The following is a 286,992-nucleotide window of genomic DNA, read 5'->3' as shown; positions in this document are numbered from 1 at the left end:
CCATTTGAAATTGGACAGACTTGCAGCCGGCGTTGTCAATTTCTTCTGTGTTCTGTGACAACACAGCTAATCTCTTTACGACCTCTATTCATGTGGCCTGCGGTCGCGAGTGATGAAGATTCCCGGATAAAAGCGAAGCCGCCAATTGGCCAAACGAGCAAACTTGTTTATTAACTCATCAGCTGGAAATATCTAAATAATCACCGGGTGGTGAGACTCCTGTGAATCAACTTAAAAACTTGGCTGCAATCAAGGCACCTACTTGTTAATTGCTGAATAATGGTCACTTCAAGTTTCCTTTCTTTAGTTGCTACGGAACCATGAAATAATCAACTTCTCAAAGCGTATCCGAGAAATTAAACTGTCCTCCGATAAGATCTACAAGAGTTGTTCTTTGTTTCAGATTTAATAAATGATATGTGTAAGTTCTAACGTAACGCATATTTCGTCTTTCATCGTTTAGAAAAAAAAAACATAACAGACGAACAATACTAGCAAGGTGCAAGGAACAAAAGCTGAATATCTTAATGGCCCTTGATAGCGAGAATGTCACTACGCTTTCTTTGAAATTAAAATTTAGCGATGCAGTAATAAAATTGTATTTTATGACGGTGTCTTCAGTAACGACAAAACTTGCCAGGCTTTTCACTGTTTTTTGTTCAATTTAATTGCAGAAATTAAGATAAACTGGCGTGCGACAAAAACAGCTTTCTTAATTTAGTGCTTTATTGTTTTCCTAAACTTGGAAATGCTAAAGCAATATTTAGATAAGAATTGACAGAAGGAGAGATGGATAATGTTATTATGTAAATCTTCAGTGAATATCTGAGAAACACGGCTAAACCTCAAAACACAGAAAATGACACCATGCTCATTAAATATTTACAGCTGAATACATCACGGGCAGATCGCAAAATGAAATATTAGGGAAAGTATGAAGGGCAAACGTTCCCTGCAAATGTTAGTCAAAAGTTTCTCATCAGTTTAATTTTGTACTGGACCAATAGACCCACGTGGAGTATTATAAAGGTGCAACACAGCGGTAAATAAAACTGTTGACATTTCGCTGGATTTTTAATACTAGACTTCATTTGTGTCGTGGCTTGAAATACAGTATGCAGCTTTGTAGTAGATAGCCGATATTGCGATGTTGTAGCATACTTGTGTTTATCTTAATTCTAATAAGCAAACACTTGATGACTGACAGCTCTGCTCTCTGTAGCCTCTTGTTTTCTAACGCACGCCATGAAAGAACTAATAATGCAAACAACACAATTCAAATTAAACAAATTCGCTTGCTATTTAATTCCTTTGTTTTGTTCCATAAAAAATTCACGGTTAGATTGAGGGTTTTAAATTGTTTGTATTTTTATATCATATTCTTATTTAGTACAAGTACACGCGGGAAAGAGATAGTATTTTTAATCGTTTGTGGTATTTCAATATGTTTTAGTACTTGGTGGCAGTCTTCGGGAAAAATATCGGCTTAGATTTGAAATTATAGAAAACACTTCTCGTTTTTATAAGAAAGCTCTTGCAGCATCACTTATACAGACAGTGACAGAATGGATCAAACTAAAATCGTTTCCCTAGTAAGTTTGGTTGCGTAGCAAACAAAACGTTTTCAAAATAATGCGACGTCGACGTGGCCGGCAGAAGAAACATGTTCATGGAGTCTACATTTCGGTGATATTCAATAAAATATATCAAAGTGAGGATTCGAGCTTTATTATTACACAAATACAGCAAACACGGATTATCAATAAAATTCTGCTGATGCTAGTTTATAATTTCAAATAAATCAGTATAAATAGGCAACTTTAATTTGTCCTTCGATATGCGATAAACTTTAAACGGCATATTCAGTTTAACATGTGTGTACAGTCCTGCCATAGAATTAGATAATCCTTGACTTGGTTTGACTTAGCAGTGAACTGTCGGGGAAATTCGTGCCAAGTCGCAGCTGTTTTTGATGGATAATAAGACATTTTGCCTACTGAGGAAATATTAATTTAACCTCAAATCATGTCAAATTTAGCGACAGTACAACGCAATGGTCACATTTAAATAAAGTTTGCAAGCTTTCTACTGGTTGATTATATTTCTATTTATTTACTGGAAATGGCGTTACACAGCTAGACGCTTATTCTTTATGCATGCACAAAAAGATGTTTATTTTCCCTATAGGGTGAAAACCGTAGATTTAGCTTGTTATAGGTCTATGAAATTGAAAATTAAAGAGAACCATTGGCAGGGAAAAGTGTCATACTCAAGAAGTCAAGTTATGCCACAACTGAAATTTTAGTGAAAACTGAGTCAGGATACTCAGAGTGTAGAAAAACCCGAGTTGCATGTGATACGTCAGTAATTCGATTATCATTGAGCGTGAAACTGAGAACTATCAAAGTGGAATTCGGATTATGCAAAAATGATGGCATTGTATTGTATAGTCTCGTTATCTGACAGCGAAAATGCAACTTCTACCTGTTTTCAGTACAAACGGGTTTTTTGTTTCCTGTTTTTGTTGGTTAAAACCGAGCTTTCCCTTACAACACGTAACCAGTGAAGTCATCAGCCCTGAGTCACAATATATACTGAGGTCGTCACTTTTAATTTAGAAGAGTATTAAAACCGACCCAGCATAGTCTTGTTAGATCTCACAAGTAAACGAAGACCTATGTTTATTTCCTTTATAGAGATAACGATTAGAATTCAATGCACTTTCGCAGTAAAACCTACTGATCTTTGACTGTCCCCTGATCCGAAAAGCTGAGTTTTAAATTATTTTTAGTGCTGTTTTTAAGAAGGGCTCAAGGCGGCAAGCTTTCCTGCGTCCCAGTTTTGTTTAGTCGTAGTTAAGTCGTATTATGAGTCGTACTTTATTTCTTGCGACATCATAACCTCAGTTAAGCTACTGAGAAGAGGAGAAGTGATTCGACTGCACTTAGTAGAATCGTTCGTCTTCCGTCCATTATTATTGACTTTAATTTTATTCCTCTTGGATTATCAAATTATAGCAGGTGTAATCAAATGACGTCATGGTTAGCGCAAACAGCCTAAAGTCTTATTTTAAAGGGTGCGTGATGAATACTAAAAACATAACTTAACGACCTTCTGTTTTACGCCAAATAGCCTCGACCAAAATAAGACGTACGTCTTCTGTCATTTTGGCAATTCCTCTTTTTTCTTCATTTTGTTGACGTTTGCAGCGATTCGATGTGCTTTCGTATACCTAGATTAAACTTTATTCTCCCTTTCTTAAATAAAATATAAAAATAACCCCAACCCATCGCGCAAATTTATTTATGAATTAAAGGGTTCACTCAGTTTTTAATTCGGAAGTCTGGCACCATCGTTTCACAACAATACCACTGGGTTCTAGATGTTGCGATTTGTGGCTGCCTTCTTGGGCACCTTGTGGAGTAACAACAAGGAAGAAATCACAGGTCCTTATTTGACACAGCTTATAACCCGCGATGAAACTTCAACAAGGTTGAGAATAGAACATCCTCTTTCTTGTCAGAAACACGATACGGTTGTGTTGTGCTCTTTACTCCAGTAGTATCACCCTCTAGTGTAGCAGTTGATGTTGTTGTGGGGGCTAGGGGCACTGTTCCTGTTGTTTGTTCTACAGTAAACACCCGCGTGTAAGAACCTACAATTTTCTAAGTTTGGCAAAATAGGTTCTTGTATTTGGGGGTAGTTATTGGTAATTTAGGCTAAGTAGGTTCTTAATAAGGTTCTTAATTTCTAAGGAAGAGCCATAGTTTTTGATTGTACGAGAAGAAAAAAAAATGGGTTTGGTCCTTTATTATGCAGCATTTATTCATAACTGTATTGCTTCAAGCCTCATGCAAGGTCCAAAGAAGACAATTACAGTCTATGTGAATCTGTCTTTTCTTTATTTGTAAATACAGTTTGGGATGTTCTGTTAAAAATGTTCATAAAAATTTTCTATAACCCACATATAAGAACCTGCTGAAATTTGCTTGGCTAAACAGGTTCTTATATTTTGGGGTATTAAAATGGCAAATTTCTGCCAGCAGGTTCTTAAACCACTAGGTTCTTACACGCAGGTGTTTACTGTATTGTTCTCTTGAAGGGTAGCGAGCCATTCATGTAAGACCTTGCAAGTACTGCTACCCAACCCTCTACTCATAATCACATTCCTTCAGGCCACTTTAAAACTGAAGCCATTTATTCGTCTTTATATTATTTTTATAATTAGATTTTTTCTTACAAACATTACATTTCTATATACAATTTTTACAATATTTGATGGGTCCGAAATAGCAGTTATTTTATTACAATCTACTTTTTACATATTGTAACGGCGAACGAGAAACATATAAATTAATCAACTATTCTTACTCTACATATTATAATGCTAGAATAGCATAGAATCTTTTGAAAAGATCGATGCTTAGTTTTACAAACCCTTTCTCTCGACAATACAAAGCTCAGCTAAATACCCCCTCAGAAAAGTTACACTAAGCCTATCAAAACTCTAACAACCTAACTTGAAAATAGAAAAACTGGACAGAAAAATTAGAAGATGATGAAAATATCTTCGAACAGTTCATTGGTAAACTTAACTAAACGTTAACGAAGAACTTTAATTTTTGGCAATGCCGCACTGCTCGAAGTTCAAAACTAAGAAACAATAAAAGCAAAGCAGCTGAACTTTATGTAATAAATGAACTTCTCAAAGTTCAAGAGAACAAAACCACCAAAGTTTTATAATAGGTAACGTGGTTACCATAGCAGCTACACCGTTCACACCAAATTAAAAAATACTTAGCTAGACCAGGTTTAAGAAAGCACAAATCCGCATTCACTTTTATTTGAGACCCGCAAACTGCAAACTACAAAACCATAAATAGGGACAGGGTCAGGGGGCCGTCTTAAAACTTAAGTTTGAATGCAAGAATTGGCCTAACTAAACATGTTTTGTAGTTGGTGTAAACAGGGTTGATCGACAAACATAGAGAGCCAAACTGAGACTCGTGGACTACACAGATACATTCGGCAAGGTTTCAGTTTATTGGCTTAGCGTTCCTACCTATCCCTAGACAGTAACTCATGATGAAAAGCAAGATTACAGTTTTTTACTCGTTTCATATAAAAAATTTACTTTCAAAATAGGAACGGATAGATCATTTGAAAATGGCCTTTTGGTCTCACTGTTCAGAGTTATTTGTAATCTATAAACCTGCAGTTACCTATCTATTATTATCATATTACAAGTCTTCATTTCTTTCTTAAAATTCTCCGACCGTACCTGTATTAAATTTACAAATATGTTTTTTTTTTCAATTGCATTCTTACAATATATTAAACTAGGTCTAGCCTGCAACTGAAGATAATGCTAGGGAATCGCTTCAAGTACAAAAGAAGTTTTTCATGAGATTCCCACGTGAACCTTCCGGTTATGTTCCACGGAGTTTAACCGGTTTTGCGATAAATAAGCGTACAATAAAGATGCGCCAATGTTGCCTAGAAAAGGAACTACAAATAAGCGAAAGAGATGCGTATCTTATTTTATTTTTATTAGAAATACTTATTACTATTTTTAATTCCATTTCGTCAGAGGAAGTCCAGTTTGGGTCGATACTGAAGGGTTAAAATTGTATTTCCCTGAGGAGAGAAAATAACAGTTAGACTGATATGCGACAACTGATAATGCTTGTGTAATGAAACTGACACAGCGGAAGATCGGTGAAATGCTATTTAAAAACAGTGAAAACTAAGAAACAGAAAAAGACCGACAAAAAGTTGTCGGCATCACATTTCAGGAATGATCACTTGGAAACTAGGGAAGTTTTCAGTCACAAACAACTGCGGTATTCGGGTTTCATATAAACATGATAAAGCGACTCAATTATTTTCTACTTATACTAGTTCCCATTGTTTTTATAATGTATTTTAATTATTGTCATGTGCTTTTTACATGAGCCTCTGGCTCGGATAGAGAGGGCAATCTTATCCCGCGCCATGACTTTTATAAATTGATTGACTGATTAATTGATTGATTGATTATTGATTGATTCTTGACTTGTCAGTGCCACCGCCAATTCCCATTCCCATTAGTGATGACATTTCAGTCCCTACACTCTGTGAAATATTTGCGTTAACTCAGGAAAAATATCTCAATATGTTTCCACTTCAATCGACGTCTTAATCTTTTCGCTCTTCTTTCCTTTTTCCCCCAATCAAGATCTAAAAGAATCGAGCCAAAACATTTCATACTGATGACGCGACATCTTTACGATCCAGGTAATCAATGCCTCTGATTGGTTGTTGCTTAAAGTTTCCGGCGGAAGAATCGCAACCAATCACAGACACTACACCGATATCTGTACAGCCATGTTATGTTATCATTCGATGTTCACACCATACCCGCCCGCGTTTTTCGCTTTCTCCCAACTACCGAGAGCCTGGAACAGGCTATGTTCGCACCGTCTCTCAGGTACGGAGGTAGAATTAAACATGAATGGCAAGAGAGACGCGTGCTTACTCAGTCTATGCCAAACATGATTCTGCACACGGATTTCATTCTAAGGTCTGAGATGTTTGTACAGCCAAAACACAGAAAAAATATCGTTCTTCATTAACCCACCTTGACCCTCCATCTTGTCATGAACACGAATTCCAGTGTATGATCTTTACCCATGATTTCTCCGTTACACATCACTTCAACCTGTGCAAGAAGTTTGTTAATGGTCAGCATGATCAGCATAACAAGTCAATAAAAATATTTTACCTCAAAAACTCGGTATTGACGTGAATTTCTGGGAGAAAATAAAATTTTAAATAACGGGTTCTGCTCAATTGTGATGAGCGAAAGGAAGCTTTGTCCTCTGTGCTTAATTCGCTGATTGGTCAATAAGAGACTTAAAAGTGTGGTCGCCTTTGCACGTTAAAAATGAACCATTTTCAATTGCGTAGGAAACTATCGACATCTCATTTGCCAAGTAATGATAGTAGTTAGCTCTGTGCAACGATGCGCAATTCTATTTAAATTTGTTTTAACTGAGTGAAGTTTTTCGTAAACTTAAAAACAAAAAGGAAGTTCAGTGATTCGTGTTTTGTACCTGATCAACAGCGGACAGATTGAGCTTGAGTTTGAGATATTTCTTGATGTGACCGATTGTGGTTCGGGAGGAACATCTGATGTACTTTCTGACCAGTTCCCACATGGAACCATTCAAGTTTGACTCTTTTCTTGAGCTGTATAGAAAAGAAAAAGAATCAGCGAGCTAAAACAATACCACACGGAAAGCAACGGACCAATAGGGTTGAGGCTGGTCGCTCTGAAACCAACCACGCTGTGTTGATTGACATCCAATTTCTCCTTCCAAGATTAAGACAGTTTCAAAGAGACATGTGACGAGAATAACTGCAATCATCAACCTATTGTTTTTATGCATTATTAAACTCTCAGAACTAACATTTAATCAGTTAGGAAAAGCAATGCTTCGAGCATGGGACGAGACGGGTTAAAGATCGCAAAAGTAATGGCAGGCAATGAAGACCGTTGTAATTCTTTAGATTTGATTAGATTCTTGTTCATAGCAAGTTGCTCCAACAAATCAAGAGGACCCAGGAGAATTGTAAGTGAGTACCCCGCCCCTGAGAATTTCTGAGCACGCGTTTTACTGCAAGGAAGTTGCTAAACGACATGACGTCATCTTGACGTAACAACTTTCATAGTGATCGCGCTGTTCTTTGGTTGGAGAATAAAAATCGAAACTTCTAGAGCGCTTTTCTAAAATGTGTCTTGTCAGGTCCTACTTCTTCATTAGCACATCACAATTCTGAGACCTGTAAGAATATTAAACACACGTGGCATGTTTGTACAGCAGGGCAGCTGGTGTTTGTCGGTCTTATTTGTGTACAAACTAAGATTCGGGAAACAAATATTGTACTTTTGCACCTTTCGGACAGTTTTTCTGCTTCAGCGTTTTCAGCACGAGACCCAGTTTTCGTTTCGCTGTAATCTGGTTCTTCATTTATACAATTTCTGTAAACGAGAAACATTCGGAGGAATAAGTGACGGAGAATGGTCGTCTAGGACTATTATAATAGTAAAAGGGGGACTGATAAAGTAAAGCAACGAAATAAGGTAAGAAAAAAATGCAAGAGAAATAAAGAAGAAAATGTTTCAGTTTATGTGTCTTAAAGGCTAAATAAGAATCAAGCTGGGAAGAAAAACTTACAATAAAATCCTGAGTTCTCGAACCTTCAGGGAAAACGAAAATTGCTTCGAGAATTCGGAAGTTTCGAGAAACCGAAGGTTTGATAAATCGGGATTCTACATAAAAGAATGGACGAATACCAATAGCGAGAGGGAGGAGGGAGGGGGGGAGTGGGGGAGGGGGGAGGAGGGGAGGGGGGGAGTGGGGGGGAGGGGGGAGGGAGGGGAGGGGGGGGAGTGGGGGAGGGGGAGGAGGGAGGAAGGGAGTGGGGGAGGGGGAGGAGGGAGAGAAGTGAGAGATGAAAGGGAGGGAACAAGTAAGTGAAAGTAAAATAATAGCATAGCAAACCTGAGATATTGCAGACAGACACCGATCTGCGGATCGTCTCGATGAAAGTTGTGTGTACTATCCGAGTCATCTGAGTGATCTGCCTTGCGTGACAAGCTTCTGTGTTTCTTTTGAGGAGGTTCATCTAATTCTAGAGTTCAAAAGATGATTTTGTTACAAAGGAATGCGGAAGTTTTTTTATGCTATGTCATAAAGACTCCTTCTAGTCTCGTTCGTGGCTGTTATTTGAGTTGTCACCGAGGGCATGTGTTAAGAAGTTGCATCGTACCTTTGTGCTTGTTTTTGTGACACGTTATGTCCCTTTTCCCCGATCGAACAGCTTTGCTGAACTCCTCCTGACATATTCTTTCTCCTGTTTTAAAAATAACCAAATTTAAAACGATGTCAAATAGCACGTTCTAGTCGTTGTGGGCTTTTCTGCTTTTCAACGCGGTCATATTAATGTTCGCACGGAGGTAGTACGAAATGTTGCACAAAAATAGATTCCTTTCACAAAGGAGAGGGATTTCAACAAAAATGCCGTCGAGATTTCACGCGAGAACACTAGCACTCTATTTGTTCAACTAGCTTGCATAGAAGGTACAAAGGTAACAAGGTGCGCGCGTGAGAGAAACGCACGCGAGGAAAATATTCTCCTCGCGCGTATTTCTTCCTTGCGTTGTCTTTAAAACAAGCTCACGTCCAACCAACAGAGTTTTAATGTAAGTACAGAAGTCAAAACTTTATTTCCAAGGAGCGTATGTGCCGTTAGCATTGCAAACATGAAGGAATGGAGTGAGTTGTTGTCTAGTTTTAGCTTGCTTCAAAGAAAAGCGTTTCCGTTCACCGCGAAAAGATAGTGTTTCCTACGACGTATGTGTTATGGCGGCCGCGTCGGAAAGATAAAAGACTCGAAATGACCATGAACCCGGCCATGTATGTTACTGATAAAGTATTCCAAGCTTTAAAAGTAAAAGTGAATCAATTCTTCTGGGATAAAGCGAAGGATAAGGTTACACGACCATACGTTCCGGACCGCTTAACCAGATAGAAAAGACTGGGCACAAGGAAGTAACGACAACTGTCTGCGTTAATCCGTGATTAAGTGTTGCTGTTGTGTTTATGCCAAAAAAGATGATGCATCACGGATTTACGCACATTCCGTAATTACGCAGATTACTTATATCAGCGGGTTATGTCGGGGAGGTGTGAATTTATTGGTGAATTTGAAATGCCTTTCATGCCTTATTCTTTGTCAGCTGGCCTGCGCTTCCTCAATACTTGCCATATTTTCATTCGGCCTGCTTTTCTTGTTTGATGTTGAAGGAATGAGGATGTTGTAAAGCAACTTGTCAAGCCAGATAAACATGTTTTCATAAGTGCAAGCGGAAACTTCGTAGCGCGCACCAATTTTCTCTATCGCCTGTTTCGCTTCTCAGATATACTTAAAGAGCATAAGAAAGGACTAGAACAACATAGATCACAATCTAACTTCCTTTTAGTTTTGATATTGATAGAGGCCCAAGGCCAGTTTGCCGTCGAGATCAATCCAAAATTCAGAAGGAACGTGATAATTGCTACGTAGTTTGTATTCCACACGCACAGGACGTGATAAAATGAACTTGCGGTTAGAGACTCGCGCCAACATGCACTATTCGTAACGGCTTCCTTCCTTCCCTAACCATAAAACGCTTTTGGCGGGAATTGGATATCAAACCTACTAACTATGGTCAAACCGACTGCAAATGGTTTTGTTGGATTAAAATTTTACCGCTTAGATTTTCGGTTCTTGTTAAAATTCTTCAAATAGCTAAGAAAGTTTTACGCGAAAGATGCAAAAGATAATTGTTTATGCGAAGGTCACTTAGTATTCTCTTCAAGCAGATTTTTTTTCTATAGACAATTGTTACATAGGGATGAAGGGGGGGGGGGGGGGGAGGCAACAAACAGCAAACAAAAAACAAACAAATTAGTCGTTTACAATATTTTATTGTTGAGTTATGATGCTATCGTCAAGAACGACAATATGAACACTATAAACAAAAGAGTTGGAAACACTGAAGAAGCTGAACTGAGTATAACACGTAACACTTTTATGATTCAATATTGTTTTGTACACATTTAAACACAAATTGAGTCCCGATATATTTACATAGCATAGCATTTCTCGGCGAAGCGTTATTTGAAACACTTTACAATATTTGTTATGTACAAAAAACTTAACAATGATCAATTCTTCGTTAGATAACTTTTATCATCAACGCTTAGTTCTCGTATAAGAGGTTCGCTAATCTTTCAACATTCGTCTCACACGGGTGGCTTTGCAGAATGCGGATTATCTTGTCATCATTGTCACATAACTCTCTGAGAGTTTTAAATAAATTGTCAAATTGTTCTCTGCTGATAGAACTTTGTTGTGAGTTGCTATCTACTTGGTCTCTTGACGGTCCTTGGCCTTGAAAATTGCGATACGGGGCTGGCGCTGGTTCGTAGTACTGAACATATGTGGACTGTCCCGCGGGATATGCTCTGGACTGTCCCGCGGGGTATGCCATAGTCGTTGGTGGCGCGTAAGGTACTTGCGGAGCATACGGGGAGGGCCACGGTGCTTGCAGCGGTGGAAAGTGGCTCATGTCGGGAGGGTACATGGGAGGAGCCTCCTGATATTGCATGTTTCTAGGCGCGTAGTCAGGAACCACTGGATGATGATAGTCCGCATAAACATTGCCAGCGTAAAATCCCCGCTGGTAGTGTAAGCGTTCACCGCGGCTGGAAACGTGCGTGAGGTCATACTCTCCAGCACCGGGGGGTACTTGGCTCCCACGAGCTAGAACATCATCGGGTCGTGTACGACGAATTGTATTCTGAAAAGGAGGTTGGAAAGGAGACACCCTTGGATCTCCTACAACAGTGTTTCTCGTGTGTTCTTCGGTAGCTGAAGTCACGGTCGATTGACTTGTAGCACAAGAGGAAGTCGTAACAATCGGGTCCGCCGTACTGTTTGTAGGACGCTCTGGGAGCTCGGGAGAGCTTCTCGCCGAAGCAGCTTTCTCCTGTTGCCGTTGTGTGTCTCTTTCTGGATGGTAATATTTACACCGGTTACCAAAGGTACAGTTCTTCAGGTAGGGGCATATTTTGGGGTGTGTTGCGGAGCCCTTTCGGAGAAAGTCGTCTAAGGAGGGGCCGCGTCTTCCCAGAGGATCATCTGGCGGCATAAAACGGTCTCCTACGAAAGTGTACATTAGTGTCCGCTGCTCGATTGTCTCTTTCCATTTAGGATTTTCTTTGAGTAAATCTCGGAAATTGTCATTGGACACAATTATGCCACCATTTTGATCCGCTAACTCGACCGTGTACTTGTCATCATAACACACAATACGGCGGTTGCCATTCCATCGCGATGGAGTGAATTTCAAAATATTTTGCCTGGCCAGTTCGTCTAGTACTTCCTGGTCTATTATCGGGCTATCTTGACGAAACTCTTCCATTCTCCATTTGGGCACAAAAACAGTAATGTCATTATGTCCTCTCTGCTTGAAGTGCTCCACGCAAAGTTTTATTCCGCGACATGAAAATACTCGCTGGTTTCCGTGATCCATAGCCACGTTGCTACCGTCGATCACGATCGGCCTGAGATTATCTGACTGCGGGATTGGTTGTATAAAGTCTCGATGGACGAAATAATCTGGCCTTCGATTTGGGATGGCGGGAGCACCTCTCGCGACATAATTTCGACGCATTTCTGTCGGTTGCAAAGGTGGCGCGGAACAACTTCCTCGAATAACAGGAAGACCATTCGTATCGTCTGACGCCACAGTGCCGAGCTGTAGCGCCGAGGCGGAATTTTTCAGTTTGACGAGTTTGTCTACAAGCTGATTAAAGTCGATTTCTGTTCCAAATGTTTTTATGACTGCGTCGATTTCTTTGTCCGTATAATTAAGCTTACGCGCGAATTCCCTCATGGCAAGCGGAATATCTGTTGTGTCGACCGTCGCACGTTCTGGCGGAATGTTTTCAGAGTCTTGTTCAACAATATCTTTTGTCGAGGTCATATCGATTTCCTCCTGTTCCTTGAAAGCAGCAATGCGTTGCTCAATTTCTGAGACCGCTAAGACAGTTTGAACGGTATCATAACTTTGTACGTAAACTGTAGAGCCACTAAACGATAGTACAGCTCCGGAGAGTCTTTCCACTTCCATACCTTCATTCCCGCTTTTTAGCTTCTCACACAGGCGGGGCGGTAGTTCTAAAGAGTGCTTCGGTTCATCGCTACACAGAGACTTAATGTAATTCTGTGCTTGCTTTTGACACTCTTCATCTGCTCCTTGTAGGCAAATCCACTGTTGTCGACTCGTTGGATCGTTTTGTTTGATTGTAACATCGACGCTGAAAAGCGAGCGTATTCTTTGAACCTTCTCTTTCAAAAACGAGATTTTATCCTGTGCTATGACAAATTCTGTATGCTGGTGCTTTTCCATTGCAGATCTCGATTGTTGAACGAATCTTTCGCGATCTACTCTGTGAATGCAAACCGGTTGAATGTCCTGCTTTAATAAAATCGAAGGTAATAATGGGGAAAACAAGGAAGTTTTTGCGATATTTATAGTCCGCCAATCAGAGCGCAGCATCGCAAGAGGGGTTTCCCCGAAACAAAATCCTTAAGACTTCCGCTCTTCGAAGCTGTTTATTGACTTCAGCAAGTTCAGTCTTGCCAATAATATATGCAAATCAAAATTCTCTGTAAATTTTTAACAGATATTTCAGCTGGAAGTAAAAGCGAAGCTTTTGCTATGCGATCGTTTGAGTTAAATAAAACCTGAAGCGTTACTGCGGCTTTTTATTTTGAATAAATTTAAATTTCGTTTTGCGATTCCTCGAAAAAATCACATCGGCTGCGATCACGTTCTTGGAATCAAAAAAGCGGGAATTTCAACAAGGATTCAAAAGCTGCTGAATGGATTTTCCACGAAATCGTTTTGGAAAGTGAAGGGGACACTTTCCTTCTAAGCCAAGTCACCAACAAACATAGAATAACAGGAGTGGGGTGACAATGACTTGGCAAAAATGTCACGCAATCCTCGAATGACAGCGGAATACTACTGGTTTGGCCATTGAACCGTTGAAAATTAAGGCGATATGGACAAAGGGAAGTTGTTTCTATTTTTAAAGTAATCAATATCAGCATAAGAATATAAGCAGGACAATGTTTTGAGTTTTGAATTCAGTCAGCGCTGAAAGGGAAACCGAAAGTAAACACTTCCTTTGTGGGTTGCTAGGGGACCGGAAGACCAGAGAACGCCTACGAAACCAACAGCGTTTGTCAAAGTTATCGAACGTTTGATCGAAAACGCGAAAAGGCTCAAAACGTGTGAATTTACTGGAATCAAAAGGAACACGAGCAGAAAGTATAAAAGGTTTCGAGACGACAAATAGTTTAGGCATTATGCAACGGTGTCTAAACTACCCGAACGGAAAATTATTAGAAACATTATAATAGGAACAGGAATAATTGGACGAAAACAAAAGTGCTTTATTGATAAAATTTTAAAACGTCGTGCAAAGAGAGTGTGTTTTTAATAAACATATGTAAAGTGAATCACACATGTGAACTGCAAGTGAGAAAGACACTAGCAGTAGCAAAGCTAGAAAAACAGAAGGAAAGTAAAATATAAAAACAAAAAAAAAAAGAATGCTCACTTTCTTGTAGTCCGGGCACCAACTTAAATATAATATCTTCCAACATTTGGTCTGACCTGGATGAAGAAAAAATTAGCAAAAGGATGTTGGATTTCTATAAGTATAAAAAATAAGCAAGACTTAAACATAGGCAGCTGCTGCAAATATTGCACAAAAAAGTTAGGAAGTTCGGACATGGCGAGACTTAGTGACCCCTGACACGACATTTCCGTACAGATGTATTTTCAGGTGACGATTTAATTGATGGAAGGTGCATTTTAATTTTTATTTAACTGATGGTTGAAGTGCCAAAAGGTATCTATCAAGACGTTTTGTTATATATGAGCAAACCCGAAAAAAACGTAAACAGTTTTACTAAAGTTATTACAAAACTCTTCGTGATTGACTCGCTTTTCTTTACGCTGCTAAATTTCTAAATATCCTACTACTAAAAAAGACTCAGTTATTTAGTCTCAGCGGAATCTTCTTCCTGTTTTTGTGGCACACCTCAGAATTTTTTATGAATGTGAATTCACTTGAAAAACGTTTGCAAAACAGACAAACGAAGCGAAATCGGACGTCGAAAACCACGTGAAATTTCCCCATGTTTACGTCTCAAGAGTTTTATATGTCCCAGGATAACCTTGGTGTTAAACGGACATCCTTTACACAGACAAGAATAAAAGGAGGAATAAAAACAACGTAGAACTACTGCCACAAATGATCCGCTCTAGTTATTACACGGAAATGATTTTTTGCACAAAGAGGTTAAACGCTTCCGTGAACATTTCACATGCTATTTTTGTCAAATAAGACGTCCAGTTATTTTTAAAGTATTCTAAAGAAACGATGTAGAAAAATAAGTTGTCAAAGTTAAGCGGATTTTTTGGGCATGATGTAGCGGAGTAAAGCATCGATGTTTTATGTTCTGTTAGATTTTGGGGCCTTCGGTTGTATTCTCCATTTATTAAATAGATCTAAAGAGATTACTGCGGTATGCTGCAATTTTTTTTTTCGCCCCAAATTCCAAAACCATTCCTTTTGAGTTTTCAGTTATCTGCTGGACTTGATTCCCTCAGTAAAAGAACTCCTTGCTGAACCAGAACTTATCATACTGAGAAAGGCCAAAAAAGTAAAATAACACTGCCACGCGTCGTTTAAGGAGGAAACTAATTTCTCTTTTCCTCTCTTTTGGGTCATTAATACTTTGGTGGGGTGAGTAAAAAAAATATTTACAAATTGATGTATGGATTATAATGAGCACCTGATGATCACGCCCTATCTCTGGTACATAGTCAGTCGTTGTTTTATTTAACGCCCAATTTTGGCTCTATTTAACTTTCGAGTCTATAAATGAAATTCTAAGGTGTGACCATTCAGATGAAAGCTATATTATGATAGTATTATCTATCCGTGTTGGTCGCTTTGCACGTTTGCCAAAGAGGACATTTTGGACATTTTGCCCAGTTTATTTTGGCACATTATAGAAGGAAAAGGTTCTGAAGGGATTAGTACGCAGGTCACTATTTTTGGCAAACCTCGTCTAGTTTTTCTCATAACAATCTTTATGATCGTGTCGTGTCAGCCATTATCAGCTCCGCTAGCTTAAATTAGGTTTGCTTCAGTTTTCCTTTTAAATTCAATTGCGAGATCGACAAAAAAACAGGTCCAAACGAGTCGACAAGAGATGTCGCTGACAGCTATTAATAGTTAAATCCGGCAGGAGATGTAAGCATGAAATTATTTTGTTCAACCGGGCAGAATTTTAGGTGGGGACTGACTGAGTTACGTCACGGAATAACGTAAAGCATGAATTGTTTAAATTCGTTATCTAATTTTATCCATCGTTATTCCCTTTTGGTTTGTTTTTATCTTCTACTTGCTATTTTCTACCAGCTTAAATTATTATATTTTAAGTTTTCTTTCAATTTTAAAGTTATGTTTGTGTAACGCAAAAGGGTGTCATACATACACCTATAAATTGCAATAACGTTGTCATAGAAAAAAGTAAAAAAGAAAAAAGGTAAATAGGAATTAATTAGCTTAGTTTCATAACTGGTAGCATTTACAGAAATTTCACGAGTTTTATCTGCACTTTTTAAGTCCACATTTTTATGCTGTAACAAGATTAATTGATTTATTCGTATTTTGAAGCATTTTGAGGCCATTTGTACAAATAAATTTCATGCATGCGCTTAATTAATTCCTATTTGACTTTTTCCTTTTTACTTTTTTCTATGACAACCTTATTGCAATTAGGTGTATATCGAGCTTCAGAGACACGCACATAAATTTGCCGCTTCACACATGTTCCGCCTACCTTAACATCTCAAATGGGTTTGTTTCATGGATGACTGTGGAGCATTTTGGGCAAATGTTCTCTTCATTGTCTTGTAGATTCTGCACAATGCAACTTCTGCAGACTGATATAACAGAAAAAAAAATTAATGAGCTACCATCATGGCTGGGTGAAATTCTTCCCACAATAAAATCTTCAACACTATAAGTTAACAATCCCGCCAAACCTGCGTTCAAAATTTCGACTTATTAAATGTTTTCCTGCCAATAACAACATGCCCTGGTCTCAGAGTTTTTATTTCTTCTTTCTTCTCATTGAAGCTAAAAAACCGCCGCAGCAAGTACGAATCCAGAAAAGACAAAACCTGTTTTCTCGCTCGTCACATCGCCACTCGTTGTCGCTTGGTCAGGGAGGTTTTCTTTCTTCTTCCTTTTACTAATCGTAAAATCCGCGGCGGTCGAAATCCGCGGTTGTTTTCGCCACTTCGCGGCTCGACTTAGATTGAGAAATATAAAAAGAGAAAACCTCTGGAACCAGGGTACGTTGTCATCGCTTCGCAGCTCAAATTTGATCGAGAAAAGAGAACAAAGTAAACCTCAGGGAGCAGAGTAATTGCGCCATTGTGCAAGTGTCCTCTGGCCGTTCTCAAAACATAAAGTGGTCGTTGAATTTATTTTTTTCATCTCGTTCATGCAGCAACGCATGAAACTTTACAATAGTGTTCAAACTGTCTTTTGAGCCAGAATTGCAGAGCTTCCAACAACAACAACCAGATAAAAAAAACTTCTATATTTTTATATTTTTCTAACTCAGATCGCGCGCTTCGTGGCTGTACGTGTGGCACACGCGCATACAAACTTATTCTGATCCTCGACACAAATTTGTGAATGTGGCTTAGAAATCATTCCACTTCTCCTAACATACAGAATACATTCGTCATTTACCTCATTTGCAATAGTTCTCCAGAAATAAACGCACTATTTTCCGCGTACTAAAAGTTATTCTACACGAAACGGGGACATTAAATGCCAGTTTATGTTCCAGTTAGAAACTTACAGCGAAAGCTGGAGAGAAGCCGACAGAAGTCTGAATGGAGTTAAAAATAACAACTGCAGCTGTCAGTTGAGAAGTGAGATCTTTAATTTCAAATTTTGGTTAACCTGTTACAAATGATAAGACGAGAAAAAGCCCGGCGAAATTTTTTAAGGCCCAAAAGACTCGGCCGACGTGGGAACAGAGAATTGAGTTGCCCAATTCAGACCCTCCTACTACAAGCTTCAAGAATCGGCTTCCATACGGGCACGACTACTACAGTTCATGAAGGATTGAGTGCCACAACGTTTCGCTTCTTCAGCATCGGATCATTTTACCGGAGAATCGTTACGCCTTAGTTACGCCCCTTGTGAAAAAATACTGAGCGAGATAAGATCTTGGTTTTAGGCCATCGTACTGTCAGCCGAGTAAAAAACATCTCGAATAAATAAAAAAAAGATATTTAGAAACTTTTATCATTGAAAGCAAACATTTATTACATATGCTAATAACTTTCGATAGTCTTTTAAAAACGGAACACTCCTTATCTATCATTATTTTGTTTTATCAATGGTTTCTTGGAAAAAAACTGGTCCAAAACCACACCGCTCGTTGAAATTCTTCGAAACCCATTGAAGATTAACCCATTAAAGGGAAATTGCGGTTAATTCCTGGTAAACGATTCGCCCATTATTAAACCTGCGTTCAGCGAAACTGTGATGATACCTGGCGGGAAAACCCCCCAGGAAATGAACAAAGCTGGAAACTAGCTGAGTTCGCAACTTCTAGGCAAAAGGAAATAAATATTGAAATTCGCGGAAATGAAAACACGGAAGGAATTGCCGTGCAGTACACAAAAAGCTCAATTTTGCCTTCACTACACAGTCAAACACACATCACAGCTATTAGGCATGGGCGCGTTGGTCAGCCAAGCCCAAGATAGGAAGGAATTACCGTGTATAACACAAAAGCTTATTTTAAGCATTGCTGTAGTGCCTCTGGTACTGACGTAGAAAGTCTACGGCGAATTTAGCGTTTTAATTATGCCTAAGAATGTAATATCCTATTTCCTGGTTTTATTTTGCGTTGTTATCTTGGCGAATTTGTGTGTAGTTTCTAGAAGTAAGGCTACGCCAAAAATGCCTGCAGTTCCTTGAATTCCATTTAAAATTTACGAGGAATTTACTCTTAATTTCCTAGTAATTTAAGTGTCACACCCAGGTGGTCACACCCATTTAGTCCAGACTTTTATAGCCGACGGGGAAAAGTCCCTTGAAAATGAATTAGAAACTGACTGAGTGATAATATGCAACTGATCACAAAATAAATTTACATTTTCGCGGAAAAGGACAGCGAAACCAGTATCAATTACGGACGTTTTTAAAATATTTTACAGGGAAATAAACTACTAGATGGTTCAAAGAAAAAAGGGAAAATATATTTTTTTACGGATTTCAAAAGAGTTTCGATTTCTTTAGCCGGGTAAACAGAATTTGAAAACTCCACATTGACAGTTACAAATTGGGCGTTTTGGGATCTCGTTTTAGCCGGGGTTTAAATACCTTTACACTCTTTTTTTTTTAAAAACAATACGTTCAGATTTCCGATTAAAATGAAAATGCCAATGAAACAGATGATGTTGTGTGTTAGCCGTACTGTATGTTCGTATTTTCTATTGACTGTATCCAGAAGCGATGTCATTCTTCGCTGAACCAATAATTTATTTCCAAAACAATAGTTCCTACGTAATCTGTTAGACTGAGCTAGAAGGCTTTGACTTTGATGAAATTGAAAGGTGTATATTTATTTTAGAAAACCCCAGAGAGATATATTTCTAATGAAGGTCGGACTTTTCTAGATTCCCGATCAAAAACCACGTAACCAGTTGTATTAAAAACACACGTTTCAGCTTTGTTTAGCATTTCCGAGTTTGTTTTCTAAAACAAAGGACACCGACCGCTTTCTATAATAAACTATTGTATTATTCGATCAAAACGGACGACAATAGGCTATTTATCTTCACAATCAACTTGTCAAACACAGAAAAGCAATTAAAATGGTATTCATTCTTTTCACAAGGTCTGTTAATGACGAGTTAATGATATTTCATTGAAAAAAGTACGGAAACGCGTGTTGCGAAGCTGCATTCGTACAACATGCCATATATCTCATCAAATAAATCTCAAATATTGATTTCCATAGCGTGCTGTGCTAAAATGTCGGTCTTTGTTTAATTTTGCAGGTTTTTATAGAATTACAGGCACCGCGCCACGTCTTGAACGATTTATGTTGCAATCCGTTGGTTCAGCGTAAAAATTAGATCTTTTTATGTGCGCCATAAAACATATTTTAAGTGTTTATAGCTTTCGCGTTTTAACCGTTTGACGTATTTCATTAACAGAGGTTTAACACCAGTGTTATAATCTGATAAAAGGATTTCAAGCCTTGTTTTTGAAGAGATTAACAGAATGGAGCACCGGTCTGACCTGCCTCCCCCGTAGCGAAATTCAACAATTCAGCAAGAGAAACGAATTTACAAAGTTGTTGTCCTGTTTGGTCTAGATTTGAACAAAAGTTTCCTTCGTCGAACGGCATCTCGCGCCCGTGAGGTAACCCACCAAAGTTTAGGCCAAAATTGACACCAGATTAAAAAGTGAACATAAAAGGTTAAATTTTTGACATACAATCGAGGAATTCAAGTCTTAAAGATTAACCAAAGACCACTTAAAAACTGAAGGATTTGAACAACGGGACGATATATCAGTCGAAAGACCCCTTAAATCGTGCCCTCGCCTAATCGGGCTCTTGAAAATGTTCCAGCTTTGAGAACAATTTGGCACGTAAAATTGCTTTTCCAAACTGTGTCAATTTTATACAACAGCAAGCTAATGCTAGCTTTAATCTAGTGAATACACGATGTTTACTTTAATGATAAAGTTATCGCGCATTGTTATCGTATTGTTCAGCTTTGAAAGATGACGTTTCTTGTTATGACTTGCTGAACGCCCTTCACCGTGGAATCGAAATTGCGCTCTCGTTGATAACTAAACATCACTCCGCGAGTTTTTAATGGCGTACGACAAGAGCGAAAATTTAAGCAGTGTTTGAAATCGCGGCCAATCTCGCTCTACGCAAAAACAAGGTTTTCATAACCTGGAAAGCTAAGATTATTAGCACAAACAAATACAAAACCGCAGGGGTGCCATTAATATTGTACAACTTTGTCCCAGCGGGGATTCTTCCCGTTTCAAATAGCGACGAAAATTAATATCACCGCGAGTTTTAACCGCAAATAAACCTCAAAACCTCGGGGTATTCTGCGGAAAGAATGGCCGAAGAAAAGACATTTTTAGGGGAATTTTGTCAAGATAATCTCCGACTTACTTAGTATGCAAAACGAAGCTTCATATATAAAGTAAATGCTCTTAGTTGAAAGTAATTAAATTTAATCATACTCCGTGAAGTGCGAAAGAAATCACTTGGAACCCGACGCAAGCAGACTATTTTATGAATATATCGAGCTGGCCGATAATTGGTCATTGTGGAAGACCAATTTCTCAATCTTTGGCTTGAAAACTCTTTCATAATGAAGATAGCGCGAGAAGAATGGAACACAAAAGCCACTTCACATTGTCTGCGCGCGTGCCACGCAGAATGACAGCCTTCGAGCGTGTTATTTATATGCGTCTAAATGCTTGGCGTCACTGAGTTAAACTAATAACAAAATAAATAGCGTTTGACGAGCGTGCATAATAAATGAACATCTGGCCGGCCTTGGGGCATAACAGCAGAAGAGAATGGCGAACTCGGACCGTTCCTAGAGCTCTAATTCCACGATCTTTCAACGCCCTGGGCCGCGCATTGACAGATCATGTCGACATGTAAGGATTTTAAAAAGGCAGTCACATACATCCCCGCTACTGTTTCTACCTACATGTGTGTAAACACTCCGCAATGGTTGTTGGCTTGATCAAATATCCCTTGCATAGTTCACACGTTATGAACGGGTTCAACTCATCCAGCTTTATCCTCTGTTCCTTGTTTGACTAGAAAGACACACAACTTGTTAAGCGGTAGACTCATTCCAGATAGATGAAGCTAGTTTAGTATTCAGTCCCGCTACCATTCTCAATCACTTTCACTGATTGATCAGAAAGTGTTAAAACCTCTTCTCGTCAACACCAATATGATCTTTGAACACGAAATGTACCGCCAGAGATTCAAATAAAAACCTCACGCCCGTTATTTCACCTGAATTTGTGTCAATAGTGGAGCTACCATTTAAGCGGTCTTTACAAATGGCTAATGAGTATTTTAAATGGCCTTTCCTTTCATATGTTACTATACTTATATTAAAGAGCATAATGACAATGAGAAGCGAGTATCTCTTGCGTTTGAATCTGCACAGCTCGCCCCGTCAATTGACATCACGTTATCTGTTCATAGGCTTAATAATGAGGATTTCTCCTTTCCGTAGACCTCTCAACTCAACAGAGATTGAACAGAACACTTGATGTGAATTGCCTTGGGACTAACTGGATTCGCCTTACTAGTTTGTTCAAATTGATTGGCGAGATTCATAAGGCTATCCCTGATCTATAAAGTTTGCGAGCAAATTGTAAGGATTCAACGCATGACTAAACAAAAAAATCCGCCGCCGCCAACTGACCGGCGGCAGCAGGATGCGGAACAATCAGCCGTCTAAATCGGAAAGGGCTAAATTGGCCTGTTTTCGCACGTTTATAGACTCAGCTTCACGGCAAATAAACCTCCGTTAAATGTTCTTCATGCAAGGATCTTTGTTTTGGAAGAAATCACGGCCGGTTTCAGGGAATACTTACCCGAAGAATTGCCATTTCAGAACGTTGAAGCTGAGGCCCACCACGATGTACAGATATTGACAAACCTTTTATCGCGCTCTGTGGATTGCGGTTTCCTTTGTTAGGAAATCCCGGATGAGAAGTCGAGTGTTTATTCGCTTAAATGTGTTTCCTTCGCCAGGTAGGAAGCTCCTCATTAACGTAAATCGCCTCCGGTGAATTATCTTTACAAAGCCAGCCTTTCAAATATCATTCTTTCTTAACACCGATCCACGGTTCGCGTGCTGAGAGCATCGAAGATCTGACCACCCGGTAGCGAAGCATGTTGCAAAATTAACATATACCCTGGCTTTGATTTGTCTCATTTTATAAAAGCAAAAATGGCACAAGTATTTTCTGTCAAATATTGTGACATATGGTGTTTTCACAGAGCGGTTATCTTCCCTTATCTAAACATTCCCAATTTCTTACGCGTGAACTTGTAGATTAAGCGCCAGGATATCAACTAAAATAAACTGCCAAAATGCAACAGTGTATATTCAAAATATTTATTCTTTCAGACAAATTGCGTTGGTATTTTTGTCGGATTTCGGATCAGTAGCTGTCATTTGTTATCTTGAAATAATGGTTGAAACATATCACCACTTAAAAATACTGTAGAATAAGTACTGAAGTACATGAATAAAATATTCTTTAACCCCGTGAAGCTGCACTCTTAACGAACGAAACCTTGACAGTCTAATTTTGTCTAGCCTCAAGAAATGCCAGAGTTTTAGCATTTATCGCAAGACAAAACCCAGTTTAAAAAAACTTGTTAGCAAGATAGTCACAAGACAGGCAGATCCGAACAGAAATCAGGGAGTTGTTAAATTCGAGTTACATCGTCTGGGAGTTTAGTCTTTGATGTCATAGTTAGTAGCGGTCTTGTTCCAATTGGAGGCTTCATTAAGCATTAGCTTCGATTACAGAGTTAAAAAAAAAACGCTTTAACTAATCTCAATGTGATAGCACATGGGAAATTATTTCTTATGGCGCAAAGGTTTTCAGTGGCTATGCGTTTGCTGCTTTTGTTTCAGTAACTCTGTATGTAGCAGTTGTAATTCAAACACTCGACAATGAAACAACAGCGGCTCAACGGCTTGCCTTTGTTATGGAAAATATTTTCAAAGAAAAGAAACCACGAGTGAAATATGGCATAAGAGCTGTATATAACATTTGCGTATCTTTTGATCGGTCACCATGGAGAAAATAAATCTTCGAGGTGAGAATGCGTTTAGACTTATTCAGTGAACTAGGAGCCAGCATCTATTACTTTAACTTAAAAGTAAATTGTTTTTGTTATTTTTAATTTTCGCAACCATTTGAGCGAATTTTTGTGGTCGATTAGTTAAGATAAGACTAAAGTTCTTGTGGCCGGTGATAAATTATAAATGAAACGACCGCAATTTAGAAAAGTGGGCCCTAAGGGAAAATGTCGAATGTGGCTCAGTTTAAGTTCTCTCTTTAGGCCTGTTACTGAGCGAGGAAAGTTGTTTGTATTCGGCGTGAAAGCGTGCAAACAGTCTATCTTTTCGTTTAATCAGCTGCACCCTATTACTCAGGGAAACATTTCTAGTTTCTCATAACAGATACAACTTGTCATCTCTGGTCTGTGAACGACAAATACCTGTGACAGGTGTTGTCAGATAAAAAGAAAGATTGATTTATGTCCTTAACGCAAAATGATATTTGTGATCTGTGATTATCATTTTATTACACGGGCCAGTTACAAACCCCTGAACTACATAATCTCAGTTCAGAACATGTTTTTTTAGGTCACCTTAATCACAACTTATTCAAGACGGTTTTATTTCTCTCTCTAGGCCATAAATCATAAAGCCTGCGTGCGATGTCCTCGTAAAGTTGCGCCTACCAATTTCAGGGGACTTCAACCATTTTCTTCCGGTTTTCTGTCGCTCACGTCTAGAGGCAAACAAACCAAAGGCAACCACAGCAAACCGTTTTTTCTCAATGCGGCTCGCACAGGACACTACCCGAGACATAAACCGTCGCAAGTTTTGCAGCCAGCTTTCATTTCATTTCAAAGTCGCGATCTTCTTTTTTACAGAGCTCCCCATCTTAATTTCTCTCCGAAACCGAGTCAACCGACTGCTGAAGTGTGTGTAGCAGACATGTAACTTTATATATTTTTGCATAAGCCACAGACTGAAGAAAACTGTCATGCGATATAGTTCGATCAGTGATGGATTAGTCGCTGAAATTTCGTGCCATTTACTTACGCCGTATAAATCAGTAAAATGAAACTAAAACCTCCAGTGTGCTTAGCAGAGCTCCATCCCGTGACTAAATTGAAAAGGTGCGTGTCAAGTCTGGGTATCTATAAAACAAACAAACAATCTAAAAAAAAACGATCTTTTATCTGATGTATAGGCACCGTCTAATGAGTTCTTGCATCTCCAAATTGTTCATCTTAGTGAATATAAAATACTGTCCACATCTTGAGATTACTACGTTAAAACTAAAATCTTATTTTACGTTGGTTTGTCTCAACTAGGCACTACCAAGGAACCATCTTAACTAACTTTTTAGCTTCGTACGGAGCACCTCACTTTTTGTCACCTTTTGTTTGTTTGTCTAGATTTTCATTTCGTCACTTTAGGCGTATGACTCACGACTTATTTTCTGCGGCCAAAATTTTAAAGTTGTTATATTGCCATTCTTGTCTTAAAGAGAAAATGCTAAAAACGACTATCCTACTGGAAGGCAGTTGTAAAGAAGTACTCTGGCTGTTGTTGAGTTGGAGGAAACAAATTGAACGAGAATCCAGGCACAGGCATGCAAAAATTAAAGTGGTAATGAAAATATTTCACATCTGTTCCCTAATTGGCCCATTGTTTTCAAATAAACAAAATTTTAAAACATTATTCTAAAAATGCAAGCCTTATCAATATTGGCCTTTTAGCTAGGATCAACAACTCCCGCTAAAAAAAATTAAGACAGTGCCTCGAGGTCACAGTGTTTCCGGTCTATACTGATTAACCAAATGATGAGCTAATTTCACTGCCTGTTGCAAAGACCTCTTTGATTCGACCGCGACCCACACAGAGAAGCAGTATGTCACAAAACGGACGGTTATATTGGTCAGCAAATATTTAAGGGACTGTACGGCTGAGTTAAGTTTACTTTAATAAGTTTTGACAAATACCAGCTTTAAACAGCTATGGACAAAAATATAACTTTATTTCAACCAAATGGGTCTCCTGGGCGTTATAATTTAAAGTTACAAACAAACGAGATTCACTTTGAAAACTGTTCAGCCAAAAAAATTTTTAAAGAAAAAAAAACATTTCGCAATCCGTTTCAATCCTAGTCACTTTTGGCCATCCGTACCTTCTTTTGTATTTGCGGTGTTATTAAAATGTCCCTTCATTGGTTTTAGCGGTTTCTTTTTATATTTTACCGAATTTGGCCATTTCAAATGCCTAAATTTGACTTAAATCCATGCCACAGTTTCTTTAAGCCCTGTACAACAGCAAAAAGAGTGTTGGTGTTCACGTGGATCGCAAGGTTGGAAAACATAACTTTTACTGAAGCCGTCACTAATCAGAATATAAAAAGAAAAAATCTCTGAAATACTTATCACTGTTATCAAAGGTCATCATCGCAAATAGCCTGCCGTGGGACTCTGGCATAAGCTTCGTCTCACATCTTTGTCATCTTTGACAAATTTGGCCAGCTAGTGAAATGATTCAAACAAAACAATGAAGAGATCGAATAGCGCAAAAACAAATTCTTGCCCTTGAGAAATTATTTCGGTGCCTGAGAGAGCAATAAGAAAACTAATTGCAATGTTTCTCTTATGTTAAGATCAAGACAGATTAGCAGCCATAATGCAATATTCTAATCTCTTGAGTTTTAATAAGTCAAGACTACGACAATTCACTGAAAGAGGTCACGCATCTTTTGATAAAACTGGCTGGACTTGCGTGCGATAACAATTCAAGCTAATTTATGACATTATAAGAAACTCCACCTCAAACACGCCAAAGTAAATCAGCTAAGTATGCTTTATTTATTCCGTTTCTTGGCTGATTCAAAAAGCAAATACTTTTTCAACTGTGTTTGCCGAAGTCTAAACAAACACAATACGAAAAGTGACAAGTGTATTTTTCAACTGCGTGGGTTTTCGGCGTCTCGAAGCCCACGCATAATTTTGATGCGTCGGTCGGCCCACTGGACCGAGTAATTAAACACCAACAGATTTCGCATATGAAGGACAACTGTCTTTCATGTTAATTCATGGATTATCGAAGACGTCAAATGCACCAGACTTTTTGTCTAGTTCGACACGTGGAACATTCACATAAGAAAGCCCTGCAATGTGTGTAATAAGTTGCCAATGTACATAGTATAGAGGCCGTAGACACAAGGTCAACATTGGCAAAAATTCCGCTTCAATTCTGTTATTAGGTGTGTTTAAAAGACGCAGAATGTCAAAGGCGATTGGAACTCAAAGTGCTCATTTGGGAACCCTGTTTAAAGGGGAGAGGGTAGATATGAGGTAAAAAGGCTTCTGGTGTCTGTTCGAGAAGTCATCATATGCTTGCACGGCTCTTGCACTGAGCGCATTTTAAAAATTAGCTTCGCCAAGAATGAGAATGAGAAATGAATGAATGAAATGAATGAGAATGATTTATCGGCAAACCGAAAAAGTGACGAAAAAGTCGGTGCTGTATGGCTTTGAACTTGATACCGATTAAAATCAGCCGCTAATTCTGGCTATTGGGTGGGAGATGTCCTTCTGAAGTTTTAATGTTGGCACCAGTAGCTAGAACAAGCTTGAAGTTCAGATCTCGGTTTATACGCCATGCCAGAATACCAACAGGTACACTGAGAGAGTTTCAGTTGTAATTAGGCTGTCACTAGTCATCGTTTGTGAAAGTAAATGAAGAAGCGTTCTCAAGTTTATTTACTTTCACTTTATCCAAGTTGCCATTTCACTTTACATTTATCCACATTTAGTCATCATTTCGCTGTTCTCTTTTATACGTGTGTAGGTCGATCAAAACGCAACTGATTTGTACTGTTTAGAAGTCAGTTCTACATGTATATTTGCAACCCAGTTACAAAGAGATCTCTTTATGGTCAAATATAACAAGCACCTGCTTAATTTTGTCTAGTGACCTGTTTTGTCGTAGGTAGCCTTCTCGTTTGGGGGCTTAGCTGAAAACACGATCTTGTCTGATCCACTATAGAAAGCCTGCATACTCATGCGACTTAGGGCTAAATCTATTTGTTTAGAACTCATTAAAGGAAATTATAGATCAACCACATGTGGTGATGAAATTAAGATCTGAAAACAGTGACTTAAACACTGATAGAGGACCGCGACTGGTATAAAACTGTATCCATAAAATTCTAATTTTAGGTGAACGCTTTTGTGATTTCCGCTTCTAGACCATTGTTATTTTTACTTAATATTTGAAACAATATCACATTGTCACGCTTGCAAATAAGACAGACAGATCCTTATTATGCAATGCAAGAAAGAAGGGAAATTTGAAAATAGTACAGTTTAGTTGAAGCTTTTCAAAACTATAAAATAAAATTCTACATTTTCATAAGGCCACGTCTACTGACCTAGAAATCTGTTTTAAGTTTCTTTTAGATATGATTAAATTTATATCGTCATTTGTCACTCTTTTCAATGTCATATTTGGCAATGCTATCTAGTATCTAAACGACGGGCAATATATAACTTGCGTCCATCTTGTTAGTATTAGTAGAGTATTTGTGGCACTGTACAATCGATTGTCCTGGATAAGGAAAAAAACTTCCAGTGGATCAAATTAATAGAATGCCAAGTCATAATGCACATGTAGTGATCCGTGTTTAAAAGTTCTTGAAAATCGTTTTTAGTACTGATTTTGTGGTTACTGCATTCATAAGTGACCATTAGTACCCACATTTCATGTCAACTTGAAGGGAAAAGTGCACTTGAATTTGAAAAGTAGCAACATACATGCTAACATACTGTCACTAATCTCTCACGAATTTAATTGATGCATCGGAGCCAACTTGTAAATATAATTCTCTTACAGATGTTAATAACCTGCCGACTGTCAAACAGTTCTGAGAAGATGGCGTTATGTTTACTAAAGTATATTAGTTTCGACAGTTCGATGTAAAAACGCTTCGCAACATTACACACTTCTTCGTTATTGAGTGAAGGGCTTAGGATAACTGAATCACTCGAAAAAACGGAAACGCGTTAGTTTTAAAGTGTTTCAATCTCTCTACAACTTTTTTATAATTGCTCTTCAAAAGGTCAGCTGGTAACATAGGAAGAAAAAGTTCTGGTCTAAATCTCAAGATCCAAAATTGGGGTTGCTATTTTAAGGTATAAAGTATTTAAATATAGCAAGAAATAGACACATTTGCAGGGTACTTGTTGACCGGAAGATATTTAATTCTGCCCCCTTCATTCATTTTGCATTCCACAGTCGCCGAAGATAAGATCACGACCAGCCTACATCGTTCAGAATAGACAAACAGATTCGTTCGGCCTTACCTTACGATTCAGAGCTTAAGTATTTGCTCTAAGTAATCCACAAAGCTTTTCATTCCGTGCTTGTATGTTTGGACTCGAGAGATTAACTTAGTTTGCCGAGCAGTTTCTTGTTAAGCGGCAGTTTACACATGCATTTTGTTCTGTCGTGTTACGATCCTTTCAACCTCTGTGATATTTGATGCATGCCATTTGTGGTTTATTTTGACAGGCCATCTATCCTCTATTTCCGGTACCTAGGAACATTCTCTTGTACTTCATAAAAAACACTCTATCCAAATGGCATCTCAACGAGAAACGTGGTAAATAGACCTATTCACAAACGTCTTTTTAAACGTTCAACCACCGGTAGAAACGCTATTCACAATCGGCAGTACTAAAGATATTATCATTGTTTGTCTTCTATTGAAAACTGGTTCATTATTGAGAGGCCTTGGATTCTTGCCTTACAGATAAGAGACCACAAGCCTCTCTCAGCTTCCTTCGTTCTCTTTACACAAGAAACGAAAGCTGATTCCGACAGGAAGAGTCAAGGAAATTACCGATCGTGTCAATTTGCGCGGCTGTCTTGTCCTTCCGCGCTCAAATGAAATGAACGTGGTAAAAGTCGCTTTTCGCTTCAAGTGATCAACGTGAAGAGAAGGTCCCTTGAGACTAGCCTGCTCTCTTTGTTCGGGAATATTGTTGATGATCGGATAATTTTTATGTTGACCGCCCACCGCTCACAACAAATCTGCCCTGAGGCTCTTTGCTCTGTTTGTACGTGTGGTCTGATTGATCCAGGCGAAACTCTTGTGTCGAAAGCAACGCACGTTCGTCGACTCTCTGGCCTTTGTTTGGAGGCTCAGCCGAAGAGGTTTTGAAGAATCTTGACTGAAGTCGAAGTGTTGACAGAAATTCGCCACATCACTCTTCATTATCACTATTATCTCGCCGAAATTGAGCATAGAGCGTACGAGCTGCTGGGCATCGTACGTGGTTTCGCATAACCGGCCGAGTCGTTACCACTACGGGATTTACGAAGCCCAAGGTGTACCACATCTAGTACCGATTATGTACCAAACAGTGAAGCTAAGAGAACTTAATCCTTTCATAACTTGCGGCATATGCAGTGGGTATCTAATCGACGCTACAACCATCACGGAGTGTCTTCACACGTGTAAGTATATTACTTTCCAAGTTTGTTATTTTCCTATTCATTCCCCGAGGTCAAATAGAACTCTGCCTCTTGGGTTTTTTGTTTATTCCATCTTAAACTGTTTTAACTTCAATTGGACACCAAGATTTTTTGAGAATCAAGGTGGATATACCTTGAGGTTGAAGTAGATTGGTCGTGAAGCGTGGCAAAGCTTGTAAACTCATGTTTAGCGTTTAAATGCTTTTGATCTCTACACAAAAGCCTTTGAAGTTAATATGTCCACCTTTAAATTTACACAGAATAAGTTCGCTTCGCGACTGACCGGCGAAATGGTAGCTGCTCTATACGACAGCGATCCAACAGAGACAAGCTCGCTTATCACAGTCTCTCATTTCTCAACGGCTGCGTCGGAAAATTTATACAGGGACTATTATTTCACTTTTCATCGTTTGCACAGTGAATTTGGCATTTCTCTTATTTAATTTACTGTATTATCGTGGCGGCGTTTGTAAACCTTCTTGCTCGTGCCAACAATTTCTCACGTCCTTGACTGGCTAGCATCCAGCGGTACCGAATCGACTGTACCCGTGCCTGATTCAACGCACGACGGCGTTTATGACTGTCTAAAATCTTCCTGCTCAAATGACGTGAATTGTGCGCCAGCCGGTATGTTGGCTTCGGAACAGATGCTTGGAGGCATTCAATTTGTGTGTTTGGGGGGGCAAGTGATATAAATTTAAAGCCTCGTTCATATCATTTTAATGCCAAGGATATGTCGCCCAGCGAGGCGTTGGCAAGGCTATAAGATGCCGTCTTCAGAATTTAATCAATTGCAAGTCATGCTATACAGTAGACCTTCCGTGAAGGTACAATAGCTGTCTAAAAGCTTCATCTTGTATGCTCAGGATGCGGTAAGATAAACAACAGCTCTTTATTTAAATCGTGTTTACAGCGACCACTTTGACGAGGGACTTTTAAAGATGTGCCCTTGGAACGACACAGAGTAGCTTATATGTCTTTACCGCAAATGACCGATATTAGTTTTAAGTCCATCTGTAGCATCGTGTAGTTGTTTGTGTTTTGGCGATGTCGTGTTTATTGTCTTATGTTTTGCTTTCGTTAACAGTTTGTAGAAGCTGCATCGTGAAGCATTTACAAGAAGACAACTTTTGCCCAACGTGCAAAATTGTAATCCATCATAGTTACCCTATGAACTACATCAGGTAAGGGGGATAATGGCTTGAGAAAAAGATTGTAAAAAATAAAACTCTTATCGTGATTCTACAGATGTGGTGTAATGAATCCATTAAAAATAACATGCAACATTCGGTGGAAACAAAAAATATAACTTGCTTGAGATCATCTGGTTTCACTCGCGCTGTGGAAACGAGATGATCTTTTCTCCGTACATCCGTCATAATTTCCCGAAAACTGATCAATTCGGGTTGATGGGTCGTACATATAAAACCTCGATCAAGACTATTTCTTAGTCAATTAAATTTCGTGATCTAGGCGTTTTTCTATTCGATAATTGCAAATGAATTTTAAAGTAATTTGGTATGGAAATTGACTCTGATGGCCTTAATGAAATTGGCATCTTGCGCCAAGTTTACTCCATTATGGCTCGTCACAGATATTTTCAGCTTTGTGTTTGGTCGATCACGTTTCCAACTTTTATTAGATTATTTCTTAACCCCCCTGCACATCAGTATTATGTGTTTAGAAAAATACTTTGCAACCATTATACATTGAGTGTCACGCTTGAGTTGGCCACTCTGCGTCCACTGATAAAGAGTCAGTTTAAATTTGCTCAAGTTTACTCATATGACAAATTGAACATCTTGTTGCCTGCTTGAATTCGGATGTTTTGCATTTCAGAGTAGAATCTTTTATTTGTCTATGTCGTTAATTTCGTATATCTTATTAAATCGGCTTGAACACGCCGCGGACAAAACAAATTGTGGTGCTGAAATATATTAGCCTTAACTTTTCTATTTACCATGAAATTTATAGTTATCTCTTGAATGTTCTAGCTCGTATTTAGTCATATTGAAGCCAACAGAAAATAGTAGTATGAAATATTAAAAGCTTTCTCACAAACAAAAGAGCATATAAATTGAATTTTTAATTTGTGAATTGCTAAAGTAACTGGGTTGCAATATTCTCAGTTAATGAGAATTTTGTGTTTTCTACATGTCAGGTTCTTGTAAGAGCTCTGTCTTTCATTTTGCTGCCGTTAGCTAAAAAATTACTTGATATTTTCTTACAGCCCTGATCGCACTATGCAGGAAATTGTGTACAAGCTTGTGCCCGACCTTCAAGAGAGTAAGTGTTTATATACGCTGTTCTGACGGCATATTTGTGTAGTTGATGACAGAGTAGAGAGAAAATGCACGGATAAAATTGAAAACACTCCTAAGGCAAAACAGGCTACAGGTTTCAGATTCTTGAAAAGTCTGAAATCGGGTTCACATGCATTAAAGACACCCTACTGCCAAAGATGTTTGATATTGCACATGTACAGAAAAGGGAGCTTCTTGAAACATCTCAAAGGAAATGGAGATTAATGGTAGTTCCGTTGATAGCAAATATCTTTTAGTTTTCTATCATCATATTTGCTGAACTTCAAATAAACCTACTTTAACTAGAAATTAGAAACACTTGAACACTTCGATCTAAATGGAGATGATTTGTTTTCGACTAACTCCATGCTCTACGACACATAATTCGGAGGCATTTCACAGCAATTACAGCAAGCTACAGCACGAAACTCTATTCTAGCAATGTTTTCGTAACCGTACTCCCAAACAACTTGGGCCCAATTTTATCCAAATTCCCTGAATTGGTTTACACCATAAGAGAAAACGCCAGCTTTAAGTGATTTGTAAAACTCAAGTATCTTCAGTTCTAGAATTTACTTTCTATGTGAAAGGTAAATATTTAGATTTATTGCCCGGGGCAAAAGCCCTTATCAAACTGCTGCCTATTATAGATGAAAGATTATTTCGGGCTGACAATAATTGTATAGGACAAGTACGTCAAAATTTCTCAAAGAATGCCTGTTCCTGCGTCGCTTAAAAACAAGTAACCACAACATCAAAGTATGATTGATGACCAAACTTAAATTGTTTTCAAAAAAGCAATAAAGCCTTTTCATGTGTTTGTGGTTTTCGGCTCTTTACTAGGGGGTTTTCCGTTTTTCCAGACGTTCCATAATTTCATTTACACGTGTACTTGAAGTGATGATGTGATAATTCTGATGCAAAACAGTCCTTCAACGAATTTGTATAATTACGTAATTTCCAAATCTAAACTAACTTGGTTGCATTTAACACTCTTTACCCAGCTAGGTGTGAAAATTTTACGTCTGAATTCATGGATCGCTCGGTATGGAACTTGTTCCTAGCGAGTGATTAACTAGAATTTGTTTTAGGGATAATCCTTGCGATTTAGATTTTAATCTACGGATACTTAAGTTACCATAACAACAACAAAATGCACGTTCAAATTTCCCTTCAAAAATAGAATAATGACTAATAATAACAAAAACTTGAAAGCAATTTCTTTTTTCAGCGACCAAAAATCAAATCTAACATGATCAAAATGATCGTAAAGTACCGGTCAGTGCGTTTAAAAGATCTACACGGAATGAAATAGGTTTATATTGAGAAAAAGACTTGTATTTTCATCTTATTTATTTCTCAGCTCTTTAGAAGGCCTTTATTTATAGCGGCACTTGGGCGCGACAAATTCCAGCTATGTTGCGATGCCCCTTAGCTTCGATCAGTTTTAAAGAACGTCGAAGAAGTCAGGGAACAGTTGCTATAAATCTTCTGCTGCAATTTTTCACAATGAACAAATATTGACTTAGTGTGGCCATCAACCATCAATTGTCATGGATTTAAAAAACCTACCCTTGCTGATAAAGACTAGCATCAGAGCCGGCCAGGAGCCCATTCAGACCCTAGAAACGTAAAATATTTTGTTATCTTCCTACTCTCTTTGAAATACACTACGCGAACTTTTGGAGCAAATACTGGCAATCTCTGAAACACTGAATTTTTGGTTTCTTTACCTCGACCTTAACCGTCCCTAAGCCTTAGACCTAGAAGCGACTAACGCCATGGAGTTTGATAAAAACTCATAGTTAGTTTATCTGCTTTTACAATTTTCCCTAAGGTGTCTGTTAAGGTGAGGTACTTTCTCATTACACTGAATAGTATGAGTGCAAACTTATTGAGTGCTTCTACATGGTTTTGTGGGAAAAGAAAAGGGTTGATCCGTTTAACCTCCGATGGATTTTAGCTGTTACAGCTCTTTATATAAAGAATCTACAACCTACATTAGAATTGAAAATGTTTCGTTTTTTCCCTTTCCTCTGTTAAACCCCTGTTCCTTTTTCTGGTTCAATGTTGTTACCTCCCCTCGCCAGAATTGACACTGAAATGGCTTTATGCTTCCGTCTCTCAACGTTAACATTGGAAGTGGCGAAGGGTAACCGAACCGCCATGGCAGTTAATCCTTTGCTTTGACGGGGATTTTACATCAGTGTTTTTTTAGACACATATCGGCGTTTTCAAAAAATACTAAATGGCTTTGTAATTGTGTTAACTTCGAATTCAGATGTGATGCTTTAAGTTCTTTTGGCTTTCAACAGCAATTCTATATTAGCTTTATAGAAGATTTTATTGCTACATGCACTTTAACTAAAGCGAACGTTTAAAACCACTTAAACTGGATTCTTATAGTTTTGCTGACTCGTATTTTGCATTTTTTTTCCATGTAAGGAGAGCTTCAACGTCAGAAGGAATTTGAAGTAGCCATGTTTATGTACCGCACAGGGGAACAACAGAACGCTTACAACGCCATGAATTCGATAAAAACACATGGTTAGTTTGCCTGCTTTAATGGTTTATCTGTTTTTATTTTCCTTAGGTAAGGTATTTCCCATTGAACAACAGGAGTGGAAACTTCTTTTACGTTCTTATTGATTGTGTTTAAACGTACGTAGATTACAATACCAGTGGAAAATACACCGATAATGTAAACGAGTTGTGAGAAATGATTCTTGTTTGCCACCTCACTGGATTTCAGTGATTACAGTTCTAGTTATGTAGAAGCTACAACCTTTATCAAAACTGGAACTGTTGTTTTCAGAAAAATTCGTTCTTTTTTCCTCCTCTCTGCTAAACTATCCTCTCCTTTCCCTGGTTCAATGCTTGTAAACTGTCTATAGATCCCTATAGTATTGAATTTGAAATGGGCGCATATTGCTGACCCTCTACGTTGCAAGCGGCGAAGAGCAGCCAAAACGAAAAAGTTTTCATTATCCCAATGTATTGCAGTTGAAGTGAGTTTCCAATGTACCGCAGTTGAAGTGAGTTTCCATTGCTTTGACGAGGATTTTACATAAGTGTTTCTTTAGACACATATCAGAGAGTTCAATAAATACTTAATGACTGTTATTATATTTTAAAAGCTGACAATCCGTCTCCCTCGTCATCATGTACATCAAACGAGAAGGAGGAAGATCAAGATTATCATCGCGGGGATGAACAAGTCGCCATATGTATGGAATGCTACAGGTACAAATGTGTTTTGTAACATTCATACTGTGAATTTGGAGATAATAATAATAAAATAATATAATAAAATAATATTTTAAGAGAAGGCCTCCAATCACCTAGCGGGTGGTTTTCAGGAGGGTCCTCTGAGAAACTAAATGTTAAACATTAAAATACATTAAAATCTAAAATACAATAAAAAGACAAAACCTATGTTGTATGCTAACTAAGATTAAAAACTAGGACAAGAATTTAAATACTACTAACTAAGGTTAAAAATGGGAAATAAAAAAGTATTAAAATCTAAAAGGAAGTACAAATGTCACAGATCTAAAATATAAAATAACTACCTACTGTCCTAAAAAAAAAAACTAATTACAAATAGATAACGTCGAATTCAAGACAGTTTTGTTCGAAAGGCCTTTGTTGGTGGGGTTACTTTTTCCAAATCGAACAATATGAACCATGAGAGCGCAAAACAAGCTCTGTGATTGTCAGATGAACTTAAAAAGTCTCTGAACATGATGTATCAATATGAAAAGTATAGCAAACTCTACTGAAGGGCTTTTGAGGTCCAAGATTTGAGGCTGGGTATTATTTTCTGTTAGGGGAGGGGATGGGAGAGGCTTATCTTTGGAATTTACATTCGACCATTTCGTACTTCGAGACTGAAGGGACTACATGAACAAGTTAAATTCCTTATTTATCCTTCAGCTTCAATGTGATTTCTTGGTTTTAACGCCCTTATAGCCTCAAAGATGAACTAGAACTTAATCATCGAAAATAGCCTGTTGTACTTTTAGAGTAATTATCATAACTTTTGAACTCGATCGTTGCATTGGCTTGCTTTTTCTCTTCACTGCAATAGTCCTGATTTGGCTCTTGTTGAAGCTGAGGATACAGTTTCTGGCTAAGCGCACGCGAGTGAAATCCAGCCGGTCGATTCAATTTTAATTCAATAAAACAAACAAGTAATTCCAGACAGGTCAAGTTTTGTCGCGGTTGGTTGACAACCGCCTCTTGCCTCTATCTTTCCGTCTTGAATTGTCCCAGTTATGCGCGTATATGACCGGTGTGCCATGTCGGGACTTGTGCTTGCGAGCAAAGCGCGTGTTCTAAATACTGAGTATTGATGTGGCTAAACAAAACGCGATAACTTTCTCAGAAATAATATCTGATTTCTCTGTTTTTCTTTACAGGGCAAATGGAAAATATTCACTTAAGGTATCTTAGTTCCATTCTTATTTATATCAAAAATGTCCCGAGTTTATTTAATTAATAATAACAGCGACAATGCAGACCGAGGTCTGAGTTGGGACGAGTCAATTGCGCGCAGATTACGAGCACGTAGTATTTCAACCTCGCCTAGTCAACCTTACCATCGATGCCAAAACTGATCCTGCGCACATTGACTCATCAGAGCGGTCTCGCCTTTTTAGCGAAAACAAAGGAATTAGAAAAAGGAACGAGGCCAGAGATAGTTAAAGAGCTCGCTGTGGTCGTTTGCTTTCCCTAAAAGGGTCAGCTCTTCAGCACAAATATGACTGGCGATACGTATCTATCTTGTTTTATAGTTCATACTTATTTTCAAACGCTTTTCCCCTTGTTTCTGCAGCCTTTAACTCGAAAATATCTACGGTTATCTTCACAAGCGACTGTGTTGCATCTTAAAAAGTTTCTTGCTAAGAAGCTCAGTCTAGAAGACCACAAGGATGTAAGTGATACTACCATTTCTCCTAGAATCAGTTGATTGTGATATTTTTACTACAACAACAGAATGTAGTAAGGCGAGGGTGAAAATTTCATCATTGCATGTTGAGCACTCAATCAGAAACAACAATTTAAAATTTTGTTGTTGTCATGCTTGCGCGAAGTGAGGTTTTTAGTTTTGTTGGTAAATCTTGAGAAGGCATAGTCTGGGAAGTAAAGTATTGTTAACTTGTTACCAAAGATTTACGCAGAAAAATATTTCGGCTAATCTTAGCGGGTTTTAAACCTTGTGGCAATGGCGACTGTACTATCTTATTCACAGGGTTTCGCTGAATTTATTGTCCAACTCCGGCCACTTAGTACGTAGATAACAAACTGCGCGCGAAACGAGTTACAGTACAAACATCTTGCGGCATCCTAGGCTAATTTAAAGGCTAATTTTTCTGTAGTCCTCTTATTCTTGTTGACCCCGCGAGAGCGGCAAACCCGGTTCAAAATCAGGATTTGGGGGAAGAAAAACGTTAGTTTATCTCTTATACTGAGACATATTAATGTGAAGTGCTGCACAGTTTCACTCGTCATTTGCACTTTGACTCGACCAACGGGCTCGCCAAAATACTACAAGTTAGTAAAAAAATAAAGTGATACTACTCACTAAAAAAAATAAGATATAGTTATTTTTATGAGCCCGACGCCGGTGAATAAAGAATGCGCCGACAAAATTCTTGTATCCGCTGTCGCCGCCTTTATACGAACTGTTCCCTCTTTAATCCGTTTATTTCACGGAACGCAAGTATTAACCGCAGTTGGTTCATTTCCAGGTGGATATTCTTTGCAATGATGAAATTCTTGGCAAGGATCACACGCTTAAGTTTATCTGTGTCACACGATGGAGATTTAAGGTAAATGATATAACATGAAACATAGCAAGTACATGGGCCCTGGTGACAAGGCTTTGTTTCGGGCAAAGCGTCTCAACGCGAGGAAACTAGGGAAAGGCCCTCTTACCAGACTCCTCGCGGCTCGAGTTAACTTTGATAAAAGGTGCAAGCTTGACATAGGAGGATACAAATGAAGTACTTGCTTTTTCCTTTCCTAAAATATTAGCTCTGTGATTGGCTGGTTTAGTCATAATACGCACATTTTTTTCCCCTGTTGGTAGGATACTACATCGTCCTCTTAATAACGCTTTTATCTTACGCAGTCAAACGATTATTGTATAAGCATAAGCTGGCAGTCTTTATGTTACTACTGCATGTATGTAAAGTGACAATGAAATATTCATTTACTGTTAACAGCCTAAAAGAGGATGACTTAGCCCTTAAAAAATAAAAATAAAACGTATATAGTGATTTGTTTTTCCTTGTTTTCTTTGAAGGGTTGTCCGCTGTTACTTCATTACAGACCAAGTCTCAAGTTATTTTAGCTAGACTCGCTCGATACCCAGGAGCTAAGAGAAAGCACCACGCCTCTCTACCTAGTACCTACAGGCCAAGGCCCGGTCTGCTACCAGCTGTAAACTATGCTCTGAAGAAAACATTACCCAAACGAGCACAACAACAAGAGCCACCACCCACAAGAGGCTGGCAAAGCTGTATTCCCTCCATCAGAAAATCACAGCGCAAATACAAAATGAATTAATTTCTTCTTTCGACTCAATACGAAAATTTAAAGTTCGGTTTTATTATTACTGGAGTTTTCCAGCGAGGACAATGTTAAAAATTTTGATCCTGTATAATTACGCATCATATTCAATGTTACCCACGCGTTGATAATTACGTTGTGTGTAAAAGCGCTGCTAGTTGCGTTCAAGTCGACTGTGTTTATTAACAGGAATAATTGTTTTTATAAAGATGGAAGTAAATATTTATTGTACAGTGCATGCAATATGCGTCGTCAGTCGTGAATAAATGACATATTTCAAGAGTTTAGGCAATATTTTGTAGTTTAGTACCTACCTGTGTTTCAATCTGTGAGCCTCGTCACCAGACGTCTTGAAAACGAGGCTGGGTTGCCCTGTGGTTTCCCAAGTAGTCCTCAGTTTAGAGAATGAAAACGTGGGGATTTTTCCAGACTGAAATACAAATCCTGCTCGTGGACTGCCCGTGCTTGCGTTGTCATTATATATTCCCTTTGCCGTTCTTATCTAACCGTGTTACGCAAAAGTTGTATTTAACTGACCTGGGTTCAGTGCTCACAGGAAATGCAAACCAGCACTATGGGCAATCTGACGACGGAAAATCGGCGCTCGTGATTAATCCTGCAATTTCCAGGTGGTTCGCACCCCCCCCCCCCCCCCCTCACCTGGGTTGGGGTGTACTCCCTATAAGCTCTATAGATATATTTTGATGTGAAATAGGGTCAGGGCTGAAACTAGCAAGAGGCAAGACGAGGTACTTGCCTCGTCTAGTTTTAACCCAAATTAAAAGAAAATACATTCAGATGGGGGAATAATCCCCAACTGATCTTGATTGATGTTTTTTGAAGAAATACCTCATGTAAAATGCTAAAAATAGTGTCTTAGAGCTTCTAGATTTAAAAATTTTCTTTCCAGACTTCGCTAACGGATTATGAAGTGCGATTTTATAAAGTTGATAGTTTAAAGCCCTACCCAAATGTTTACGCAAACAGATGCGAGGTCCCACATCAATACACAGAAGGACCACCATTGCCTGCAGAAAAGCCGCAGGGTATTCATGACGCGGTAAAAAATTATTTGTACGCACTCACTTAATGTGAGAAGTGCTCCATCGCCTCGGTTGACACTTTTAAAACTAAGCTTAAAACGTTTTTATTCAATAATGATCTTTAGTATTTATCTTTTTTAATGAATTTTAGTATTTTATAATGAACTTCAGTATTTTTTATGAATTTTAGTATTTTTAATGAACTTTAGATTTTAAGAATTTAGTATTTTATCCTATTGTAATTTTAAATATTTTTACTTGTAAGGGCATTGAGATTTTTAATGTAATGCACTAGAAATTAATTATTATTATTATCACGGTGTACTCCTCTTACACCATCCGGCCACATTTGGTTTTTCACGAATAGCCTAGAAATCTGCCGTGTTGCGTAAACTGTTTGCTACGAGTGATTTTTAGCCTGCGAGAGCAGACGGCTTTTTCGGCTAACTCGAGTAGAAAAAGCCGTCTACTCTCGCAGGTTTAGTGATTTTAGACCCGTAATTTTCATACCACCCACGTCGGTTACAAAAACTTTTTGTGCGGGAAGTAATCCACTTTCCAGCTTCATTTTATAATTGGATGATAATTCTAAAAAAAGCCTTGATTACGGCTTTCCGGTAGGCCACAAGAACCAGGGAAATAGGGCTGAGAAAGTCAAGGACGATTTGCCATCCAAGACCATCATAGTTTCCCTCCAAGCTTCGACATTTTTTTTCGATAATCGAACAAAATAAATCGTAACTATGCCAAGAGGATATAATAAACTTTTATTTTTAAAAATATTTACGCACAAGTGTATAAGGACATAAATTTTATCTTAATAAATTTTGTGCATAAAATATTAAAGTAATAAATGCAATGTGTACATTTAACAGATTGTCTGCAGAACTATTTATCAAAGTTTTTTCGAACACTGAGTTATAACATAGCTTTCGAACGCTCCCCAAATTAACTTGAGACTATGAACATATTACGCCAGATAAACTCCAGCTCGTCAAACTCGACGAGAAAACGGTTAAAATACACTAACGTGAAGAAAAATTCGGTGCTTGTCTCTCGACATTTGTACACGCGCACCGAGGCCGTTCACACCTGCTAAACCTGTTTAGTAAAAGCAAGTTTAACGATTAAAGATCAGTGACACACGAGGAAACTGGCGGCTTTAATTTTACACGGGGATGGAAATAACCCATAAACCTCTGCAACCAACGTTCATGCACAAAAACGATTTTAATCCTACAAAAACAAACAGGTTGCAATGTTTAGGGTTTGGTGTGAAAGGTGTAGAACACGTGGACTACTTATTATCCTCCCAGATGGTTTAGTGTGAGGCGGAGATCTGACTGACTTGGTGGTGAAACAAGCTCTTCAAAGCGCGAACTTGTGCACTCAATGTAAGGCCAAAAATTGACTGAGCTCACAATATTCGACCATGAAGTTACTACTGCATGTAGGCAGCATGACGTATCCTGCTCGTGTCATTTGTCACTGGGCAATAAGAATAGGAAACCCATCAAAACCTGACTAACACGAGTTCGTGGAACAATAAAGGCTTTGGACAACGTCAAGTTCTATCTTACGGGTACGCAGATTCTTACATCGTTTCAGTTCTACCGATACTTGTGTAAGTTACAAAGTCACAGTGTTCTGTTTTCTTTGAGAGGCCCTATGAAGTGATGATGGCTTGAACTGATCTTTCAAGTAACAGTTATTTAAGAGATGCTGTGAACACGGTAATGTAGAACCATGGGCGGTGCCTGGGAAAAACAACAACAGAAATCGTTTAATTTATTGTGTTCATTTGATAGAACAGAAATCTAAGGGCAGAGGGTTGGGTGGGGTCAGGTAGGGTGTCGCTTAAACTTTGTCATGGCATTAGTTACATTACAAACTTTAGGTTCTGTGTCCTGTTACATGTCCTGAGGAAGGCGTGATTGTATTATTTTGAACTGCAGTACTAGTTCAATGCTCTTTTCGTTTGGGTGAATTAAGAGTTACAGGGTTGCCACTTATTAGAAACCAAAAAATTCCCTGACTCTCCCCTGACTTTTCACTGACCTTGAATAAGATGGATTAACAAACAACCTCAACCTTCTTTTACATTTGCTTCAGCTTCTTTTACAGACCATCGATAGTCTTCTCTTCATTTTCGATCTCTTTATGTCTTTCTCAGGATTTTGAATGCATGACATTTGACTTCATCAACAAATCCATTTTGTTTTTTGTTTCAGCCAAAATTCCCTGACTTTTCACTGACTTCGACCAATACTAAGATTTTCCCTGACTTTTTTTGCGAAATTCCCTGACTTTTCCCTGACCTTGAAATTTTTTTTGTTTTTCCTTGACTTTTCCCTGACCGTGGCAACCCCGCGTTACAAACAAAAAAGAGGAAACAAATTACGTACTTACCCGGTTTAACCACTCACTTATCCAAATGAACTTCATGGTTCTGAATGGGTGTATCACGTGTTCATTACACACAATTTCTACCTACAGCATGCGAACATCATGTGAGTTCAAACGTACACTATAATGCGTGCACGGGCCAGTAGCTAAATAGCTTCCTAAGCATACATTCGTTTGACTGGTCACACAATCTTCCAGCCTAATGAAGGAAGATTAGCATCTGGCTAGTGGCTACAATGTTGATTAGGGCTAATCTAGCATTAAAATTAAACTGACGTTTCAATTATTTTATTTAGACTTCAAAAGTCATCATGGCAAACACTGGCTCCAAGCCAAAGATGGGAGTTTAGCAATTTGCAAATAATCCCACTCTCTGGATAATCAATCTAATAGCCCACACTCGATGTATCAAAATTAAAAAATGGCAGTGAGGCTTCTAGTCAAACTTCTATATTTGGTTTGTTTTCTTTGTATCAAGTCTCTTGTACTGGAAAGCCTCGGAGTCAAGTTAGAATTTTGATATATCGAACATGGGCTATTCATTGTGATCAAACTCTCCATGGGAGAGAGGGGGAAATGAGGTTCTATTTCATGTAAGCATCATCATAAAGAACCTACAGTGTAAAAGAACAGATGCAAAGAAGAGAACGTAGCTTTTACATCACTACAACAATTCTACACACCTCTTTCTCTTCTGGGATGTTGAGTTTCATTCTTAAGAGCTTTTGAAGTTGAACAACCATCATCCGAGCTGAACAACGCAAGTATTTCTTACTCAGTGTCTGCAAATACACAAAACATAGATTAGAGCAGTCCACTCGCAAAAAGTCTAAATAAATTTTTTTGTCTGTCTCTTTTGAGAAGCAAACATTACAAATATTATAGAACAAGGCATCGAGAAGCAGAGTTAACAGTTTAACACTTACTCCCACGGTTTCTGTTGTTCTGTCATTTTCTGTCTCCTCTTCATTTTCTTCCATGCTGTGGGAAAATGAGCAAGAATGATGTATATTTTAAATTGCTAGTTGTAAGTACTACATGCAGCGGTGATGGGTAAGGTATAAATCTAATAGTCATTAGCATAACCCAGTGACTGACTTTAATGCAAACTCCCAATCCGATTGGCTACGCAAGGTGCAAGCTAATTTTTGATAGACTTCCCTTGGAGTGCATGTAGGGTTATGCTAAAACAATGAGTACTATTCTACAGTCGGGCGCAGTTTGTGGGGCGGCGGAGAGAGAGAAGACAGGGGGGTCTAGACTTCCCGCTTCCCGCACCTTTTACTGTCGGTTCCTTGCCCTTCCTTAGTGGTTCCCACCTCTTTGTGCTATTTCTATTGCAAAAATGTTAATATGCTTCTCAATTTCTCCTGGTTCCAGCCGTCTTTTATCCTGCCTCTTGTACCCCTCCCTATTCTTCCGGGCTTCTACCCCCTGTCCCACTCCACTTCACAAGGGGGACTGTACTAACCTCTCATCATATCTCTCAACACACAGAGACACTTGTTCATCATCTCTGTACAAATTCCTATTCTCAGCATAGTCTCTTTTTACCACATTTTCCATTGGTTGTTTTTCATTGTCATTTTCATCTGAAAAAAAAAATTAACAAGGGTGCAATTAAAATTCATCTATCCAAAAATTACTGTGACTTTGTACCCAGTCTTAGTAAAATGAACATAATTATTTGTCTAAGATTATTTCAGCTCACAACTTGGGGGGGGGGGGGGGGAAGATGCCTCATAACTTTATCATGGTGGTGCACAAGGTTTAAAATAATTTTATTTTAGGTGACTCAAACATTAGCCAAAAAAGTTGGCTTCAAAAGCACAACTGTCAATCAAAATGCAGTTTATCAGTGGAAGTTATTGTGCCTTTGCTCTAGGAAGAAAACTTATTATCAACCTTACAACTTTCCAACTCACATTTATTTAATACAAAAAGCGGTAAGGAAAAATAAAATGCATATTGTAAAATGAATTTTCATTACCCTGAGAAGGTTTTACTACTGCCATTCCTCTGGATTCATAGAACTCTCGTCTTCTTGCCTCTTCAGCTAAACAAAAACACATGGAAGTTATGTGCAATTTATATAATTACAATCATTACATGCTTAATGTCTAGTTGATGATGATGATGATGCTGTTCTCGTCTTAACAGCATCATCATCATCATCAAAAAGTAGTAATAAAGTAGTAGAGTGTCCCCAATTAGCTTCTGTTAGCTAAATATTTAGCCTGACACTTCAATAAAGTTTTTATTTTATTATCATCATCATCACAACAACAACAGCAGCAACTGCATCTAGATCTGTAGAAGCACTTTGTTGCTTTCCCATTTTAATACAATACAATACAATACAATACAATACAATACAATACAATGTTTAATGTGGTCATTACACTTAGCTATGGTTTCGATGCGTCCCGCAGATATGGTTAGCAAAATCTGCGGGAACGCACCAGCTAGTTTACAGGTAAGCCACAATGAAAATAAAAAATTAAAAAAAAAATAAAATAAAATAAAATAAAAAAAGTGAATACAATTCTTCAAAGTTTTAAAGCTTTAAATATGTGCGACGCATTTCCTGATTAAAAATGAGCTAAAAGTCATAAAATATATACAATTATTTAATTAAAAATTAAAGATGACGACTAATATCTACAGCATTTAACGCCCTTCTAAAGGTTTTATAGCATATTGAAGTTCTGGCAGTGTCTGAGAGGCTATTCCATAATTTGGGGGCGAAATATCGCCAAGATTTGAGTCCGTGCTTGGTAGTTTGCACTTTAGGTAGATTAATGTAACTGCCTTTAATAATCACTGCCTTCTGTAAGTGAGCACCTCTCATAATCACTGACACACAGTCATAGTCCTAGACACATGCAAACGCTACAATTGTGGTCTTAAGGGTGTCCTTAAATTTGACTACAGCATGACCAAACTACAGCATCAAACAAGATTAATTTAACAGTTTTACCTTCAATAATCCCAGGAACAAGTTTTGCCACAACATCTTGCATTGTTCTGTCTAACCTACAAGGTGTACCATATGATTAAACACTGGATATCTAATGGACTAGTATACAATTATGGCAATATGGTGGTTTTTCTAGTGAAAGCCCTTAAACGTGACACAAAGCACAGGAGCGAGAGATAATATGATACAAGTACAGAAAAGGGCACCAAAAAGCATTAATGAAGCTAAAAAAATAAGCGACTTAAAAGTTGCTTATAAAAATGTTAAAGTCACTTATAAAAATCAAATCCCATACTGGATGCAAAAATGAATATAATTAATTTATTGTTTCCACAGTTTATAGTTAATTAACTTATTACTAAATTTATGATTTACCTGAGATTAAAAAGAGGTTGGGTTTCATGTATCTGCAGGTTGCACATGGGACAATTCTTGCTGGTTTGGAAGTATTTTACAATACAGCTTTTGCAAACTACAGGATAAAAACAGATGAAACCTTCAGTACTAAGGTTAAAATATCAATGACCTGTTACTAATTCCCAGGCCTTCCCTTTTTTCATTTATTTAGTTCCTTGCCCCTGGATGGGGGGTAGGGCCGGCATTTTTTTTTCATTATCTGGCTATTAAAAGTAAGTAAAACCATCTACAAAGAGATGTGTACATGTGGGTCAAGAGTTACATGTGGACACTACTTGTTCCTTGCTATTTCCCTTGCCCTTGCGGGACTCAGCTTTTCAACTCAGGGCTGCAAATAATTTTTCTCACTTGACAGGACATATATCCTACAAAGACGCCATCTTGGTTGGACAAAACAAAATTGTGGTGGGACATCACCAAAAAACAAAAAGGTTGAATTTTTATTCATCGTTGTCATAAAATGATTTCTGATAAAAAAATTGTCTGGACAATGTCCGACCACATTTGGCATTTCATGGAACATGAGCAAATTTTGGTTGGCCAATGTCCGACGACCGACTGCTATTTGCAGCCCTGCAACTTGTTAAGTTTCTGCACATATTATCAGATTAAAACTTTCATAACGTGTATATGTGGCCAAAACAGGACTAGTATATAAGTGCTAAGCTGATCTGAAGTGGAAGTAAATAATATAACAGTTTGCCTTCTGTACATACATGTGTGGAGACATTCTGTAATAGTTGTGGCATCAACAAAGTATCCTGCACACAAACTGCACACCACATGCGGGTTCAGATCGCAGATTTTTATAACAATCTACAATGACAAAAAAAGTTCAATGCATTATTTTTGAATTTTAATAGACTTATTATAACAGAAATTCTAAAATTATGCTTTGAAGTTGATATCCTAGACCTGCCAACTCTCAATGTCTCACTCCAGTATACCTAAAAGATCGATCTTGTGCATCCAGGCCAATTTTTCATGCCTGACTGACAATCCAGATTTCCTGCTCATAAACCCATTAAACGTGAATTCAATTTAATTTTAGGAAAAAACAGTCCAATAAATGAGCATGCATTGTTATTGTGTTTGAGTCCTCAACAACCTTTAAAAGTCATCAGAACATCTTCAGTATGCTTGGAAGTCATCGCAACATCTTCGGAACTTTTTGGCAATGTTAGAGAATAGTTGGAACATCTTCAATTTGCGCTTTTCAGTGATATGTGAACTCTGAAATTCAAAATCCAACTAATGATTGCTTTTTTCGCTGCCATCAATCATAATTATGGTGACAGCCAACGAAACATGAAAAACGGATACAAACAAAATGGATCGGAATCTACCAATTACAGCTGACGGACATGACCTTTTGACTCAGTTGAAGTGAACTTCTGTTTCCCAATGCAACAACAGGTCTGCCAAGATGATTGTCGGCAGCAAAAAGCCTAAACCGTTGGTTAAGGATTGAATTTCAGAGTTCGCATATCACTAAAAACCACAATAAAAAGTCAAATGCTTTTTAATTAGGAAAAGTTGGCAGGTATATCAATAACATCCAATTTTGTGCGGTCGGTATAAAACGCAGACCATGCAGACTGCAGACTGCAGACTGCAGACCGTGCAGACCGTGCAGACCGTGCAGACGGTGCAGACACTGCAGACTGAGTAATTTTTTTATCTTCTTTTTTTACATTGTGTTTCACAAAACTTTTCACGAACGGTTTCCGAAGTTCATTTGAAATTCGCGAAGTTCTCTACGAACTTTAGGGGAAATTTCATTATGTAGTTGTCAATCAAATTACGAACTTCGAAACGAAATTGTGAATTTCACATGCAGCGAAGTTGAAAGGTTGAGGAGTTTGCAAGTTGAGAAGAAGTTCGTCCAGTTTGTTTAATTTGGTGAAATGAATCCGTTCACGGTACAAGGAAAGGCAATTTCAAGTCCAGGAAGGCAGGAAATCATCTAAAGTTGGCTTCAAGGTCAAGGATTATTTTATTTAGCTTCCAGCTTGTTGAGTTTTCTTCTACTGTCAGAGAGCGCGTTACACTTTAAACATTGGAACATTTTAAGTTATAGGTAAAACGAACTGGTCGGATATAGCAGTTTATTTGTTAAGTTCAGGTTTCTAGTTCAATTTTATAACGTAAACAAATGCTTCGTTTGGTAGTTATGCTTTGGGAATACAGGGTTTTCTTGAGAAATCTCCCAAAATTTTTACACTGTCCTTAATAATAAAATATAAGTAATTCGTAAATAAATACACATTTCAATTGTTCCAAAGCAAGTGTTGTTTATTAGTAAAAAAAATTTTTTTAACCAAAGCTTATTTTTTTGCAAATAATTATAAATTCTTTCAGAGGAACAGAGTTTATCACGAACAGACAGATGGCGTGACTTGCGTGTTGTGTAAACACAGAAGTATAACAACACGGAATTGAAAAGTTCTGGTTTTCCGCAGATTTTCCAAACTGATGTGTATTCAAGAAGGAAAACGTTTTTTTCTCTTTAGAAGATTTTTACGGCACACACAAACAGTATTTTTATATGTAAACCGGTTCATCTGTTGAATTTTTTTCCTTCGAAACTGCACACGGCAGAACTTGTAATCTATTTTTAGTCGGGTGTCGGGTGACATTGGGAAAACTCAGTTGTAACATTCACAAACCATTTTCAGGGCAGCCTTGCTTTTTAGTCCGTTGATGTCCTGCCTTACTGGACTTGGGATTGCTTTTTGCTGTACTGGGAACGGATTCATTTCACCAAATTAAACAAACTGGACGAACTTCTTCTCAACTTGCGAACTCCTCAACCTTTCAACTTCGCTGCATGTGAAATTCACAATTTCGTTGCGAAGTTCGTAATTTGATTGACAACTACATAATGAAATTTCCCCTAAAGTTCGTAGCGAACTTCGCGAATTTCAAACGAGCTTCGGAAACCGTTCGTGAAAAGTTTTGTGAAACACAATGTAAAAATTAAGAAGAAAAAAAATTACTCAGTCTGCACGGTCTGCACGGTCTGCACGGTCTGCAGTCTGCAGTCTGCAGTCTGCATGGTCTGCGTTTTATACCGACCGAATTTTGTGTGTGAGCCCACCCAGTAAACCAAACTTTTACTCTACTCTTAGTTGTAACAATATCTTATTATTACTTGCTTGGCTGCTCAAGTCATCATTTATCTTGCATATTTATTTCGTTGCACTTTATGCAACACAAGCACACGTCTTCTACTGTAGTTCTAGCAGTCTGTACATGTAGCAGTAAAGCACGTATAATTTTGCCAGCTTGCATTAAACCCTGGACTATATTTAGTACCGCAGTTGGAAATAATTATTTAAAGTAATAGACGATGAGATATATAACTTTGAGCTTTCTCTGTTGGGTAATTTAGAAGAACACAAACAAATTTGGAAGCAATTATTAGCAATTTGTGAATTAAATTCGATGACGAAGGCCGTGGAAAGCGGACCCATAAACAAGAGATCTGAGCTGAAATGGCGACATACAATGCTTTAGGTTTGTGGTTAACATAGACAACACTCTTATATATTATGTGGGCATAACCCAGTAATGAACAGTACCTCCTTTGAGTCCATTTCTTTGGTTTAAATCACGGAAATTTTTCGTTGTCCAATCTTTCCGCCATTTTGTATTGATGTCGTTCCAGGTTCCGCGCATCTCATCCCGCAATCCCGCTATGGGTAACGTTGTCCCGAGCCCAATCCCGTACTCCCTTTCTTTCTTAATTCTATGGCTGCCATCCGGTATCAAAACAAGGGTTAAACTGTTATGATTCACACGCCACTTGCACTGTAAACAAACAATGGTCAAATTTCAAGTGTGTATGCGTATTAAAGTACTGTGTATGACGCAGGTACCGTAGATCATCAAAAAGAAAAATATTTTATTTCCTGCGAAAATCGCGCGGAATATGCACATGTCTTCACGGACTCTAAAGTCCAAGACTAAAAATATCATTCAGCAGGAGCCCACAGATAGCATGCGGAACCTTTTAACTTACAAAAACGTACCGCTCTACCGTGAACATTTCAAATCTATTTCTTTACCAATAATTATAATGTGATTATATTTGGTGTTTGTTATACACTTGGAAATTTTTTTTGAGCATTCAGGCTACGTTTACACGGACACGGTTTCATTTGTAACTGTATCGAAAGCGATGCGGTTACGCCTTTCGTTTACACGGCACCGATCGAGACCACTACTGTAACCGGGTCGTTTTGAAAACGCTGTCAAAAGTGGAGCGTTTTCAAAACGATACGGTTTCGTTGTCGTGTAAACGATCAAAAATGGCGAAACCGCATCGATTTGAAAACGGCCATGTATTTTGGCACGAACTGGCTGGCTTGCGAAGGGTAAACATGGTGAAACACGCATAGAGAGCAGCGCTTGCTTATACAATCACATTCGAAAACAGTCGAAAATTGTTATATAGGCTCCGTGTAAACACTTCGAAACCGTGTCGTTTTCGATGCGGTTTTGAGGTCATGAAACCGTATCGATTGATAACCGTGTCCGTGTAAACGTAGCCTCAGCAATACAAGAAAAAATCTTATTGGATAGTACCGAAGAATATTAGGTTTAAAAAAATCAATTTTATAGTGCTTTTCAAGGGTTGAAACTGAGGGCAAAGTGGAAAGTAAAACGATGGAAGTCGAGAAAAGAGAAAAAAGAAAATAGGCTTCTCTTCCTCTCTTTTCTTTACAGTTTAAAACTTTTCTTCTCTTTCTTTTTTAAATCATTCTGAACATGGCAAACATGATAACTGTGATAAAATTCCTTCTTCCGGAATGCCGACTAGTCGCCATAAGGCAGTCATAAGACCAGTCTGGTTGGATAGGGAAATTCCCCTTTCCAGAATAGTAAAATAACCAGGTGCTGCCTTTTTGGCGATGATTCAGTTTGGTTAGAAACTGGTCCCGATCATCAGTTTCGGTTGTGACTGGCTCCCTCGGAGTGAAATCGGATAAGTGATGTGTTTTTCGTAACAGTTTCGTTTCCCGAAGATATCGTGTGACGTCACTATCGAAGAACGAACGAGTGGATCATGGAACACGTCGTGTGGACATGTTAATATTCGTTTTGCCTTCCATCCTCTTTATTTTCTAGCATAAACACTTCAGATACTTGTATACACTATACATTGCAGACGAAGAGCAATATTAATCTGGCTATCCAGGGCCGGTTTCATAATCATGTGGGCGTCGGAGGCAGGAAGCAGTTAACGAAACCGTGACAAATTTGCGGTCTGGGTCGTCTGGAAGAGTCCGAGACTTGATTCAAAAGCGATCGCTCTATAGAAGAAAGGCTGGTCACGTACTGGATCATGCATGTATCACATGTTTGACGTGTATGTGTATATTTTTGATCGATTTGATGAGAGATCAGTTTACCTCATGTTGAGAGCGGTTTCGAACCAGTTGAACGGTAAGCTGATAATGGCCTGACAGCATTGTAATGTTATGCAAGGATTTCTCTCTAGCTTTATGAACGAATTCCTGACATTGATGCCTTCCAGAATATTCCTTCACGCAAATTGGTCTTGTCTGCCGAGGAAGAAAGAAAGCGGTAATTTCTAAGAGAGTTTTATGTTTCAAGAGAATTTCAAATGGACCTAATCTATCCTGATTGCGAGCAAAGCTTCCGACTGCTCGACAGTTTGAACGGAACGAATTCTCCGATGGCCTTGGAAGACGAACCAGGCCAGGAAAATGTTCAAGAATTGCTTAAGCTACTTCGCTGCATCAAGAATAATTCTAACGAAGGTCAAGTGGAGAGCTGTATGAGTTTACTGGCCGACGGTTTAGACGATGAAGAAGTTGATGCCGATCCAGACGCTCTTGAAACGGAGCAAGCTCACTGTACAGTCCTGACCTCAATGCGTGATTATAAAACTAACTACAATATTCAGCTTCACGGGTGTTATGTGCTCTCCAGACTTATGGAGCTCAGCTCGAAAGTTAGAACTGAACTGCAGGATAAAAACACTCAACGATTTATTCTGCAAATGATGGAAAGGTTTGCTGACAAAATGTGCCAAGTTGTAGGCTGTAAGTTATTGTCTGCGCTTTGTACAACTGCAAGGACAAGAAGCGATGCTCTCGATTGTGCAGCTGTAGATGCAGTTCTTTCTGCCATGAGCCATTTTGGTGAGGACGAGGAATTTTATATTCCTGCGTTCGAAGCTTTAACGCAATTGCTGTCTGACGATCCGTCAGCTCAAGAGAATTTTATTAACATGGACGTGAAAAATTCGCGAAAAAAATATCGCATGGTGGTGGAAATTATGGAGAGACACGCTAAATCAGGTGAGTCAGTTATTGTTTGTGTTCCTCGTTTTCTTTGAAAACAAACAGTAGAAGTCGGATTATTATCCAAGGGTTTGTTTAAAAGATTAACCTGACATACGCCTTTACAATAAAGCTTATATTCTGCTCTCAACAACTTAACAGAACTTGCAGTAAAATATGTTTTCTATATTGTGTCTACAAACATATAATTAATTATATAAGATCCTTTTTGTCTTTATATATAGGACTGTGTTTGAAACCTTAGCAATATAAAGTTATTTTTCATGCTTCCATCCTTAAAGATACGATGACCTTTCATTTTCTGCTAGAAATAATACCAGAGATGCCTCCTATTAAAAAAAATAAAATCTGGGAGATAGCCAATTCTGCATTATAAAGGTACCTCTTATCGACCCCCAAATGGAGTAAAAATTAGAGCATGTCAAATATGAAAACAAAAACACATATTTCAAGCATTCTCCTTGGTATCTGGGAGAGTTAATGACCCATAGGGGAGACCCGGAGATTCCATCTGTATTCAGGATAGTTGGCATAGATGTAATACAGTCACGTAATAATATTATAATTGGCTTGATTTATACTAGAGACGGATGATCCGTCTGGACAAACTTGCATTTTAATTAGGCAAGCATTTTTTAGTTTGTCTGATAATTCGTCTGTGTATACAGCTATTTCGAGAAACGTTGTCGGAAAAAAGCACAAAACTGCACAAGCCAATCCCTAAAGGTACAGTAAAAACCCGCGTGTAAGAACCTAGAAATGAAGAACCTCCTGGCAGAAATTTGCTTCCTCAATACCCCAAAAGGTTCTTATATGTGGGGTTAAACTATTTTATTTATAATACAATAACTGTATTTTATCAAAAAGGATGTCTTTAGAGATCAAGAATTGCACAGGGAAGCTAAAAAATGCCAGTAAGTACCCCAAAATATAAGAACCTGTTTTGCCAAACTCTAAAAAAGCAGGTTCTTACACGCGGGTTTTTACTGTAGTATGGGTAGACATATTGAGCTACTGCACGTGTTAAATACTAATGAGATATAACAACAAAATAAGCGCAATTTTCAGGTTTTCTTTCTTTTCAGACATGTAGAAACAAGGTACGTTTAGACCCTCTGAAGTTCAGAAGAATTTTTCCTCACTCAAAGACATGCGACAGTAAAAGTAAAGCTACAGATCAGGGCTTCTGATAATTCGCGGGAAAAAAAGTGAAATTTCACGAGATTTGAAGAGACAAATTCGCGGAGAAAACGGCCAATTTCGCGGGATTTTCGCGGAAATTTTCGGGGCAAATTTTCGTTGACAAGCAAACAAGAAAGAAAAAAGAAAGATTCCTGACAAAAATATTGGAAGGATGTCAAATTCAGGGCAAGAAAAAACCACAAAAGTTCATCCAACACAGTTCTGAAGGCAACTGTACTTGTTTCAAGTGGAAAGAAAAACCAATAAGCTTATAGCTTTACCGAAAATATGCTTGGCCGGTTAACCTCCTTTTTCAGCTGCAATTCAGAGCCGAAAACAGTAATGCAATAAACTTATTTTCTCCATTTTGCTCTCTTGTGTTGCTTTGCAGTTTCCAAGGTAAGATTGTTCCAGATAAAAGGTTTAAATCCATCTGTGAAATCAAAACATTCTTGTGTCTTCATTCGTGTACGATTAAACGTGTGCCTGCATTACTACAGACAGCAGTTTTCTTTCACTTCGTGTAGTGTCAACGAAAAGTCTTCTTTGCCACCAGTCCCCAGGTTTTTGCAACATCAATCTAAGAACGCCTGGTAGTTTGGTGTGATGTTTACTCGTGGCATTGACGAAATTTCAAGATAAATTTGCACGTTTATGGCAAAGTAAACAGCTCCAACAGCCAAGATAAGTTTCAAATATGTTGAACTGACATGTATTTGGTCGAATTTCTAGCGAATTTCGCGGTATTTCATATGTTTTTGTCAATTTCGCGGGATTTCGCGGATATACCTGAATTTCGCGGCTCCGCGACCGTGCGAAATTTCAGAAGCCCTGACAGATATAGGCCTCCTGAGAAGAGAAACAAATTCTCCACGTGCAAAAATACAAACTTGTAAATTTCCTCTAGGCCAATATATGCAAAATTCCAGTGAATACCCAGACCACCTTTCGGTCTTGTCGCGTGCACTTTGATGTTTTTTTTTCCGACAACCTTTCTCGAAATAGCTGTAAATAGGGGCAAACAGATAGATCATCCGTCCAGATAAACTATCTGCATACAATGTAACAAGCCCTACAATAGGAGCTTATACTCGGAAAAGCTGCAAGCTCAGCAGGGCTTATTTCTGGAAGGATATTGGCATCTGAGATTTAAGGGGGCTTTTTGGGGGGAGAGGGGGGGGGGGTCTTATTTTTGGAATTTTACAGAACCTTACCTTTTCGCCCATATACATTGCATTCTATGTATATACCCTTTTACTTCATTTATTTTTTCTTCTTTTATATTTAAAAGGAGAGATTCAAGAGCAAGGTATACAGCTGATGTGTGTTCTAGCATCTTCAAACAAAAACTGTTGTACTCTTGTTCGTGGGAGAACATTTATTGTGGCCTTAGAAGCAATGAAGAAACATTGTGATTGCCCTGGAGTGCAAGCAGCTGGATGCCGACTTCTGGTCCTTCTTGCAGCCTTTGAGCCTCACAGAGAGATTTTAGTTCAACAGAGTGTGGTCCTAGCTGTTATTCTGCGTGCTTTACAGAATTTTAAAGATTCCGTTGATGTTCAGAAAAATGGCTTGACTGCTTTAGCTCTTCTCACTGAGGCACTAGAGAACAGGCTGCAAGACAGTAAGTAACAGACTTCGTTGTAAATTCAAATCAAAGTTGCAGAGGCAGGTACTCTGGGGGGGGGGGGGAATCCTGTATATTTTTGGGTGGGGGTGTGCTGCTGGGAATTTAAAACCCTTACCCTATACCAGACCATGTTCAGCTGATTTTGCACCCCTATACTAGACTAGACACCGAAAATCCCTACCCTATCCCAGACTTGCATTTTTTTTAGAACTGTATCACTATCAGTGTTCTAATGGAAAATGATGTGTAAACAACGATGCTGTGAAGATTTTATTTACGTTCAGGAAAGCCTCTTTCTCTTCTGAGTTTCTATTCCTATTCTGGACTTAATTCGTCATACCACCGATCAGTCGTCCGGCAAATGCTACCTTTCTCTAGACCAAAACTCTCTGAATTCTATACCCTATCCCAGACTAAACTGCTTGAAAACCATGCCCTTCACAGCGGCACATACTATATAGCTCATATATGGGTGTGCCCCTCCCCTCCCCCGGGCAGGTACTCTGCCACAAGCCAAAATATTTCTTGTGAACTGTACCTAGCGTGAAATAAACTGCAAGCATTCAGTATTGCCTTTCTCAAAACTGAATAGAGCAAATAGGAAATAACTATAAAGTGGAAATTATTGAAGCTGTAGGCTCTATTTTTACTAAAATGGTTGTAGTTTTGTCACTTGCTATTCTGTAATATGTTACGTTTGCCTCTCTCAGCTTTGGTAGAAAAACATACTGCTTGTTATCTAACTTGAGAGTAAACATGGTTGAAGGCATAATTGTGGCATTGAATGAGGGTATTGAAAACTTGCGACACTTGATAGTTTGAAAGTATTACAGGAAGTGATCACTTTTGAGGGGTGGTCACACGGGAGATTCAATGCCTTCTTTTAGTAAGTTGCAAAAAACAAACTTTGCATACAAAAATATTCTCAAGGCTTGTACTGGTACATTTTCATAGCCCAGCCAATTAAGTGTTAATTAAATCCCTAGAAGGCAGAGGACTATGCACTCTTTTTTTAAAAAAAAGATAAAATAGTGATGGTCACTACTCTGTAATGCACCTTCAATTGAGTTATCTATGGTCTTGTCTTTAGGATTACAGAACTACAGCTGGACTCGAGAAGCATTTACTGCCATGACAAGTCTTTGTGACAAACCAGAAGTCTTATATGCAGCCTGCCATGCCCTGCGAGAGTTGATAGATGTTTGTCCTGATGTGTTGGATGAAATAGGTGATGAACCAGGTAGCACTATTCCATTACATAGGTGCTGTATGGCTGCCTTGATGTTACACATAGATGACCCAGAGCTTTGCCAGTCAGCATGTAGAGTCTTAGCATCCATTGTCAACAACTCCAGCTCTCTGCGAGAGGTAATAAGACAAAGTGTTTACTTATCTTTTCTATTTTTGTATAGCCTTGGGAGTCTCTATGGAATGCAAAGCAATTCATCGTTTCCTGTTAGATCTTGCCAGTCAACAAGCAATAAAATGAGATGGAAAATGACTGTATGAGAACTGGAGAGTCCATTTTCAGCTTGTTGCGCAAAATAACTCATGAGGGAAAAATTCTTGCAGTGGAGCCTTTATCGTGTGGTTATTCATCAGATGTTTACTTTCATAACATTTATTTTTCAGTCTCTAATATCCAAAGGATTGTACTTGTACATTGTCCGTGCAATGAAACAACACCAAAGAGAAGCAGGGGTTCAGCAGTGGGGCTGTAGAGCACTCCGAGGATTGTCATTGTCAGGATGTGGTCACAAGGAACTCATGATTAACTGTGGAGTTTTAGAGCTGGTCTTCAGATGTACTCGAAGGTAAACAGTTGATGGTTTTTATAACAACGACAGAAACCTGTAGTATGCCTTAGTCAAATCTTGGATAGCTTTTGAGGACTGCAAATAAGTTTTTTCACTTGAAAGGACATGTATTTTGGTCGGACATTATCAAACAAAAGTTGAACTTTATTCATTGTTGCCATAAAATGATTTACTATCACAAAAATGTCCAGACATCATGTCTGACCACACTTGGGATTTCATCGGACATGAGTAAATTTTGGTCGGCCAATATCTGATGACCAACTGTTATTTGCAGCCCTGCTTTTAAACATCCCTGTTTGCACACTTAATTTTTGTTTCATTTAATAACAAAATGTTGAAAGTGAAGGCTGCATGTAGATAGCTGTTGAGCAGTTCTAACAATGCATGATTATGTGGCTTTATTAAATGCAACATTCACGAATGCATCTACAGATGATAGCTTTCTTTATAAAGAACGTTCATACATGTAACATTAAACATTAGAAAAAGAAGTCTTATTAAGTTAATTTTTTGACTGTGTAGATTTGCAGATCACATTGGTGTCCAAGAAGAAGCGATAGCCTTGATCGCTTGCTTGGCAACAGATGTTGAGCTTGTCTGGCATCAAAGTGCTGTTGAGGGAATTCATAGCATGATTCTGAATGCCATGAGCAACTTTCCAGACCAGATGTCCCTGGCAGAGATCTCATTAGAGGCTTTGGGTGAGTATTTATATGTCTTTTTTGGTGTTTACAAGCTGCCTTGGAGGGTGGAAGTGGGGAGTGGAAGTTGCTCAAAGAAAAAAAGTTGAACACAAGGAAATAATGTTTTTGTTTCCCCAGAAATAATGTTTATCTAATGAGAAAGATTTAGTTTTCTTTTGTCATGAGCGTGGGACAAAGTAAAATCTGAATTCGAGACGGGAAGCGAACCCATTCACTTCTGTTCACAAATTGGATGCTCTAACTATTAGGCCATGTTCATGTAAACCCAATAAAATACTAGAATCGCCATTTATGTATGGTACTGACCCCAACCTAAAAGAAACAAAACAAATCCTCAAGGACACTCGTGGAGTCACTTGATTCAAAGAAATAATTTTATAAGTATCTTTTAGAAACTAATTTTGTTTAAAAAATGATTAATGGATTGTCCTTGGCATGACATTTCAGGTGTGCTTACTGCTGCAGAAGAAATTCCAGATCTCTTAGTTTGTGAAAGCGCAGATCATGGTGGTGTGAAGACCATTTTTAATGCAATGACCAGACACGAGTCAGAACCTGCTATACAACAAAAAGGATGCATTCTTATTCAAGTGCTGGCACCCTTGTTGTCTGATGATCATTGTCAAATGGCAGTGTCAGCCGTCATCCAGGCCATGTGTCGGTTTCCAGACGATAGAGGTGTCCAAGCAGAAGGCTGTGTGGCTATGCTTGTTATTGCTCAAATAGATGAGGGAAAGAGTACAATTTTGGTAAACAACTGTGCACATGAAAGACTTTTCTTCATAATGGAGAACTTTGCTGAAGAAGCAGAGCTAGTGTTTCTGGCCAGCGAATGCATCCGGTATCTCGGTTGGGAACGAAATCTGAAGACATCCATGCTGTTGTCAGCATGTGCTGGAGGCCTTCTTAAAGGTGCCGACTGTCTGATAAAGAAGGGTGCAGATGTCAATGCCGGTCATGGGGAGAACACACCACTTTGCCGTGCTTGCCAGAATGGCAAGGAAGAAATGGTCAAGTTCCTTCTCACTCAGGGAATTACAGACATTCAGAGTGCACTAAGGCTCTCTCTTGAGATGGGTTATAGTAACATTGTGGGACTGCTTTTGCAGCATCTTGGCCATGATAAAGAAGCTGGTATCATTGCATTCAGTAACCTTAATTTGGGTGATTTGCTCCCGGAATGGATGTCACCTTCTCTGGCTGGTAATAAGTACTCTCCACCAGTCCTTGGTGTTGGATGGTCTGAATTCCTTGACGATGCAGCAAGAACGACGCAACTAAGAACCACACTGAATAATCGCCTGAGAAGAAGAGGAAGTGAATCAACCTTAAACAAGTCTTTGGATGGTAGCTTTGGATGGCAGGATGACACAAGCATCACTTCTGACACAGATACATCAGTGGTCCTTGAACTTGAGTCACTCAATGAGTCAGACTCTGACTCCGACATTGACTTGAATGGTCCCGAGTTAACTGAGGAATCACCATTACGGGCTCGTAGCATTAGTGGAGCTGCCTTCCCTTACAGCTCACATGATCCTCGTGTTGTGTCTCCTTTCTCAGACAGGAACTGCGTCATTTTACCCAGGAGTGCACACAGGCGATCCTTTGAAGAGCACCTGCCTGAGCGTCAGCGACCAATGTTGAAGAGGCGTGCAGCCAGTGACATAAATCCTCCCTTTACCAGCCTAGAAGCCTCTTGCTATACTGGCAAAGTCTCGCCACTACCCTGCACTGACCCTGAACAGGTTAGTGGAATAACAGAATCTGAAGAAGATGTACAGCTGCCCGGTGTGTTTAAAATGCCTAATCGTAGCTATGTGTACAGTTGGGAGGTTCAGCAACAAGGTTACAGAGTACGGTCCATGAGTGCTTGTAGTGAGTATGACAGTGGGAGATTGTTCGACCAATGTGCAGAGCGTTCAGACAGAAGAGGCACAAGTGCAAAGACATTCGAGTCCTTTGCTTCAAGACGAAAGCGAAGGCAGTCTACCAGAGCCATCTCTGCAAATGCGACAGTGCGTTTAATTGATGCTTCCAGCAACAACATCTCAAATCTGCAAGCACTGGCAGAAGCATCTCCTCACTTTCTTGCATATTTGGCAAAAGTCGAGAAGCTCGACCTGAGTCACAATCACTTGTCATCTTTTCCGCCGTCATTACTTAGTGATGCAATGCCTGATCTAACGTATGTGAATCTGAGTCACAATGAGTTTTCGAGTTTTCCTTACGCCTTTATCCAGACTAGGGTAAAAGTCCTAAACTTGTCACACAACAAGATAAAGATGTCCTGTCCTCAACCGAAGTCTGTGGGGAGTAGTGACATGCTTGAGCACTTGAATTTGTCGCACAACGAGGAAAGCTGCTTTCCAGAGTGGATTGGGCCTTTATTTCCAGCCTTAACAAGCCTTTATGTGGTTGGCAATAACATGAAGAAGCTGCCAGATACTGCTTTGAAACTGCCGCGTCTGAAAACGCTAGACTTGTCAAATAACCAGCTCACAGAGATTCCACATGAATTCATTTCAAAATGTTTTGCTCTGGAGATGCTTTTGGCTTCAAACAATTGCCTGACAACATTGCCTGAAGCAGTCGCCCCTTCCTTGACAAATTTGAAGACAGTTCGGTTGAACAAGAATAATCTTGGAGAGAAATCTTCAAAGAAACAATTTTCAATCCCTCGATTTCTTCTCACACTTCCCAACGTGAAAATTTTGGACCTTTCCAGTAATAATCTGGAGGACATCCCTCCTCCCATTTCCTGGTCTACGCAGCAACTGAAAGAGCTTGTTCTAGCTGATAACAAGATAAAAAAGCTCTCCTTGGAGGGTGTAGAGAGTTGGGCACACTTGGAAAGACTGAATTTGAGCGACAACTGTCTGAAGCAAGTACCAAATAGAATCGGTGAGTTGAAATCCCTGACTTCCCTTAACTTGAGTCGCAACACTGGTATCACGCACTTGCCAGATGAGATGGGAGGTTTGTCCAGTCTATGGGACCTGCAGCTGTATGGTCTCAAGCTTGATCTGGATTCAGCCATTCTGGAAAGCAGAGCCCAGGAGCTCATAGGATTCTTGCACTCCAGGCTCAAGAATTCTGTGCCTTACTATCGCATGAAGCTAGTTGCTGTTGGTCAGGCAGGATGCGGAAAGACAACCTTGCTGAACCAGCTGCAGGAAGACGTTGCTACAGGACCACACCACGATGTTATGATGAGAGAATGGTGTGTCAGAGACACCAAAGCCGAGTGCAAGGTGTGCCACCGCAAGAGCGTGAACTATGTCATCAGCACATGGGATCTCAAAGGACGTAATGACTTGTACAGTGCTTATCAGTGCCTCCTGTCATCAAGGACATTGTTTCTGGCAGTCTATGATGTAAGCAAAGGCACCAGCGAGATAGATGCTCTCAAACCCTGGCTCCTCAACATTCATGCCTGTGCACCAGAGGCATCCATCATGCTTGTGGGTACACATAAGGATAAGGTGCCGAAGGACCAGGTCACTGGTTTACTCGAGGAGATCAAGGTAAGAGCCCTTAGCATGTGTGCTGGTGCTGGCTTCCCCCAGGTCAAGAGCCATGTGGTCCTCGACTGCACTCAAGAGACCTCGGGAGTGAAATCGCTCCGCCACCGGATCATGCAGTTGATTACAAGATGCAAGTGCAAAGGTCATTCATTGGTTGGTCCTAGAGTGCCACAGAACTTTGTACGTCTACAGGAGCTGATCATGCATCATGTACTCACCAAAGGACAGGAGTCACCAAGAATCCTGAGAATGGCCAACATCCGAAAGCTCATCCTAGATAATGAAATACTCATGGATGATACTGAGGTTGAACAAGCCATTAGGTTCATGAGTGAAGCAGGTAAGGTACCCTTACTGCATGTCCTTCTGTGAATCATTAGTTTAACTTCAACTTCATGTTGCATGACATACAGTCAACCCTCCACTATAACGACCATCTCTCACTCTATAACAGGGAGTTTTTCAATAGTTTAGCAGCTTATTATTGCTTGTTAGGGCTAGGAACATTGTTCCTGTTGTATGTTCGGTTGTTCTCTCAAAGAGCAGCGATCCATTCATGTTAGACCTTGCTAGAGCTGCTTTCTGATCCAGAATTTGTGTCCCACAGCCACAGATTTTTGTTATTAAACCTCCTACAGCAGCCATCTCGAAAATGGCAATGACTTCTTATACTGTGATATCAATTTTCTACTGTTTGTGCCTCATAAAATTACATTATTGCTCGTAAATGTCTAAAATGTGTACTTCTCTACTGAAAACGTCCAGAGGTACATGTACATAACTTCAATAAGGGTCCATCCCATCATATATTTGTTCTGTTGTTTTCCTTTAGGAGTACTCATCCATGTGGATGATCCAGCGTGCCAGTTGAACGATCTCCTATTTGTTGATCCCAAGTGGGTTTTCCATTTGTTTGCTCATTTGACGACAAGGAAGGACAGTAAGAACAGCAATGGCATCCTTGGATTGGAGGAACTTGAGAAATTGGTCCGTGATGGAAGTGGTGTAGTCAACCTGACTTCAGATCTCATGCCACAGATATTAAAGTAAGATGTCTGTCGCAACTACTGGTGCCTTCTGTTGATAAATTTATTGGTTTCCGTTCTTTTCTATAAACTAGGCATCATGAGTCAATTTACAGATAAAAGTTAAAGGGATTGTGTCACAGATTTTAGCCAAACCTAGGAAATGACCATCAAATTCGTTTAAATATATAGAATAACCTCTTAAAACAGTGAAGGAATATTTAAATAACACACCAAATGCAAAAGAAGGTACATGTACAGATAGCCAAAATTGACTAAGTTGAAACGGATTGGGATATGGGTTTTTGAAAAATGGTCCGTCGGAACAGTTTTCAAAGTTAATCTTTTCTGCTCGTAACTTTTAATTATTACGCCCGGAAGACACATTTGGCTGCAAGGAAGCTATAGTTTTGTCATTTAGAATCATAGAATTAATTTCTTTGCAAACATTTATGGCAAAATTTGAGAACATGAAATTAACTTAGCCGTGACACAGTCGCTTAAAAGCGTCATTGCCGCCACCTCCCATAAGTGAATGCATGCGTGAGCTTTCTTTTATAATCGATCTAATCCAGGGCCGTAACTAGCAAGAGGCAAGACGAGGCACTTGCCTCGTCTAGATTTTTGCCCAATATGCGCAATAATGCGCAGTTGAACAAGATTGAGTTTTCTCAAGAAATGCGTCATGAAAAACGTCTCTAAAAGAGTTTCGGAGCTTCTAGATTTTAAAAATGTTTCTGGAGGGTTTGCCCCCAGAACCCCCAACAAATTCTTGCCTCGTCTATGGCAAAAGTCTCGTTATGGCCCTGTAATCTATATGTCAGTAGAATCCAATATCACTCTTTCGGGTGTCCTTATGTTCCACAGGTTTGGCATCCTTCTTACCCGCCATGTGAATGTGTTCAGCTCATCACCTGGCAAACACATTTCAAGCGCAGCGTAGTTAGACTAGGTCGTTAGCGTTCTGTTTTTAATTGTGCCAGTTTGAACTTGGTGCGAGTGAAGTTTTTCTTGCTTTACAGGCTACTCGGACACTACTGTATTGCACTCCCGCTGAGAGACGACAAGTATCTTTTACCATCTTTGCTCAGCAACAAACAGCCCTCGATCAAGATCCCAAACCCGGGACGTAACGTGTTTGTGAACCGTGTGTACAGCCTGGCTTATCTACCGCCCAGTCTGTGGCCTCGTCTCATAACCCGGGTGCAAACGTTTGTGGTGAACTTATACATGGACCACAGAGCTCAACTGGAGAGCCCTCGTGAACCACAAGTCCAACAGTGGAACGAAGGGATTTTTGTCTTCTGGACAGAGCAAGCATTCTTTGTAATCTCACACGGTTTGACCAATCCCAGTGCAGACACCGTGGTGATTACAACGCCTAGTACAAAGCATGGAGCTAGAATTCTAGCTCATGTGGTGGATCATTTGGATACACTGCTAGAGGAATGGTTTCCAGACTTGTGTAAGTGTTTCAGATCACTACTTGCATAGTAAATTACCAGCATCTACACTACTATGTCGATGAAATCTCTCTTGTGGAAAGTCCCTTGTGAAATTACGTACTGTATGTGCTTCCTGGGCAAGAATCGCTGTTAGTCTGCGAACAGGCTATGTAATGGGTAAAGAACGAGCAGTGTTTTCTCAGCTTGGCTCACTCTCCATCTCCGTGTTGTTCCTTTTTAACTGTTTTCCCCACTGCAAAGCTTTTTTCACGAGCCAGGCAGGAGTGGGACTTATAGGATCCATTTCTGCCGCTGAACGCGGCTCATTCCCTCCGGTCCAGCTGCAGATATAGCATACGCCGTGCACTACCGTGTACCATAAAATTTTGCACGCTAATGATCCCTGGACTATTCTGTCTTCGCTCCCAAAAGCAGCGTGTACTCCTGATATCAGCTCACAGATACAATGGGTACCAGGCTGTGTTTGTAATGACATGTGAATCTCTTCTGTTTAGGTGGAGTGGATCCACAGGAAGGGCAACCTCTTGTCAGGAAGCAGGCCGTCTGTCCAGTGTGCAAGGGAGACGATGCTCACACCTTCCCCCTTGACACCATAGCTAAGGCGAGTGACAATGAATACATCATGTGTCCCAACACGAAACTGCTGGTGTCCCTGCGACAGATAGCGCCTGATGTGATCATGGAAGATGTCGGCGAACAGTTCAGAATTGAGGAGAGTAAATTGGTTCTCAATGTCACGCGTACCTCGTTGCTTGGAGACGGCAGCTATGGAGCAGTGTACAGGGCCTGTTATCATGGAAAGTCCGTTGCCGCTAAGGTTTGTGATTGTGGTGCTTCAGTTAAATTTCGGAACTCGCTATGTGTTCACCTTGAAAGAAAAAAAAAATATTAATTTACTATCTTTTCTTTATCTATCGCCATACAGTACTCTCTCGACATTGCTGATCCTAGCAGTATGTCGGATGCGTGTCACGTTTAAACTTAGTAAATGGCCTGGTTCACCAAGAGACTCTCCGTAGCTCAGTGGAAAGAGCGCCCGTCGTGTGTTTGGGAGGCCATGGGTTCGATTCCCGTCGGGGACTCAGATTTTCCTTATACCACGCTCATGGCATGATGATTTATACATCTTTTTTTCGCTAACGAGCTTACAAATTATTATTTTTTCTTTATTTACTAAGCTAATAGTAGGCCGTTTTGTTTTCGTACAGGTGTTTCATTCCGGAAGTGAGTGCAATCCTCACACCTTACTGCGCCAGGAAGTCATGTTCTTACGAAAGCTACGTCATCTGAGCATTATTTCTATGGTGGGCGCATGCGTGAAACCGTGGGCTCTGATAATGGAGTTGGCTCCGCTGGGATCACTGAGCACGCTTCTAAACAGCGGGCAGGCGCTGAGCAGAGGAATTCAACACAGAATCGCCTTACAGGTGCGCAGAAGCAACTTCCAATCCTTTTAAATTCTATTACAAGCCAACGGGACGAGCGAGCCTCGTTATCTGTAATAGACCAAGCCTGTGATTTTCTTCAGTGTTGCTAAGTAACGTGACGTAGCTCTGTGACGTCATGCAGACGTAACTGCCACGTTCTGATTACATGAAACTCTTTGTAGTAAAAAACAAGATGGTCAATTTTAAGCTCGGTGATAAATAATGAAGATGTTTTTTTTTCAACAATGACACGAGCATGGAACAAAGAAAAATTCGAACATGGTCTCCCAGATACCGGGATGACTGAGCATGCTCGTGTCATTGTTGACTGAAAAAATCATCTTCACGAAAACTCTTTATCTCTACGTGAATTAATGATCAGTGTTCCCCTGACTGCATATAAATATGAGATAAAGAGTACTGTTGAAAAGATGGAGATATACGAAGCCAAAGTTGCACAGAGTCGTAATGTTACGCTCAAAAGCATGCCTTAAGTTGACGAACACATGCAGACATAGTTGTAAAATTATTTAGCCATTTCTCAACGAGTGGCCTCAAAATCTGAGCTCACAAATTTGTACTTCTTTTCTTTAGGTTGCAGAAGGTTTAGCGTTCTTGCACCATCACATGATTGTGTACCGTGATCTCAAACCCCATAACATCCTTATCTTCTCCCTTTCCCTCGCCAACCTCATCAACGCCAAGATCTCTGATTACGGCATCGCCCGGTACGCCACTCGCTGCGGCTTGACCGCCACTGAGGGTACGCCAGGCTATCGAGCACCCGAAATTGCCCGAGGCGACATCGCCTACAACATGGAAGTTGATATGTACTCGTTTGGCATGTTCCTTTATGAGCTGGTGACCGGCGGAACCAAACCGTTTGAAGACTTGCGCTTCCGGCACGAGCTGGACGCGGCTGTGTTGAAAGGACGAGCGCTGGACCCTATTACGTCATCAGACTGCCCTCCGTGGCCTGACCTTGCGGATCTTATTGCGCATGCTCTTGAGCCTCAACCGCATAGAAGAGTTACAGCTGAACAGGTGAAGTAAATTTTTTTCTTTAAAAAAAAACACAACAATAATAACAATCTCTTGTGCTACGCCACTGTTAAGCAACCAGACAGTTCTAGTGGCAACAAGTGCAATATTTAATATCCAGGTAAAAGAGGTCCAATACAATCTTTATGAGAAAAAGACAGAAAAAACTGGCCTTAGCCCATAAACGAATAAATGTAATTAGGAGTTTTATGATATATTCTTTTCATCTTCAGGGTTCAAAATAAAATTTTCGTTTTTAGCCTGAATTTGTCGGCTCTTTTTGTCAAGGCTCATTTTTTCCGGCTGTTAGAGAGCTATGCATTTACCTCCATCTGCATCATGATGTACCAGATGCATTCTGGGGCGTTTCCCGTCGGCCATATGTTTCCGGTGTCATTTTTACGGCAATGCAAAAGAATGGATTGGAGCAATGTGACTTCTTTTCTTATTTTGAATGTTTGAGAAGAAATGATCTTTAATATAATTTTCTGGAGGGACACAATACCTGAGAAGGTGGGGCGGCCTGTTATTCATCTTAACACAGAAAGTGCAATTGGCGACTAAAAGTAAAACCAGAGTTTGTCGCCAAAATTGTGGTCGCTTTAGCGATCAGTGGTCGCACTTTCTGCCCTGTGTTGCTTTATTGTCTGATTGAATGTTTATTCTCGACTTTGATTTAGTTGGTCGATTAAGGCTGATGTTTTCTATTTCTTTGGTGAAAAGTAGCGGCAAGTGTCTTGAAAGTGTCGGCTACCCCGACAGCCGGCTGCTATTTTGAACCCTGTCATCTTGTCAGTTTGAAAAGCCGCTTTCCTGCTGTGTCCATGCTGCTCTTTTCTGTATATGTTGTTCCTGTCGTTAACTGATAACGCGTGCAGCCACCTACGTTTCTTTAGCGAGAATTTGGGATTTTTAATAGCACTTGTTACAGACTTGTAGAGCCTTTTCGACTGATTGTTTCTGGAATTTCTGTTTGTCCGTAATTGATGATCTTTATTAGTCTACGTAGTAGCCAGTAAAAAAGGTCAATGCTGATCAACCTTCTTTAGCTACAGTATTTCTTGTTTGCATTAAATATGAACTTTCACCTTATTGGTGAGGAAGAGGTAGAAAATTGGTTACAAAGGCTCAAGACTCTCCCACCTCTAAACGTTTCGTGTTCTTTCTGACAGGCTTACTCGCGCTTGTGTCACCCTGAGCTGATCTGTTTGAAGCGTGATATCGCCGTGTCTAAGGGACAGACAGTCGAGTGCATGACTGTCCGTCACTTCACTGAAAAGGACACACCTAAACTGGAGGTGTGGGTGGGCAGTGGACAGTCAGATGATCTCAGTGGACAAGTCACCATTGTCGACCTGTCAGACATGGGAGTCGAGGTAAATAAGTTTACACTTACCTTGGTTTCGGTCCCCTGGAAAGGATTCTTGCTCATCGTGGGTTCCCCCCCCCCCCCCCCTCACTCCCAGCCTTTTGTCAAGTTGCCCTAACATTTTGAAGGAACAAATTATTACTCTTTGATGGCGTGAGAATTTCTTAGAACCAAAAGAAAAGGAGAGTATTTGTTTTCAACTCTGACCTGAAAAGATTCCAATGACAAAGCACAGCTACAAACCGCTACCATACCCTAGTGATATTGAGTTTTAACAGATGGTTTTGAATACACGGATTTCTGATGAAAGTTGTTTTTTATATGTGGGTTTTGTTGCAGAAATATTTATATTGCAAAATAACATTATTTGGTGACGCAAAATTAGATAATTAACTCTGTGGCAATTTTAGTGCTAAAATAAACCAGTGAATTTGGTACTGAGTGTTAACTTTTGTAAGGTAATAGGAAATGTGGGGGGATCACATGAGGCAGAAAAAATATTTTTTAAGCTCGGTGGGATTCGAACCCACAACCTTCGGAATAAATCACCTTTTTGCTACCAACGGAGTAACAATTGTTCTTCATCTTGAAGTTACTTCCTGTGCATAGATGAAGATCAATAGAAGTAAATCTCGTGCACGTTTGCGACTAAAAAGCATTTCGACTAAACCTTTTTGTGCTTTGTTCCCCAGGGCTGCACGGGTACATTCATCCGAGACAGACGAGTAAAGAGTATCGCAGCAGTGAATAGCGACATTGTCTTGGCTGGCACACAGTCCGGTAGGATCTGGGTGTTTGACGCGTGGAACCACAAGTGCCAGTTCTCTCTGCCCCGGCTTCCTGACGCGGTTCTCTGTCTGAGGCACTACAATGTGGACGTGGATGTTGTACTGGCAGGACTTGCTAATGGCCAGTTAGCTGTCTATGACACCCATTGTGTCAAGACAGAAGATGCCAAGCCCAGGTTTTTTGACTTGTGTCACAGCAAGATCGAGGGTACCCCCTGTGAGGATTGTAGAGCGCACCCCTTGGCCTGCATGGCTGTTGGCAAGAAGAGGTTGTTCTGTGGATGCGGTAACGAAGTAGTCGTGCTCAGAATCAAGGACAACGTGAATATCGAGATAGAGCGTCGTTGGTCCGTAGAGGACAGAGCCAAGGGACTTGTTTTGAACATCGCTGTGGGCTCCACGTCTGTTTGGATCTCAACTCGAGACAGTCCAGTGGTTGAGTGCTGGGACTTTTCTAAAGCCAAGCTGCTTGGTTCTGTTGACTGTCTGACAATTCTTAGGGACAGCGGGTATACTGGTAACTTACGCGAAACACGCGTTGTCAGCCTTCTCTTGTCACACAAGACCCTATGGGTGGGACTGGGCACTGGTCACGTGGTACTCGTAGACCCTACAACGCGAAAGCCTTTGACCCTCCTCCACCGTCACGTGTCCGCTGTGCGCTGTCTGGCGGACACACGAGGCTCTGCGTCGACTAAGTCCACTTCACTTGTGTTGACCGGGGGTATGGGGTTCATTGAGAGGCATGGATGTGAGTGGAAAAAGCCCAACTCCGAGTTTGGTTACACACTTGTGTGGGAGGCGGATTTCATGGAACAGGCCAAGCATCTGGATAGCCACATACGACGAAGGAGAGAACTAATCGTGGAATGAAGTGTGGCTTTGAAAACCGAGTAAAACAAAATATCAGTCTCACGCCGTGCAAGCGGAGTTACAAGTCAACATTGATTGGATCAATCATCATCTGATCCGAGATATAATAGAACTTAAAATAGATAGCACTATATACAGTTTTGTTTTTGGTGATGTGACAATTTGGAAAAAAGGGTGTAAAACCTTACTCCCTTAATTGCAAAGATATAGGACCATTGTGTTTGTCTTTTTAGGGCCTGTTTATATGGGGATATGGTTGCCCTTTTAAAAGGATAAATTTCTCGATTGTGTTTTGATTTTTGGAAGCCAAATTACGTGTAACGGTATAAACGGAGGTAATATACCACCCGTGTAGATAATGTTCACTAAGTATGATTTCAAGGTAATGACTTTATAGACCCGAGTTTTATTGAAGTCGTTTGTTCTGCCTGCAGGAGATGGCTGCACGCAGGCTATTGTTTTGTATCAAATCATTTCTAGGCATTTTTTGATGTGCTGTGAGCACTTAGAACATTGGATGTGATTTACGTTTTGTAAATGATGCACGAAGGTGTAGTGAGAAAATCATTTTTATATGGAAATTTGGAGTTTTTTTTAGTACAGTAAAAACCCGCGTATAAGAACCTAGAAATTAAGAACCTCCTGGCAGAAATTTGCTTCCTCAATACCCCAAAAGGTTCTTATATGTGGGGTTAAACTATTTTATTTATAATACAATAACTGTATTTTATCAAAAAGGATGTCTTTAGAGATCAAGAATTGCACAGGGAAGCTAAAAAATGCCAGTAAGTACCCCAAAATATAAGAACCTGTTTTGCCAAACTCTAAAAAAGCAGGTTCTTATACGCGGGTTTTTACTGTATCTGGTTGGCGTTTTAAATGTTTTTTAGTGGTTTAAATGGTTTGAACTAAATACAAATAGAAATGAATTTACCTTAACTGACGATTACCAGTTGTAAAATATATAGAAAGGAAAGATAAATAACTAAACTTATGTTGGGTATACGAAATTGTACATAAAATACTACCACAAACAACGTGATCTTTAAAAATAGTGAATATTGTATACATAGAATAAATGAAGTTTACACTTATTTTCAATTAAGATGATGATGATACAAATCAGAATAGTTACAAATTTGAATAATAATAAAACTTACTAAATACAATCAAGATTCTATCACTCTGTATAGTAAACAGACATTAAAGATATCATACATATACCAGGAAATTTCGTTTGTATGCGTGCGACATCGAACCAAACGGTGTGAGGTATTCGCCAAACTGTGCTAGTGCTTCGTGTACAGTATGTTCTCATTTTACCTTTTCACATAAACAATGTGGCAAGACTACCTCATATATTTCGTTGTAAACGGCAAGTATGCTCTTGCTTCAGTTATTTAAAGTCCATGCGCTACCAGCCTCGCCAAATTTACTTTCAAGAACGTCAATTACTTTCGAATGCGTGTGACACCTCCTCTGGTAATGGCAAAACGTAGTCGTGTATTAGTTCTGAGTGTTTCAACATTGATAAGGGGTGGGGAGCGGAAGCGGCAACATGTAAAAATAAAAAAAAAATAAACTGTTAAGGCTTTCTCTTTCAAATGCGATCTTAGTCAGCTTGTATGCCCACACCCCTAGCTCTATATTTCCTTTCTAGTCTCTATTCACATGAAATTGGGAAAATTAAACCTACGAAACGTTTTGTTCAGAAAGAAACGCAAAATTGCCGTTTTCAAACCAAATAGAGTACCTTGTATAAAAGTTGTCCAGTTCAAAGAGGAGTTTCGCTGCCATTTACGCTCATTATACCATACTGTTTTTGTTGTAATGTGTTAAGCAGCCTGTTCTAACTGGGCTGGGCAAATATTTTGGGCACGCCCATTTTTCCAGTCTCAAACGAGCTTAGCGTTCTAGAACTGGTGGGAGTAGTCCCGGTTTCCGTAGCATAAGGCGACTAGGAGGGTTGCTACTCCCCCTGGATGGGATGCTAATCCATTGCAGATTATCCTCAGCATTTTGCTTGCGGTTAGTTCCACTCCCGTTTGCTAGCGGTTAGTTTCAGCACAAAATGCAGAATAGGTTCCAGTCTCCCAGCGCATTTCTGATTTTGGAGTATCCATTCTAGTCACGGCCATTTTGCCAGGTTGCCCAGACAGTTCACTGGTAAGTCCCTATTTACTATTGATTTATATTCCTGGGTGGAGAAAAGAACTATGAGAGCAAAATGATTGTCAGCCAGGTCAATTCACTCCCCACAATCCTTTGCAAGCTCTCAACTAATTCAGCCTTCATGTGAACATCTCTGGTGTAATACTTTGGACCTTCCCATCCATGGCACACCAGTTATGTTGCCAAAAAACTTTGATCACAAATTTGAATAGGTTTTGCCGATGAACAAATTGTGATCTCTAGAAAGGTGTGATGTCAAAAATTGTTGTCATGACAACACTAATTAAGGTCAAATCTACCCAATTTTTGACCTTTTGAGCCTAACTTATTACTTAAAAACAGTAACTGCTTTTATTACTATTTTTCTTGGATCCCAGACATTTAATCCAATTCATAAAAAAATCTGACAAAAGGGATTCAGAGCTACCTAAAATTTATGAAAAGTAAGGTGGCTCTGAATGCAATGGACATTTTTTTTTAAAAAATGTCTGTTTTGCTGATACCAAGTAGTTTTCTATGGCAACCTCTTTTGACTCATGATGGCAACTAATTTTGATGTCATATACCTGGTAGCATTAAATAAAATACTCTACTGGCTTTAAAATACATGAAACTTTTTTCATCCAAATCATCAGGCTTTATGGACCAAAATACCAAAAAACAAGGTCAAAAGTAGTTATCAAAACAACACAACTCTAACCAAATTCTGATTTATTGGAAACTCAGTGCGACCAATACATTATACAGAATTAATAATTCAGTCAACGAACAAGTGACAGATGTAAAGCTAATAGTAATAACAACTCTCCAGACAAATAGTGGAAGAAGCTTACAATTTGATACTCTGGATTGTACCAATACACCACACTCTAAGGTAAAAAAAATAGTTGTTGTAAATGGGAGTAGTATTATTTCAACAAGTTTTTGAAAAACATGAAAAACAAAACCCAAAATGGGTGGCATCTACATGTACCCCAGAGGGAGAAGCAACAATCTTGCCAAACTGAACTAAATGGAAAACCGGAGACATTTTAAAAAAAAAAAACAGTGGATCTCTGTCAATCCTGGAGATTTGCTAAAAACACATAAATAGTGCAACAGCTAAAAAGATGCTGCTTGATTGCTCTAATTTGCTATGAGAAAGCCACATATGTCTGTTGATGTTATCTGCTGCAAGTCAGTAGGTTTGGGAACAGCCTTGTTTACAACTTTGACATATACCAAATTATCTTAACCTCAGTTTAGCTGAACAGGGAAAGATATTAACCTCACATCCAATCAACAATAATTGGTAATAATCTACCAATCTTCACTTTTGCTGTAATGAAAACTTATTACTATTTATGATATAAGGGTTGCCTGGGTAACAGGAAAGTCTTTTACCAATAGTTATTGGTGCATGCCTGCTTGCCCATGCAAAAGGCTAGTTTGTTACTCTAAGATTGAACTGGACCCAGCCTTCAGTGGAGGCTAATTTGGGGTAACTTTTCATATGCAAATGACTAAAAGCTGTCCCTCCCCCAGCCCCCCCTCAAAAAATAACCTCCTCGGCATCAAGCCAGTTTCCGCCTACTCTATATGAAGCCCATTGACCTAAATATGATAGGAATGGTATGTCACCCAATTTGACTGGAGGTGTTTAGGTCTGTCTTTGTGGCTTGATGAGAAAAGTGATTTGAAAACTTTGCTCGCCTTGGGGTCTTCGGCCACAGTCTTGTGTTTTGACAGTTCTGAAAGCTTTCCTTTTGTCGAAACTGCTCCATTGATTTTTGCCCCTGATACCTTCACGTCACTAGATGTGCGCTCCACTTGTGGAGGGCATGTGCTCTGTTTTAGCTCGCTTTGCAGGCTTTTCTGGGCCATCCTTACAACTCTCACCATTCAGACTGCTCCCGGATGAAGACTCCCCATTTGTCGAAGTTGAAGTCTCAGAGATCTTTGTCTTCTTAGATTTCTTCTCCAGCTTTGTTTTCTGGCGTCTTTCCTCCATCTTGGCCCTCATGTTACCCACTTCTTCTTCACTCCCGTTTATGACAACAATGTCTTCGTTTGAGAAAGATTTGCCACATTTGTTGCAAACGGTGGACGGAACTTCCTTCAACGCTCGCTCAGAAAACACACAGCCGCATTTCCACAGGAAGCAAAACTTGTATCTGCCGTTCATTTCAATGCCGACAACTGGGCAGATGAAGCGACACGCCTGGAAATCTTTATAACTATCGGCTTGCTCTGTGGACTTCTTTTCGAAGGCAGGGTTGTTGGTCAGTTTGAGCTCCTTCACATCTTTAAGGCTCCTGATGTGGCTGGCGATATCTGATGTGACAGAGGACTTGTCTAGCAAGTATTCTAGCACTGCTTCTTTGTTGTACAAGTTGCCCAGCTCACAACATACAATCGGACTCTGTAACTCGGCCTGACTCAAAGCACAATGGAACCATTTTGCGTTCAACTCGTAGTTCTTTTCAACTTGTTCTGGCTTTTTCTTCATCCGAACAAGTTCATCGCGTTTTGGAATCGTACCACCATCACACCCCATTGTAAAAGAGTTCTTTTAGGGACGATTTCTACTCAAGATCGGATCGCCTGTAAAAGCAATTAAGCGCCAAATAATTACAGATTACTACAAATCCAACAACAAGATGGCGGCGAGCTTTACATGTAAGAAATGACGTAGTTCCGTGAGGCATTGCAGGTGCAAAAGTAAGGCGCGGCTACGTAGCTCCTTGACAAACAACATGGACGCTTGCTTGAGCGTCGAAAGGGAACAAGAAAAACTATCCAAGAAATACAGCAATATAAAGGAGCATACAGACTCTTCTTTGACAGAATTGATCAGCCAGATTTCTAATATTCAAGAGGATTTATCAAAAGGTGAGATAAAAGCTTAGTCTTTTTATAATTGTAGTATTAAAACAAAAACGAAAGATTTTGCTATTAAAAAGAATAAAGTACTGTCGGGGTATTTGGCTTCGTCCCATCTAGATCTTAAGAATTAGGCAGCCACGTCTTGCTTCTGAATTAAAATTACTTAAACTATAATAAATTTTAAAGCTTTAATCAAAATAAATCGATATTTGAATTTATTAGTACTAATTCTTTCTTTTAAATTATGGGGTAACTCGATCAGTTTTAAAATTAAAAGCTTACTATCAAAATCAATATATAGAGAGGGAAACCGCCGTTATGAATTTGAACGGGTGGCGGCACAATTCTTATCAAATGATTGAAAACAATTGTCACATCCATGGACACTACTTATCCTTTGGGAAAGCCAACAAAGAGCTTCATGATTTTTGAAAAACTTTCTGCTGCAAAACAGCATGGATCGAACCGTACCCTTTAAAATTAAGATGATTTCCGCCAAACATTCGAGCAATACAGGCAAGAATAAAGTTACCACAAAGATCTCATAGCATGATAACATGGTAGCATGGTTAAGAGTTATGAAATATAACTCTCATGTGAGGAAAAAATTACCCTGAATCTTACAGAAGTCTCATTTGTGTTCACAGCAAGTATAGATGATGAAGTATCTCCTTTACAGTTGCATCTCCTCAACCAGTCGTCCAGGAAAGTGAAAGATACAGTATTAAAATTAGCAACAGAGCACAAAGAACTTCATGGAGGGATCTCAAAGATTGGAAAAGCCATTGATAGAGTAAGCAATAGAACATTCCCATGTCTACTTACAGACCTGTAATGTTAATTTTGCAGAACTGTTGTTTATAATATTGTTATATGAACCAGACCATGTCCTAAAGATAGGGGTATTGAATGGTCTTTGCATGCATGTGAGCATGGAATTTTTCTTTGCAAGCAAAAGCACTGACAAAAGTTAGCTTTGCAAGCAACAAGCACTTTTTAAAATCTACATGTATCTCCACTAAAAACCGAGCATGTGAGCACTTGTAAAAATAATGCGAGCACGAGCAAACAAGCACCCACTAAAATTTTGCGAGCAATCCAAGCAGAAGCCTACATTTTGCAAGCACTGCAAAATTTTGAGAGACCATTCATGAATCCAGGAAGTTCTTCGAAAACTACAGTGGAATCCTGATTTCTCAAACCCTTGATGTTTTGAACCTCACAATAGAGCAGTTTTCAGTTGAGTGTCGTAAAACCAAAACCAAAGTAATTACTCTGGCCAATCACAAAGAACACAGACAATCCAGTGAACCAAGCAAAACTTGAAGCAAATACATGTAGCCGGCACGAAGCGCGGGGAAACCCCGGGGGGGGGACTCCTTTATGAAACGGACGGGGATGCTCGTCGGAAATTTTGTAAGAACCCTAAAAGAGACCAATCTGGGTGTGGCTCAGCTTTTCTTAACCCCTAAAGATACAAATAACTAAGAATAGAGTTTGTATTTGTATATTTCTTCGTGTGTAACCTAAACGAGACCATTTTGGCTAAAAATATTGGCGTTTTGCCCAGACACCTAGCGAGACAAAAATCCGAAATTAACACCCCTAAGCGAGACGATGAGCATCCCCGTCACTTTCATATGCGAGTCCCCCCCGGGGGAAAACGTGCGCGAGCGAGTCACGATTGGTTTTGGTTTTAGTTCTGATTGGCTGAGAAAGTGGCGCAAGATTTTTGAGCCAATCACTAAGCGTAGCAATGCAAAACCAAAGCAAACGCAATTAACTTTCGACACTCAAGTGAAAACCGCTCTAACTCGAACAAAAAGTCATTTCCCTTGGATTTGCTTCAGTCAGTCTAACACTGCAATTTTACTCCTGATTTCTCAAATAGAACTCCCATTCAGTTGAACCAAATTTAGTTTCCCTTGGCAGTTCGAGAAATCTGGATTCAACTGTACCAGTAACTGCTGTTAATGCATTTTTAAGGGTAATTAAAGCGTACTTTTTGAGACAAGCTTTTTTGATATTTTGGAGAAAAAGAGAGAAACATGCAAAGATTTGGTCACTTGGTCAAAATTAGTTGACATTTTAATTTTTTCTTGGGTAAACCTTTTTGGATAAAGAATGTAACTGAGGATAGAAACAAGGTTGCCAACCAGTGCATGGCCGGGAAACTGCTCCTTGACGAAAAAATATAAGTTATATACTTTTTTGGTTGACACTTGTAGTTCTTTCTTCTAATAGATGCCATGGATAGACCGGCAATTTTTGGAACAAGTGAAATTATGACAGTGTAATATTATTGTTTTGTCTGATTCTTCGTGGAGGATAAAGCATTTTATTTTTATTATTATCTTTTTATTCCTTTGCAGAATTTTGTCATAGACAATACAACATGCAGCCAACCAGGAGTGTTTGATGGTGAAAATGCATCTTTGTTGAATGAGGTGTTTTGTGAGCACCTCTTGCGACAAGGGAGATTAGACATTGCTGAACAGTTAATAGAGGTTAGACAGATCTAATTGAAATTCAAAATGTGTAGAATCTCCTTATTGCAGTTTTCAAAGACATGCAAACTTTGAAATTTAAAACCCAACCAACGATTTCGCTTTTTGCTGCCATCAATCATAAGCCAATGAACCTTGAAAAACAGAAACAAACAAAATGGATTGAAATCCTGACAGATATGACCACTGACTCAGTTAAAGTGAACGTTTGTTTCCCGTGAGGTCCACTGATGAAAATGATTGATGGGAAAAAAGCACAATTTGTTGGTTGAGGTTTGAATTTCAGAGTTTGCATGTCTTTGAAAACTGCAATTATTTTTTATACTCTTGAGTCAGGTACATGTAAATAGTTTATTTTTCTGGCCTAAGGAATAGTCTGAAAGTGCAACTCATTCTCATTACTTACTTTAGTATCACTGTGAGTAACAATCTGAGTGAATGCATTTGCAGACTCAGACTGGGTTAGAGAATATTGGATTGAGTTTCAAATAGAGTGTGTTCATGGTGGCCATATTGGAGGAGTGAAACAATAAAAATGATTTTTCTTTGGGAAAAAATGGCTGCCATGAAAACACTCTATTCAGCAGTGAGAAAGTCTGGCAAACAGTAAATCATCAACTTTGCTTGTTGCTAGTGTTGTTTGAAGTGCATCATGGTATTTTATTATCAACTTACAGAGGGTTTCACATAACTTTTGACGAACGGATTCCGAAGTTTGTTCGGAATTTCCAAAGTTGGCGACGAACTTGACAATTTGGTTACGTAGTTGCAAATCAAGTTTCGAACTTTGCAGCGAAGTTCGAAATTCCAACGCGAACTTCGCAACGAAGTTCGGAAATTTAAGTTTGCTGAAGCTGAGGTATAATTGAAGGCCTAAGCGCAAGAAACGCACTTTGTGTTTTGGCCAAATTAAAAAAATGTCACAAACAACTCCAAATTTCGCATGCAAGTTCGTTTACGTGTGCTTAACATTGATCTGTATTCAAATTCGCTGAATCTAGCTTCGTTTTTTAGAAATTACGTATGCAAAGAACAAAGGCGTTTTGCAAAGCTTACGTTCTCCACCGTCAGCCAGCAGCATGAGTTTTTTGACACATCGCGTGTAAATCTTTCCTTCTAGCGTTATTTAACTGTCCGGGGAGGTTGAAAAACGTGTCAGAGCCATGATTTTAGTTCCTATCCACCATTTTGAGGATTCGCTTTAAGAAAAGGACTGGACTGAACACATTGTGACGCGATGTCACCTGATAGGCGTCACGTGAGAGGAAAGAGAAAAAAAAAATGGCCGTTTGTTCCTGAAAATCATTTGAAGCCTTTGGTTAGTTTTAGCGTAAGTGCTGCTGCCAGGTGGTTGAAGGACATCCATTAAGTCTGAATACCCGTAAGTTTACAGCATCGCTCGAAGAACTGAGTGATGTTTCTGCCTTTGTTTTGTACAACAGCGCTGTTTAGCGCTTCGGAAAAAACGTTGCACAAACCGAGGTAGTTTTGAGCCTGGCGGCATAGAGAGTCTAAAACAAGAGGTTTCTTGCCGGGAACTTCGTCAACGCGAGTTTTGCAGGATCCGCTTGGGTGCTGCCGCGACAAAGTTGCCGAGAAGTGACCTGGTTTTAGACTTTAAAAAATTCTTTATATGTTCCCCAGGACACCTTCCCTTCGCAAAATATTTTCTGTGTCTCATTAAATATTCATCAATGAATCTATCGATTCGTGCGAACGAAAACCTCATAAGTTTATCTTGTTTTCGCGGGATTTTGTAGATGTGTGATGATGTAAGGAGTGGAGATAGAAGTGAGGGCAAGCCGGCGGCACTCAACTGAAAGCAAAACTAGTATAATGTGACAACACGAGCAAACGTATTCAATCAACAATCAGTCTTTATTTCACTTTCACCTCGGCAAATTCAGTACAGCTAACGGTAACGGTAACAGAGTAGAATAGTCTTGCCCGAAACAACAAAAACTAGATAACTGCAAACAGACTGCAGAAAAAGCTAGCTGCAAGCAAACTGGCGTGAAAGCTTACTGCATTAAAAGCGCGATCTATAAAAGGTTGAGGCTGACTCTGATCCTAAACTTAACTTGAAACGGCTGAACTCCCTAATCCCTTGGAGTTAGTGTTAAACTTTTTTTTTTTTTTTTTTTTTTTTTGCGTTAGGGCTAGGCTTTTGCGTTAGGGCTAAGTCTGTAACCCTAACCTGAAACTCTAATCCCGACCCTACGGCCTTGGGGTTACCTTTTGCGTTAGGGCTAGGACTGTAACCCTAAAAGTTTAGCTGACTTCATCGTCTTGAGAAACAAAAGGTTTGTAAAAGAAAAGTCAAAAGACGCCGCGCAAGCAAAAACCTTGTCTTTTTGCATGTGTTATTTTTCGAAAACGAAGGAAAGACCAGCAAAATTAAGTACAGGGCAGTGTTGAGCACACGTAAACGAACTTGCGTGCGAAATTTGGAGTTGTTTGTGAGAATTTAAAATTTGGCCAAAACACAAAGTGCGTTTCTTGCGCTTACGCCTTCAATTAGAAATCCTTTCACCTGGCAAGGTAAAGCTTTACCAAACAATGTGAGGGAAAAAATTGTAGATGACTGGTTACACGGTAAAGGGCCAACAGAAATCGCAAAGGACATGTCGAGCCGAGAAAGGCAGGAAACAAAATACGCTCCGTTCGAACTGATGATGTTAACTACTAGTACTGCAAGCAAATACAACCCAGTATTTATGGCAGCGACATCCAAAGGAATTTGGTGGAAAAATTATGTCTGTTTACCGCAATATGTTCCGTCAAGTTCAGCAATTAGTGACCACATGCAAACTTGTACATGTCAAACTTACTTTGCGTGTTTTTGTAGCCGACAAAGTTTCGTTTTCCTGTACTTCCTTCCTTCCTTCATTGGTTCTTGTCGGTAACGGCGATTCATCCTTAGATAAATCAACATGATATATAAGAAGAGCTTTCGCTCCCAGCGCGAGATCTTTCGAAAACATGTAGCCGATTTGTTTTGATGTCAGCAACATTAGTTGAAGCCTTGAGGTGAACTGGTCATGGCTACTAGAGTTTGAAAAATGAAATAGTAGGTTTTGTGGTGTAGTTTGTCCCTAAACAGCGACATCCAATTTTCTAAATCTGCCATAACTTTGGATAATCGTAGCAAAGTTCGCAACGTAGTTCCCAACTTCGTGGCGAAGTTCGTAACAAGATTGGTAACTAAGTGATCAAATTGCCAAGTTCGTCGCCAACTTCGGAAGTTTCGAACAAACTTCGGAACCCGTTCGTCAAAAGTTTTGTGAAACCCTCTGTAAAGGTGTCTTTAATCTAAAAACCTGAAATCAACTTATCATTATGGAATGTATACATGGGTATTAGCTAATTAATAACAATAATTTAATAATATACACTTAATGACTGGTCCCAAGAGAAAGCAGTCCTAAGAGGTTTTAATACACATCTTGTGTTGCATCCAACTTTAGGAGGGAAATCTACAGTTAGATGAGTCAAGGAAAGAACCTTTCACTGAACTGAACAGAATCCTTGAGGCATGTAGAGAGAAGAACCTAGACCCAGCTCTACAGTGAGTGCTTTAAATAATAAGTTATTTATATAAAAGTTTTAAAATGGTACTAATTATATTTGCAAAAAACACTGAACACTTTTTACTCTTAAGTCATCTTCAGGGCAGGTAGTACAAGAACTTGATCATTCAGTACTTCTTAAGGTGGCTCGTACCGGTTTTTCTTGCGTGGGAAGTCTGGTGACTAGCGCGCGCGTCACGCTTCATGCCCACGAGTCACGCGCGAGATTTGAAAAGAAAAACAAACATGGCGGCCGAGTGCGAGGTTGCTTTTCTTCATTTTAAGAAAGAAATTCCGCGTTCAACTGAAGTTTTTTCAACAAGAACATTTTAAGTCAACTTAATGTTCGACAGTCAAAATGTTTTCGGATCTCACTGCTCGAGTTACAAAAGCAAATTCGCATGTGCTACGATCGATCTTGTCGGAGATCGTGACTCAATTCCACTTTTTTCGTTTCAGCTTATTTGAGTTTGCTTTCAAACAAATGATTATTCAGACAAAGAAATACTAAACAGTAAGACCTAAGAGGCCCAACTGGCGCTAACTGAAACTGGCTAAATCCCATGAAATCCTGAGCCGAAAAGTTTCGCAGACAAAGCAAGGGGAAGTCCACGCGTGTTGCGCGCGTATGTGCCCGCAAAGATCAGCGGTAGTCAGAACTGAGCATGAGTAAATACCAAACTTTTAAAATCGAAATTTTAAAGTGCGCGGAAACGCGCGTGGGAATTATTGAGTTCGCGAAGGCTTTAGCAAGAAAACTAACCCGATGAACCCTATTTTTTATTGCCCTAATATTTTCCTTTTATGTAAAGGAAACGCCAGAAAAAAATCTAAAAAAATTCTACGAAAGGAATTTTTAATTACTTACAAATTGCTCTTTTTTGCATTTGCAAAAAATCCGCTTCGTAGAATTTTTTTAAAATAATTATACAGTTTCTTTTTCATATGCTTAAAGTTATCACGAGAAAAAAAATGGGGGTCATCGAGTTAGTTTTCAAGATATAAGCACTGGAAGCTGAAAAAGGGTCCAAAAAATCATTGCCTACCGTTGCCATGGTAACCACTGATGACGTAATTATTGGTATTTTGGATCAACAACACAATGGGTAATTTAATTATACAAAAATTTTGTTACGATCTTTAATTATTTTTTTGGCCATTTTCTTCCAAACGTCACACAGTCAAAAACCTGAAAACTGGTACGAGCCACCTTAAACTCATTGTTAGTAAATATTCATCAAGTTTAAACAAAGGCAATCACAACCATATCTGATATCTGATCTTAATTAGCATTGATTTTTACACTTTTATTTCTCTGTTTTTCCTTAGTTTTAGTTTTGATTGGGAAGATACATCAAACACTTGAGAAAGTGTTTAATCACATTTTTAAACACCTCGAAGTTTGTCAAAAAGCCTCCATTATGCTTTGTATTTTCAATTTTTATCTCTGTGTTTGAAAATGTGATGAAGTGCTCTCTCTCATATTTGATGAAACTAAGAGTCGTGATAACTGCGGGCTGCTGAATTTCAAAAGCTACACACCCAGTGTTCAGCAGAAAAATGTCTTCCTCGTATGTGCCAATACTATGTTGCATTTACTCACTGGTCATACTCTGACAGTCTTATTAACAGTCATGCCACATTTGCCTCTGAGCCCTAATTTAATCTTTCAGTAATGTAGATGGCCTAATGTCTTTCCCTGTTGATGTTTCAGATGGGCACAGTCCAGACACATGGAGCTCAAAGTTAGAGGAAGCTCCTTAGAATTTAGACTTCATAAATTAAAATTTCTTGACCTTCTTAAAGAGGGACGGCACAAGGAAGCACTTGAGTATTCCAAACAGTTTGCAAGATTTGCTTCTGACCACACAAAAGGTAAGAGAAGCTTGTCTTCTGGTGATGAAAGCTTTAAAGGAAGACTTGTCAAGGTTTTGTGCTGTTATAATGGTGGGATGCAAAGTCTGTTTCTGAGCCCTGGTCAATAGGATTATCTTCATTTTACAACTGCCTTGCAAAATGGAGACTGGTTGCCTGCAACATGGAGGAGCTTTCTTTATTTCCGGCCAGCTCCTAGATGGAGAGTGGCTGGCTAGCAAATCCTGGCAACCCAGTCACGATAAAACAGTGGGGAAAATGGGATGGAAAAAGGAGGGTGAAATCCCCTGAGAAGAGCTCCCACACTCAAGAAGAATGCTAACACTGAAGAAAACGTTTTCTAAAAGCAAAAGCTACAATGCACCTTGTCTAAATGTAACATAGAATCCTGGTGAATGTGCATGTCTAAATGCAGCTGTCCACAATGGCAAGACTAGTTACTCCATTAATTTGCATTTAACTGCATTTAATGTGCCAAGTTCAAATTTGAAAAAAACTCGAATTCATGTTGAATGGTCACATGCTGGTTTCATCTACTTACTAAAAAAGCTAGAACCACCATATGAAATACCATATGAAAGTAATGTTCAACAGCATTCATTTGAATGGTCGTGCAATTGCTTAGGGTTTTATCTACTGACTAAAAAGTGTAGAACTGCATTTAATCCACTTGAGGTTGAACTAAACAAATCTTATTTTTGGTTTAATTCCTCTGCCTTGTACTTTTCCTTACAGATGTACAACAACTCATGGCTTGCCTCCTGTACAGTCGTACAGGTATTGAAAACTCCCCTTATGCATCATTGCTGGACCCAGTTCACTGGCTGGACATCTGTGACATATTCGCCAGGGATGCCTGTGCATTATTAGGTCTGTCACTGGAGAGTCCTCTGCAAGTGTGCATCACAGCTGGCTGTGTGGCTCTGCCGTCACTTCTTCAGATCAGACAAGTTATGCAGCAGCGACAGGTCACAGGCGTGTGGACATCAAAAGATGAACTTCCGGTAAGTTAAGTCTGTTTGTTACTGCAATGAGAATCACTTTATTTTTGGCAAACGGACAGCAGCATTGCTAGATGCATAAAAATAAGTCAGTTTGCTAAAAATTAGTGCTGCGGCAATACACCGGTGCACTGGTGAACCGTGATATTTTTTTGTCATGATATGAATATAGAAACAGTAAAATATTCTTCGCAATATTGTGAAACAGTAAAATATTCTTTGTCGACATTCAGAAATTACTGTTACAAGTCCAAGCCCTTTATAGTGATTTATAAAACAGAAGAACTAGAAAGTTTCATTCTTGATTTGCTCCCGGTATTCTTCTAGATGTGATGCAGGCACATGTGTAGTATCACTTTTGGCGCTTGTATCAAGATATGTATCGTGTCATAAGCAAATGCATCCTTGCAGCCCTGCTTAAAATGAAGTGGTTCTAGGCAAAACCAAAAATCAACTAAAAGGACACGTACCCCATACGCTTCCACACTCTTCATTTGGGAGTTTACTTACAAGAGGCTGTCTATGGGAAAGGGTTCAAACACTGTATGCCTATGCCAAGGAGGAAACTATGCACAGGGGAGAAATATTTTAGGGGTTAAGGGGAATTATTTTCCACAAGATTTTATAGACCGGTAACGTGACTTATTTTGTTGTTATTGTATTCTTCCAGGTTGAAGTGGATCTTGGTCCACAGTATCGCTACCATTCACTGTTTGCATGTCCCATTTTACGACAACAGTGCACAGATGCTAACCCTCCAGTTAGACTGTCATGTGGCCATGTTATCTCCAGGGATGCTCTCAATAAACTTACAAATGGAAACAAGTAAGTTAGTTACTATTGGCTTACATGTAGCCTTGCAGTACAAGGTGTACTTTGGAAGAGTTTGCGAGCGCTGAATATTCCATCGAGTGTTTTGAGGGTTGGGGTGAGTGGAAAAACGGACAAGGGAGTGATAGTCGAATGAGGGGAAGGGGAAAGGAAAAACATGTTTCTTGTTCTTTGCCGTCCTCTTCCCACCCTCTTTCTCTCGCGTTTTTATTTTTAATTCGAGCGTTCGCTCACCAAAAACGCCTGCACTGCAGACCAGCTTGTATGCAGTGTGCACGCATGTCACAGGGAAATCAAGCATAGTGTTAATATGGGGTCGCTTTCTGTTTGCAACATGTACTTTATTAGCCAAGTCAATTGGCACCTTTTTTGTGTGTCTGTGGGTAAGAAAGAATTGATTATCAACTTGAAGTCAAGTTGATAAAGGTAAACTAACTGCTATTGCGAATTTAGAAAGTCACTTGTAATCATATTGTTCTGACGAAGGACTAAGTGTGTATTTTTTTAAAAAATTATAACAACATTAGAAAGCAGAATTACAAATTCTAGTTTAAAAATTGCGACAACACACTAAATATTGGTCCACAAACTTAAAAGTAAATTATTTTCTTTCACCAGAGTCAAGTGTCCATATTGTCCGCTGGAGATGACTCCAAGTGATGCTCGACAAATCAATTTTTACTGAGGGATGCCACACAGAAGCATTCCGTCCCTTTTTCACACCACTTTTGTAATCAAGCAAGTTGTGTGCTTTCCAATGTTTCTGGGAGATATTTGTATATGCTGTGGTTTGGAGGCCGATAGGTGGGGAGGGGGGGTCCAAAATCTGTAAAGACATACGATCTACATGATCTGTAACGACTGCTAGATCGCGAGAAAACTCGAAAACTGGACCCAGGCTTAACCTCGTTCTCATTGTCTCTCCCTGGAAACGAGTTTTGGTGTTGAATTTTATTTGCATCAGATCGTGAGAATGAAAAATGTCCCTAGGATTTGGTACATGAACGGATACAGAAACCTGTCGTTTTAACCCGTTGGCTCCAGGAGGTTTTCCAAAAAAACGCATTGTTAAGATGTTTTTGACCTTTTAAGGTCTATTATAAGCTAAAATAGGTCCAAATCACTCAAAACGGCCCTTGAAACGCAAAATGCATCCTTTTTTTCCTTTTTTTCTTTTTTTTATTTTTTTTTTTCTTCTCTTTTTTTTTTTTTTTTTTTTTTTTTTTTTTTTTTTTTTTTTTTTTTTTTCCCTTTTCTCTTTTTCCTTTTTTTTTGCTGCAGTGTTTGGCCTTCTACCCGGCTTTTTTCTAGTAGAAGAATTTCTGCGAAAGCGCAAACGAGGCAAGAACTACTTACCATGGACAAGCAAAGGGTGGAATGAGGAAATTTTCCTTTAAGTTTTTCACTAAAATTTTGAAGCGTTTTAGTGCATATTTCAAGCTCCATCAATCTAATCACGCTGGTTTAGGTATCGTTGGAAAGGTCTTGTTCTGCTTCACAATTTGAGCTAGATGTCGCCTTTCCGGGTGAAAGGTGATGACGTCACAAGCCGGACAAATGCCCGGATCCTTTTCGGCCGGTTTAGGCCGGTTTAGGAGTCATTGGGTTAAACTGAATTAAACTACATTCATTTGTAGATTTAAGCAGATCATATACTCATGTAATGTAATGCTGGTTTATCTTCACTGTGAAAATTTGGAAGATTTTATTTTAGCGATAAGCAAGTTTACACTTTTACAAATAATATGCTGTATAAAATTATGGTGTGAGTTGTGTGGGAGGGAGTTGCGAAGATAACAAAGGAAAAATATTTATATTGGGAAAGCGTAAAAAACATTTTCTAGACATGTTTCGTGACTTTTCAAATCGTGTTCACGAAGGGCATAATAAAGAGAAGATTGTATATACTGTACAAATAAGTAAACAAATAAATTACGAAAACTGACGAATCGTTCGACTTGATTTTTTTAGAATTCTGTCTCGTGAAAATGTTTTAGTCTGTTGTTTTATTATCGTTGCTAATTGTCATAATAATTATTAATTAATTGTGAACCCACTTCAGTATTTGCTGTTTATAAATTTCCTCAGGGTATATTATTTAGCTTTGAGCTCACGCGCCATATTTTAATTATTCCAAAGAAGATAAATGTCAATCCTTATCAAATGAATCAGTCTTCAGATGGCTACAGAAGGATCTTATTTTTACTTGCTAAAAATAAAGGTTTGTGGGATTTGGGTTATTATATTGGGCTAAGAAATTGTTTGGCAGTTAGGGGTCGATAACACGTTTTTATTTTGGGGTCAGTACGTTTTCTTCCTTTGAGCTCTAGCAGCTAGCAGGATTTCTAAAATTTCACTTAGAAAAAAAAAAACAACTAAATATACCCCGAGAGTATCGTACTGGCCGAATCATACTGCCCCAAAACGGCGAATACAAATGTTAATTTCGATCAGAATCGCACTAGTCGGGAAAGTAGATCGTTAATTTTTGTGTAATTTAATTTTCAATATATAAAAAAAAATCCAATAAAATGTTTCTTTAGCGCTTTTCAAGCAAAAGTTGTGTCAATGTCTACAGATTTGCCATTAAAGCTATCATTTACAATGTTTGCTAAAATGGAAGACATCTTTAACTCGGTTTCGGTGCTTCCTCTTCAGCGTTGAACAATAGCAAAAAAAAGTGTTGTGGGCACGTAAAATATTCAGCTGCTATATTGCAGGTCTGTCAGTGATAAGTCTATCCTAAAAATGCTTGGACTGTTAAACCGTACTCTACCTTCCATGGGCAATGTTTGTTACAGTAATTGTCAATCACCAAATGAAAGTTTCCCTGCAAAGGAGACGAAGCAGTCCCGAATACATTGAGACAGGCACGCTCGAATTGCTGTCGAAACTGTTTGTTTTCTTCCTCCAATCTTGCAAACTTTTCCAATATTTCTTCGGTTAAAATCTTGGTCGCCGACATATGCTTCTCCAAAAAGCCTTAATTGTTATCAGATAAATTCGTCATGTAAAGCTTTCTGTGTGTGCAGAAAAAAAGTAAGTTCAATTCTACGGATAGAAATAGTTTTCTTTGCACTAAAACCAATTAGCGAAATCCTTCAAACAAAAGTGTTTCGAGCAAGTTGTTTTCGTGCCAAGAAATCAATAGGGATCTGGGGTATTGAAATAAACGTGTTTATTCGTAGATTTTGATGGTTGCTCATTCGTCAGTTCTTGTTAAACATACATAAATAGAATTAAATTTCCATTTATATAATACGCCTAATTTCTGTGTTGCGTGAAATCGAGCAGGCGAAACAACAAGCTTCGCACGCAAAGTGTGGAATTGTTGTTCTAAAGCACGTATTGGATTTTATTTTACACGCGGGTTGCCTTACTCGATTTAACGATATTAAACATGTTGAAACTGAAAAAAGAAAGAGCATGGTAATTTACTTATAACCATTTCGTGTAGTAGCAGAGATTTCCTCATCACTTACTTTCTCAGAACTAACTTACGTTTAGGCTTGTCTTCGCCGAAGCGTAATCTTCGATATCTTTTGTTACATAGGTTGGCACGGAAACGTTTATTACAATGTTGTGAACCTTTTCAATGAAAAAGAACAGGCAAGATCTTTTTTTTTTTTTAATTTCATTTATATTTTAGCAATTTTTGAACTTTTTTCCAGCTTGCAACATCATTTAAAATCTTTGAGACATTTTGAGTGACCTTTTACTATTATTATTTTTTGCGAATTTGGCATTTGTCGCCCAATTTAGCCATCAAAAACTGTATCAGCCATTATAAATAAGTGAAAAGCCATAACAAGTTACATGATTTTCTTCAGAAGCCCTGTGGCTGACTGTTTTTCGTCGCATTTAACCCCACGCTGTCGCCGCTTTTATTTGCCAATGACATCATACCATTTAATCAGTCATGTTTTTATTCCTGAATTCGTGGAACAACTCATCTATGTTTTCCCGCAGCTCTTGTCACCATAATTTATAAATATAAACATTAGAAAATTGAAAACATTGGTAGCTATTTTTGTTTAGAAAAGGAAAATAGTAGCGCCAGCAACGACGAAAAAGTGAAGTTAATGTCGGCGAAAAAGTGGAAATACCCATGAGCGTTATAGACAGTACTTTGTACTTTTTTCTTGGACCCCTTTTTTCGCGGAAGCTTGTTGTTTTGTGTTAATTCAATTAATTTTAAGTTAATTTTAGTTCTTTGTTTCCTATTATCCGCTGCGAGACAAACGTGCTATGGCAAAGAAGGTGAAAACATCACGTACAGAACTCTCAACGATTGAAATAAAGTTCGTCTTTCACGACACTTATGGAAAAATGCCCAGAACCTAAGCAACTCGACTCGACCTCAGCCATGAGAGGTCCTTTATACGGTGAAAATCAAGACTGAAAAATTTACAGATAAAGATTGTTTAAAAAAAATTATAAATCAACTGATCTTCATTTCAGAGGAATTTTGGACGCGTGTCAATATCGTAAAACTCGATGGGCAACTCTGTGGTCAACTCTTAAGGAAAACGTAAACTCATGGAATGCTACAACGTTACTGAGTTAGCAAAGGAAAAAACCCTGAATGCGTAAGATTTCGTACCAGTAAAATTTCAACGTGTCACGAACATGTTCATGTTGTTCTGTGTGTTTTTTTTTTCCTCCGGATTTTTTTAAATCAATACATTAGCAGCGGCTAAATTTAGAGAAGAAAGTTGTGATATTTGCGGAACTGTCACGTGGTACGTCTCCGTACCTGATGGGATCAATTTAGGTTTATTTTAGCATCTGTTTCTGTAATGTTACTCACTGTTTTGTTTTTCGTTTACGAGGAAGAAAACAATAAATATTAGTAATTGGTGGAACAATTTAGGAAAAAATCAATGATTGAAACCCATGTCTTAAAACCAGTGCTCGCTCGCGACAAATACTTCATGTTTTTTTTTCCTGCGGTTTGATCTCGCATCAATAGCTCTCAATCAATTGAACTTCCACACAATTCTATAAAGTTCGTGTTCACAAATATTTTTTGAACGTGTGTGTATCCAAGTATAAAACAAAAAATATATATTTAATATTTATTCTGGTGAAGTCCTTCCGCACTGTTGCATGACTTGTCGCTGTCTTTATTTTCGCAGTCGGTTGATTATCTTAATAACACAGCTGAATTATTTAAACAAACTAATTTATCACGTACTTGTCTCCGTTTCACTTTGTTTCAACACTTTTCGTTTGGTTTCGTTTATTAGAAGCCACCGTAACACGGTTTGTCCTCATTCCTTGCTTAGCCCAAAAGCTGGGAGCTTTTTGTGGTCCACGAGAAAAAGTAGAGCGAGAATTTTTAAAGTTCGCATGACCTTACAATAAAGACACCATTTGGTTTTGTCTGTGTTTAGTCTAATCTTTGATGCGTTTTTTGAGGCCGGACGGACTTAGCCTCGGCGAAGAAAACTTAATCTCTGTCAAGTTTGAATGCCGCTTTTCACTGCCTTATTGAATGTCATTTGTAGTATTTCATCAGTAATATCCTATGTGCTGAGTACTGTCCACTGTATGTATGTCATCGGAGCCCCTTTAAGTTGGACAAAGCGCTTAGAACTAGAAATAGAATCATGACGTGTTTCCTGTGTATCCGCTCGCACAACAATAGAACTGACTAGCTCCAGAACCTCCGGTGGGTGGTGCTAAATTTAGATCAACAAAAGAAGGGTGGCTCGTTCAGATTGCAGAGCGCCCGATTCAAGTCACGTCTCCGTCTGGGTTGACTAGAAACAGATGTGCCGCAAATGATATTCTCATGACAGATTGTCTGAGAGAAATTCTTTGTCAGATAGACGTGCGCATTGTTTGGAGTGTCCATAAAAAGGGAAATTTCCTAAATTCTGCACAGAAGTACTTGTGAGTGGCATGAGTGAGCTGGACTCAGTGGACTCTTCGCTTCATAACAAACACCAGAAAACTGCGCAAGCCATGCCTGAGAAAGCAGACAGCAGAAGAAAATCAAGCTCAAGCTTTTTGACTCGATGTCTTTTGGACGAGTACGCCAAACTGGAAACCGAGGCCGCGGCGTGTAAAACGCGTTACGAAAAGGCTTACGTCGGTGCGTATGGATCCAAAGATCCTCTTCTAAGCCAAGTACTGCGCGATGTTTTACCAAGAGACTCTACTGTAGACTTGTTTTCTCCTCGTAGAAGAGACATTTGTCAAGCATTTGTGAGCTTTTTTGGTTGAGTTTTAATACTTGTAGCCAAGGATGGAGAACGCGCATGAAAAACTTCCAAGCGACAATTTTTTGGCGCGCGGGCAACCGTAACTACGGAACTCGTTTGCTTCACCGCCGGCTGTTTACGGTGCGGAGTTCAAGCAAGGTTCAGCTCGATTTACGGCAAAGGAAACATTGTGTACCATTTACAGAAATATTTGAATGCATCAAGTTCTTGACTGAATAATTGTTACGTTTTGTGGGACTAAGTTGAGCGAGATTTATTCAGAAAAGCGCTAACGTGACTCTATTGTAAATCACCCTGTAGTCGTTTACATTAACTACGGTCTTGAGTGACTTTGAAAAACAATTTGTTGTTTTTGATGCATAAACGTGTTTATATGCAGCGGCAGTGTCCTTTTACCGAGCGGTATGTTACCCTGTAAATAACTTTATTTATAAACTGTAATTTAAAATACCATTAGTTGAAATAATAAAGCAAAGTGCGATTTTATCTGCTGATTGTGTAATGACCAATTAATCCTTGAGGATTGCAGTGCCAGGCATTTTAACAAATCTGTAGCCCGTTTGTTTTTGCAAGACAAGCTTAAACATTCTGATAAGCTAGAACACGCAACGCAAGATTCCAAAGTGGAAAATTTATGTGCATTACGACCGCCCCGACTTCCGCTCTTTTTCAGCCCCTTCGCTTTGAGAAATTAAAAATCGCAGCAGAAACGCGACAAACAAAAGGGATTGCTTTTTCTCTGAAATGTTCAGAAATCAGCACAAAAGTCCGGCTTTTATTTTCTCTTCGGCTCCACAAAGTCTTGAAGAACTATTTGGGAAGGTAACTCGATAACTTTAACGTGCGCACGAAAAGGCGTGTTCGTGTGTTTGGGCCAATTTTTTTTTCCGTCTTTACAGCTTTGAAATGGTTCTTTGCACACGACCATTAGAACTTTGACCACACACGGCGACCAATTGCGAAATTGCATGACTTTCTGTAAATCATTCTGTGAATAATTTTGTGAAATCAAAGATAATAAACAGCATATTTGTGGTTTATATTATAAAAATTCTTTTGGCGGTATATATTTTTTAAGCGCTGTAAGATAATTGTGCGACCGCGCACGCTTCAGAACCAAAGCGACAATAAAAAAAAATGGAATTTTTCAGTGGTTTGTTGCTCGTGGATTTAAGTCCACTTGCTGGGAACGTTTAATGAAGGAATCTTCTTCTTCAGCACCCATAAGCGCATTACCGGAACAGGTCTTGGCATTTAACCAACGATTTCTCCCCAAACTTCCTAACTTGTTTTGAATAGTGAAGAGTACGTTTGTTCGATCAGAGCTAGAAGAAAAAGGTGGTACAATGTTTTTTGTTTAATTTTTATAGCTAGCTGATAGAGACGGGTGCGAGCGTCGCCTCCATTCTACTGACTTCCCCTTGTGAAATCGATCTGAAACGGAGACCAGGAATGTGGGCGACCCCAGCCCCGATCCTTTTAAGAAAAGATTCCTTGGACTGCGGAAAAGCCAATAAAATGGCTTACAATTATCAAATCTTCTTTGCTCACTTGAGAGAAAGTGCATGAGACAAATCACTGAAGATGATTAATGAACGAAGTATGAAACGTGACTGATTGCATCGAGGGACTTATCGCTGTGCACGCGTTTAACACTTGTGCACGTGCGGCTGAGTGAAGTGACTGAGGGAAGGTATGTTCTGTTTTTCAAATGCAGCACAGATCGAAGCAAGGACGACCTATTTTAGGACTACTCCCTCTGTTAATATCCGTGCAGGTTCAATACGCCGACTTTTGCCCACGTTTCAGCTTCCCTTATGCGGCATGTCAGTCGATTACATGTACGTTCCTTCAGCCGATGGCGCTTTGTTCTTTTGTTCGGTCAACGCCTGTCTGTGGATAGACTGAAGCGCGAGACTAAAAGTTGAACTGTCACATCTTTAAATTTATTTATTTTTTTATGTTTTACGACTTTGTGACGTTCACAAACTTCAAGACGATTTCCTACAAAATTTTCTCCATCAAAGAGCGAATGTCATCAGACAGTGGAAGAATGCATGCTTTCTGCACAATTTTTAACAGCGTTTTCCTCGTTTTCAAACAAAGCTACAACTTAAGCTAGAAATTTAGAACATTACAAGCGCAGATGTTGTCCCACATTTTCGCCATCCATTTTCACATAAATCGGGGCAGTTTTTGGTTTAAATTCAGTGTAATTGTTTTCAAAATTATCAGCCATCGCGAGTTTTCTTCCCGAAAAAGTTGCTCGTGGGGAATCAAAATAGAACTAACTCCTTCCCCTTCCGTGAACATGAAACGGACGTCTTTCTTTAACGGATGTAAACAGGATGACCTTTAGCGACTCCGCTTCAGAGCAGCTGGCACGCTAAACTTCCTTCCACTTGGAGTTCTGATCAGTTCAAAACTTTCAAACTGGATCGATGAAATCGGCGACTGACTGACAGTACTTAGCTCATTAGAAATTTGAACTATTTACTGTTTGAACAGTATCTCGGACAGATTTTCAAACAGCACATATTTTCTCCCACTCTTTTATGGGCGGGGTTTGGCTTAAAATTTATTTCATATTTTCTGCCTACTTACGGCATCCACAATAGAGATGACGGTATACGCGAGGTTAGAGTTGAGAGTTGAAGCATTGTATCTATGAATGTACATCTGAAAGTGACTATTAAACAGTGGATAGGTAAAGCAGGTGCCATTCTAGCTTCGTGAAGTAACATCTGAAATTTTTTGCACGTTTTTTTTTCCACAATCTCAAAGTAGCGCTTGAGATTGCAATCGGCGCTTTATACAAGAGTTTAATTTTTGTAATTGTTGTGATTTTCCACAATCCATGTGCTAAAAAGCCGGGTAACGCCAACGCAGCCGTCAGATCTTCGCCAGTGTCGGAAAGATATAGAAAACTGATCTTTCTGAAACATTTTCAGCAAAATTTGCGCCAATAAATTATATAAAATGTAGCTAATGAAATATAATTCCGTAGATAGGCGACTTAAGTATTTAAAGTAGTTTTTCGCAATAGCGATTTACTCCTTGCCTGAAACAAGAGAAACTGGAATAAGTGTGTGTCCGCTTTGCAGAGAAGTTATTGGGAAGTTGAAAATAGTACGTGACATACTATCTCTATTCTTTGACTGAGAACTGAGGGTTGTCCTCCAAAATTACAGGCCTAAGAATCTAATCTTGCTCGGCTACGAATTTAGCATGATCTGACCTACAGGTCGAGAATGTGAAAATGGATAATCTTCTTAACAACTTGTCAAGTTAGCAGCCGTGTTGAGTTGCATGCATGGTGCAGCTTTAATTCCAATAGCTTTTATTTGTTCAAAAGGCTTTGTCGGTGGGCTTAATTGCTGTGAGAGCGTAGCGGGAGGGGGGAAGGGGGCAGCTAAGTCCAGGATTGAACTCAAATAATTGCACGCTCCTTATATGTTAGGCATCACAAAGTGTCCTCGAAAAAAAATGAAGTCATATGAAAATGTGAAATAACCCCGTCAAACATTTAGTACTTCAGTAAACTATGTATTTTATAAACGGAGGGCTAGCCGGGCTATTTACCGAAAGGAATTTTGCGTCGGAGATCTAAATAGCTTTTGTTCGGGGAAGGAGTTTTATTATCGGAGTTTTATGGTAACGAGGGACGCAACAACGGAAATATGAACGAAGCAGCGAGAAAAGAACGGTTAGATCGCTTTTCGTCGTGCGCGCGTTGCATGGCTGAATTTTTTATGCGTTGCTTAGAAAAAGAGAAATTTCTAGAACTTGGATATGTCAGTTGATAAAATCTATTTTAAAAATTCTCAAGCTCTGTAGCTGGAATGTAGTCTGAATTTAAACCGTCTTCTTTGCTTGCTCACTCCATAAAAGACGTCGTCTTTCGCGGGGGTAATTTAGAAGCAACCTCCTTTACTTGAAGAGGGGAGAGGAACGGTTTAGGGAGGAGGGAGAAACGGCCGAAAAAATTAGGGAGGAGGGAGAAAAAGGAGCTAAAAAATAGGGAGATAGGATTTTAAGCTGCCCGTTCCTCTCCCCTCCTTGAAGACGGGTGAACTTGCAGTCCTAGAAGCGTGCGGTGACTGGGACTAGTTGACTCCTATGGGTTGTCGGGAAATCTGGTTTCCAGTATCCTTCGTCAAAATGGCGGCCCTTTGTACATCGAGAAGATGGCACAAATTTCGACAAGTTTTATGGCTTTCATACAGGTGGAAAACGAGAGGCGTCCAGTCAGTTTGTAGAGGATTTAGTACAGAAACAAAAGAAACGGCTAAAAGGTTTCCTTGGACTTTGCTGGGCGCATTAGCTGTCGGTGTTTCGCTGGGATATCAAATACCGAAGTTCTTGAACAAACCTAAAGACCATGTGTGTGACTTGACCGTAGAAGCGAAGACAATTCCCAGAAGTGAAGATAATTCTTCAGATTCAGGATCACCTCCGCGGTCTGCAACATTTAATTTCATTGCGGACGCTGTAGAAAAAGCTGCACCTGCAGTTGTGTACATAGAAATCACGGGAAGACACGCGGGATTCGGGTTCATGGGTCATGTTGGTCCCACAAGCTCAGGCTCGGGATTTATAGTCACTGAGGACGGTATGGTGCTTACAAATGCGCATGTTGTGGAAAATGCTGTACATGTGAATGTTAAGTTAAGAGACGGTAGATCATTTAGTGGTACTGTTGTTGATATTGACTTGGAAAATGACCTGGCAGCCGTGAAACTGGATTCAAATAAGGTATGTGTAAGCTTAGAATAATACATTGTTGTTTTTTAGATGTTTGAAGATATCTTGTGTGCTGCAATTAGTCAAAAACTATTTTAGATTAACATGAGAGACTGTGGTAGGGGGGGGGGGGGGGCCTCCCCTTCCCCATAACTCCAATAGTAGCAATAAAACTTGGGCCCAATGGTATACCTGCCAATTTTTCCTAAGTCAAAGGTGTGAGATTGCCATCTCCACATTTTCTGAAGACATTCCGACTATTTCGGGAGATTGCTGAGGATGTTCTGACAACTTCTGAGCATTGCTAAAGAGTTCCGAAGATGTTCTGACAATTTTCGAACATTGCTCAAGTTTGTAAAATTGCTGTAATTGACTCAAACATGATTAACAATGCTCATTTTCTGGGCTAATTTTCGCCAAAATTGTTTAAGAGTAAGAAATCCAAAATTTTCAGTCAGGCGTGAGAAACTGGCCTATAAGCGTGCCATTGATATTTTGTATCTGCAGGCGCAAGACTCGTGCATAGTGCGTGAGAGTTGGCAGATCTACAATGGTGTGTAGTACATTAAAAAATGTTTCACTTGAGGTCCACAGCATGACATGATGACATCACCTGACATGGGAATTACAGTCAATTTCACATTACTTTACCGTGCCACGTTCCGAAGTAGCCAATTACGTTGGGAGTTAGCCAATTACTTTGCGAGTAGCTAATTACGTTGGGAAGTTCGTTCCGAAGTTTGCAATTTGATTGTCTGACTCGCAACGTAATTGGCTACTTCGTAATGTAGTTCCCAATTTGCCAACGAACTTCGCAACGCAGCACGGTAAAGTAACGTGAAATTGACTGTATTGTTGTTATCACTGAACACCCAGAAAACAATCAAAACTGACTCAAAAGAAGTCAAAGGCAATAAAAAAGATGCTACATGAGGGTCTATTATACTCTGGCGGTCAGGGGGATTACCGGTAAGCCTATTTTGAGCATCAGTCTGTGGGGAAATTATTTATTATGTGGCAGTTTATGGTCAAGAAATTTATAGCAGACTCAGTCTTCAGAAAACAGAAATTTGCAGTCTAGGACGAAAAAAATATGGTGGTCTGCCAACTGAAAAACCTGCTATAATAGACCCTCCTACATGAAAACACAAGCGTTAATCTCTTGTAATAAGGTATTCAGAATATTCTGTTTTTGTTTCAGAATCTAAAGTTTCCAACTCTTACCCTTGGCTCATCATCTGCAATAAGACCTGGAGAGTGGGTTGTAGCAATGGGCAGCCCCCTCCAGCTGAGTAATACAATAACAGCGGGAATTGTTAGTACTGTACATCGAGCTGGAGGAGAGATTGGACTACCAAACAGAGAGATGGAATACATACAGACAGATGCAGCCATAAATGTAATTCTGAATTCCAAATTATTATGCTATAACAGGGTTGCCACAGGTCAGGAAATGGTCATGGAAAAATAAAAAATTTTAAGGTCAGGGAAAAGTCAGGGAATTTTGTTTTGAGTCAGGGAAAATTGACATATTTAAAGAAAAGTCAGGGAAAATTGGAATTTGCTTTAACTCTGCTGATTTCATACAACTGATGGCTGGAAGAAACATTTCAGGTCAGTCTTGAGTGTGATGTCAGCAATGTTTCAATGTTTTTTGGGGAAGTGGAGGCTGTTGGCCACTACTATTTATGATTATTGGTTTTAATTTGTATTTATTTGGTCAAGGAAATTTTATTTTTTATCAGGAAAAAGTCAGGGAATTTTGAAAGCTGATGTCTGTGGCAACCATGTATAATAATAGCATTTCCTAAACTTGGTCATTGTTGATGAATATTCACTTGGTAAAACATCATCAAAGTTTTGATCCTTCGTGTTGAATCTGTTTCTTTTATCTTGAAGGTTGGGAATTCTGGAGGACCTTTGGTTAATCTGGTGAGTCTACTGACTTGGTATGGTGGTCGCTGATAATTCACAGTTAAAAATGGCACCCTTTCCATTGCTCCCACCAAATTAAAACTCCATGTGATAGAAGGCAATATATTTAAGAAAGACAAAAGGCGATAAAAAGTATAAACATTCCAATCTCTCACAAGTCTTTTGTTTCTGACTAGGATGGTCATGTTATTGGGATTAATGCCATAACTGTGAGATTTGCTGCTGGAATTTCATTCTCTATTCCAATTGATACTGCTAAAGACTTTCTGTCCCAAGCAATCGAAAGAGTCAAGAGTGGCAAATATACAAGCAGCAGTAGTAGAAGCCCAAAAAGAACACTAGCACCACATCAGCGCTGGTATATTGGAGTCAGTATGTTAACACTGACTCCACAGATTCTAGAGGAATTGCGGCGGAGGGACCAAAGTTTCAACAAAGTTAAATCTGGAGTGCTTATTCCACAAGTGAATTATGGATCCCCAGCACACAAGTAAGTTCCTTTGAAAATATTTCCATTAGTTTGGTGGTTGGAATTTACCATCGTGTTCTAACTTGTTACATGGATGTTAAATCTGTTAAATCCTCAGGGGAAGATTAGGGATTGGGATGGATTAATGCTTTTAGCCAGAATCTAAAAAGTGGGTGTCCAAAATAAATAGGCCCACCCTCCTAAGGGGGGGGGGGGGGGGCTGCAAACATGCACCCACAGAAAATTCCAATTTTTTAAGCATACATGTATAAGGTGTAATTATCACTGGCAGTTTTGAGTGCAAATCTTTTAAAGGTTATTTGCTAAAGCCAGCAATTCAACAACCCAACAAAAAACAAAGTGTTCAAATTTGATGAATGCACCTGGATACTCATCTGGCCGGCTTAAACAAAAAGCCTGAGTGGATTGGTTGTAATTACCCAATCTGCCCAAAAAAATGAAAATAAATGAAAATAATGAAATAACACTGGAAATGAATTTCAAGCACCACACCTACCCTTTCTAATTAAAGAAAAACAAAATAAATTGACAGGCCTAAGAAGCAACTGCAGAAACTAGTTATAAATGTGGCCTGTCATTTAGTGAAAATGACACAGTGTGTTATAAAATAAATTTTAAGACGTAAGTGTTGCTAATTTCTTGCAGGGCTGGTTTGCAATCTGGTGATATCATAACCAAAATGAATGGCAAGAACATAGTATCTAACAAAGAAGTGTACCAACATGTACACAAGGGAGAAACTCTTGCTGTAGAGGTCAAGAGAGGCGAACAGTATCTCAAATTCACCATCCAACCTGAAGTGGTGGGATAAATGCTCTTAACCCTAAAAAGTGAATTATTGTGCTCTGCTGTACTGCAAGGGAGGGACAACTTTGTTTAAAACATGTGTGGTAAGGCCACACACAGTTTTCTCCCTCCAGATGGATTCCTAGACACTTCACTATTTACTTGGTCAAAGGACAGAGACAACTTACATTTCAGACAAGGGCAGAATGTACTCAAGGATTACATGTAGAATTCAAATTTAAACAGGAACCGTTTTCCATGGTTGCCACATACATCAGTTTTAAAATTAAATTCCCTGTTTTCCCTGATGAAAATAAAATTTCCCTGACCAATTAAAAACAAGTGTCAGATATAGCAGCTGCCTCCAGCTTCCGCTTCCAAAAAATAACACTGGGATCACATTGACCTGAAATGTTTCATCTAGCCATCAATTGTATGAAATCAGTGTTGTTATATTCCAATTTTCCCTGAATTTTCTTCAAAATGTCATTTTTCGCTAACTCAAAATAAAATTCCCTGACTTTTCCCTGACCTTGAAGAATTTTATGTTCCGTTCCATCTTTTTTTTAAAAAAAATAAATGTTATTGAAATCACTGCTTCATAACTAACTGTTAACCACCTGCCTCTACCAAAATGGTAATCCTTCCAAAATGGTAATCCTTGGAAGAATTATATAATTTCAGGACAATGATATTATTTTAACACTGAGGTAACCAGTATGTTACATGTTTTGTCAGCACATTCAATTTTATGTTTTACTCTTATATTTATTTTTATGCGCCCTGATTATTTTATGTTTTAAAATGGTTTCCCCTCAAAAGGGGTTGTAAGCCCTTAGATTTTCAGTATTTATTATTTCCTTGCTGTCACCATTATTGGAAACTCTATAATAGAAGGTACATGTAGAAGGTAGAGTATACAGCTAATTCGAGAAAGGTTGTTGGAAAAAGCACAAAAGTGCACATGACAAAGCCGAAAGGTAGTATGGGTAGAAGAAGAGAACTACTGCACATGCTGAATACTAACAAGTTGGCGACATGATAAATGCGAATTTGCATGTCTTCTTTCTCTTCGGACATGCTAGAACAAGGTACTTTTAGCCATGCTGAATTTAAGAAGAATTTTCAAAACTCAGACATGCGACAGAAAAAGTTAAGTTACAGAAAAATGCCTAAGAGGAAATTATTAAAACAAAATCTTCACGTGCAAAAATGCAGACTTGTACATGTACATTTCCTCTAGGCTAATATGCAAAATTCAAGAGAATACCCAGACCCCCTTTCGGTCTTGTCACGTGCACTTTTATGCTTTTTTTTTTTCGACAACCTTTCTCGAATTAGCTGTATTACACTTGTTACACTTGTCAACTGTATAGTACTAACTTGACTCCTTTTAATTAATAAAATAGTTTTAACCAGAAATATAACCAAACTTGTACAGTTTCCAGTGAAAATTTTTATTACAAATACCTCTACTGATAATCTAGATAATATAGTTTGACTTTGTTTCTGTTCAACATGATAATACATTAATTTTAATTTTTTATCTCTGATACCAAAACAGCAATCCATCCTTCTTGATAGCAAACAAATGCCAAGAAACAAATTTAAATACTTCCAATCTAGTCAATGACCCTTTTGGAAACTACTGAGAGTGAAGTCGCTGTAGTGGTCACACTGGTGTAAGTAAAGAATCTGATTTGACTGACACATTGTCCAAGGTAGTCTTGAAGTGTCCGCTGTCTTGTCCTAGCCTCCACAGGAGCGGAATGGTCCTTCTTGCCCACATTCCTCCTATGGGGGGTTGGGACAAGAAGACAGCAGACACTTCAAACTATGTCCAAAGCATCAGCCAATAAGAAGTCATTTGTATCTGTCAATAAAGCTGATGCATTGGTTTATTTGGATTGTTTGACTAAACCACTTAAATCTGAGTTCTACCAGAAACCTATGGTGTTACATAAAAATGTTTTCCAATAGAACATGAGTAAATAGTAGTTCACAAACACAATATTATGTATAGGGATATATTTTTCTTACCAAACTTTGTGTAAGCACTGTTACTAGTACTCTTCTGCATTTCCAAGTCAACCAACCAAATATATTATTCAAAATAACACCAACTCAGTCCCAAGTTTATTTCCTGGTTATCACCGATTTCAAAAATTATGTTATGCACTTTCTTATTTGAATCTCCCCATAAAAGTTGAACTATTAATGTAATAATAGTTTTTTTTTAAAAAAAATTGCTGCTGTTATTTCTGTTTCCCACACTGAGAAAAAAACAATTCATGGCAGTGCATTGTGCCGTAGGCAGGCAATGATCCCAGGATCTTGAGGCAATAAAAGTGCAGAAATTTATGTGACTAATCCCATGTGCATCCACACACACAACCTAATAATAAACTTCAATAAAAGTAAAAAACGTCTCTCTAAATAATGTCAATGTGTTTCATTTTGCGTCCATCACCAAACATAAAACTGCTTGCATTGTATCCCCTGATATGCTGCTATTTGCAACTGCTGCTAATGGCAAGAGGTCACAGGGCCGATGCCCGAGTCTTGCTTGATCCTACTTGGGCTTGTTAATTTAAGACCTCCCATGTGTTAATAAGATGCTCAGTCATTCTCTTTCTGAATTCTAAGAGTGCATCAAATTGTAGTTAGATGCTGACCAGTGAGCTGACCTCTGTTCTTCAAGTCTTGTCACCGGCCTTGTACTCTTTCTGTTGCTTTAACAAAAGCAATGGCAGCTAGTTCCTGTGGCAAGAAAAGGAATTCATTTTTTAACCAATACTTCCACTTGTTCGTTAATTGACTGACTGACTGACTGACTGACTGATTTATTTATTTATTGCTTGCTTGGTTGCTTGATTGGTTGGTTGGTTGGTTGGTTGGTTGGTTGGTTGGTTGGTTGGTTGGTTGGTTGGTTGGTTGATTGATTGATTGATTGATTGATTGAGTAGTAATTCAGAAGTTAATAAGCATCATACAGAGGAGTCAAGATAAAAAAATTGTGTTTACAACTCTGGTGCAATGCAGCACTAGAATATAATAGAACACTAGACATTACTAATATTACAAAATGAAACATACCCACTCTACCTTCCACACTGTCAAGTTTAAAAATATGATAACTTTGAAAATAGAAAGGGGAAAAAACTCATCACCTTGCAAAATTCCTCCAGCACTATTGCAGCTTCAAGAAGATTGCTTTCACTAAGACTAAAAAATATAAATAAAATACTGGTTTGTATGATTGCTTTCTCAGCATGCATAGAATAACACTCAATTTATCTGCTATAACTTAAAACGAGTCACTTGTTTGTTACTGCAAGTTCATGACAATGAAACCCCAAGTAAATTTATTTTTAAGTACATGTAATTATTTTATAGTGTGAGTATATGAAATAGCAGCCTGCAGTAAATATACCTCTTGTGTTCAGGCGATGTAGCAACTCCCATCAATTGTCTTCTTACAGAAACAACATTTCTCTGGAAGTTTGGCAGTCTTTGTATTCTACCTTTCAAATCTTGAACAACCTGCAAATGTCAACAAGCCATAAAAAAGCTTTAAAAACATTCTTGAGTCTTCCAAGTACCATAAAATCATGCTGTTTTAAGAGCTCTCTAAAAGAGCTTCCAGATGGACAAAGCTACTTGGAGTGATGAAAATTGGGCCTTTTGATCGCTCAGCCATTTGTCTCTTGCTAAAGGGGGAAGTGACGCTAGCTGTCCTGGCAAATTTCGCAGCCTTCACAACATTTACAGAACTATGTATTGTAAGAATGTTGGATAGAAAAGGCTAATGGGGGAGCAGAAAAACCATTACTGTGCGCAACTGCAAAACATTGCGGTGTGTGATAAAAAGTGTCCAAGTTTTTTTAGAGTTGCTTTGTAGTGCAGATTTTAGTAAAACACAATTCCTCGGATAAGCGCTGCATCAGGACTGCAGCGCTTATTTGAGTAAATACGGTATTTAAAGTATAAAAAATAAAATCATGATTGTAATTTGATTTGATACTCACATTTTGAAGTGTGGAGTGAAGTGAGCGACAATCAGGAGCAAGAGGCAAGGAAGCATTTAGAAGAAATTCTTGCAGTTGAGGATGATTGAACTGCGATAACAGTGCTATCACACTTGTTACTTGAAGGTTCACATCATATGGCTGCAAACAAGAAAAGCAACAAGTAAACTTCCTTGGCCGTATACATAAAATGTCTGGCATCCAAACCATTACTGAGTTCTTTGAACTGGTTCTTCAGAAATATCTTAAGTGCTGAATCAAAGTTATACACACTGAGACAGTAGACTACATATACTAGTAGCAAGTTAGCACAACCTTTATCAGGACTAGAATTATTATCAACTTCCAATTCTGTGCATATTTTTCATACTTGATGGTAAGCGCTCTTACCACTGCGCCATCCCTGCTCCCCTGCTGCTTTATGTACATGCAAAACTAAGAACTCGCGCTGTTTTCTAGTTGTAGGTCATACCTGATCTAGGAGTCTCTGAAGCTTCTTAAAGAGCATGCTCAAGAATGCACCTTCATAAAAATTCTCTCTGCTGTCTTGTACATCTTGAAAAGAACAATGACAGTGGATGTAATAGTAAAGGTCTTAAAATCATGATCTACTGATAACACAGGAGTAATGTACAGGTTTATAAATTTTAATAAAAAGTGTCTTACCATGAGGGGGGATTGGGGTGGACGGCCAGTTGAAGGTAACAGACTGTAAAGCACGCTGACTACACTGCAGATAAAAAAGTTCTTCAGATAAGTTAAAGATTCACTGTGACAGGTTTTCATTAAAATCAACTTTGATAATACGTTGGTAGTAGATATTTTTGTATTTTGTACCTGTCTGTGAGCATCTCGTAAGTAAGTGTCATAACCAGAGTCTCCTGTAAGCGCTGATGTCTTTATCTCATCGGGTACTAAGGAAATAAAACTGTAAAAGACACCTTTGTTTTAAAAATAATTTTTGTTTAGTATTATAAACAATATTATTTCCAACATTAATCAAATCTTAGACTACTGCCAAATTTGATCAAAACTTGATACACGTGATTTCCTGTTATTCAGCCATGCACTAATTCATAATAACTTAAGGGCATGTTCCTTTTTTTTTAACCCAGTTTTCCAAAATTTAGACCAAAAATATTAATTTTTCTTTCTTTCTTTTTTTTTTTTTTTGGGGGGGGGGGGGGCTTTCCCTGTTTACTCCATTTTACTTCAAATTCACAAGTGTGAGTAAATTGGATAACTTAGATTGGATGTTTATTTTCTATTTGATGTGTACAACCTATCATGTCATTTACTATATTATACTAGCAGATTCTTAAGGCATGTCTCACCTTTTAATTATCAAAAAGTACCGGTAAATAATGAAAATAAAATTTCATCTCTTAATCATCTAGCACCATAGGCATGCAATGCGTTCAAAGGGCTACAGCCATAAAATATTGGTACAGTTCGGTACCTATTTACAACTTGTTCCACTTCTTCTCTGTCGATAGCGTTGTCAATCTGTGCTGGTCCCACCCCATCTGGTGTAAGTGGAGGAGAAGAAGGTGATGTTGGTGATGGTGGGAGTTTATTGACAGGTGACGCTGGCGTCAAATTCTCAGCCACAGGCCCGTTACTTGCTGTATCTCCATTGGTTACTGTAGGCGTTGCATAATACTTTCTACTCTTTAGGTTCCGGAGTACAAGGTTACTTAAAATTTTTTCACAAGGTTTATTGAGTAATGTCTCAAACAGCTTCAGAGTTTCTATACTGACCTGAGAAAAGAACATGGTTAAGTGTCAGGTTCCATGACAACAATAACCAGACAGCAGCATCCAGGGTTCCCATACTTATGGTCAAACTCATTAATAATTCATCGAGTTAAAACAAAGATAATCATAGCCGTGAAGGAGGTTTGGATGCCCTGTCTTATTTAGCATAGATTTTTATGATTTTATTTCTGTTTACTCTGTAGTTTTTGTTTCGATTGAGGATATATCAAAGACTTGAGACAGTGTTTTATCGGCGATCCAAACACCTCAAATTTCATCAAACACTCTGCTGCTCATCGTATTTTCAACCCTCTTCTTGGTGTTTGGATATCCTGATGAAACACTGTCGCTGATGTTTGATATATAATGTGAAAACCTGCTACCAATATAACCATATGAAAGGCAAGTGAACCAAAGATAAGGAACCCATTTTTAAAAAGTTTGAAAAGTGTGATTGATGCAAATGTTGTTTTTACGAAAGCTGAACTCTTACCTCATCAGATAAATGATCACATCTTTCTATAAGTGTTTGTCGTAATTTATGGTCTCCTTCATGAGATGTTGTTTCTGGTGATGTCCCCTCACCAAGGAGAAATATACACATTTCTGAGAGATAGGTAATAAAAACATGAGCCCCTTATAAAGTAACTTAATAATTACTAAGTGATTTATTATATGAAAATGTTTATTTGTAATGACCTATTGAAATGGCCTGGGTTTTATAGTTTTTTGTCTGGCCTGTTGGCATAAGCAGTTCGAAAGTCACATTGGCACTCTGGTCAAACTTTTCCTGCTTCTGGAGTAGGACTCATTCTAGTGCTGTTTTTTAACAGTAACAGAACTAAAGAAATTACAGCAAAAAATGGCAGGTGGCCTTGATTTGTCAAACCATTGAGACCAATTTTTTTTTTTTTTTACATTTTGATATCATAATGTCATCCAGACCTGATAAATAGTTAGCACTCTTACCGGTAGTTTGAAAAACTTGATCACTTGTTATTAACAGTACTGTTATAATTATAATGATATTATTGTGTTGCCACCAAATTTATGTTATTTACCTTGAAGGAGCTGTGGTGAGGTGACAGCTTTTACACATCTTCTCAACACTGCTGTAGTTGTAATAATACCAAGTTCTGATCTAATGTAGGAAACAAACAAAAATACTGGCAAATTATTATGATATCATCAAAGATGTGAATATTGTTCATCGTGGTGTAAGATAGGTAATGAACGTTTATTCGTTTGTCTCACGATAGAATCGCTTTGAGATGTTGATCACGACTTTCGACTGCAATACTGCTAGTCTTCATCAGGCGATGAGGTCGATTGTTTACGCGTCGCTATTTATGCACATTGGTCACTGTGATTGGTGCATTTCGATCCTCATTATTATTCCGACTAACAGATGGTGTTCCCTCATAGGTCCGCTTTGTAGTTGAACGGCTGTTATGCTTTCTGATCGTAGGTATCCATGCTTCAGGAATTTCAATTCCGCTATCTCTATTGATGTTATTAGAATGAAGTCTTATTTGGATAGCCTCTTTGACCCTGCGTGTGTATCGGTGAGGGTCATGATCGATAAACTTGACTTGATTCCATAAAGGAATATGCCCCGTTTCGTTTGCGTATTCCGAAACTGCAGAGGTTTGTGTATGAGCAAGCCTTATGTCTCTGTCGTGTTCTTTTATGCTGTCTTGCATCGCTCTCCCTGTTTCCCCTATATATACTTTGCTGCATTCAATGGAATTTTGATACACACCTTCTTGTTTGCCTGGTTCTAGGGCGTCTTTCCGTCGTACTAAGTAAGACCGAAGAGTTGCGTCAGATTTAAAGACGGTGCGAACGCCTTGTTCTTGTAAGCAGCGGCGAAGAACCTCTGATACACCTTTAATATAGGGTAAAACTGCAGTAGACTTAAATTCCTACGTGGGTTCTTAAATTCATTCAAATCTGTTGCTTTTTTACATTATGCTAACTCCAAAGTTTCACCTGTAACTCAATAAGGGGAAGCCTCGAGCCATGCGGCCCACACTGCTGGAGCTTATCCTGGTTTCCACAGCATTAAGCAGCTTGGAATATTTCTACTCCCCCCTGAATTGGATGCCAGTCCATTGCAGGATACCCCCCACCCCCCCCCCCTTCAGCATTATTCGATCGATCGGTCGCCGGTACCCATTTATACATCTGGGTGGAGCGAGACACTATGAGTCAGAGAGTAAAGTGTCTTACCCAAGAACACAACACAGTGACCCTGGATGTGGCTCGAACTCGGACCGCTCGATCTGGAGTCTGGCACACTAACCATCAGGCCACCGTGCCTTCCCTGTAACTCAGTAACTCAATGGTAAAATTTAAATGGCACAAGGGAAACAACATAATTTTTTTTCTAATTAATTTCCAACTTTTTGTGTCGCAAATAAAATAAAACAAAAATAAAGTCAAATTTTAAGCAAGTTTGAGATCAGCCACTTAATCAGCATTGAGAATCTCCTAACAGGGCTCGAGACTAACTTTTTTGCTAACTAGCCAACTGGCTAGTGACAGCTTTGATTTCACTAGCCAAAACTTATTTTCTACTAGCCACAATTTTTAAGCAAAGTTCTTCTTTTAAGGGGGGGGGGGGAGGGTGAAGGGTGAAAACAATGTCCGATAATGTTTAAACCTTTAACCGTAAAATGTTCCTTAAATCTTCCCAATTTTTTTTTCTGAAAAAAATTGGGCTTTGTTCTTCACTATAAAAATTATACATGTACATGCATTTTTGTCAACTAGAATTTTGTTTAAAGCTTCCCATTCTATAATATCAACAGTTTACTTGTTAGTTATATTATCTGAGAAACGATTTTAATAAATGCGGTTTCTTGCCACTAATGCCTGATTTTTTCACTAGCCATTTTGGTTAGTGAAAGGCCAAAACCTAGCCAAAACTGCGTTTTTAGTAGCCTTTGGCTAGTTGGCTACCGTTAGTCTCGAGCCCTGGGTCCTAAAATAAAAAAAGTTCTTCTTCAAAGTTGAGAGTACACTTGTAATCCTAACAAAGTTAGCATCCTACCACCATATCAATAATAACACTCACTGTTGAATCAGGCCTGGCTCGATGACAGTCTGGAGAAACCTCTCTCTCACTCCCACTGCTAAAGCTTTGGCTACCAGCTGTGCAAGAGAAGATAAGCTAATTTATTAGTACCATTAACTGTAAACATTAAAGCACTGTTTACCTCGGCCACATTGCAATAATTTAATTCTCAGTATTATTATTTCTGAATGACTGTTTTAAGCTGACATTGGGCACAAACCTTGTGTGCTTCTTTTGAAAGCTGATCAACATAATCCAACCACGAGAGAAAAGAAATTAATTGCCGCTTGCCAGGGAAGGACAGCACATCTTCATCATCACTCTGATGATCAAGCCTGCATGTGGAACAAAGAAATCCAACTTAGAAACTAAGCAGCTTAACAGCTTTTCTGATCCAGTGTAAACACTAGCTGTTAAAGACCTACCCCCACTTGGCGGCAACAGCAGAGATATCCAGTGGCTCCATAGTCTTTGGCAATGCATCAAATAACACTTTGAGCCTGTCTGCCTGTAGAGTTCAAAAATACACTTAACACTTGGTACATACATTGCCTCAGGTACCAGAGAAGTTTTCTCGCATGCGATGGAAAACTAAGCTTCAGCGGCTGAAGGCCATCGCCACAGGAAGCGAAGCCACAAGAAAAGATCTTACAAAGCATCAACTTGAAGTTGCGTACTCTGGAGTTTCAAATATTCATTTAACAATGTACTAACCATGACTTCACAGAATGGTGTGTACAGGATAATAACAGTGGCTGCATGTTCCTCAGGAAGAGATGCACAAAGCATTAGTCCCTCACAAGACTTCACTGCTATTCTACTGTCCTGAAAATAAATAAACATGACATAAAATCAGCTTGATTGATAATTCAATAATACCGTAAGAATTTTTCTATGCAACAAAAATTGAAGTAAAACATAATGTAAAGAGCATTAAGTTATAGTGGAAGAATCCTTTTTGTTGCACTGTAGACTCAAATGTCACCAGGAATCAGGGACCATAAGTTATTATTATTTTGGCTGGGATTGACAGGCGCACTTTAAGAGTGCAACAGTTCATAATAATCTGAACAACTCCAACCATAAATATAATATTTATTTACCTCACTCTTTGATAGGTTGAGAAGAGAATTAACCAGTGTATAATCTGGTTTGTCGCGTCCTTGGGCTTTAACTGGAGCAGGCAGGGGACCTAAGTCTTCTGGTGATGAAGTTGGAGTTGTAGCTAGTGACTAAGAAACAAATCAACCAATTATTTATTAAGATATCTTATCATTCTCAATCCAAGACTCTCTTTAAACAATCATGCAATAATATCATTATTTTATGTTCCCCATGCTCTGAGTGATCAAAACCACATACCATCCCTCGCAAGGAAAACAGTTGTGTAACTGCATTTACAGGTAGTTCCTTAGAACTCTGAATAGTTATGCACATGGATTTGATGTAGCCTGAATCATGCACAATTTTTTGTCTATCGGCATGCAATCATCAAATTTGTGTGCGTGTTTGGATCACTCATCAATTAGTCAAAGTCAAAGAGTATGCCAAGAGAGTGGAGGGAAAGAGAAAATGAAACCATCCATCGTTATCTCCCTTCCGGCCTCTATCCCACTCCCTTTGCCTACCTTTTGAACTTTTTAAGATTGCATTTTGTCTAATAACCATAATATGTTCTTCTCAAGTTCAACCTTCCAGATGCATGCTTTAAAGTACATGACTGTATTTTCTGTTTGTGTATAATAGTCTCTCACATATATAATCACTGCATGCACTGTGGGGACCACAGAAAAGTGTTTGTAAAGTGGCAGTTAATTTCAGAACAAAATAGGCACTCAGCACATCATAAAAATCAGAGTAAATTCACAGCAATAATATTATAACGTCACATGATTTCTAACAAAAATAATATATAATAATTATATGATATTTTTATTAATATATCTGGATATTTAAAGCTGTTAGCTGAAGATAAAAATACTATTTACCGGTAAACAGTGTTAGCTGGCAATCAACTCATATATTTTTTAATGATATGTTGTTACAATCATAATAGTTTTAATATTTTAACCCGGTGATTAAATAATGTTAATTTATGAATGGGATTTACATGATTAGTTAGTGCAATAAGCTATATTTTATATTAAAATGCTGGTATGGTTTAATTTATGCTGTATGTTCTTGCCACGCACTCAAAGAAGATAGCACAAAACTGAGCTCATAATGAGCAAAAGTGAGACGGCCACTTTTTCCCCGCCCCCCAAGGCGCCGCGCCCTCCAAGCCCCAGGGAGGACCTTAAAGAAGGTCAAAGGGCTTTGAGAGGTGGATAAAGAGAAAGACTTTCCTACCGGCTCACCAGCCTGAGAAGGCGAGAGAGGTGTAGAAGCAGAATTTGTCTAATAACAGGAAAAGACAGAAATGTTCATGGCAGATTGTAATGAATAACATGACCAAAGTTAATAATTTATTGCCTGTGATTTAAATCTAACTCTCTCTACAATATCTATACAATGTCTAAGTAGTGTCTAGTAGAAATGTCACAGGCAGCAAAATAATAGAAGGCCACCAATTAAAATAAAGAAATGTGTGGAAACAGTAAGGAAAATTTATTAGTTAAATTATAAACAAACTTGTAATGCTCAGTAATATTTTTTTTATACAAATAACTACAGTTGAACCTCTTTAACACAGACACCAAAGGGTCAGGGAGGAGTGGCCATTCAACTGTACAAATGACTGAGTTTATTAACTTTTTTTCATAAGTATTCACTATTAGTATAAAGTTAATTTTTTTGTAATTAGCTTTCCATTTGAATTATTTTAAGAATTTTAAAGAACACTAATTATTAAAAAAATTAAAAGCTAGTATCAAGTTACATTATTTTGTAATTAGCTTTCTATTTTGAATTCTTTTGAGAAATTTCAAAAACAATTGTTATATAAAAAGTTAAAAAAATGCTAGTGCTATGATGTTTAACGGAAATTATTAATTAATAAAAAGAAATTATCCTGACATCAATACAAACTCAAACAGCTTCCCAACTCTGTTTTGAGGTTAGGTCCATGGCTATAAAAATGCTCTGATTGGCTTTCTTTCATTTTTAGAAAGCTATATTTGGCTCGATTCCCAGCTGCTTTTTGGGAAAATGAGCTGCAGTCATTCCCCTGAAAACTCTTGGAGAGAAACAAAGAGCAGACACAAGAAGGCGGCAGAAATCGAGCCTATATTTAACACCGCCCTCCAAAGTCACTGAAAGCCATGTAAAATTGGGAGATGGGTGCATAACCAATGAATGTACATGTATCTGTTTATTAACAACATTTGTCTTACCTCAAGAAAGAAGTTAACTAAGTAAGGATCTTGCCGTAACTTTGCACACACAACACAAAGGAATTGGATTTCTTCATTCTCAGATGGAGCAGCTTTCACTTCACCACAGAGTCTAATTAGTCTCTGAAAAACAAAGGAAAACATATATTTGCAGCCATCAGCCCTTGAATAAGAGATTATACTGTAGTGAAGATCACAAACAAAATCACCACAAATCCAAATGGACCTTGCAGTTCCAGAAAATATCTACAACCACCTTAAGGAAAGTGACTGGAAAATCCAGGGGTGGGAGGGAGGGGATGGTTTTTAAACCAAAGAAGTCAGAAACAGTACTTCCCCACTCCCCCGCTGGAGATATTAAACCAGTCTTTCCAGAGGGTGTGGAGGGGGGGGGTGTATATTTTCTGAAACAACATGATGAACTTACATGCACTGGTCGATAAACACTTATGTGTGGTAGAAGGGGTTGTTTCATCTTGGCCAACAAATTAGCAAAAAACAGCAACACTTGCTGTTTCATTCCAGGTGGGCACTGAAACAGTTACAAGAGTGTTCATTACCACAGTTTTATTAAATGATTCAATTAGAAAATCTTTTAATTGATTATCTAACTGAAAAATTAATGTCAAATATAAATTACAAACAGTATGTCTTAGAAATCTTTCTAAAAGAAAACTTTTCAGTAGAATACCTACATCTGCTCTACCCAGCGTGTGAAGAGTGTCCAAAATTTTATGCTGTAACAAGTATTCCAGACAGGGCCCCTTTGAAAAAAAAATACAATCTCAGTATTGCAATCTATAAAATACAGAGATTCCACTAAACAGGGGTCTAATTAATGTTCAAGTGGTAGCTTAGACAGTCAAGCACTGCCACTAATGCCCGATTCCCTCCATGGTGCACACCTGAAGGGAATCATGGTAGTTGTATTCATCATAGCATGCACGACTTGGCAACACTGAATACAACTACCATGATTCCCTGCAGGTGCGCGGCATAGAGAGAATTGGGCATGGGTACAATAATTATTAAATTAAGCCCATTTAAAACTGCAACCCTCTGACAAACTAATATTTTTTATCCCCCACCAACAGATTTATGATAAATAAATAAACAGACATGGCTGCAATGTTCTGATTGCTTAACGTACAGTTCTGTAGATTACAACTATCTGCACTGCTTCAGTGCATATTTATAGCCGTCTTTTAATGCATAGAGTACAGCATGGTAAATTCAATTTCGAATTTTAATAAGCTTACGTATACGTATAATTTTTTTGTTTTTATTTTTATTTTATAATCACCGTTGTCCCTCCACTAGTCTGATCGTCTTCTTCATGTCTCAGAATATCCAGCATTTGTTCCAAATGATATGGAATGTTGGTAGACTGCACTGGAACCTTTTCATCTGCCAGACATGAAATAACGCGTAGGAAAATTCATTAACCACGTAGGCGATTGAATGTAAATAAACATTGATTCTTTACGTACCTGTGGCTTCTATAAAATAATTTGTGATGGCCTTCCAGTGAAAAACAAACGTTTCTTGAGGAGGCACATCGGGAGCGAGCTGAAAATTGTCAATGATATGTTTAGATTTTAATTAAATCAAACTTGAATACTTCAGATGTTTGCAGGGTCGGAAAATCCTCGTCGTTGCAACTCCAAAGATCGATCCACAAAATCGAGTCACAAGGGTCGTACGGTGAAAAGAGTAAGAAGATCATACACTTACCGCTTCCACGGCTTCATGGATAAAGGATTTTATTTTATGAAACATTTCAAAACCAAAAAAGAATATTGCTATAAAGCTAATTCACTTGCCAACTTTCCTACGCCATTTTGAATTTCGTTCAGCTGAGGTGTATTTTGATGTGCGCATGTTCGGTCTCCCACAATGCTGCAGTCCCATAGGACAATCTCGTCCCCAGAGGCCGCGATCCTTCTGGTCTGCGCCAGGGATCGGGACCTCTGGGCTATTCTAAAAAGCCGCTGAAACAATGAAAACACTTCTGATTGGTCGATCTGTAACGCGCCAAAATTTGAACGTGCGTCGGGATGGTTGTCCTGGCCCCTGGGGAATTGAAAGTCTGTGCTTTATGCAAATCACAGATTGTGCACGCAATCGTAACATGTGCAGTTTTTGGATGTATTTCTGTTTGGAGACGACATCAACAGTCTCAGAGCAATTCTTTTTCACTTAAATAAGCATGTTTAATGTATAACGATGTTTAACAGTAGAGAATGATCCCAAAACAGCATTAATTACAATTACGTGACACGACCTGAATTTGCATAAAACCGCAGACATGTCTAGTCTCCTGTGAATGAATTAACGGTCGAATGACTTTTTTTATTCAGTGGAACGTGGAGCGTGCGCAAAAGAGTCTTGCAATCTCTGGCGCACGCGCACAATTACACCGGAACCAGGATTTCCTGGTTCCGGTTTGGATTCGACCAGAGCCGTTGAGTTTCCCGGCCCGCTGGTCAAGGAAAACGCAGGCTCTGGGGACGAGATTGTCCCATAGGACCGCAAAACGTGCAAATTACACGCAAAAAGGAGATTGTTGTTACGTACTATAAGAACAACGGCAACGGCAACGAGAACGTCACCAAACAAAAGGTTTAATGAGCAGAATATTACCTCTGCACGTGCCTTTTGAATCTTGGTACATTTCATGGCCGTTCTCTTCCGAACAACAACGTGAAATGATCAAATTCTGCGTATTGTGGACAACGTCAGCCACGACGGTAATTTTTGGTCTTTTTAGTTGGGGTTGAACCACAGGGGGCCCAGACAAACTGTTTGTGTATGGCCTGTGCACATTTACATTTTTATAGAGAATGTATGGAATTTACCGAATGGTTTGTAGAATTGCGTAAAATGGTGCAAAACATTAACAAATTTGTGCTGAATAAATGTTAAGTTTCCTACCTTTTGTGTAGTGTCGTTCTTTTGGCTCAAAATGGCGAATTTGAGTCGATTGAAGGGTATTTTGCTTTCGCTGTTTACTATACATCTAATTATATGGAAAGGGTGGAAACTCCAACAGCTCCAAAGTAGAACACTTCCAGCGCCGAGCCGATTTTCGACCTGATAATCCCATCGCACAGCTTTCAAGCTACGCACCAGAAAAGAGGAAGGCTTGACGAATCTTCTCGTATCATTTGATCGAAAATTTATCCAAACGGTCCGGAACAAGCCCTCAAACGAAAACGGGTATCCAAAATTTTTAAGCCGTCCGAATGCGTAGCACCAATTTGTTGTGCCGAAGGGAAACGCTATTCCCCAGCCTCTTTGTGATTGGATACAATTGAACAATGGTCGTTCAAGATTTTGTTTCGTGGATAGGGAGGCAAAGGCAAAACCAATACTCAATAGTATAGGGAGTGATGTCAATTGTGCGACACAACCTAAGGACCCTCGCGCAAAATATGGCAATATTGACGGCGATGCCGAAAGCGATGCATTATCATTTAAATATGCGTCGTTGTAACTTCTATGCGTCGAAGTAAAAGGAGTGCACCGTTGACGTCTGTTTATTTACTTCCAAATACACTCTTTCCGAAGCACCGCTCCCACAAACAATGAAAACCTTTTTCCCTTGCTTTAGCAGTCAACTGTTGATAGCCTTCGCCACAAAAGATTTCCCTGTTCCTCCCTCTCCAGTTACGAGAATATTGTGCCCAGCTTCGGCTATGTGTAGGATTTCAGATTGTTCAGAAGTTAATTAGGTTTCGAACCTAATGAGGACTATTTCGGTGATTGCAGCCATAAATGTTTAAAACATCAAAAACAGAAAGAAAAATAAAGGAACTTAAACACGAATACCTTGCCATATTCGTATGTCCCGAAAAAATCCCACTTTTCCGCAAACTCGCGATCGCCTGCATTTTCTGCGCTACGAAAGTCGTGATGGAACTTCGCGGGGTTTTCCCAATCAGCCGGACCTTGACACAAGAATAGCAAATCACAACAACGGTTTTGCACGAGAGTTTCACATGTGGGTGTATAGTTTTGCAATCTCTGTAAAACAACTAGGTGAGATGACTAAAGTCTGATATTTTTTAGGGCTGTAAAATATTTTTTTCGTTGAAAAATGAACGCTGACTTTTATTTGAAGCTAGCTAGCTTTAAAAATGAACTCATACCGACTAGATGTAGGTACTTACTTGTTTTTTAAGTCAGTATGAATATTTCATAATTACTTCGCCGCACTGACAAGTTACAACGACGCATATTTAAATGATAATGCATCGCTTTCGGCATCGCCGTCAATATTGCCATATTTTGCGCGAGGGTCCTTAGGTTGTGTCGCACAATTGACATCACTCCCTATACTATTGAGTATTGGTTTTGCCTTTGCCTCCCTATCCACGAAACAAAATCTTGAACGACCATTGTTCAATTGTATCCAATCACAAAGAGGCTGGGGAATAGCGTTTCCCTTCGGCACAACAAATTGGTGCTACGCATTCGGACGGCTTAAAAATTTTGGATACCCGTTTTCGTTTGAGGGCTTGTTCCGGACCGTTTGGATAAATTTTCGATCAAATGATACGAGAAGATTCGTCAAGCCTTCCTCTTTTCTGGTGCGTAGTTTGAAAGCTGTGCGATGGGATTATCAGGTCGAAAATCGGCTCGGCGCTGGAAGTGTTCTACTTTGGAGCTGTTGGAGTTTCCACCCTTTCCATATAATTAGATGTATAGTAAACAGCGAAAGCAAAATACCCTTCAATCGACTCAAATTCGCCATTTTGAGCCAAAAGAACGACACTACACAAAAGGTAGGAAACTTAACATTTATTCAGCACAAATTTGTTAATGTTTTGCACCATTTTACGCAATTCTACAAACCATTCGGTAAATTCCATACATTCTCTATAAAAATGTAAATGTGCACAGGCCATACACAAACAGTTTGTCTGGGCGCCCTGTGGTTGAACGCTCTCTTTGAATATTCAGCGGGAGCTAGTTCTTGAAGCGATAAATAAGCAGAATACGCCCAGAAAATTGCGAGATTCTCAAGTAAAATATAAAATCATTTTTACCAGACGTTGCCGTCTTCGTTGCTTAAGCTCTCTAATGACCGTTTTTATACTAGAGGAGTGCGTGTTACCCGTCTAGTCTGGACGACCTTCGGCAAAAATTTTGTTGCTCGTCTGGTTATGCGTCTCTAGTATAAAGACGGGCACAAGACGAGTTACCTGTCTAGACGAGCTACTTTTTGAAATGCGTCTTGAAAGACGGATAACGAAAAGAAGCTCGTCTAGACGCGTAACGCGTCTTGTGCCCGTCTTTATACTAGAGACGCATAACCAGACGAGCAACAAAATGTTTGCCAAAGCTCGTCCAGACGGGTAACACGTGGCTAGTATAAAAACGGCCAATTACTTTTTCAAGGGGGAGGAAGGGTTGCGTTTGGGCCAACAAACATGGTTACGTGTGTAGATGGAGTAGAATTGAAGTGAAAGAATGCAATATATCCGGCCTCAAGAGTCCTCATGGGCCCGATGAGGATAAGTAAGTAAGTAATGCAATATATATTTACAGGCAGTCCTCAGTATGCAGTTAAACACAGCATCCCTGAGAATGTCACAGAATCTACACTGTGTTGGGGCGAAGAACACCAATAAATGTTACGCCTTTATCAAATACGAAGCAGGTAGGCTTGAAAAACACGCTAACATATGCTGCAGCATACTTTGTGAAAATATGGACTCGAACTACGTGCAACTCAAGCCCTTTATCATACGAAGAACGAGATTGAAGGGATTTATCAACCGTGAGGACATCGTTCATTCGAGGGTCGCCACCCCCCGCCCCCCATCCCAATTCTATGAGCTTATGCAAGGACATAACTGTAATTTTGGCATCCGTGGAGTTCTAGGTTTTTTTTCTAAAAACATCTTTTCTGCCTTTTACCTCTTATTAAAAAAAACGGCGGAGATGAGGGAATCGAGAATATTTTCCTCCAATAAGGCGTACAAGCAGACAAAATACATTATGAGGGGGACTAAGTCGAGGTTGAGGGGAAAAACGATACGTCATTTGCATAAATAGCACATTTAACACATTAAAGAGTTTAAAATAACTTTACAGACATAGTCTATACTCATTCAGTGCATGACCCCGCTATTACGGACACTAAACGATGTCCCGAGAGTGTCCGCTATAACGAGATCTAGAGTTGACTGACACTAGAGATGTGCTACATATACTTCACACTGAAATTGCTAAACATTATTTTTAATCAATAAAAAGTTCGAAGTTTCAAGCCAAAACCGATGAAATTTATTTCTTTAATTGAGCCTTGACCGGCTAATACTTCACTGTTTTTAAGTTATGTGTGGGTCAGATCGACTTGTAATTAAACAAAGCTAAGTCGTTTTAAGCGTTTGCGCGATGGTCGACCATGGTAATTTATGTTTTTATGTTTTAATTTTGCTACTATTATACTGTAAAATTCTGTTTATAAGTCCTGGGCTTATACAACTTCGTAAGGGGTTTTGTGTGGGCTTATAAGCAGAGGGGCTTATATCCGGGAGGGCTTTTAAGCAGAATAAAAAACGGTTTCGAAACGTGCCACGGGAGTGTTGATCGAAATACGTTTTTAAGTTAAAAACGCATGCACAATAAAGCAATATTTAGCTTTATTCAGTACTGTCACCCAGCAGAGGGGGGTTTATATCCGGGGGGGGCTTATAATCGGATGTATTATTTTGTTTCCAGGTAGATGGGCCTATAACCGGAGGAAAGGCTTATAAGCGGGGGCAGGAGCCATAATCGATTATGGCTCCTGGCTCCTGGCGGGCTTATAACCGGAATTTTTCGGTATCAGTTAAATATTTGTAACTATGTTATCATTAGACTTCTGATTCCTCTTCGTGGCTCATGAATAATTTGGCGCAATCCTGGTTGCCCATGGCTTTATTCAATAAATCTTTAAGACAGTTGATGACTTTAATACGTCGCAATCTTTCTTTTTCGTCACAAGCGCCTTCCTCTTCCAATCTCTCTAGTTCTTCAGTTTTCTTAGCGATCAACTGAGTAATTGTTTCAATTGAAGCGTTTTGCGGTTTAGAGGCTAGCGATGCATTTTGCGATTGTTGGTCACTTTCTTTAATTAACGGCCATTGATTTGGATTGGACATGACGTCATTGTCCCTGCGCCCCCGCTCACACTCGTTGGCTTGGTCAGCAGCATGAGATACGGCAATGCATTTGTTTCCTTGGTAACCATGTTTTGTCACAGCTTTACGTTCTAGCTCTGGTGGTAGCGGAAGTGCCCGCAAAAGGGATATTTCTTCCAGTTCATCGTGGGTGTAGATGGAATTCACCAGCCCGTTTAACCGTTTTAACTGATTCTCCATTAAATATTGTACGTGCCAGTTCCATTGCAACTCAGCAATGCACGGCTCCTCAATTTTTGGTTCTTCTCTCTGAGGTGGTCCCCGAAATCCCGTGAAGATTAACAGTCTTTCCAAAATGATGTTGAAAAAATTGCCCTCGTTTTTCTTTAGCTCCTCGTCAGCGCAGACAGAACTGTGCACAACATTGATGATTGTTATGACAATGTTCATAAATATGAACATCATACTGAAAGAAAAAGTTGCAAAGAAGAAATATCCAACAGCCTTGTAATCAGGCTGCGAAGTAAAGTCGGTATGTTCAAATACCCCCATCACGAGGCTTAATAACGAGCCTAGCGTTGCTGAAACAGACCTGTAATGTTCCAAGTATGGCCCGTAGATTGTGAATGCCATAGACGCGTAGGCCATGAATATGGCGAACAGCATTACAGCAAAGGATTGCAGCTCAACTACCGATCTGTAAATAGTCGTGGACAAAAGTTGCACACAACGAGTGAAGCTAAGAAAGTGAATGAATTTTAATATGGCGATGAAGTCCGCAAACGCGTACAGGTACACGAGAGCTTCGCTGTACAATCCGCACTCGGAGAAGTTTATAAACCATTCTTGGTCTTTTTTAAGGGTGTCCACCGCACTCCTAAGCTTACTCTCACGCACTATATACACCACAACAATGGCAAAGCCGTCCACAAAGAATAACGTATCAAGCCAGCTTATAGTCTCTCGATAATACTCCTTTTTTCCACGCTGATAAATGCCTTTGATTATTGTATACAGTGTGTAAAGGAGGATCACGAAAAACAACATCTCGCAAGCCGAGTTGAACGCATAAGAAGGATTCAACCTGGCAAATAATCTGAAGATTTTAAAGTCGACTCGCGGTAAAATGGCAGACGCCGAAGTCATTTCTAGGGCCGTCTCCACGACTCCAATAAGGTTAGTGTTTGGATTATAGATTGCTCCTTCAATTATAATAGCTCTAGTGTATCTATCTATCCAGCGAGTAGACTTCAGATAGTTAAAAAGAGCTTTTGTCTCTTCGATATTATCGCCAAATTCTGCTACGTAACCCCCCGCGGGATAAAACGCAATTCTGCCGTAAACTGACAATGAAGAATTCGATTCCGCCGGATCCAAATAAACCCAGGGGGAAAGCTGCAACGATGCGCTTCTCTTGTTGACCATGGTGCTTTCTGTTTGAATACCGCTAATCCATCCGGGACTATACATCCGGGTATCCTCATACGACTCGTGATAAGGAGGATTGCACTCGTGGATAACGTCTCTCACTAGTTTTGGCACAGTGCAACTACCTGGTTTGTATAAAAAAATATATATGTTATAGTTCCTTTTAGTGAAACTGTATAAATGATATGGTCGTCTCCTTAGATTAAGACCGTAGAATAATTAATTCATGGATTCGTTACGGAATGAAATACAGACTAATTCTGCACGCTGGTGTTGTAACGGAACAAATCACATTCAGGCTATCACACATATATTGCGTTCCGTGGATTAACGTATACATGTGAATGGTTAACCTAACAATACATAGCAGTTTTCTAATGAAGTCCCAAAACCAAAATCAAAGTTTTCAGTCTGGGAAATGACAACGAACGCAAACATCACAACGAACCAATATGAACTTAATACAAAAACATGTACTCTGCACCAAGCGCGGGAAAGCACTTGCACGTTGACGATTTGTTCGGTTTCTTTTGCTTCTGATTGGCTAAAAACAGTACGTTAGCTAGGACTTGTGGCCAAGTACGCTGCACGAGCTCTGTGAACAAGAGAGGCTCTCTTACTGTGAGCCAATCTCAGATTAAAGAATGCAAAACCAAAACTAATGCATAACTTCTTTTGACGGTCAAAAATATACACTGCTATCGCCATTAGTGATTAATTCGTAGCTTCTCCATACCTCGTATCGTTTGCAAGGAAAAGAGTGACTTACCGTTCTCAATTCGAGCTTGCCGCAGTCGTATCCGGCCGAGTCGTTTTGATGCTCTGCTGAAAGTGAATCCAGTTCTGTTAATCACTTTGTCTCCATTGTACCAGTAATGAAGGATTAACGAGTGCTCTCCCCATTTTAAAAACAGCTGCAAATTGTTCACCTAAAGACAAAAAACATCATTAAAACAACTCTTGCTTTCGATGGATAGAAAATAAAACAGTATTTTGTGTTTATACAAATCTAAAATAAGCCAGTATGAATTGCGAGTGTTCCGATATCAGGGATCAATGTCTCACTAGTGTCGGTGTAACTCCCTGGAGGATGATAACTAAGTTTTAAATGGGATGCTCTTCCCCTGGCCCATATCCTAACCCTTCCATATACTATGGAAATATTACATTTTTGACAGAAAAGAAAACCTACTTTTTTCAGAGTTTGGCAAAACAGGTTCTTGTATTATGGGGTACTTATTGACAGTTTAGGCTAAGTAGGTTCTTAATTTCTACAGAGTAGACGTTGTTGATTATCAGAAAAATAGTATAAAATCTGGTCTGTTCTTCATCAGGGGCGGATCCAGGGGGGTGGATTGGGTGGCTAGCCACCCCCCTTCATCCACCAGAAAAATGAAAATAAACACGTTTGTTCTGGCTTAATGTAACAAAACATGTGTGTATAAGAGCTTTCAAGAGTTGTTTTAGCCTTGCTGGAATGATTTTCTTCTCAATTTACATCTTTTTAGCGAGTTTTCTTACCGTTTTTTTCGCATCGAGGCTATTTCACAAGCAAGCTGAAAGTCGCCAAAGTTGTCCCAAGGCCACGTTGCTAAGGGCTAAAAATTTCTACGCACGTGGGTGAGCAAAAAAACGCATATCTGTTCTTTCCTGTAAGTTCGTTGCCTGTCAAATTTAATTTTCAATTACTGTTCATTTCATAAGAACTAGAGTTTTTCTTCAAAATATAATTCAAGTTGAGGAAAGAATATTTTGCCAAATCATCAAGGAAAAGCAGCGGTTAAATAACTTAATTGACAGCTGTTTAAGCTGCTCAGAATCGCAGAAATGACGTCTAAGAGATTTTCTGAGGGGGGCATGCCCCCGACCCCCCCCTGGGGGGGTGGAGCCTACGCCTTTATGAAATATGGGCCTCAAGCCCAAAATTATGTTTTCAAAAAATTGCCTAAAAGCCCGAAACCCCCTCTCTCTCCCTAAAAAATACTGGCGTTGAACAATATAGTAAACAAAAAGGTTGGTAAACAGCCACCCCCCTTTGAAAAATCCTGGATCCGCCCCTGTTCATTATAAATATTTTTTAATGTACCCATGTTGCCAAAAGTCCAACAACATTAATTGATCAGTGATACAGTAAAAAAAATAAAAATTAAATAGTTAAACCCCACATATAAGAACCCGTTCGAATTTGTTTGGCTAATCAGGTTCTTATATTTTGGGGTATTAAAAAGGCAAATTTCTGCCAGAAGGTTCTTAAATCACTAGATTCTTACATGCTGGTTTTTACTGTATTTCGTACAAAATGGTAACCCTTTCACATATCTACAGAGAAATACTGCGTTCCTTTTCTAAACTTTTAACTTCAAGTATCTCCTTAAAATAAGCCTGCGTTGCAGACGAACATAATCCCGGTATAGTCCGTTCTGGGGTTTAGTTCGTCTGAATTAAAGCCCTGACCGCTTGGCTGTCAATCGGTTTGTTTTTCTTGTGAATCCAAAGCTACTTTACGCGAATCATTGTTGATAAGACGTCTGATGCGAAACAAAATTGACTTTAATTTATTAAACTTACATCATTGAGCCCCTGGGGGTAGGGGGCGGTAAGGGGACGTATAAATTCCCGCTCCATAGAGGGGAAAGTTTGCATTCGGAAAAAAAGTGGCCGAAAAAAACGTCGCTCTGATCCCATTAGAGTGATTTTGATTGAGTGTCTTCATACCAGATGGAGAATAAAATCACTAATCGAGAAACAGAAACAGGATACGAAATGTATACATCCCCTATTTAGAATGACAAATCGTTATGCGAGAAAAATAATCGCCATTCGAGAATCTCTCGTTTTACAAATTGCTTTAATTTTTAAAAATTCACGGTGATACGTTAAAGCATGATCATATATATTAAACTTAAGACAATAGTTTCACTTTCATTTGCTCTTTCTACCTGAACTAGTACATTGTCCCTTCTATGCATTTTCAGCCCAGACCTCTTACAAAAGCTGAAGATCCCACTTTATCAAGGTACCAAAGTTTACTTTTTCGGTTCTCGGTTGTTCAAACGTTTCGCCTTTTTGAGTGGAATTTTGCGAATATCTTAATAGAATTGAACGCACTCTTTTTTTCATCACAAGCGCGACTTCATTCTTATTCATAAAACAAGAAGGTGTTAGTGTTTATAATGTAGCAATTCCGTTGTGGTCACGTTACTGTGACTCTTTAATTGGGAGTTTAAACAACTACAACTTCTCGAAGCCGAGGTACTTTTAGGTACCTCGGCAATATAAATGGAAAGAAGACCTGGGAAGTGTGGAAAGCCATAGTATTTCGGTTTCGTCACGGTGACTTTTACACGACGATCACTGCCTTGACTCATATATATCGTTACAACTGAATCCAGCCTCTCTTCTATTAGAGAGTACAAAATTGAGATGTTTTAGCCATCTGTCACGCTTGAACCCGTCTAGATTTCCTACATCCCTTGCTCTAGGAGTGGCGCCCGGAAGACATATTGTAGGAGGGAATCGTTGGAAAGGTAGATTCCACACTAGATGGGATGTACAGATTCGGCAGAAATCGAGCAGGATTTGTCATTGGAGTCCTTGGGGGTGGATAGATCTGAATGAAAGAGTGTGCTTGTAGTTTGGCGTCTTGACGCCTTATTTTTTTTCAAGAGGAACTATTCAGGGCACATGTACTCATTGCGGACCTTTTATTTTTAATCAATATATAAAACGTCCGGCCTTTCTGAGAAAGACTGAAATTGAAACGTAAACAGAGTATTATATTCTTGGCAAGAGTTCAACAGAGCCACCGCCTTCTGCTTAACCATGGATGTTCAACAACTGTTTATAAATCTCAGAAAGGAGGCTGAATGTCCGCTGTGCTTGGAAACAGTTAACGAACCGAAGACTTTACCATGCTTACACTCATTCTGTCTGCTGTGTCTCGACAAACACGCAGGTTATGCAAGAAGACAGCTACAAACAACAATCAAATGTCCGGTTTGCCTGACTTGCTTCCAAATTCCTGAAGGAGACACGTTCGGTGGCCTTCCCACATCTTTTCATCTCAATCGACTGGTTGATCTCCTCGCTCTGAGAGATGGTAGCGGAGAGGCCCAGAGATGCAGCAGTTGTGATGAAAACAACACCGCAACTTGCTACTGTTTTGTGTGCCAGAACTTTCTATGTACAGCTTGTTTTGAAGCTCATCAACGCCTGAAGGCCACAAGAGGTCACCGAAATATCTTGGTCGAGAATTTGCAAGCGCAAGATGTTGAAGAATTGATCCGAAGACCCGTCATGTGTTCACAGCAATACCACGAAGATCAAGCACTTGAATATTATTGTGAAGAATGCAAAGTTTGTATTTGTCACAAGTGCAGTGTGGTGAGTCATAATCGACACACCATTGTCGAAATGCAGAAAGCCACAGACGAACAGAAGAGACAAATTTCCGACGCTCTAAAGAAGGTCAAAGAAGAAGTTGTTATTTATGAAAACCTAATGAAGAAAGAAACCGAGTCAATAGCCAAAAGCAAAACGGAAATATCTGACGCTCAACGGAAGATGGCCGAAACTGTGGACGAGTGCATTCGAATTCTAACAGAGCACAAATTGGCCATGAATACCAAGTTTAATGAAATCAGTCAAGCACAGCTTAAAGCTCACGCTACGCAAATTGAAACCTTTCAGTTCGCTGTTACTCAGTTGAAAAGTTCTGTTGAACAAGGCGAGAGGATCTTAGAAAGAAACATTAACGCTGAAATTTTACAAACAAAACAAGTTCTTACTGAACGCTGCGAGGAACTTCTGAAAGTAAAGAAACCTGAAATTTCTAAACCACCACATGTACATTATGTAGTTGAAAACAAAGCGGATATTTGCGATCGAGTCGTTGTAAGTAACACGGATCCTTCTTTGTCGCTTGTTGAAGGACAATGCGAGAAAGAGATAGAAGAAAAGGCGAAGACAAGTTTTACAATTGTAACCAGAGATTCAGATGGAATTCAGTGTTATCAAGGAGATGATCACATAAAAGTCGATATCCAAACTCCAACAGGAAATGAACTGAAAACAGAAATTAAAGACAGCAAGGACGGCAAGTACACAGTGACGTACACACCAGAAAATGTTGGACAATACAGAGTGGAGATTGAAGTGAATGGACAGCCGCTGACCGTTAGTCCCTGGAGTGTTCAAGTAGTCCCACATCAATATAAATTTTTGTTCAAATTTAGTTCCATTGGCAAGGGACCAGGACAGCTCAATACTCTTTGGAGTATTGCTGTTAATGAAAAAACTGGAACCATAGCTGTGACAGACAATGGAAGAATTCAATTGTTTAGCTCTGCTGGGAATTACCTGAGAGAGATAAAAATAGATAGTGGTTCAATGGCCTTCACAAAGTCTGGTGAAATCCTTACCATTGTTCCAGGAAATTGTGATGCAGCTGCTAGTGGTTCTGCTGCTTCTGATGGTGACAGGCAACCTGACGACGATCACCATCACCATGATAATGCTGATTCTGATGTGAAAGAGGGTTATGGTCATAATGTGAAAGATGAAGACAACAAGGACGATGATGACAGTCACGATGATGGCAATAATGATGTTGATCTTGATAAATTTTTTTCTGATTTTTTTGATAATCCTCTTTTTCAAAATGATGTTTCAATCAAGATTTCTTTGTTCACTGAAAGTGGTCAGTTTATTAAATACATCAACAATGAACATGTAAAGACACCTTTTTCCGTATCTGTTGGAAGTGATGACCGCATAGTCACATGTGATTGGGTGAACAATGAAATCAGGGCCATCTCAACTGATGGGACACAATTGCTTCAGTCCTTTAGTATTCCAGACTGTGATAAGTCCTTTTTTTGGGCTGTTTATCACCAGGACAAATTCTTTGTTTCTTACACCAGGGCTTATTGCGTCAAGGTTTTTAACAAGGAAGGAGTATTCCTTTACAATATTGGTAGTAAGGGGTCTAATGACGGACAGCTGTTTTTTCCTACTGGACTCGCCATTGACAAGTTCAATAATCTAATTGTGTGCGATGCTTTGAACAGAAGACTTCAAGTTTTCTCACTGGATGGCAAGTTTTTATCCAAGATAAAACAACATTTTCGCAAGAAAAGCACCCCTTTTTCTGTCGCTGTGGCCAATAATGGACACGTGCTTGTAGTTGATCGAGACGAAAACTGTGTTTATGTTTTCCAGTAAAAAAAGTGCGCGGTAAGCAAAACGTTTCTGTTCAGTCCTAATCAAGCACTTAACTATCTTGGTTAAAATCTCAACGGGAAACTAACATGTCAGTTACTGCTTTCTTAAAAATGTAAGAAATAGCCGAATTATGTGTATCGCTAATTAAACTGTATAAACATGTAATTAGTAAATAAGCGCATCGGATAACTTTTTTAGGATCCGGACGTCCAAGATTTCTTTTATTAGAATTAGGTAATGTTTTCATAGTCTTTATTATACTAGGTTTTATATTTGACAATCTGTAGTTGGTCCTTTCCTGATATTTTAATACAATTTTGAACAAACAGTAAACTTTAACTCAAGAGCAGTTATAGTCTGTAACCTCTTATATACAGATGAAAACTAAACCATATTGAGGAGAGTTCTAAGAAATTATCTGCAGATCATGCTGTTTTTTAAAAATATATACGGCCTTTTATACTTTTTGAAGCTTTATTAGGGATGTATAAAGCTTTAATTCTACCATGCGTTGGTTTTGTAGCACTGACTGGGGCTATATTAGCAATGGTCTATTTTTGACAATAAGACTTTTTGATATTGAGATAAAGATTAGGCATTTTTAAGTACAGTGGAATCTTGATTTTTCGAGCCTTCAAAGGAAACGAAAATTTGTTCGAGAAATCGGGAGTAAAATTACAGTGTTGGACTGAGGGAAAGGAGATGCGCGTTTGGTTCGAGTTATCGGGAGGCTAGAAAACTCCAGGGTTCGAGAAATCGGGATTCTGCTGTTATTGTATTTACCATTGTAATGTATATGTTTTATAAGTAGTTTAATCTTTTATTATTGGTTAGATATCACTGCTTCAGTTTTCACGACTATCATTGTTATGATGTGATAACTTGTTTAAATAAAGATTATAGTGGTGTGACTGATCATCATGACTTGCTTTTAGAGAAGTGGCCGGGATCTCGAATGAGTGTCCGCTTTTGGAACACACACCCGACGCTTCTTGCTTTTTTTCATAGCATTTTTTTTTCAGTCGGTCGACGGCCTTTTTCTTCGCAACGATATACCCATTCGTTTTCCTAACCCTTAATGAAATACTTACATGTCTCATCGATTGTGAGCCATTTTGGCAGTATTTACCATCTACCGTTTAATTGTACCGGTACTATTTCATTTTCCGAGGATTTTAAGAGATTTCCAGTGTTTCATTTTTTTCCCCGTCGTTATTATATATTATATATATCCTATTATGTACTGAAATGAGCATCACATGACTGTTCTACCCGTGTTCTAAGCAAGATCTGGTTTTCAAACTTTTTGTGTGTGTGTGTGTGGGAGGGGGGGGGGAGGGAAGGCGCGGGTGCAGGTGGGTCGAGGGAGTATCTTTTTAGACACTTCAGTTCATAATCTAGTAACAACTTTAGGGGAATTGCAGTATTTTTTAGTTTTTTCATTTTTTATTAGCCTTTTTCAGGCGTTCGGTTGCATTTTAAAGCAACGCGAAAAACGGGATTAGCAAGAAGAATGGCGAGTGGGCTATGTTTTTATCCCTCATCCTCTCTTGTTTTTATTTAATATTTGTATTGACTATTGGGCACTTTGGCTGAAATCTTTCTTTTGATAAGGTAGCAGTAAGTGCTTTCACGAACTTTTACATAAGAAAACAACTCAATGAAAAGTCATAACAAAAAAAAACTCTTATTCAGTTCCTACCTTTTCTTGGGTCTTCATTACTGTGTTCAGCGTCACTCTCCTCGTCGCTCTTCCTTATAAAGATTGCATAAGCAGTTGAAAGAAACAGAACTTTAGCTGGCTGGTTAATAAGAATATCCTGACTAAACGACAGCATCATGGAAAAGAACCACTGGTTTGATTTCTCCGTTCCCCACATCATGCTATAAAACAACGTGTACAGAGCGGATGTAAAAGACGCTCCGATACACAGAACCCACGCTATGTATAGACACCAGTTCGGCAAGAATCCCTCAGCTTTCTTCTTCTTTTTCGCTTCAGCTTCGTTCTTTTCTTCGCCCTCTCTCATTTCTATCTTTCCTTTTGGACAACACCCCCATTTGTTAGTGTTACTCTTTTCACGTAACTTGCCTGAAGTGTCGCCGACATCTTCGGAACTGTAAAATAACATCACTAGTAAGTCTGGCTTTGTTGACCAAGCTCAAATTCTCCTCACTAATTGCCATAAATTGAATTTTAAGTTAGTTATGAGAATCTGATGGTACATCAGGAAAATCTCCCTCTGTCTACTTAGCTTGACTTTGTATTGATCATGTCCCAAGAAATTGCAGTTAATTTCTCGTTCCCGCCCGCTTCATTTTTTGGAGCCACTTCTCTTTTTATATTTAACAACTATTCACCAAAGTGGAGGTGGCTTTTGGTGCAGTTTTCCAGTAAAACATGGCACTGAACACCATAGCTGTACTCAGCCACCTCAGCAGACAAAGGCAACACGAAGCGCGCTGGGCACGGGTGAATGTACTCTTAGCTGGCTTTAGAAGCACAGAAAACCACAAGTGAGCGTCCGTGAAGTCTTTGTATAGTTCACTGTTGAAAAGTCTCGAAAACGTCGTGAGGTCTTTTTCATCCGCGGGAGTCAACTTGTGCATGATCGCGCCGTCATCCTCATCAAGCGCGAACCATCGCTCACCAATGAATACCGCACATGCGTCTGACTGAAGGTTACGGACCAGGACCCGCTTTAAAAACCACGCGGGCGATAATCCGTAATTATCATGCCAGACCCGGAGTGACGTAATCGTTCCTAATGACCCGCTAACGGAGATCATGAATGAGTTAGCACTGCCTTGTTGGAAGGTCGGGCGATTCTCGTCTTTTAGAATGCAAATTCCGCTGTCATCACGTTCGCCAACCAATAAACACGACACCGTTTCTCGTCTTTTAGAATACAAAATTCCGTCCAATCATGGACTCAAAGATTCCTGAACCGCAAATTTCCATTGGAAAATAAGCCCTCTCAACCTTCTCCCCCCTCCCCCACCTTACATAAGCTCTCCCCGAAAATAAGGCCATTTGAAAGGAACATTCAGCAAATATAAGCTCAGCGTTTATTTTTGGAATTGTACGTTGTATGAAACATGAATGGAGTAGTACCTGTTCCATGTCTCTCTTATCAGCTCTTCTTGCCCAAACCAGCACAAGGCAGTAAATGAGAAACATGGCGATAATAAAGAAGAAGACAACTATATTTCCAGTGTCAAACATTGAACTGAAGCCTTTAAGCACGGCGCTGTAGTCGATCGGGTTTGTAGTGACATCCATTATGGAACCAAACGCCGTCAAATGTGTACACCAACAGTGAGTTCGCGTCGCGCTTGTTAAGGACAAAACTAAAATTTAAGCACCCATGGAGTTCTAGGTGTTTTTCTTAAAACACATTTTCTGGCTTTTACCTCTCATTCAAAGAAACGGTGGAGATGAGAGAATGGAGAATATTGTCTTCCAATAAGGCGTTATCTTGGGGTTAACAAGCAGACAAAATACATTATGAGGGGGGCTAAGTCGAGGTTGAAGGAAAAAACAATACGTCCTTTTTTATTGTTCAGTGCGACAGTTGAAGAACTGCATTGTTCAATTTGATGTCATTTGAATATATGGCACATTTAATACATTAAAGATTTAAAATTACTTTACAGACATAGTCTATACTCATCAGTCAGCGCATGACCTCGCTATTACGGACACTAAACGATGTCCTGAGGGTGTCTGCTACAACGAGACTTGACTGTCACTAGGAATGTGCTTCATATACTTCACACTGAAATTGCTAATCGTTATTTTTATTCAATAAAAAGTTCGAAGTAATAAGCCAAAACCGATTAAATTTATTTCTTTAATTGAGCCTTGGCCAGCTTACACTTCACTTTATTGAAGCTTATGTGTGGGTCAGATCGACTTGTAATTAGTCAAAGCTAAGTCGTTTTAAGCGTTTGCGCGATAGTCGACCATGTTAATTTATGTTTTGCTACCATTATACCGTAAAATTCCGGTAATAAGCCCTTGGCTTATACAACTGCGTAAGGGGTTTGTGTGGGATTATAAGCGGAGGGGCTTATATCACTATATCCAGGAGGGCTTTTAAGCGGAATAAAAAAAACGTTTCGAAACGTGGCACGGGAGTGTTGATCGAAATACGTTTTTAAGTTAAAAACGCATAATAAAGCAACATTTAGTCCTGTTCAGTACTGCCATCCGGCAGAGGGGTTTATATCCGGGGGGGGGGGGGCTTATAATCGGATGTCTTGTTTCACTGTAAATGGGCCTATAACCGGGGGGGCTTATAAGCGGGGGGGGGGGGCTTAGAACCGGAATTTTACGGTATCAGTTAAATATTTGTAACTATGTTATCATTTAGACTTCTGATTCCTCTTCGTGGCTCATACATAATTTGACGGAATCCTGATTGCCAGTGGCTTTATTCAATAAATCTTGAAGACACTTGATGACTTTAATACGACGCAATCTTTCTTTTTCGTCGCAAGCGCCTTCCTCTTCCAATCTTTCTAGTTCCTCGGTTTTTTTAGCGATCAATTGAGTAATTGTTTCAATTGAAGTATTTTGCGGTTTAGAGGCTGGCGGTGCATTTTGCAATTGTTGGTCAGATTCTTTAGTGAACGGCCCTTGATTTGGATGGGTCATGACGTCATTATCCCTTCGCCCGTGCTCACACTCATTTGCTTGGTCAGCAGCATGAGAAAGGGCAATGCATTTGTTTCCTTGGCTGCCATGTTCTGTCACAGCTTTACGTTCTAGCTCTGGTGGTAGTGGAAGTGCCCTCAAAAGGGATATTTCTTCCAGTTCATCGTGGGTGTAGATGGAATTCACCAGCCCGCTTAACCTTTTTAACTGATTCTCCATTAAATATTGTACGTGCCAGTTCCATTGCAACTCAGCAATACGCGGCTCCTCAATTTTTGGTTCTTCTCTCTGAGGTGGTCCCCGAAATCCCGTGAAGATTAACAGTCTTTCCAAAATGATGTTGAAAAAATTGCCCTCGTTTTTCTTTAGCTCCTCGTCAGCGCAGACAGAACTGTGCACAACATTGATGATTGTTATGACAATATTCATAAATATGAACATCATACTGAAAGAAAAAGTTGCAAAGAAGAAGTATCCAACAGCCTTGTAATCAGGCTGCGAAGTAAAGTCGGTATGTTCGAATACCCCCATCACGAGGCTTAATAACGAGCCTAGCGTTGCTGAAACAGACCTGTAATGTTCCAAGTATGGCCCGTAGATTGTGAACGCCATAGACGCGTAGGCCATGAATATGGCGAACAGCATTACAGCAAAGGATTGCAGCTCAACTACCGATCTGTAAATAGTCGTGGACAAAAGTTGCACACAACGAGTGAAGCTAAGAAAGTGAATGAATTTTAATATGGCGATGAAGTCCGCAAACGCGTACAGGTACACGAGAGCTTCGCTGTACAATCCGCACTCGGAGAAGTTTATAAACCATTCTTGGTCTTTTTTAAGGGTGTCCACCGCGCTCCTGAGCTTACTCTCGCGCACTATATAAACCACAACAATGGCAAAGCCGTCCACAAAGAATAACGTATCAAGCCAGCTTATAGTCTCTCGATAATACTCCTTTTTCCCCCGCTGATAAATGCCTTTGATTATTGTGTACAGTGTGTAAAGGAGGATCACGAAAAACAACATCTCGCAAGCCGAGTTGAACGCATAAGAAGGATTCAACCTGGCAAATAATCTGAAGATTTTAAAGTCGACTCGCGGTAAAATGGCAGACGCCGAAGTCATTTCTAGAGCCGTCTCCACGACTCCAATAAGGTTAGTGTTTGGATTGTAGATTGCTCCTTCAATAATAATAGCTCTAGTGTATCTATCTATCCAGCGAGTAGACTTCAGATAGTTAAAAAGAGCTTTTGTCTCTTCGATATTATCGCCAAATTCTGCTACGTAACCCCCGGCGGGATAAAACGCAATTCTGCCGTAAACTGTCAATGAAGAATTCGATTCCGCCGGATCCAAATAAACCCAGGGGGAAAGCTGACCCGATGCGCTTCTCTTGTTGACCATCGTGCTTTCTGTTTGAATACCGTCAATCCATCCGGGACTGTACATCCGGGTATCCTCATACGACTCATGATAAGGAGGATTGCACTCATGGATAACGTCTCTCACTAGTTTTGGCACAGTGCAGCTACCTGATTTGTGTAAAAAAAAAATGTTTTAGCTCCTTTTAAAGAAATTGTATATAAATGATATGGTCGTCTTCTTAGATAAACAACAACGAACCAATATGAACTTAAAACAAAAACATGCACTCTGCTCCAAGGGCGGGAAAACACGTGTACGTTGACGGTTTGTTCGGTTTCTTTTGCTTCTGATTGGTTAAAACAGTACGTTGGCTCAGTATGACTTGTGGAAGCACGCTGCAGGAGCTCTGTCAACCAATCTCAGATTAAAGAATGCAAAACTGACAAAACCTAATGCATAACTTCTTTTGACGGTTAAAAATATACACTGCTATCGCCATTAGTGATTAATTTGTAGCTTCTCCATACCTCTTATCCGTCGTCTCCAAGTATAAGAGTTACTTACCGTTCTCAATTCGAGCTTGCCGCAGTCGTATTCGGCCTAGTCGTTTGGATGCTCTACTGGAAGTGAATCCAGTTCTGTTAATCACTTTGTCTCCGTTGTACCAGTCCTGCTCGTACAAATGAGGGATTAAAGAGTGCTCTCCCCATTTTAAAAATAGCTGCAAATTATTCACCTAAAGACAAAAACATCATTAAAAACAGCTCTTGCTTTTGATAGATAGAAAATATAACAGTATTTTGTCTTTAACATAACCCAAGTATAGATTTCCCCGTACCGGAGTTTACTTCGTCTGAATTAAAGCCCTGCCCGCTTGACTGTCAATCAGTTTGTTTTTCTTGTGAATCCAAAGCTACTTTTTTGTCATGTTTTGTCTGATGCGCAACAACATTGACTTTAATTCATTAAACTTACATCATCAAGCCTCTGGGGGTAGGAGGCGGTAAGGGGACGTATAAACTCCTGCTCCATAGAGTTCCTCATCAAGAAGGATTTTGGATCTCTGTTGCCGTAACTGACCAGTACAAGGACAAGCAGGATAAACAGGTAATCGCCAAGCTTGATAAACTTGTTCTTCAATTGTTTCTCTCTGATTTTGGTTTCACGCAGAGCGTTTAACTTGCTCTCGTCAGGCGGTTGGTAAAGAAGTAATTCTCTCTGTCTATCGTCTTTGTCCAACATGTCAGAATTATGAAGCCACTCTTCATCTTGACCTGCGTTTAAACAGAGCATTTTACGCTTTAAATATATTTGAAGTGGACCTGGGGAGATTGTCAGAGGGGAAAGTCTGCTTTCGGCATAAAGTTGCCGACACTAACATAGCTAAGATCCCATTATGGAAACATGAAGCGACTAGGAGTATTGCTATACTCCTCCCTGGATGGGATGCTAGTCCATTACAGGCTACCCCAGCATTTTGGTAGGTTTCTCTAACAGTTCACTGCAGCTGATAGTGAGCAAGTACAGTGTTTTCCTCAGGAAGGAGGAACACAATACAGTCAACTCTCATATAGCGGACACGCTCGGGACGTCGTTTAGTGTCCGTTATAGCGAGAGTCCGTAATATAGCGGGAGTCATTTCCAGTCAAACCTCTTTCGCCAGGGGATCCGGGTTTTGTCCGTAAATGCGAGTGTCCGCAATAGCGGGGTATCCGCAAGGCGAGAGTCGACTGTACATTGTACTTTAATTGCATTTACAGTCCTCTTACATAGAACTGAGCTGCAGATATTTTGTCAAGTCTAGACTTACATTTTCCACCTTTCTCAGTTGTTCGAACGAAAGCTAAAGACGTCGTATAAAACGACTTCTCTGTTTAAGTAGCATTTTGCGAATATCTCTACAGGATTAAATGCACTCTTTATTCATCAAGAGACAAGTTTTCAGTATTATTTATAAAACCAATGAAAGAAAAGTGAAGTAGAAAGTGTTAATGTAACAAGTCCGCTTTGGTCATGACACTGTGACTCCTAAATTGAGAGTAAAAAAAGGACAAACTCGATTTAAAAAATCAGCTTTGTTGCCTTATTGCTTTTCGTGAAGATTATTTTTTATTGAGACAGTAAATAAAGTATTTTCGTTTACAATACGAATAAGAAGAAGAACAGGGAAGCCCTAGTCTTTCAGTATCGTAAGTGACTTTCACACCGCCTTGACTCATACAAATCGTGCCAACTGTGATTGATACTTCACTCATAACGGACGATGCCTAAAGCCAAAAGGAAGGCACTGACATGACCCTGACATGATCCTACCATAGGAACCTGGAATGTCCAAGCCTCGAGACAGACAGGGAAGATCACCCAGGCTGATTCGAGGCGGCTTGATACGTTTGAAAGGAGGTGTAACTTCTGTTCCATCAAGTTAAAAACATGAAAGTCAGAAGGAGTACCAGTCGAGATCCCGCCTCTCAATCGAAAGTAGAAGACTGAGATGATTTGGCCACATGTCCCAGGCGCGGATCCAGACCGGTTTCACCGTTCTATGTAAATCGGTCAGATTTTTAAACGATTATATATTTTTGGAGTTGTGTACGTTCGTGTTATTTGGAAAACGTTCAGCATTTTTTCTGAATCCGCGCCTGTGTCCCACATTAAGGCGGGACTTAACATAAAGGTGATTTAAAATTAGAATGTGAAGTTAACAATTGATAGACGGACACCAAACAGTCCCCCTGACAACCAGGAGTGCTCTTGCATGGGGTTGTCTGTTGGTGTTCCAAAAATATTTTTTTCTTTTATATCTTTTATAAATTACTATAACTTTCACTCAAATTTACGTTAAGTCCCCCCTTAAACCGTCTAGAATCCTTACAGCCGTACCTGAGTGGCGTCCAGAGAGGGTCCTAAAGTGGGTATTAAGGGAACGAGCATTATTTTTATGGAAGGGGGGGGGGGGGGGGGGGGGGGTATAAAAATATTGGAAAAAATTGTTTGCAGGGTACTAGAAAGACAAAATAAATTGTTTGCAACAAGATATTATAACAAAACATAGTTTGCATTTCGAAAAAAATGTTTGCAGATTTGCAGAAACTAAAAAAAAAAATGTTTGCAGAGGAACATTTTTCCTTCCCCCCCCCCCCCCCCCTTAAGTCCCATTTCCCTGCCAAAATTTTGCCCAAATCCCAGCCTATACAGTGTTTTCCCGATTTTCCAAATTCCAGTCCCAGTTCTATTGTTTATTTGTTTATGATTCCCAATCCTAGAGACCCAAATCCCATTTCACAGCGTAGCGTTACAGCGTACATGTACTCGTTGCGGACCTATTTTATTAAGCCCAATTTAAACTTCCGGCTTTTCCTAGAAAGACCTGAAAACGCAAACAGTGTATTGTTGGCATGGCAAGGGGTAAACAAAGGCACCGCCTTCTGCTCAACCATGGATGTTCAACAACTATTTAGAAATCTCAGGAAAGAGGCTGAATGTCCACTGTGCTTAGAAGCAGTCAACGAACCCAAGACTCTGCCATGCTTACACTCATTCTGTCTGCTCTGTCTCAACAAACATGCAGGTTATGCAAGAAGACAGCTACAAACAACAAACAAATGTCCGGTTTGCCTGACTTGCTTTCAAATTCCTGAAGGAGACACGTTTGGTGGCCTTCCCACATCTTTTCATCTCAATCGATTGGTGGATTTACTGGTTCTTCGAGATGGCAGCGCAGAGGCCCAGAGATGTAGCAGTTGTGATGAAAACAACGGTGCAACTTGCTACTGTTTTGTGTGCCAGAACTTTCTTTGTACAGCTTGTTTTGAAGCCCATCAACGCCTGAAGGCCACAAGAGGTCACCGAAATATATTGGTGGAGAATTTGCAAGCGCAAGATGTTGAAGAATTGATCCGCAGACCCGTCATGTGCTCACAGCAATACCACGAAGATCAAGCACTTGAATATCACCATATTGTGAAGAATGCCAAGTTTGTGTTTGTCTAATGTGCAGTGTGGTGAGTCATAATCGACACACCATGGTGGATATGCAGAAAGCCGCAGACGAACAAAAGATGCAAATTTCTGACGCTCTAGAGAAGATCAAAGGAGAAGTTGTTATTTATGAAAACTTAATAAAGAAGGAAACCGAGTTAATGGACAAAAATAAGACGGAAATGTCTGCCGCCCAAAGGAAGATGACAGAAACTGTGGACGAGTGTATTCGAATTTTAACGGAACACAAATTGGCTATATATGAATACGAAGTTTAATGAAATCAGTCAAGCACAGCTTAAAGCTCACACGACGCAAATAGAAACCTTTCAGTTCGCTGTTACTCAGTTGAAAAGTTCCGTTGAACAAGGCGAGAGGATCTTAGAAAGAAACATTAACGCTGTAATTTTACAAACAAAACAAGTTATAATTGGACGCTGCGAGGAACTTTTGAACACAGAGAAACCTGAAGTTTATAAACCACCGAATGTTTGTTACGTGGTTGAAAATAAAGCGGATATTTTAGATCGAGTTGTTTTAAGTAACACGGATCCTTCACTGTCGCTAGTTGAAGGACTAGGTGAGAAAGAGGTAGAAGAAAAGACAGAAACAAGTTTTACGATTGTAACCAGAGATTCAGATGGAATTCAGTGTTATCACCGAGATGATCTCATAAAGGTAAATATCTAAACTCCAACAGGAGACAAATTAAAAACAAAAATTACAGGCAGAAGAGACGGCAAGTACACAGTGACATACACACCAGAATGTGTTGGACAATATAGAGTGGGGGTTGAAGTTAATGGACAGCCGCTGCCTCCATAAGCGTACGGGCACCTTCGGACCTGGGGGGGGGGGGGGGGGGGCGGAGACCTTATTGCCCGAAAAAAATGGCGTGGGTTGAAAGCCGAATAAAGAGGCATGTAAAATGGACAACAAAACGTGCATTGAAATAGTTGTGTTTAATCTATTTCGTGGCGTTGCCAGAAGGTGTTAATGCACTGAATCCTTTTTTTTTAGAAATATTTTATCTATTCACTCTAGTTCAGCAAAAATTACAGTATTTTTGGGAGCCAATTTACATTGTTTTCCCCCACTTGAAATTTATACAAAAGCATGTGAAACATTCAGGGGTAAATGGGTTAAAACATTGAGCTAGCCCTGAGAACTTCAACGCATTTGTAACCGTATTGCAGCTTTGTTTCAAGGTCTTAGACTCGATCCACCGCGCGCAAACGCTCAAACTATGGAAAAGGTCATTGCAACTGAATCAAACTGAGGGGTCACGCAGAATTTGCGAGAATAATCGAACATGATTATAGCAACTTGCGAGAGGAAAAGAAAGCAGATGAATGAGAAATTTGGACTTTTGAACCACAAAGTTCGGTATATTTCCAATACTAGTGCTTTTTCTGTTGATGTGATTCGTTTTTAACGTAATGGTGAGATTTGCCGGCTTATTTTCTCTAGGCTTGTTGCCCGAATTCTGAGCATTTTGCCCGAAAAATTTCGGCACTGGGGGGCTGCAGCCCCCCTCGCCCCCCCGCCTCGTACGCCTATGGCTGCCTCAGGCCCGTAGCCTGGTTTTTGCCCAGGCAGGTCCGTTTTCTTTTGAAACGGACCAAACATTTTTAGACTGAACTTTTGTTTAGTAATTTTTTCTCTTTATTCACTTTACCAGTGCGTACGAAATGCTATCAGGGGCGTTACAAAGCCAGCTTTTTAAAGAGCTGTAGACCTGGTCAACTGGCAGGGGGTATGCTTCCATGGGAAATTTTTTTTCAGATAAAGACCCTTGAAAAGGCCTTCTTTTTTTACTTTTTAGTGATTTTTCTTGTATTTTGACATCACATTAAGTCAAAGATTTCACAACAGAGGATTGCAATAATTTTCACTCATTCCTTCATTAACGAGCTTGTCTTTAACGTTACATATCATTAACGTGTTTGCGTTGGTCCGTAGTTTTACTTGCCAGATGAACCTTCATCTCATCGCGAAAGGGTAGAGATATGTGATCCGTTACTAGTGAATATTGCTTTTCATTTTATCTTGAAAAAAGCTCCAGTCTGAACTGTTTTATTATGCATCTTAAAAGTAGGACTTAAAAATATGATGCTGAAAAAATATTATGCCCTAGTGTACCAGCCTATAGGCTGGCTACGCCATTACCACCGTTACGTATCAGAGGTTATAAAGTGTCTCCGGGGTGTAAGTGAGATCAACAGCCTACTTTCGCGTCCAGGTGCACATATCATAATGGATGCATAGAACAGCAAGGTTAGACAAGCGACTTTCCACATCGATGCTCGCATTTAGTTGACACAATATGCAGATGTTGATGGCTTTAAAAATGAGACTTTTGCATGCTAGAATTATATTTTAAGAACAAGTCTCTGTTAGAACGAAGCAAAGTGAAAAATTAAAGATTTTGATCCACCTTCATATTTTTCACGCAGTTAGATATTTAGGGGGGTTGCAATCTTTTTGTTGTCAAAACAACACCCTTCGTTTGTTGGTGTCTCCAAACCTAATTTCACTCAAAACATGCTCTGAAATGTCAAAAATGCAAACAGCTGTTTCTCTAGTCCATTAAAACACTTCTGCCCCGGCAAGACTCGGATCAAATATAAAGTCATCATTCTAGTTTATATTGATGTATCGTGCGTTTTCTTACATAATATTTACAACGACTAATCAGCCAATTAACTAAGTGCGTTTTCGGCCATTTTGGTTTTTGGGTAAAACATATCAGACGTTTCTTTGAATTTCTCCAAAAGTGCACCGGTTCCAGACCAGAAGCTAAGCAGTCAGTTTACACATATCCTAGTTCCTAAAACTGTAAAGATCTCTGCGGGGCGGGCTCTTTCATATTTTAGAGAATTTTATGAACGAACTTCAAAAATCAGGTTTTGCATATTTTGGCGATATTGTTTTGTCTCCTCGCCAACAAAAACACTTGCAACAATGAAACTGCCCTCAGTCGTAAAGAATCTTATCTGCTGAGTCCTTTTCTAATCAAAACAATCGTACTTATCTGCTGAGTCCTTTTCTAATCAAAACAATCGTACTTAGCCTTTTCCTTCTTAACTTTTCTTCGCCATTTTGTTTCGCCCGTATAGCCTTTCCCCCGCCCCCACTAACTGCCCCTGCCACGGTCTCCGAGGATGAGATGATTACGGAAATAGAGGAAAGTTTTCCTTCACGATACTTTTTTGTCTTCATTGACCTGCTGCGCCTCTGGCACCAGTAGTTTTGCTCTTTCTACCTTAACTAGTACATTGTACTTTTATTGCATTTTCAGCCCTCTTACAGAAGCTGAAGATAAGCTCTTTCTATTCTTCTCGGTTGTTCGAACTATTGCTCGGAAGTCGTATAACGACTTTGTCTTTTTGTTACGAAACGTTTTTCGGTAAAAAGGTAGATTTTAAAACAACCGATCTTCTGTTATCGTAAAGCTAGTGTATAGGTGTTTTACACCTGCTATTAGAACAAAGCCTTCGAATAAGTAATGAGCTCCAGGTTTTAACGGCGTGAAAAGTAATATCCTTAGAATTTTCTATATTTGTATAGCTTACATAAGTCAAACTGAGTTGTCGAGATGCTATTGGTTACAACTCGTTTATGACAATTGTCCGTTTTGTAATAACTTTGAGTTCTGCCTGTAAGCGAGTGAGTCAAGATCGCCATTAAACACCATGTTCCTTGATGATGTTCTGGTCCACTTGATATAAAAGATCCCGGAAGGTGGCAGGGCACTTCCCGCTCAGCCATAGAGCTAAATCCCCGAAAAAGCCCCTGCTACATTTTTTAGAAGAATTTTGCGAGTATCTTAACAGGATTGAAAGCACTCTCTTTTCATCATAGGACACGTTTTCAATATTATTCATAAAACAAAAGTAAAGATTAAGGTGTTAGTGTTAATATGTAACCATTCCGTAGTGGTCACGGCACTGCGACTCCTAAATTGCGAGTTTAAACAACTACGACGGCTCGATGCCGAGGACAATAAAAATAAAAATAGCAAAGGTATAGTATCTAAGTTACATAATGTGGGACGATTAAATGCAGAGGGCCACACAACGTTAGGCAGACTATGGCACAATTCTTTGCCGGATCTCACTGTTTGGGGATGCATGTACTAGAACTCACTCGAGGTGTATAAAACAGTAATTTTAAATGCACGGCTAGTACGACGACACTTTGTATTGGACAATTTAATTGGATTTGACCGATATTTCGACTAATCAACTAGTCTTCTAAAGGGCCTGAGCTGAAGAAGACTAGTTGACTAGTCGAAATATCGGCCAAATCCAATTAAATTATCCAATACAAAGTGTCGTCGTACTAGCCGTGCATTTAAAATTACTAATTTACATAAGTGAGAAGAAGAACAGGGAAGCGTGGAAAGCCCTAGTATTTCGATTTTGTCACGGTGACTTTTACACGATGATCACTGCCTTGACTCATATATATCGTTTCAACTGAATCCAGGCTCTCTTCTTATAGAGAGTAAAATACTGAGATGTTTTAATTGGTATTATCATATGACCCGTACGGACCCGCGCGCAATTTCCTTGGAAAACCATATGAAAAAAAGTCCCGTATGAGGGCCGTACGCCTCGCTCTAGCAGGGCCGGAAAAACACGTACGGCCCTACTAGAAAAGCGTACGGCCCCGCTACTGCCGCGAGATGCCGGAATTGGAACCAGTCGATTCTACAGCTTTGAATTCAGATAAACGATAGTTAAGATTTTTTAAAAAGCAAAGAATGTCCAACATGTTTAATTTATTAAAACTTTACTATCTAGAAAGCGCTGTAGTTTGACGGCATGTTTAAATTAAACTTGGCAAATGAGGAAGAAATATTCCTGACAACAACAATAAAATCGAAATAAAAGCCGTCAAAAAACAACATAATCGGACAAAGACCTGAAAAACGTATCCTGGTTTGAAGTCATGATAAACGTTGAAGAAAAATGTAAATGCGAAGTAAACTCAAATTTTTCTTTCTGCTGCGTAATCACAACAAACAAAATGCGAGTACATGTTTACTACTAACCTGCCGAGTGATTATGACACAGTTTCCCGCTTGTTTTCACGAAGCATTTTAAGCACAATTTGGACATCAACTGTAATGCAGAGCTCAACATTGTCGAGGAACTAACGAATTCAAGGACTTAGCAGCAACATCAGACGTTCATAAATCCTACGATCCGTGGTAAACAAAACAAATTGAAGCCGAAGGGAAACGAAGCGAAGCAAAATCCTGAACTGCCAGTACAATCCCTTTCCAAGTCTTTACGTAGTTTCATAGATTAAGATCTAATGCTGTTTTAACATCCAAAATCCTTCTTGGTGGAAAATTGATTAATCTTCTCGTTCAAACCAATTGTGAATTTCGGCTCAGAAGAAACGTCGCTAAGTTGTGGCAGGATAAATTCAGTCTTCGCTGAGAGACGAGCACGACTAGCCGAAACGTTGTGCAAATTCTTTGTTGTAGTCCTTCATAAACGTTTCCTTTGAAATTTCTACTAACTGCAATCATGTACGAGGAATTTAGTCGGATTTAAATCTTCTTGGAATGGAGCTAAAACTAGAAGATTTGGTTGACAACTTAACAGAAGTTCAAAAACTTTGTACGCACATCGCAGTTCAAATGCACTTGACAGGCTTCCCAAACAAATTACGAGCTACCATTGGCTTTTCAAAATGCGCGCGAAACGGGCCGCCGCGTCTGTATACACCACTTTCATAATGGCGGCCAATTTATTTATTCTTTTATATGTATGTTAATTAGCCCTACTAGCCTCGTCAGCATGTGAAAAATTCAAAAGAATTTTTACTCTAAAACGAGGCCAGTAGGGCTAATAAACATACATATAAAAGAATAAATAAATTGGCCGCCATTATGAAAGTGGTGTATCTGTATCTGTATCTGGTGTATCTGTATCCACGAAAGAAAAACAAACAAAAAAAAATCAGTGGTCATATGATAAAATGCTTATTGACTGAGTTAGGTCGGGCCGGACGGGAAAATATTTGGCTCTCGGTCAGGACGCACGGACCTCGCTGCGCTCGGTCCGTACGTCCTGACCTCGAGCCAAATATTTTCCCGTCCGGCCCTCCCACTCAGTCAATAAGTACATAATCTGTCACGCATGAACCCGTCTAGATTTCCTACACCCCTTGCTTCAGGAGTGGCGCCCTGAAGACATATTGTAGACGGGAATTGCCTGAAAGGTAGATGCCGCACTAGATGTAGCCTGCGTAGCTGGCAGGATTTGCGACCAAGCGCGGATACTTTTTTTTATGAGGAACGGCAGAGATGAGCTACGAAGCCGCTCACGCTTCGCCTGCGATTTTTTTTCGCGCCGCGCTAATCCCGCTAGCTACGCAGGCTACACTAGATGGGATGTAGTTTCGGCAGACATCGAGCAGGATTTGTCATTGGATTCCTTGGGGGTGGATATATCTGATTGAAAGAGTGTGTTTGCAGTTTGGCGCCTTGACGCCTTGTTTTAAATTCAAGGAGGGAATAACCAGAGAACTTGTACTTATTGCGGACCTATCTTTTTAATCCGAAAAGGTAAACGTCCGGCTTTTCTGAGAAAGACTGGAAACCTAAACGGTGTATTTTTGGCAAGAGTTCAACAGAGCCACCACCTTCTGCTCAGCCATGGATGTTCAACAACTATTTAGAAATCTCAGGAAAGAGGCTGAATGTCCACTGTGCTTGGAAACAGTCAACGAACCCAAGACTCTGCCATGTTTGCACTCATTCTGTCTGCTCTGTCTCGACAAACATGCAGATTATGCAAGAAGACAGCTACAAACAACAATCAAATGTCCGGTTTGTCTGACTTGCTTCCAAATTCCTGAAGGAGACACGTTTGATGGCCTTCCCACATCTTTTCATCTCAATCGGTTGGTGGATCTCCTTGCTCTGAGAGATGGCAGCACAGAGGCCCAGAGATGTAGCAGTTGTGATGAAAACAACACCGCAACTTGCTACTGTTTTGTGTGCCAGAACTTTCTTTGTACAGCTTGTTTTGAAGCCCATCAACGCCTGAAGGCCACAAGAGGTCACCGAAATATCTTGGTCGAGAATTTGCAAGCGCAAGATGTTGAGGAATTGATACGCAGACCCGTCATTTGTTCACAGCAATACCACGAAGATCAAGCACTTGAATATTATTGTGAAGAATGTAAAGTTTGTATTTGCCACAAGTGCAGTGTGGTGAGTCATAATCGACACACCATTGTCGAAATGCAGAAAGCCGCAGACGAACAAAAGATGCAAATTACCGATGCTCTAGAGAAAGTCAAAGCAGAAGTTGTTATTTATGAAAACTTAATGAAGAAGGAAACCGAGTCAATGGCCAAAAACAAAGCGGAAATATCTGACGCTGAACGGAAGATGGCCGAAACTGTGGATGAGTGCATTCGAATTCTAACAGAGCACAAATTGGCTATGAATACCAAGTTTAATAAAATCAGTCAAGCACAACTGAAAGCTCACGCAACGCAAATGGAAACCTTTCAGTTCGCTGTTACTCAGTTGAAAAGTTCCGTTGAACACGGCGAGAGGATGTTAGAAAGAAACATTAATGCTGAAATTTTACAAACGAAACAAGTTATCATTGGACGCTGCGAGGAACTTTTGAGCGCAAAGAAACCTGGAATTTATAAACCACCACATGTACATTATGTGGTAGAAAATAAAGCGGATATTTGCGATCGAGTTGTTGTAAGTAACACTGATCCTTCACTGTCGCTAGTCGAAGGACAATGTGAGAAAGAGATAGAAGAAAAGACGGAAACCAGTTTTACGATTGTAACCAGAGATTCAGATGGAATTCAGTGTTATCACGGAGATGATCACATAAAAGTTAACATTCAAACTCCAACAGGAGATGCTCTGAAAATAGAAATTGAAGACAGCAAGGATGGCAAGTACACAGTGACATACACACCAGAGTGTGTTGGACAATACAGAGTGGGGATTGAAGTTAATGGACAGCCGCTGACTGGTAGTCCCTGGAGTGTTCAAGTAGTCCCACATCAATATCAATTTTTGTTTAAATTTGGTTCCAGTGGCAAGGGACCAGGACAGTTCAGTTGTCCTTTAGATATTGCTGTGAGTGAAAAAACTGGAACCATTGCTGTGACAGACAGTGATAATTTGAGAATTCAATTGTTTAGCTCTGATGGGAAATTTCTGAAAGAGATCAAACAAGAGAATTGTTCAGTGGCCTTCACAAAGTCTAGTGAAATCCTTACCATTGTTCCAGAACGTTGTGGTGCAGCTGCTAGTGCTTCTGATGGTGGCGGGCAACGTGATGACTATCACTATCACCATGATGATGCTGATGTGAAAAAGGATCATGGTCATAATGTAAGAGGTGAAGACCACTACAGTGATGGCGACGAAGATGATGCTATTTGTGCTGTTGTTGATCAACTTTTTCAAAGTGATGTTTTGCACAAGATTTCTTTGTTCACTGAAAGTGGTCAGTTTATCAAATACATCAACAATGAACATGTAAAGAAACCTTGTTACGTATCTGTTGCAAGTGATGATTGCATAGTCACATGTGACTGGCCAAACAATAAGATCATTGCCATCTCCACTGACGAGAAACAGTTGCTTCAGTCCTTCAGTATTCCAGACTGTGATAAGTCAATTTTTTGGGCTGTTTATCACCAGGACACATTCTTTGTTTCTTATACCAGGGCTAATTGCGTCAAGGTTTTTAACAAGGAAGGAATGTTCCTTTATAATATTGGTAGTAAGGGTTCTGATGTCGGACAGTTGAAATTTCCTACTGGACTCGCTATTGACAAGTTCAATCATCTGATTGTGTGTGATTCTGGGAACGACAGACTTCAAGTTTTCACACTGGATGGAAAGTTTTTAACCAAAATAGAACAACATTTTTGCAAGAAAAACTGTCTTCTTTCTGTCGCCGTGACCAATAATGGACACATGCTTGTAGTTAATGGAGACGAAAACTGTGTTTATGTTTTCCAGTAAAAAAAAAGTACGAAGTAAGCAAAACGTTTCTGTTCAGTCCTAATCCAACACTTTACTGCCTGGGTTAAAATCGCAACGGGAAACTACTGAGGAATGAATTCGATATCATCGCCAATATCTCCGCCTGGTTAGAATCGCGGTGTAGCGAGGAAAAAACGCTCAATAGCCTCACTAACAAGCCTATCAAAGTCAACAGAAACCTAGAGCGAGCAATTGTTTAAGCATGACCTTAGTGGCTTGAATAACATAGAATATCGGTCGAACTGATTTATCGTCGACTTTGTTGAATACTTTTCGGCCTCAGTGCCGCCACTGAATGCCGCGTGTGCTCCGTGAACCCACAATCGATTAACAGTGGGTGCCAGTGTAGCCAATCAGATTGCACAGTCGGTCACTGGGTAATGACTGGGTTATGCTAAAAGAGCGATTTTCACTTGAGTGTCGAAAGTGATTCTACGCTTTGTGAATGGTTTAAAAAAACTCCCGCCACTTTGTCAACTAATCAGAAGAAAAACCAAAACCAATCGTAACTCACCCGCGCACGTTTTCTCCCGCTACACGTATTTGCTTCGAGTTTTGTTTGGTGCACTGGATTGTTTGCGTCTTTTGTGATTGGTCAGAGTGATTATTTTTATGACACTCAATCGAAAATCGCTCTAACGTATAGAGGTAATTAGTTTGAATCAATTTGTTCAAGTGTCACATGTCGGTTACCACTTTCTTAAAAAATGTAAGAAATAACCGTATTTGGTGGATTGTTAATTATACTGTATAAACATGTAAATGAGCGCAGTAGTAATGTACTACACTCTGAGGCAAATTTGCCTTAGAGATGTAGTACATCACTACTTCCAGTGCTGGATACAAAATATGGGACAAAAATGGATTCAAATATTGGAATCAAATATTAGAACCAAAACTGAAATTCAAACCCTTCAAAACTAAGCCTGAAAAACCAACCCTAAAACAACCCTTGGTTCAAATAAAAAAATCTTCTTATACTCTTTTTCAAAATTTTGGATACAGTGCTTTTAAACAAGCCGAGTTTTTATGCTGTTGTTATTATCATGGTAAATCTCTTGTACTGAATATCTGTTGTGAATTATCTTCTAAAACGATTATGATTTTTGTTATTTTTGAATTCATTTTTTCTTTTTCAAGGTTGGATAATACACTGTTTAAATCATTGTAAATGTTACATATGTATTTACTTGTTTCATTTTCTTCATTTAATAATTTTGTTAATGGCTTGCAATGTCCATCTTGTTTTAGTTTTTTTTCTAAATATACTAAAGTGTCTAGATTTTCATATACCCAATCTCCGAGTTTTGATAATTCTTTTAATGTTACGATATACTTCAGTGTGTTTATTGCGTCATCAGACATATTTTTGAATGTATCTGCTTTGAAACATATTTTCTTTAAATTTTCCATGTTTATTTTCATGTTGGTCATTTATCTATATATATAGTGTATGTTTTTATTTTTATGCGTTTTTTCATGAATCTCTTATACTCTTTTTTTAAAAATCTTGCATCTTAGTGCGTTTAAAACAAACCTCGTTGACATAATGAAAATCAAAACCTAAGATTATAACCTAGGATAAACAGATGAGTTTGTCTTTAATATCCATAAGGATATGTTTCTATACAGCTATCCGATATGTGTTTTATTGCGCGCTTGTCATATCCAAAGGTGTATACCTTTTCTTCATATTTGTTTACAATTTGTTTATTCTGTCTAGTTATTTTATTTTCATTTACTAATGTGAGTTCTTTGATTTCGTTCTTTACAATTTTAATCATATTTGCGTGATTCAGTATCTGGGAATTTTCATGGTTTAACCTGAAACCTTTAATAACACATTTCTGTTTATTATTTCCATATGTGAAACTGTAATTCTTTGGACCTCCAGAAACGAATGTATTATTTATAGCTTCACCCCCTAACTCATCTGTTAAATCGCCTAGCATATCGCCTGTTTCTATTGTCTTACCATTCTGGGATTCAATATACACAATACTATCTGTATCAAAATATAATACCTGTTTATCCAAATAGTCAAGTTTTTCATACAACATTAACCGTGCACTGCTAGTCGTAAAACATGCTACATATATATTCGTATTATAGCTGTTATCAACAAACTGATCTTTGTAAGTGTAGCTCATTTGCACCATTTCTTCATTTATGAAATTCATGTTTAAATTATCTATTGTGTCATCTAGAACTACTTGGTAAAATTCATTTATATCAGTTACGTATTTGCACTGATTCATGTTATTTCGTTGACCAAATTTCCCCCAAAGTGAGTTTAAACACATTTTTGCAATGGCTCGTAAACCTGAATTTTCATTTAATTCACCTAAATCAATATCTAAATTCTTTTTGACTTTATTTCTGAAATTCATCTCGTCATTGTTATTTTTAAAATTATATTTTGTTGATTCAAGTTTTAACTTCATGAATTTTTTTATATAACCTTTGAATAGATCATCGGATGACTTCTCAAAATGCCAAACCTCATATATTTTTATAATTTTATAGCCTTTTTTAATGGCTTTATTGACTTCATCGGTTGTCCATGTGCCTATAAATGATCGTTCATTTTCACTATGTTGGCATCTTTCTTTTTGTTTTGATTTAGCACATGATATACACAGAGGGAACATGAGTTTTTCAGCCTTTTCACATTTTATTTTATAAGGCAAAACAGGGTGGTATAATTCCCGTGGAGGCAAAATTTCGCATTTTATTAAACCATACCATTTTGTGTCGTATTTATCAGGTGTTATTATTTTTATAGGATGACCTATGGGATATTTTTTGTAAAACTGAACCGTAGGATATAGGGAACAAAAATCAATATATTTTCCACATTCATCTTCTTTGAATTTGTATAAGAGCTTGGAAGCATTAGTCCTTCCTCCAAAGAAAGAATCTCTAGGATTTAGTGGGGTAACCACTTCTCTATTCCAATCATTTTTATAATATTTTTGAAAACTTTTGTCATTTTTTAACTTGCATTCCCACATTTCAATAAGATTGTAACCAGCAGTTGTTATTTTATTATTTTTTTCTTGTGTTTTATTATACAAAGTACCCATATCACTTTGATTCTTGTTATTGATAACATCAGCCTTGTAGCAATCTGGGCATCCATGCCAGAAGCAACCTTGGAATTCAAAAACACTATTTGTAGATGCACAAAAACCATCTACTTTTAATTTGTTATTGTTACATTTGATGACTTTTTCACCTCCTTCCAAGGCATGTTGAATTTTAATTTTATTTTTCTTACTTATGTAATCAAGCCATGCAATACTGACTACACTATGGTTTTCTATTTGAACAACGTTATCGACTACAGCTATGGTATTTTTTGGCATATAATTCCCTCTATAGATAGCCATACAAACACCGGCTATTGTGATGTATTTTAGTGGATCAATATTTTCTTCATTTATAAAATCTTGTCTAAATTTTAGCATGCATCGCCTCAGTATATCAACATCCGAACGACAGTATTCAACTATCTCTTTTTTGAAATCGAAAACATAATTTTCATTAACACGATCGTCATACCATTGTAAAAATTTCTGTCTATCTTCTGTTTTCATTTGATTATAGCCATAATGTTTTTTGGAAGGCATCTCTCCTATATACTTTTGATTACAAACTTTGTTGAAATAATGTGGAAAATATCCTTTTTTCAACTCGTTTAAACCAAACGTTTTAGGAAACGATGATAACGATTGTTGAATGAAATTTAAGCTGTCGATTATTTTGATTCTTAATTGTGAAATTTCCATCATCATAATTTTTGCACCATTGTAAATACAATAAGGTTTGAAACCATTATCTATACACCATTTTAGTATAAAATGACTGTCATACCCTTTGCTATTATGAGCCAAAAGTGTATATCCTTTATATTTTTCATTGACGATTTTATTACAAAAACTATTAATATCATTGAAGATTAATTCATTACCATCGAAATCATGACAGATAGCTAAATTGACTTCGTGTATTCCAGTGTTTTGGGTACATTCGAAATCAAAAAATAAATATTTTTCATTATACGTTTTACATGAGTAGCAATAATCTTTTTTGAGAATGTTTTTATTTAATCGGCATGGTTTTTTGCTATTTTTGATGCAATTTCCACCCATAACTTTTATCTTTTTCATGAAACATTCATGTTTGCTTTCACAATATTTATTACAATTATTACACATTTTGAAACCGCATTTATGTAGTTTAATATATGGTTTTAGTATGATTTGATTGCATTTTAAACATTTTGCTACACTGCTACATACTGAATCATCACTATCTTTTTTCGATCGGTTACTAGTATGGTTTTTGAAGCAAGTATTACCATGAAAAACACGATTGCATTGATTACATGTAACGTCTTTACCATTACATTTATTTCCATCTGGAAAATATTTGAAACAAGATAGACATTTTTGGGGGCATTTGTGTTTATCACGTCTCGTATAAGCTTTTTTACAAGAATGGCAGTAATATGCTACATCTAAAAAAGCTGTCATTGATTTTATGACATCGAAATGATTCCGTGTTTTGTATAAATAAATTTTGTCTGTTTTACCATTATTGGATGTATATATGATTTCATTGAACTGCTCAGAATCGATAATGTTAATCTCAATATCTAAATGTGATGCAAAGCTATTTACATCTTCTAAAGAATTTCCATAATCATTAATTTCAACATTAGCATTATTATGAAGTTCTTTGGCTTGAATTTGTTGTAGTTTTCGACTTTTATTGAATCCATCTTTCAACTGAGTTGTGGTGTAATTCTCAGGGTGTAAATTAGCATAAGCTGTTACAATGGCTCTTGCTAAGCATAATGTATCATTATTTTTTATCGTAATAATACATTGTTTTCTATTCACTGTTTGTTTTGATAAATATAACCGCCCTTTTCCTGCAGGTATTTTAACAGATTGAATAATTATTTTGCAATTTTCTAAATCTATTTCTTTATACTCCAACGTATTGATTATATCTGAAAGTTGATTTAACTTGAAATCAGAAACTTTTAACAATTTTGTTGAGATAGGATGATCTAATTCATCATTTGAAATTACCAATCTGAATCTATCATTACCTTTTAACTGCCTTTTCTTTATTGTCATTACAACCATTTTTTCAAATACACTGAAAACATCATTTTTATCACCAATGAAATTTTTGCGTACATTTATTTTAAATTCGTTAGTGAAAGCATTGAATTTTTTATTAACCGTATTCCCAATTTCAGTTATTTTGAATAGAGGTTGGTCATTGGATGTTGAATCAAAAATGCTGTCATCGAAATTAAATTCATTTGAGACATTAGTTCTAGGTGTTGGAATTGGTTTTATTTTCTTTGTCCTTGGCATTGGTATAGGCTTGTAATCATCCCTAAATTCAGAAGGTGGTTGAATGATATTTTCCTCATAATCCTGCACCCTCTGTTTTACACTCTTACGAGGAGTTGGGATTGGTGGCCTAGGTTTGTAAACTCTTGGTTGGTTTGCTTTTAGTGATAATACTAGTTTTATGAGTTCAGTTTTAGATAATTTTTCTAGATCTAATTCATTCATATTAATATATGAGATATTTTTTTCCATTTTAATTTTAATATGTGCTAAATCTTTAAGTAGACGTTTGAAAAAAATATTTTCTATTTTCTACTTAAGGATTTAGCACATATTAAAATTAAAATGGAAAAAATAGCTGATGTAATAATAACTATTAATAATGAAAATTTTCAAATTCATCCTATATATGATTTATATTGCGCAAGTAGAAATGGTAAAATTGCTCATATATTTAAAAGAGATATTAGTTGTGGTAGTAAGGGGCATACTGGTTATATGTCATGTTGTGTTCGAAAATATGGCCAATCAAGTCAAAAGTCTTATCAAGTGCATCGATTTGTTTGGGAAGCTTTCAACGGTATTATCCCCGATGGTAAAGTCATTGATCATATAAATGGTGTCAAATCTGATAACCGTTTATGCAATCTACAACTATTGACACATCAAGAGAATTGTAAAAAATTAGCAAAAGATCGTGATTATAAATTTGTAAAAGACAATCATAAAAACAAAAAATGTGTTAAAGCTATTAATTGCATTACAAATGAAGTTTCATATTTTAATAGTATGTATGCTACTCAATTATATCTTGGTATCAACGCTGGTGTCATAAAAATGGTCTGCGAAGGGTTAAACTGTTGTAAAACCGGTTATTCTAAAGATAATATTCAGTATAAATTTGAATATGTTAAAAAAGAAGATATACCTGATAACAAAAATATAATAAAATCACCAAATATTATGCCAAAAAAAAGAACACTAAAAACAAGCAATAAAAAACAGTAAAAAATATATTGTGCGTTTAAATGGATAACCAGTAATAAAATATTATTGGTTGTTCAAAACAACGATGGCAGTATAATGACTGCGTAACGACTTTTTAGTCTTATACAATATAAGTTACATAAACTTGTCTTTATATCACGCATGAAAAACGTATAAACAGATAATTATTTTCTTTATAATATATAATAATGGATTTGCTAAATGAAATTACAATTCCAAATGAAATTCAAACTCATATTGATAGTCGAGATGAAAAACCAAAAAGAATTACAACCGATTATCTAAAATCACCTAAAATGACTTTTATTGAAGAAGGTGAACAGATAATGTTAGATGGAGTTAAAATATTTCTACATCCGTTATTTCCGGAATTCGGTTGTACTTATAGCGGTGGAGTTGTTGATACCGAATCTGGAAAAGAGGCTGAAACTATTTTTATTAATGATGTTAAAAATGTAATTTTAAAACTTCAAGATTCAATTGTATATTACATACTGACAAAATTTATTTTTGAATCTTTTTATAATTCATATATCAATATTGAAAGACATTTTGGTATAATATTACCAAATCCTGAATTTAAAAATTATGGTTTTAATGTTAATAATTCTAAAATCGTTGATATCAAATCTAAAAAAGAGGTTGAAACTATTGATATTGATGGTATTAAATGCGTATTTTTAAAGTATGATGATTGGTATATTTATAAAGTTTATTTATGTTTTGTTGTTCAATGTTTTGATGATAGATTTTATGTATTGTAATGATCTTTTCCATGTTTTTAAAGTGTATACCTGAATACCAGAAACGACGACGGGGAAGGCCTCGTAAGGATCAACAAAATACATAATTATTCAGTTTACGGTTTTAGCCATAAGTTATAAATGATTAATGAGTACAATGTTTTTAATGACGTGATTTCTATTGACCAATCATATTTCAACAAATTTTACTCAAAAAGTTTACTCAAAAGTTTACACAAAAGTTTATTCTGAAATTTACTGCCAAAACAGCTGTTCCGTGAAGTTATGTGTGTTATATATATAATGCTTTGTAATTCTGAAATCCACTATGATTTAAAAATTTTAAAAGAACCTATATGCCCTTTCTGTGATCAACTATTGATAAAAGGTATCAAGGATGCTGAGCAATGCTGTAGTAAGCAGGATATGTCAAATCAAAACGGTATAAATGTTTGTATTAATTGCGGTTTGGTTCATGGTTCTATTTATTACAATGAGTATTTTGATTTTTATGAAAATAGGCATAGAATACGGCGAGAATCGGTATATCATCGTAAATACCACATTGAGAATGTTTTAAACGATTTATGTATTAAAAATGGAGTTCAATTGTCTCATAATCAGCGCGATAAGATTTACAAAGTGTTTCATGAGATCGATACTATTCTTCCATCTATAAATAAAAGAAGAAAGAGGATGATCTCAACGAAATATATTATAAGACAGCTGTTTAAAATGCTCGATATCCCATACAATTTTATCTGTATTACTAAATCGAGAAAAACGCTTGAATTTTATAATCGATATTGGGCAAATATTTTAGCATTAAAATCGTCCCAGATCGCACGGATTATTCAGTAAATTTATCATCATATTTGAGTAGATACCGATCGATTATTGGACCGGTATCGCATATGTAGTCGTCAGTAGTTTTCATCATTAAAAAGATATTGGATAGTTCATATTCCCCCGTTCTTAACATGAATTTTATTGTATTAAGCAAATGCTGATAGCTTTGATAAGCAAAAATTCCATTTTGAATTTTTAAATCGAGATTCTGATGCTGAAGCCAGCCTTGTATCAATAAAGCTCCCGTGCTGATTGCAATCAGGCTGATACCACCAGTTGAAATTGAAGATACTATGCCTCCTGAAGCGAATAAAATAGCCAGCGAATTGCCTATTAATTTCAGCCTTCTAAAGCTTTTTGTAGCTTTTTTATAACACCAACACTTTTTATGATAAACTTTGTAGTATTCTTTCAATTCTTGAATTTGCGATTGATTTAACTTGTCACTAATATGGTTCCATTCGAATATATTTTTGCGTTGTTTTGTCATATATTATTGATTAGACAATGTTTTCTTTCTATTTTTAAATCTGTTGTATAATTTTCTGATATTTTTAATCAACCGTTCAATAGTTTTCAGCATCTCATGTATTAAATCTGCAGTTTTCATATAATAGTGAGTTAGATAATTTATTCGAAGAATACAGCCTTTGTTTTATCTAAAAATTGGATTTTATGATACTCTCTACCATTTATCGGATATGCAGTTTTACTAAAAGCGATTCTTTGTACATAGTAATCTGAACTGATTTTAATGCTAGATGTATTGATATTAAACCCAGAAAATGTTTGATCAATACTCATAACATTATCGCAAACAGCGATTCTAAATTGATCCTGTATCTTTGTATACCAGAGATTCATATATTTACCTATATAACCATCTCTAATTTGCTCTGTATATGAATCTAGATCATAATCGAGGAATAGCTTATTATGCTCCACTTTAACCCACGGAAAACTAAAGCTATCACCATCGATAAATTCAATTTTAATCCTTTTATTATCACTGGGCTTATAGTCATATTTAAATGCCATATATATAGTCCAGTCATTGGATTCAGTGATATTTTCATTTAAATTAATTTCAAAATCATTCATAAACCCCATATTTGGATTAAAATCTTCTAACATTTTGGTGGTATTAAATACGAGATTACCAATTAATCCAGAAACAACAGCTCCGTTGCTATCTGACATTATGAATTTAGAGGCATCCGTTAGATCGAAATAGTACTCAAATATTTCACTATAAAAACTCTTGGACTGTAATAATTTAATCTGATTTTCAAGAGTTGTTTTGAGAATATTGATTTGACTTACCAACTGTTTATAATTAACAGCTTGATCATCAGTAGTACCTTCTGCAATACCATGAATGGCCTGTGTTTTCATATCAATTGATGCATTGAAAGCTATTCTATCATTTTCAACATAATATAGCTGATCGTATATACTGGGTTCAACATTACTTTCATAATTCTTAATCCCATATATTATAATATAAGTTTGCAGTTTTGGTACATACGAGTGTCCTGACTTCATTTTTAAAACGATATCGACATAGAGATAGTTGTTGTTATGTTGTTGATACTTATGAACTTGAGCTATTGTTCGACTATAACCGTTATAAACTCGTGTAGTTACTTTATTAACAGTATCAATCAATGACACAACACTGATATCAACACTATTCTCATCTATTTCAACTGGAAAATAGAGTTCAAATGCCATGGTATAATAATTAATTGGTATAGGGTACATGTTGATACCTAATCTGCTTGAGTAGTAATTTTTCGAACTATCGAGAAGTAATTTTGTATCTATTACCTTTTTATTGATTTGATGAACAGGATTTGGATGATGAATTAAATCTCCAAGCTCGATATCATTCTCTTCACTAAGTTGATTATCACTGTCAATCATTATATTATTGAAAACGTTTCCTTTATCAATAGAGGTAATATGTGAACTGTCAACATACAATTTATTTACACCATCGGTTCCATATATTGGTTTGCTTAGATTTGTTATGCGATTATCGTTCATATCGAGATTTGCCTGCATCATGTTACTACCGTGAATATCAAGCTTGCTTAGAATTTTTTGAGTCAAAACGCGTCCTACGACCTTCTTTAAAAAAGTGTTTTCAACGTACGATTTGTCTGCTTTGTTTTGAAGGCTTTGAGCTAAGACACCTCCTGATTTCTTCGTTAAATATGTATTATCAGCGTACGATTTGTCAGCCTTAGTAGCAAGTTTGGTATCAATTTCAGTCCTTACTTTGTTATCCTCAGCACTAACATAGCCTACGTTTGGTACAGATCGATCGTTATATAAACTTGGATAATACACTTCGGTATTTTGCAATGAAAGGCCGGCACAATCAAACACTGTTTCATTTCTGTTCTTTTTAAGGAAGAATTGGTTAAGATATCGTTTATTTACGGCCGTCTCGAGATCCCTTGAATAATTTTCAATTGAATCATCGATCGCAACGTCATCAGGCGTTTTTAGCCCTATTACTCTCTTTTTGTTCAAATTGAAATTACCTTCAGGCGTAACATCAAAGCCGACTCCTGGGTCACCCTTTTCACCTCGAGGGCCTTTAATTGGTGTAATATTAGTGTTATTTGATTGTAATAAACCGTTTGAGTAACTCATATTATATCAATCAGTTATATTATATTATATTTTTTCATTGAAATTCTTAGTTACGAATTTTCGTGGCTTATCAATATATAAAAAGCTAAATGGGTCTGCAGTTGCTTTGAGATAGTCGTTTTTACTGATTCCAAGTTCTCTGCAAATCATTCCTTGTTCATTATTAGATGGGAATTCGAAAATACAGTGATGAGTACAATTTAATCTGATTGTTTTATCGGTATTATAATAGCTTTGAGATAAATAAATGCAACTGCAATTTTTATTTCTTGAATTTGTAAAATAGTTGCGTATTTCGCTATCATTTTTTGATCCCGTATTGAGATAATCGTCAAAGATGACTAGTTTTTGGCCTTCATCTGATATTTTATCAAGCGGTATTATTTTATCATTACTTGCTTCAATAACAGAATAACCAGCCTCTTGACTAATGGGTTCAAAGGTATTGAAAAGATGTTGATATTTCGATTGCTGAAGATTTTTCCCATAAAGATATATTTTATCATAAAACAAAAGCCGGTATATCATATCAAGTAAAAGGTTGGTTTTACCCCCACCCGAGGGAGAATAAATCAACATTCTGAAACATTGATTTGGCATGAAATCGTATAGTTGTCTAAAGTTTGAGGCCATATCGTCTTTAGTGTCATAATTCGGTATTCTCATTATATTATATGGGTATATTATTTTCAGTTCAACATGGTGTTCAACACGGTGTACATCAAGGTGTTAAACGCTATGTTAAATGTTGATTTTTATATTCAATTTTCATTTTTTATGTAACGTAATAATATAAAATAAAATGAGTTTACTTAGATGGAAAGAGCTTGCAAAGAGTAAATCTGATTTGGGCGATAAAATCAATTATGTTAAAAATGCAATCACACAAAATAATATCGGTCAGCAGACAAGCCAAGAGTCATTTTCGAGGGTATTCAAACCAGTGACAAGTAAATTAGATGATGTAATTAAAAGTAATTTGCAGATAGCAAAAGTACCTAAAAATCGTGTCAAAAAGGGGATGAGAGGTGAAATGGAAGCTCCAGATTACTATCCTGAAGTTGATCCTTTTGAGGATATGGACGTAGATAATTTATTTGATGAGCCTGTAATGCCACAAAATGAAAAACAGATTGTACCGAAACCACCAACATATGAAGAATCTTTAAAAGATCTTTTAGAAGGAAATAAGGAGATTTATGTTGATCCCCAATATTTTCCTGAATATGAAGATGAATTACCTCCTGAATACGATGAGGATGAAATTGATTATGCTTTAGATGCTGATGATGAAGTAAGTGAAATACTAGAAGACGTTGGTATCGACGATTATGATGTAGTGCAAATGAAATTAGATCAGCCTGAAATGACACCAAAGAAAACCAAGAACTATCTTAATAAGATTTTAGAGAAAGCCAAATATAAACGGAGACAATTGAAAGGTTTCAAGGCGAATGTTACTAAAGAATATAATAGGGGTAATATATCTGAAGCGGAAAGACAGATTAAAAATAAGAGAATAAGCAATGCAAGAGTTGCATTAAATGACTACATAAATCATTACGAAAGTAAAGCCAAAACGATAAAAGGTTCTGGTATTCGAAAAAATCAGAAAGGTGGAAATGTTATATTTTTTAACGATGTAAAACAGCTTCTCAAAAAATTGGAATTGATCATCGGTGAAACAATGGCTGGAAATACGTCAGTTGAAATGCGGAATACGGGAGTTAATATATTGGACACATTATTGAAAATGTCGACAATCAATAGACCGCAATATAATAAATTGTATAATCAGTACTTTAAAGTCTAATTTATGTAACTGTATTATATATATGGATCGCGAGTTAGTATTATCATCATATAGTGTTAAAAATCAAGGGAATAACACTCCTCAAAATTTTACAACTAAATTCAACAGGCCTATAACATTGGATAGCAATTACCAATATATGATAGGTCTCAATCGTATTATTAACATGTCATTTACATGGTTTAATGTAAATCCCTCATATGGTAATCAGCTGATTAAATATAGTTCTGATAATGGGAATAAATTTGAAGACATAACTTTCCCTGCAGGTGTTTGGAATTATTCTGAATTTGATGAATATATTAAAGAGATTACTAAGACGGGAGATGATGATAACCCTATATATCCCATCTCTATTGATTTTGATTCAACAACATTCCGAGTCACAATCACTTTATCTCAAAATTATCAACTTGATTTGACGCATAGCAATTTCAACGACCTTATAGGGTTTGATAAAAAGGTATTAAAGGATGCGGTTAATATTGGTCCAAGAGTACCAAATCTAAGCCAAGATACCGATATATTAAATGTACATTGCGATCTAGTCAATACTTCTTTAGTCGATGGCGAAGAGTCGGATATCATTTATACTTTTTCGACCAGCGTACTACAGCCGAGTTATTCGTTTACAATCGAGCCTCGTAGGGTCACATTTAATCCGGTTAATAAGCAACAGATAAGTAGCATTCGAATATACATCACAGATGGGAAGAGACGGTTAATTAACCTGAATGGAGCGGATACGTCTTTTTCATTAATTTTGAAAAGGATAGAATAATATAACATAATAGTATATAATGAAACCATATGAATTCAAGAGGTTTTACCATCCAAAATTTGGTAAATTTGTATATAAGCACAAAGGGTCAGGGATTATCGTTGATAACATTTTCAAACCGATGAAGAGTGTTATGTCGTCTGTTGTTAAAAAAATTGTCAAGCCCTTAGGTAAGAAGGCAATAAAATCAGGTATTTCTCATGCAGGTGATAAACTGGGTAAAAGGGCATCAGAAAAAGCCGGAGACCTTATAATGGAAAGGCTAAGGAATATGAGGAAGGGAAATGCTGGGCAAAAGTCACTATCCCCAATCTTACAGAAAGTAAATGCCTCACCTGTCAGACACCAACAGAAAAATGAAAGTACTGATATGATCATTAATAGATTAATATCAGGATCAGGTGTAAAAAGAAGGCGTTGAGTAAAATGAATAAAATGATTAAAAAAATTGGTACATAATTGCAAAATTATGTAACATAATAATATATGTCTTTTAGAACAAGCGAATACTTACAGAGATATGAGTTGGTTCGATTTCAACTCGATGATGTAATTCGAGTCCCAGCTAACGGTCAGCACCAACTTAAAAACGGCTATAAGTTCACGATTAACGATAGAAGTTCATTCTACGATTGGTATAATGCGTATTTCGAGGTGCAATTTCAGGTGCAAATGTTAGCTGATGGAGCAACCACGGGGGCGAATCGTATCACAGTTATTAATGGAGCACATTCATTGATTGCCCACATGATGATTAAATCAGCAGGAAAAATCGTTTATGATACCGATAATCTCCATAAAGTTACTTTCGTTAAGAACCTCCTCGAATATAGTGACGATTTTAGTCGCTCAGTAGCAAAAAATAGTCTTTGGTATCTAGATACCGACCATAGGATAGCAAATGCTAATCAGAATGCAGGGTTTGAGGCTAGGCGACTTTTGACGACAGGTCTCAATGATGTCAATGTTGTTATACCTCTAAATCGTTACAGTTTCTTTGAAGAGCTGGAAGGTCGAATGTTACTCCCAATGCAACTCCAATTCAATATACAGTTACAGAATGACGCCGAATTACTTAAAAAGGCCGATGATGTAGCTGATGGACGAGTGGTCCTTAATAGATTCCTTCTATGGGTCCCAAAATTGACTCCAAAGGACAGCCTATATGATAAGTTTGTTAGTTCCTTCTTGGTAAAGAACACTTGGACGTATATGCGCGAAATGTATGAGGTTTCCGCACCAACGAATAGCAGTGGATTCTTCCAGATCTCATCCAGTATTGATAATGTTAAGGCTATCTTTGTATATCTACAACGAGCTAAATCAAACAATGCAGATGAAAATCCCTATGAATTTGATACCTTCAATATCAATCTTGACCGTGGGAATGGTAGTTATTTGACAACATGCCGATTGGAATACGGCAACGGAGTGTTTTATCCTGAGACCGAATATGATAGTGAGTCCAAAGTTAGGATCTTCAATGATTTGATGTCTTATGGTATGAGAAAGAATGATTACAACAGCGGTACACAACTCAACTTGGCAAATTACAACTCTCTCTATCCTATTATCTTTTTTGATTTATCATATCAAGCAGAGCGAGTAACTAGAGACCCAAAGCAGTTGATCTTCAGATATAAACTAAACGCTAATAGTGCGGGAGATAGTCCTTTCAACGTCCATGCCATCGTTCTTTATGATGAGACAATCGTCATTGACAAGGTGGGGAATGAGCTGGTTATTGTATAAATCAATCAATTGAATATTATGTATAAACCATTCTATTTTGTATACGTTTTATAAACAAGAAATTATATAACATATAATATATATACAAGTAATGACAACTTATCACTCTCATAAAGTGAATCTGTCAGAAGGACAGCGAAGGAAGCTTTTGACTGCTTATAGAAATAAAAGTGAGATCACTATTCGCTTAAGCAATTCAGATATGACTGGCAATGACAGTTTAATGCTAACTCAACGACAAATCAATAAATTGAATAAGGCTAAGAAGTTAGGTGTTGGATCTGATTTAAACATCTCGAAGACACAAATTCGAAAGGTCATTAGGGTCGGTCATGGGGCACCGCGAATTGGTTTTCCAATGATTGGAATAAGTGCTCCGAAAACGAAAACAAGATCAAGAAGGTCAACAACTAACAAATCAACAACTGATAACACTTCAAAGAAGGATGGGGGAAATATAAGACTACCAAGTAAGAAAGATGTATTAGCTTACACACCGCCACCATTTATTGGTTCTTGGGATGAATATGATAAATTTCTTAGAACAGGTGGATTGGTGCTTCCAAAAAAAAAGATCTTAAAACCGAAAAGAAAGTAAGAAAGCCAACATTCCATAAGAATATACCAATGAGTAATTTTGATTTAATAAACTGGTGTTTATATTTGAATATACCGATAAAAAATGTACTAATGAGAGATGAGACTGTGCCACATAATCACAAATTAGGAATATTCATTTACAATCTCCAACCGTCATATCTGAGTGGTAGTCATTGGGTTGCAACTTATGTAAAAGATAAGGTAATCAATTATTTTGATAGTTTTGGTATGCCTCCATTTCAAAAAATAGTCGATCACGCAAAAAAGAAGAATTTAACATTGCTACATCAAAACAATCAGATACAGAATATAAATACAACCACATGCGGATACTTCTGTTTATACTTTTTGAATGAGATGAACCATGGGAATACGTATTCTAATTTGTTGGAAGTGTTTGACATATATGACACAATGAAGAATGAGAAATTCATTCAACATTATTTCAGAAATATATAACTTATATATATAATGGTTAAATCGTATTGTGTACGTGAAAAAATAAAAACTAATTCAGTTCCTAATTCTGAAAAATATATGAGAACAAAAAACAATCGTTTAATACTCAAATCGAAATGCGTTTCTTGTGGTATTACTAAAACCCGTTTTGTTAGTGAGAAAAAAGGGCGTGGAGTAGGTGAAACGATTAACAAAAAGGTCGGCGAAAAGATTCCAGGGTTTCAACAGGCTCAAGACTTAGCATCGGCTATCATGGCAGTTACCGGAGGTGATAAAGATCTATTTAAAAAATATTGGCGCGGTGACTTTGCTAAAGGTATATTTAATAAAAAAAGCGGAATTCAGACATCTAATTTTTGGAAGCCTGCTGGTGCATATACAAATGAAAAATTTAATCCATCATGTAATTACACAGAATATAAAAACGGCAAATGGGTTAATCATTATTGTGATTAATATCTAACATATAATATATATGTGCCTGTCATACTGCGTTTCATGTAATAAAAAAACAAATTCAATCAATACTAAAAAAGTAAAAGCAAAGAATGGCCGACTTATGGAAAAATCAATTTGCTCAATCTGTAAAAACAAAAAGAGTAAATTCATCAAAGGTGAAGGTATCGATATCCATAAAGCTATTTTAAAAGTAGCACCAAAAAAGGGTTTTGTAATGCCTGGTCATCGTTATACAGGTCCTGGTAATCCTTTAGAGAAACAGGTAAAGTGGGATCAAAAAACAGGTAAAATACTGGAGATATATGAAAAACCAACAGGAAAAACGGACGCCGTGAGCATGCAACATGACGTGGATTACTCAGTATGTGCAAACAAACCATCAAAAAATCAGGTTAAATGCAAAAACGAAGCTGATAAAAAGATGGTAAAAGCCCTTGATGCTATCCCATGGAAAGACAGACAATGGGGTCATGCTATTGCAAGGAACACTATTGCTACCAAGGCTAAAGTAGGTATGGGTGTAAAACAAAAGAAGACAAAAAACGGAAAACGGCGTTGAGTAAAAATGATTGGTCTCAACAATTAGCCGATGAGTTACATAAACCAATCAGACGAAAATTTAAAACTAGAAGAGTAATATCAAATGGAATTGACGACATATGGTCTGCTGATTTAGTTTTTATGGATAAACTTTCAAAATGGAATAAAGGTTATAAATATCTATTGACTATAATTGACGTATTCAGTAAATTCGCTTGGGCTATACAATTGAAAGATAAGAAAGGTACATCAATAACTAACGCATTCAACAATATTGTCATTAATGACAAACGTAAACCTGAATTTCTCTGGGTCGATCAGGGATCTGAATTTTATAACAAAACATTCAAGGAATGGCTAAAGCAAAATGATATTAACATGTATTCCACTTTTAATGAAGGTAAAGCTGTTGTTATTGAGAGATTTAATAGAACTTTGAAAAATAAAATGTACAAACAGTTTACTATTCAAGGTAACACACAGTATCTTGAAATGCTACCCATACTGGTAAAAGAATACAATAATACAAAACACAGTTCAATAAAGATGACACCAACAGAAGCTTCAAAGGAAAAGAATCAAGGAATTGTATATCTTAACCTATACGGTGATATGGAGCCATTATCAGCAAAACCCAAATTTAAGGTTGGTGATAAGGTCCGAATATCTAAATATAAACGAAAGGTGTTCGATAAGGGTTATACACCGAATTGGAGTGAAGAAATGTTCGTAATTACTAAGATCCAACATACTAATCCCATTACATACAAATTGAAAGATCTCAATAATGAAGACATACAAGGAAGCTTTTATGAACCTGAACTGTTAAAAGCAAAACAGGATGTATTCAGAATTGATAAAGTGATCCGTAGAGATTATAAGAAGAAACAAGCTTTAGTTAAGTGGAAAGGATACAGTGATGACTTCAACAGTTGGATTCCAATCAAGGATTTGAAAGATATATAAACAATTTTTAATTTTATTTATGGAGTATATGTTAAGAGTGCCTTAAAATCAATTATCAAGTATTACACATGCAAATAAAAATATTAAGTATAATATTTTTATAAATCAGTATTTGATTACAAAAAATATTTTAGGACATACATTCATTTTAAAAAAACATTGAATTTATCAACAACTAATTTTTCATCTAATTGATTTTCATTATAAAAAAAGGTATCAATATTTATAATACTACAGCCGTTATCAAAAAGCATTTCGACAATATCTAAATTAAACAAATTTGATATTACGTAATTAGTATCTTTATAATTATCAAAATATGCTTCAATATAATCGGCCCATGGGTTAGCCCCGCCATCCATAACAATTACACTGTTTGGCTGATTAAATACCATGTGCTTGAAATTAAATTCATCTTCTAAGATTTTAGCAATTATTTTAATATCATTCGATCTATTATTTTTATCCGAGGTTAAACCGATTATAAATCTTTTATTATTCATATATATATTACAAAGAGATTTTATTTTTATATGTGTTTTTTCCTTAAACGCACTATTAATGATATAAGAAATTAATATATTGTGTCATTAATATATAACAATTGATGTTTTGGAATGATAATATTGTTAATGGCCGATACCAGAGATGGTTTACCAAAGAAGACAAAATGAAAGCTATAAGGCGCACAAAAGCCCGTTATATGCGAAATACACGATGGTTTTGTGAGCAATGTAAAAAAGAGTACAGTCTGGGTAGCAAGTGGACCCATATAAGACAATCCCATTCGAAAGCACTATAAAAAAAGTTTGAAAAAGAGTATAAGAAGTTTTTCTTATTTTGAACCTAGGGTTGAGTTAGGGTTGGTTTTTCAGGCTTGGTTTTACAGGCTTTTTTTTTCTAGGGTTTGAATTTCAGTTTTGATTTTCCATGGCTTGAATTTCAGTTTTGATTCCAATATTTGATTCCAATATTTGAATCCATTTTTGTCCCCATATTTGTTCCAGTCGGCGGGCAGTAGTGATGTACTACATCTCTAAGGCAAATTTGCCTCAGAGTGTAGTACATTACTACTGAGCGCATTCGATTACTTTTTTTTAGGATCAGGCCGTCCTTGATTTGTTATATTAGTATTAGTTTTCATGGTCTGCAGTTCCAACGTGGAAGAAACAGCGCAGTTTATGAACAAACAGTAAACTTTAACTCACGAGCAGTTACAGTCTGTAAAGAGACGCTATTAATTTCTTGAACTTCTTACATACCGATGAAAATTTAATCATATTGAAGATATTTCTAAAAACTTATCTGCGAGTCATGCTGTTTTAAAGCGTATACGGCCTTTTATACCTTTTAAAACTTAATTAGGGATGTATAAAGCATTAAGTTTATCATGTTTTTGTTGCACTGACTGGGGCTTTATTAGCAATGGTCTATTTTTGACAATAAGACTTTTTTTATATTGAGATAAAGATTAGGCATTTTTAAGTACAGTGGAATCTTGATTTTTCGAACCTTTAAAGGAAACGAAAATTTGTTCGAGAAATCGGGAGTAAAATTACAGTGTTCGACTGAGGGAAAGGAGATGCGCGTTTGGTTCGAGTTATCGGGAGGTTAGAAAACTCCAGGGTTCGAGAAATCAGGATTCTGCTGTTATAGTATTTACCATTGTAATGTATACCTTATTATAGGAAATTAACGCGTCATGAAATTAATGCGAATTTCACATTTTCGCGTTAATTTAAGTCGCGTTAATTTTTGTTAACGTTAATTTCCGCGCCGTTAATTAAGTGGAGCGTTAATTTCCATGACGTTAATTTCCATTATTTTGGCCCCAATTTTTCGTTACAGTCCAGATGTTCTTGACTCCAAGGAAAAAGCATAATTTTATCTTGCCACTATCATTGATACTGCGAAGAACGCTCAAAGTGGGAAAAGTAGCACGAACATTGTTTTCGTTTAAGATTATACGCCTACAAGTGTTGAACTAAACTTGTCCCTGTTGTGTACGTCGCGTTAATTTCCTTTATTTTGAAATGTTACCCCCTCTTTCGCGTTAATTTCCTTTATTGGGAAGTAATTTTTTCTTCAATTGGCGTTAATTTAAGTCGCGTTAATTTCAAATACCTTAATTAACACAAGCGTTAATTTCCTATAATAAGGTATGTTTTATAAGTAGTTTAATTTTTATTACTAGTTTTTGATATCACAGCTTTCTTACGAGCATCATTGTTATGATGTGGTAACGTGTTTAAATAAAGATAATAATGGTGTGACTGATCATCATGACTTATTCTTTAATAGAGAAGTGACGGGGATCACGAATGAGTGCGCTTTTGCGGGGTAACTTCTTTTAAGGGAAGCATTTTTTTTTTCATTCGTCGACGGCCTTTTTCGCAGCAACCATACCCATTCGGTTTCCTTATCTTTAATGATATACTCAGTTACATGTCTCATCGATCGTGAGCAGTATTTTAGTACCATCTACCGTTGAATTTTACTGGTACCAATTCATACTCCAAGGATTTTAAGAGATTGCGTTTGCAATGGGTTATTTTCCCGCCGTTATTATATTTATTATTTGTTTTCGGCATTTTTAATCTTCAGCTCTTTTTTTCATAACTATGGCAACACTGAGTGCTTTTACGACCTTCTGAACCAGAAACAAAAATAATCTTCTTTATTTTACGAGGGTAGTACTTATCAAACAAAAACAAACAAACAAAAAACTCTTTTTTAGTTCACCGGCTTACCTTTTCTTGGGTCTTCATTACTCTGTTCAGCGTCACTCTCCTCATCGCTCTTCCTTATAAAGATTGCATAAGCAGTTGAAAGAAACAGAACTTTAGCTGGCTGGTTAATAATAGCATCCTGATTAAAAATATAAATGTCAACATCATAGAAAAGAACCACTGGTTTGATTTCTCCGTTCCCCACATCATGCTATAAAACAACCAGTGTACAGAGCTGAAGTAAATGTCCGATACACAGAACCCAAGCTATGTATAGACACCAGTGCGGCAAGAATCCTTCGGCTTTCTTCTTCTTTTTCGCTTGTTCTTCGTTCTTTTCTTTCCCCTTTTCGGCAACACCACCATTTACAAGTATTTTTATCTTCACATAAGTTGCCTGAAGTGTCGCCGATATCTTCGGAACTGTAAAATAACATCACTAGTAAGTCTGGCTTTGTTGACCAAGCTCAAATTTTCCTCACTGATTGCCATAAATTTTGTTTTAAGTTAGTTTTGAGAATTTGGTGGAACATAAGAAAGATCTTCTTTAGTTTGTGAGTTTATTTTGTCCATGCCATCTTTTACTTACCCTGACATCGTATTGATACTGACCGGAGAAGTTCCGGGTAATTCCGGTAGATTTTCTAAATGTTTAAAGAACAGAGCTTTTGTACTTTGATAGTAGTTCCCTGCGCAAATAGAAATTTGGAAGAATCTTTTAAACGGGGATTTCATCCCGCACTAATACAACTGATCTAAAAATATTTGTTTCAAGTTTTTTCCGTACCGTCAGCATGATCTACAACTGACGGATCAGGACAAAAATGTTTCCTCAACCTTTTAAAGTGGACAGTGGAAGAGCGATAAGTATGCAACCTTTAGTCTCTAGTTGTTCAAAAAGCGGATAATACTATCCACTGGATAATTATAACTTGCTACCTAGTGGCTGAATGCTTAAAAACCACGCGGGCGATACCCCGTGATTATCATGCTAGAACCGGAGCGACGTAATCGTTCCTAATGACCCGCTAACAGAGATTATAAATGAGTTGGCACTGCCTTGTTGGAAGGTCGGGCGTTTCTCGTCTTGTAGAATACAGACGTGGGCGTGGCACCCATCTATTTAAAAAAAATCAGATATATTACAGAGAGTCACTTAAAATTAACTACGAACCGATAAAGGTAGAGTACGTACATAACATGTTCAGAAGTTTTGCTTGCTTGTTTCTTTCAGCAATACCTTAAAATTCCGGGAAAAAAAGGCCCCCTCCCAACCCGCGCAAAAAATCTTTAAAGAAAGATATATTTTTCCGATTAAAAGCCCCATTGTAGGGCTTGTTTTGTACTTTACGTTGTTAGAGAATGCTCAGAGCGACTGGTACAAAGTATGGTATTCTTTTATGCACCAGAAAATTTCAGTCACAGAATTCCGTCCAATCAGAGACTCAAAGATTTCTGAACCGCAAATTTTCATCGGACAATAAGCCCTCTCAACCCTCTCCCCCTCCCCCACCTTACATAAGCTCTCCCCGAAAATAAGACCACTTGAAAGGAACATTCAGCAAATATAAGCTCAGCGTTTATTTTCGGAATTGTACGTTGTATGAAACATGAATGAAGTAGTACCTGTTCCATGTCTCTCTTATCAGCTCTTCTTGCCCAAACCAGCACAAGGCAGTAAATGAGAAACATGGCGATAATAAACAAGAAGACAACTACATTTCCAGTGTCAAACATTGAACTGAAGCCTTCAAGCACCGCGCTGTAGTCGATCGGGTTTGGAGTGACATCCATCATGGAACCAAACGCCGTCAAATGTGTACACCAACAGTGAGTTCGCGTCGCGCTTGTTAAGGACGAGACTAAAATTTAAGCGCCCATGGAGTTCTAGGTGTTTTTCTTAAAACACATTTTCTGGCTTTTACCTCTCATTCAAAGAAACGGTGGAGATGAGGGAATGAAGAATCTTGTCTTTCAATAAGGCGTTATCTTGGGGTTAACAAGCAGACAAAATACATTATGAGTGGGGCTAAGTCGAAGTTGAAGGAAAAAACAATACGTCCTTTTTTATTGTTCAGTGCGACAGTTGAAGAACTGCATTGTTCAATTTGATGTCATTTGAATATATGGCACATTTATTACATTAAAGATTTAAAATTACTTTACAGACATAGTCTATACTCATCAGTCAGCGCATGACCTCGCTATTACGGACACTAAACGATGTCCCGAGGGTGTCTGCTATAACGAGACTTGACTGTCACTAGGAATGTGCTTCATATACTTCACACTGAAATTGCTAATCGTTATTTTTATTCAATAAAAAGTTCGAAGTAATAAGCCAAAACCGATTAAATTTATTTCTTTAATTGAGCCTTGGCCAGCTTACACTTCACTTTATTGAAGCTTATGTGTGGGTCAGATCGACTTGTAATTAGTCAAAGCTAAGTCGTTTTAAGCGTTTGCGCGATAGTCGACCATGTTAATTTATGTTTTGCTACCATTATACCGTAAAATTCCGGTAATAAGCCCTTGGCTTATACAACTGCGTAAGGGGTTTGTGTGGGATTATAAGCGGAGGGGCTTATATCATTATATCCAGGAGGGCTTTTAAGCGGAATAAAGAAACGTTTCGAAACGTGGCACGGGAGTGTTGATCGAAATACGTTTTTAAGTTAAAAACGCATAATAAAGCAACATTTAGTCCTGTTCAGTACTGCCATCCGGCAGTGGGGGTTTATATCCGGGGGGGGGGGCTTATAATCGGATGTCTTGTTTCAAGGTAAATGGGCCTATAACCGGGGGGGCTTATAAGCGGGGGGTAGGGGGGGGGCTTAGAACCGGAATTTTACGGTATCAGTTAAATATTTGTAACTATGTTATCATCTAGACTTCTGATTCCTCTTCGTGGCTCATACATAATTTGACGGAATCCTGATTGCCAGTGGCTTTATGCAATAAATCTTGAAGACACTTGATGACTTTAATACGACGCAATCTTTCTTTTTCGTCGCAAGCGCCTTCCTCTTCCAATCTTTCTAGTTCCTCGTTTTTTTTAGCGATCAACTGAGTAATTGTTTCAATTGAAGTATTTTGCGGTTTAGAGGCTGGCGGTGCATTTTGCAATTGTTGGTCAGATTCTTTAGTGAACGGCCCTTGATTTGGATGGGTCATGACGTCATTATCCCTGCGCCCGTGCTCACACTCATTTGCTTGGTCAGCAGCATGAGAAAGGGCAATGCATTTGTTTCCTTGGTAACCATGTTCTGTCACAGCATTTCGTTCTAGCTCTGGTGTTAGCGGAAGTGCCCTCAAAAGGGATATTTCTTCCAGTTCATCGTGGGTGTAGATGGAATTCACCAGCCCGTTTAACCGTTTTAACTGATTCTCCATTAAATATTGTACGTGCCAGTTCCATTGCAACTCAGCAATACACGGCTCCTCAATTTTTGGTTCTTCTCTCTGAGGTGGTCCCCGAAAACCGGTGAAAATTAACAGTCTTTCCAAAATGATGTTGAAAAAATTGCCCTCGTTTTTCTTTAGCTCCTCGTCAGCGCAGACAGAACTGTGCACAACATTGATGATTGTTATGACAATATTCATAAATATGAACATCATACTGAAAGAAAAAGTTGCAAAAAAGAAATATCCAACAGCCTTGTAATCAGGCTGCGAAGTAAAGTCGGTATGTTCGAATACCCCCATCACGAGGCTTAATAACGAACCAAGCGTTGCTGAAACAGACCTGTAATGTTCCAAGTATGGCCCGTAGATTGTGAACGCCATAGACGCGTAGGCCATGAATATGGCGAACAGCATTACAGCAAAGGATTGCAGCTCAACTAACGATCTGTAAATAGTCGTGGACAAAAGTTGCACACAACGAGTGAAGCTAAGAAAGTGAATGAATTTTAATATGGCAATGAAGTCCGCAAACGCGTACAGGTACACAAGAGCTTCGCTGTACAATCCGCACTCGGAGAAGTTTATAAACCATTCTTGGTCTTTTTTAAGGATGTCCACCGCACTCCTCAGCTTACTCTCACGCACTATATACACCACAACAATGGCAAAGCCGTCCACAAAGAATAACGTATCAAGCCAGCTTATAGTCTCTCGATAATACTCCTTTTTTCCACGCTGATAAATGCCTTTGATTATTGTATACAGTGTGTAAAGGAGGATCACGAAAAACAACATCTCGCAAGCCGAGTTGAACGCATAAGAAGGATTCAACCTGGCAAATAATCTGAAGATTTTAAAGTCGACTCGCGGTAAAATGGCAGACGCCGAAGTCATTTCTAGAGCCGTCTCCACGACTCCAATAAGGTTAGTGTTTGGATTGTAGATTGCTCCTTCAATTATAATAGCTCTAGTGTATCTATCTATCCAGCGTGTAGACTTCAGATAGTTAAAAAGAGCTTTTGTCTCTTCGATATTATCGCCAAATTCTGCTACGTAACCCCCGGCGGGATAAAACGCAATTCTGCCGTAAACTGTCAATGAAGAATTCGATTCCGCCGCATCCAAATAAACCCAGGGGGAAAGCTGCCCCGATGCGCTTCTCTTGTTGACCATCGTGCTTTCTGTTTGAATACCGTCAATCCATCCGGGACTGTACATCCGGGTATCCTCATACGACTCGTGATAAGGAGGATTGCACTCGTGGATAACGTCTTTCACTAGTTTTGGCACAGTGCAGCTACCTGATTTGTGTAAAAAAAATGTTTTAGCTCCTTTTAAAGAAATTGTATATAAATGATATGGTTGTCTTCTTAGATAAACAACAACGAACCAATATGAACTTAAAACAAAAACGTGCACTCTGCTCCAAGCGCGGGAAAACACGTGTACGTTGACGGTTTGTTCGGTTTCTTTTGCTTCTGATTGGTTAAAACAGTACGTTGGCTCAGTATGACTTGTGGAAGCACGCTGCACGAGCTCTGTCAACCAATCTCAGATTAAAGAATGCAAAACTGACCAAACCTAATGCATAACTTCTGACGGTTAAAAATATACACTGCTATCGCCATTAGTGATTAATTTGTAGCTTCTCCATACCTCTTATCCGTCGTCTCCAAGTATAAGAGTTACTTACCGTTCTCAATTCGAGCTTGCCGCAGTCGTATTCGGCCTAATCGTTTGGATGCTCTACTGGAAGTGAATCCAGTTCTATTAATAACTTTGTCTCCATTGTACCAGTCCTGCTCGTACAAATGAGGGATTAAAGAGTGTTCTCCCCATTTCAAAAATAGCTGCAAATTATTCACCTAAAGACAAAAAACATCATTAAAAACAGCTCTTGAAAATCAACACTATTAAATTCCAATTCGATCTGTACAGTCCTACGTCTTATACATGAGCCTCTGGCTCGGACACTGAGGGTAACCTCGTCCCGCGTATGGACTTTAAAATTGTATTTACATTTTTTTTTTTTTACATTTACATGGATAGAAAATAAAACAGTATTTTGTCTTTAACATAACCCCAGTATAGATTTCCCCGTCCCGGAGTTTACTTCGTCTGAAAAAAAAAAAACCAAACCAAAACATTTATACCCCTTCTAATTAAAGCACTGCCCGCTTGACTGTCAATCAGTTTGTTTTTCTTGTGAACTTCAAAGCTACTTTTTGTCATGTTTTGTCTGATGCGCAACAAAATTGACTTTAATTCATTAAACTTACATCATCAAGCCCCTGGGGGTAGGAGGCGGTAAGGGGACGTATAAACTCCTGTTCCATAGAGTTTCTCATCAAGAAGGATTTTGGATCTCTGTTGCCGTAACTGACCAGTACAAGGACAAGCAGGATAAACAGGTAATCACCAAGCTTGATAAACTTGTTCTTTAGTTGTTTCTCTCTGATTTTGGTTTCACGCAGAGCGCTTAACTTGCTCTCGTCAGGCGGCTGGTAAAGGAGTAATTCTCTCTGCCTGTCGTCTTTGTCCAACATGTCAGAATCATGAAGCCATTCTTCATCTTGACCTATGTTTCAACAGAGAATTTTTACGTTTTAATTATATTAAGTCGTTCTGATACGTTGTCAGAGGGGAAAATCTGCCGGCACTCGACCAAAGTGGCCAACACTGACATATAATAGCTCTGATCCCGTTTACATAACATGAAGCGACTAGAAATATTAAATACTCGTCTCAAAAAACTGTCAAGTTAACGAAAAACCGCAAATTTTGCTTCTGTAGCTAACAAAAAACCGTTTCGTTTACTAAACAACAAGAAAACGTCAAGGTAACGAAAAAAAGCAACTTTTGCTTCTGGACCGAAAAATCGTTGCTTTTGCAGAATTTCGTCAAACACTAAATTTTGTAAGTGCGTTCAATCCTGGACATAAGTGCGGATGGGGGAGGTCCATGGAGGTCATCCCAGCCTTTTGTATGGGTTCCCTGTTACTGCGCAAGTACAGTGGTCTCCTCAGGAACACAATAAAATGACCCTGGACAGTGCTCAAATCCGGACTGCTCGATCGGAATTCAACGCGCTTACCATTAATGGCTATTTAGTTTCGTGTTCTTATAAAAATGGTTATTAAATGCTACTATGTGCAATTCGCTCTCTTCTTTCGTAACGTTTTCAAATATTAACAATACTCTTTATGGGGAAAAATATTTTTTCTTTTGCACGTTTTTATAATCTTACTCCTTATGGTAAAAACAAATCGATCCGAACTTCTTTTAATTTAAAAATGAGAAGAAGAACAGGCACTAGGGAAGCGTGGAAAGCCATAGTATTTCAGTTTCGTCACGGTCACGGCTTTAACACCTGTTACACCGCCTTAACTCATGTATATCGTATCAATGATCCAGACTCTTTTTCATAGAGAGTAAAAAACGAAGATTTTTGGACATTTCAGCATGACCCGTCCGAGATTCTCTACGGCCCCATTCCCAGGAGTGGCACCCGGAAGACATATTGTAAGAGGGAATCGCCGGAAGGGTAGATTCCGCACTAGACGGGGTGTAGTTTGGGCAGAAATCGAGCAGGATTTGTCATTGGAGTCCTTGGGGGTGGATAGATCTGAATGAAATCGTGTGTTTGCAGTTTAACGTCTTAACGCCTTATTTGAAAATATAGGGTTATCTCATTGCGGACTTTTTTAGTCTCGCTTTTCTGAGACTGATTGGAAGAACTGCAGGTTCAAAGAGCCACCGCCTTCTGTACAATGTGTTCAATTTTATAATCTCAAAGAGGCTAATGTCCACTGTGCTTAGAAAATCAAAACCCAAGACTTCATTTTACACTCATTCTTCTGCAGTGTCTTGACAAAATGCAGGTTATGAAAGACAGCTACAAAAAAATCAAATGTCCGGTTTGCCTGACTTGCTTTCAATGGGCGTTGGTGGCCTTCCCATTTTTCTCTCTCGTTGGTGGATTTATCTTCTTGGTGGTGCGCAGAGGCCCAAAATGCAACATTTGGGAAAACGATTACTTTGTGCGCTTTTTATGTACAGCTTTTTTGATCCGCTGCAGTCACCATTTCCATGTTGGTCGCGTAAAGCAAAAAATATTTGGATTGTGGTGAGTAAATTCAAAGCTAACGAAATAAGAGTCAATTACGCTCTAAAAGGTCAAAGCAGAAGTTGTATATAGAAAACCAATGAAAAGGAAGCGAGTCATGGCAAAAACAAAACGGAAATATCTGACGCTCAACGGAAGATGGCCGAAATGTGGACGAGTGCATTGATTTAGGCACAATGGCGATGAATACCAAGTTTAATGAAATCAGTCACGCACAACTGAAAGCTCACGCGACGCAAATGGAAACCTTTCAGTTCGCTGTTACTCATTGAAAGTTCTGTTGAACAAGGTGAGAGGATGTTAGAAGAAATTAACGCTGAAATTTTACAAACGAAAAAGTTATCATTGGACGCTGCGAGGAACTTTTGAACGCAAAGAAACCTGAAATTTATAAACCACCACATGTACATTATGTAGTAGAAAACAAAGCGGATATTTGCGATCGAGTCGTTGTAAGTAACACGGATCCTTCTCTGTCGCTAGTTGAAGGACAATGCGAGAAAGCGGTAGAAGAAAAGACAGAGATAAGTTTTATGATTGTAACCAGAGGTTCAGATGTAATTCAGTGTTATCACCGAGATGATCACATAAAAGTCCATATCCAAACTCCAACAGGAGATAAATTGAAAACAGAAATTAAAGACAGCAGAGACGGCAAGTACACAGTGAATACACAAATTGTGTTGGACAATACCGAGTGGGGTTGAAGTTAATGGACAGCCGCTGACTGGTAGTTCCTGGAGTGTTCAAGTAGTCCCACATCAATACATTTTTGTTTAATTTGGTTCCAGTGGCAAGGACCAGGACAGTTCAGCGAGCATATGATATCGCTGTGAGTGAAAAAACTGGAACCATTGCTGTGACAGAAGTGATAATCACAGAATTCATTTGTTTAGCTCTGATGGAAATTACCTGAGAGAGATCAAACTGTATAATTGTCAATCATTGGCATTTACAAAGTCTGGTGAAATCCTCACCGTTGTCAAAGAATATTACATTGCAGTTGATTATGATGCAAAAGTTAATGGTAATGATAATAACGGCATTGATTATATGTGCAAGATTTATTTGTTCACCGAGAGTGGTCAGCTTATCAAACACATCGACAGTGATGTGAAGGATGGGAGGACATTTCTGTTGGAAGTGATGATCGCATCATAGTCACTGTTACTGGAAGAGCAATGAAATCAGGGTCATCTCCCCTGACGGGACACATTGCTACATCCTTTAGTGCTCCAGACTGTGTAGTCCCCATGGTGCGCTATTTATCACAGGACAATTCTTTGTATCTTATGATGCTGCTAACTGCGTAAAGGTGTTCAACAAAGAAGGAATGTTCCTTTACAATATTGGCAGTGAAGGGTCTGTGATGGACAGTTGAGTCAACCTACTGGACTTGCTGTTGACAAGTTCAATCATTTAATTGTATGCTGTGGAAAGAAGATAAGTTTTTACACTGGATGGGAAGTTTTAACAAGGTAGAAAACATTTTTGCGAGAATAGTTTCCTTTTTTATGTTGCTGTGACGTTGGAGTGTGTAGTTGATCGGAGAAATGTGTTTTGTTTTCCGTAGTATGGTGCAAACCTTTCTTTCAGTCCTATCAACACTTAATATTTGTAATTCAACGGGAAACTAGAACGAATAAATAAAATCATCGCCAATTTCCACCTGTTAGAGTCACGGTGGGCGAGTGGAAAACGCTCCATGTCCTTACTAAAAAGCCTATCAAAGTCGATAGAAACCTAAAGCGAGCAATTGTTTAAAGTGCCTATGAAGTAAAAAATAAATTCAGTTTATTTTAAGACTTTTGAAAATAAAGAAGAATGGCATTTTCCTTTTCGCAATATCTTTTTTCGTTTTAGAGATATTTACGTTTTTGTATTATCCAAATTAGGAAAGTGATGACATCAAATTTTCCACAAAAGATGAAAACTGAATCAGAATATCTTTGAATATTTGTCCCTCCCAAAAGCTTGAGGAGAGTTAGGGTAATATGGGCACATGTGTGTTCCGGCCGGACCCTCTGTCCCACGTAAAGGGTTGCAAATGGAATATTTGGTTTATGTCAGAAGAGACTGGAACAAGAGGGTTGCCATGGTTACATATTATGAGTCATCTTAACCTTTGAGGAAGGTCACTACCGATGAAGTTAAAAAAATATCACTCTTTTATTTTCAGAGATATCCCTGATTTTGTGATCTTCTTTTAGTGGATTATGTTCTCTCTTAAAAATTATTTTACGAGAAGAATTTAAGTAACGCCATTCTTTTTATTTGTAAAACCTTAATAATAATAATAATTTATATTTATGGAGATATAAAAAATAAAAAAAAAAAAATTTTAGCACAGAGAACCTAGAACCGGAGTAGTGATTTATTGTCGATTTTATTTATATTTTCGCTCTTCGCCACTGTGCCGGCTGGCCACTCACGTAGTGCCAGTGTAGCAATCAGATTGAAATTCGGTCACTGGGTATATGGTTTGCTTGAGATTTCACTTATGTCGTGGCGTTGCTTGGTGTTAGTGTTGTCGCTTTTAATAAAAAAACAAAACAATCGTATCGTCACGCCACCCGCGCTCGCCGGCTACACTTCTTCTTCGTTGGTGCGTTTTGCGACCTTTTGATTGGCCAATATTTGTTTTGGTTATGACACTCAATCGAAAATCGCTCTAACGTATAGAGGTATATTTGAATTATACTGTATAAAATGTAAATGAGCGCATCCGATACTTCTTTTAGGATCAGGCCGTCTTTGATTTGTTATATTAGTATTAAGAAATTATCTGCGGGTCATGCTGTTTTAAAGCGTATACGGCCTTTTATACCTTTTGAAACTTAATTAGGGATGTATAAAGCATTAACTTTACCATGTTTTTGTAGCACTGACTGGTGCTATATTAGCAATGGTCTATTTTTGATATTGAGATTAAAATTAGGCATTTTTAAGTACAGTGGAATCTCGATTTTTCTAACCTCCAAAGGAAACGAAAATTGGATCAAGAAGTCGGGGGAAAAATTACAGTGTCCGACTGAGGGAAGGGAAATGCTCGTTTGGAACGAACTATCGGGAGGTTCGAAAAATCCAGGGTTCGAGAAATCGGGCATCTGCTGTAGTTGTATTTACCATAGTTTAATTTTTTATTACTAGTTTGATATCACGGCTTTTTAACGACCATCATTGTTATGATGTGATAACGTGTTTAAATAAAGATGGCATGATATCAGTGGTGTGACTGATTATCATGACTTGTTCTCAGAGAAGTGACCGGGATCACGAATGAGTGCGCTTTTGCGGGGTAGCTTCCTTTAAGCAAAGCATTTTTTTAACATTCGTCGACGGCCTTTTTCGCAGCAACCATACCCGTTCGGTTTTCTTATCTTTATTGATATACTCAGTTACATGTCGATCATTTTCGCAGTCGGTTTTTTAGTACCATACACCGTTAAATTTTACTGGTACGAATTCATACTCCAAGGATTTTAAGAGATTGCGTTTGCAATGGGTTATTTTCCCGCCGTTATTATATTTATTATTTGTTTTCGGCATTTTTAATCATCAGCACTTATTTTCATAACTGTGGCAACCCTGAGTGCTTTTAACCAGAAACAAAAAAAAATTAAATCGTCTTTATTTTACGAGGGATGCACTTATCAAACAAAAAACTCTTTTTCAGTTCCTACCTTTTCTTGGGTCTTCATTACTGTGTTCAGCGTCACTCTCCTCGTCGCTCTTCCTTATAAAGATTGCATAAGCAGTTGAAAGAAACAGAACTTTAGCTGGCTGGTTAACAAGAGTATCCTGACTAAACGTCAGCATCATGGAAAAGAACCACTGGTTTGATTTCTCCGTTCCCCACATCATGCTATAAAACAACGTGTACAGAGCGGATGTAAAAGACGCTCCGATACACAGAACCCACGCTATGTATAGACACCAGTGCGGCAAGAATCCTTCGGCTTTCTTCTTCTTTTTCGCTTCCGCTTCGTTCTTTTCTTCGTTCTCTTTCGTTCCTCCTCGGAAACACCACCATTTACAAGTATTTCTATCTTCACGTAAGTTGCCTGAAGTGTCGCCGATATCTTTGGAACTGTAAAATAAAATCACTAGTAAGTCTGGCTTTGTTGACCAAGCTCAAATTCTCCTTACTGATTGCCAAAAATTTAATTTTAAGTTACAGTTGAATTCCGATAACTAGAACCCACAGTAACTCGAACCTTCCGCTAACTCGAAACTTTTTCGATTCTCTTCCAGGTTGTTTTGTTACTAATTTTACCCTCGATAACTCAAACTCCCGATAATTCGAACCTTTTTCGATTTCCCTAGAAGGTTCGAGTTATCGGGATTCAACTGTAGACTAAAATTAAATTTTTGGTAATCAGTTAGGAGAATTTAGCTTGGTCAACAAAGTCAGACTTATAGTGATCGGGATCGTTTTGCTCTCGCCATCTGTTTACTTAGCTTGACATTGTATATTGATAATGTCCCAAGAAATTGCAGTTAATGCCAAGTTAAAAAATACAAATGTTTCTCGTTCCCGCCCACTTCATTTTTGGGGGCCACTTCTCTTTTTATATTATATGTTATTGGAAAAGTTGGAACGAACAAAAAAACAACAGTGATTTATTCAGCGGATAGCGTTATCCAGCCTATAAGCAACTGGGCCCAATAAGATCTCGCGAAAATTTCTAAGCGCTTTCTACTTCAGTCGCCCATAAAAACGTGACTTACTTAACTTGCCAGTTCTATGACTGGTTGATTAGGTACTAACCTCAGCCTGCAGAACATATGTTGTAAATCTCACCTGTTAGAGTCAATGCTATTTGTCTGGACGACATATTTTTGTCCTCCACCTCGTCCATTTCGGAACAACCAACATTTTTCATTTGACAATCTCCTTGATGTTTCTTCAATGACAAGTCCGTCATCTGCTGCCGAGCTAGAATGGTCCATTTCACATTTAACGCTATCTAAAAGGACACCTTTGTCTGACGGGAGTTTCTCTCCAAATCTGGAGTTCGTTTCGTTGATTTCAGAAAATTCGTCTTCTGCAATAGAAACGGTCTCGTCCAAGCTCTGCTCCTCGTTTTCTTTGTCGTCCTTTTCGGCCCCTTTAACTTTCACACTTTTAAAGATGGTAACTACAGCGACATTAACAGGAATGATAACGAGGCTGCACTGTATACCAATCATAATCGATCTTAAGTTCACTTCAATTGGCCCCAGGACTAGATTCGCGCTATCATCCCCGGTTGCAGTTTGCCCGTAAAACATGGCACTAGATACCATCGCTGTACTCAGCAGACAAAGGCAACACGAAGCGCGCTGGGCTCGGGTGAATGTACTCCTAGCTGGCTTCAGAAGCACAGAAAACCACAAGTGAGCGTCCGTGAAGTCTTTGTATAGTTTACTGTTAAAAAGTCTCGAAAACGACGTGAGGTCTTTTTCATCCGCGGGAGTCAACTCGCGCATGATCGCGCCGTCATCCTCATCAAGCGCGAACCATCGCTCACCAATAAATACCACGCATGCGTCTGACTGAAGGTTGCGGACCAGGACCCGCTTTAAAAACCACGCGGGCGATACCCCGTGATTATCATGCCAGACCCGAAGGGACGTAATCGTTCCTAATGACCCGCTAACGGAGATTATAAATGAGTTAGCACTACCTTGTTGGAAGGTCGGGCGTTTCTCGTCTTTTAGAATACAGATTCCGCTGTCTTCACGGTCGCCAACCAATAAACACGACACTTGAGCTGTTGTACCGGCACCCCTCCGCTGACCAGTAAAAAACGTAAGCTCATAGTGGTACGTGGCATTGGGCACGTTGCTGGGAATGGGCGTGGCCCCCATCTGAGGAAAAAAAGAATTACAACAGAAAGTCACTTGAAATTAACTATGATTAATGTCTAAATGTTGTGTAATCGATAAAGATAAAGTTGATACATGGCATGTTCAAAAGTTTTGATTCCTTGTTTCTTTCAGCAATACCTTGAAACTCCCCAGCCCACCTCCACCTCTCACAAAAAAGCCCTTAAAGAACGATATTTCTTTATTTAAAGCTCCGTTGTAAGGCTTTTTTATTATTTAACTTTATTATAGAACGGTCAGAGCGACTGTAGGACTTGTTTTACAATATGGTATTCTTGTATGCACCAGAAAATTTCACAGAATCACGTCCAAACAGAGACCCAAAGATTTTTGAAGCGCAAATTCCCATCGGAAAATAAGCCCTTTTAACCTCCTCCCCCCCAGCTTTACATCTCTCCCCTAAATTAAGCCCACTTGAAAGGAACGTTCAGCAAATATAAGCCCAACAAATATTTACGGAATTTTACGATACTTGACACAAAAGGAAGTAGTACCTGTTCCATGTCTCTCTTATCAGCTCTTCTTGCCCAAACCAGCACAAGGCAGTAAAGAAGAAACATGGCGAGAATAAAGAAAAAGACAACTACATTTCCAGTGTCAAACATTGACCTGAAGCCTTTAAGCACGGCGCTGTAGTCGATCGGGTTTGGAGCAACATTCATCATGGAACCGAACGCTGTCAAATGCGTACAACGACAGTGGGTTTGCGTCGCGCTTGTTAAGTTACCAACCTGAAAAGAAATATTTAATTTGGTTTTTCAAGTTCGTAGATTGTTTTTCTCAATCGAAAGCATCGTTGTTTCCTTAACTGTCTATTTCCACCTTAGTTGACAAATCTGTTTCGATTTGAAGGTAATTCTGTACCTCAGACATGACTTGATGTGCTGATATATAATAGCCTGCGTTGCAGACAAACTACCTTAATTTGTTTCTTCTTACCGTATTTTATAACTACTGAATGAGATTCTGAGTGATCTAGTATAAGGTTGGTCAATTTTCTTGAAAACTCTTGCCAGTTACACACCTCAACCCGTCTCAAAAGCCATTACAGTGTTCAAAATTATCCGAACTTAGAAACTCGAAAATACTAAGGGTCAATGGAAATGACTTTTTGCGACAAACACGATGGATAACGTTCGTCAACATTCGTTTGCCTTCATAATCATGACTGACAGCTGCTTCGCCGATGTTTTTATTTAAGTGAGAGTGACAAAAAGCTCAATAGCTTCGAAACCCTTGTGAATGAAGGAAAACGTGCCATTTTTGTAGTTAATTTCATGGACTGGCATGCTAATGAATTAAGATTACAAAAGTACCTCACATCCGTCACTTTTCCACTTTTGGAATTCCTCGTTCCAATATAAACATCTAGATTTTAACGTCCTGAGCGTGTATAGAATGTTTGTATCATTGCCTTTACATTCAGACGACTGCTTTTGTCCATCTTCTGAGGAAATTGGTGAAAACTTGATACCAATGTAATAAGTTCCGACGTAGATCCTTCGTTGAGAAAGAAACACTGTTAAGTTGGACTCTTGAATCTTAATTTTGTTTCGTACGTTGCACTTGTTACATTAGTTTCTTTAGTGTGATTGTGGTCTTTAGTAATTGTCTCATTTAACGTTTCCGTTGAATTAGAGGGAAAGTTAAGAGCTACCGATTCCCTTTCAGTCGTGCTCGTACTTTGTTCGGCAGCATGCGGGTATTCTTGTTCAACATTCGGTTCTGTTCGTACGTCCTCGGTTATGTTCGGAGAAACCGCTCGCCAGTCGAATTCCGTTGTCGTCGGAGCTTTCCCGCGCCTAACATAAACCACAAACTGGGGAATAGGACCGACTAAACTAACTTCCACATTGACCGCGCTACCATTTTTATCCACCACCAACTTATGCATGCGCCATCCTCGGTGTACAGTACAGTTGTAGATGAATTTCTTCGGAGGCTTGACAGGAGAATCTCTTGGTAAGAAGACGTCTATCGGATCATCTTCGTCCAAGTGAGAGACGCCGAGTTTTTGACCCTTGCTTTTGAACGAAAGACTGACAACTTTTCCAGTTATGCTTGAAGATCCTTTGTCCCACGTGTAAGGGTTTTCATTAATAGCGGCCATCTGATAAAAATAAAAATGTACACACCCATGCTGTTAGCAAAGCATCCGGTTATTTGGGCTCAGCCTTGGTCCTACTTCTTAGACGTCACCTCTGTAGCGAGTATTAAGCGCAGTTAAAGCCTTGGAACTGAGCTAATAAAGGCATCATCATCATCATCATCATCATCATCATCATCATCTAATGACGTTGTACGTCACAAAATGATGACATCATGTGTTTGTGGGAAGGGAACGACGCCCCGGTACTATACTGTAACATGGGTACTTCCAAATTCCAAAGTCAAGAAAAAATTCTTCTAACTTTTTTTTTATAGAACATGTGATAATTTGGTTTTAAGTATTAAAAAACGTTTCTTCTAAAATGATCAAACTCATGACCTCTAGCAAGAGCCTCTACGATATTACTATTTTGCTAACTGCACAAATGCAACACAAAACAGAACAGTTTAACCCACCTGTTTGTCGACAGGAGCGTCAATTTTCGAGCTTGAATTGGCGAACAGTTTTCCAAAAGAAGGCATCTGAAAGCCTGCCTGCCCGTCACCGATAGACGAGCCATCCGGGGAGTCTGGGTCAGAGCGTTCCACCGCCATGTTGAGCTTTGCAGTTGATATAACACTGGGCTGCTCACCCGGGAGTTTGTTGTCCAGGACAGAACCGCTGACACTTCCAAGCATACCCACAATATTGTTTGCTGCATCACGACTCTACACAGAAAAGAAGTAAAATCAGCTTGGATTTATATGCATCACGTGATACATGCTGTAGCCACCCGTACCCACGGTTGTATACAAGCTGTGGTCACACTTTTGGTGTGAAATGCGAACTATCTCATTGGTTGTGATGTGATCGTTAAATTTCACAATAAAATCCTCCGTCCATTTTCTCCACCACCTTGAAAAAACCCGTTCCCGTTCATTTTTAGGGGGGGGGGGGGGGGGGGGGGTGGGGGGGGTGGTGTTGTTTTTTTTTTTTTTTATCCATACTCTCACTCTCCCCCCCAAAAAGGGAGGGGGGGGGGGGGGGATCCCGAAAAAAACAAAAGGGGGGAGAAAAAAACCACCCCCTAAAAATAAAAAAAAACGGATAAACTCCCGCCCGAAAGCCACATGGCTCGACAACAAAAATTACCTTTTTTAACGTTCATTTTTACGTGACTTGATAAGAATTGAGCCAGCCAACTCCAATCACAGTTACTTTACGCCCTGCGCTGCCCGCCGCGTACCGCACTAGAAATAGTCAGTTTCAATCAGTTTCTATATTACTCGATTTTCATCAGTCTTTATTTCTGCTTTTGGCTAATGCTACAATATCAATACTCTTACACTAAGTGCTATGTCAAGTCTCACATAGCTAATAAGTAAAAATTTTAATTAGTTTTTCTAAATTTAATACAACGAACGTATAAACGATTTTTATTGTACCTTTGAAGATTCTTCGTCAAGTTCTACAGCTTCGTCCGCCGTCGAATTTGTAGATACCTCATTATCAACTTCTTTACAAGTGAAGTCGTAAGGACCACAAGTTGGAGGGGCTTTTGTTGCATTCATCTTTTTAGGTCTGACACTTACGGAGCTCCCTGCGGCATGAAGAACTTGTCCCATTCCAGACAGCAGGGACTCAGCGCTGCTAACTACTGCGTCGTAGCCAGCAAAGTCGTCAGAACTGCTCTTAAGCAAGGCCGCCATTCTTTCAAAAGCCTCCCCCGAAGCATCCTGAGAATCCATGTGAAAATAATTTGTATTAAAACAGTTGTCATGAAGTTAGCAGTTTGGAAATTCTTCTTAATTGCAAAACAACCGAAGAATTTACTATTTTTATTATCCAATCAGAAAATAGCGTGAGTATTGACGAGCACTTCGAAATTGTGTCGCCCACGAGCTTACGTAATGTTACTTAGCAACTCATTTGTCCGAAAACGCAGGCTCAGGAAATATTCAAAGACCGGATTTCCGAACGGAAGGTGATTATAGGTACCCCTCCCTGCTGATTTATTAACCCATCGAAAGGTAAGTAGACAGAGCAACTTGCATTTCAGTTGTTGTATCTTTTAATAATTTTTTTATAAAAGAAGTTGTTGTTGTGGTTTTGTCTTGTGCGCCCCCCCCCTTTAAAAAAAAAAAAAAAAAGGGGGGGGATTATTTAGGGGAGGAAGAGATTTTGAATATTTTCCCAAATTTTTAAAAAAAAAGAGAGAGTATATTTTTTTAAAAAAAGGCTAAATTATTTTTTTTCATATATCCTTAAAGAGATTTTTTATTTTTTATTTTTTTTAATTTTTATTTCTTTTTTTATAAATTTTTTTTTTTTAAATTAAAATTTAAAATTTTTATATTTTTTAGTTTTAAATTTTTATTCGGGTATATATTATTTAGTTTTAAATTTTAATCCGGGGGCCCCTTTTTTTTCAATAGTTTTTACTGTTTGCCGTTACCCTCTTTTAATAAAGTTGATATTATTATATATTATTAAGCGCTCATTGTCAGAGGGAAAAATATGGGTCAAGAGTCCTGGACACATTGTTTGTGAGAAAGCGAGTATACTGACACTGCGATGCCATTTAAAGGGAAAAGCTGTGATCAGGGCTTTCAATTTTTTTGTGTCAAACTAGATAACTGCTTTTTTTATTAGAAGTACTTCTATTTGAGAATTCAGGTGACAGTTAAACTAAGAACTCGAGTTTTCTATAAGTAAATAGTCAACGAGGAACAACCGAATTGACTATCGCTCATAGACCCTCACAGAAAAAGGGGGCGAGTAGTCTAATTGTTTTTGTAGACACTCTAAAGAATTACTCGAGATTACAGTCCAAAATCAAGAATAATTTCCCTTTTAAAAGCAACGCACGCGGGAAAGTGTTCTATCGAGTATAACTGAAACAGTTGGACAACCAATCAGACTCGCCGGCTTTCCAATGGAACACCTTGAGTGTCTACTAAAATGCAGCTATCAATATCGTACCATGGCTGTAGTTGACGTTTCATCCTTGAACATCGAAGCACTTGCTATCATGTCAGCGGACTGCTGTAAACCCTCTAGTGACGTCACAGGAAGTGATGTTGCCGCTTTGATGATCGACGTTCGCACCTAGACAAACCGTAACAAGACACATAACTTCATATCGGCAGTGAACCCTTTACTTTGTAATTCTAGAGACTCTTTATTATTCCAAATGTTAATACTTGAAATAACCAGTAGCAACGTTTCAGAAGCTTAAGTAGAAACCGTTTTCAAAATACTTACAATTAGAAATGAGTCTCGATTGTTTAATCTCGCATGGGGCCACAATTTAATCGCTTGCTTTAAGAGAGTCCTTGTGCCATGTAGGAATAACTCAGTTGCGTGGAAAGTGCCGAAGGAGGAGGGGGAGAGAGGAAAAAGGGGGAGGGGATTCTCCCTTTCGCGTTTACCCACCCTCTTAAGCTTCCCTCCACGTTTTTCGCCCACCACACAAGCTATGTAGAAAAAAAGATAAATATTTACCGATTTTCTCTTTTCCTTCCTTGCCTCCTCTCCCCCAGTGTCGTTGGAGGGCGTTTTAGAGCTCTGTGCATTAAGCAGTGAGTTGACGGCTCCCGCCATCCTTAGAGCTGCTTGGCTGTCTCCTACATTCACCAGTTTACTCAATTCACTGTTTTCACCTGACGTCATGTTGGCTAGCATGTTACCCAGTTGGTCTTCCTCTATCTTAGGTTCTACCGACTGAAGGAAATAAAATCTTGCTCACACCACAACCTTTGTTTGAAAAGAACCTTTGTTACCAACCTTTGTTAAATTTCTAGAGTAAAAGCAAAGTCCGTAAGTAGAGGCCCATACCCAGGCGCATAACTCCACCCATTATAAGATGTTAGTCCATGGGCGGACAGAGGTAATTTAACTTCGAGGAAAGTGTCTTGCCCAAGAAAAAAACGCAGAAACCCCGGCCTTGGCTTGAACCTGGGCCGCTTGATCTTGAGTCCAGCGCGCTTTGGCTACTGTAATAATGAGAGGTTCCTTAAGTTCTAATTTTTCTGTACTAATTTTCGTGCGTCCTTTTACTTCACAGATGATGTGCCAGTGCTAATCAGATGAGCAATATTTAATTACGTCTATTATTTTTACTAAAAATCTTGTAATCGTTAATAATTTGAAGTCATGGTCTATTTAGGTATCGCAAATTCACGAAAAAGAAGTTTTATTTCAGCTTCTGCTTGTCGCACTATTTTACCCTTTTTATCTCAAAGGAGAATCAAAGTGAATTCTTACCTGCAACAGCAACGAAAAGTGAGTAGCGCTTTTGAAGATATCCAAAACTTTCATGTGTATCTCCAGTGTATAATCGCGCGCCGGATTTCCAAGAGGCAGTTCAGCGTATGTAGAATTGTGCGGACCGTAATAAAACAGCACCCACTTCCCATCATCATTTTTATAGTAAAACTCATAGCTTAGTGGCATGTCTGGATCTTTCCAGCCGTCACACCAAATATGGAATTTAGTTACCAGTGCATCACCTCTTGTAGGCGAACCAAAGCAGGCCCCTCCATTAGGGGCGTCATTTGTTAGGAACACACTCTCTGTCTTGCCATTAACCCCCTTCTCTCTGCGACCGTACAGGCGAATAAGGTACTCACTGGCCCCTTCAAGGACGTTCTTGGGCAGCGTAAAGACAGGACCTGTGGGATCCTTCACCTCAGCTAAATTTTGTCCAATGTCTTTTTGTAGCTGCCAAGACGTCACAGAGCTGTTACCTACGTTTTTGTAGACTTGCCATTCGTAGATCAGGCGTCCAAAACATCCTTCAAAACAGCTGGCGACAAGGGAGAAGCGCTTGGAGGGACAGATTTTGTCTGCGCAGTTCTGCTTACAGCTGTTGAGAATGCATTTTCACAATTCGAATTTATCCTTCACAAGAAAAGATAGTTCATCTAGAAATATCAAAGAGGTTTAAAGCTGTGTGGACCGATGTAAACTTCTGTTCCCTACCGATTTAAACGACAGACTTAAAACATCGTCAGTTTGCATTTTGTAATCCGTTTCCTATCCGTGCTATCCTTAGTCATAATTCATCTAATGGGTTCCGCCATTTGTTAAGTATTGTTCCACAAGAATGATAATTATTCAGAAACATGTTTGGCGGTTTCCTTTGATCTCACGTAGAAAAGAGCAAAAAAAAAAAAAAAAAAAGAAAAAAAAAAGATAGAGCCAAACTCTCCACTTTGACTCTTCAATTTAAATGCTGAACTCGACGCTGTAATTAATTTTAAAATTGTGTTGCCTAAGAATTTAAGTAATTACGTTATTTTTGCCGTTAAATCAAAAGAGATTTCACATTGCGTGACACCAATCATGCAAGAAGATTAGGTTAACCTTAAAAGGGATAGGCGTCACGCAATATAATGTTACTCACTCTAGTCTTGACACGGGTGGATCGCCTTGAACAACCTCTACAACTTGATACTGATGAGCTGTCCTTGCTCCCTTCCTTATGATTACAAACACCACGTACGTTTCGCCTTCTATCATTTTCGTCGTGTTGAGACTCAGCACTGCATTATTGCCATTAAAGACAAACTGTCCATCACCAAAGCAGCCTGTTGAATGTACTGTACCAGGTGCTGCTGGTTGACTTGTTTTGTCATAAGGACTGCGCAGATTCACATTTGGGAAAACATCTTCTGGGAACTGAGTGTGGACACTCCTACATAACCACGTGAAATGCAGCCCTGCAAAACAGAGTCAATAACAATTTAGAACTGGTTTCTATTTCAAGGGGGGAAGCGCGGTGGCCTAATGGCTATAACGTGCTGAACTCTGGATCGAGCGTCCGAGTGGCCCTGGCCGGGGTCACTGTGTTGTTTTCTTGGGCAAGACACTTTACTCTCATAGTGCCTCTCTCCACCCAGGTTTATAAATGGGTACCGGCAGAACTAATGCTGGAGGGAACCCTGGGGGGGGGACTAGGATAACCCATCTAGGGGGTAGTAGAAATACTTTCAGCCGCTTAATACTACAGAAACCGGGATAAGATCTCGTCAAGATAGGCCACTAGGCTCGACGCAGCTTTTACCTTAACTTCTATTTCAGGGCTTAGCCGAAACAATCAAAGGCTTGTCGCTTTAGTGTTGTCTACTCTAAACACAACCTCGTTCCCAGGGCTTTTCCCTTGAGCTTTTTTCCCGCCCGTGCCATTCCAGGGAAAAGCCCTGGGAACGAGGTTGCTTGAACAAGGGAAACAAAGGCTTTGAGTGCAAGACTGGCGGGGTGGGCTCAGAGAAAAGCAAAACCACCTTTGGGTAAATGTGGAGCCTAAAGACGAATACAAACTGAAAGAGCAAATTGTCATCTAAACAAAAAAAAACACCTTCGGGCTAAACAAGGCTACGTGGTGCGCCCCACACAGTAAATGTTGTTTTAAAAATATTATATAAATGTTAACTTACCAGAATCTTTCCCACTGTCAATATCCGGGTCTTTCGACGGGGACGCATCAATCTTGACCTCTTTCCCAAAGCCCCGGCTGATCAAATTTCCACCGTCAATTTTTGCAATGAGAGGAGAAGGAACAATCCTCAAGTAGCCGATAGCTGTGCTGCGGTATTTTCCAGTATTGGGCAGCGCCATCTGCGCAGTGAACTGTACTTCATATAAGCCATACACTAGTGCTTTTCTGGGAATGTTTAGTTCGCGTTCAGTCAGAATGATATTGTCTTGGTTGGTGCTATGAGCCCCGCTTTCGTTCAACAACAGTAGTTGCCATTTAAATTTTACTTTGTTTGTTCTTTCGCAGTCAAGAAGTATATGAGTAGGCACATTGTAGGGGTCAGATCGGTATGACTTGGAGGCCGTACTTGAGCTTACACCAAGGTTTTCGATCTCAATATTTGGGCTCGCGCAAGGGGCATACTCCACCTCTACAACCGTGCGAGCTTGAACAAACGACACCTCGTTTGAAGCGTTTAGCGAAACTGCGTACTCTCCTACTTGGTTGTAGACATGTGCAAACTTCACGCTTTCCATCGGTAAAATGACAGTGAAATTTGATGTTGAGTTTCTAGCTTTGCATCCTGGGTGACCGTAAAAGGAACGCTTTCCGTCCCCGAAGTCAACAGAAAAGCAAGAGTCTGTGCCGAGCTGCGCAGCGCTGAGATGAAATTTTATTGGTTGCTTCAGTCTCTGTGGACTGTTACTTCGTAATACGGGACCTTTAATGGCATACTGAATCACCACAGTGATGTTGGCATGAGCATCACTAACCATATTTCTCACCAGCACCGTCAAATTGTAGAGTCCAACATGATGAAATTGACGCTCAATGAGAGCTTCCTTAACGAATTTTCTCTTCTCGCCATCAATTTGCCACTGATATGATAAGTCGGTTCCTTGAGCGAATACCTTGAACATGACATCATGGCCAGCCGGGAAATAGTCCCCGAGAGGACCGTACCCACCAAGTGACCCATCTTGCTGTGGTAACCTGGCAATTACTCCCTGGATAGAGACCGGATGTTGAATTATGGCCGTTTCCCTGGCAACAGCCCAGGACACTAAATTACGAGCCTCAACTAAAACTTTAAATGTACCAGCAAATCTATATTCGGCAGGCATGACTGTGAAATTTCGACGCTTCCCCAGCTCTTGAAAGCTTAAGTTTGCAAAGAGAACGCGGAATTCCACATCGGTACCATTTGCAATTTGCCACCAGATGACTAAACTTTCGTTAAATCGCCGGGGACGAATGTCGGAAATTTCCAGGTCTGTTATTGGTTCCTGAATAACAATTTCTGTGACTTGCTGCACATGGCTAAGCCTATTTCTGCATTCGATAAACAACCGGTATTTTGACGCTTTCTCGTACACATGGCTAATCTGATAACTCTGGTTGCGAAAGAATTCCACCGGTGTCCCATCTGCGCCTAGGAATGCTGTCTTGGGTAAGTTAAGCTGTCGTAATTCGTTCCCGTCTCCGAAATCGCAAACGCAGTCAACATCCGAGCCTTGTTCGATGGTAAGAATAATCCTTGCGTTTTCTGAGGCGTTAGACGGGAAAGCAGAGAGCTTTACTTCCTGTAGTTGAAGAACTGGTCTATGTACCGTGACGTTTAATGAAGAAACGACATCAGAGACGTTATTGTAAACCGTCACATAGACTTGGTAAGTAACATTAGGTTGTGAGGAGTAAGAATCGTTGAAACCGTATTTGTGCGTGATCTGTCCCAGTTCATTTTCGATTTTATTGCCATCGCCAAAATCGAACAGAAACACTGGATTAGTTCCTGCACCCAAATGAACAGTGAAGGTTGCATTTTGGTCCATTTCAAGGTCACGTGATTCATATGTAACTCGGACAGTCACGTTAGAGACTGGAACTTTTGCTAGAATTGCCGCTGATCGAGACTGAACCGGGCTCACCAAGTTATGGGCAGCGACCCAGATTATGTATTCACCAGGAGAGGGAAGAACGATTTGGGCGAAACCTTCTAGTCCTGAAGTATGAACAGAATTGACTTTTTCTCCGTTAATGGTGACATTAAATGTTGCATTTGTCCCCGATAAAATCCTCCAAGAAACTTGAAATTCTTGACCAACAATCTGCGCGGGAATGTTGAGGATATTTAAACCCTTAACAACGGTTTGAATCACAATCTTTGCGGAAGCGACTTCTGAGCTCAGGCGGTTTTGACAACTGGCTGACACGCGAAAGATTCCTGCAGCTGTGAATTTGTGTTCAACAAGAAATGTCAGATTTTGAAAGGAACCTTTGTCTGTTGATTTGCCATCGGCATAATAGCTAAGAAACTGGTAACTAGAATTCAGACTTAAACCATCTCCAAAATGCCAGAGACAGTAGAAATCAGAACCTTCCGTTGACTGAAGAGCAAGTTTAGCTGCGTTATTCACAGCAGTTGGTGTTGTGCTAATTGAGAGACCTTGGAGCACAAGTACGGGTTTAACAACTGTGATTTTGAGCAGCGCGAATTCTTGGCTTACGTTATTTTGTGCTGTGACATTCACCACATAAACGGAATGAGGATTAAACTTGTGGTCAACAACATGTCTGTGAGTAACAAAAAGTTCACTTCCATCGTTAAAGTCAAACAGAAACTCCGGGTTACTTCCATTCTTTAGCTTCGCAGCTATGTTCACGCTTTCATTGACTTCTACTTCGCGTACACCTCCTATGACGTATGCTTCGAGACCATATATGGGAACCTCCACGACCACGTGACCTCGGATTTGAATAGGAGTGGTCACAAGGTTCCAAACGGCTACAGTGAACTCGTGAAAACCGAGAGAATGGTAGACGTCCTGATTAACGACATGAAAAGTCGAAAGTCCTGCTATCTTCTGTTGGAATTTGTATCCATTGAAGACTATTTCAAAAGACGCGTTTGTTCCTGAAGTTATTTCTAGGGTGATGTTGATTGGTTTTCCGATTATCACCGGTTCAATGGGAAACAAACGAGCTCCCGTGACTGGTTCTTGAACCGTAACATCAATCGTTGCGTTCTTTTGACTGAGGCGATTTTTGCAACTGACTTTCACAGAATAAACTCCAACCCAGGTGTAATTACGCTTTATCAAAAACCTCACAGAAGGCGCCTTCCCATTCTTTGCACGTCTAATGGGATCCCAGGTGGATTCTGCGCGCAAGTCGAATTCCTTTCTGTAATTGGGAATGTCGTCGAATGACGCGCTGCAAACAACGTCGGAGGCTCTTGTTATGTGTACAGTTATCACTGTGGTTTGTAAGAATATTGTTGGTTTGCTGAATAGAGTTAAATCTTCTATCAACAGCACTGGTTTGTGTACCTTGATCACGATGGACGTGATATAAAACGATACGTTGTTTGAAGCATTTATGGTGACCAGAAAATCTCCGTAGGCTACATAGCTGAAATTTGTAGTTAAACTTCTTGCTTTTATCGCCTCTCTACCATCTCCTAAGTTAATATGATAAATAGGATTGGCAGCGTTTTCCTCGTTAATTGTTGTCATAAACAGGGACAAAGTCTCGTTGACTTCAATGTCCCTATTTGAATGAGACAAAGTTGGCGCAAATGGTTGCACTTCTTTCTCTATGCGAATCGTTTCTGAAGCTTGCAAGATTCCGCTCACCTTATTGGTTGATGTGACAGTGACGTCGTAAACACCTGGACCCACGTGATCTTGACGTCGCACCCACGTCCAACCGCTTGAATCGTTTTGGCTTACAAATATCTCGAGCTCCTTATTTGCAAAGCTGGCTGTGTAAGCAATGTCGCTACCGCTTTGTACATGCCACGTGACTTTAAACTCACTTAGAAAGGCTTTTGGAGTTATTTTGTCAATAAGAAGCCCCTTGATGGGAACTTGCACGATCACAATCGATGAAGCATTCGCCTTGCTAAGCCTGTTCTCACACTCAACGTACAGCGAATAAGTTCCTGTGGCGTTAAACGCGTGTTTTAAGTTGTGAATTAAACCATGATCGGCGAAATCCGTTTCACCCACGTGACCATCACTGAAGTTCCAATAACATTTGAAATAAGTGCCTCGATTTGATGTCAGAACCGCTGACAGAGCAGCGGGGAATGGAACGGGGTCACACGACAGGGTCAAATTTCCCAGCAGCTCCAAGGGTCGCTCGACAGTTACCGTGGCCCTTACGCGTAAATTTTCATTCCTGCATCGACTGTATATTAAAGCTTCTACAGCAAAAACTCCGTGCTTTGAGTAGCGATAATGGATTAATTCTTTATCTGTAGTAATGATCGGACTGCCGTCCCCCAGGTCGTATTTATACTCACTAAACTTCGAGTTCTTGTCATTGTGTACCTCAATCGAGATGTTTTCGTTTACCTCGATGTACTTGTCTTTATGCCGCACCAAAAGATGAATTCTACTGACAGGTTCAACTGACAGAATAGGAAAATAAAGATAAATGTAAGAAACGTTTAGTGATAAAAATACTGTGACTGTCCTACATACATCAGGGACGGGTTGTTCAAAGTTTTTTTTTTTAACTTTTCAGTGAGGTTTTCTTTTCATATTTTCTATCTTCCAGTTTTGACGTTGACTAATCTCAAACTGCACAAAACTCTCTATCAACTTTTAATTCGGGGTTGGTGTTAATCAGCTTTCGAACAACCTGGCAACGAACTATTAACCTAAGCACAGCTCAGCCATTATTGATAATGTTGGTGAACTTAAACTACGATTTCTGTTTACTTTTCTGTTTTGTGCGTTTTTAGTCATTGAAAGGAGAAGTGCGAGGCAGGGGGAGAGAGAAATCTAAAATGAGATTTAACAGTACAAGCAACTTCTTGTTGCAGGGGGGATCTCTCCCTAAATCCGCGTATTTGAATGATTTTTTATTTAGTCAAACTCAGGTCGTAACTATAGTGAAATTCACTGGTACATATTGGATATCGATAGGATAGTTCTTCATTTATTTGTACTGTGCTCTTAAGAGTCATACTGGTAGGGACGATGAGTTGCGGCCCCGGCCACACACCTATATCCCAGAAGGGGACAGACAGTACATCACTGGGAGGTTGGACTGACTGTATCAAATAAATCTCTCACTTACAGGGCTTGCAAGCTATCCGCCCTTTTTTAATATCCTGTTGTGTCAGTGCTGTGGAATAGAACTGTAAACACGCCACTCGGCCTTTAAAGAAGTCCGCGTCATTCGGAATCTGACGAGCTCCGATTCGAACATCGAACTGTGTGGCGATCTGTATGCTTGTGATATTTCTGGATGCGACCACGCCTCCTTCGTGCCACAGTTTTACCATCCCGCTGGAGTAGTTATAGGTCATTCCAATATAATTCCACTGATTAAGCTTCAGTATTCCAACCCTCTCTACAGCCGGTGTAATGCGAAAATTCCGTCGGTTGACTCGTGCCGCAAGAGTTCTTGCTGCAGGATATTTACTCTGGTAAATCTGAACACCGTGCCCATCTTTCTGGTAGTTCACAATGGGACCCGGGCTTCCCATCGGGTACACATATAACAAGATGGTGATAGACAGCTTTATATCCAAGTTCCCAGCTTGATTGCTTAACTCGACGTAGGAATCCGCGCGGCCCTGGACTTCAATGGAGCCTCCCAGCTCGCCATGAATCCCGGGAGAGAATGTTGTGCCCACAGCTTCACCAACCCCCTTATGTGGCGATACATCATTAGCAAGAGTTTCGTTGTTAAACGGGTACACAGCTACCGGGAGAACCGGGAACTCGCAGAAATGAAAATAAACTATCAACAAAGAAAAAATAAATCGATTAGTAGATGATAGATTAAATGAAGAGCAAAGAGTTCCATTCTAATCTCGTTCTGTGGTGAAATTATAAGGTCAAAGGCGTTAGGGATACTGAGTGCCAGTAAGTTTTTAAGTTTGTCTCTGGAAATCTTATTTATAACGTTGACCGGCCGAAGGAGCAGACGACAAGAAAAAAAAATTCCACATCCCCGGCGCTGGTCCCGACTCCGTTGAGTGTGGCGACAAAATCTGCATTGAGAAAACAACATCAACAATTTCACATTAATTCCAACAATATTTCCCCTTTTCACCAGATGATGTCAATAAAATTAAAAGGGTGAGCAACAATTTTCCTCTTTTATACAAAATGAGACTCTATTTGTGTTATATTTTTTTTCTGCGAAAGGAAACCAACTTCAAGTGCTCAAACAAGAAAATGGAGGCGTTTTACTTCCACTGCATAAGCGAAGCAATTACTCACCTATATCTCGCCATGGATAAATAAAAGATAAAAAGTAAATTACTTAATGTAAGTTTCAATGTATTTTGCACTGTTGTGCTAATTGTGGACCCTATAAATAAATAAACAAATATTGCAAATCGAACATAAACTTGTTAAAAACCCCAACTGGCAGGAGGCTAACCAGTTTGCTATTTACAAAGTGTGGAGGAGATGAATTTGGGACGACCGAAGACAAATCCATCTATAGTGGCAGGGAGGTGGATTTGAACCCTGGACCTCCGGATTACAATTACAAGTCCAGCGCCCCACAACAAGGCCACGCCACCCTCTCCTCTCCTTATATTACGCATCCTCTCGGCATATAATAAACCTGTAACAAATGTCAGAACCTTCAACCTTACGTAGACAAGCTATACATTGGCATGGAACCGTTCTTATTCAGAGTGTGTGAGAGAACCCTATACTACATTGGAGAGGCTCTTTTCAGGCATGGAAAAACGGCCGAGCCGTGACCTAGCTGGAAATTTTAAGCGCATCTTGAAAACTTCAGCCTAATTTGTTCGAGTTTGTCTCTCATATTACTGACTCAAGACAATAGTTGTTCCTATTTCCGGTTCATTTTTTCTTAATTCTTCAGTGTTTTTTCCACACTAGCAAATGTTACTTCTAAGGTTTTGAGCTAAAAATTATAATTGATAAGCCGTGGAGAGAGTTGGTATCCAAATTTGTGCTATGAATCGTGCTAAAAGCCTGCTTAAATCGAAATTGTTTTCATATTAAATTCCATTACATAATATTCCGTGAGCAAAGTGTTTATACCGCACCTAATTGCACTTAATGCGCCTTATAAGCATTCAATTAATTTTTCACACGGGGTTTTGGGAAGGTGATTTGCTTTTGCATTTAATTTATTTTTCACACGCCGAGTTGGGGAAGGTGAATTGCTTTTCTTCCGGGCACAAGACATACAACACGAAAATAAACACACCTACCTGCCAAGTCGACAGATAAGAAAATTACGTTTCTTACAAAGCAAACATTTCTTAATGCTTCTGACAGTTTTTTCCAAGCATGTTGCCAACGCTTGAAAATGAAGAAAAAGTTAATATATTTTTGTGTCAATGGAAATTGTTTCTCGTTTTTTTTTTCAATACTCTAGACTCAGTGAAAATGTTCTTTTCGACAATAGTTAATTCAGCAATACAATAAATGAGAGAAAGAAATTAGAAATTTATAATGGTGTTAAAAAGGCAGCTAAAAATGACACAAAAAACAATTTTGCGTAATCGGCACGTATATACTTATTGATTTTATGACCGTCACCTTGACGAATTTACAACGAGTATAAATGTTTCGTGTTCTTATTTTATGAATCAAACGGTTTTAATATTTTGTTTAAAATGGCTGAATTTTATGACAGTATTCAGCAAAATTATTCTATGTTCTCCTCATCAGTACCACCCAAATAATTGAATTACACAACTGGATTTTCATTTTTGAGGTTGATTGCCGGATGTAAGGTGTGTAAGGTTGAATTGATTACTACACGAACAGATTGATAAGAAGGGAAGGCTGTAACATGGACACTTTACAAACATCAATTTTTTGGCGAGATTGTTAAAGTCATTAATTCTAATATTTGACTGAAATTAAATCGCCCTACCTTGAGTAGAGTTTATGACCAAGCTTCCGTGGGTTTCATAGTCGCTCAGAACCTATTGAACAAAGTAGACTCAAGTAAATAATAAACGAAAACTTAATGACATTCTGAATTTTAAGCCGAGAAATATATACTGGATTTCTCTCAGGATCGATCCCCACGAAATAAAGGAGGATCTTTTTATAACTATGGTTTGCTAATAGCTTTTCTCTTTGCGTGGATGGAGGGTCAACCGTCTCGCTAAGTGCTTTTTTGAGCATCTAAATAAAGTATTGAGTTTCAACAGTTTAATTGTAAGTAGTTCGTTCTTTTTAAAATGTAAAATGCAACACGATTTTTGAATTTCATTGTTTCAAACTAAAAGGAAAAATTATACAGGCGAAAGAACCCCAGAAATAATGACAATGTAGTTAACTTTTATCAAATACTTGGGCCACGAGCAGCTCAGGGGATCGTGGTATAATTGGATAAATTTTGTTTGTAGCAATAATTGTTCACTATAAGTGTACTCACCACTCCAAAAATCAACGAGAAGAGAAAAAAGTCGAAAACTGAAATTCCTATTTTTCTACGACACTGAGCCATCGTTAGTGAAAAGACACTTCTACATCTGGGAACCTGGCGAGTGTTCCCTGAATCGGCGTAGGGCAACATTTCGCCAGCTTCTTCGTTTTCTCTGTTATGCAGCAATCTAGCCCTCTTAATCATTATAACATAACCCCATTTTATCTTTTCAGGTTTTGGACTAGCAGTGGCAAGTCTAGAACTCGTAAAGACCTTAATCAGTTCCTAATCCCTGTGATAATTCGTACCTGTAATAGTGGAAGGATTAAACAAAACACGCCTGGTTTCATAGTTGAGTCTGCTTTGGAGCAGTATTCGTATTTCGACGCGTAGTAAAAATTTGTTGTTAAAATTGCACTGGAGCAAGACTTCTTTGAAGTTCCTTTCGCCTCTATACTTCCTCGTCATATTTATAATCATTTTCTTTGGCGCGATACCAAACGGGTATAATTACGCTGAGTATATTTAACAGCAATATAAATTTTTAATCAAGTTATTTACATTCATTATATACATTGCTTTAGTGGTAAAGTTCAAAATTGGAGAAACTTAAAAAACAGGTTACAAAAATAACGCCTTGAGAAGGCTAAGAATTTATAGGCGAAAATTGTTTTAAGATAGTAAACTGAAGATTAACACTTTTCTTATATTCAGTAACAACAAGCGCATTTAAACCTCGGCTGTGTGCCCAGTTAGTCATAAAAAACGTTTTCAATGACAACAACCTTAGAAGACAGAGTAAACAATGTCAAAATCATTCTGTTACTGGCAAAAATTTCGGGTTTGGTACGTGCTAAGGAAACTACATCTCTCGCCAACGTGTTGTATATGTGTTGCCGCTTGTTTGCAAGAAAATTCTGTAGCTGCGTCATAAGCCAGCCTTCACCTTTGTAACACCCACGCACAGGTTATGACTTCACCTAGTTATCGAAACCCACAGAAGAAGCTACAGTTGTTAACGGGATTTATTTGCCCTGTATCATTTTTTTTCTTTGTGCATTTATTGCGATAGTTCTGTTTTCGGACACCTTGGCCAAGCGCCGAGGCGAAAATGTTCAAGAAACCAACCTCCTTTTTCCGTGATAGTTACAAAGCAACTCTAAACTTCTATAGTTGGCAAAAAGCAGGCATATGCCTTTAACTTTAACAGTTGTTTAATAAAATTCTGGATGACACTGGCAATACCGCGGTACTAATTTTTGCAGTTTGTTTGTAGTGAAAACTGTTGCCAGTCAAATGGATTGTTCGATGATTGATGGTTAATTCATTCTTTTTCGAAAATTTCAGCAAATTAGGAAAGGGAACATCACGTCGTTTTAATAAATAAGTGTCTTTTGCCACGCACTTTGAACCATTTTCTGTCAAAAATTTCCCACCCAGTTATAAAATTTATTACTCTTGAAGTTATGGACCTATCGTACTAAAAACATCTATTGTTCACGCCTTACCGAAGGTCAGAAAACGACGTACGGTTGACGCTTTTTGTTTTGATTATCTGAATTCGCAGACTACGAATCGAAGGAAGCAATATGTTGATAAAAATCAACATGTGATGGAAATCACTTTGTTGTACATTCCGTACTTTCTAGAACAGCAACTCGTCTAAGTATTTTTGGCCCCTTGCGACTAGCCTGCGTTGCATACGAACCGAGGTTTTGTTCATCTGCAACGCAGGCTACTTGCGACTAGTTTGACTTTCTCAGTCAAAATGAAATGGGTGGGCCAAGCTACGTAAGAAAATTGGGCAAAATTGTGCAACATTGTTTTCGAGGCAAGCAAGTTCTGCCCCCGGCTTTTCAAAAGCCACTGAAGACCGAACGCTTTCTATCACTGGAATAGATCGTTATCCAGATAGATAGATCGAGTGGTCAGTGGTCTTATTTCCAGATCCCGTTGAACAACTGGAGCCTGATCAGACTTCGTCCGAGAAACCGGCGTTGTTTGTTGAACGCAAACTTCACTGAATTACAAAGAAATGCATTTCAGTTACGAAGTTTGGTGAATTAATAAATACTATGATCTTTAATTTTATCTTTTCGCAGTTGTGTACGAGTTTCATATTTAGATATTTTCTTTCAAATAATTTGTCATATTTGTCTGAACTTATTGTTATGTTATACCTGACGCTCTCTCCTCCGCAGAGGCTCCTTCAGTGGGGGAAGGCGAAAAACACGAAAAATGAAAAATAGGGGGAGCGCGGAGGACGACTCTCCAGGCTCCGCACGCTTACTTTTCACCTCTCCCCATTTCCCAGCCCGTACGAAACACGAAAGAGGCCTCTGCGGAGGAGAGAGTACCCGTGACGTCTTCCTTTTTTTATCTTTTCTATGCTCTTCACAGTGACCTACCGGCAATACCCGACAAAAGCAGACCTCTGAAGTCTCACGATTTTTTCGTGAGACACACAGTTTTTATACAAGACACAAAAATCTCACGATAAACAGAGTCACTAGCTGTAAGAACTACAATTTCCATGTGTAATGCCATTTTTGGCTTACTATAAAGGCGAATGTCTTGCGCCAATTCTGTGTAAATCGGCCGTAGTCAGTAACTTAGGCATTTCATTACTTTGTTCGAAAGTGTTGCGAAAGTCACATCTCATTTGAAGTGATTTATAGACAGGAAACAAACACTTTCTCTTGCTTAGCACCTGGTTTTAGTTAAGATATTTTTGTCCGTCAGTTGATCAATCTCCCCGTTTTTTTAACCTCAATCTCCAGATTTCTGGTTCTTTGAGGTTGAGAGGTCTGCAATAGTGCCGCTATATAGTGCACATGCGAGAGGAACTTTAAACTGGTTTTGCACAGATCATAGTGTTTTAGCTATTAGCTAGGTAGTTGGCCATAAGAGTATTTCACAAGGACAGTCATTACGACAAATCAGGGATATATTGAGTCGGTCTTCCCGCCAAAAGCTTCTTTCGTGAAGCTGAAAACACACCAGGCGTGACGTTATCAGCGGTTGTCTTCTGCATGCGCATGCAACGTGCGCCTGGCCACGTCTTGTTCCAAAACAAAAATGGAGGAACAGGTAACCTGGGAAAAAGTTGTACATTGAGCTTCAAACAACTCGTCTTGCATTCATTTTTGGTGTGCAACGTGCCCTGATACTTTGTTTTTCTTGACAGGAGATCGCTCAGCTAGACCTCCTTTGCAAACAGTTGTACGAAGCCACTGACACAGCCACGAGAAATGCGGCGGAAAGAGCGCTCTCCACCTTTACTAACTCCCCTGACTGTCTGACAAAGTGTCAATATCTTTTAGAACGCGGGAATGTAAGTTTTACTATAATATATTTACAACTTCCGATATAATGCAGTTCCTTTGTATTAAACTGGTTGTTGTGTCCAAGTTTGTGCAGATCACGGATCGATGCAGCAAATATAACTTAAACTTTATAATCTCGCGCGCGCATTTATACAAGAATGATGTTTGCATTTTTTCCTGCTCTGTTTCATTTCGTTTTCGTGCCAGTTATTAAACAAATTTTTACCATTTGCTGAAGGTAATCCTGATCAAATGGATTGTATAGTGTTAGCGATTTTGTGTGAACAAACATGGATTTTTCTTCGCGTGCCATGAACACTAAATAAATCACTTAATTTGCACGTGCATGGTGCCTTTTCAAAATTTGACAGTTCCAGCATACCGCTTGTAATTGGACCAATACAGGGCGCCTTTAGAAAGTGTTAGTAGAAATTATGTCCCTGCATTATTCCTTTCAGTTTTATTTGTTTTATTATTATTGCTTTACAGTCTTCCTATTCCCAACTGATAGCAGCATCCTCTTTGACAAGACTCATCAGTAAAAACACAACACTTCCAGTTGAACAGAGACTTGATATGCGTAAGTGTTTATAAGCATTTTAGCTGTGGAGAGCATGGTAAAGGGAGGTCTAGATCGTGTTGCACGAAAAATAAAATGGCCAAATCAGGTTTCACGCACAATAAAATAGGAAGAGAAAAGGTGTTAAAATACCTATCAGAGTAAAGTGACCTGGGACCCCGAATGACGATATGTCACGTTCATGCACTGGTCACACAATTTACCACAAGTAGTCATTGTTTTCAAACACATTTTAAATAGGAAGAAAGAATCATGGTTTACAGTCACATTTCATGAGAAATAAAGCCATTTTGCAATTCTCGTGAAAAAAAGGTGAATCACAGTTTATGGCTTTGTAACCAAATCACATTTGACTAGAAAAAATAGCCAAGAAAAAATTAATAGTCAAGAATTTCACAATTCTTGGGAATAAAAGGTCTATCACGGATCACAAAAAAACCTTCACCACCCTCCGTGAATGTGGGCTAGCTTTGTTGCCTACATGTTGGTGAAGCCATGGAGATCGAAATTATTTTGTAAATTAATATGGGTTATTGACCAAGTGTGAGGTCAAGATGGCAGGAAATTGGCCATGTTCTTTTTTTGCATGTTCGTCTCAGTCAATAAGCACGCAGAAAAAGAAAAAGGCCAATATCCCACCATCTTGGCCGTAAAAGCTTGTTCATTTAAGGATTTATTATATGGCAACAACGGCAGCAACAACAACAAATCCATCGAAAAATCACAGGTAATCCTAAAGAGACAAGTTAGGTCCATCTTGCGCACTTGGATTTACCTCAGTCAGTCAGATCAACTTGCCCGCTCCCAGAGCCAGCCATATAAGTAAAGCCAAATAATGCCTGCCACAGTAGCCAATCACAGCATAGAATTTGGTTCATCTTGCCCAATCATGGAGCTAGTCATATTATAAGAGAGGTTAAATTGTTATCTGTGATTTGAGGCATAGCCAGGGCTTCTACCCTACATTGTTCTAACGTTTCAAAGCTACCATTGGTGTTATCAGTTAAAAAAATGAACATTTACCTAAAGGTTATGTTTGAGTTATTTCTTCTTTAAGACAAATTAAGTTTGGGATCAAACCATTTTTGCATAATAATTTAGTCTCCTCATTTTGTTGTAGGTAACTATGTCCTGAACTACCTTGGAACAAGACTGAATCTTGCTACTTATGTTTCACAATCACTTATACAGGTACAGAAAAGTGGATCATGGACTCTATTGTCTTTACTCCTCTTTACTCCTTGTGTCTAACCTTGAGTTTATGTTTGTTTGCATAATGCATTGTGTGTGTTTTTTTTGTTCAGTTTCTTGCAAGGCTAACAAAGCTAAGTTGGTTTGATGTGCAGAAAAATGAGTTGGTGTTTAGAACTATTGTGGATGATGTGGGGAAATTTCTTCAGGTAACACTGTACATTATATTTATTGACACTGCTAAGGGTATGCTACATCAATAACCCATACATTCTCACACACCACTGCAAGCTCGCCATGCCAAGCCTCTCGTGTCACACAACCTTTATCTCAGTCCCAGGTCCCAGTGGTGTGTGAAAAAAACATTTTCCACTTGTTTTGTTTCACTCAGCCAGTAGAAAATTACTCTATTAATAATTATCTACTGGTAAAAACTTCAGAAATAATTACTTGTAATGCTTCACATTAAATGACAAAGTTTTCTTGTTCCCTTGAATCGCCAAATCAGTGCCTAGAACTAAGTCAAGTTGTTGTCAGTAGCTACCAATTCAGTTCATCAAGGGAGGAGTGTTTAATTAAACGATAAACGCTGAAATTGCAGTCAGGAATATTCATAACAAATATTTGTCTGCCGCTGACTAATATCAAATGTTTTAAACAATGTTTGTTTGAAACTCTTGAAAAAAATGTTTCGGGGAGAATCTTTGGCCTTCCTCGGTTTGGAGGGTTTATTACGTTGTAACCAGAGAAACCTGATAAAATGCCATTCCACAAGTACTTTTTTTGGTTGCAGGGTTCTGTAGATCATTGTATTATTGGTGTCCATATACTGTCACAGTTAGTGTGCGAGATGAACCAGGTATGCCTGTACAGGTGGTATAATTAGTCTTGTTTGACAGGTACCCTTTGATTTAAAATCAAATAGCTGGCAATGGTTGTTCAAGGGGTGGAAACTACTATCCACCAGATAAAATTAGTCACTATCCTGTGAATAAGAGTTAAAACCAGCTGTGCTTTTCACCTGATAATGATTTGTCTGGTGATAGCATTATCCATCTTTTGAATGATCATTCTAGACTAGTTATTGCTAGTGAAAATGATAATTGTTTATTTTTCTGGTCAGTACAGATTTACTTACTTACTTACTAATCCTCTTTTCCCTGGTGGGACATAAGGCGGCAATGATCTCTTCCATCGGGACCTATCTTTTGCTACAAGTGTGCCTCGCCCCGTCGCCCATCTCGTTAGCTCGGCCATCACAGTACGTCATCTCCTGATCCTGCGGTGTTCTTGGGTCTCGAACATGGTGCGGACATTCTGGCTGCGGTGTTGGTTTTAGGCCGGCGCTTCCATCGTCTCCTGACTTCCCGAGGGCTTTCTCGGAGCGTCATGTGCCGTTGGTTGGCTCGTCCGCTATAGGGTCCACACTTGTTGTGCATTTGTCGCCGTGTGTTTACGGGGTGGAGTTGTTGGCCCCCCCCCACCCCCAACCTGGGGGACCAGGTGCTGATTTTTGTCTGGTCTCTCTCCCAACCTTCCCATTGTTGGACCTGCTCGGTATAGCTCAAGGGTCACTGGACGCACAAACCTCCCCACCACCTCAAGGTAACAGCACAGGGGGAGGAGTACAGATTTACATCTTTACCAATATTTTTTCTCTTTAGGCTGATTCAACAAGATCTCTTACCAAACACCGAAAGGTGAGTTGCACAGTAAGAATGTTTGTACGCGGAGTTCATAAATCACACTGCTGATTTACCTGCCCTAAACGCATAACTTGACAATATCTTCCTCTAACCAGGGGAAAAAACTAATTAATGTCATAATTATTGTGCCATACCACTTGTCTACATGACTCTACATGAACATACATAATATTTCTATGTACTTTGGGATTTTACAGTTATCAAAAATCATATAGCACTTGATTACAACCCCAATATATACATGTAATGGAGCACAAAAATATAATGCAGACGAGAGATACCAAAATTGCTTCACCTCACTTACAATTTGTACCTTAAAGTTTATTTTGTGCAAAGAAAGAGAAGAACCATAATACTGTTTTTTCAGTAGTGTCTGGTAACTATTTCTTCATTACTCTTTTGTTTTCTTTTTTCAGATTGCATCGTCATTCCGAGACTTATCACTATTCAACATCTTCAATCTGTCTATCACACTTTTACGTGAGGTAATAATCCTACTTTGGCTATAAACTTTTCTTCTTTAGAGATGGATGTAGTGCTCCGGATAATACATTACAGGGGTCTCAAGTCTAAAACCGACTCAAAGTCCTATCTCACCTGACAAAATAAAAGAAAACTTCTAATGATTTGGTTGATGCAGTAGGAGTTTGACCTGTTAGAATATGCACTTTGCCTCAAAAAGTTAACAGGGTCGCCTGTAGATTAGTGTTTCAACTTGAAAGCTAAAAATATTTTTCAACTGAAATACAGTTCAAGCTCTCTTAACGGACACTCTCATAAGCAGACAGCTCTACTTATGGCTGCCTTGTTTGAAACCCTGTTTTAACCCCTTACAAACTCTGTATTTTTACATTCTCGCTTACGGACGTTCCCGTAAGCTGCCGCGGACACTTGCAGAGGTTACGACTTAGACTTTTTCTTTGTTTTTAAGCTCCCGTAAGCGGACACCCCAAAGAAAAAATCCTACTAACAACCTGTGTATCTTGTTTTTATCAATCAACTTCACATCGCCGCTTGTGACAATGATTTTACAGTAATTACAGGACAACATTTCAGTGCTTGTTTTTTCGTCATCCAGGTCCATCCGGTTATTGTTAGCTGGGCAAGCTCCCGTAAGCGGCCATCTATCCCCTTCACCTCTAGTGGCTGCTTACGAGAACCATTCTCATAAGCGGCCAGCTCCAGTTACGGACACTTTTCTCACGTCCCTAGGGTGTCCGCTTACGAGAGCTCTGACTGTATTATGTAATTCAAGAAAAATGTAAAACTCACTCTAGTACTGTAAATCTTGTAATTTTGTAATACCTACTATTTCTTCTTTTGTAACGTCTGCTTTGCTACCGTTTTTTTTTAAGTTAACTGTTTAATTAAGTTTTGTTCTCTTTTTGAATTGTAACTTTTGTAAATGTAGTGTGAAGTCATGTAACCTTTGTGTGAGCAATAATAATAAAAAAATATATAATATAAAAAATAAAAAATAAAAAAAATAAAAATGTAAAACTCAAGTTTTATTTTTTAATTGTTGCAGGCCTACAACAAGCAATTGAACTTGCAAGATGGTAGTCAGGTTTGTGCTGCCAGGCTTTTTCATACACAACTTCAATTTTAATAAAATTTTTTTGTGATTGTCTGACAAAATGTTATAAACCAAAAATAAGTTAATCATCTTTTATATAATTTGATTTGCCCATGCTGTGGTTTAAAAATACCTTTGGTTCAAATTTTTTCAAATTAGTTTGATTTTCCTTTTTTCATTGTCTCCTAGTGATTATTATAATCTGAAAAAAGGGAACCACAACGTCTGCATCCTATAACACATTTTGTGTTCTTTGTTATGTCCCACAGCACAGCCTTATGAGTTATCTTCTTCAACTCACATGTAACTGTCTGTCATTTGATTTCATTGGCACTTCCATGGATGAGTCGTCAGATGACCTTGGCACTGTCCAGATCCCAACCAGCTGGAGAGGAGGTAAACTAAAATGCGTTTTCACATAATTCTGAACTTACATTTGGAATCGGTTGAAGTATTGTTTACCAAGTTTACCTTGCCTTACTGAACTGAAGTTCAAAAGTTATTCTAAACTTTTTACCAAGTAGCAAAAAGAACTGTGAAGTCAACAGGGAAAATAATTATGTTGCGCAGCAGTTCTTTTGAAAAACTCAAAATAATTTGTTCTCAACTCTTCTTCTGGTCAGTTAGTGTATGGTGGGGGAGAAGGGTGTTTAGTGGAGGTTCAGGTTAATTAGCGAGGGTTTTACACCTACTTATCCTATAAAATAACGTCGATTCAAACAGGAGAAAAAAAAAATAATATATTATTGTACTCTACACGATGAATAACACAACATTTTTTTATACATTGTAATTATACTGTTTATCATTTAATAATTTCTATTCCTGTTTTTCTTGTTTTAGCATTTTTAAATTTTGCCACTCTACAGTTATTTTTTGATTTGTATAGAGCTCTACCAACTTCACTTTCTCCAATGGTAAGTCATAGTGCTCATTCTTAAGTTCAAAATCGCACTTTATAAAGTTTAATATCATGTATGTGAAATTTTACTGTCAAAAATATTTTACAAGGGTTGTACTTGTATTTTCCAGGCCCTTTCATGTTTAGTGCAACTAGCATCAATCAGAAGATCACTATTTAACAATAATGAAAGAGCCAAGTTTCTAGAGCAGCTGGTTCAGGGTGTCAAGGGAGTTCTTGAATCTCCACAGGTTTGTTTTTTAACTAACTACTTAATATTTGAATGTACTTTAATTTTAAATATTTGGTGCAAGGTTTAGGTAGAAGAAATAATTGTGGTTGATGCAGTTGCTACAGTCACCTTGCCTCTTATGCCTGTGAGGCCACTATAGTGTAAATTCTTGCAGACTTTGGCATGTTATTACATGATGGTGATCATGACAACACGACACTGATGATGATGGTCTTTATCCTCACCTTCACTGCAGCCATTGTCATTGTCATTGTCATCATCATCATCATCATCATCATCATCAACACCACCACCTTCTACTCACCCACCCAACCCATGGAATACATGTATGGTGCAACCATATTGGTTTCATACAATAATGTACATACTCTGTATGTACACAAGTGAATTGGTGTTTGCTTTCTCCAAGAGTTTTCCTCAAATCTCTTAAAAGTATGAAATCTATTAAAACATGAAGCATTGTTGTTTCAAAGTTTAAATTTTCAGCTGGTCAAAGGGAATATACAATTACTTACTGGTCATTTCTCTTGAGGCTCCTTTTTTTGCTGATCTGTAATTTAAACTCATCAACAATAGATGAGCTTGGGGAATGGTGCCTATAAGGAGGGTGACGCCACGAGAGCAGCAGAGCCGATCCACGACAACCCTGTGAGCGGCAACCACCCACCCAGCACCGTCACACTAAAAAGACAGTGGAAACACACATACTTACCCCCTTACAATGACAAGAGGGAGGGATGGGCCGGGAATCAAAGCACTGTAAGGACTTATGCAAAGCGAAAGCAAACGCTGAATGACTTGACATCTGAAGCCACACTGTAAGCCATGTGGGGCCCCTGCATGAAACCCCCCGCCACCCCGCACCAAAACCCTGAGGAAAACTGCTGACCAGCATTGTTTTGCGTTTAACCTAGCCTAAATTACATTTAGCCACATTAAATTAGCTGCAAATTATTTTTTTTTTTTTCCCCTTTTTTTTTTTTCCCCCCCGCCCCGCCCTTTCCCCGGGGGCCGTAGAGTTCAACTGTATTCCCTGAGTAAAGCTTGTGGAAATATTTTCAATATAAATCTTAGCGAAAGTAATATACGACGTTTCGACATCGTCGGATGTCATTGTCAAGTGACAAGTGCGTCGTATAATTTACTTTTGCTAATATTTATATTGAAATTATTCACTATACCGGTATATTATTTTCAATCTTAAACCACAACCATACGTCCTATTAACTGTTTCAATGTAAATTACATTTCAGTCACTTGCAGACCCCAATAATTATCATGAATTTTGCCGACTGCTTGCTAGACTCAAGTCTAACTATCAGTTGGGAGAGATAGTCAAGGTTGAGGGATACAGTGAATTTATAGCACTTATAGCAAAGTTTACAGTCACAAGTCTACAGGTGAGAATAAAATAAAATAATACTCAATGTCCCTTCCTTTAAAGGGAACAGTGCAATAATTGCTTTAAAAGCCATTTGAGTACCTTGGCCAAACTTTTGGCACAACACATGCCTATGGGCAAAATGCATAATTTATTTTTTGTGTACTTACACACTGTTGTATTGCACCAGTCCTTTCAATAACTTGTTTGTATTTGGCTGAAACGTAATAATTGTTACATGCACATACAGACATCATTATGTAGTGGCTTACATGCATTGCTGAGTAAAAAGGTAAACATATGCTATGCAAGAACATTATACAGTTTCCAGTCTTTAAGATTGGAGCACAATGGCCATAAAAAAAGAATCATAATTTTTTGTGTTTTGTACATTGTTTCAGATGTGGCAGTTTGCTCCTAATAGTCTTCATTACCTTTTGAGTCTGTGGCAAAGGATGGTTGCTTCAATGCCCTATGTAAAGAACACAGAACCACACCTTTTAGAAACTTACGCTCCTGAGGTAACATCTTTGAATGATGAGTTCTCCAGCTCAAGTTGTTGTCAATTTAACTCTTAATATGTGTTGTTCATTAACCGTCATAGAACAGACCAATGACACACACATACCACAGCTTCTATGAATTCAATTTGAGTCATTCCCCACTTTCACATCTCCCATATTACTCCTTGTTTGCCCCCTCCCCCCCTCAAAAAAAAAAATTAGGGGGCACAAGGTATCTTATGGGAAATGTAATCAAAGGCTCTTCGAGCAACCTCATGGTAATTCGATGAAGTGGCGTCCTTTGCTTTGTTTTTCAAATAAGCGTTCAAGAATGTAACGGTCTCACTTCATTTGCCTTTAAATGCTTTTTTTTTTTTTCATGTGAGTTGCGTCAATGGGTCACTGATGCTTTGTGCTCTCCGGCTTCGAAGCGCAAATTCTATTTTTCACCACCAAAATAAATTGTAACCTTTGAATATGGTTTTTACTGTCTTAGATGCGATAAATTGTGTGTTCAATTACTTTTCTGTCAGCACATATATAATATACCGTAGTTATTCGGTTATAAGGCGCACTCGGTTATAAGACGCACCCCAAACTTGGCAACATTGTTATGCTAAGTTTACAAACTGAAAATTCTCCAAAAACACTCGGTTATAAGACGCACCATGAGTTGGAGAGTTGAAAAGATGTAGTGATCAATTTAAGGACAGTTTTTTCTTACAAAATTTGAATGTTTGAATGTTGTTCATACTCCTTGGCACAATCGTCCAGTAAAAAGCTAACATTTCCTGCTAAAAATAAATCCACTTGAGCAAAACATCTTTCCATCGTTCATGCTTCGAACTTAGCTGCTTAGTAACCTGGCAGATGTGTAGTTTCCAGTGACCACTGAGTTTGTTGCTTGGTTACCAAGCTCTCAAGCACGCTTTGGATCGCTTTGTACTTTGTTTATTGAGTGGTTTTGAAAGATTCTCAAGCTTTTTTGGTGTTTTCCTTGTCTTCTAAAGTCATTTTCCACTTTCCACGCTTAGAAAGGTTTGTTTCAAATGAGAATGCTAGATTTTCTTTGTCTAATTTGAACAAAATGCTGGCATATACAGGTGTTACTGAAACTCGTTTTATATACGCGATAATAAACTTTGCGTTTAAAGTTAATGTTTCTTATATCTTTAATACTGTAAAAGACAATAACCCTCTTGTTTTAACTGTAAGTTTCGGTAAAATAGCGGTCATAAGATTTTGTTGGGCGAAAATACTCGGCTATAAGACGCACCCCAATTTTGGCATGAACTTCCCACAGAAAAACAGATTTTTCTCGAAAAAACCGTGCGCCTTATAACCGAATAACTACGGTACATACCGGGCAGCGACTAGCCTCCCACGCAGTCGTTCTTAGGGGTGATCGCGTTACACTCCTCCCCGCGATTGCGTTACACGGTGTGGAACACAATCGCCCCTAAGAACGACTGCGTGGGAGGTTAGGCAGCGACAAGCGTTGTTATTTTTTGAACAGTCGATGAAATTTGAGATCTGCTCGCCTCAAAAAGATGAAAAACGGATGACATGACACGAGGTGACGTAGCGCGAAACAGAAACGTGCTACGCATTTGTGTTTTTCCAGTGAGCTGAAACGTTTATTAAATCACGTCACATGCAATAATAATTTTCTATAACAGTTTAAGCGTAACTATATGTAGTCCATAGGTGCTATCAGTTATGTCACAATCTCACTTAATTTGCCTTCGAGTGTTTTCTTGCGTGAATGGGTCATTGATAGCTTTTTTTCTTCAAATAAGCGTTCAATAATGTAACACAATATCACTTTATTTCCCTGTGAATGTTTTATTTTTCCATGGGAATTGCATCATTGATGGTTCGTGCTCTCAGGCTTCGTAGCGCGAATTCTATTTCATCACAAAAATATTTAAGTGTAACCTTTGATCCTTTTAAGCATTAAGTAAATTTGTTTTTTAAATATGTTTACTTTTCTGCCAGCACGTATAGCGTTATTTTAAGCAGCGAATAAAATTTGAGAGAAAGATGCGCGTTTCTGCACGACTCAAAAAGATGAAGAACGGATGACGTGACACAAAGATGATGTGACGCGAAACAAAAACGTGCATGAATGTTGTGTTTACTAAAACGCGTCTTTGAATGTTTTCTTACTTGAATGGGTCATTGTTAGCCTATGCTCTGAGGCTTCGTTGAGCGAATTCTATTAAACAATTAGACTACGAGCCCGAGTTTTCTATGAGCGAATAGTCAACGAGGCGCAGCCGAGTTGACTATCGCTCATAGAAAACAAGGGCGAGTAGTCTAATTGTTTTAGTAGAAACTCTAAAGGATTGCAGTACAAAACCTACAATATTGTGCACTTTGAAGACAAAAATAAAGAAAATTTACCGCTTAAAGAGATACGTGCGCGCGCGACTGTTTTCTATCGGCGAATAGAAAACAGTGGGAGAACCAATCAGATTCGCGGATTTTCAATAGAACACAGCTGAGTTTCTACTAATCTCTTTTATCACCAGAGGATAAGTGTAAGTGGTCCTCTTTCGATTTGTTTTGTGAAATTCAGTTTACTGCCCTGAAAGAGAGAGACCCTGGAACGAGGTTGAAGAATAATTTGTTTCTGATTGACATGTGCTGAATGCGTTTAAAAGACCTTTCCATCAGCACATTTCTCGTTTAATGATAAATTAATTGCGGTTTGATATCAGAATCGAGTGAGTGAGTGAGTGAGTGTTCGAGTGAGAAAATGCAGCCCATAACATAACCTCATTACCATTCGGTAAAAATGGTCAAATGCCAAATTGTGTAAGATGTACATGCAGAGTATAAGTAGTCACCATGAAAATGAAACTAACAATCACTTTTTTTGTCTCCTACAATCTTAAAAATATGGCATGTGTAAATTTCGCTTTCCAGTTTGTATTGAGATGAATATGTTATCTAGTCCAGTCTCAAAAATGAGTAACTTCAGTTGGAATCACATCCTTAAGACATGACCAAGTCTGCAGTTTTTGGAGGGGATGTTGCTAAACAATATGATGTACTGGCTATGCTGTTGGCAACAAGCTGGTCTCTTAATTACACTGCTTGGTTTAAGGGTGGAATTCCTTTCCCCCATGATCTCAGCTGTAAAAGTTCAGGTTCCAATTTAGTGTCAACTTTCCTTTCCTGTTAAATGTCAGGTCACCAAAGCATATGTGACATCACGCCTGGCCTCTGTAGAAGTGGTTATAAGGTGAGTCTGGGAGTGTTTAGTTGGTTTACATATAATTCAATCAAAAAATTATTAATGATACCCAAGAGTATCTAAGTTTAAAACTGGAGAAAACTTCTCAAAGTTTTATTTTTTGCAAAATGTTCAAAAAGAAGCAATGCATTGACTTGATGTTTAACTTTGGGAGCGAAAAGATTAACTCTGTTTGAAAATGAGAGAATGTCCCATTTTGTTTTCTTTGTTTACAGGGAAAGTGCGGAGGATCCACTTGATGATTCAGGAACGGTTCAACAACAGCTGGACCAGGTGACATGCATGTTTTATTTGTACATGTACCTTGCATGTACTGGCTAATTTCACTGGTTGAGAGGAAGCTTGTAACTGGCTGAAATTTTTAACTAGAAAACATAGACTTGTGTTAATTTTAAAAATACACAGGCCAGAAATGGCGGCTGAGTTTGCCTTTTTTAGCTATAGTACATGTACAGCCCTGATGATGTTGATGATCAAATGTTTCAAGTGTTTTAAAAATTTGATGATGATTATGATGACCATGGGGATTTCTTTGCAGCTTTCCACATTTGGACGTTGTGAATATGAACAGACATGCCAACTGTTAATTTCACTATTTGACCAAGCAGCACAGAGTTATCAGGAGTTGGTACGAAACACCTCAGCTTCAACAACAGACTTGACCATTCAGCAAGGTACCACAGAAATTATGCAATACATGTACTTGCAGAACCTTACAAATTTTAATTTTAAGGACAATTTTGCAACAATAAAATCTCACTACAGTTGCAGTTAAACAGGATGTTCTTTTGATGGGAGCTTTGTAATGTTGCAGCGCAATGTTCCAATATTGATAATGATTGACAGTATGCTTGTCACAACTTGCAACGTCCATTTCAAATTTGCCTGAGCAAGTTTCCAAGTTCTGTATTTTATTTTCCCTATATGAAACGTAATAATTCCACCTCTGTTTCAAAAAAGGATGAAATAATTGCCCTATGCATGGTTGACTGCTTATCAACAGACTGCGAAAAAAAATTAGCGACAGGGTTACTGGTAGTTGAAATCGCCAAACTTGGAATTGCACTTAAAATTCAAAACTAAGCCTGTTGCTTATTTGTCGCATTTTGTTAATGAACAGTCGAATGAGGGGCAATTATTTTCTGTCTGTTTGAAACAAAATAATGTGGTATAACCTCGTTATATACGGCAAAATAAAAAGCGGAACTTGGCAACTTGCTCGTGCAAATTTTTAATTGAAAGTTGCAAGTTGCGACAAGCAAACTGTCAATCAATATTGAAACATTGCACTGCAATATTGCAGATTTCCCATCAAAAGAACTTTCGGTTTGACTGTAAACCTCCTTGTACGATCACCTCCTTGTCCCAAACAAATTACAATAGTTGGGAGCTGTCATACATGACCTCTTTTTGTAAAACATTAAATAATCATTACTTACCTTAAGGTTACTATTGTTAGCAGCTACTAATTTTAGCGATTTTAGCGAGTAGGGTAAAAATCGCTAAATTTAGTGCTCGCTAAAGTCTCGGTCAAGTTTAATACTGGTTAAATTTAAGTACCCCTTTCCCCACCCCAAAGGAAAGCAAAATAAAGCATACTCGACTTGAAAAATTCTTTTTAATTCAATAGACGCAGGTAACTTTTAACTTTTTTCAAGTGAGTTTGTTCTTTTACTGAACAATTATTTCCATCTTAGCTCAGTATATGTTCATAAAAAACTGGTTTACACGATATCACCATAACTTTTTGAATTTTTCGGTAAATCGCTAAATTAAATAGTCGCTAGATCTTCCTCTGAAAAAATCGCCAAAATTAATAGCCGCTAAAATTAGTAACCTTAAGGTATCACTTGTGCTTCTGTTCTGTAGGTCGTCTAACATGGCTTGTGTATATAATTGGCTCAGTTATTGGTGGACGAGTGTCCTACTCTACAATAGATGAGTATGATGCATTGGATGGTGAACTTGTTTGTAGGTGAGCAGGCTTATGTAACTGACATGTACTGGATTGGATGGCTTTACTTACTATTTGCATATTTGTTGCATTGCACCATTCAGGGTTGCCACAGGTCAGAGAAAAATAATTTTTTGCAGGTCAGGGGAAAATCACGGAATTTTATTTTTAGTCAGGGAAAATTGAAATCTTGAAGAAAGGTCAGGGGAAATTGAAATTGTGACACCTCTGATTTAATACTGTTGAGGGCTGGAAATGACATTTAAGGTCAATGTAAACTCAGCGATGGTTTTCTTTTGGAAGTGGAGGCTGCTACCATATCTGAAAGTTTGGATTTATTTAGTCAAGAAAATTTTATTTTATCAGGGAAAAGTCAGGGAATTTTGAAAACTTATGTCAACCATGCCAGAACAAAACTTGTGGCAACAATGCCAGTGACTATTACAGCATTTATATGAAAACATGTTGGAACTATATTTTAGAAGTTAGACATACGTTTTTCTCTTACTTGGCATCCGTTTCTTTCTCTTTTATTCTTGTTTTGCTTCGATTTCTGATTAACTCATCTGTTGTTCAGTTGGGTTAGTAATAGGCCAAATTAATAAGTTATATGATATCTAATCTTCGAGTATGGTTTTACAAATTAAAGTAATTGGGAAGCCTCTCTAGGCATGAAAATTTAGTTTGATTTAACAAAAGAGAAGCGAGGCAATTCCTACAGTGGAAAAATTCAATGTTTCTTCTTTCCGCAGAGTTCTACAACTAATGAATCTAACAGACTCTCAACTTTCTCAGCGAGGAAGTGAAAAGCTGGAGCTTGCTATTTTAAGTTTCTTTGAACAGTTCCGGAAGATGTATGTTGGAGATCAGGCACAGAAAACATCCAAGGTGAAACTAAAAAGAACTTCCTTTATTCCAATTTTATGTCATCACGTGAACTGATCGGATGTGTATGTTTCTATTTCTCACTTCTCACTACTTCTTATTCTGACTAATTTTTGTGCGTACTTAATTTCGCAAAAATAGCAGAACCATATTTCGCTCAAAGTAAATTTTTGTGAGGATGTTATGGTTTAAACTAGTGGATGCATTGGGTATCAAATTTTGCGAAAGTGTCACTAAATTGTAATCACCATTTTAAAAATCTGTTATTTTGATCCACGGTCAACAGTAAAACATTCAGTTGAGAGGGTATCAATACTCAGAACAAAAAGTTATGTTATCGACGTTAGTTATATATATGGTCATAACTTACAGCTAACATTTCCTTGTTCGTCATTTTGTTCTTATCAAAAAGGTGTACAGACGACTTTCTGAGAGACTTGGGCTTCACGATGAATCGAATGTCTTGAGCGTCTTCATGGGGAAAATGTAAGCAAGGGTAATCGTGTTGTCTTTGACCGAGGCTCATTTTAACAACAAGTTCTGGCAATATCCAATTCAGCTTGAGCTGCTTCACATGCGTTTGCTACCCATGAGTTAATTCAATGTGAACATGAACGATGGAGTGAGAATCAAACTGGCTTAGCCACTTAATTTACAATTTCTAAATCAGCCATAGATGTACCATTCTCATGAGTAACACTGGGCTGTCCTTTCTTCACAGAATCACCAACATGAAGTTCTGGGGCAGCAGTGAGGCTATCATCTCGAAAACCTTACAGCTTCTGAGTGACTTGTCCGTCGGATATCCTTTACTTTGTTGTTTTCTGTTGTTCAAACTGAAAAAAATATATATTTTAAGTGTATAGTTTGTAAAAAGAAAATCTTCATTCGCTGAAAAAAAAGATGCCTTTTATGCTTCGCATCTACAGTCTGAAGACTTGAAGAATGTTGGTCTTGTTCAAGTTATAATAACGTTTTTGAGTCAGGAATTAACGCCCGTTTCACACTGATAGCGCACGTTGAAGAGTTTAGTCCGCTGTTTTCAAATTCTTCATTTGCAATCCATCTACCCGTACGTCTTCTCCTGTCTCTACCATACCTGTTCCGTTTTAGCTTGTCGTTTCCACTTTGGTGTTTTTATATTGTATATCGCAAAAAGGACTTGTGACAATCCAGACATAGATCATCAGTTCACTTTTGGTAACGATTTTTTTTTTCTGTTTGTTGGTACACATTGCAGTTGCTGTGCTCGGCTTACTTTAGGGTTGTTCCTTAACACAGCTTAACTATAGTAGTGCTCGTAAACTCGTCAAGTTGGACGCAGTACAGTTCGTACTAAACAATCACACGGTATGTCTCACATGATATAGTTTACATCTTCACCTAATTTTTTTTTGCATTAGCTCAAAGTAAAGGGTACGGATAGCTCACCACAATTAGAATACATGATGCTGCTAAGTAAATTCAGTGCTTTATTTTTTTTTAAAGTTTATGTCGTGCACATTTTGTTGTTCATTTGCCAGAGTGAACACTTTCCATTTCTTGGGACGCACACTACTCGAGCTTACAAAGACATGCGCAGTAGAACCACATTTTACATTGCGCTGGGCAGGCTGCTGATGGTAGACTTGGGCGAGGATGAAGAGAAGTTTGAATCATTCATGTCTCCCATTACAAGTAAGCGCCTTTACTATTGTTACAGTCAGGGGTCAAGCGTGGTGTTATTTGGCGTGGTAGAGAAGTAATCAGAAGAGTTTCCGGGTCTCCAATTAGCACTGACGAATATCCTTAAGGTGCTTTTGGTCCTTTAACTGAAATGGTTAGAAACAATCTTTTTTTTGTGCGACACGTGGCATGCATTTGTCACGTTTCCAAGTCATCTCGCGTGCTGAGCTGAGAATCCTACTAGACCAAGACAATGCCCTTGGAACTGAACTAACTTGGACCGATTGGTTTTTTGTTTTGTCACAAAACAAAAATCCAATCGGTCCAAGTTAGTTTTATCAGGGCGCTAAAAAGGAAGGGCGGCGAAACGCGCTCAGAGCTCTTGAGCGATGTGTGATGCGGAGGCGGACTGGGGCGAGCGCGCTCCACTGCAGCAAAGTGAAAAACATGGCGGCAAATGCGATCGTGTGGCTAGTGAAAAAAAGTGATTGCTACGCGGAACCAGTAAGAGATTTCCACGAAATTCTTTTGGGAATGGAATAACGATATGTTTCTTCAACCGTCAGAAGTTAAAAGTGCTCGATTCTGTGAACACAGTGTTGCATTATCACAAATAAAATCAACTTGCTCGAAAGGCTTTTTACCTTTTCTTCGGACGCTAGCAATCAAGCACCAATTACGTAAAAGATATGGTCAGAGATGGCTCAGTTTCCAAACAATAAGTACAGTATGTATTGCTCTTTCATCTGTGTAAATTTCATTTTGAACTTTTTGAGTTAGAGGTTTTGAAAGTTTATACTTTTTTCGACTGTGCGATCAGGGTGCTATTAATAACTTTTTAGCAATTTTACTCTTTTCTCTGCGATCATATTGCGTCGTCTTTAACTGTGAATGATCATGAATTATGATGGAGTCTTTTTCCAAAATCTGACCTGTGAAAATCACTGAAATCTTACTTTCACCCTGACAACCTCAGTAAATTAAGATTAAAAACTGCAGCTCAAGAAATATCTGTCAAGTAAATAAAATAAATAAAGATGAAAGTGTGGGGTTTGTATCCATGAACTTCCCAGAAAGAGTAAGGTCAGTAAGTGTAACAGGGCAAGTGAAACATGCTTTCTGTTATTACATTTAAATCACTCATGACTCGGAATATTCCTTTTAGTTTTGATTTTGACAGATACACTGAGCAGCACATATAATAAGGTTAAAAAAATAACAGGCCTTTTTTCATTATATGTTACTATTTTACTAAAAAAATAGAGTTTCATCTTTAGCCTGCATGCTAAAATTTTTATTTATGATCGCTATATCTATACACACCACTAAGTAGCCCATCAATATACAATAGTGTGACCAATGATCTTTATTTACTTTTTTGATTTATTTGATATATCTTGCTATCAGTCAGCTTTATTTATATCATGATCATGTGTTGACAATGAGGTATCAAGGAATGTATTGTTTCCAGGATTGATCTAGGGGAAGGGAGCAGGGGGTACACCTCCTCACCTCTGAGATGACCTGCCTCTTTCTAGTACCATTCCTTACAAAATTGTGGTGCACCCCCTCCTAAAAAAATCCTGGATCTGCCCCTGATTTCATATTTGATTTATAAAAAGAAATGTCACTATTTGTTAATGCAGAAGACCACTTGACACATAAATTTCTTGGTAATTTTCCTTCCAGATCTAGATCTCCATACACATAACTAATGAAATATAATTTTATGAAAAGAACTCTAAGGCATTCCCAGCTGCTTTTCTGACATACTTTTATCCTCTTTCTCCACTGAAAATATTAAGAATAATTTGTTTTTATACAACAAGCATGGTCAAGCAACTGTTGCAAAAAATTAAAAAAGGTTTGCTTTTTATCTTTACATCACCAGAGCAAAAGGCAAATTATTAAAACAAAAAAGGTCTTAAACAATGCCATTTAGTAATTAAAAAGAGGGAGATGTTGATGTTTGTGATGTTAATGTTTGTGTTGTAAAGACATACATTTGCTTGGCTAGCATCCAGTGTAGGGAAGTCTTGAATGGTTTGTACTCATTGAGTGCAACTGCACTGACATTGAGTGCATCTTCTTCTGCCAATGTATGAGACAGTTCTTTTGTGGCTACAACTGTCACCACCTGAGGATAGAAACTAGTGCCTGTTGGACAACTTAGAAAGAAATACTGGTTGATAGATATTTTTTTGGGCGAAAATTATTAAGTAAAGCAGTCATCATAAGGCATTGCCTGATGGTTAACATGATCTACCAGACTGAGAAGAATCTAAGAAATGCAGTCATTTAATATTGATTTTGAAAACAAATTTGACTTCAGCTGCAATTTTCACTCAAATGACTGAGCTAATCAGGGTGTAATTGTGAATTTCACAGTTCAGAATCTTTAAAAAGACTTCTCTTGTTATCACGGTCACAGACAGCTACAACATGGTCGCAGAGAAACGAGTAAACTGCTAGAAAGCTAGTAATAGCACCCTGATCGCACAGTCGAAAAAAAGTGTAAAATTTCAAACCCTCTAACTCAAAAAGTCCAAAAAAGTCCAGAACGAAATTTACACAGATGAAAAAGCAATACATACTTTACTTATTGCTAGAAAATTGAGCCACCTGCTACAATACTTTTTACGAAATTGTTTTTTTTTTATTTTTTATTTTTTATTTTTTATTTTTTTTATACTTTAATGCTTTAGAAGACTTACACTACAGTACATTACATTTGTTTAACCCTACATATATTACATTACACAGTACATTATATTATGTTACACAAACATACTACATTACTTACGTTATACGTTACAAAAGTAATTACGGTACATGTTAAACACCTAATCTCCAAAAAACTTAATAATCTTATACATTATATTACAAAGAGTTGATAATTGGCTTCCACTTTTCAACGTGAGTTTTCAGTTTGTTATTTTTTAGGGCAATGGATCGCTCAATTGATTCAATGTATTTTATTTTTATGATAACATGTGGCAAAAGGGGTAGAATATTCTTGAGCCGGTTAGAGTAAATGACCTGTTTACCAATAATAATAATATGATTTAGAAGGGTCCAATTGAGATTCTTTTGAGCTAGGCCGAAAATGATATCGTAATCATTTAAAAAGTCAATATTTATGTCTATGGATTTTAGCCAAAGAACAACGGACTTCCAAAAGTCGATGCTATGTTTACAATAACAAAAAAGATGCTCGAGAGATTCCTCAGACGTGTGACAGAAAGTACAAAGAGGAGAGCTGACTATTTTCATTTTGTATAGAGATTTGTTGGTGTACAGTATCCGATTGAGAATTTTGTATTGGAAAATTTTTGTATTCGTGTCAATTGTAACGACATGTGGAATTAAGTAAAATGTTTCCCAGTCTAACTCGTGATTGTGAAATAATGTTGTATATTTGTGTCGTGCCGCTGGGTCTACTTGAATCGTCTCCACCAATTCCCAGTATAGCTTTTTCGAGTTAATCGAATCAAGCGGAAAGCATTTACCATTTAAATAGAGGGTATGTTGCAATACAGGTGGGATGTAAGATTCAATAGGAGTCCCATTCGAGTTAATTAGGGCTTTCCACGGAGAAGGAAGAGAGTCAAAAATACCCAGTAGTGAGAAAAATTCAATGAGCGTAAGCCCAATTGTCGCAAAAGAGGGCCAAGGCTTTAGCTTGCCGTTCTTGGTCAGAATGTCAGAAATGAAAGTGATACCCTTTGAGAGTAGTCTTCTGTAAAAAATAGGTTTGCCGTTGATGCGTACGAATTGATTGTTCCAGAGGATTTGGTTTCTTTACGAAATTGGTGCTTGATTTCTAGCGTTCGAAAAAAAGGTCGAAGGCTGTTCGAGCAAGATGATTTTAATTGCCATAATTCAACTCTGCGGTAACAGATTCAAACACTTTCTAACTTTTTACTGATTGGGAAGCATATCATTATTTAATGCCCAAAGAAATTTCGTGGAAATCTCTTACTGGTTCCGCGTAGCAATCACTTTTTTTCACTAGCCACACGATCGCATTTGCCGCCTTTTTTTTCACTTTGCTGCAGTGGAGCGCGCTCGCCCCAGTCCGCCTCCGCATCACACATCGCTCAAGAGCTCTGAGCGCGTTTCGCCGCCCTTCCTTTTTAGCGCCCTGGTTTTATTTTATGTTTCCCCAAATGCCCAAAATATTCATAAGCAGAATGTCGTGGTTCATTTTCTAATATATCTCATCATCACTAACTTCTTTTTTGATTGTCTGTTTGTTTGTTCGGTGTATGTTTAGGCACCATGGATTCAGTAGCAAGTCAGTTGGTCGCTGTGGGCAATAATGCATTCCAACAAGAGGAAACCAAGGTATCCGCGTTTTTTTTTTTTTCAAACTTGCTGTGCAATGCTTATATTTAATAGATGGTAATTATTGAGGTATTCTAGTTTCAAGGACAATTTGTTAACAAAACGTCAAGCGTGTGACCATCAAGGAATTCTTTGAACAGAAAAGATTGCGCGACATGCCAAAGAACGTCTTCGTCGGGGGGGCTAGTGAAAAAACAAAAAAATCATGAGGTGACAAGAAATAACAGTTGAATGTTTTTTGTTCGTCCTGTAGCGAACCCTTGTAGGATTGTGTCGGGATATCCGTGGACTTGCCTTTGCTTTCAACAGTAAATCCAGCTATATGATGTTCTTTGACTGGATGTATCCTTTACACGTTTGACTCGTTATTTGTAGTCTAGAGAGAAGTTATGCTAGACGTAGGTTGAAAAGTTTAAGTATTTGAGGACTCTCTGAAGCATATCTTCAAACTACCAAAACAAACGTCATCCAAATGGTTCTTAGGACTGACTCGCAGGGGAGAGGGAGGATATTGGTACACTTCGACTGCCATCAGGCAAGTTTTGGTCGAGCTGTGGTTCGTATTTTAGCGAGACTGCATCTCGTCAAAACACCCATGGTGAGACTGAACATACCTGATATGCCACCGAAGTGTACCAAAAAGGTACGATTGCTTAGGTGTATGGCGTACCCAAATTTGGCACAAAAAACTGGCAATAATTATATCAGGTCAGTGACTTGATATGAGGACATCAGGACAATAGATAAGGTTTTTGATTGGCTTAGTGCGATTTAGTTGTCAGCGTCTACGTAATGCAACTGAGAAATCACTCACATTAGTGCGTAACCCAATATTCCGATTTCTTTTTATGTTAGCCAATGTGTTATGCAGTTTCAAAGTTAGCAGAATGATTTTATTCCAAACGTATTGTCGTTATGTTTGATTAGAGCTTTCTGCGAAATTTTATCTAAACAAACACAAAACCACGCTAATGTCAAGTACTGCACTGACGTTTGTTCGGTAAGGTGTACAGTTGAGTCCTTGACGTGCACAAGCTATCCCACTTACACATCAGTTCTCCTGCGGGCGATAGAGTGGTGGTACCATGATCCTAACGTGTCCACACCAGTATTAAAACTCATGGCTGAACTGGTTCAGAACCGATCACAAAGACTACACTTTGATGTGTCCTCGCCCAATGGAATTCTTCTCTTCAGAGTGACTAGCGAGATGATCGTAGCTTACGGTATGAAAACTGTTTATTCAAATGTGCAAGTCATAGCTTCTTATTCTGTAAATAAGAATGCTATTTTCGATGCAGAACGCTAGAAGGAAATAAGCGGGAGGATTTCGCTATTTTGGCATTTTCAGCCGCTGTGATGAAACTTTTCTGTCATCTGCGCCTTAAAGGGACTGTGTCACGGATTTAAACGAAATTTAGGCATGGGACATGACCATCAAATTCGGTGAAACATAAATTAAAATAACCTCGTAAAACAGTGAAGGAACATTTCAATAACACAGCAAATACAAAAGAAGGTAGATTGAAACGGATTGCGATATGGGTTTTTGAAATTATGTTGGGCTGTACCGTTTATTATAACGCACAGGAGATCTTTGGCTGCAAATGGCTCGGATGGAAACGGATTGAAATTTGAAAACGTTAGGAAAACGATTTCAAATTGTTGTCGCGCGTACACACTTGCAATATGAGGGTTTTGGCGCAAATCCAAAAAAATGCGTTCGGGGCTTCGCCTGGCTCGCCTGCCGGCTTCGCCATTCTCGCCCCTCACTGTTTTTTTGGATTTGCGTCCAAAACCCTCATATTGCAAGTGTGTCGGGGTTAGATGACAGCCTTTCAACCCATGCACATGTATCAAGGCAAAGGCACCCTTTTAACACTTGATGAGGACTGTCCTAAAACAAGTGGCCCCCACCAAGCCCCAAAGAACAGGCGCGCCAGAATTATTTTTCAATTGAACAAATATTTTTTACTTTGTATATGCACCAAATGGCTGCCGCAAGATATTCGTCAGAAGTTTTGCAAGCTATGATGGAGGAAAACCTCCGTGAATTTCAAAGAAACCCGCAAAGAAATTTGTCTTTTTTACTGGCCAACACCGATTTTAACGATTGGCTCCGAGTATGGAAAATGGACATACCCGAAACCGAAAAAAACAACAAAGATCTTTTAATTTTTGCAAAAAAACACAAAAAAAAGTTTTATGATCTTTTGGAAAGTGAAATTGAAGAATTGAATGACATAAAAGCAAGCTTCGGGCTTAAAGTAAAATTTTCGATGAAAAGAAACGGAGTTACGCAACACATGGAGCACTATTTCAGAGAAAGAGAACCGCGTCTTTTTACAAAAAACACCAAAGACCGAATAAAAAAAGAGTTTGACGAATTTATTGACAAAGCAAAGGGAGAAATCGAGGCTTGGTCGGAGAGGGGCTCGGGGTGGGTTGTTGAAAGAATAACAAGGGCGTACACCTATGTTGCGCGTTATCGGCCATTGCGCGGAGGAACTTACTTGCCTTTGCCTCCCAAACTGGCAAACAAAAAAGCAATTATTAACGTGCAAAACAGTGACAACCAGTGTTTAAAATGGGCTTTGAGAGCTGCTTTATTCCCGCCTGCGAACGGAAAAGATCCTCAAAGAACAAGTAAATATCCCGTTGATGACGGCATAAACTACAACGGAATCGATTTTCCGACACCCCTAAAGCAGATTGACAGGCTTGAGGCGCAAAACAGAAACCTTGCAATAAATGTTTTTGGGTGGCACTTGAAAGACGGGTGTGTGATACCTCTCAGACAAAGCGAAAAAGAAAACAAAATACCCCGTATAAACCTTATGTTGATTGAGTCAGGATTGAAACAGCACTACTGTTTTATAAAAAGAATTAGCGCTTTGTTACACGACCAAACCAAACACAGTAACAAAAAACACTTTTGCATGATGTGTTTGACAAATTTTACAAGAGAAGACTTGCTTGAAAAGCACAAAAAGTATTGCAATGGGGTCAAAGGCAAGCCAACAAGAATCGAAATGCCAGATGAGGAGAAAAACACCCTTTCTTTTAAAAACTACCAAAAACAAATGAAAGCGCCTTATACGATTTACGCCGACGGCGAGGCATTGTTAAAAAAAGAGCGCCGAGAAACGCCCGAGAACCGCCAGAAAAGTTACACGTACAAAACAGAAAAGCACGAGGCATGCGGATTCGCTTACACGCGTGTAAGAAGTGATGGTGAACACGAAAAACCATTCGTTTACAGAGGAGAAAACGCCGTTGAAGTATTTTTGAACTGTCTTTTAATTGAAGAAAAGAAAATAAGATATGAATTGTCAAAGCCAAAACCTCTCCTTATGACGCAAAAAGACTGGGCAAACTTTAAAAAAGCCGAAAACTGCCACATCTGCGAAAAATCGTTGGTGAAACAAAACTTTTTAGACTCTTTGCCGGTTTGGCTTAAATCTAATAAAAAGGAGTTTGGTTACTTAGGACAGTTACACAAAAAATGCTATTACGAAAGAATAGAATTGGCGAATACTCTTAATAGCGGGAACCATTATAAGCTAAAAAAGCTTGAAAAAAAATCACACAAATTAGCCGCTGAAAACCAAAAAAACTGCCTAGCGTGCAAAGAGCCGCTTATCCAGCCGAACTACAAGGATGCGGTGAGGGATCATTGTCACATAACAGGCAATTTTCGAGGAGCCGCGCACAACGTGTGTAACTTAATGATGAAAATAAATCCAAAAAATATTCAAATACCAGTTGCATTTCATAACCTGAGTGGCTACGATGCTCACCATTTGATGCAGTCAATTTCGAAGATTTCAAAAGAGGCACAGAAAGAGGTAAAGTGTGTTGCAAACAACATGGAAAAATACATTACATTTTCACTGGGGGGTTTAAGGTTTATTGACACTTTGAACTTTTTACTTGGAAAGCTTGAAAAACTTGTAGAAGATACGCCGAAGGATGCATTAAATATGACGAAAAAGGTTTTCTTTGAAAAAAGTGAACTGTTGTTAGATAACGGAAAATATCCAAGCGAATACGTTGAAGTGTGGGAGGAATTTAATTATAACAACTTGAGTGAAAGTTTTTTTAAAGGTGGGGACGAAACTAAAGAAAAATGGCAAATTGTCAATAACATCCACATAACAGATGAAGGATACAAAGAAGCAAAAACCATTTTTATAGAAAAATTTGGCTTGTTAACACAAAAGGGGATTTATCCCTATGAATACATGGACTCATGGGGAAGATTTAAAGAAACAACTTTGCCGAAAAAAGAAAAGTTCTACAGTAAACTTACAGGCGAGCACATAACAGACAAAGAGTATGCACACGCGCAAAAAGTGTGGGAAACCTTTGGCTGCCAAAATCTTGGAGACTACCACGATTTGTATGTCAAAACGGACGTTACCCTGTTAGCGGACGTTTTTGAAAACTTTCGAAAATTATGCCTTGAGAAGTACAATCTGGATCCCGCAAATTATTACACGTCGCCAGGTCTTTCTTGGGATGCGCTTTTGAAAAAGACAGGTGTGGAGCTTGAGTTACTCACAGACTACGAAATGCACCTCTTCGTCGAAAGGGGAATAAGAGGCGGGATTTCGTCGGTAAGCAAGAGATATGCAAAGGCGAACAACCCATATGTTAAGGGATTTGATCCGAGTCAACCAAAAAAATACATAATGTATCTCGATGCGAATAACCTTTACGGGTGGGCAATGAGCAAGCCGCTTCCGAAAAGTGGTTTTAGATGGAAAAAGGTTATGCCAACAGAAAAAGAAATAATGACAAAAAAAGAGCATGCAAAAACTGGATGGATTATGGAGGTGGAGTTAGAATATCCGAAAGAGCTGCATGACGCTCACGACAGTTACCCATTAGCGCCAGAGAAAAAGAAAATAGACAAAGAAATGTATTCGCCTTACCAAAAGAAATTAATGAATGATCTTGAATTAAACCCCCCAAACACTGAAAAGCTTGTTTTAACGCTTGAAGACAAAACCAATTACGTCGTGCATTACCGAAACTTGCAGTTTTATTTAAAACAGGGAATGAAACTCAAAAAAGTGCACAGGGTTTTAGAGTTTGAACAGGAATGCTGGATGGAGCCCTACATCCGGATGAACACAGAATTCCGAAAAAAAGCAAAAAACAACTTTGAAAAGACCTTTTACAAGCTAATGAACAACTCGGTTTTTGGAAAAACAATGGAAAACCTGAGAAACCGTGTAGACATAAGAATAGTAAGAAGCGACGAGACAAATAAAATAAGAAAATTGGTCGCAAGTCCATTGTATTCAAGGCACGTGATGTTTTCAAACGATCTTGTCGGAATAGACATGCGAAAAAGTAAGCTGTTTCTCAATAAACCGGTCTACACAGGCATGACTATCCTTGACGTAAGCAAGCTATGCATGTATGACTTCTTTTACAACCATCTGAAAAAGGAGTACGGGGAGCGTTGCGAGCTTTTGTATACAGACACAGACAGCCTTTTGCTTGTGATAGAAACAGAAGACGTTTACGCGGACATGGCAAAAAACATCGGCGAGTACGACACAAGCGACTACCCCGAAGAGCATTCACTTTATTCGAAAGAAAACAAAAAGGTGTTGGGGAAAATGAAAGACGAATGCGCAGGAAAACTGATTTCAGAGTGTGTTTGTTTGAGGCCGAAAATGTATTCAATAATGACAGAAGGTGAAAGCGAAAATGAAATCGAAAAAATAAAGAAAAACTTTCCTGAGGCAAAAATAAAAGAGTGCACTTGCGAAGGGGAAAAAATGCAGGTAATAATGGCAAACGACGAAGAATTGGTCAAAAAAATAAAAGAGAAACATCCGAAAGCAAGTGAGTCAAAATGTTGTAACACGCTGAAAGTGGACGAAAAAAATATAAAAAAGGCAAAGGGGGTGAAAGAGTGCGTGACGAAAAATGAGATAAATCATAAAGACTTCAAAGATGCACTTTTTCAAAACAAGGAAAGCTTTCACGAAATGCACATGCTAAGAAGCTATGCCCACGAGATGCATTCAATAGTGGTAAACAAAAAATCGCTGTCGCCATTTGACACAAAGAGATGGATAAATGAAGATGGGATAAACACTTTGGCATATGGGCACTATCGGATGGGTGCGGAGCACGAGAGCGAAGCTCTTGCAGAGAAGGGGCAAAAAAAAGAGCCCACCGCCCCATAAAAGGGAGTGAAAAAACTAACTAGCCGCCAAGCAAAGGTCTCTCTAGAGCGCTTTAATAAATAAAAAGCCACTCAGGAGTGCCCAAGGGGCTCAAGCACTAAGGGCTTGGTGGTAACTGTGTATTTGGAGGAATAACAAGCAATTCTTCACGCACGAAGCCGCGCTTTGGACCATCGTGCAAGTAATAAAGAACTGGCTGATTAGGTTTAGTAACAGACCTTTCAATGCTGTAGACTTTTAATGACCAAATCGGATCTGTAGCCCTTTTTACGCCGCCTTCCAGCTCGCCAGGTTGGTAGAGAAAGCGCACATTAACGAGAGAGGGGAGTTTTTTTTCTTTCTTGCCAACAGGTCTTGTATATTTTGAGGACGGTTTTGACGAAACAGCCTTTTCTTTGATTGCAGCAGCAGGTTTCTTACCAGTAAGACTGGTTACTTCGTTGTTCAGAGCGGCAACAACTTCGGGTAGCCTTTTTACCCACGCTGTCGACCGCTGGCCAGATGGCAGGTTCATCTCGACACCGTACTGATAACCAAACAGGCGCCCTGCCAGTGTTTGATTAAAACGTTCAACAATAGCTTGATCTCTGTGAATGTTAACACGCCCGCGTCTAATATAGGTTTTGTGATTTTCCATTTCTTTGGTAACAGCTCCCATGAATTCGCGACCAGGGTCAACTTGCAGCATCTGTGGCCATTTTAGTGCACTTCGCCTGTAAATTGTCTGAAAACCTTTTGCAACCTCAGTTGAATCTTTGGAGGTCAAAGGCTCGGCCTCTTTGAATCGGCTGGCAACGTCAACAACAGTCAGAGCGTATTTGTAAACTTTTCGCCCTCGCGGCAGTTTGTCGTGTGGCAGAAAAAGAAGGTCCGCCTGGTGGACCGCGTTTGGAGAAGAAACATCGAATTTTGGGCGAGGAACGTATCGTGGTGCCGGAAGGTAGATCTGCCAAAGGGCCTGCTTAACGAGCCACTTTTTTGCGGCATCTTCGGAAACCTTGGCCGCCTCGGCTAATTTTTTTATCGCTGCAATTCCCTTCCAGTAGCCCTGGGGGCTATAGTAGACTTTCGAGATTTTCTTCGAAAAGTTTTGCTCCGCAAAAATCTTTGCATCCATGTGTATACAAGAAAAAAAGAAAAGTTTAAAGAAACCGAAAGGCAGCGTACCCAAGTGCAAGCGCGCCAGCGCCAACGAACATAAGTTCACCTTGTTTCTGCTGCTCACTTGGCTGATAGAAATCAGAGAACTTGGGTTCTTTCGGAGGAATCATTTGTTTGTCAGGATGTGCCTGGTTGTAGAGTTTGAAAGCGTAGTCTGTGTTCGTAAAGTTTTGTTTCGCTTGCTGTTTGATCTCATTGTTGGTTTCGATCCAGTCGAGAAGCTTCGTGCGGTCGCGAGAGTACTTCGCGTAAGCTGCCTGGTAAGCCTCGAGAGCTTTGTCGTGTCTTTCTTTTTCTTTCAAAGCGGCGTCATCTCCGCCACCCAAAGCTCGAGCAAGATAGTTGCCGCCAATGAAAGCAGCAGCGTTCAAGATAGCTCCGCCAGCCATAATCGCTACGCTTGCCATTGTGTGTTTTTGTTCTTATATTAAGATATTTTTTTTTAATTGGTGGGGAGAATTTTCTGGTCCTCGAGATACTGTTTAAGTGCAACGCTGCCAGCCATGACGGCTGTGAACTTTACATAGTTCATAAAACTGCTGCTTGGGTCGGATGTGAAGTTTTCTTTTACAACTTTTTTGGCAGCCCAGCCGATTCCGGCGGCGAGACCTGTAATGGTGGCGGCATCCATGAGCGTTTTCACGAGTTTGTTGTCGGACATGGCGGTTCAGTATAAAATAATAAAAAATATTCAATTGAAAAATTTTTTTGTTTATTCTTCACCGTTTTGCGAAGCAAAGTTTGCAACTTCTTCACCAGATTCAACTTCTTTTGTTTTTTTTATACCTCTTTTAAAAATTGTATCCTCATCCTTTTGCACCCGAATAGCGGTTTTAACGCAAGTTTTGGAAAATTCAAACCAAAGTAATGCAATACCAGCCATAGCTGCACCTTTAACAAGGTTGTCAAGAATAAAACCAAGGGACATTGTCGGTATAATAAATGAAAAATAAATGTTCAAAAGAAATTTTTTAATCCATCGGACGGATTCCTCTTTGTTTGCGAGGTCTAATGGCATTTTGGATTGTCGAAGGCGTGTCTGAAGAACGCGTTGCAACCCTTCCAATACTTTCTGCTGTAACGCGCAAAGCGCGGGGTTCCTCTGGGACCCCTGGTGTGTCATCAGTTATAAGAGTTGGCGGAGCTTTAAATGTTGGACTTCTTTTTTCGTTTATAAAGCCTTTTATGTCTTCGCGTTTCACATAAGTTGTAACGATTGCACCGCCGATACCAAGCAAAGATATCCATTGATTTGTGGTGAGACCGCTTGATTGCGGCTGAGCCTCGGGCGGAGCTGGTTCCGTTACGTCCGGTGGTGTTGCATTTCGCTTTGCAGCAGCAGATTTCTTTTCCTTTTCTTTTGCAATTATTGCAGCAGCCTCGACAGCAGCTTTTTTCTGTGCTTCACGAGCCTGTTTTGTTTTTTCAGCTGCAAGCTTGCCAGCAGCAACTCGCTTTGGATTTTTGGCAGGCTTTGTTGCTGGAGTTGTTGAAGTAACTTGTTTCTGTTCTTCTTGAGCGATCGGAGTTGGTTCGAGCTCGGCCATTTATAATAAAAAAAAATAATATTTAAATAGAAAATTGCTCAGCAAGATTTTTTGCTAAGCAATTGCTAAGCATTGTTCAGTAATTACTTAGCATTTTCTTAGCATTGCTCAGAAAAATCTTCAGTAGTGTTTGTGTCCGCATCTTTGGAAGCACCTTTGGTTTCGCACAGCGAAGTGTGCGACTTTGTAGCTTCGTTTAAATCAATGTGCTTTGTTGTGATGAGCGCAGCATTTGCAACGGCAAGAAAGCGGCCGCATTTCAAAGCCAGACCGCCTGCCAAAGTGGACAGCTCTTTGCTGATGATGTAGTCGTTTTTGAGTTCCTTCTGATAATCATTGACGTCCTTGATATTTACGGCCATACCAACGACTTTAGTAACAAGAAAAATAAAGCTGTCAATCAAGCTGTCGGTTGTTTTGGATCCAACGTATGCCTCATATCTCTTTAAGTACTTTTCAACTTCTTTATCTGTCAAGCGCTTCACCTGCTCGTGTGTCAGTTGCACACCGATTGCTTCTTTGGCTTTTCCTGTTGAAACAAGGATTGCAAGCTGTTCACGCAAAGCAGGAATGTCAGGGCCTTGAATGAGTGCCATAGCGCTTTCTGTACTTTCTGGTTCAGCTCCTAGCAGTTCCATTACGGAAGCTAATTCTTGTTCACTTGCAGCGCCCTTGACGCTCTCGGGAGGAGAAGTTGCGAACGGGTCAGCCATTTATTACTCTAAAAAATATGTTCAATAAGAAAATTTTGTGCCGTAAGGGTGGCGATGAGAAATGACAAGATGCGAAAACTTATTTTTTTTTAGCTTTAAAATGATTTCTTTGTAATCCTCATGGGCAAGTTCGCCAGCGTAATCCTCAAAGATTGCCTTCGTGGTCTTGGCAGAGGGGGTGTAAAAGAAAACGATTGCCGCAACATTTTCGCGGAATGAGGATGTTATGCTTGTCAATTTTTGAGTTAACACCCATATGCTCAAGCCTGCGTGGCGAGCAGAGAAAGCAAGATTCACCAACTCCCCTGTTCTTCCTTTTACATCTTTCGAAGCAGCACAGTCGTCGAGGATGATAAGCGTGTTCGTACCCTCAAAAAGAAATCTTGAAAGCCTTAACCAAGATTCCACCTCGTGCTGCTCACAAATTAAAACAAAAAATCGAAGATCTTCCTCAGCAAAGCGATAATAAGTCTTGTTGTGCGCGAACGTCGGGCAGATGAGCACGATGTAGTCAAACTTGCCTCGGAAAGGGCCACAAAGCTGATTGACCACGTATCTTGTTTTTCCTGAGTTCGTTGGTCCCACAATGAGGGCGTTGAAGGGTATATTGGCAGGATCCATCTTCGTTCGTATATGTACCTAAGGTACACTTTTTCAAAGAAAAAATTATAAAAGCACAGATTCTAACTGCCTGCCAATTATATTCATTTGGGCGTCGCTGATTACGTAAATGTGGCAGTTCAAATTACCTGAGCCGCTTGCTTTCCTCTCTAGCTCAAGCTGGACACCGTCCTTTGTGTTCACAAGGCGCGTGCCGCTTCCGTGCATCGAGTGGTCAGCCATGGAACGCAGATCAATAAGAAGGCCAAACTTGTCTTCTGTGTAAAACTTTTGCATAGTCATGTGCTGCGTTTTATTTTTTTCTTTCATGTAGAATCTTTTAACTTCTCCCCAAATGTCCATTCCTTCGATGCCGTTGTTGTACAGCATGTTTGGCGAGCCGTTGACAGTGATGCTTACTTTTGTAAGGTCCGGGTTAATGTACTTTTCCGAGCTCCTTGCACCTTTGTTATATTGCTCAATAAATAGGAGCAAGATACCTTTCATGGACCTCCTCTGCGGGTTGACCCTTAGATTCAGACGAGTGTCGGAGCCTTTTGCAAAAGTCGTCACTTTATCACGCTGGATGTGGTCGTAAGCGAACTCTTTGCCGCCCGAATAAGCGCTGAACGCTTCATCTGCAATTTCCTTGCTTCTTATCATCTCGTACTCCAGCTGGATGTTTGTCAACTTGTATTTTAGTTTTGTTGTATCTGAGCCTCTGACCACATGTTCGGCTGCCGCGAGCTTCAGTTCGAACACAAGATCGTTGTATAGTGCCTGAGGATAAAATGCCCCATGGTCAGTTAAAATCTGGTGATCCAGTCGGATTCGGTATTTATTACCATATATCTCATTCAGCTTTTTTTCTGCGTCCGCACCTGAAGCTTTCTTATCGCCAGCATTTGAGCGAATTTTGTTGAGGTCCTCGCTCTGAATGCCCTCTGGCACCCTGTCGTCGCGCTCCTCCTGCGAAAGGAAAAAGTCCTCAAATATTTTGTAGATGTCATAGCCAACCGTGTCCTGCACGACGGTGCCTTCGTACTTTACAACAAACTTGTCGACCAGAGCTCGGCTGACGTTGTCAACCAGAAAGTTGTTGGCATGGCCTCCGCTCAAGTCGATGTTGAAGCGCAGCGCCAGCGAGCCAGGCACAATGACCTCGTTTTCGTTCAGCTTGGGCACTGAAACATACAACGTTTCCTCTGGATTGGCTTCTGTGCGGTCAAAAGTGATTCGTTTTACCGCGCGCTCGGCTTTCAGTGCGCCGAGTATTTTCTCTGTGCGTCCCGGTCGAAGGTTTTCTTGAACAGCAGCCATCTCTCGATTGGTTTTATTGTTAAATTGAAAAGTTTAATTTGAAAATATATATAAATTACGTGATGGCGGAAGGTGGTGGTGAGTTTGGATACGAGGACCCTGATTTTGACCAAGATCTTGACCACAACAGTGATAACGATGATGAAGAGGAACAAGAGGTCGACACAACCCGACCATTTCAGCCCGGGGAGGCATCCACACCCTACCATGGGGGTGAACAACATGAAATGCAAACGATGCAGCACGAACAGAGCGGGCTGCCAGACACATCCTACGAAGAAACACCTTTGCTTGACAGTGCGCAATCAATGAGCGAAAAAGCATGGAAGTCTCTAAAAGGGGTGTTTCCAGAAAGCTCATCAACAAATCTTGAAGCTTCTTACAGTCTAAAGGGCAGATTACAAGTAAAAATGGCCGGAGCTGGTAAAAAATTATATGACCTTTTCACCACCAAAAGGGGTACAGGTGGTAAACAACAGCTAAATCCAAGTCTTACAAAAGAAATCAGGAAAGAACTTGGACCAATGGCACAAGAACTTATTGAGAAAGAAAATGAAGAAATACGAGAAACCAATAGAAGATTAAGAGAATCTGAAATCCAAGTTCAAGAGGCCCAAAAAATCGCATCAGAAAAAGAAAAAGCCATCGAAGAAGTAGAAAAAAAAAGAATAAAAATCGAGCGAAATAACGCCATTATTGATCAACTTGGGTCAGCTGTTGAAAATAAATCAGAAGTAGAAAGACTTAAGCTATTAAATAAAAATCTTGAAGCTGATGTAAAAAACTCAGAAATAGAAGTTGCTGCTCTTGAAAAACTGGCAAAAGATAAGGCAAAAGAACAAAAAAAAGCCGACCAACAAAGGGCAGTCCTCGCTGCCCAAGAGAGCAAAAGAAACACTTTGGAAGAAAATCTCAACAACACAAGAGCGTTGGATGATCTTAAAGAGCAAGACGATGAGCTCAAGCGCCAAAACGAGGAAGACAAAAAAATTATTGAAGATGATAATGCCTCGCCATCTGAAAAACAAGCAGCGGAAGAAAGAGTTGCGGAAAGAACCGAGGAACGTGGACGCTTGCAAACGCAGATTGCCGAAAGAGAAAGATCGCTTCCACTTCGTGAGAGGATCAAAGAGATCTTCAAAAAACATGGCGTGACATTAACAGCAATACTTCTGGCTGCTGGTGTCACGATTGGTTCTGTTATTGGAGCCATTACAAACGCGTTGAAGGCAACCGGCAAAGCGTTGGGAAAAGGCCTAAGTGATATTGGCTCAAAGGTAGCATCAGCTCTGCCTGGTCTCATTGGCTCGATTGCGAAATTTCTTTTCAAAACCGCTGGTCAAGTAATTGGTTTTCTTGCAGAGCACACCTGGCTGCTTATCCTTGCTGTGGTTGCTTTTCTTGTTGAAAAATACATCAAAAAGAGACGTTAGCGCATAAGGGTGTAGAGCAAAGCCGCTGCTCCAACCGCGCCAACAGCGACAGTTGCTTTGTTTATTTCGTGTGAATCATTGGCTACGGCCTTCGTAGCTTTAGCGCTTTGCGCGTTGCTAGCTGGTGTTTCAGCAGCGCTTGCGGCGGGTGCCTGATTTTTTTTTGCTGTGGCGCTCTTGTGTATAGGATTTGAAGGGTGGCTGTTTGGTGGGTTGATTTTAGATTTTCCTCCGGCCATCAGTTTAAGAGCTGCTTTTTTTGTAGCTTTATTAACCTCATCATTCACTCCTAATTTCATCCCAACAACAGCCTGCTTAAGCTGGTTATTGTAACCAACAACGCTTTCTGTGTTTATCACCATACGAGCGGGCATCAGCCAGGCACCTGGGCAGACTGCAAGGTTAAGCCGAACCTTAGCTTCGTCGATGGCTAGTTGGTATCTTTGGACCGACTTTGCCAGATCAGGTTGCCTTATAGCGTCTTCAACCAACACGAGGAACTCACTTTGCGATTCCTTTGCACGGCCGCCTGTGCCAAGTATGCTACTTCGAACATTCACCTGCGAACCGAGAATACAGTAAACAAAAGCCTCTATCGACTGGTTTACTCTCGACAAACCTGCCTGAGTAAGCCCTTCAGTGCCGTTAGGACAAAACCAGTCTGCCTGTGCATATGCTGCGTCGTCTGGCTCGATGTATTGAATCAAGTTACCTTTGCTTGCAGCTCCCCCTTCGTCCGAAAATTTATCGTAATCGGGGTATTTTGCTCCAGTTTTGTTTGGTCCAATGTTAGTAATCCAGATATAAACGTTACCAAGTCCGTGGTTTGCGCCTGTTGTGAAACGGAAATCGCTTGACGGGTCGACACCGAACTCAGCACATATTCTTTTGTACGAAGCCACGTCGTACTTGTTGTCGAACTGGCTAAACGTTGGGTCGCCAGGCAAGGCGCTTACGCTCTGAATCCCCCCCATCTGAAACAATATTCGCCTTATCGTGAAATAAACGTGAAAAAGGTAAAAATTTCGCACAATCGGTGGCAAGCTAAGAGATGAGTGTTCTTCATCGAAAATTTCTCGACTTATACCGCAGCCTGTTGTCGCGCACCATACCGCAAAGTTAAGTTGCTGTGGCCAATAGGCCATATTTTGGCTAGCAAGCCACCTTTTTGACTCTTTTCCTGATGTATGCTTCAGTTTTGTTTTTTGAAAAATCTCTCTTAATTTCGTTGTGAAATATTGGTCTGGTGTGACGTAGATGTTTATTTGGCTGTTAAATATTTTTTTCAAACTCGGTGCGGCTTCGTGAAATCCAACAGCTGGAATTGGCAAAGATGAGCCTTTTGCGCCGCTTGGTGACAGCTGTTGTGGAAAACCGCCTGAAATTTGATTCACCCCCAGTGCTTTTTTCATCTCTGGGCTCCAATATTTGCTGTCAGAGCCAAAAACATTTATCAAATGGCCTTGCCCTGCCTTGTAATAAATGTCTGCCGTTGCTGTGTGGTTGTACGCGAACTCAACCTGTGCAACAAATTTTGTTCGGTCAGCGTTTGGATATTTTGCAAGAAAAGGTTTCCATGCATTGTCTTTTGCCGCTTTAGAAATTGTAGTTGCTTCTGGGGTTTTCATCCACTTCATAAAACCTCTTGTTTTTGCATCCATGGTCCTCTTTTATATTAAACATTTTTTTTTTTTTATTTAATATAAAAATGGTTGTGCTGACTGTCACCACAAAAGAAAATCCGAACACTGTTTATTTTGACCAGCCTATTCCAAAACCGAGCTATATCCGGCTTTTAAGTTGTTCTCTTTACAACAGCTGGAATAGTTTGGAAAAGGATGGAATAGTTTTTTATAAACAAGTGAACAAGGAAGAGAAGGCGCGTTATATACGGCAAGGAAACTTCTCACTCGATGACATTGGGAGTATTTTTGAAAAAGGATTTCCAGAGAAAAACATGTTTTCTGTAACAAAAGGCATTGCAGGCCGTTCATTGATAATAAAAGCAAAAGAGCCCAATTTAAAAACTTTTGGACTGAATGAAAGTCTTATTAAGTTCTTTAATTTGCCTGGGTTTGAGAATTACGCAAGTATTGAAAAGGAATTTTTTGAAACAATTGAGGTAAATAATGTTTCAAATCCTAAAAATTACTTCATCAACTGTGACCTTATCGACAAGCAACAAAGCTTGCTAAATGGTAAGCCATCAAGCCTTTTAGCGTTTTTTGACATACGTGGAAAACCGTATGAAAAAGTTTATTACCAAAATACACATTTTAACGTCTTGCGCGACGTTTCTGCTGAAGAAAATGTATCATCTCTGACTCTTTCGATTAGAGATGAGAATGGAAAGCCATTCGATTTTAACGGCACAAATCTTACATATGAGTTGGAATTGAATTAAATTAAATACAAAAATAACTTTTATGTATACGAGACCATGTCATCTGCTAATGTTCTCCCGAGTGCCCCTGCTTATGGTGATCGCGAAGAAACACAACTTTATCCAAGCCTCCCAACAAATGCCGAGAATTTTCGGCTGACTGAAATAAGTAAAATTGAAAAAGAAATATCCGCTGAAGCTGAGCATTACAGGCTTGTGTTAAAAAAATATAAAAAAGTCCGGAAAGTTATTCACTATTCCGTGGTCTGTCTTGGCGCCGTGACGGCAGCTCTGTCTTCTGGAGCTGTTGCGACTTCACTTACTGGTGTTGGAATTGTTATCGGCGTTCCTGTTGCAGCAGTAGCAGGTATATCTGGCGCAGCTTCCACTGGCCTGTCAGTTATCAACAAAAAGCTTGAACGTAAAGTTAATAAGCACTCAAGAATCCTCGCTCTGGCTGTTGCAAAACATGACTCGATAAACAGCTCTGTCTCACAAGCTCTGAATGATAATCTTGTTTCTGACAAAGAGTTTCAACTGATCTTACGAGAAATGCAGAAATATCGTCAACTTAAAGAGACTTTACGTTCAAGCTTTGCACACAAACAAACAAATTCACAGCCAGACATCGAAAAAATACGACAAGAGATCATGAAAGCAGAAAGACAAAAAATGAAAAAAAAAACTTCTCGAAAGCACCACCGACATTTCGAAATAAAATTTCAGTCCAATAGAACATTTTTTCATTTAATGAAAGAATGATTGTCTGCGCTCATCTTGTTGTTTACTTTGTGATTGAATATTTCACGCCAGAGTGGCAAAAAAATATTCGAGTCATCACTAAAGAGGTTGTTGATTGTCTGAACAACATTTGAGGCTGTCGTTCCTTTTTCCACGATCCACGATCCACGATCCTTCTTTTCCAAAAGACCCAAGCCCCCTCGACCTGCACGTCACGCTCTGACTGCGACAAAATAATTTAGCGACCGCCAGCAAAAGATGGGCCGCACGTATTTATTTGTTTTGACCAAAAAATAGGTGTGAAGCAGGGGGTTATTTCACTTTTATTTATTTTTTTTTCTTGGGAGCCGTGAAACAATATTGTATCTATTAATATAAGCAATCAATAAACATTACAAGTGTGTTAAGTAAAAATAATTTTATTCAGTTGCTAAGTTAAATGTTTCTTGACAACGGCGGACATTCATGGCCACGGTAACTAAGGTAAATTGTTCGTTGACAACGGCGGACATCTATGGCCACGGTATCCAAGGTAAATTGTTCGTTGACAACGGCGGACATTCATGGCCACGGTAACTAAGGTAAATTGTTCCTTGACAACGTCAGAATATTTTAAGCTTGTAAACTTGCAAGTTTTTGTCAATTCGGGTTACGCCATAACCCATTTGGTATTCTAATGTGTTGACGTTTTAAGGCATGTGACTTAGATAATTTTGTCAATTCGGGTTACGCCGTAACCCATTTGGCATGTGGTGTTGCCTGTGACTAAGATAATTTTTGTCAAGTTTAGCAAACGCTAAAGTTGTATCATCCCATCGTTAGACATCTACAAATGATTTATGTCGATAAACTGAGTTAAAACTTCTTAATTTTTGATCTAGAAAGGTTTGATAAACGTCTTTAAGCTTCCGATATACTTAACCTTGCGATAAAAATTCACGCGACCAAGCATCTGATTGTTGTCCGTAATTGCTTCGGTTTCGTGAAGCGAAGGCACGAATAGCTGATGTTAAATATTATAATCGGACCCTCGTTTGTCGTTTCCAAATGATTCATGTCCGTAAGCTGCGTCTTTGCTTCTTTTTTCGATGAAGGTTTGATAAACGTCTTTATACATCGGCCATACATGTTTGTGTAATGAAAAAAAGATTAGGTGAATAATATAAAGTTATAATTTTACCTGTGATTGGCTGATATAGCAATTACATCAGCAATTAAAATAGATTTCGGTAAATAACCTTGGGTTAATACACGTGACGAAAATACTATAAATAAATAAACGTGACAAAACACGAGAAAGGTTTGATTGCACGTGTCAGAAAGCGCTAGAAAAAGGTATTGATACATGTGCAAGAAAACGCTAGAAAGATATGACTTGTCAGAAAACACGTGAGAGGAAACAATTCACGTGTCAGAAGGCACTAGAAAGGTTTGGTACACGTGTAAGCTAAGTCAACGGGATAATATTGGTTACAGAAAGCAAACAAAGTTAAACAATATTTAAGCGCCGCGATTGAGCTTGTTGGAGTCATTGTCACTAAAAATAGCTTAATGATGTCATTTTCTTTACTCTGTATATAAATCAAGCTAACACCTGGATATCATAAAGAATGACGAGCCAAACGCCAACAGAACGTGTTTTACTTCACAATCCTCGAGTTTATCAATTTTTGGAAGAAGTGGCAACACAAACAGTTACTCCACAAGAGAAACGACTGATAGAATTCCAAAGAATCTGTATTGCAAAAAAAAAAGCCTGAAAAAGATCAACAACATCGAGGCAGCAATACGCGGAAAACTTAATTTATGCACTCACCGGAGCGTGCAAGTTTTGTTTAGCTTGTTAAAACGTTTGCGACAACACTGCTGTCTAATTTTTTTAATTTTTCAATCAGCTCGTCTGTTAAAAAGATTGTTATTTGTTTTTCATTTTCTTTAGTTTTTTTGTAGGTTGTAAACGCTTTTCCACGAGATCTTTTCAAGTTTTTCTTTACACTCAAGTTAATTTCTCCAGTTCTCCCTCTTCCCATCTTCGTTTACTCAATAAGAGCATTTGTTCAATTGAAAAATAATTCTGGCGCGCCTGTTCTTTGGGGCTTGGTGGGGGCCACTTGTTTTAGGACAGTCCTCATCAAGTGTTAAAAGGGTGCCTTTGCCTTGATACATGTGCATGGGTTGAAAGGCTGTCATCTAACCCCGACACACTTGCAATATGAGGGTTTTGGACGCAAATCCAAAAAAACAGTGAGGGGCGAGAATGGCGAAGCCGGCAGGCGAGCCAGGCGAAGCCCCGAACGCATTTTTTTGGATTTGCGCCAAAACCCTCATATTGCAAGTGTGTCGCGTCTTCAAAAAAATCGACATTTATAGCCGTAGCTTGATTTCTATCCCCAAATTAAGGTTATATCTTCATTTTCTATGGGTTAAGTTGCCTACTACTTATTTCAGAACAGTTTTGACCAAAAAACTGTGAAATCCCCGTGACATAGTCCCTTTAAGTTTCTTAGCGAGTATTAGCAAAACTTAATAAAATCTACTTTACTCAGCCGTGACACAGTCCCTTTAAGTCGTTGAAAAAGCCGCTCCCCTTTCCGCAGCTCATTGTTGGATAACGCAATCGAAGCGCACTGTTGTCTTATTTGTTAGTTTGCTTGTTTGTATGTTTGTTTTTGCCATAGATCCAGTGGTCTTGGTTAATTGTCAGTTCTAATTACAGGAAAACACGTTTTTTTTCCAGGGTCACGGATCCTCACATTAACAGACACGCCTGAAGACCAGATGTACAAACTCAAGTATCCTTTATAAACACTTGCAACAACTTGACAAATAAAGGCACATTTTCGTAAGATGTAAGATTCTATGAAAGAAACAAAACTAAACAAGATTTTCCGTATTTTGTACTAAGAAAAGACGTCATCTTTTTTGCCACTCAGAGCGTGCGGAGTATCCAAACTGTATTATGAAACTAAGCGACCTAGGCAATATAGAAAGCGCATGACAAAAAATGAGGAGAATTTTTGTTCTTTCTGCTACGAGCTTTAGTCAGTGCCTGCGCTTAACTGCGAATGTTGTAGCATGAATTTAGCCACGGTGGCTCCCAAGTAGAACTTTTTTTACTGACCTTAACTACGCTCTTCAGGCTTAAAGGCATCTCTATTTGTTTCTCCATGTTGAAGGCCGCCCTGTGTGGTGGTTATGTTAACTTTGGTGTGTTTGGTCTGTATGGTGATGACGCTTTAGAGAAAGCGCTCAAAACATTCGTGGAACTTCTTTCTTCCATTCCCCACAGCAATTTATTGGTAAGTTATCTATTAGCTGCTTGCAAGTTAACTGACTGAAGACATTCTTTGGTTTTGTCCTCACACTAGCAAAAGAGCCACACTTAGTTAATCGAGTTTTGTAGTGTCGATTTGCAGGATACCCCGGCCTTAAATTGTCGGGACAATAAACAAGGTACCTAGCTGGCCAAGTCAAGGGATTTTTGTGGAACTTTGAATCAATCCATGGGAATCAAATTTGTGGTTAAAGTTCCTTTGGAGGAACCCGCTAGGGCCAAATGCAACCCTTCCCATGACTGAAAGCTTAATTCGCTCAATATAATCGTTGGATTTCTCTGGTGTTATGGTTACCTTTATTATTTTTTTTTTATTATTATTATTATTATTATTATTATTATTATTATTATTATTATTATTATTATTATTATTATTATTATTACTATTATTATTATTATTATTATTATTTTTATTATTATTTTGACTTTCCGTATTTGTTGCTCAGCAAAAGCTGCGAAAACAGTGATGAATAAAAATGAACGAATTCGTCGTATAAAGATGTTGCATGAGGCCGTAACCTTACACAATACGGTAAACTGTCAAAAAGTGAGATCTCTCAAACGTTCACACAAGTCTGTATTTAATCTGTTGTCTTATTCATTAATGTTATCTAATCAATGTAATGTAGGAAATTACAGGAATCTTACATTAGGAATTTGAAGAAATCTTACACAGGAATACAGAAAAGCACACATATCAGGTGTCTAATCTCGTACCCAGATGTCTACTTACCACGGGTTGGGAAGATCTGGGTACGAGATTAATCAGATGTTTTGGCACGTGACACGAAAGCACGTTCTATTTCAGCAGCGCGCGCGTGGACTCGCGCGTGCAGCACGCGCAAGCAGCGCGCGCAAGACAAATGACAAAACAGACGAAATGGAATGTCGTCACAACGACTGAACTGAATTTGTTCAGAGAGTTCGAGGCGGATAGATACAAAGATGAAAAGCGAAAAGTCTGTCCTTCGCAATTTGTTCATTATCATTTGTCTATTTATTCCTTTTGTTTTGACAAATGCGGTGATATCTTTGGTGCAGAAAGTTCGCGCTTATGTTCAAAGCAATTTGAAAACGTTTAATGACATTTACGGAGATGAGACGCCCGCTGAGCATCACACGGATCCCGCATTTATAGCTTACATAAAAGGCGAGGAAACAGTGCAAGGTGTGCACTGCCCACAAAGAAAATCAGAGATCGTTAAAACTCGCGGATACAAGAGCACAACTCAGCAGACCAACGACAAGAAGGCCTACAAAGGAAAGAAAAGCACATCAACAAGCAAGAAAAGAATCAAAAGAAGAATAAAAATACAACCACCGCCAGTGGAAGAACTGATCTTAAGAGGCTCCATTGCGGATTGCAGAACAGAGAATGTTGATCAGAGATTCACAGAAGTTTCTCGCCAAGAGTTGTCAGGCACAAATGTCGCAAAAAGTCTTAAGAACACATCAGCTACAAAAGAGATGAAGAGAAAAAGCAAGATCCATCACCACTGTCTTTGTGTGTTGAATGCTGTGGTAAATGCGCTGTTATTCACGCCGCAGAAAATTCGCGAATACGTTCAACGCGTGTTGGAAGAGTTCAGTGATATATCCCAAGATAGCATGGCGGACCTGCCTTATACGGAGCCCGCATTTGTGGCTTACTTAAAAGGAGAGGAAGCTGCTCCCTTTCTTTGCAGCCCGCATATTACATTTTCAAGGCCAGTTTCAAGAGATTTGAAGGACATTGCAGCAAACAGCGAGATTGTAGAGAGCAGCAACTAACGCCCAGGCATTGATAGAACTATCTGAAGACTATTGAATTATTGTAGTGTGTTATTACGGATTGAAGAAAAGCGAGTGGATCAAACATTATCTTTTTACTGATGTTTAAACTAATAACCCACTTGCAAGGAATATAAGGAACAGATATTTGATTTTATTAACTTTGATTAATTTAAATTAAAAATGAGTGAGTGACTGGTATTATCAGTGACCATTCAAAGTGACAGAATCGTCTTGTAGGCTAGATTTGCTTTGTAAATATGTGTCAGATATTTTCTTTATAAGAATGATCATGCAGTTTTAAGGAACTGGTTACGTTTATCCGCGTAATGACGTAACCCATAATAAAAAGCACGCGATGCATTTTGGACACGATTTGTTCATTTGTTACTTATTTTGATAAAATACTTATTTTGGAAAAATATTACAGGAACCCATTCGACAGAAGGAAGGGCGTCCACAATTCTTTAAGGGGAGAGAGAGGGGTTCTCAAGGAAAATGAGAGACAGGGAGGTGCTAATGAGCCTAGAGGGCTCAAAATCGGCAAAAATAGAGTCTAACGGTCGGATAAATAAAACATAAATTGGCGCGAAGAGGGAGGATAAGTCAAAGACGATTGTTCATATTCTCCTTGATCGTCCATTGAGATACCATTAGTGTAACACTTCACAGCCGTCTATTTAAAGTTACAACGCTCGCACGTATGACCATCACCAAACGTAGTACAGTCAACTCTCTCTAACGGACATTTCTATAAGACGGACACCTTCATAAGACGGACACCTGGTGATGGTCCCTGCCGTTTTTTAGTCATTTTACTATAACCAAACTCCCTATAAGACGGACACCTCTCTAAGACGGACAACAGACACTGAAATCATTAACGGACACTTGAGAATTGTGTTTTATCATGTTTTATTTGTGAAAATACTTACAAACTTCGCAAAGTTAGTCAGTGCCCTAAGGATACGTGTATACTAAGCTTAGTAACCACAAACAATGATGCTTTAACGGATTACTTCTCTGCTTACGTATATGGACACTAAAGAGGTCGTTTCTACTTACAGTATTACAGTTTGTAGAAGCTCTCAATTTTTGCTTTAACAAGCAAATGCGGTCCTTTTATTATTTTAGTCTTGTTGCAGTTAGCAAAGGTTTGTTGCATTGTGCAAAGGTTTAGCTTTATTATCTCAGAATTACTGGTGTCATGTTACCTCAACTCTCTACAGAGCGGACACCTCTCTAACACGGACAGCTGCGGCCGGTCCCAAAGGTGTCCGCCTTAGAGAGAGTTAACTGTATTGCCGGCAAAACCAAAGCAAATGCGAATAACTTACATCGCTCAAGTGAAATTCACTCCTTAACTCTTTTTCACCAGACTTGTTCTTCAAATCTTTTACAGTGCTAGCATACCTCCAGGTTATCAATCCAATTTCCTTCTTTTTCAGGAATATCCAAAACTGAGTCAGTCCTATTACGGGTTGTTGGAAATTCTAGCTCAGGATCACATGAATTTTCTAAGTAGCCTTGAACCTCAAGTAAGTTGTGCCGTAGGGTGCGAGGGATAGGGGTGAGTGAGAGAGAACTAAGTGGATTAGAAATTGCCGTGCGTGTTGCATCGGCTTACATGTGACAATCCTTGGTCAATAACCAACGTGGCTGGGCGTTGAAGACTTGGGAATCTTAAGACCTGGCCAAACGGAGACGTAAGTGGACGCATGTTTTCTTGCGATGACTTGCGTTCACTTTGTTCAAGATCAAATTTGCACGCAAGTCCGCGCAAGTTTTTCACCGTTTGGCCACCCAACGCAAGTCTTGCTGCTTTCAGATACTGAATTGCAGCGCGTGTAGTAGCATTGAAATGGCCTTTTTGACAACTTGCGTGCACGTGCGAGTAAAATTGCGAGTCCGTTTGGCCAGCCGACGCAAGTCTGTGCGCAAATTCAACTTGCGACTACTTGCGCCCACTTGCATCACCGTTTGTCTTTACGTTGGAAGTGCTAGTCCGCCATCAGAGCACATCAAGAAAGTGTGTAGAGTGAGAGAAGAGGTTGAGTTGAACTGTTCAGTGCTGTCGTCTAGTCATAATGCTGTTTGTCTAGGGAATTATTTGCAGTTATTTACTCCTCTTTGCTCTTGTCTTTTTATAGGTATTTATGTATATATTATCCTCCATATTGGAGGGCCTCACAGCTTTAGGTAAGAAGTTTGTTTTACGCTGGTTTTTGATAGAGCAGTTTTCAATTGAGTGTCGTAAAACCAAAACCAAAGTAATTACTCTGGCCAATTACAAAGGACATAGACAATCCAGTGAACCAATCAAAACACGAAGCAAATACATGTAGCTGGTACGAAGCGCGGGAAAAGGTGCGCGAGCGAGTCACGATTGGTTTTGGTTTTAGTTCTGATTGGCTGAGAAAGTGGCGCGAGATTTTTAAGCCAATCACTAAGCGTAGAAATGCAAAACCAAAGCAAACGCAATTAACTTTCGACACTCAAGTGAAAACCGCTCTACTGTAGCATGTCAGTAGTAATTCCCTGGCACTAAACCCCCAGTGAACACCACAGCCGCTACAAACTAAAATGCTTGTGACAGATTATAGACAATGAAGTGCAATTCTGAAGAAAATAGTTAACTGACAAAATTCACAAAACTTATTCTAGCAGTATGCAGGACGTTTGTCCCAATAGAACCTCTTTATATGGTGTGGCTCCCACGATTTGTTCCTGTAGCTCAGGGGTTGAACGTCAGGCCTATGTTAGAACGTCTTGGCTTCAACTCCTGTTGGGAGAAACTCAAAAAGACGTTTTTCTCACACTACTACGGTTCACATTTAGTCGATGGAAACTGTGCGGAATTATGGAGACCCCCCTCAAATAACATTGACATTTCGAGTCACCTGATCTTATGTAAAATAACTTGCCTTATGTAAGATTTTTGTTGAATCATGTTGTAGTCGAGTCTTGGAACAAGGAACTTTGAACCCTAGTGCCAAGGAGATTTACTTTGGCCATTGGTTGTAACTTGGAACAACAAATTCTTTACAGAAATGTCAAGTGAAAAGGAAAAAATCGTCCCAGGGCGAGGTGCCTCGTTCTGTACCGCTTTTATCGTGAAAGCCTGACAACTGTTCAAGTGCTGTTATAGCATGACCTACTTCCTTTTGTGTCGTTTTGTAGATATAATGGTATGCACAGGATGTTGCGGTACGCTAGACTTTGTAGTGACACACTTGTTCAAAATGCTCTCGAAAAGACGGAAGAAAAACCCAACGGGAATGGACGCACAGCCGCCATGTTTGTCCCACCCTGAAATGATACAACAGGTCAGTGCATGGTGAAGTCTTCTTATCTACAGTCAAACCTTCCATTAGCGGACACCAAAAGGTTAAAAAAGTTATTGTAGTGTCTACACACGGGAGGTGTCCGCTTATGGGAAGTTAAGACTTGCTTGTTAGTGGCAGGGACCGTAACGAAGTGTCCGCACACGGGAGGTGCCCGTTTGTAGATTGTCGACTGTATTTAGTTCTAGTTATTTGTTGTGCTAGATACATGGTGTTAATAATGATTCTGTTTTTTCATATTTTTGTTTCGTTTTCATTTCAACTTGTAGATGTTGTCGACTGTATTGAACATCGTCATGTTTGAGGATTGTAAAAATCAGGTGAGGATGAAAATAAATCGCTGTCGTTTGCAAGACTAGTATTTCGAGAGGTATTTTGATCTAACCTCTGCAAAAAAAGTGGGATGAATAACTCCTACGAATCCCTATCTTTACTCCCGATTTGTCGAACAACAATCGCAAAGCACAAATACTGTCAATAAAATTACGAAAACCGCCAGAAATCAGCCATGTGGCTCTTCCTGTGTCCAGGATTTTAATAGAGTTAAACCTCTAAAACTTTTTCTTTTATTTCTTTTAGTGGTCGATGTCCAGGCCCCTACTCGGCCTTATTCTGTTGAATGAGAAGGTAAGATAACGAGTACATAACTTAGTAGAACTTAATATTTCATCATCTTGCTTTCATTGCTCCTTGATTTTAAAATCCATTCGTTCTTAAGAGCGATTAACGTGTATTTTCTCCTTACGATATTAGTACATTTTCAAACAGTAAGGTGATGAGAATACAGAAAATCATCTGGGAGTATAATAGTTTTGATGTTCGGGCACTGCTTAGTAGATTAACTTGAAATGGTACTTGCGGTTTCATTCTTATGAGTGTTTGGTTTATTTCAGTATTTTCAAGAGCTACAGCGGAATGTTATTGCGATGCAGCCTCCGGAGAAACAAGAGGATATGGCACAGTGCTTCAGGAATCTTATGGAAGGAGTGGAACCCTCGCTCATCACTAAAAACAGAGACAGGTGAGAATGTTTGTCTAACAATACAGTTGCCAACTGTCATAGGTCCGCAATGTGTGCAAAAGACTACAGGTACATAGCACTCTGCATGTGATACTAGCAAATATTGGCCTGTAACCAGCGACGTTCGAATAGTATCCCATGGTGCAATTCTCCGCGCACTTCACGCAATATCGAAGTTATGGCGGATTCCACCGTAAAATAACGCCGCTTTCTCTACGGCATATTTCGTATTTTTTTCCAGTCAAAAGCAAGAAAATTGTATTATTTTGTCGTTTGTCATACTTTCATTGATTTGCAATGGTCCTATGACCGTGGTTTGTTAAAAAACGCTCTTTATTTTGATTATTTTGATTAGCTTTCCTTCACAAATGTTCACTGCCCGCGACCAGGTCATAAAATTCACATTCTTCGGATTATAAGCAGGTTTCTACTAATGTGGGTCTCCGCTGCATAGGGCCTATTATTCTACTTGCAAGAAGTACCAGAAGTACCCACATCTTAATGACTTTTTCAGCGATCAAGATGACTGAATTTCGATCGAAAACAGCGCCGCGTGTTGCGAGCGTGTGTGATGTCTGTTTCAGGCAACAATCGCTGGGCTCTATCGTGAGCTTTGTCATCATTGCCATTTATATTTAATTCAAAATGACTAATTCGAGTAGTTTTATAACTGTACTCTTCAAATAAGTGAAATGCTTACAACTGGTGAAAAATAACGTAATAATAAGTCAAAATTATTCAATTAAAAACGCCGAACGAGCCCGCCGACTGCGAGGGACAGACACAGATCGATAGAGATGTAGAAGAAATGAAAGAAAACCGATCCGAAGACAGGGCTTCTATAACACTCCGCAACAAAAATATCTAGCCGGACTGTCAAGGAACGAGAGCTCTTCGACGTTCGTCCATTGTTCGATAACACTAACATGTATTTCTCTGTATACTAGCGAAACAAGGTAAATCTTTCAGTGTGACATTGAATTTCCTGAAACGCAGTGAACGTAGAATAAGTCGTTTTCCTCGAAAGCAGCAGCTTTTGAATCAAAACTAGTCCGGAAACACGCCATGGCGAACGCTTCTTCCTTCGCGAGAGCTAAACAATACTGATTAGGTCACGTACGCAGTGATAATATAAGATGAAACGAAATGCATCATGGGATACTATTCGAACGTCGTCTGGCCTGTAACAATGGTGTTTTTCATCGAAATGGAAATGAATATCGTCTGTTGGTTTGCCCCGAAACTGGTAATCAAAACCTGTTGCAATTACTTGAGCAAGAAGTGATTTTCCTGATATTCACATTGTCGTTTAAAAAATGAGTTGAAGCCGATTGAAGAAAACTTACTTACCAGCGTGTGAACGATGTCAAAGCAATGCAATGCGAGTTGCTTCGACGTGAGAATACTTCGCGCAAAGGATTTTGTATCATGATGTTAATTAGGAAGTTGGCAGAAAGTTAAGCAGTGCCAGGTCATCAAAGTGTTTTAGAGGTATGTTGTTTGTAGACAAACTTGGTTAGAGGTCGAGTAAAGTGCAAGCAATAGTTATTAACGTGCAGACTTTCATCTAATTCAGGTTCACGCAGAACTTGTCAATATTTAGACGCGAAGTAAACAACTCACTAAAGGCCCCGACCAATGGAAGTGGAGTCGTCAAATCAGAGGGAGGAGTCGATATGGTGGCGTGATAACAGGTGTCGACCGACCAGCCAGTCAATACGATGATTGTCGCCCTCGTGATAATCATCAAAAAAAGCGTGAGTGGAAGAAGAGGTCACGATCGTGTAACTCCTGAATCGTCACAAGCGGGGAGTCAGTTGACAAGATTTGTGACAGTTTTCTGATTCGTGGGATGACGCAATAATCAAGCAAAGAAGGTCATAACTGGTCTCCTACGAACGGTTATTCGCTGCAGTGCAAGTGGCTCGTGGAATGTTTCGATGCGAACAGTGCTTTTCCGTGAATGTGTACGTTTGTTGGTTTTTGCCATATAGCACACAGTTAAAAGTCAAAAAGAAGAAGAGTCTAGTTTTTCTTCGTGTCTAAAGTTTCGTTCCAAAGCAAAGCATAGTGAAAGAGCAAAATAGAATAGAATAGAATATAACACATAGAGTGTGTCGTCTACGGCTATACATTTCTTAATTATAGAATTTTTTCCCAAAGTCTACAAAGTAGATGCAAAAGATGCTTACCAGACCCTCCCGGGGAAGGCAAGTATTGACTTCCATGCAGAAACAACCTCGTTTCCAGTCTCTTTCATCATTCCACTGCTCAACGGGTGGAGGAGGTGATGAAAGATCCTTACAACAAGGTTGCCCCTTTAGACAATTTCACGTAGTTGTGTTCGTAGTTCAGTTAATTAGGATTAAATCAATGTCTCATTCATTTAGTTGTATCTTCCCTATTCCAACCATAAAAACAAATAAACAATGCAAGCTATCTTGGTTTTGTTGTTTTTTTAGAAGCGTTAACAGTTAAAGAGATAAAATTATTAAATAAGGCTTTTTCGAGGTCATTATTTGTGTCATCAACCGAGCACTGACTGAGCCTGCCTTCCTGGTCAGAGGCGTTGCTAAACAACAGCTCGCGTGGCAAAATTCAATGTGGTCGCCAATACTGGCATCATTTACAGATAGGACATGTATGGGGGAAATTCTCTGTGTGAAAATACGAGTACGTGTTCATTCGGAAACACTTGGATAGTAAATCGCCCGTCCTCCAAATTAACGTTCGTTCTAAAAGTATAATATTAACATTGGCAAAAGTTAAAATTAATAAGAGCTTCATGAATAAGCAAAGCTCAGCGCAAGAACATGTGACCTGGTAGGGAGCTAGTCAGTCCCACAAGCAAACCGTGCACGCCCAAGAAGAAAGACCCCTGGGGACGAGGCAGCAATTTTATAACAGTGTTTTATAGCTTAACTAAAGCAAGAAAAACCACACCAAACTTGACTGCTTTAGAAGCAAGATAAACCAATTACCATTGATAATTTAAAATCAAAGTAGTAAAGTGCCCTGCGGACGCAAAATATCGTCTCGTTTTAATTAAGAATTTTGTGTTTAATTTAAAGGAACGATTTATTTTCACAATTACTACACCTGAATTGGATCTCTAGCCTTCCTAGGACGCGAATTATCTAGATTATATGAGCGAAGAAAAACGCTTTTGTACAACATATCAAGATCCCTCTCTATTGAAATATACTGCGACAGAAAATTGGCGTAATACTTTATACGTGTTTCCAGTAATAACACGGTTCAATTTGCTCTTTACGTACTGAGCATGAACTGTCTCCTTGATGTACGCGTCCTTCAGCGCAAATAATTTTTTACAATTGCTTCACATTTCGACACCAAACAAAACTTTTGAAACCTAGAAAACGGTGTCAGTCGATTTGGACTTTATGTACAAGGCAGTGTAGTGTCCCACACCATGGATTCATGTCAGTCCGTTGTTCTTTTCTGTCGTTGTTTGTCCTGCAAGTCGTTTACTGTCGAGTAAAGAAAACAAGAGAGTGAGAACATGATATTGAAAAATTAAATATTTTTATTTTGTTTACAAAAATATAATTAACCACGCACAGACTAGTTGTGTAGGTCTTGTCGCCAGGACTTTCTCGGTTTTTAAATTCAAGGTGGCGGTGTGCTTCAAACGAACCGCCATATTGGATTTGAATGCCAAGAAAATCCTCGGGACGAGAAAAGGTTCTATTGGGGAGTTTGAGTAAAACTGCTTAATTTAACTTTTTGCATGATATTTTTAGCGACGTTATTCTCATCAATCAAATGTGTATAGGACATCTAAATCCGATTGCCTTAGAAATTAATCTACGTCCATGGAAGAATTCATGATTGTCAACTTACAGAAACGTTTGCTTAAAACTACGCGAATGAAGTATATTACAAATCGTTCTGTCCGGCAGGTCTAAAAAGAATTTCGTATAGAATGTTGTAGACAACCAGCTTTAACATGGCTGAACCAGTCTTTTAGATATATATATTTTTTAAGAAAATAGCGTATTTGTTGGTTTCAAGTAATTTTTGACGTTATCTTATTACTGATGTTTTGCGCAATAAAGGTATTACAGTTGTAGGCGATTTGCCCTCTTGCGTGGTTTTGTCAAGACTGTAGTATAAATTGAAAACCAAAGTAATCAAACTGTCTAGTCAGCACGCCCGTATCACAATGAGCCAATCAGTAACCGAAGCAAAAACATGCAACAAGTGGCACGCGCGTGGAAAAACGCGCGTAAACCAGCAGACACGATTGGTTTGGCTTCTTATTGGTTATAAAAGAAAAGCCTGTTTGCTTTGATTGGTTAAAACATGCCCCATGCTCAATTTTCTTTATCCAATTTGAAGGGAGAGTTCATTCATTGGACGTCAAAAAAAACTAAAACCTCTCTTAATGACATTTGAGCAATATTGCCTTAGAACCATATAGGAGGCCCTTCATCGTATAATAATTCCACAAAGGTTAGTTCACGTTGAAGTTGAAGTTATAATATCCAAACTATAAAAAATAATAAACGATGGCTGTTTCATGTGGGAGCATGACCACACCTTGTTGTCGGTGACTTTGTCTCTAGTACGCGTTGAATGAATCCTTGTAAACTTTAAGTCCATCTCCAAGAGACTCGTCAGGAGTTACGGATTGCTGAAGAAGCGATGCGTCATCTGATCCACCATCGACCATAAAATGCGCAACTGTGATTGGCTGAGTTGAAGGGTTGCCGGGTACGTATCCTTCCCTTTTAAGGTAAATGGACAAAATTGGGCTAAGTAAGGATCGAAGCTACGCACTGTTGATTGCTAATTTCTTTTGACGTTTTGTGACAATGGACGGCTTGAATATGTATCACGTGGTATATCACGTGGTACGTTTGCCTGTAAGACATGATCACTTGACGCGATCAAGTGTTTCAGGCTAATATTTTCTTTGTGTATGATCAAACAAATGTGTCGATTTGGCTTTCGGTCATACGATGGTGACAAAGATGGTGACAAAATTTTGAGTTTCAGGATATACTGGAAAAATATTGCAAGTTTGTCAATTTGTTTTTATTGGAAGAAGGTTGAACTTACGGTTGTCTGATGTACGTTTTGCTATCAACATCGATATCGCATAAGCTGTGACTTAAAACAAATTTAAAAGACCCTAAACAAAATTTCTAAATTAATTCTTCGCCATTTTTGATAGCGGAGATTCCCTCTCCAGTAGCAACAATCTTGATACGTTTAGATTCTGTACCCGCAAGGGATAGGTGTTTGAGGCTTATTGTGGTAACTGCGTAAGACAAACAAATTAAAATATTGGAAATCGAAGTCAATTTAGGAAACATTACCTGAAATAAATATTGTTGACATAGGCTTCTCTTCGTAAAGCTGCTTTTATCTGTATAAAAAAGTACGTATAATGTGTTAGTTTTCTATTGAACATAGAGAAGCGCGTAGTCGTGTTGGACAAATGGCAATGGTTAGTGCGTTGGACTCCTGATCTAGCGGTCCGGATTCATGCCCTAGCCGGGGCACTGTGTTGTGTGCTTGCCGCAAGACACTTTACTCTCACAGTGCGTTTTACCCAGGTGTATAATGGGTACCGGCGAATTTAATGCTGGGGGTATCCCTACGATCTACTATATTTTTTTTTTTATTATTTTTTTTTTTATTTTTTTTTTTTTACGATCTACTATAGCATCCCATCCAGAGGGGAGTAGAAAAACTTCTAGTCGCTTCATGCTATGGATATCGAGATAAGCGTCAGTCTCATGGGCCACTAGGCCGGAACGCAGATTTAACATTAATTTCTTAGACAATATGACAAAATGGGCTGGCGTGACCTGCAATGGACTTAAACCCATCCAGGGCTAGTAATAAACTCCTTGCTTTATTGTCGAGCCGCTGAACTTATGGTAAACTTACCGCAGTAGCAAGGTTACCCGAGAGGATCTGGTAAGCAGCAGAGCTGTGATCAGTATACTCTGACTTCCATGGCTGCTTGAGTTTCATTGTAATTTCACCTGTAGAACATGGAACCATTCATTAGGAATAAAGTAATATGCAAAGCTTACAAGTTTCAACTGAAACAACTGAATTACATTTTCTACGGTTTGTCTAAAAATTCTACCTCCATTGTGAAAAATAAATAGATAAAAATTTAAAGCTTGCGTCTTGACGGGACTTTTTTGTGTTTAAAATAAAGTTAGGTCCGCCGTCTTGCAACTGACAGCATGAAGAAGAACAGTAAAACTCCTAGAAACGTTGCCTTTTCAAAAGAAAGTAGTTAACCTCAAAACGTCCCGACAAAATACGCATTTTTTATTGCATTTATTCTTATGAACACTTGGGACAATTTACATTGTTCGTTTTGCATTGCCTTTTATTTATATTTTTATCTCTTTAAATTTATCACACGAGATAAGTGATCGTGGTAAGTAAGATTACGCGAGATAAGTGGTCGCTTTGAAAAAATATGTTGCGGTTATAAACCTGCCAGTGACCAACACAGGTTTTACAGTATGTGAACGCTTTTAAATTGCGATTAACGACAGTCATTTAACGGTCTGTGATAACCGTCTCTGTTTCTACTCACCTGGGTATGGTGCGTATGCAGTTCTGGGAGGATGAGGGGGTGGGCAGGGATTTGCACACATTGGCATGACAGACGGATCACAACATCCTGCCATTCCCATGTCAGGCATGGGTGGGGGCATTTCACAAGGATTCATGCAGGTAGGACCTGGCTGGCAACAGGGCGCTGGGGGTGGGGGTGGAGGAGGGACGAAGAAACTGGGTGGAGGAGGTGGGGCAGCGCACGGGTTGAAGCAGCTGGGTCCTGGCTGACAGCAGTCGTTTTGCTTTTGCTTCTTGTCCTCTGGTTGGTCATTTTGTTGCTGTTCTGGTGGCGCAGGCATGAACTGTTGCTGATCCGGTGCCGGCATGAACTGCTGCTGGTCAGGCGCCGGCATGAACTGTTGTTGGTCCTGTGCAGGCATGAATTGTTGTTGTTCTGGTGCGGGCATGAACTGTTGTTGTTGGGCGTCAGGTGCCGGCATGTATCCTGCCATGGGTGGTGCCTGCTCTGGAGCGTCCTGAGCTGGCTGCTGTCCGTCCTGGCAAGGATTATCGCAGTCGGGGCCTGGGGCGCAGCAGCCGCGTTTGCTGGGCTCTGGTGCCGCTGAAATGAAGACAGGACGGAATAATGTCAATCAGAGGTGGAAAAGGGAATAGGAAAGATACAGGCAAAACCAGTTATACCAAACGAGAAATTAAGAATGGTGAGAAAAAAATAGACCTACCTCGTGTCAGGACAAATAACGTGAAGCACAACAATAGTGTTGCTCTTGTCATATTGGTTGGTCAGCGGTCCGCTTTATGGATGATAATGATAATAAACAACGTTGGACGAGAACATCATATTATATACTAATTTTTTTTTTAGTAAATTGGGAAGATTATCCCTAATTGTTTTTAGAAGCGCCCAAGAAACCTCTTTTATTTTCGTAAGAATAGCACAGCAAATATTTATTACTTGGTTAAAAACCACCACCATTACTTTAATGTAATATTTATTTTTCACCGTGGACTTTTAGAATTTGATAGAACTTCTGAAAATTTACGATGAACACAATACAATAAAGTGAGAATCTTCGGGTTTGTGGTCAAAGTTTCGATTTCGTTACCTACGGATCCCATTCTTAACTGAAAACAAGAAAAATGTTTGGTGCCATAAAAAAATTATGTTGTCACGAACAGTTTTAAAAACACGTATTATAATGTTAACAGCAATAATTTTCCACAAATATTCTATTGGTTGTCTAACTTGATCAGTAAAAGATGTCGGCTTTTGTAACAGAATCAGAAGTCATATTATAAGAATTAACACTTCAGGTCCTGTCATTAACTTCAGATTTTCCTCTACGGCTATCCGAACCATTTTTTTTTATTAATTTCAGACAGGATGAGAGCTTAATTCTCATGACATGCTTATTTGAATTTGTTGTGGTTAGGTAAAGAGAATCTAGTAGTCAATCACTGCTGGAGTTTATTAACGGGCTTACTTAAAATCGCAACAAAATAATTCACTCCGTAATAATAACGAAAAAGTGTTCATCTTCTCTTTCTTTTAGGTTACAAAATCATTTCAGCTTCTACATTTGTAGGGAAAATATTCGCGACAATTTATTGGACCCGCCATGGAAATTGACCCATAAGAGAATCGGTGACTTCACCCCACTTTCATTAACGATTGACAAAATCAACTTCTTTTTATAATTTTATCGGCAAAGGCCTTTAAAAATAAGAGAACTTTAATTATAATAACATGGTTTTCCTTGGTAGTTTAGCCGAGTCTTGGCACAAACCAAGGAAATTCTTAACGGGTGATATTTTCTGTTTATGAGTGAAGTCACCGGTCCTACGACCACACATGTCTTATAGGGGCAAATATTATCCCCTTGCTAAACTCACTCACCTTCGTTAAAATAATGGCTGGCCTTCAGGGCTCGCTTTAACGTCTTAAAAGAACAGGAAAAAGTGTTACTCAAACGAGTTGGAAAACAAGCTCTACTTATCTCAAAAATGGCGATTGTCTCTCCGTGTTTGACCGCGAAGTTTTGTTGACAAGTGAAAATCTAGGGTCGCCGGTAGAGTTGTCATCGACCAGCGCCTATTGCAGGAGTACCCGGAAGATAATTTGCCACGCAGATCCACTCCTGTCAAATCGTTAAACACGGTGTGTAAAATCGAATAATTACCTTGAATCCCTGAAGATTTTTAGACGAAAGATCACCCTAGTCAAACTACGATCTCCGAACCGTTTATGAATTAAAAATTACCTAATTCCTAAAAGAGTACGTTAATCGCTGGTTTGGAACGCCGTGTAAGGTTGACTACGTCAGTGTGTAAACACTGACAGGGCAGGTGGCAATCCTGTATTTTACAAACATGTTTGTCACCGATTAGCCAATAGAAACGCTTGGATCGTTCGTTACATCATTGACAGCCAGTCACCCGTGACAACTTAACAGGTATCTCTTCTCTGCCCTGTGAGTTTTCTGTAAAACTTGGGTTGAAGTTACCTGATTTGATTTGTTTTTATTTTTTTATTCAGTCTTTTAGTTCGTCTGAAAGCGTTGCATTCAAGCGTTTTATCCGCTTTTGCAATTTCTCACTAGCGAGTTAATTTCACGATGAAAAAGTCTTCAGCGTTTTGATGTCCACTTTTCTGCAATCCGCAATTCTTTCCTCATTTGTAAAAAATACTTTATTGCCATAAATATTTATGCCAGTTTTGCAAACATAGACTGGTTGGTAACACTTCCGCGTTTTCCGAGCGGAAATTTCTTCTTGTTTGCTGGATGGGCTACAACTTTAGCTTCACTGATTTCCACTAGTGGGGAACAGATTATCCAAGTCTAATATCTCCGCCCTCCAAAATGTATATTCAAATCTTATTGACGTTTCTTAATTTATTGTATTGGAACAAGTTTGTCGGTGTGTCATTAAGGGTCATTAAGGTTGAGTCAAGCATAGGCGATGGACACAAGAGCAATGAAAATAGATCATGTACTCGTTATAAGTGCTGGTTAAATTGTTGGTACTGATTTGAGACGAGAACTGACTTATCCGGATCATTTATTTGCTAAGGCAGTTAGAGAAATCTCATGATCCAAGTGTAAAATAACCAGGTGTTGATCAGGCATAACCTTAAACTGTTATCACAGGTTCAACCTTAAGAGATTTCAACCTTAACAAAAAAAAAAACATTATTTCGCTGTTGAGAGATCTTTATTGCTTTTAATCTAAAGGACATTTAGAGATTCTAAATAGAAGATTGTATGAAAAATAAGCAGGGGAAAAGGGATGGATTTTGAAATTGCGTTTTTACCCAAATACGAGTTCGATTGAATAGCCTCGCCGTAGAAGCTTCGTGACGGGAAAGAAAACACGAGTACCCAGATTTTCAAAGTTTTATCTTAGAAACTCCAGTTTTAATCCAACGTCTGGAATTTGAATTAGCAAAGGCTGGACTGACTTGGAAGAAAAGGAAGTTCAAATTATATGTTTGAACCTTCAATGAAGCAGTTAAAGTTGCTTTATGAACGAGTATCCCGTAATCAAACAGAACTGGTAACACATGTCACTCAGAATCATTTTGACCGGCGAAAAGTCAAAACCTGAAAGACACATTTGCAGCTATAAAAAACATAAAATTAATAGTCTAGTTTTTTTAAAAAAAAAAATTCTATACTAATGCATTGAAGCTATTAAAGGGTGTAATCTTGAGGTATGAATGCACAAGGCTCTGACTCTGTGACCTAAAATTAAAAAAAATGTCAGGCAGACTTTCAAATTCTGTCGTTTTATCCGGTTTGGAAAAATCTCTAAAAAGTACACTGATATGCTCCAGTCAATTTCATCTTGGTGTTTAAGGCACATTTCTTGAACGAGCAAAGGTACTTAGTTATAATTTTAGTCAGTTTTGACCAAAAATACCGTGATAAACTGATAACGGCAACATGTAGCCTGCGAAGCAAGCGTTCCCGTGCGAGCGCGAGAGACTCTAGTGACCGCGCGGCACCCGAGAGATACCCACCCCTCCCCGTTACTTTTCCTTTTTTTCTCGCCCCTCTCGCGCGGGTAAAATCTCTCGCGCTCGCGGAACGCTGCTTCGCAGGCTAGGCAACATGCAACCAACCTCCTCTGACCTCTGTAAGCATTTTTAGGGGGCATGTACTGAAACCAGCAACACCGGCACAATGGAACACTACGCCGGACAACAAAACAACCTAGAACAACCCCAAAATAAGATTTTAACATTTAGTTTATTTTGTTAGACTTGTTAACATTTTCAAGGAATTACTAATGTTTTCTCGAGGAAGTGTTTTTGGGTTTGCGGATGTCATTTGTGCATGAAACGACTACCTCCTATAGTCTGACGTCTTGTAAGCGACCACATAGGCCTGACATTTCGGGTGGTTTCTTATTGAAAGTTCCACTGTATTTACTTTAATTGCTTTTTTCCTAGCTGGACATTCACTCTCATTTATTCATGATCAGTCTTTCACAAACAACGTTTAACTGACCTCGATGGTTTTACAAACAAAATCGAGGTCAGGCTCCTTCCATAATTTTCTCTTTGCAAAATGACTAAAATGCTGATCGCGATTAGTACGATTTGGTGCTTGTTAAAAAAAGATACATTTTTGGAAAGTAATTTAGTCCAGTCATTTTGTGGTTGGACCTGCAACTAATTGCAACAGAAGCTTTACCGCAATCTTTCGTTTCTCTTAATATCTTCCTCTGGGTCTGCGCCGGCTAAAACCTTTTCATTTTATATTTACAATCGCTTTTTGCATTTAATTTTCGGGCGGGCGGACCCCCCTCAACACTCCTCTGGGGCGTGTGGTGTTACGCGGTATCTTTTTCCTCTCGGCGGGCGTAGCCTTTCCCTGCTGAGTGTCTGGCTTTCTTTCGTCTCCGCTTCTTTTTCTTCCGTTATCTCCTCTGGTGTCGCTCGCTCTGCCTTCTTTCTCCCTTCTCTCTCCGGCCGTGCGGGGTGTCTTCTCGTGCGGTTGTGTGGCGCTGGGCCCTTTTCACCTCTGCTGGGTTCTTTTCCGGTGCTTCACTCTCTCGCTCTTTTGCTTTTTTTGTCGCGCTCTGTGGGGCGTCCTCCCGGGGTTTTCTTTTTTTCCGGCGCTTGGGCCTTCTTTTTCGCGCGGCTCGCGGCGACTTCCTGGTCGGGCTTCTCCTCGCTTTATCTCCTCTTCTGGTCACGAATGTCGCTCTCCAATACTCGGGTGAATTTTTTAATAGGGGAAACGTTCTTTCACTGCTGTTGCATTCTCGCTTTTTGATAGTGTTACGTCGCATACTCGTGAAGACTAACTGTCGTCGCTAGAAGTGCATTGATGGAGCAAAACTTTCCATTTTGAGATCGGATTAAATCTGTCGGAGCAAAATTGTTTATTTTTGGGTTAATGGCGTCAAAAAACTCGCTCCCCCCTTGGGTGTGAGTCTCCCGCCTCGAGTAAATTCGTCTCACGCCATACTTTTATTTCTCTTTCCACACGTCTTCCTTTGTCTATTTTTGAAGAAAGGTTAAAAGTTCAAATTTCATTAAAAATAAAAAAAACGCTCGATAAAAGCCAATTTACTTATTCATTTCCTTGGGTTGCGACGGGACTAAATAATTGGTGAATAAATTATTATTTTATAGAAATATTGTGTAATTTGTTGTATTTTTGACTTTTGAAAACACGCGCATTTTTGGAAAAGCTTTTTCAGCCTCGTTTCCTCATCTCTAAAAACGTGTCTCGGAGCTTCTAAAAACCCATTTTTCTGACTTTCCCTGCCGGGATTTTCTGGGACTTTTGATATGATATTAACGATAGTTTCTCGGTCGCCGTTGGATTTCTCCTTTGCATTAGTTGCAGGTTGACCCATTATTTTTAGTAAAATGACTGGACTAATTGAGAAAGAGTAGAAGTCCCCAGTCCCCTCCCCACCCCTCCCCCTCTCTAGCCCCCTCTCACCCCCGGAACTCTTAGGTATGACCGTGTGAAATCTGGAACCAAGACTCGCAAGGAACAAAGATGGCGGAAGTTTTGAACATCCAGCGCAGCTAGCTAGAGGATTTATTGACTGTGGAGTGCAGTTTTGCCATCTTTTAGTTCTTTGACGAGTTTTCAACGAGGGCACGTTTGCTTTGGATGAGATAGGCAAGCAAGGTCGTTTGTATGGGCAGCTGTAACTGAAGGTAACTTTATTATTTAATAGTTTAAACCAAACTGAAGCTTTACACGTGCTTGTAAAACGCGACAATAACTGACGAATTTTGGGGAGAAAACGAAATAATACAGGCTCAAAAGACCCATAAAACACTGTTCAAAGAAGTATGGCTCAAAGTAAGATGAATTAAGGCCCATATCTACATGGTCTTGTTCCATGACTATACACGCTCCCCCCCCCCCCCAATCCCTGGTCATCCCTGACCACTCTACCCACCCACTTCCCCACACAAAACAAAAAGTCAGTCTCAGTTATATTTACAATGAGAACATAAGAAGTGATTTTTTTTCTGCTGTGACATGCTTGAAATTCTCAGTGGAGGGGTGTCAAAGACTGGGGGAGAGGGAGGAGTTCTGTCCAAAAGTTTGTGTGAGGTGTAGGGTGTGCTTCTTAAAATTCTTCCCCATTTCAGACCAAAATATGCAATATTCCCTACCCTTTTTCAGACATGGTACCCATTTTGTGAATGTCCCGAAAAGTTTTCGCCCCCAGAAAGCCAAAGCAAAATCCCAAACCTTATGATTACACTCGCTGTGCTGACTTTTACTTTTTGACTTTTATCTATCATGAACTGCTTTGAATTTTACATTTATATATTCTGCAATTGATGAATTTAGAGTTGAGGAAAGAAAGAAAAGAAAAGAAAGGTGCTCCAAGAAAAGGACATTTTATTTTCTTGTTATAGTTAATCTTTTCGTATTTCTTAATTCATAGTCGCCCTTCGGGCAATCAAACCTCAACTTTTAGTGGCCCTGGACACTTTTTTATCACCGGTGGTGACCGTGCGACCACCAGTTTTTAACCCTGCCTGTAGAACTAAATACATCATACTTCATGAGAATAAACAGTTACTTTTTTTTTATCTTCAGGGCATAAAAGAAGTGAGACCACAAAATTTAAATAAACTGAACCAAATGGAAGGTTAAAGGCCAACCAAATGATGCACAGACTAAAAGCCAGATGGAACGTGGATGAGAGACAGAGGAGATAAAACTCATGGTGAGTGAATGAAATCCACTTAAGCTAGCCAACTAGATTGCCTGGATTGTGCAACTACTACCCATTTATACACCTAGGTGGAGAGAGGCACTGTGAGTTAATTAAAAGTACAAGTATTATGTCCTCGCCAAAACATATGCCACAAGACATTGACTGTAAGCAAGAATCTCCAACATCCAGATCCAGAGTCTAATACACAAGCCATTTGGCCACTCCCACATACAGTGTACATGTAACTACATGTGTAACAAAATATGGTTAAACTATTGATTGACAGAGCTAAGACGGTGCATTCCTGACAAGAAAGATAACAGACACATCCACACCAGAAAGGGAATATGCAGACAGGCTTTGGATGGACGTGGTAAGTTTATTTAATCTATTTTATATTGTTGTAATAATATATTATAAAATTATATAATATTAATATAACAATTTGTACTAATTATAACAATTTTATAACAGTCTGATATAAGTGAATGTTAAATGATGAGAAAGCCTCTAAGAAACCACAGAGGCATATAAACTGGCTCACAGCATATCCAAAATAATATGCTGAGATAAATCATATAAGTACTGAGTGCATACGTGTAGATGTGTATATCATGGTATTTATTGGAAATTTCATCCCTCAATAGAACTTGAAACAACTCCACCACCATGGCCCACCTAAAATAAATTTACTTTTCTTGGTCACTAACTCTGGTCATAAGTATTGAATGTGAGGTTCACACAATAAAGAAAGCTTTCAGTGCATTATAAAGATCCCCTTTGGATTTGAACTGATGAAGTAGAATATTGGTAACAAATGGGCTTTGTTTACACTGAGTCGAAACAAGTCAAGTGCCAGTGTTCTTACCAAAAACAAAAGAATTAATTCACTGATGGAAATTTGATTTTATATTCTCTTCAATATTCCATGATGCTTTAAATTAAGTATTTAAATATTTATAATATTGAATTTGCATAAATTGGCTGCAAAATCAACCACCAATTGAAAATGTCAAAAAACATTTCCTTGTCATTCTGTGTAACACTCTTACACTCAATGTTAGAGTCCAGGTTCAAAATACTTACTTGTTGAATTCTGGTTTTGCAGGCATTGGAAGGAAGATCAGTGATCAACCCAGGAGGACGGTTCAGGAACTAAGGATCTTGGACCAAGGACAAAGGACCCAAGGGCAGTGGACTCAGGACCTTGAACCTAGGATGGTGGACCCAGGCCTGCAGTGGACCCAAGGACCCAGGACAGAGGACCAACAGGACAGTGGACCCAGGACTGTGGACCGAGGACCTAGGACAGTGGACCCAAGGACCCAGGACAGAGGACCCAGGACAGTGGACCCAAGGACCTAGGACAGAGGACCAAGGACAGTGGACCCAAGGACCCAGGACAGAGGACCAAGGACAGTGGACCCAAGGACTCAGGACTGTGGACCCAGGGCTGACAGTGGAGGCCCAAGGACCCAGGACTGCAGACCCAGGAGGAAGACCAAGGGCCAAAGACCAAGGACTGAGGATGGATGATCAATAACTTGCACTTAAGTTAAATGATAAATATATGTCGTGTGTTAAGGTAATATTAAGAATTATCATTGCTAAGTGTTTACCATGAGTGACATACTAGGCTAAGATTGCTCTGCGATGTTGATTTTGCCAAACTGAACAAAAACTTCTTTGATTACTCATGGTAAACCTTAGTAAATTGTTTATTACCTACCGGTAGTTGCATGTGCTCAAAGTGATAAAAAGTTTTATCGATCGATCAATTTATCAATCAATCAATCAATCAATCACCAATCCAATCTGACAGTCAATCAATCTTTTAATCAATCATCAATCAATCAATCAATCAATCAATCATTCGATCAATCAAAGGGCTTGTGCAACTTGGTTAACCAGCAATTACAAGCCTGTAAATTTTACATACAAAAGTTGTTTCCAAAAGTTGTCACTTTGGTGCACATGTAACTACTAATGAACAGAGTATTATGCTGGCCAGTGTGTTTTGTGTGTCGGTGCCATCCATGTGCAAATAAGTGGCTTGCTTACAAATTCCTCTCTATAGAGAGTGGCCTCTTTATACTTTACATTTTATACTAAATTAATATTTACTGATCCCAGACCCTGGAATCATTTTGCCAAAAGCAGTCAGTGCCTACTTTAAATTAACGAATCAACTAAAATTGATTGCAATATTACATTTTTTTCATGTTTAAAATATAATTAATACATTTTTGTACACATTAAATTTAGGCCGTTATTTAATTAAACAAAAAATGGAACATCTCATATTTTTGATACTATTGTTTGCTATCAATGAAGGCCATAAAATTTAAATAAGACATCCAAAACTATATTAACATTATGACACATTTAAGGTACTGACATAAGAAGGAACATGTTGCAGGGACATCTCACAGCAACACCTAACAGGGCCAAAATCACAACTGAACACACACAAGAGAATGTAGCAGGAACATGTTGTGACACTGCAACATGTTCCTGCTTACATTCTCTTGTGTTTGTTCAGTCGTGATTTCGGCCCTGTTATGTGTTACTGTGACATGTCCCTGCAACATGTCGGATTTTGTGTCAACATCTTTAATCTCAAACTGGTGCCACTTATTTGCTCATGAAATCTCAGTTTGAAATCTCATTTTTGCATAAGGTTCCTGTTGAGCAGTTTAACATGCTTACCTAGTGACATTTACATTAATATTGTTACAGTCATGTTTTGTTACTTTTGTTAATTTATATTGTCCTCAGAGCCACAGGCTGGCCCGATAATAAGGGTAAACAAAATTTGAAATTGATGAAAGTTTGCAAGTGGAGATGAACGAGCCATGCTTTTTTTGTTTGTCTTAAAATGAATTTAAACAAAAACAAAATTGATTTTAAATTCTTCTAAATTCAAAACGTTTTTGATATCCTTTTACCTGGTAATCAAAGTGCAGAGCATGGGGGCAAAATAGTGCTTTAATGTTTATTTTTCTAGCCTATTTTTAATATATATATATATATTTAGGGTTTCAAAATAAGGTTGCCAGTTTGAAAAATTTCACATTTTCATTTTGGGAAAAATCCATCAGCGTAATCTAAATAACCTTGCTTTTGGCAATCAGCTGCTCAATAGGAAACTTGTATTCAAGAACATTTTATTACTTTGTAGTTTCAATGTTCATCATGCTCTAGGCCTTTATTTCATATTTTTATGCTTTCAAATTAACTTTGTCCACCAATTCTTCTCTCAACAATTACAACTTTCTCGGGCAGGGCCATACAATCATTCTTTAATATACATTGTTTGACTCTAAAATAGTTTTAGACATATTATTTCAGGAATTATACACCAATAGCATGATGGCATTTGAAACTACAATATTATTTTACTATTATACTACTTTTTCACCTTTAAACAAAGAAGGCTTCATAGAACTATTACATTTTTGGCTGCAAAAAAACTATTCAGACTTAATTCAATTGCATGATTAAAAAAAAATCAATTCAATACTGATCTTTAGGATTTCCCAAGTTCAATTAATTTATTCATACACAAAATTATTATTCTTTGCACAATCGATTTCAAATTTCAAATAGAAAATTCTTAGCCTATTTTTTTTTCTTATAACTTTCTTCTGCCTTCCTTGTTTAAGGGTGCTTCAACAAGCTCATTAGCACAGAATTAAGCAGTTCTTTTTTAAGTTAGCCTTACATATAAGACTCTCAGTATTCTGAGAGATATTTCTTTTTTTCTTAAGGTTCAATTGAGCATTTCCAAAGTCATAGCATCTTAAGATATCTTATTTCTTTCAGGTACATGTAAAAGGGCAGTTACTTTCTACAGGAAATTTCTGGTTTTGCAATCCTACGTTTCTCAAAAAAGTCTTTAAGCATAGTGTTATTTACATTACATTCTTAGTACAACAGAGGTAAATTTGTAAGATATTCAAAGGGCATAAGTGGGTTTGGGAGGTTTTTTTTTCTTACCGTGCTAATGAGCTTGTTTATATTCTGTTTTTGTGGATTTTTTATTTTCCACTGAACTTAGTATATTTTAGATTATTTTCAGGAACTGAGATGGCCCACACACCTGCACACATTACAAATGGTCAGATTTTCATCTAGCCGATCAACGTCCCTGCAGGGTTGTGGAAGCTCTTGCTCTGAGGTGGGTGTTTCTGATGTTCCTCTGCAATATTCCAACTGAGAAATCCTGGTCAGTTTATCTGATCCGTTCATTTTTGATGGAGGCACTTGGACACTTTGATGATTTGGTCGTTTGCCCTCAAGTGGAGGTGGCATCATGAGGGGAGGTGAGAGTTTGCTTTTCATGTCTTTTTGGCTTTACCTTACTGCGTCAGAATACCACACCTTTATTCCAATTGGCTTTTAAAGATGTTTGTCTTCAGTAAGTGTATCTAGAAATCTTCTGTCGTGAGGGAGGTAAAACAGGAGTGCTTTAGTGCAGGTCATGGGTGGTACATTTCCTAGATGTTAGGGTTAGTTTAGAACAAAGAATGCCACTAATCTGGCTCGACTGGAATTTCACAAGCGACACTAGATTGAGCTAAGTCATCTGGGATTCTTCTGAAAAAGCTGATACCTGTTTAGGAATTTTCTTTCTTAAAATAAAACTTAAATTTCAGTTTAACAGATTAAGAATTAAATTTAAATACCAAAACATTTTCAAACCAAATTGAATAACACCTTGTCCTTGATAACTAATAAAATCCAGAACAAAATTAAATGAAAATTACGATTTATTTTAATTCCAAAATATTGCTTTATTTCTTCCTATTATTTTCAGATTAACTGAGAAATGAGTTAATCTGAAGGAATTCTAAAGATTGAAGTCTCCCGTGCAGGCGTTACATGAGTTGTCACGCAACGCTTCTCCCAGAAGTGTTGCGTGACAATCCAAGTAACGGCTACAAAGGAGGCTTCTTTCGTTAGGACTGTCGAAAATTTAATTTACTTATTTTTCAATTTTCCGGTTTCAAACTTCGAAAAGTTGGATAATTGTTTATCTTGACTTCCAAAACCATAACTAAACTTTCAGAACTTTATTTTATTTTTGTAAACAAATGTTAATCTCGTTTTCCAAAACTTTAAATTAAATTTCTAAATTATCTTATAACCTAATATGGCTCCTTTTTTAAGAAAATTCATAGGCCAATTGTGCATCATTACTTCCAAAACAAAACTACACCAAGGAAATTCATTTTTTGACCAAATATACAGTTCGATTTCTTACCAATTTTTTTGCTAAGCTTCCAGAACACTTATTTATAACCATAATATATAGTTCGATTATTTTTGATTTCGTAAAGCAATTTTTCATCCTGACTTCCAAAGAAAAACTAAGCCTAGGGAACTTATTTATTTTTTAATAGTTGTTCAACTTCGTTGTCATCCTCGGAAACCCAGGGACAGTTAATCGGGGCGAGACGAAGTCGAACGGTGAGAACAGTGCGTCGTTATCTTTCGTCGCGCCGATTTTAGCCGATTTTTTCGCTCGGTTTTCTTCGTCTCGCTCCGATTTACTACCCCTGAATTTCCGAGAATGCTTCGTTGTTCTACGCTATTCAAAATAAAAAATAACAATAACAATAGCTTTCACAATTCCATCGTGTTTGCATTTTAATTCGATTCAAATCTTGAATATTTAATTAAGATTTACTCTCAAATTCTCTACTTGCAAATTACGCGCAAAGTATTTAAACCGCGATTTCCTCGAAAACTACTTCGATTCTAAGTCCTTTCTTATAGCACGTTATCGACTCAAAATGAATATAAATAATCAAAACAAATTTTGCGCAATTTTATGATGCAAACAGACAAAAATCGCCCATATACTTTCGCTAAAATACCTTAGGTTTAAACCTCGAATTACTTGTATCAAAATTTAAAACTTTTTGCTTATTTAAACTTAGCGATAGAAAACTCCTAAACTTGTATCAGCTTTGACGGGAGAGTTTCAAATGATTTGTGTTCTTTTGGTGAAGTTTGTGGGATGACAGTCGACAGGAGGTTTGGTCGGGGAGTCAGATTAGTGGTTTTCTGCGTTCGATTCTTTCCTGGCATCCATGGAAATGTACTGAACATGATTTGTAGTTTAGCGCTTCAGTTTTTCCGGTCCTTCCGACGAAAATTTCAAAATATATTTGCTGAAAACACGCATCTTAAATTTATTATTTCGGCATAAATTTTTTTCGCATATTAATCACGGCTCTCAAAGCTAATCAATATTCCAATTCAAACGGGTGTGGTATAATGACGTAGTTGAGTGAAACCGAGGAGGCATGGAGAGCAAGCTCTCACCTCTTCTCATTATGCCATCTCCACTTGGGAGCAAACGGCCATATCATTAAAGTGTGCCAAGTGTCGACATCAAAGATGGCGGATCAGATAAACAAACCAGGATTTCAAAGTTGGAATATTAAACAGGAACAGAAGAAACACTTCACCAAAGAGAAGAGTGAAAGCAACCCAAACGCAGGGACATGGTCGGCTAGATTTTTTATTTTTTTTTTTAACAATAAAACACAAATAAAGAGACACAGAGGCAGTTTTTGTGTTGTCGTTTTTACCAGCAATCCATCATAACTAACCAGGTAAACACTTGTGTTCATCATGACGAAGTCCTGTAATACTGTGTAATCTGTCCCGCAAATTGTCCCGCAATCTTCTTGAAAACGGCGTGACAAGTTATTTGAAACATTACCCTGTGTAACACCCCGCGCAACGTACAAAATTCTCGCAAGACAAGTCTCTTCAACGGCTGCAAAAAGTAGAACTAAGTTCCCACTTTGTTCAACCGCTGTAACAGTAACGACCTGTATCGCAAGAAAATTGTCCGTTGCACTTAATGCCACACAGCACAATGTTTCACACGACGCACTTGTCACGCCGCCTTCGAGAATATTGCGAGACTAGTTGCATGAAAGATTACACTATATTACAGGACCTAAAACCAAGTTCTGCTTTTACAAAATAGTAAAACCACCACTGAAACTAAATGTCTGGGCTATAAAATTTACTGTACCTCTCCAGTGTTTTCGCTGTAGTATTTACAAGTTACAAACTGTACTTAGTTGCTCAAGCTTTGCTCTTCCTGTATTCAAATTTTGCGAACTTAAGCTGTCACACAACGACTATACCTTAGCGTGATGCAAGAGTGTTTGTCTACGTGCGTCACGCTGAATTTTGGCTGAACGCATAAATCAAGACAATCGATAGGAGTAAAAACGCATATCATTTAACTCCAAATAGATTTCTGTCATTGTCATAACGCTGCGCTAAAATAGGATTGTCTAAATTTTTGATACAAAAATATAAACTTATGACTATCCTGCCGCGACTGAAAATGGGCTAAATTCCCGCGCGCTTGAAAAAGCCCTGAGTTTGCGTAATTGTGTAACGCACTGTTTTTCCTTGAGAATAAACAAACCGTCGCGATAAGAAATGCTAATTCGATTAAAACGCGTACACAAGTAAATATTTAAATTGCGCCTTGGCCTGACAATGACAATTTTGTTTTATCCCCCCAAAAAAGCGATCCAAGAAAGCAATTTCCTAAACTGAGCAACTAAGCACAAACGTACCCTACAAATACAGCGATTCAATGAATGAGGTATTAAACACAAAGACGCACTAGAAATGGAATCATGAAACCACAGACTCAAAAATTAATGCAATTTTTTTTAGTTTCTTAGTACATGAGTATGAAATTTGCAAAGAATTTTCTAAATTTTACAAGACTTCCAGACAATCTGCAGGTTTCAATCAAAGAAAAATTGTATCCAGATTTAGAGAAAAATAAACCCTTTTAATTTTGTAATAATACGTCTTTCTGTTTAAGAATGTAGTTTAAAACAGACATTGCTCTTCAGTGGTGATTTCCTTGAAACCCTATTACTAACAGTACAGTGGCCCATTTTCGTCCAAACAGAATTTACTTAAAATTCAAACTGAAATGAGGTATAAAGCTTGTCTTAGCCAATTAAGAAATTATGAATTCTTAACCAAATTTATAGAGACAACGAATTTTACACAATGTAATCATTCATCTCATTACTTATACACTTATCCCTTCAACAAAAAGATAGACCAAGTAATTAAAATTCAGTAGAAAATTATGACAAAATTCGTTAAGAAAAACAATGGAGCTTTACATGTAAGACATTTTTGGTTTTAGAACAAAAAGATACCCCCAACAGAACCATTGAGTAACACAGTGGAAAAACCATTTCTTTATTTTGTTTTCATCAGTAAATAATAATAATTGCATGTTGTCAAAGTAGATAACCTCTTTGATACAGCTTTTGGTCAATTAACATTTTAAAGTTTTGGAATACTTCCACTAGATGTGTTGAAAATTTGAACTTTTGGAACAGCACATCGAAGTTACCAACTTATTTTTTGTTAATAATATTATTCATTTTAATGAATCCACATTTGTGAAGCTTATAAGAATTTAGTACAAATAAAGAGTAAATCTCTTTGATTGAACTGTTTGATAAAATTCCAAAACGTATCTTTAGATGCAATTCATGCTGAAGGGATAAGTGTTAAGCAATAGAATTGTTTGGCGAGTTATTTTGTACACATGGGCCACTGTTTAATAACTACAAGTACCACATACATGCACAGCATAGTTGATGCCAAAATTCAAACTATGTAACAAACAAAAAAATCAATATTCCGTTCTGAGTCGTTGAAAGTGGATAATACCTTTGAGAAGCTGAAGCATGTGAATCTTAGAAATTAAAAAGAAAATTAAATATTTAAAAATCCTGTCAAGTAAGTGCAAAAAACATCTAGAAGAAAAAAAAAGACAAGCCGCACATTTTGTAATAAAAACAGTTTTTTTTTTTTAGCAAGTAACAGGCTCATTATAATTTTTTACTTTTCAACTGAGACAATCACACTTGAAATCAATCAGTCAGTCACTAAAATGCATTGATAAGGAATCATAAATTTACAAGTTGCTCATGTGGCAAATTATATTTAAATTTCACAGCATTAAATTTATAAAATATGCTGTGGTCTCAACAGCAGAGTTTTCATTCAGCATGTCAATTAATTCACAACACCACAAAATAAACTGTGTTGTTGTTTGTTGTTTTGAAACGGTTAATAAAAGGATAGTGATTTTTTGATCTTATTTTTTTTAAATTTTTGAATAAGTAAGAAGAATGACTGAAAATGAATTGTTATCTACCTTCAAAAGTGTTTTCAAAATCAGAATTACTGTATTTCCTCAATTTGCCCCTCCCCATCTATAAAGCACCCACTCCACTGCACCCATGCATTAACTTTAACCTAGTCAGAACCTATCTCAGAAAAATAAGCATCAGTAAGCCACCCCCTCCCCCTCCCCCATTCCTTAATCATCCCTTTCATCTACAGAAATTGCAGTTTCAATCTGAATGGCAGAGGATTTACCAGTAGTTGACAGTAAACATCAATCAAGTAAACATACCCCCAAATTTAATTTTAATTTTTTCCCTTCCCATGACCAATTAATAAGTCCCTCAGGGGCTTAAAGGGGGGGGGAAAAAAAAAAAAAGGAAAAGGAAAAAAAAAAAAAAAAATTAAAAAAAAAAAAAAAAAAAAAAAAAGAAAATGAGGAAATACAGTAATAATAAGGAAAAAAAAAACTAAAAACAAAAGTATTATCCACTTTCAAAGTGTTTTAAAACTAATTTGCACACGAGCCGAGATATTTACAAGCAAGCATGTCTGTGGTATTTCAAATCTAAAGCAGAGACTTGGTTTATATCATACAATGCAATGATCAATTCAAAACTTCCTTAACCTGGAAAATTTACTTATGTAGGTGTGTGTGTGTGTGTGTGTCGGGAGGGGGGGGGGGGGAGGAGATGTTGAACCTATTATGCTGTATCCAAAGAGAAAAAAGAACTGTCTAGTTGCCACCCAAGAAACAAATTCCCTGACTTTTGCCCTGACACTGACCAAACAATCAAAATTTCACCATAGATTATAAGTCTAAGTAAAATTCAATAGTTTGAACCCATGAGTGTCAGTAATCTGTTTACTGTAGTGTGATCATCCAGAGGTGCACAGTCTAGAGCTGTTGGTGACTGACATGTTGACAAATGTGAGCTGAAGTTATCTTCAAAGTCATATGAAGAGGTTTTGCCAGTCAGTGGTGTTAATTCTCTGGTCATTAAAAATGATCAGTCAGCTATATGGTGATGTTCAGTTTCAAGTCATCTTGTTTTAATCAAATTTATTCCGGAGGTTTTTGAACTTGGGCCTGACTTAGTTGTCAGTTTTTCTGGTAATGGTGTTGTTGGAATTTGTTGTGATGCTAATGCGCAATTGTACCAGCCTTTTAGAGTTAGTCAGTTTGTACTGTAGATTAAATTATGCACTGTGCAGAGTCCTTGTCAATTCAATCTGTAGTTTGTTGCTGACAGTACAAAATGTAGCCTGGCAGTGGGGGCATTTCACCTTTCACGGTGTGTTACTGTAGGTTTTTCCCTGTTCTCCAGGTTGGTCAATAAATGTTACAATGTAGATATATGTCTGTGGTGATGTGGATATTGTAGGGCTGTGGGTTCTGGACAATGCTACAGAGGTGCTGATCATTGTACATTGTAAGGAATTGCCACTGTAAAAAACAGTATCAGGTTTATGATGATTTCGCTACATTTACTTATTTTGGTGTTTTGGGAAATTTTAATGCCTGGCTAGAATTTGATGGTTTTTATCAGACCCAATATCTAGAAGGTACCCTGTAGTGGTTCCCAAAGGGGAGGGTTACCGGGAAGGAGCCAGGTTAAGTTTTGATTTGATCAATGCATAAGAACACATAAAGTGTTTACCTGGGTCCTGGATTGCAATAAAATCATCAATTAAGAATAAGCTAATGGATGATGACCTCTTCTTATCTTGTCCTGTAGCTTTTCTCTGGACAACTGTTTGAAAGACGAAATAAACAAAAAATTAGACAAAATGATTTATAGCTAATGTGGTGGACTTAAAACACATTTTAGGGTAGTACTAAATGGTTTCACCCCAGCCTAGTCCCTAGGCATTCTCCTCCCCTCTTGGGTGAGCGCGAGGTCCACGTAAGGGCCTAGGAATGGGTTGGCCTGTGTCATTCGGTAACGTCACGAAATTTTGCGTCAAATCAATAAGTGGGAAGGGAACGCCTGGGTACTAGGCTGGTTTCACCCAGGAGTATCAGTAGTTTGTACAGAGTGATCATCTGGGTGAGAGCGGTTCTGAAAAGAATGGTTGTTGGTTACCAACAAAAGTTTGACTGGCACATGCACACTGGGAATCAACAAACTTTTCAGAAAGTGTGCTGCTGTTTTTCAAGTTGTCCACCATAATTGCCATCAAATTCAACATTACCTGTTCAATCACTTCAGCATTTCAACCTCTAAAAGGTCCAAGTGTTTTTGGTAACAAGATTATTTGGCTTTATTTTTGAGGCTTTGGGCTTTTGGAGTATTTTTAGTGTTCAGTTACCTCGAGCTGGTAGCAGCCATAAAAATAGATTTACATCAACAACACTGCAAAACTCAAGCTTTGGCAAAGCTGTCAACTGGTTTCAATTTGTGATTTGCAATGATTGAACAATTTTGGAGTGCAATCTAGTCCTAAAGGTCAAAGCATATAAGCTTACATATAAATCATGAACAGGTTTTGTTGTGTTTGGCCTGCCAACATTATAGATTGTGATTTGCAACGTGAGAAATTTTGGAGTGCAATCTAGTCCTAAAGGTTCCCCAGTTGTGAGACTTGGACATATAAATGTGTGAGAGTTTTGAGAGAGTTGGCAGGTTTATCTGTGCACAGTCTTGCCACACAGGACTCTTAATACAGGTTTGACTGTAATTATGTTGAGGAATAATTCGTTTGAGACAAATAATCGTCTTCCAAGTTCAATTCGGCCATTCTGTATACGTTCTGTGTATACGTTCTCTATCCACCCCCCCCCCCCCTACCCCGTCAATGGACTACATGTACCCCTTCGCCTCTCCCCCCACCTCAATGTGCAAAGTTCTACATATAGAAGAACACTTGACTTTTGATAAAGGACGCGGATAACCTTAGCTACACAGGGAACCAACAAGGCATAAAACGCATTTTAGCACAGTCTACTCCCTAAAAATTGCCCAAGCAAAGCTTACCTGCTTACAAACTGCACTCGGCTGAGATGAATCGCGCGGCGTCAACACTGCTCTCCATTGTTTGTGAACAAATCAGCAACATACTTGACCTGAACATCAACACAGCAAAGAATGATAAATAGAAAATCATACTCTACGAACGAAAAGTGACAACGAAACAAGGAAAAACGATAAAATAAGCACCTTTTTCGCTTCACATTTAGCCGCTCAACAGCATGGACGAACTAAAATTGCAAAGAATGCTGGGAAGTTTCACGAATCTCACGCGTTGTTACCCACGCGAGTTCGCGTGAAATTAACCATAACCTGGGCTACGACCAGGCGAATTTTTCCGCCCAACCACCGAGTATATAAAGTGAGGAAAAATAGTCTTGATCGAAGGTTAGAGACAATATAGCATTTTTAGAGAAAACACCGTCAAATTACGAAAATAAGCCCCTAAATCGCAGACAAAAAATCGGCCCTCGACTGTCCTCGCGCCCTCCACGCTCCACCCCCCCCCCCCCCAAAAAACAAGGTTTTATATTTAGTTCGTTTTATAAGAAAGATATGGCTTGTTCCAATTATAAGCCTCGTATCGTCACTGTATGCACAGACGTTGTACTTATGACGTTACAGTATGCTTACAGACCTGTGACAACAGTACAACTTGTTTTTTGTTTCAACTGTCCCTTTCAAATATTGAACCAAACATTTTGTTTTTTGAAAAGCAAAATTCCTAAGCCTACAGTAAAACCCGGCCAAATACAAGAATGTAGATTGCACTCATTGCAGAATATGTCACATGAAATAACTTGATAAAGTGTTGCTTTGTTCATGGCGAAGTTATTGGGGAAGAATTGTCTAAGTTAAAAGGGCGTTGTCATTCGAGGAGCCTGCTCATGCAGAAGCGAGAGCCATGAAGGCTGGAAAGAACAAGAATAAGCAAAAAAGATGAAACGCGCTTATTCTTCTAATGCTGTCGTCACTCGGAATAAGCATAAGCACAACAGGACAAAATTGTTTTTTCTTCTTGGGCTGCGTGGTGAAAATGTAAAGTCTGCCACTAACTAGGTGCTATGCTGTTTAATGTTTTCATCTCTTCTTGAGCTCTGTCCCGTCATCCAAAGCTTCACATCAGCAGCGTATTAAAGGTCGGACACACTTGGCGACAAATCAAACTGGTTTGAGTTCGTGCGACTAATTGCATCGACAAAATTGTGTCGCAAAAATGCACCATACTACACGAGGCAACATGTTGCTGCAACTTGTCCCCGCGACATGTTGCAGCGACTTGTCGCCTTGTGTGTCCCGACCTCAAGACACTTCCCCTCTGAAATCTATATTTCATTCATCCGTTATAAACACTACCTCCATTGTTTTCTAGGGTTTGGGGCATTTTTGTGACTGTTATCAGCAATGACATGGCTCGTTTCGGGAGGTAGTGGGCGACCATAAGCATCACAAGGGCAACAAAAATAAAGCAAACACACCAAGTAAGGAACCTTTAAGCATATTTATTTTCTATTCAAATATGCGAACTCTAGACCGTATTTCTAGTTGTAATGAATATAAAGTTGATCAAACATTAAATGCTATCAACTGAGCAATGTTTCCTTTTCCTGTCTAACTCCACGTACTCTTTAAATCAGTTAAATGTTCAACTCGACAATTTAACAACACCGTTCTCCACAATCCGTCTTCGCACGTTTCGGACAACATCCGTTTTCCTGCTCAGCAGGTTTGGCACAGCAACTTTCTTGTTTAGCCGGTTTCGCGCAACATGATCCAGGAGCGAGATCGTTTAACGCACAAAAAGCAAACGGGTCTGCTTCACTTTCAACGTTGTCAGCAGGGGCGGAGGTCCCAGGCTCTAACGGATGGAACCCGAAATGCTTTGAGAAACGAGACGAACCAAGGACGCTTGCCACTTCAGCAGAAACAATCTTTGGTGTCTTCTGAAAGATTAACAGTGAAAAATCACCATTGTTATATACATGGATTGAGAAAAACGCATGATCAACATTCGCAAGGGGGGGGGGGAGGGGGGGGAGCGTATACGTACCGTTAATATATTGTGCACATTAAACTTGAATTCATCTGGATTGTCTTCTATAGAACCTGACCAAAAGGAAAGATAATTATAAACTAAAACTACGAATTTCTTTTAGCTTACTAATTCATATAAAATAGTTTATTTCTTAACAAAATCGAAAACCGACTTAAGTTCAATTTTTCCAAACCCATCAAAAGTGGCTTCTTTTTCACTGATAAACGTAAAAGAAATCACATTTCCAAGACAGGAACTTAGTTAGATGACACCATTTCATTAACTAAGAACTTGTAACACTTGCTTTTTTTAGAGTGGACACTATGGAATTAAAGCGAGCGGGGAATAATAGCATACTGAATTAAATCACTATAAAACTGCAAATAAGTTGTGTGTCCATAATGTTCGCTTTATAAAATATATATACTACACACAAGGCTAAAAAAAGAGTTAAAAATGGTAAAATTAAAATGATGAAACCAAACGTTTTCGGCTGTTTGCCATCATCAGGGTGATGATGGCAAACAGCCGAAAACGTTTGGTTTTATCATTTTAATTTTACCATTTTTAACTCTTTTTTTAGCCTTTTATATAGTATATATAAGTTGTCTGTGAATTTCACATTTTTCTTTCGATTTCTTTCTTTTTTATGATATTCAAAAGTCAACCTTCCTAAACATAACATTACTACAAAAGGAAACAAGTGTACCTTTACTTGAAGAAAAGCTTACAAGATGACTATAACAAATAAGAACAATATTTAAAGTTTGTGTATCCGAGCTCTAAGTGCTCCACTTTCTCACGTGGTTTGATAATTCTAACGACCGTAGAGTTAGTAGCAAGTCAAAAAGTATACTATTGCATAGGGAGTGGGGGAGGTTAAAAAGGTGGGGAGGGGAAGGGTGCGTAATTTAGTCTCTTTTCTCCTTCCCCATTCCTCTACTCGTTGTTGTGATAAGATTGTATCTGATACCTTTGTATGTCACTTTGGATCCCTCTGTCTTGTTGTCTTGGGGGACTTTGAACAGACGATACGTCGCAGATACAAACTGTGCATCACCTTAATTACAAAGAACATTATTTCAATAAAACGTTTTTACCATTTGAGTGTGTGTTTTTGCTAACCTTAAACTAAACAGCGGCCCTGTATAATACATATGCCTACCTTCTGCCATACCGCACCTTAAAGTGCCAGAACAAGTAAAATTGTCTCTTTTTTTCTCAAAGTTGCACTAGAAGCGAATATTTATTTCCAAGTTTGGAACAAAATGAAACATTTGGTAATACTCCTACCTAACGGTTTTCTCAGTTGTGGTTCAACTTCAAATGGTCTGGCAGTCACCAAGTAAGGTCCATGGAATCCCACTTCTTTAGACAGCTCAACCAGCTCCTTCCAGACTAAGGCTCCAGAAACACCCTCACCTATAAACACAAATGAGAAAAGAGTCTATCATTGTGACAAAAGATAGATGGCAAGAAAGATGGCAAGAAAAAATTCCTATGAGAGCAATTCCCTGTGAAAACCATGTGAATTTTTTTGGCATGTGAAACAACCTGTGAAACACCATTTGATATCAACAGTGCCCCTTGCACAAAGTTACACGATAATATGATAATACGATAAGATATTTTTGGTGAAACATAATATCTTGGTACGTTGCAGGGTTCAAAATAAAATTTCGTTTTTGCCTGTTCAGCTTTTTTCCTCTCCCGGCTCTCGGCCTCCCTGCTCCGGTCCGCCTGGGCGCCCGCCGCTTTCGGCCGTGGGAGCTCCTTTTGCATCTCATTTCTGGGGGACACTCCTGGGTGGGGCGGCCCGTTCTCCCTCGCCACTGGCGACTCCCCGCGTCGACAGGTGGTCGCGCGGGTCCCCCCCCTCTCTGTGGGCCCCCCCTTGCTGGCGTCGGGTTTTCTTTCTTCGTGGTGCCGGCGGTCGTCGCCGGCCCCGCCCCCTGACCCTGCGTTGCTACACGACACACATCACCCTATGAAACAAAATGCTTCTTGGCCATAAGAAAACTGGCATTTTTTCTGCCCTGTGAAAAAGTGGGTGAAATTGTAAAGCCATGTGAAACGTGGAGCTCTTGATATGTTACCCTGTGAAACATCCTGTGAAATTTCAACACAAAGGTTAGGAAGCAAGCATCATGTGAAATACCCTGTGAAATTATTCATGGCTTGATGTGAACTAACATGATGTTTTATCCCATGCCTGCAGGCACCCACATTTAATCAAAGATCTCTTCGAGATATCGACATTAACTTCTCAACAGAAGCAAAAACTTTTAGTGTTTACTGCTTCCACCGGAAGTAATTTCACAACCGGCTACAAAAAAACTTGTAAATATCACTTCACACCTGCATTGAATGTTGCAATTCTAAATTGTGCAACTCAGCAGAAACAATCAATTGTCACGAAATGAGATCCCTTTGGTTAACTATTAGCAACGTTTTAGTGTGTGAAAGACCTGTACAAGGAGCGCCTAAAGACTTGTACCAGTACAAATTGCGTTCTTAATCGTAAACTTCGCTGCCTTCGAGCGCTGAACCCCTCACATTCTTTTAAGAATGTTAAAATTGGTTATGTCAATTAAAATTGGTTATGTCACGTAGGATTTGGGCTACTCACGTAATTTTAATTGTTATAACGTTTGTAAATTTGACAAGTCACGTTTTTTCTACAAGAACGGAAGTGCTGAAGCACAACTATAGAGTGACACTTTACAAGTCACGCGCTTTGATCACCCACAGCGGAAAGTAATCCCTTGAGAAATTAAAACAGTCCCGCTTGAAGTGTTAATTCTAGCCTGCGAGCAGGCTCACGTTGGGGCACGCGCGAATATACCTTGGGGCACACGCGAGTGGCGAGCACACGCGAGTGGCGAGCGTAGCGATAAGGCGGGGAGTGGCGCCTGGATGACGACGAAACAAGCACTGAAATATGGTAATGTAATTACTGTAAAATCATTGTGACGAACGGCAATGTGAAGTTGATTGATAAAAACAAGATACAGAGGTTGTTAACAGGATTTTCTTTGAGGTGTCCGCTTACCGGAGCTTAAAAACAAAGAAAAAGTCTAAGTCGTAATCTCTGAAAGTGTCCGCGGCCGCTTACGGGAATGTCCGCTTACAAGAATGTAAAAATACAGAGTTCGTTTGCATGGGAGTTAAAACGGGGTTTCAAATAAGGCGGCCGTAAGTAGAGCTGTCCGCTTACGAGAGTGTCCGTTATGGGAGCTTCGACTGTATCATGTTGAATTTGCATGAGCATGACATCCAAACTACATGATAGTTGGTGATAGTTGATGATAGTTTGTGTTTAAACGCCCGTGATAGTTGGAACTCTAACTAACTCTCATCAACTATCATGACCGTTTGATCGGGGCTTTAGATTTCAGCAGTAAGTATCAGTGTATTCCTCAATAAGAAATAATAATTGAATAATATATAAATTTTGAAAAAAAGAATAGTGTAATCTTCTCCCCTGGGTATTGTTATTCATGACATGTAAATAAGGTGTGGGGATCGCTCTGGCCTGGTACAAGCCCAAACCTGAGGCTCAGGAGATACCAGAAAGGTGGTGAACACTTTAAACTGGCTTCCTCGCAGGGTGGGTGGGTCAGGGAGCCAACGTCTCGATGTCTTGGACTAGAGTGGAATGCACAAAGGATAACATGTGTTCCTCTTTTATACAACTATTTGCATATCATTAATTCATCCCCAGGGTATTCATTACCATTTCAGATTGAGTTGAATAGAGAGATATTGGTGTCACTAGTAAAGATGATAATTAGGAAGAAGATTTACCCCAAAGCACTTCATCATCTCTGGTTTCCTCAGACAGTTTTGTGTCTGTGTAAACATCACTGAAGAATACCTCGCCTCCATCCTAAAAAAATAATATTAAAGTTAGATACTGAGGTCACTTTGTGGATTTTAGATTTTTATGCCATCAGGGGTAGGGTAAGTCTGCATTTGAGCCTATTCTTTTCTCTCCCTTCCCAGGATGGTATCCCGGGGGTCTCCCGGGGTCGCGGCTCGGGTCCCCTGGCCTGTCCCCTCCCCTCCCCGTCGCCCACCCGTCCCCCTGCCTCTCTCTCCCCCGGTCCCCCGTCGACCTCCCCGCCCGCCCCCCTGGGGAGGTATTATTGTCCATCACGAGGTAGCCATCAGCATTTGATTTGCCAGTACCCATTTGTACACCTGGGTGGAGAGAGGCACTGTGAGAGAAAAGTGTTATGCCAAAAAACACTGAGCACAATGGCCATGATCAGGGCTTGAATCCACTAGTGCATGCAGGACAATTATCTAGGCCCACGCCCTGTCTCTCAAATCCTTATCATAATAAAAGTGGTTTCTTACCTTAAGAACTCTGTAGGCTTCTTTAAGTACAACCTTTTTGTCAGCAGTCAAGTTAACAACACAGTTTGAACTTCAGAACACAAACACAGGAAAGAACAATTTTGATTAGCCACTAGGTTTATAATTATAATTACAGTACTTACCCGCTTATAAGAACCCATTTTTTTAAATTTAGCCTAAACGGGTTCTTATGTAAATGGTGCTTAGTGGAATTTTAGGCTACGCAGGTTCTTAAATAGGTTCTTATTTAATGAGAAATATATTATAACACCTGTGAATGGTAGAAAGGTGGCATGTATATTAATTTAATGCCAAAACAGGGTCTTTTTTTGTTTAATAACCACCTTAACTAGTCAAACTTGTTTATTAAGCCAAAAAGACGCCTTACTTGTCTAATAAACAAGAAAATTTGGAGTCCGAAAACAATTTGGGAGTCCGAGAACAAATTGAACCCTGTTTTTTTTTAGGTTAATTTCTATAAGAACCTTTTTATAAGAACCTGTTTCAAATTTTAGGCTAAATAGGTTCTTATGTAAATGGAGTCTAAATTGATATTTTTAGGCTTACAGGTTCTTAAATCCCCAAAAGGGACGCTATGCAGGTTCTTATAAGCAGGTATTAGTACTGTATTACGCTTGAAGATAAAAGTGGTGGTGGTTTAAGTGTAGCTACAAGACTTTTGGGTTCAAGTTGAAACTGGCCCATTGCATCTAGCCACTCTCCCGCCGGTCTCCCCCCGCTCCCCCCCGCCTCCCGCGGGCCTCCCCCTGGGGCGTGGCCCGCCCGACGGGGCCCGGGGTCTCCTGCGTTGGCCTCTGCCATTGATTTTGGTATTTTGGGAGGTCATAAAGTTTTGTGCTATGATCAACATATATATTTCATGATGTTTGATTTGGGGAATTTCCAGCCATTTCCTAGCTATCCAGAGGTTGGAGCACCTCTAACACTTCTTTAATTGTGCTTATAAGAAACAGTTCACGCTGTGTCATTAACCATTTGTTATCAATTATAATTTTTAATTCATTATTTATGCTGTTTTGACACATAAAGCAGTTAAACTGGATAAAAGCCTTTAAACAAGAAGTTCCGGTATAAAAGGGGCCTGGCCTGGCCATTCTCACGCCCAGTTGTCAGACGTCAATCATCAAAGCATAAACAAACTGATCAACAATCATGCGTATTTTCCACAACTGTTACTAATAAAAAATTGTGTTTCATTTTTGATAAGAATAATTCTGTTAAACGTTAGGAAGCTATTTTCATATTTTTGTCAGATATATCTTGGTTTCATGAGATTTTGAAGCATGTTCAGCTTGAAGGATGCTCGGCACCACAACGTGCCACGACTGCAAAAGTACAAATTTGCATTTCGCACCCGAGAAGTGTGAAATGTGGGAGGTGTCTTCCCTTTTATAGCGGAACTTCTTGTTTAATGCAACCAAAACTAAAGTGTTCACCCTGCATGGCCAATCACAAAGGACAGACAATACAGTGAACCAACCAAGATTGAGGCAATTATAATGTGCAGCTTGTGTAAAGCCGCGGAAGACACAATAAATTGCTCTTTTAGTTTTGGTTTTATTTCTGATTAAATATGAAATTTTTTTGTGAATTACTTGCGGCACTCACAGTTGCCCCTGCACTTACATTATTATGTCAATAGAACCATCCTGTATGCCTACATCAGACAGTCTTTCTATTTCACCAAGTTTAAAATCAGTATTGGGCTTGGAATATCCAAACCGTTCAGCATGATACTCTACATACTTGTTAGCAATATCCACCTACAGAGGTTAATTCAGTAAATGAAATATCATAAGTTATTTGGACTGCAGGTGAGAGACTTACAAATGTAATATATTTACACCATATTTTGCATTTTAATATGTATGCAACTAATATAAACAGTTGAGGAATAAAGCCCAAAAATTAATGATTAAGGCTTTAATGACTGATTTGAACCTGAGGCCCAGCAATGACCGCTGTGAAAGAGGTGCAGAGCTCTACCAACTGGGCTATTTCAAGCCAACTTTGTGAGTTCATAAATATACCTGTATAATAAAATAATTTTTTAAACTCATCTTCAAACTTAAATTCATCAAGAAAAAAAAATCATAACTATGAAGGAGGTTTGGATACCCAGTCTTAATTAGCATAAATTTTCACAATCTTATTTCTACATAATTATACTCTGTTTGCTTGTTCTTTGTTTTGATTGAAAATATATTTTAAACACTCGAGACAGTGTTTCATTGGCTATTCAAACACCTCGAATCACGTCAAAATACTCCACTGCACATTGTGTTTTCAACTGTCTTCTCGGTGTTTGGATATCATGTTTGATTAACCTGCGATCAGGCGAACGCCTGATACAATTACTTGTCGAGTCGTCTGTAAAAAGTCCAGAATCTGGACTTTTTTCTTATTGGTCAGGAAACAAAAGGCAACATTAGAACTCTATCCTGATTGGCTAATTGAGTTCAAGTCTAATTTCTGGTCCAAAAATATCGCGCGTAGATTATTGTTATCATGGCGGGTGTTGAGTAGCCTGAGAGAAGCGACGGCCGGAAATGCATCTGCTCTCGCAGGCTAGCTGTTGAGCGGAATGAAGTAGAAAGCGAGTTCTTCTAGCTTTTAGAAAATCTCTCAAGAGTTTTGTTCACAAAACATTTAAAGACAAACAAATTAAGGGAGTGTATTCGACGAATAGTTTGTGAAAGAAAAGATGTTTTGGCGGTGCTTCCGATGGGATTCGGCAAGAGCGTGATCTATCACCAATTGCAATGCTGTCGAAGAGATTTACATCACACCACCAAAGACGCCAGATGATCGTGCCAGTGACGAAAACTACGGCCTTAAAATGTCTGACCTCAGACATTACACAAAATCATGCAGCCTTTGCAGAAAATAAATTTTAAAAAACATTCCGATCAGCTCGTTCAAAAAGGGTAATTCAAACACATGTTTGTGCTTGAGAGTAAAAATATAATTTGAAGGCGCTAATCACGCTTATCTGATGGCATCTCCGACATTCTCGACGACGTTGACAGATATTTTAATTAGGGGGCGGCAGACGTTTTGACAAGTAATTGTATCAGGCTTTCCTTTTTTCGCCTTCCCTCCGCCGCAAAAAAAAGAAAGCCTGATCGCAGGTTAATGTTTGATAAGTTTTACATTTACGTTATTTTCCTTATTATTTTGTCTTGTCTGTAACTGTGCTCGCATCGTGGGCGGCTCCTCCTAAAATGTTCTACAATTGATATAGGATTTTAAATGGAGCCGAAACCAATTGTGGAATTGCACGCATTTTAGGCATCCTACTGATGAACGGGCCGGTTACAGCAATTAGATATTTTCAGGTACGTTAAGTTCATGGTCTGTCCCCTTAGAATTATATTAATATAACATGAATATATCAAATATCACATAGTCAAATACATGCACTTGGATGGTTAAAATTTAGTGAAAATAAAAGAATTAGAGCAAATATTTACAACATGACAGACAGGAGTATCCTCAGGGCTTGAAAAAAGTGCCATCTGGACTTCTGGGAAAATTAAGCCCTGTTCCCTGGCTAATGAAAGCATCTAAAAAATGCAGCAAGGGCCGTACAAAACGAAGAATCTGACCTAATTAACAAACCTGTTCTTTAGTCATATCCACACCAGTCACATGACCATTTTCACCAACAAGTTTACTTAGAACAAAGCAGTCTTGTCCTGATCCACTCCCAAGGTCCAGGATGTGCATGCCCTCAAGGGCTTCTGGGGCCACTAAACCACACCCATAAAACCTGAAATTATATCATTGAAATAAACTCAATTAACTAATTCACTCACGTGTTACGGTATAATGTACACCTACAATCATAGTATTGAGTAGAGCCTTTTAAGGCATGGTGCTTAACTCTGATGTCCGTCGCACAAAGAGGCTAGATGGTTTGCTACTCTCCCTATTCAACAACAATATTGTCCGGTACCTTAACCCTATTCAGATGGGGGGGGGGGAACTGTAATAACTTTTTTAAGATTTAACCAAACGCTGCCAAACTTTCTGAGTTTTCCTAAAATTTATCTGGCAACAATTTAGTAGGGTTGGATGATGTGTCAGGAACTTGACATCACCATGGCAACGGCATTTTGACAGGCACGTTTTTACATTTTTACTGGTCTAAAGCACATTTTTATTTATTTTAAGTACTTTGCAGTGATTTTGGGTGGTTTTCTGGCATTTTGGAAAAATTTTGAAATCCAAGATGGTATTAAGCGCCCAGGGCGCTTAATCGAATAAATACGGTAGTCCACTATAGGGAGTACCCCTAGGGGACATTCGGGTCTATTATAGCAATAATGTGGAATGGACTATACAAAAGGGGAGGGAAAACTGGTTTTAAAGTATTAAAAGAACCCTTCATAATGCTTGAACAGACCCACCAAATGATCAAGTCATTTAATAAGTCTTTTTAAGTGTTATTATTCAAGTGAAAAATAAGTAAAAAGATGTAGGTAGTATTCCTTTTGTTGGTATGTGAAAGGGGTGTCATCTTCATGAGGGGGCATATGGTTTCTAAAAGGGTAAGGGTCGCTTTCACATACCAAAAATGGCAACCTTGTTCATGAGATCCTGGGAATGAGGTTGCAGAAAGGGTATATAAAAAGGGTAAGGGTACCCTGGGGCAGAGCCTCCCCATAAAACTGTTTTTTACTCTGCAGCAACCTAAGAGACCCAGAGGAAAGAAGTTTGATAAGTCATCAATATCAGCAATATCTTTCCCCTCTGTGGGTTAAATCACTAGCTGGGCTGGGAGAAATAAACCAACAATGAAAACTGACATGCATTTAGTTGAAAGCACGAAGGGTTAATTCATTTGTTAAGCCAGTGCCAGTCTGAGTGCATTTCATGTACTTTCATTAGTTTTTTCACATAGAAAATCAATGAACATGAAGCAGGAAAATCCAGTTCAATTAATATTTTAGTAATCAAGGTTAAAAAAGAAGCAATAATTATTCAGGTCAATTTTTCCTAGGTTTAGAAAAAGGCAATAAGAAGTCAAAAACACCTGTGTAAACACTTTAATTAAGTTATGATCTTATCTTTGTTACATGATAACCAGTTGACAAAAATAGAACAGAAAATTTAAATTGTGAAAACACTTCAAATTACTTAACTCATCAAATAAGTTGTTTATAAAATTAATGTAGTAACAAAAGCAATTTATTTTATTCAAACTGAACATCTGAGCAGGCAAAAAGCACTGAGGTTTCCAGCACAAAAATTTGCTAGTTACGGATCAATGCCCGAGAATGCTCCTCATTATAAATGCGAAAACATGAAACAGTTCGTTGAAAATAACAACCTTAGTCCACAAAAAAGCGGCAGCAGATATGAAATGTCACATGAAAAGAAAGAGGCATACACTTTATGTTCATTCTAAAGTTCAGCGTTCACTGCTTTATAGATTAAGCTGAATTACATGTAAAACACGCCACGCAAGTTTGTGTACACATAAAGCGGGAAACAAAAGAGGGGGGGGGGGGGGGGGGGGAGGGGAAAAAAAAAAAAAAACCCAAAAAAAAAAAAAAATTTTTTTTTTATTCAAAAAAATGCAACGAAAAAATTTGCACATAAAAAAAAATGTGAACAATTTAAAAATTTCGAAGAATTTTCCAACATACGAATATCGCAAATATCTGTTATGTACGGAAGACAGATATCGTTAACATTTTGACCATATATGGGCAGCGCGCGCATCTGTTGAATAATAAATCACGATATTTGCACGTTGTTTTACGTAAGTTTAAGCCTGCCGGAAAGGTTTTTGTATCAAGCGTTTGCAGATTAAAATTATTTCAGACCTGATCCATGACTGCAGTAGCAAACAGATTGATTTCACTTTTGTATCCGTAAATATTTCTTCAGATTCACTTCGAAAACTCTCCGAAACGTCAACGAAGCAAATGAAACGTAATCCAGAACATAACACATTCCATATTTGAAAGTTAGGCCCAGTCCTAAACACTTGAAAGCGAATGGTTTTCGAAGTTGCTAAATTTTGCAAAGACACGTTACGTACTTATACGCTAAATGCGAACAATTTTAGCGTTTCCGTTTAAAATGAAGCAGTTTTTTGTTTTAAATGGGATTTTTATCAATGAAACAAGGTTACAAGGAAATTGAAATCAAAAGATGGGAGTAGAAGATCAATGTTTAGGCGCCCATACGGGCTCCTTGAACAAAAATTCAGTCGCCCGCACTCGTAACTTAGGCGCCCCTGGCGACCTAACCTGCGATCAGGCATTTTTTTTCCCTTGCAAAGACGAAAGAGGGAGGGAGGGTATGATTTCAGGTTACTGGCGACCGGGCGCCCGTTAGGCAGCAGCCTTGAATTGACTATTTTACAGTCAAAACCATAAACGCATGAACGCCTAAAATTTTTCTGGAATGTTCATTGTTTTGCGACCAATCAGATGCGAGACGTAACCTTAAAACAAACCGCAAGAATAAATTGAATTGAAAATTAAGACATGGCTAGACAGCACCTCTGAGAGCAGAATTTTGCTCAATACAGCAAAATATCATTCATAGTTATTTGTTGCTTATGCATAACCTCTGAAATAGAAAAAGAATGACAATTTTTAGTACTTGTTTAAGGTAGAATTAAGGATTTATTGTGGAAAAAAGCCAACTCGTTGTTTCCTGACTGATCCAAACCTTTCAGCTAATTACTCTTGCGCTTTGGTCGCTAATAAACATCCCAGAAATTAAGAAAAACAAATTAGCACTTCAAAATCATTCAGTCAGGACCAGTCAGCTCACACCCCGTGAGCTTTTATACAAACACACCATTTTCTGCTGTACGCCGACTCTCGAACCGAAGCTAAGCTTGCATGTAAACAGCAAGCTGATACTGTTTGACATAAAGTAACTTACTAAAAAGCTAAAAAGCAAGAAGACTTACTTGCTTGATACCTCGTCATGTATGAGTTTCAAAGCACTCTTTACAGCGGATGACATTCGAGTTTCGCCGAGCTTGCAGGCGTTCGTCTTTAAATCATCGGAAGTCTTCAGCCTTTTCCCATAGTAGTCCTTAACACTTTCTTTTACTTTATCTGCGTCTTCGGAGCTCATTTTCTCATAGAATGTTTTCAAGTACTGGTAAGGTTCGTGAATCAATTTCACCCTTTCAATTCTTCGATATCCGCGCGTGCAGCTTTTAACGTCCAACAACCAAGGGTACTCGTACTCCACTCAAGAACAGTCTTTTGTTTCCAGGCCCTCTGACGAACAGTTTTTACCGCCTTGCTAGTGGTGGATACTTACCGAGTACGGCACCGAGTACAGTATTCGCGCCAGGGATTCGCGCACGAGTTGCTCGGAAGTGAATAGTTAACAATTATTCGCCAAAAGCGAAGCGATTATCAGTTCAACAATAATCACTGAGCCTGAGGCGAATAATTGTTTTAGTATAATTTTCAGAGGTAAATATCAAAAACTGCAAAATAACAATAGAAAACACGAAAACGACAGACACAAGTGCTCGCTTGCATACGTGTAATAAAACCAGTTTAATTCATCGATTGAAATCGTAATTCAGTACCCTCAAGTTTTAGCAATAAAACGGAACAAAACAAACACTACGAAAAAGATAGATATTTGATACCATTGTTTAATTGTTGGTGACTTCTGAGCAATTGTCGGCAATTGGGTGAATCCTCTCGAAATTACTATATTTTGTAAAAAAAAGAAAAAAAATAAAAAAAAAAAAAAAAAAAAAAAAAAAAAAAAAAAAAAAAAAAAATATAAAAAAAAAAAAAAAAAAAAAAAAAAAAAAAAAAAAAAAAAAAAAAAAAAAAAAAAACCCCCCAAAACAAAAAAAAAAAAAAAACAAAAAAATATAGCTCCAGTGAGAAGAGAACTAAATAACGTTTTGCCACTCGATCTGAGTACATGGCCGCGTGCGATCTCCAAAACCACCATGTTTACGATCAATTCTAATGCCTTGAAAACCATCTCTTGAAAATATTTTCGGTCCAAAAGCCTTGGTAGTTAATTTGCAAAATTCTCAATGTTTCAAATATTCAGGACTTGGAGTGATTTCTTTTAAATGAGAGAAATTTTCATTCAGCAAATGCCGCCATGTTCACTGGCCTGGATGGCAAACGTGGCATGGCTTAGTAGCGCGGTGAATACGTCGCCATAGTCCGAGCTTCTCGACCAATCAGATTCCTCTGTAAGAAAAAAGATGGCGCCGCGCGCGGAACTCTGGGAAATCTAGGGAGCCCACACGCTTATTTGTGAGCGACTGCATGTGAGCCATACTGTATGTTTATTTCATTCAACCTTCAAACGAAAATAAAAATGAATAAACTAACTTACCTGTGGTCCGTCAATCTGTTGCGAAGCCAAATGAGATACATTTCAACTGCATTTGGCGCCGCGACCGTGCAACATTGTGTTACGGTCGATCGAAGTAGCTAGTGTTTGAAATACCGTATTTACTCGAATCGCCGCCCCCATTGCCCGCCCTCTCGCCCAAGGGACTCCCGCCCCTCCCGCCCCCCCGCTCCCGCTCACCTCTCCCCTGGGACATCTTTCCTCGCGATGCGGGTCCGCTTCCGTTCTTCCCTCTTCTCTGCGTGGGGTCGCCCCCCTGCACCACTCTCTCTCCGGACGATCTACATCAGACGCTCTCTGTTTTCCTGCGTCCGCCCGCCCCATCGCCCCCCATGCGCCGCACTCCGTCCCGCCCTGACGTATATCAAAGAAAACTACATCGCATTGCACAATCGCGGCCGGATCGCGGCGCCAAATGCGTCCCAAGTTGAAATGTATTTGGCTACACAACAGATTGAAGGAGCGGACAACAGTTAAATTAATTTATTCCTTTTTATTTACGTTCGAAGATTAAAAGTAATTAACATACAGTACAGCTCACAATCGCTCACAAATTAGCGTGTGGGCTCCCTATGGCCTGATGAAAACGAAATTTACGGGGCTAAATCGGCGAAAGACAGCGACCTTTCAACTAAGCGTGAACCAATAAGGTCGTTGAAGTGTAGGGCTTGTCGAAATTTGAGCGGGCTGACCTTAAAAGAGCAAAAAAGCAAGTAAGTTTTCAGATCGCTTTGCGACTTTGGTTTACTGTTGTAAATTCGATCACTAAATAGGCAGTAGTACACTTGAATTTACAAGGTTTTACTTATTTGTGACCACAAATAATTCACGTATACATCTAATATTTTTTTTTTTTGTATTTTTTTATTTTTTTAGCGATCTGCTTATTTTTTACAACACTTTACACGTTCACATAACTGAGATTAAAACTAATTACAATATACATTACACATTAAACTACTTACAGTAAACATAACACTACATCACTTAAAACAGCGGAAAAAAAGATGAGATCATTACTTGTAATATTTTAATTTAAAAAGAACCATTTACCTTTGTTACAATATAAAGGCTAATTAGAATCTTTTAAATATTTATTTCTATTACACGCATTCAGAAACACATGTGTTTAAGCACACATACACTACATCACAACACACGACAGACCCAATATTGTTCAATAATACGCATAAGAAGTATCTAAAGCCTAGTAATAAATGCGTAGATCATAATCTTAAAAATTTGCCCCATTTCGCAGTATGGTTGGAGAGATTATTTTTTGATTTTGCAATCAGCAGTTCAACTAGAGATTTTGAATCTTGTCTAGTCTAGCAGTGAAAACATTAATGAGAGGATAGGTGTTCTTACAACCATGGGCATGAATACAAATAATGTTTAGCGGTAAGTATTACATGATTGACAAAAAACTCATCTTCACAACCCGGCATTCCAAGCAAGATTTCTCTGTTGTTAAGATTTTTAACATTGACTTTTAAAATGCAGAGCCACTTAATAACCTCTGCCCAGAAATTTTTGGCATAATGACAAGAGATAAAGATATGTTCGGCTCATGTTCGAGGGATTCGCTTTCTTTTCCACAAAAAGAACATGCTGGAGAAGGCAACACAAAAATTTTATTTAAAAAGTCATTTGTAACCAGGTACCTGTTTAATATTTTGAATTGAAATTCACGCAGCTTTGTATCGGAGGTGACACGATGCGGTAAGCTATATATTTCGCTCCAATCAAAGATATCATTTTCAAAACAGCTATTGTATTTCTTTTGAGCAGATGGGGTTCTAATAACTCTATTTCGAAGTTCTTTATAAATGGTTTTCGAGACTGCTTTATTAATCGGAGTCTTTTGCCCATTTAAACTCAACACAATTTGGTCCTGTAGATTGAACGTCCTTTTGTCAGAGTGAGAGGACCTTTTTAATAAGTCTCTCCACTGACTTGGCATGGCGTTTACCACGGATGTAAGTCTA

General features: G+C 38.8%; 19 protein-coding genes, 1 long non-coding RNA gene and 1 pseudogene across 26 annotated transcripts in view; 10 read left to right on the top strand and 11 right to left on the bottom strand.

Moving 5' to 3' along the window:
• The window catches only part of LOC144643617 (polycomb group RING finger protein 5-B-like), an 8,825-nt gene extending 8,733 nt beyond the window's left edge, over positions 1-92 (bottom strand). Inside the window, 2 exon segments of the mRNA XM_078502923.1 lie at positions 1-31; positions 33-92. The exon segment at positions 1-31 is cut by the window's left edge and continues 11 nt beyond it. Coding sequence (XP_078359049.1) covers positions 1-31; positions 33-92 — 91 coding nt within the window.
• A 4,088-nt stretch (positions 93-4,180) lies between these two features.
• Positions 4,181-22,877, bottom strand: LOC144643638 (polycomb group RING finger protein 5-B-like). 2 transcript variants are annotated; one of them, XM_078502954.1, is made up of 10 exons: positions 22,374-22,876; positions 21,467-21,578; positions 16,522-16,624; positions 14,223-14,278; positions 8,815-8,898; positions 8,547-8,676; positions 7,937-8,023; positions 7,095-7,230; positions 6,620-6,700; positions 4,181-5,637 (listed from the first exon to the last, which is right to left on the bottom strand). In XM_078502954.1, the coding sequence occupies exons 1-10, from the start codon at positions 22,386-22,388 to the stop codon at positions 5,587-5,589; spliced, it is 855 nt and encodes a 284-aa protein (XP_078359080.1). In that variant the 5' UTR covers positions 22,389-22,876; the 3' UTR covers positions 4,181-5,586. The 2 variants fall into 2 exon arrangements, with proteins under 2 accessions (XP_078359080.1, XP_078359082.1); XM_078502956.1 differs by lacking the exon at positions 7,937-8,023 and having other exon boundaries at positions 22,374-22,877.
• LOC144643631 (uncharacterized) lies at positions 10,495-14,194 on the bottom strand. Its single transcript, XM_078502943.1, has one exon. The coding sequence runs from the start codon at positions 13,151-13,153 to the stop codon at positions 10,790-10,792; it is 2,364 nt and encodes a 787-aa protein (XP_078359069.1). The 5' UTR covers positions 13,154-14,194; the 3' UTR covers positions 10,495-10,789.
• A 5,912-nt stretch (positions 22,878-28,789) lies between the features above and the next one.
• LOC144643639 (polycomb group RING finger protein 3-like) lies at positions 28,790-39,268 on the top strand. Its single transcript, XM_078502957.1, has 9 exons — positions 28,790-30,079; positions 31,185-31,281; positions 32,328-32,383; positions 34,846-34,947; positions 35,538-35,643; positions 36,822-36,846; positions 37,238-37,336; positions 38,154-38,234; positions 38,711-39,268. Exons 1-9 carry the CDS (start codon positions 29,974-29,976, stop codon positions 38,756-38,758), a joined length of 720 nt encoding a protein of 239 aa, XP_078359083.1. The 5' UTR covers positions 28,790-29,973; the 3' UTR covers positions 38,759-39,268.
• A 1,542-nt stretch (positions 39,269-40,810) lies between these two features.
• On the bottom strand, positions 40,811-49,523 carry LOC144643612 (polycomb group RING finger protein 1-like). Its single transcript, XM_078502918.1, has 10 exons — positions 49,407-49,523; positions 46,539-46,638; positions 45,781-45,877; positions 45,406-45,461; positions 44,416-44,481; positions 43,897-44,017; positions 43,352-43,406; positions 43,109-43,207; positions 42,429-42,509; positions 40,811-41,776 (listed from the first exon to the last, which is right to left on the bottom strand). The coding sequence occupies exons 1-10, from the start codon at positions 49,419-49,421 to the stop codon at positions 41,732-41,734; spliced, it is 735 nt and encodes a 244-aa protein (XP_078359044.1). The 5' UTR covers positions 49,422-49,523; the 3' UTR covers positions 40,811-41,731.
• A 1,354-nt stretch (positions 49,524-50,877) lies between these two features.
• LOC144643602 (leucine-rich repeat serine/threonine-protein kinase 2-like) lies at positions 50,878-70,178 on the top strand. Its single transcript, XM_078502905.1, has 13 exons — positions 50,878-52,154; positions 54,631-54,963; positions 56,060-56,337; positions 56,602-56,783; positions 57,312-57,490; positions 57,941-61,360; positions 61,853-62,066; positions 63,068-63,510; positions 64,006-64,328; positions 64,720-64,938; positions 65,533-65,982; positions 67,152-67,355; positions 68,041-70,178. The coding sequence occupies exons 1-13, from the start codon at positions 51,455-51,457 to the stop codon at positions 69,007-69,009; spliced, it is 7,914 nt and encodes a 2,637-aa protein (XP_078359031.1). The 5' UTR covers positions 50,878-51,454; the 3' UTR covers positions 69,010-70,178.
• A 1,697-nt stretch (positions 70,179-71,875) lies between these two features.
• LOC144643611 (replication termination factor 2-like) lies at positions 71,876-73,841 on the bottom strand. The gene is given in 2 exon segments (XM_078502917.1): positions 71,876-72,981; positions 72,983-73,841. Coding segments are annotated over 2 exon segments (942 nt in total). The 5' UTR covers positions 73,718-73,841; the 3' UTR covers positions 71,876-72,774.
• A 52-nt stretch (positions 73,842-73,893) lies between these two features.
• Positions 73,894-84,986, top strand: LOC144643608 (E3 ubiquitin-protein ligase RMND5A-like). Its single transcript, XM_078502912.1, has 8 exons — positions 73,894-74,052; positions 74,694-74,839; positions 76,419-76,553; positions 80,021-80,121; positions 81,837-81,997; positions 82,733-83,001; positions 83,669-83,823; positions 84,448-84,986. Exons 1-8 carry the CDS (start codon positions 73,917-73,919, stop codon positions 84,512-84,514), a joined length of 1,170 nt encoding a protein of 389 aa, XP_078359038.1. The 5' UTR covers positions 73,894-73,916; the 3' UTR covers positions 84,515-84,986.
• Positions 84,987-94,143: 9,157 nt separating this feature from the next.
• Positions 94,144-98,415, top strand: LOC144641866 (serine protease HTRA2, mitochondrial-like). Its single transcript, XM_078500879.1, has 5 exons — positions 94,144-94,814; positions 96,004-96,201; positions 96,702-96,734; positions 96,914-97,227; positions 97,873-98,415. The coding sequence occupies exons 1-5, from the start codon at positions 94,179-94,181 to the stop codon at positions 98,036-98,038; spliced, it is 1,347 nt and encodes a 448-aa protein (XP_078357005.1). The 5' UTR covers positions 94,144-94,178; the 3' UTR covers positions 98,039-98,415.
• Positions 98,416-99,509: 1,094 nt separating this feature from the next.
• Positions 99,510-112,105, bottom strand: LOC144643607 (FHF complex subunit HOOK interacting protein 2A-like). Of its 2 annotated transcripts, XM_078502910.1 has the most exons (22): positions 111,945-112,105; positions 111,701-111,779; positions 111,514-111,617; positions 110,906-110,974; positions 110,638-110,742; positions 110,211-110,333; positions 109,228-109,275; positions 107,982-108,110; positions 107,593-107,703; positions 107,304-107,386; positions 107,099-107,213; positions 106,879-106,955; positions 104,861-104,940; positions 104,293-104,405; positions 103,501-103,802; positions 102,879-102,969; positions 102,708-102,771; positions 102,514-102,596; positions 102,042-102,182; positions 101,447-101,556; positions 101,184-101,238; positions 99,510-100,773 (listed from the first exon to the last, which is right to left on the bottom strand). In XM_078502910.1, the coding sequence occupies exons 1-22, from the start codon at positions 111,987-111,989 to the stop codon at positions 100,720-100,722; spliced, it is 2,181 nt and encodes a 726-aa protein (XP_078359036.1). In that variant the 5' UTR covers positions 111,990-112,105; the 3' UTR covers positions 99,510-100,719. The 2 variants fall into 2 exon arrangements, with proteins under 2 accessions (XP_078359036.1, XP_078359037.1); XM_078502911.1 differs by lacking the exon at positions 109,228-109,275 and having other exon boundaries at positions 99,511-100,773; positions 111,945-112,104.
• Positions 112,106-122,505: 10,400 nt separating this feature from the next.
• Positions 122,506-175,575, top strand: LOC144643604 (E3 ubiquitin-protein ligase TRIM45-like). Of its 3 annotated transcripts, none has more exons than XR_013568939.1 (2): positions 122,506-125,803; positions 175,452-175,575. XR_013568939.1 is itself a non-coding variant. In XM_078502908.1 (1 exon), exon 1 carries the CDS (start codon positions 122,594-122,596, stop codon positions 124,991-124,993), a length of 2,400 nt encoding a protein of 799 aa, XP_078359034.1. In that variant the 5' UTR covers positions 122,506-122,593; the 3' UTR covers positions 124,994-125,909. The 3 variants fall into 3 exon arrangements, 1 of the variants encoding a protein (XP_078359034.1); XR_013568940.1 differs by lacking the exon at positions 175,452-175,575 and adding an exon at positions 144,122-144,221 and having other exon boundaries at positions 122,506-125,081; XM_078502908.1 differs by lacking the exon at positions 175,452-175,575 and having other exon boundaries at positions 122,506-125,909.
• LOC144642223 (polycystin-2-like protein 2) lies at positions 129,240-166,583 on the bottom strand. Its single transcript, XM_078501205.1, has 5 exons — positions 166,416-166,583; positions 164,811-164,928; positions 131,994-132,292; positions 131,583-131,754; positions 129,240-131,185 (listed from the first exon to the last, which is right to left on the bottom strand). Exons 1-5 carry the CDS (start codon positions 166,581-166,583, stop codon positions 129,366-129,368), a joined length of 2,577 nt encoding a protein of 858 aa, XP_078357331.1. The 3' UTR covers positions 129,240-129,365.
• LOC144641865 (E3 ubiquitin-protein ligase TRIM71-like) lies at positions 134,205-135,806 on the top strand (annotated as a pseudogene).
• LOC144643606 (E3 ubiquitin-protein ligase TRIM45-like) lies at positions 141,656-144,162 on the top strand. Its single transcript, XM_078502909.1, has one exon. It carries the CDS (start codon positions 141,673-141,675, stop codon positions 144,028-144,030), a length of 2,358 nt encoding a protein of 785 aa, XP_078359035.1. The 5' UTR covers positions 141,656-141,672; the 3' UTR covers positions 144,031-144,162.
• On the bottom strand, positions 166,903-195,590 carry LOC144643601 (polycystin-1-like). The gene is given in 18 exon segments (XM_078502904.1): positions 166,903-169,495; positions 169,888-170,059; positions 170,474-170,772; positions 176,004-176,410; positions 177,125-178,173; positions 178,686-178,922; positions 179,508-179,749; positions 179,752-180,301; positions 180,757-181,008; positions 181,726-182,016; positions 183,263-183,388; positions 183,785-184,003; positions 184,547-185,147; positions 185,688-186,003; positions 186,721-191,175; positions 191,850-192,518; positions 194,649-194,700; positions 195,458-195,590. Coding segments are annotated over 18 exon segments (11,799 nt in total). The 5' UTR covers positions 195,500-195,590; the 3' UTR covers positions 166,903-167,675.
• Positions 195,591-198,187: 2,597 nt separating this feature from the next.
• Positions 198,188-246,695, top strand: LOC144643598 (exportin-7-like). The gene is made up of 35 exons (XM_078502900.1): positions 198,188-198,239; positions 198,337-198,483; positions 198,965-199,055; positions 200,176-200,246; positions 200,360-200,455; positions 201,040-201,105; positions 201,911-201,946; positions 202,369-202,437; positions 203,481-203,519; positions 203,798-203,924; positions 204,372-204,445; positions 204,561-204,680; positions 205,936-206,082; positions 206,465-206,584; positions 209,764-209,816; positions 210,044-210,101; positions 210,367-210,502; positions 211,698-211,803; positions 212,535-212,670; positions 213,080-213,153; positions 213,389-213,464; positions 213,949-214,017; positions 214,191-214,344; positions 218,609-218,679; positions 218,933-219,021; positions 219,715-219,905; positions 237,524-237,578; positions 237,926-238,085; positions 241,339-241,428; positions 242,041-242,089; positions 243,071-243,216; positions 243,504-243,554; positions 243,814-243,861; positions 244,128-244,255; positions 245,832-246,695. Exons 1-35 carry the CDS (start codon positions 198,228-198,230, stop codon positions 245,941-245,943), a joined length of 3,267 nt encoding a protein of 1,088 aa, XP_078359026.1. The 5' UTR covers positions 198,188-198,227; the 3' UTR covers positions 245,944-246,695.
• LOC144643600 (uncharacterized) lies at positions 238,697-240,283 on the top strand. The gene is made up of 2 exons (XM_078502903.1): positions 238,697-238,821; positions 238,890-240,283. The coding sequence occupies exon 2, from the start codon at positions 239,066-239,068 to the stop codon at positions 239,888-239,890; it is 825 nt and encodes a 274-aa protein (XP_078359029.1). The 5' UTR covers positions 238,697-238,821; positions 238,890-239,065; the 3' UTR covers positions 239,891-240,283.
• A 580-nt stretch (positions 246,696-247,275) lies between the features above and the next one.
• On the bottom strand, positions 247,276-253,153 carry LOC144643599 (uncharacterized). The gene is made up of 8 exons (XM_078502901.1): positions 253,012-253,153; positions 252,729-252,771; positions 251,554-251,625; positions 250,848-251,432; positions 250,178-250,275; positions 249,601-249,650; positions 248,819-249,006; positions 247,276-247,746 (listed from the first exon to the last, which is right to left on the bottom strand). Exons 3-7 carry the CDS (start codon positions 251,603-251,605, stop codon positions 248,841-248,843), a joined length of 951 nt encoding a protein of 316 aa, XP_078359027.1. The 5' UTR covers positions 251,606-251,625; positions 252,729-252,771; positions 253,012-253,153; the 3' UTR covers positions 247,276-247,746; positions 248,819-248,840.
• A 3,681-nt stretch (positions 253,154-256,834) lies between these two features.
• Positions 256,835-260,260, top strand: LOC144643613 (uncharacterized). 2 transcript variants are annotated; one of them, XM_078502920.1, is made up of 5 exons: positions 256,835-257,015; positions 257,917-258,046; positions 258,324-258,410; positions 259,146-259,272; positions 259,345-260,260. In XM_078502920.1, the coding sequence occupies exons 2-5, from the start codon at positions 258,019-258,021 to the stop codon at positions 259,400-259,402; spliced, it is 300 nt and encodes a 99-aa protein (XP_078359046.1). In that variant the 5' UTR covers positions 256,835-257,015; positions 257,917-258,018; the 3' UTR covers positions 259,403-260,260. The 2 variants fall into 2 exon arrangements, with proteins under 2 accessions (XP_078359046.1, XP_078359045.1); XM_078502919.1 differs by having other exon boundaries at positions 259,146-260,260.
• A 7,475-nt stretch (positions 260,261-267,735) lies between these two features.
• On the bottom strand, positions 267,736-270,448 carry LOC144641864 (uncharacterized). Its single transcript, XR_013568644.1, has 3 exons — positions 270,403-270,448; positions 270,220-270,308; positions 267,736-268,995 (listed from the first exon to the last, which is right to left on the bottom strand). It is a non-coding gene; the product is annotated as an uncharacterized LOC144641864 (long non-coding RNA).
• Positions 270,449-271,704: 1,256 nt separating this feature from the next.
• On the bottom strand, positions 271,705-283,851 carry LOC144643610 (arsenite methyltransferase-like). 2 transcript variants are annotated; one of them, XM_078502915.1, is made up of 10 exons: positions 282,575-282,615; positions 282,466-282,543; positions 280,253-280,403; positions 278,258-278,394; positions 276,611-276,680; positions 276,056-276,137; positions 273,542-273,670; positions 273,222-273,308; positions 272,264-272,319; positions 271,705-272,156 (listed from the first exon to the last, which is right to left on the bottom strand). In XM_078502915.1, the coding sequence occupies exons 1-10, from the start codon at positions 282,598-282,600 to the stop codon at positions 271,872-271,874; spliced, it is 1,101 nt and encodes a 366-aa protein (XP_078359041.1). In that variant the 5' UTR covers positions 282,601-282,615; the 3' UTR covers positions 271,705-271,871. The 2 variants fall into 2 exon arrangements, with proteins under 2 accessions (XP_078359041.1, XP_078359042.1); XM_078502916.1 differs by lacking the exons at positions 282,466-282,543; positions 282,575-282,615 and adding an exon at positions 283,569-283,851.
• Between the last annotated feature and the right edge of the window lie 3,141 nt (positions 283,852-286,992).

Source organism: Oculina patagonica, chromosome 2 (genome assembly GCF_052425735.1).
Source record: "Oculina patagonica isolate OP01 chromosome 2, crgOcupat, whole genome shotgun sequence".
Taxonomy (NCBI): domain Eukaryota; kingdom Metazoa; phylum Cnidaria; class Anthozoa; order Scleractinia; family Oculinidae; genus Oculina; species Oculina patagonica.
The sequence above is the reverse complement of the archived record's forward strand: the minus strand, read 5'-3'. Positions and strand labels throughout refer to the sequence as shown.

Coding starts and splice junctions, on each gene's coding strand:
- LOC144643606 (XM_078502909.1), top strand. CDS start 141,673: ATGGATGTTCAACAACTATTTAGAAATCTCAGGAAAGAGGCTGAATGT.
- LOC144643600 (XM_078502903.1), top strand. CDS start 239,066: ATGAAAAGCGAAAAGTCTGTCCTTCGCAATTTGTTCATTATCATTTGT.
- LOC144643598 (XM_078502900.1), top strand. Junction 219,022..219,714: donor ATGATGTTCTTTGACTGGAT/GTATCCTTTACA, acceptor GACGTGCACAAG/CTATCCCACTTACACATCAG. Junction 237,579..237,925: donor GACCAGATGTACAAACTCAA/GTATCCTTTATA, acceptor TACGCTCTTCAG/GCTTAAAGGCATCTCTATTT.
- LOC144643631 (XM_078502943.1), bottom strand. CDS start 13,153: ATGCTGCGCTCTGATTGGCGGACTATAAATATCGCAAAAACTTCCTTG.
- LOC144643610 (XM_078502916.1), bottom strand. CDS start 283,738: ATGAGCTCCGAAGACGCAGATAAAGTAAAAGAAAGTGTTAAGGACTAC. Junction 273,671..276,055: donor AGATGATGAAGTGCTTTGGG/GTAAATCTTCTT, acceptor TTGTGTTTATAG/GTGAGGGTGTTTCTGGAGCC. Junction 273,309..273,541: donor ACAACTGAGAAAACCGTTAG/GTAGGAGTATTA, acceptor TTTGTAATTAAG/GTGATGCACAGTTTGTATCT.
- LOC144643608 (XM_078502912.1), top strand. CDS start 73,917: ATGGACGCTTGCTTGAGCGTCGAAAGGGAACAAGAAAAACTATCCAAG. Junction 76,554..80,020: donor TTGCTGAACAGTTAATAGAG/GTTAGACAGATC, acceptor ATCCAACTTTAG/GAGGGAAATCTACAGTTAGA. Junction 83,002..83,668: donor CATCAAAAGATGAACTTCCG/GTAAGTTAAGTC, acceptor GTATTCTTCCAG/GTTGAAGTGGATCTTGGTCC.
- LOC144643604 (XM_078502908.1), top strand. CDS start 122,594: ATGGATGTTCAACAACTGTTTATAAATCTCAGAAAGGAGGCTGAATGT.
- LOC144643613 (XM_078502919.1), top strand. CDS start 258,019: ATGAGAGACAGAGGAGATAAAACTCATG. Junction 258,047..258,323: donor CAGAGGAGATAAAACTCATG/GTGAGTGAATGA, acceptor ATTGATTGACAG/AGCTAAGACGGTGCATTCCT. Junction 258,411..259,145: donor ACAGGCTTTGGATGGACGTG/GTAAGTTTATTT, acceptor CTGGTTTTGCAG/GCATTGGAAGGAAGATCAGT.
- LOC144643639 (XM_078502957.1), top strand. CDS start 29,974: ATGTACCAAACAGTGAAGCTAAGAGAACTTAATCCTTTCATAACTTGC. Junction 30,080..31,184: donor CACGGAGTGTCTTCACACGT/GTAAGTATATTA, acceptor TTTCGTTAACAG/TTTGTAGAAGCTGCATCGTG. Junction 34,948..35,537: donor GAATTCGATAAAAACACATG/GTTAGTTTGCCT, acceptor ATATTTTAAAAG/CTGACAATCCGTCTCCCTCG.
- LOC144643607 (XM_078502910.1), bottom strand. CDS start 111,989: ATGTTTCATAAAATAAAATCCTTTATCCATGAAGCCGTGGAAGCG. Junction 110,975..111,513: donor AGACTAGTGGAGGGACAACG/GTGATTATAAAA, acceptor TTTTTTTCAAAG/GGGCCCTGTCTGGAATACTT. Junction 110,743..110,905: donor ACACGCTGGGTAGAGCAGAT/GTAGGTATTCTA, acceptor TAACTGTTTCAG/TGCCCACCTGGAATGAAACA.
- LOC144642223 (XM_078501205.1), bottom strand. CDS start 166,583: ATGGATGTCACTCCAAACCCGATCGACTACAGCGCGGTGCTTGAAGGC. Junction 164,929..166,415: donor ATAAGAGAGACATGGAACAG/GTACTACTTCAT, acceptor ATTTTTAATCAG/GATGCTATTATTAACCAGCC. Junction 131,186..131,582: donor GCAAGCTCGAATTGAGAACG/GTAAGTAACTCT, acceptor TACACAAATCAG/GTAGCTGCACTGTGCCAAAA.
- LOC144641866 (XM_078500879.1), top strand. CDS start 94,179: ATGGGTTGTCGGGAAATCTGGTTTCCAGTATCCTTCGTCAAAATGGCG. Junction 94,815..96,003: donor TGAAACTGGATTCAAATAAG/GTATGTGTAAGC, acceptor TTTTTGTTTCAG/AATCTAAAGTTTCCAACTCT. Junction 96,735..96,913: donor GAGGACCTTTGGTTAATCTG/GTGAGTCTACTG, acceptor GTTTCTGACTAG/GATGGTCATGTTATTGGGAT.
- LOC144643612 (XM_078502918.1), bottom strand. Junction 45,878..46,538: donor TACAGAATGTCTCCACACAT/GTATGTACAGAA, acceptor TTTATCCTGTAG/TTTGCAAAAGCTGTATTGTA. Junction 45,462..45,780: donor CAACCTCTTTTTAATCTCAG/GTAAATCATAAA, acceptor TACACCTTGTAG/GTTAGACAGAACAATGCAAG.
- LOC144643638 (XM_078502954.1), bottom strand. Junction 8,677..8,814: donor TCACAAAAACAAGCACAAAG/GTACGATGCAAC, acceptor TTTGAACTCTAG/AATTAGATGAACCTCCTCAA. Junction 6,701..7,094: donor ATCTGTCCGCTGTTGATCAG/GTACAAAACACG, acceptor CTTCTTGCACAG/GTTGAAGTGATGTGTAACGG.
- LOC144643602 (XM_078502905.1), top strand. CDS start 51,455: ATGGACCTAATCTATCCTGATTGCGAGCAAAGCTTCCGACTGCTCGAC. Junction 52,155..54,630: donor GGAGAGACACGCTAAATCAG/GTGAGTCAGTTA, acceptor TATATTTAAAAG/GAGAGATTCAAGAGCAAGGT. Junction 65,983..67,151: donor GAAGAGTTACAGCTGAACAG/GTGAAGTAAATT, acceptor TCTTTCTGACAG/GCTTACTCGCGCTTGTGTCA.
- LOC144643599 (XM_078502901.1), bottom strand. CDS start 251,605: ATGACAAGAGCAACACTATTGTTGTGCTTCACGTTATTTGTCCTGACA. Junction 249,651..250,177: donor CGGGTAACCTTGCTACTGCG/GTAAGTTTACCA, acceptor TTTTTTATACAG/ATAAAAGCAGCTTTACGAAG. Junction 249,007..249,600: donor GTCAACAATATTTATTTCAG/GTAATGTTTCCT, acceptor TTACCTTAAAAG/GGAAGGATACGTACCCGGCA.